We start from the raw sequence: 288,358 nt of genomic DNA, 5'->3' as shown, positions 1-288,358 counted from the left end.
TAACACAAAATGTATTGAATGGAGCTCCATCATTCAAATGAACACGGCTGATGCTCAATGTCTCAAGCAACCCCATGCCTGGCATTAGATGTGGTGCCCAGCATTTTGATAAATCGTTTTCTGTGTATTCTATTTTATTGGCATTACTTTTCTAGACAGGGACTAGTGTGTGTGTAGGTGTTTTTGCACATCTGTTTCAGCAATGGGTGCAAGTTGAAGTACAGGAGTTGAATGCATTCATTAAAAAGAGTGTCCGTAAAGAGGAATAGAGAGAGAAAAAAATGAGAGAGAAAAGAAAGAATAATGCAGAATGCAAGAATGAAAGCAAGGAGAATGAGAGAGAGAGAGAGAGAGAGAGAGAGAGAGAGAGAGAGAATGCAAGAGAGAATCACTTACACTTCTCTGAGCACTGATTGCATTTAGTCTGATTGGAGAGCATAGGGGCGAGGAGTACTATAATTAGTGCCACCTGCCCAGAAAGTGACCCCCATTTGGTTAGACAGAGAAAGAAGGAGAAAGAAAGAGAGGGGGAGAGAAAGAGAGAGAGAATGTTAGTAGGAATCTGGAGACCCCCCCTCTCCCCCAACTCACACACCTCCATCTACTCCTTTCTGTTCTCCAGTATTCTCTTCAGACAATAGGAGGCCAGTAAGGAACAGCGTTCTCCGTGTCTCCTGATTACTGAAGCAATATCCCCTCCCAGCGTGAGAGCAGAAGTGGGCGGAGACAGCGGCAGAGACAGCCTGCAGCACTGGAGATGGTGAGCAAGTGGTGTAATTACTTTAGATAGATTAGAAAAGCTCAATTCCAGAATCTCAGAGAGGAAAGAGAGAGAGAGAGGAGGAGAAAGAGAGGAGGAGAGAGAGAGGGATAAGCTTGATTTCCATTTAAACATTTTAATATCATCAGAAAAGAATGGTGAAATAAATCATTTAGTTTTCATCCACTAACTTGGAAAAGAAAAAAGAAACAGTAGATGACATCAGTCGGCTCTCTAACAGTGAACAGTGACGATTGCTGTAATCTGGTTGAATGTACTTTTATATATTTTATTGTCTTTTTTGATCTGTGTTATTATCTTTAATCCAGTTGTCTTCCGAATTCTGCAGAGCCATTTAACCCACCTATTCACCCACTTATCAGACTCCGCCTCTTTTCCTAATCAGACACTTAATAGGCCAGCCTCTCAACGGATTCTCTCAGACTCTGGCTGCTGATGGATAAGCAGCTAATTGTTGCATGCCAATGTAATGTTGATGTGAAGCACCAATATTTAGTTGGGATGTAAAGAGACCAAAAACACATCTGTTAAACTCAATTTATTTAATATTAATCTAATACTGTTAGATGTTCATATGTTGCTGTAACCAAAATCTGAGGTCTGTTGATGTTGGGTTTTCCTGGATTTCCAAACCAAACTTTAATGTTTGTACAATGCTAGGTTTTGACAATAATCTTATTAGAGTCCAAACACTTTCTTGTTTTTTTTTTTTTGTGCAAGCTTTAATTGAATTAGTTTTGTAACAATATTACAGAAGTACAGTACAGTAATCAGTGTTTAACTATCCCTTTTAAATTCCATCCGTTCACAGCAAAGCAACCCCACCCTTATCTAGTCCACCTTACCCACAGTCATCCCTCCCCACCCAACCTCCACACGGTTTAGTTCTACAAGCTTAGCGCTAGTTCTAGCAGGAAACTCCTGTGCCCATCACTCATATCTCAACCAATCACCAGCTTCCATCTGTCTTTATAAGACCTCCCCTTACACAGCCTTTTCTGCTTGCAGGTTAATTTCTCTTCCTTTCTCCCACCTCCTCCAGTCTGGTCCCGGGGGTCGGCTCCGCCCCTGCCTCCTACATACAGCCGGATCTGCGAGGGTCTGGATGCTGCATACCTGGGTGGACAATGGGGACTATGCCAAACACTAAATTTACATAAATTTATATCTAATACATTGTTAATACTATCAAATTAAAGCTGTTATTATCGCACGCTTGCCTCTGGAGTTTTCCTGGTAGAACTATAGTAAAATGTTCAAATGTTTACTTTACTTAAATATTTACTTCAATTCTGTCATATCCTCATTATAGCTGGATATATTCAGCTCTATTGACTCTAGCTGAATATAATCCTAAGTAAAGAGGAGTCCAACAGCTTTCTGATGTCAAAGTTAATCTGATGTCTTCCTTTTTTCCACCCGCTACTTTTAAGACCTTTTTTCACAGCCTCTGTCCACAGTGCACAAATCACTGATTTAATCCAATATATTATAAGAAATACAGGAAAGGCAAACAAAGGAAATGCCACATGGCATGGCTCAAACTAAGCACTAACAAACAAACTCAAAAAGAAACTTAGGAAATACTTTTTTATATATATTTTCTTTTCATCTGTGAACCTTTTGCTTTCTTTTGAAGTTTTGTTTCCTTTTTTTCTGTTTTCTATTTTGATGTTACCCACTATTACCGGTCACCCATCTACAAAGGTGCGACAGGAAAATGTCGCTTGACTGGGGTTTTATGCTGTGTCTCACAGCTGAGCCTGGTCAGGGGCTGATGGTTCCGGGACTTGAAGTTTTTTGGCCCAGATCCATCAGCTTTTTTACAGCAGCATTCAGTACCTCTGCCAGTAATTGGCAGTATAGGCTGCCCTCTTACAATTTACAGTATTTTTATGTCTGGTTTGTTGATTACAGTGCAGAGATGCTGGTCAGGGTGAGCAGTGCCCACCTAATAAGAGCTGTCTGTGCTACTTCAACAATGTCAACCACACATCTGGGAGCACAAACATACCAGACAGTTTGGGTTGGTCAGCTTTACAGAATGTCTAAAAGAGCATTTGAAAAACGACGTGTCCCAATCAGACCATCTATAGGCCCAGTTGTTCCCACTAAGAATCATGTAACTTGTGTCTTGTCAACTTTTACATTACATTACATTACATTACATTTGGCAGACGCTTTTGTCCAAAGCGACTTACAAAATTGACTTGTTATTACTTATACCAAAAATTATCTTTCACTTTTTTGCATATTACATCTTTTTGCAATATATTTGGTAATTTTGTTTTTGTATTTGGCCTTCATTATATTCTGACTTAAAACTTAAAGAAAGAAACACAAAAAAAGTTTTTTTTTATTTTCATTTTTTAACTATTGTTTATTCCCTCTTTTTTCATTTTTTGATGGCACAGTTTTTGGTAAATTCCGTATTGGTGTGTTACAGCGGGCAGAGCGGTTCTGCAGTGCTAAATAATTCGGAGTTCCAGAAGCTCGCTGTCACCCAGTTGCAGAGGCGGCTCAGGGCAGCTCAGAGCAGGTGGAGCTTCATCATTAAAGGATGAGAGCAAGTGTTTCAGGACAGGAGTTAAAAGCCGGAGCATGAGGGGAACCACATGGTGAAGAAATGGGTCAAGCTGGAGCAGTTTCCTAACCAGTAGCATAGAACTGTAGCACTACAGCTCTGATACACACAGACATACTGCAATTTAATAGTGTTGTTTTGTTGACAAACAACATTCCTTATTGTGAATGTGATACTCTATTAAACCCCTTTCATTTCTACAATCATCTACCATAAATTTCATAATGCGCTGTCATGGTTTAAATCATACCAAACTGGGCGCTCATTCAAGGTGTCATTACTAGGACAGCTGTCCTCAGCCCACTTTTTATCCACTGGGGTCCCACAGGTCTTCTCCATATACACCACCTCTCTAGGTCAGGTCACCCGCTCACATGGCTTTTCCTACCATTGCTTTGCTGATGACACTTAGCTCTATCCGTCATTCTCACCTGAAGATCACTCAATCTCTGCACAGATATTACAGTGTCTCTCAGCTTCACCTTCAACTAAATCTCTCAAAGACTGAACTTATGGTTATACCAGCAAAACCATCTTTCTAACACAACTTCTCTATAAGCATCGACTCTCTCTCTCTCTCCTTCACTCATCTATCCCATTATTTCCATTTGACCTCCTCTAGGCCCAGTCTAAAAATGTTTTTACCTTTAACTTCTATTACTTTTTGTACTTCACTATTGTAAGTCGCTTTGGACAAAAGCATCTGCCAAATGTAATGTAATGTAATGTTTGTGATCCCTGGAATTCTAAATATGTATTGTATATTTGTACTTTTGATTTGTAGCTTTAGAAGTATTGTAGTTTCTAAATTTTGACTTGTAATTCCAGATTTTATTTTATTTATTTATTTTTTCATTTCTGAGTTTTGCTTTGCTTGGTTTTCATTGTGTTTTTATGGTTTTGACTCACTTATTACCATAATAAAGCACTTAGCAACCAACAACTAAAGTATATCAACTACCGAGGCAACATTTTAGCAACTACTTATTAAGATCATAGCAACCACCCAGAAACACCTTAAAACCCAACTTTTATATTGTAGCAACACTTTACCAAACACCGAGCAACAGCAAACCTAGCAAACAACAACTAAAGTATAGCAAACACTTCAACTACCACTTAGCACTAGGTCACCCCACCACAACAACCCCCCCCCCCCACCTCAGGCTTCTGTTCTTCCTCAGTTTAGACTCAAATAATTACATAAGTGTATCTCTGCTGTGTTCTCTCTCATGTTATTAAACCTGTGCGTAATTACTGTGAGGAAAATTATATTTTGTATGTAATTGTGCTGCTTTCCCACAATACCTTTCTGCTCATAAATGAATTACCTAAATCCGTAATCCATAAGCGTGTGGTATCTTCATAGCCATCACACTTATAGTAAGTGTGATTTATTACAAACTGCTGCAGAGATGTTGCAACTATTGTGATATAAAACAGTATATTGAGAGATAAAACACCAGTATTGTGACACCTGCTTATTTATTATTTCCTCTGAAATAGAATTAAAAAAAGATTTTTTTAACAACTAAGTAGCAAACAAATATAGCAAACACCTTAGCAACCACCTTAATATCCAGTTCTTATAATATAGCAACACCATAGCAACCACCTAGCAACACCATGGCAAACAATTGCTAAATGATAACAACACATTTGAAAAGCTTAAAAACACCTTAGCAACAGCTAAGCAATGCCTTAGCAACCGACAGCTAAGCTATAACAAACACTTTAGCTTCCATTTACCAACCCTTTAGCAAACAGCAGCTAATTTAAAACGACAACTTAGCAAAGAACATAGAAACACCTTCCCCTTAGTAACAATCTTGCAACCATTTAGAAAAACATTAGGAATCAACTACTGACCTCTAGCAACACTTTAACAACTATCCAGTAACACCATATCATAGCAACCATCAATTAAATTATAATACCTTAACACCCATAAAACAATGATGTATCAACCAACACATATGTCACAGCAACACTGCTGAACTGCAATCAGAGCCCAGACATCACCAAGAATCGGCCTGAGCTCTTGGCTGATGTATGACATTTGTTCATGTGGAATTGGGCCAAATGTGGTTTACACTCAGCAGCTGGCGTGTTGTTAGATGTGCGAGTCCAGCAATTAGGCCAAGAGGGATTTTTTGCAGTCTGGAACACCATTGGCCACCAGCCTACAGTCTGCATTAAGGACTCTATACTGCAGAAGTACAATTACAGACTGGAGCTCCATTTCTACCAGGCTTTATGAGTCACTCTTTACCACACTGCTCATCTGTGGGGATTTTCTGAGCAAAATATGACACTCCTGTCTGTCTGATCACTCTGACGTGGTTGTGCGGTGGTAGCGTGTATGGTAATTGCGTAAGAATATGTGGCACTGCTGTATTGCTACAGCATATCAGCAATTTGGGGAAATGAGAACATTGTTCAAAAATGTGTTAGTCATAATTGTTTTATGATAAATGAACATATTGCGCAGTAGATGGTTTTATAGACAGATGTAGAATTTTAGGACATAGATGACCAGTCATCACTTACTAGCACTGAAAAAAAAAAAAAAAAAAAAAAACATGATTATGATATGGTTCATTGTAATTTTTTTAAACATTTATAAAATTATAATTGCTCTATAGTGAAACAGTCACAAATGTGAAACACTAAATCAGACAAAGTTGGAACAGAATAGAGAAAGATAGACAGAACTTATCATTTAGGCATAACACCTAATTTGACAAGTGTTAAGTCTAATTAACAGGTTTTTAAGATTTCTTAAGTTTCGGCAAACATTACTTAAAAAATCGAGAAATATCAAATTATTTATTTATATTTTTTTTATTTTATTTCAATTTTTTTCCGAGTTTTCTCCCAATATACACAGCTAATTACCCAACCCACTTATTAGGACTCCCCCTCTCACTAGTGATGCCCCAACACCAGGAGGGTGAAGACTAGCACATGCCTCCTCTGATACATGTGAAGTCAACCACCACCTTTTTTTTAACTGCTGCTGATGCAGCATTGCAGAGCAGCATCACAGCGCATTTGGAGGAAAGCGCAGCGACTTGGCTCTGATAAACCAGCTTACAGATGCCTCGTGCTGATCGACATCACCCTTTGGAGTGATGAGGGGAGAGAGCAAGGTCAATTGTGCTTTCTCAGGGCTCCGTTAGCTGATGGCGAGCTACATGAACAGGAATCGAACCGGCGACCTCCTGATCATAGTGGCCGGGGCTTAGCCCGTGAGACCACTCAGAGCCCAATAACTTTCAATTATTTAAGTAAATTCAACTTATCAAGACTTTTTTTTTTATTTCCACAGTTTCTGTCCAGAAAGTAAGCTGTCGCGAAATGATCAAGCAATGGGAAAAGGAAAATACTGACCAGACCAGACCAATTAAAGACAGACTGGGAGGAGCATGATTCATGCTGTTCTCTGGGGAAAGAGTTAAACTGAAATGACTCTCTGTGGTCTGTAGGGAGAGGGACTTATGGGAGAGAAGAAACGAGCAAGGAAATGGGATAAAAAAGCCAAGAGTATTAATAAGGCATAGGGCTTATCAAAGTCTCACTATGCTCTCTCTCTCTCTCTCTCTCTCTCTCTCTCTCTCTCTCTCTTGTCCTCTGTGTTTTAACCCATTTTATTCTAATACAATTAGAAATATTCACATTCCTGATAGCCCTCATGTCCTCTATGCACCAGACATGGTGCATTATCTCAGCCCTGAGTTCTTTCTGCAGTATAGTTCAGTTTATCATCTATGACTAATAGACTATACAGATACAAGTATTGGTGCAGATGTTTATTCTTTGTTTCATCTGAAATCAAGGGTATTAAAAGCGAGTTCATCTTGCTTTTTTTTGTAGTTACTGTCTTTACTGTCTAATGAAGGCTTTCTACAAAACTGCATGCATTTGGATTGGATCCATTGCTGTGAGGACCACCTCATCCCCAACTCCTTCACAAATTCTATCCAAAATATCGGATGGAGCTCTATCTTCATTCCAGAGAACAACGTCCACTGCAACACAGCCCAATGCTGGTGGCTTTATACAGTGGCTTGCAAATGTATTCATACCCCTTGAACTTTTCCACATTTTGTCACCTTACAACCAAAAATAAAATGTATATTAAAGATTTTAAGCGACAAACACAAAGTATTGCATAAGTGTGAAGTGGAACAAAAATAATACTTTTCAACATTTTTATCAAATAAAAAATCTGAAAAGTGTGACATGCCAAAGTATACAGCCCCCCCCCCCCCCCCCCCCATATCAACCATATCAATACTCACTAGAGGCACCATGATTTAACACTGGGCCATTCTAACACATGAATATTATATAATATAAACCATTTCACTGTAGCTCTGGCTGTTTTTCAAGGTCATTGTCTTGCCGGAAGGTGAATCTCCTTTCCAGTCTCAAGTCTTTTGTTGCCTTCAATCATTTTTTTGTTCCAGGATTGCCCTGTATTTAGCTCCATTTATTTTCCCATTAACTCTGACCAGCTTTTCTGTCACTGCTGAGGAAAAGCATCTCTACAGCATGATGCTGCCACCACCATGTTTCACAGTGGGGATGGTGTTTTCAGGGTGATGAGCAGTGTTACTTTTTCTCCCCATATAGCACTTTGAATTTAGGCCAGGCTTTTCAGATCTTTATTTGATAAACTTTTTTTAAAACCATGTCTATCATTTAAAATCTCACTAAAAATGCATTTAAGTTTGTGGTGGAAATGTGACAAAATGTGGAAAATTTCAAGGGGAATGGATACCTTTGCAAGCCACTGTATATCTCTAGATTGTCTGAGCCTGGTGTTAGTTCTGGCATAGTTCCAGTTGGTTCATCACAAACACACATATTTTACACTTAACATGATATATTTACACATTTAACCTGATCGCTAATGCTAATCACAAATGCTAATTGCTGCTAGCTTCCGCCTGCTAGCCTACAGCTTTAGCAGTTAAAACAAGCACTCAACTTATTCCTCACATATTTACACTCTGGTTGTTTTAATAACCTTTTAACTCTCGTATTAACATTTGAACTAATCTTTTTAGTGAACAGATTCTAATGATTCAGTTCATCTAAAAGGCTTGCTGTGCCCATCACTATTAGTTAGCTTCTGTAAAGAATTAACCAACTCCAAATAGCGGGTTTTTGTAGTCCTTGTAGAACTGTTAGAACTACATACAGGTCGGAAAGCAGGTTGCAGTTCTCAAAAGAGGCGCAGTTCTCACGAGCGTTGGTCGCGGCCGCCTTGGAAAACTTGCAGAGTCTGGTCTGAGCTGAGAGGAGACCGGCACAGACACGAGAGCACCGCAATTCCTCCTATTACACCTCAATGCAGCGCTGCAGTGAGTTTCAAGCTGTAATTTTACTTATTTAAAAAGTTTAATAATCAAGGAAATCCTACCTTGTGTGCCTTTAATACAGGGACTAGACACTTACAGTATTTGATTTACCCATTCTTTAGAAGGGGTATTTACATACATTCGGATGTAAAATTACATTTAATGATATTGTTGATTAATTCTGAGATCAAGAACACATCAAAGCAACCCCAGACCCTGTTTTTTACGTTGTACAGTCTCTTAGCACACTGCTGTCAGTGCTGGTAACACTTTCTCGGGTCGTGCGAGTGGCAGCAGAAATATGAGTCATGTAAGAACACATTGAGTGTGATGTGCTTAAGATTGGCTGGAGGTTTATGTGTAATCATTGTCCATTGACTGGTGCTGGAATGCTGTCCAGGCCTTTTGTTAATGCAGAAAAGGCTCATCTCTTGTTTGACTGGGCCCATTGATTTTGCCACAGGTGCAAACTAATAACTGTAATCTACATTCTGCGGTAGAGCGCGAGTGTGTCTGTGTGTGAGTGTGTGTGTGTCCCATCTTCGTTTCTGCAGTCACCTGATGGAGAAATCCTTTATCTGCCTGTAAGGAAATCAATACCTCAATGTCAGCTTAGATTTTCATTTGACACAGACAAACTAACAAGCTGCCACTAGAGAGGCGGTTCAGAAGAGACAGAGTGTGAGGCTTGCATACGGAGGTACAGTGTTTTGAAGGGTGTGCTGCTCACATAGCCACACACTCAATCACCCCGCACACTGGCCACCCAAGGCAGTGTGCCAATTCAAGCTGAGGGGGCACATGCTCAACTAGGTTGTTTAAAGAGTAATTGTATATAAAAAAAGTACCGTCGCTGTTCAATAAAAAAAAAAACGTATGTTTAGTTCGATGTTTAGTTGACTACAGAATTTGAACAGACAAACTGTCTCTTACACAGTGCCAAAACTTCTTGATGAACGGACCAATAGAAACGCTTCAAAATGACCTGAAATAAACTCTTTTTACATTGGCTTCCATTGAAAGTTTACAAGGTTTGTTTCTCTCTCCTGTAAAGTTGCTGTTTTGGCGATACATGTATTTCATTGGACACCGACTATATACTTACTCTGACTAAGCACTAAGTATTGCAACACACATTGTTTTAGTGCAAAATACAACCTATTTGGTCATTTTCTCATGTCCAGTGGTAGCTGCCATGTACTTGAAGAAGAATTGATAAAATATGTGTTCCATTTACCACAGATGTTGGATATTAAAGCTAGGAATGATGTTACACCCGAGTTTATCAGCATTTTCATAACCCACAAATAGTTTGACAGTTATGTCTTAGTGTTTTATGAGACATTCCAACCAAACTATGTCCAAGGTTATCATTATTAGCATTGTCCCTGCTTAGCATCTTTAGTAATACCTCTCTAAGCACTAAGTATTGGGACCTGATGTGGGGTTTTGCTGCTAAGACTTAACATGATCTTATATTTTCATTTTCAAGTCCAATATAGTCCTATTGCCAATACTTCTCTAATACAGGGACTAGACAATTACACTGTTTAACCCATTTTTGCCCATTTATTAGAAGAGGTATTCCCAAATTAAGTGATATTTGGACATTAAATGATATTTAATGATATTGTATGTACATTCTGACATCAAAAACATGTAAACCAACTCTGCCGCTGTTTTTAATGCTGTCTTATCATATTGCTGTTAGTGCTGTTAACACTTTCTCGGGTCTTGCGAGTGACGGTAGAAATATGAGAAATATGTAAGAATACATTCAGCGTGATTCATGATTCATGAACATGATTTTACATGGCGTTTTATTGCAAAATACAAACTATTTGCTCAATTTTCATGTGTCCAGTTGTAGCACTATTGAGAGAAATACACAAACACACACACAACATGTTTGTCATGTACTCGAAGAAGAATTGAGAAAATATTTGTACTAATTATTTTGTTTCTATTTTATGATTTGGCAGTTACTTCCTATGTGTTAAGTGTTGTATGGGACATCCAACCAGAACGAGTCCCATAATAAGGTTTAATAACCTACAAACAGATAACAATTCTATTCAAATGTAATATCCTGTAATCCTTTAATCCTATTGCCTTTAATACTGTTGGTGTGTGGGACAACCTTCTTGGAATGTGATTTTTTGAGTTACTGAGTCTCTCCTGACTTTCTGACAAGAACATTTAATTTGCAGGGGCATTCAATTCCAAATTTCCTACTTGGAATTAGGACATTTTGATATCTGAGTTTAAATGGACTGCAATAGTACTGATAGGTTTGCTGCTCCAACCTTTCGGATTCCTGTTATTATGCCTGTTAGTATGAAGCTTCTGAATCTTCTGCTCCAACATTTTTGAGGCTGGCTGTTAATATCATGGCTAGTATTTTTTTTTTTTTTGGTGGAACCATCAGTGCCATCCTGCATTTGCAATACAGTATAGACGAGCACTGCATTGCCTCTTGCAAGAAACAAAACAAAATGTGGGGAAGACCAACGTTTCCACATGGTGGGACTAATGATTTTCTCGACAAACAAAGAACAATGAACTTCTAAAATTTGCTGCTTAGGAAACATTTACTTCACTTTTTAAATTGCAATACTAGAATTGAATTGCAATTCTTACTGAATTAATTAATAAAACTTAAATATTACAGAAACTTCACATCACTTACGCTGATAAATTCAAACTAACTCAAAAAAGATTTGTTGCCATGTTGGTATCATTTGAGTTAATATGGATGTATTTTAAAACTTAATATTTACTATTGTTTTTAAGCATTTTGAACTGAGTTTACAAATTCTAAAGTTGAGGAAATGAATCTACTTTTCCCCATTTTACAATCCCTTTCCACTTTCTCTTATGTGACATGTAATCCAAACACAGATCTGTTTTCTGTAAGGACTATTAATAGACTGTGTCATTAATTTGATATTTTCTGGGCGCAGGTGCCTATACAGCCATCAAATAAACAATAAATTCACTAAAAATCAATAAATGTGTTTAATGCAATATAGTATTTCATTCCCATGTCCACATTTATCACATTTTCAGTATTATTGTGATAACTGGGTAAATGCTGCCCCTGCTGGCCGTTGCTGTGAGTGACTTCTCTGCTTTCTGTACAGGTTATAAAACCATGAAGCCCAGAGGCTGCTCTACATCTCTGAAGCCCAGTGGCCCAGTGGTCCCTTCAGTCTCCGGGCTTCAGGGCACATTAACCACACTGTCACTTTCTCTCCCAGGGCTGAGACAGTACCTCCCATCCCCACTCCTCCCCCCTAACCCACCCCACCCCATGCCAATCGCCTGCTGACGCCAGAGCTGTTTGGTTTGCAGCCCCTGATGGGTTAAGGTCAGGATTTGGGAGATCAGCGTAGGTCTCAGGACAGGATCTACACGTCACATCGTGGAGTGTGATCCTAGAGCGAGAGAGCGACGGCTGCGCAGCAGGACGTCCGGCGGGATAAGAGCTGTGACTGGGCTTTGACAGATGAGCTCTCAACTCATCTCGGCCAAAGGCTTTACTTTAACACCTCTTGTTTCCCTCTCCTTTGAGGATTACATCATTCCTGTCTCTTGTATCTCTCTCTCTCGCTCTTTCTGTATGTCTCTCTATCTCTTTCTCTCTCTCTCTTTCTCTCTGATTGATACCTCCACTCTCCTGTCTCTCTCAAGCTTAGCTGATGTTAAATGCATGGCTCTTAACATGGCCTGAGGGGGATCGATACATCCACAGGCTTCAGGGAAGGGCTCTGACCTATTCTTTAACCCCCACTATCCCCACCGTCCCCTGGGCAGACCTGGTTGAGTCCCCCCCTCAACCCACTGAGCTCCAGAGGTCCAGCTTCAGACCCAACAGCCTCAGGGCAGAGGACAGCGGGGTAAAAATAAAAAAGAAGGAAAAAATACCAAAGAGCACAACTACTTTTGATGGCTAAAGTAAATGGACCACCATGGGCACGTTCCAAAAGCTCTCTAAGGCCTTTAGAAAAGGGTGTAAATGTAGAGGATTTTGAGAACAATCAGCAATTAAAGATTCTACTATCTGCTAAATCAGGGAGTTTAACCTTTCACTGTGCAATGATATTTCCTGCATTGAGGAATTAAGATCTTTTAGATTAGGTAGTGCTCAGTAGGGTTTTTACGTGTGGTTGCAAATCATCATCTACAGTGAGATGGGCTCTGTATTGATGTTTCAGACATTGGGCCCTATTTTAGGGATCTATAGCCCAATGGTCGATTGAGGCGTGTACTTTTTCTCCTTAATTAATTAATCATTAATTATGGGTTAGTTATGGGTGTTTTAGGCTCAATAAGAAATAAACCAACAGTGTGCCAGCTGCCATTCCCTTTAAGAGGCAGGTGAGCACTGACTTTGGCACATTCATATCTTAACAGCACTGCAATTTGTGCATCTCAGAAAATTGGATACTGACCTGCACGCAGCTCATGTAAGGGAACAGCGATGTTATTTTATTCTTTATGCTGTTTATTGTTAAGTTTTTTTTGTTTTGTTTTAAGTTTTTTTTTTTTATCATTTTTGATTTTGATTTTTTTTTGCCCTGAAACCAATCATTTTGTTTAATTTGTTTAATTTATATATATTTAATATATATATATATATCTTTTTTTAAGCAGAGACAGTTGGGGGGTTCTGGTTTGGAGGGAGTGAAATGCAGAAGTGGGTACAGGGGGAAAAACAAACAAACAAAGGCAAACAAACAATAAAACAAACAAAGACAAACAAAGAAACAAAAAAAAGAACGAAAGAGACAATGAACTGTTGTCTAGGTTCATTTCAGTCAGTGGAGCACCTGTGTTTAACGCCGCCAAAATAGCAACACTATTTTCACCTGAACACACCTCATTTCCAGACCACCACGCCCACCAGTGTAGATTTATTCCTAAACTCTGACGCTATTTTAATGTTACAGACTCAAGGCATAAAAATAGACTGTTGATGGGGTGTAAGATAGCAAAGAGCATCACAACACAGCTTGTGCAGTGTGTACGATATGGTCTTTTGTATCTGATTCACAGAGAAATAATGGAGTCTGGCATTCTACTGGAGTCATGCTTACAGTTCTTCCCTTTAAAAAGAGTGAACCTCAATCAAGTTGAGTTGAAAAATCAAGTACCGCAGTGAATGAGCCTTTAATTAGAGTAGCATCAGTATCATAACCCCTCCAGAGCCTACATCAGGACCCTCTTAGGGGTCATCACCAAAAGGTTAGGAACCCCATGTGGTAAATCATTTGCTTTGGACAGAAGAATCTTGAGCCTTGCCCTGATGTTTTCCTCTGGATCCCTGCATCGATCTATTCCATAACTACATACATATAGTTGTTTAGCCTGCATGGACTTCTAAAATAACACTGTAACTTCATATTGTTGTACTTCATGACCTGTTGTTACATTAGGAAAAAAATATCTTTATCTAAACATTTATATATAACAATAAAAATAATTGGAAAGTAAATACACAGCTAAAATCAATGTCTATGCAGACGATACAATAGTCTACTCAATTGCTTCTTCTCAAGCTACATGTTGCCATCCAACAGTTTTAGTTTCAGTTCAGTTTGTGTGAGTGTGGTGGGTGGGGGGGGTTCAGCTCTGTCTCTGTGCGTTAAGGAGTCTGACTGCCTGGTGAAAGAAGCTGTTGCAGAGTCTAGTAGTGGAGGCTCGGATGCTTCAGTATCTTCTACCGGACGGCATCAGAGTGAAGAGTCCGTGTGATGGATGAGTGGGGTTGTCCACAATGCTGGTGGCTTTGCGGATGCAGCGTGTGGTGTAGATCTCTGTGATGGTTAGATAACTGGTTTTCCTTCAATGTGCATATTGAGACTCTAGTAAAGAAATCAAATTTTGAACTGGATTTTTGTTATCGTAATAGGACCTGCCTGGTTAGATCCATTGTATCACAGTTCTTTGGGTTTTTTTTTTTATATCCAATTTATTGTTTCACGCACATCATTGCGCTCTTTATGATTTGTTCTCTTGGCCTTCATCAAGCACGAGGAGACAGCAACACTGGTGTATTTTTATTTATAAAGCTCTGTTGGGTAAACTTCCATCTTGTTTGTGTAATCTGCTCTCACGTCTTAACAGTTTCTATGATTCACGCTGTTCCAGAAGGCTGCTCTACAAGGTCGCCAGGATTAGTTTAGAACTGGGCAGAAGAGCTTTCTCCTGTTTTTCACCATTGTCTTGTAATGGTGAAATAACTGTTGGAATAAATGTTTGATTTGCTTGAGTTTCCTTGAGTTTCGAATGTGTTAAAGAATTATAGGATGGAATGATGCAATTTCTACTCCTAAATGCAGGTACTTGAAGAAGAATTGCAAAATTATTTAGCAGATGTTGGATGTTAAAGCTGAGAATGATGTCTCAGAATGGTGTTTCCAAAAACCACAAGTGGTTGGACAGTTATTTCTTGTGTTTTATGGGACATCCAACTTAAAAAATATGTTCCAAATCTGTGTGCTTTGTACATTAGAATCATCAGAATTGTTACACAACTTTTCTAACTCCTGCTTTGTTTTCTTTCTTTTCTTTCTGTTTTTTCTCTCTTATCTCTTTTACATGTATGGAGATGCCCTGTTCCCGATGTTCTCAGCCTGGCTCCACTGCCCGCTGTGTTTTCTCCAGCTCTGCAACCCTGCACTGATTAACATTAGCACACTCAGTATCTGTTTCTGTATTAGTCATAGCTCTACAGTTTGTGCCTATCAGATTTTTATATTCATAAATTATTACCTGTGACATTAGCTATAGCTCACATTAATTCTCTGTACTGTTACATTAGCTATAGCCCATTATCTGTACTGTTTTGTTCTGTTATTTGTTTGTTGTTTGTTATTTGTTTGCTCTGTTCAGGTCAACCCGAGTAGGATGGGTTCCTCTGACTGAGTCTTGGTTCCTTCCAAGGTTTCTTCCTCTTAATGGGAGTTTTTTCTTGTCACTGTGTCACCATAAAAAATTGGTATCTCTGTGATGCTGCTCATGGGGGGTGGGGGGGTGGGGGGGGGCTCCTTACTGGAAAACCTGGGGAGAGAAAAAGTTAGTACAAAATGTGTAAATACATACCATCTAGGGACTTGTCCAAAGATCTGTATGTAAATAATATTGGCATTAATGTATGTATGTGTGTGTGTGTGTGTGTGTGTAAATATGTGTGAGTATACCTTTAAGGTACCCTTACCCTGTAGCAATGGTATGGCCTATTTGAGGAAGGGGCGGAGCTACACATATAAAAGGGCAGGTAGAGGCACTTGTGGGGGGAGGTCTAGAAAGGGAAGTCATTTTGAGTCAGCCATGCTGCTGGGGCTTCAAACTGTCCTGATCTGCTGAAAAGACAGGATTTTTTTGGTGAATAGAACTGCTGGTTAAAAGAAATGGTAATTTCTAGTGTTGAGTTCTGTGTAATGGTCAGATTTGACCCATTTTTTTTCTTTTTTTTATCATTTTTGGGTGTAAATAAAATCCACTTTGGTATTTTGACTTTTCTTCTTGTCACAAATCTCGCTTTCCACTACCTTATACTCACCAGCCTTTTTTTTACATACCTCACCTCTATCCCTGTGTGAGGAAACCATTAATTCCGCCCACCCCACCAAACAACCACCCCAATCCATCACCCCACACTGTGGCCTACTGCTTCAATATACTGACCACTGCTTGCAGATACTGTGGTCAAGAGAGATGGGGTATACCATTACCCCCCACCTCAACCACACACACACTTAGTGTTTAATTAACAAATGAGTAGAGAGGGAAATGAATGAGGGAAGATAGAGAGAGAGAGAAAGAGAGAGAGAGAGAGAGAGAGAGGGTGAGAGAGAGAGCAGCCCGGACTCCTTTAAAGCACTAATGCTCTGTGCCTTCATTAGCTGAGATTTAATCTCTGAATGAGTTGGTGGTTAGCTCTGTAAATTAACTCACACTGACACTGCAGGCCATCTCTGGGCGAGAGAGAGAGGGAGAGAGAGAGAGAAAGAGAGCAGGGGAAAGGAATGGAGAGAGAAAGAAAGGGAAAGAAAGAGAGGAAAAGAAAGATGGAAGAAGAGAAGGAATGAAAGTTACACATACTGCATATAGTGTCATTCAAAAACCCTATATGCTCTTTACACTACTTTGTATTAACTCAGCACTCAACCAACCAACCAACAAACAACATCAGCCAATCACACTCAGCATACTCTTAACCTGAAACAACCGCCCACCTGGAGGGCTGAATCACTACAGTAGCCCACAAGGACATGGGATGAACATGAAAACGTCATCTAGATAAGGACTTGAACCCAAGACCTCAGCACTGAGAAGCAGTCTCGAAACTGAAAGAGAAGAGCTTGGAATGAGATAGAGAGAAAGAAAGAGAGAAAGAGATATGTTAAGAGGGGTAGAGTGAGAGAAAAAAGAGAGGAATGGTAAAAGATTGCACTAGAGATTGACATGAGATAAAAAGAAAGAGAGAGAGAGATAGATAGCCCCTCACAAGGTTATCCCTATCACAGATTTGGGCCAATGTAGTGTTAGGGGTCTTGCTCAAGGACTCTTATACTCAGACCTGGAATTGAAACCCAGTCTCCCACATGGTAGCTCACAAGCAGGCGGTGGTGTTATCCACTGCTCCACACCAACCATCCACTGCACCACACCAACCACAGAGAGAGTGTGAAAGAAAAAAGAGAGATTAAGAGAGTAAGAATAAGAGAGGAAAGAGAGCAAGTAAGGAAGTGTAGGAGTGGGAGAGAATAAATGGATGATGAAGAGAGCAAGAAAGATAATGTGAGATGGAAAAAGAGTAAGAGAGAGAGAGAGAGAGAAAGATAGAGAGACAAAGAAAGAGAGAATCAGAAAATGAGGAAACAAGAGAGATAGCAGAAGGAAGAGAAAGATAATAAAAATATGCAAAGTTCATGCATAAACTCTCCCTTTTTTCACTCTCTTTCTTTTTCTCTCAGCTCTCTCTCTCTCTCAGCTCTCTCTCTCAGCTCAGGGCTAAACGGACGCCACCAAACACACACTCTGAAATATGCAGCAGATCTGCCTCGTTTTTTTCCTCACTGATAATATTTCATATTCTGCAGTTCGGACAGTAATTCTGCTGCAGGACTCTGTTGCTACTCAGAGGGATCATGGGAAATATGCCTGGATTTGAGATGTGAGACTCTGCAAACTTTATCTGACCTGATAATTTACACCGTTTTAAATATAACAGCAAACAAGGAATACCCCCTACACACACACACACACACTGTAAGTATTGAGTGATCTGTGATGTGTGTGGGCGACGAAGAACTACATCAATACTCTGACAGGTGGAGACCAAGAGAAGCCAGGTCACTGAGAGGATCCTGTGTGTGTGTGTGTGTATAGATGGGTAAATAATAGCACAGTTATGATTGTGTAGTGAGTGGTGCTTTTGTGCTAGTCTTTACTATAGGGTTCTAATGGACCCCCACTGTCCACTCCTGAAAATGTATATTCTGTGTGGTATTTCTATTCATATTTGAATTTCTATTACAGCATTTTGCCTCTCACTGTGTGTAACTGCTGGATATCATGTGTCAATCATCTTCCTCTCGTCTGTAATTGGTTGATCTGTGTGTCTGTCTATGCTATTTGGACACTCATTTCTAAGGATTTCATTGTGGGTTGAGGATGCTGGGATGTGTGGGATGCAGGAGTGTTGGGGATGCTGGTATTTTGGGGATGCTCACATTTTGAAAGATGTGGGTGTTTTGGGGATGCTGGTGTGTTGGGTATGTGAATACATTTGGGATTTAAATATGTTGTGAATGCCAATGTGTTAAGAATGTGGGCATATTAGATATGCAAACAAGTTGATGAGAGATGCATTTTTTTTGCCAACAGGTGTTTTTAGCCAACGGGGATGCAGGTGTGTTGAGAACGTTGGTGTCTTTGGGATGCAAGAGTGTTGAGAATGCTGGGTGGATTGAATATGGAAGTGTGTTTGGATGCAGTTGTGTTTGGGATGTGGGTTAGTTGGGGATGTGGTGTGTTGGACTTGGGGATGCTGGAGTGTTGAGAACATTGGTGCTTTTGGGATGCAAGAATGTTGGGAATGCTGGTGTGTTTGGGATGCGCATTAGTTGGGGATGTGGTGTGTTGGAGTTGGGGATGCTGGAGTGTTGGGGATGCGACTGTGTGTTAGTGATGTGGTTGTGTTGAGCATGCAGTGTGTTTGAAAAGTGTTTGTGTTGGGGATGCAGGTCTGTTAACGCTATGAAGTGTTAGTGATGTGGTTGTGTTGGAGTTGGGGATGCTGGAGTGTTGGGGATGCGACTGTGTGTTAGCGATGTGGTTGTGTTGAGCATGCAGTGTGTTTGAAACGTGTTTGTGTTGGGGATGCAGGTCTGTGTTAATGATGTGAAGTGTTAGTGATGTGGTTGTGTTGAGCATGCAGTGTGTTTGAAACATGTTTGTGTTGGGGATGCAGGTCTGTGTTAATGATGTGAAGTGTTAGTGATGTGGTTGTGTTGAGCATGCAGTGTGTTTGAAAAGTGTTTGTGTTGGGGATGCAGGTCTGTGTTAATGATGTGAAGTGTTAGTGATGTGGTTGTGTTGAGCATGCAGTGTGTTTGAAACATGTTTGTGTTGGGGATGCAGGTCTGTGTTAATGATGTGAAGTGTAAGTGATGTGGTTGTGTTGAGCATGCAGTGTGTTTAAAATGTGTTTGTGTTGGGGATGCAGGTCTGTGTTAATGATGTGAAGTGTAAGTGATGTGGTTGTGTTGAGCATGCAGTGTGTTTAAAACATGTTTGTGTTGGGGATGCAGGAGTTTTGGGCATGCAAGTGTGTTAGGGATGCTGGTGTATTGGGAATGCAAGAGTGTTAGGGATGCGGGGGTGTGCCAGAGGGTGGTCTGTGTTAATGATGTAAAGTGTTGGGAATGTGGTTGTGGTGGGGATGCAGGAGTTTTAGTCATACAGTTGTGTTGGGAATGCTGGTGTATTAGTTATGCTCTTGTGTGTTAGTGATGTGGTTGTGTTGGGTATGTGGGTGTATTAGTTATGCTCTTGTGTGTTAGTGATGCGGTTGTGTTGGGTATGTGGGTGTATTAGTTATGCTCTTGTGTGTTAGTGATGTGGTTGTGTTGGGAAGGTGGGTGTATTAGTTATGCTCTTGTGTGTAAGTGATGCGTTTGTGTTGGGTATGCAGGTACGTATGTGTTAGTTATGCTCTTGTGTGTTAGAGATTTGGGTGTATGTTAGTTATGTGGCTGTGTTGGGTATGTGGGTGTATTAGTTATGCTCTTGTGTGTTAGTGATGTGGTTGTGTTGCGTATATAGGTATGTGTTTGTGATGCGAATGTGTGTTAGTGATGCGGTTGTGTTGGGTATGTGGGTGTATTAGTTAGGCTCTTGTGTGTTGGGTATGCGGTTGTGTTGGGTATGCTGCAGTGTTTGTGTGTTTGTGATAGAGACAGTGTGGGGGAGCGTTCAGGCTGTGTGTTCTCCGCTCTCTCGCAGCGTATTTATCTTCTGTAATGGCTTTATAACTGGATATGCCTCTTAGAAGAGTCTACACCCTCTCTCTCCAATTCACCATCACTTCATCCTTCTTCCACACACCCCTCCTCACCCTTACCCTCACCCAGCTGCACACGTCCCCTCTCTCATCCCCCCATCCTCGCCTTCCACCGCTTCTGAACTCGGGTTTAGAGGAGCGGTTTCTGATACCACAGTGCCACCTAGTGGTGGAGTTTACTGTGAAAATCGAGAGAGAGAGAGAGAGAGAGAGAGAGAGAGAGAGAGAGAGAGAGAGTATGACAGTAAGACAGGCTGGTAGAGACAAATGTAAAGGCTTGTCCATGTGCAGAACACTGCGAGTGTGAGAGTGTGTGTGTGTGTGTGTGTGTGTGTGTGTGAGTGTGTGTGCGCGAGTATGTGTGTGTTTCTGTGTGTCTATGTGCTTTCTTTGCCAGTAACAACAAAACAGAAGTCCTTCTAGTAATGAAGCAAACACACACTAACTACTTCTAACCTCATTTCCTTCTTCCTCTCCTTCACTCCTCTATCCTATTATTTCCCTTTGACCTCCTTTTATCCCTATCCAAAGATGTTTTACCTTTAAACTTATTTTACATTGTACTTGACTATTGTAAGTCGCTTTGGACAAAAGTGTCTGCCAAATGTAATGTAATGTAATGTAATGTAATGCAAACACTGCATCTGTTTATGTTTGGATGCTCTCTCCACTATTCTCTCTCACTCTCTCTCTCTTTCTCTCTCTCTCTCTCTCTCGCTCTCTCTCCTGCTCTCTCGCTCATCAGTCATAGTTAAATGTTAGCGATGGTGGGGTGATGGACGAGCCTGTCAGTTTCCTTCAAAGCGCTCCAGCCCGTGGGAGATGGCTAGAACGTAAATGGATGAAAGGCAGGAGAGAGAGGGAGGAAGAGAGAGAGAAAGAGAGAGAAGAGAAAGAGGGATGAGTAAAGGGCTTCTCTTCAGGCTGCCACTGAGTCATCTTCATTTCATCGTCATCCACAACGTGTGTATATCACAAATGGATGTTTGTGAGAGAGAGAGATAGATAAAGAGAGAGAGAGAGAGAGAACCTGAATCAGCTGATCTTAAGACTCTCACAATTATCATTAAATCTATTGTCAGAGATGACGTTTAAGATGCTTTTACAGCTACATTGACAAAAGTATCTGCTTAACTGAATTGCATTTGGGGATGTAAGGCACGGTTGCAGCTGCTCAGCCATTGAAACCCATTCCATGAAGCTTTCTAAGCTCTAATGTTCTTGAGCTGATCTGAAGGCCACATGAAGTTTGGAGGTCTGTAGTGATTGACTCTCCAGAAAGTTGGTGACCTTTGTTCATTATGCACCCCAGCATCCTCTAACTACGCTCTGTTATTTTACGTTGACAGAAAGAGTTGCTGTTGTTTCCAGTCACTTCCATTGTTTTAAATGATCACTGACAGTTGGCTGTGGAATGTTTCACGACTAGACTTTGCACAGATTGCACAGGTGCTGCATCCTATCACTGTACCACGCTGAAATTCCCTAAGCTTTTGGGAGCATTGCCCCATTCTTTTACTAATGTTAGCAGAAGCTGTCTGCATGTCTAGGTACTAGGTTTTATACTCTACTATGGCCGTGGACGTGAATGGAACATAAGTTCCATGATTTGTTGGCAGTATGGTGCATCTTGTTTGGGCTTTTCAGTTTGATTTGAACCAAAACAGCTGGTGCAAAAAAAATAGTGAAGAACCGTGAACCAATTTCCTGGTTCCTGGTTTGTTTGCCGTGTAAAAACAGTTTTCTACTTTTCTAGCAAATTTTAAAATTTGAAATGAGTTCTTAAAACCTCAAAACAAGTAAAATCAAGTAAAATCCCCTGATTTTATATCTTACATTTGAAAACAAGAATTGAATAATTGACCGGTGACATATTATGTTTTTACTTAAAAAGAAGGTGAAGATCTAAGTGCGATTAAGCTCTTTATTCTTAAAATACACAAATTAATCTGATGTTTATAATGTTTGTTAGGACAAAAATAGGATTTATTGCCTTGAAATTATATCATTTCACTTGCTAAGATTTTGTTTTTTTGGAGTGCAAACAATACACTGCAAACAGTCCATAGTCATAAAGATGTATATGCTTATAAAAATAAAAGAAAACTGCCAATTTGGTAAGCAACTTTTTCTTAGCCAGATTTCATGAAATAGTTCAAAAATAAGTGATTTTATATATAAATCAAGCAAAAAACTGTATTTTATCGCTTAAATTTGGACACAAATCAGACTAATGACTTTTGAGTTCAAATGACTTATAATGAGCTATCAGTCTGCCTGCTCAGGACTCTAAACTTCACAACAAAGACTCCATTTCCCAGCATGCTCACTCACCAGACTTCCCTGATCATGCTTACCAAGCTTCTGATTGCACACACCTGGACTTCTTTGTATAAATACCACCCTGTTTCCTTTGTTTCCTCGCCGGGTATTGAATCTAGCTGGCTAGCTCTCCTTTTACCATTTCTTTTGTTCATTCTTCCTTGTTACCTTTTTTTGTGTGTATGTTTTTTGTCTGGTCTCTTGCCTTGCTGTTTTTATTGTTTGTTTACCATTGCCGAACTATTTTTTGTACTAATCTACCATTTTTTGACTTGCCCTCTGTCTGTTTGGATTTACCGTGTATAACCCTTTTGCCTGCTCCTCTATTAAGTTGTTTATTATTGCTGACATTTTGATACTGCCCCTGCCTGTCTCTGACTACCCTTGTAGGATTTACCCCTTTGTTAATAAACCGTATGAATGGTATCTGCTTGGTATGTGTACGACAGATTACACTAGTGATTTCTGTATGTACTGTAACTGTAGATTAACTGAATTCTGAGTGAATTTCTTCTACTGAAAGTGATACTCATATTCTCTCAGTATCTCATTCCTCTGCTATAACTTCACTTCCACTAATAAAGTGATGGAAAAGCTTCTAAGATTCCTCCTGAAAGTAAATGTAAAGGCTAAGTGGACGAGATCCAGTTAAACCCAGTGTTTAAATGTAGGTTTGAGGATGAGCTGAAGCTGGTAGATTAGGGAATAGCACAGTGGGCTGATCTCAGAACTGTGCTTTGTGATGAGAAGCGTGTCACTGGAGGCTCTGCTGGTAGACGGAGCGTTGACAGATTTCTGAACGAGGTTTAGACGAGTGTGAGGATGATGTACATCTGACTTACGGTGTCAGAGATGACAAATGTAGACTAAAAATACACATACACACACACACACACACACATATGGACAAAGGTATCATGACAGCTCCTTATTCACTGTTTCTTCTGATATCAAGTGTATTAAAAAAGAGTTTATCATGCTTTTGTTGGAGTAACTGTCCCTACTGTAAAAAAAAAATATATATATATATATATTTTTAGAAATCCTTTTTACAGTAGGAACAGCAAGTATTATAACTACTCAACTAATTTTAAGAGATGAAGATAAGTCAGTGCAAAATATTTTTGAACTTTGAAAGTATCCTCAAGTGTAGTCGTAAACACCATCAAAAACGTTCTGATGAAACTGGCTCTCATCAGGAACGTCCCAGGAAAAGAAAACCAAGAGTTTCCTCAAGTTAACAGCACCCCAGATAACAGCCACCCAAATGGTTCACAGTGTATTTTGCTATGTTTAACACTTTTAAGTTTACTCTATGATTTCCTACTCTCTGTAAGCTCAGAAATATTGCTTCATAATTGTCCCCCCCTCCTAAAACTGCAGCACAAATATAAAAAATACACTTCACACTAACCTGCTCCTCACAATAAAACACAAATATAAAGAGGAATTCCACCATTCTTCCTCATTTCTGCATACATAAACATTACAAATATTTTTTTGATCCAGTAAAGTCTGAGGCTTAAACCAGAACACTTATAAAGGCCAATTTCCCAGATCCAGATTATCAAAAAGATGTACCTCTGATATACTGCCTCACACTACCACACACTACCACACACTGCCGAACATTGCCTCACATTAAAAGACCCATACCTTTTACTTTCTGTCAAAGTAAATCCTGCCACACACTACCACACCCTGCCCCACACTGCCACTCATTGCCTCTTATTGAAAGATCCATCCCTTTCACTTTCTGTTAAAGGAAATCCTGCCACACACTGCCGCATGTTGCCTCACACTGCCACATACTACCGCACACTGCCACACATTGAGACAACAATCCCTTTCAGTTTCTGTCAAAGAATTCCTACCACAAACTACTGCACACTGCCTCACATTGAGAGAGCATCCCTTTCACTTTCTTTCAAAGGAACTCCTGCCACACACTGCTGCATGCTGCCTCACATTGCCACACACTGCCGCACACTTCCTCACATTGAGACACCCATCCCTTTTACTTTCTGTTAAAGGAACTCCTGCCACACACTGTCCTGTGGTGTCTCACATTGCCACACACTAACAAACATTGAGACATCTATCCCTTCCATTGTCTGTCAAAGGAACACACTGCCTAAGACATCCATCCTTTTTACTGTCTGTCTTGCCACACACTGCCACACATTGAGACACCCTTAACTTTCTGTCAAAGGAAATCCTGCCACACACTGCCGCACACTGCCACACATTGAAACATCCTTAACGTTCTCTCAAAGGAAATCCTGCCACACACTGCCACACATTGAAACATCCTTAACTTTCTGTCAAAGGAAATCCTGCCACACACTACCGCACACTGCCACACACTGAGACATCCTTAACTTTCTGCTACATATTAAGACACCCATTCCTTTCGCTTTCTGTCAAAAGAAACTCCTGCCACACACTACCACACACTTCCTCACACTGCTGCACATTGAGATATACATCCTTTCAATGTTTGTCAAAAGAACGTCTGCCAAAAATGACCACACACTGCCACACATTGATCCCTTCCATTGTCTGTCAAAGGAACTCCTGCCGCACACTGCCACAGTCACTTATCAGCCAGTTGAACAGGAACAGGAATGTGGAGGAGAGAACAGAAGCCGGAGGGGTCGGAGGTCAGGGATGAATTTTTAACCTCGCCAGTTTTCTCCTGTTTCTGTTTGAAGAATTACATCCATATTCCACAGCTGGAGACCAGACCCGGCTCTGCTGAAAGGTGCGTACAGTCACGGGGTCAGGGTTCAGCGAGGTCAGGGGTCAGTGGGTCAGCTGTGTGGGCTGTGAATATTCAGAAAACTGACCATGACACAGGCATGAGTGGGACGATCGACCTTAAATTAGAGTTACATCTTTCTTCTCTCTGTTACACACAGACACATCACACGAACAGCATTGTGTTTATTGAAATAGAATGCAGAGGTTAGCTAGCTAAGCTCAAGGCCAATCATGTGAAATACTCATGTAAAGCCCATGTGTCCAAATGTTTCACCCACTGCCTAATGCCAGGTGTTGGATAAAGGGCTGTAAAGCCTCCAGCTTTGGGCTGTGCCAACCAATACTTTTAAATGGGATGAGTTCGGGAGTTGGGGATGAGGTGGGTTGGTGGCAAATATCCAACATCCTGACCTCATTTACACTTATTTATCACTGAATGCAGGAAAATCTTCTCTGAGCAGTAGAGACAGTTGCTCCAACAAAAACACCAAAAGATAAACTCTTTTATTTTAACACCCTTAATTTCAGAAGAAACTACAAATCAGCCAAGGTCCAATGTAGTATACAGTATATTGCACCAACACTGTTATCACCAGATGTCTGTAAAAGAAATTTCAATCATGCTAAGGCCTCAATAGTTTAAGATTAAAGATTTTAATTGAGTGTATTGACTGTCTAATTGGTCACTGTAAGGCTGAATAAGTTTATCAGTCACTACCTGTGTTAGAGGACAGCACCAATAGCAGCAGGTTATTTAAAAGAAAGTCTTCTCTGGACAGTAGAGGCGTTTTCTCACACAAAGCAGTCACAATAAATTAGAAATTGTTCAAATACTCTTCTTCATATAGCATACTTTGATTTATGGCAACCAACCATAAAATACATGTTTAAACTTTTGAGAGTTCTGTACTGGTTTTCCATTCCCACTCTCTCGTCCAAGGCTGAGCGACCTCGCGAGCGTGACGGCACCACTTCCCCCAGCCTGTAATTGCTTATTTCAGATTTTCAAGGATGCTGTTCTCACCATAAACGCCTGGTGTCCAAATCTAAAGCAAGAAAGTTCCAGTCGAGGTCACTATTCTCTTCTATATTCAGAAGATCACTCACATTCAGGGTTGGCCTCTCTGCGTACCCTTACATGTGCATGAACTTGAAGAAGAGAGCCCATAACAATGGAAAAAGAAGGTCTGCAGGTTTTATTATTACTGTTATTTTATATTTCTCTGTGAATGAATTCAATACAATAAGAAATATGTAATACAGTAGACTGAAAACATCATAACGCATCACTTCATAAAGCATTCAGATAAGACTTTTTGTGCCTGTTGGAATCAACAAATACCATTTCTGAAAAGATCAGCCCCATCACTCTCTACGCAAAACTGATTACATTTTCCTCACACAATAAAAAAGGTTAAATTGTTACATATTGTAGAGTTAGCGCAGCAGCATTCGTCTCATTCTGCTAAATACTAAAGGAGAGTGTTCTGATTTTAGCATGAATGCGACAAAAATTGTATTCTGAGGGAAATTTTATTGATTTTAAATCACTAAAGCCTGAGGAACATACATGTGTGTAAAGCATATCCCAATCCTTATACTTCTACACAAATGCTCTAAACAATCCAACTAATCCATCCCAAACCCAGTATCCCTGACTACATACCCCAACTCAAAGACCCAAAGACCCAAACCACATTCAACTCGAAAACTCTAAAACCAAAACTCTATTTCAAATGTCTCAAAGCGAATATCCAAATTCACATATCCAAACTTAAAAATCCCAATACACATATTTCAAACCAACCCCCACATCTTTACCCTAACCCAGATCCTAATTCACCCTAAACCAAATATTCCAATCCACATACCTCAACTCAAATATCGCAATCTAGATATACCAACTCAAACATCCCAAACTTCACACTTCAACCTGATTGCTCCAATTCCATTTCCGCAACTCGAAATAGCAAATCCAGTACCCTATTCTAAATACCTCAGCTCAAACATACCACTATACATCATTCAACTCAAACACTGCAATACCACAGCTCCAAAAATACAAAACAATTATCCTATTCTACATAATCCAACTCAAAACTCCCAATCCTTAAACACAAACACCCTAAAGAAAATTCCCAATTCTAAACCTAACTCAAACATCCTAATACACATAGTTTACCATTAACATCCCAAACTTAATGCCACAACTCCAAAATACCAAACCAAATATCCCAACCTACATACTCTAACATTTTCTTTCTTTTTTTTTTATAATTTTATTTCTAATTTCTCCCATTTCCTCCCCAATTTACACAGCCAATTACCCAACCCACTCATTAGGACTGCCCCTATCACTAGTAATGCCCCAACATACATGTGAAGTCAGCCACCGCTTCTTTTCGAGCTGCTGCTGATGCAGCATTGCCCAGCAGCCAGCGCGCTCGGAGGAAAGAGCAGCGGCTCGGTTCCAGTACATCAGCTCACAGACACCATGTGCTGTGGACATCACCCTTGGAGTGATGTGGGGAGAGAGTGCCATCTACCCACCTGAAGGGAGCAGATAGAGAGAGATATAGCGCCGACAGCTTGAAGGAAAAGCTGCATGAGAGGGGATTCGAACCTGCGACCTCATGCTCATAGTGGAAGCGCATTAGACCGCTGGACCACTCGGCGCCCCCCAATACAACCCAATATTCTTTTCTTCATCATCTCAATTCACTTACTGTACATAAACTCAAACAGTCTGAACTCTGTATCCTGATCCAGATTCAACCATCCCAATCTAAATACCATATGCCTATCAAGATATACCAATTTTAACATCCCAATCCACTTAGAAAAACCCCAAACCCAGATACTCCCAACATGAACATTTCCATGTGCTGTAAATACCCTAATCCAAATACACCAAACTAATCAAACACACTAAAACAAACCTCCTTGTATTAAACACCACAAACCAAACATTCTAAACCAAATGTCTCAAACCCAATATTCCTAAATCACATCACTCAAACCAAGTGTCAAACCAAAGGCTAACAGTAAAGACCTACAGTACCACACGTAAGAATGTCATATCAGACAGAGATAATATTCTAGAGAAGAGAGATCTAATTTCTAGTATCACTAAATGCTTAAAATAAAATAAAAATGTTCAGTATTCATGAACTTTCTGCCCCTGCTGTGTTAGAAGCCTTATTATTATAAGCCATAAACCCTGCTCATCTTTTCAGGAACCTCCTTCAGTAGGTGGGGAGCATCTGAGATTAGATCAGGCTGGATCTGCTCAGCTCTGCTTTAAGTCTTAAAGAGCCCTATCACTTAAAGAACCTTAACCACACAGCACGCCATCATACCAGAGAACGAGGACGAGGTGGAGCGCTGAGATGGAGGCATGAAAAAAAAGAAGACACAGACACCGAACCCATCGCTGTTGCCCCGAGGAGGCATTTTTCCGACGATAAGAGAAACACAAACACATTTGTAATTGTTTCCACGATGCTACCTTGTCCCGAAGGCCTGATGAAGAAAATCAGCATAAAAGATAATTAAAAAGTTGCACTGAAAACAGGCGAGTGCGGCTGCATCCCATTCTCTGTCTATCTCTCTCTATCACTGTCTCTCTCTCTCTCTCTCTCTCTCTCTCTCTCTCTCGCCTGCAGTCACGGACGTGAAAGCAGCCTTTCAGCAGCTGCGATCGCGAGCGTGAATCCGAGCGGCGTGATAAATGGCGTGAGGAAAGCATGTCGGGATAGACTGCCTGTGTTTTTAAAAACGCAATAAATTACGGAGAGCTCTCTCCGCCTCGTTACTAATGAAGAATCCGGCTGCACGTTATTACCTGAGCTCCGAGGGCTATAATTTCATATAGCGAATTACATCGCTGCTGTATGTTTATAGAGGCCTTAATGTATTCTAATGAAAACCGAGACGCAAAAAAACATGTGCGACGCTAGATATATTGAGTAACGACGTTTTGTTCTTGTTTTTTTTTTTTTGGGGTTTTTTTTTTTTTTTGCTAGGAAGACACAAAAGCGTCCTCAGCGTTAAATTCTACACAATTACAGTATGAGACTGCGCTAAAATATGTTTTACCTGATTCAACTGTCTTTCTATCATTTCCACAGGAATTAAATATCTGTGGACACCCTTTCTAATGAATGAATTCATCTACTTTTAATTTATGACCATTTCTGGCACAAGAAACTGCAAATGTACCAGCACACAGGGCTGTTTAGAGGCATTTAGGGGATCCAAGAAAAATGGACTGCTGAAGTTACATATTTTGCCGGCTGCAGGAATGACGAACCTGGTGGCAGCTAGTGGGAGGGGCCCTCTATAGGGGGATTCTGATAACAAAGTGTTGTTGTACTTTCCTGCATTGACCATCATCAAATTTAAAGGGACACTCACACAGTTTGGGGACCTAGGCAATTGATTGGCTTGCTTGCCTTGTTGCAATGGACTTGCACAAAAACACAGCTTTTGTTCTGGTAGAGAAGGATTCTCTGAAGCAGATAAATAAATAGGAAACATACCAGGCTTGGAATTTTATTTTCCTGAATAAAAAAGCTTCAACCAATACTTATGGAATACTTCTGGGGAGTTGAGGAGTTTAATTGGTTATTATATAACATTTTGCTCCAAAATGTTCTAGGAAGACAGTAGAGACAGTCACTCCAACAAAAGCAGGGTACATTATTTTTTATAGACACTTATAATGCTGGAAGAAACAATAAATGAAAATCACATAGACCTCTATGGGATACTAGTTGACTACATTTACTGTCTGATAGCTTTTTATAAGTTTATCAGTCACTACCTGTGTTAACGCAGCTTTAATTTAAAATTTGCACAGGAATTAAACCTCTGTGGAGACCCCTTCTAAAAAACACAGGGCCGTTTCAAGGCATTTGTGGGGCCCCAAGCAAGACAGCAGACTGCTGAAGCTTCATATGAATGAAAATCCAAGTTCTCTATGGGATTTTAGTTGAGTGTATTTACTGTCTGATAGCTCCTTATGAGTTCAAATCAGTCACTACCTGTGTTAGACCAGCTTTTAATTTTTTTTGTAGTCAGTTGTCCTCCGTCTGTTCTGCAAGCCCCACCCATGTTATTGTCCTTCCCCCATTGACTTCTCCTATAGCACTTATTTGTGCAACCCCCTAGCAACACCATTACAGCCACTTAGTGACTCCATATCAACCACTTCCTTTCCTCTCTTATCTAGAGTCTACTGTCTGGCCCTAGAGTGTGTTACTAATTGATATTAAGGTGTGATTAGAGCACTGGCACCCCCTGGTGTTGTTAAAGCAGCAGACACACACACACACACACACACACACACACACAGCTGCAGCAGTGCCTCTGTCTGCCCCGCAATGCTCTTTCCTATCATTTGTCATTAGATTGCAGTTTCCAACATCTGGCGTCTGCCCAACAGATCTCTCTCTCTCTCTCTCTCTCTCTCTCTCTCTCTCTCTCTCTCCTTTTCATTTATTACTCCACTCTTTTTTTGTTTCAGATTGAATGACCTCATCGTGCTCATAATCGCTGGGCTGTTTGCTGTCGGGTCATTTCTGTGGATGGGGACGGCGCCCCCTGTTTGCCCCTGTGGGGATGGCGGCGGTTGCCAGGAGCTGATTTGGTTTGTATCGACTGTTCTGCACTGCAGCTGTTAACATTAGAAATGAATCTCTTTATTAGAGCTGCTGCTACTCTTTCCCTTTCTCTCTTTCTCTCTCCATCTCTCTCTCTCTCTCACTCTCTCTCTATCTATCTTCAACAGCAGTCTGAGTATATATCAGTGTATTAATTTGACCTCTGGGTGAAGCTCTTCATTGGTTGCTAAACCACTTCACATTTTTTCTTCACATACTCTATATAAACGGACAGATTTGCTGATAATGGGAGGATAATTATATAAACAGAATAAGACCCTCAGGAGCAGATAAACAGAATGAACCTACTGGCACCATGCCTAATGCCATTGTTGGCTATAGGGGGATAAAGCCCCCAATATTAAGCTCTGGAGCAGAAGAACTGTATTCTCTGGAATGATGGAGCTCCATCCAATACATTCCCCTAGTATAAAAAACAATAGATTAAAGTATACTAAGCATTATTATGCTGTAGTGCACTAAAAAGTGTTCTTGTAGCCACATTATTAATCAGTATATTTAAAGAGAGATAAAAAGGAACAACCTTTTTGTACTTATTATACTTTAATTGTATAAAAATAGTGCATAGTTCAAATGTTTTACTTAAATTGTGCTTAAAAGTGTACTTAACTGTACTAAAATAGAAATACTATTATTTTAAATATACTTAAGTAACATTTAAACTATTTTATACTACTCCATGTATGTAACCCCATATTTTAAATATGATTCCAGTAAAACTATAATACATTTAATAAGTATTGCAACTTTATCACTATTATACACCAGCTATATTAGAAAGGTACTAAGAATTGATGTTATATACAGTATATATATGTATATATACAGTTGAGTACAAATATGCTTCTTGTTCCTCTCTTTTGTAAGTAGCACAATTTTAATACCTCTAGTACTTTGTTGAGTATAATAATATATTTTAATATACTGCACTACAATTTTTACAATTTTTGCATGTTGCAAATTTACTTTTTTTAAAAATTAGTTGTAGTAATTTAATTTACTTCCTAAAATGTTACATGATACATTGTTCTTTAAGTGAACTACTGTAGCAGTTGTTTTTTAACACACTTTGCTAAAAATGTACAAAGGTATATTTGGAAATAAGCATTTTAGACGCATACCGAATGATAACAAACTAAAAGTGTACTTTATATTAGTCTATTGTTTTTTAAATACACTCTATTGTCCTTTAAAAAAAGTAGGATCAAAGTTTACTTAAACATAAAATGTATGCATTTTTAATATATTTTTAAGTAAGTATATAAATCTCAATATGTTTTAGACATGTTTTTATATGTTTTAAGTGCATTTTTTTTTTTTTTTTTTCACAGGGGTTTGGATGGAATGAGTTGAGGACTTGTGGATGATTTGAGTCGGTAATCAATGAACATCTTGATATTGCTAATGCACTTATTGTAGAATACAATCAAATTCTTACAGCAAATTTCGAAATGTGCTGTAGTTTATGCTGTTTATACATGAGTAGTTTATACATGAATCTCTCTCTCTCTCTATCTCTCTCTCTCCCTCTCTCTCTCTATTTCTCTCTCTACATCTCTGGAGGTGTTGGCTGAAGGCCTCAGCATGTGAATGGAGCTGAATCGCAGCAATCGCTCCCCTGGGTTCTGAGCTGCCTTGTGTGTATGTGTGTGTGTGTGTGTGAGAGAGAGAGAGAGAGAGAGAGAGAGAGAGAGAGAGAGAGAGAGAGAAATGGCTGAGCCTCATCCAATTGGATTTCCTGCTAAGAGCCTTTAGAGGGTGTAGGACTCAATCAGGTGTTCCAGCAGGGGAGCAGGAGGTTTTCCCAGGATGCTTCAGTCTGCAGTCTGAGACACTGAGACTCCAGCTCAGTCAGAAGAAACTGTAGAGATGTGAAGCTGCTGAACGAGAGCTCCAGGACCAGCGGGGTGAGCAGCTTTCACACCCACGCTCCAACAAATAACCTACAACCAAGGTGTAAAAAACCTCAAAACCCATTCCTGCTCCTACGGCAAGCGACCACTAAACAAGTCCTAAAGAACAAAAGCATAGAAGCCACCTATCGAAATCATAGCAACACCACTGCAGCAACTTAGCAATCACCAAGCAGCACATGAGAAACCACCTGGCTACAACATAGTAAGGATTAAAACAACTATATAGCTATAACAAGCCAAAATAAAATGCTGGTACCTCTATTAAATGAGGCTCATAGAGGGGGTTATAAAGGATCTCCATTTTTAATTTACTACATAATTGGAACACACAAACTGTGCCTTACACTCTGTCAAAGGTTCTTGAGAAATGGGCCAAAAAATTCTCCAAAATGTTCTGAAATAAACTATTTTTGCTTCTTAACTTTTATTGAAAGTTAATGAAAGTTAAGAAGGTTTTATCTCTCTCCTCTAAAGTTGCGATTTTGGACACATAAGAAGGGCAGAAAATAAATTGGTAACACTTTATATAAACTTTCATTAATATACCATTACCTAATAATTAATAACCGTTATTTTTTTTTATTTTAAGAAACTAAAAAGTTCCTATCACACTTTTTCAATACTAATAGACGTATTGGCAACATGAACTACTATCAAAAAACATTTGCCTGTTTTAAAATTCGTATTTATAAGCAATTTATTATGTTCAAATTCTGATGAGCTAATGATTTGCTAACATTTTTAATATAAATATCCATGCTGATACATAAGTGTCATATGTGAGCATTTGTTAATATTCAAATTTTTATGATTTTTTAAGCATTTACAACCTAATTAGTTACCAAATTAGTTAATAAACTAATTGTAAACCATTTATAAACCCTTTATAAAGGTAGTCTTATTTTAAAGTGGTACCGAAAATTATTATAAAGTGTTACAAATAAATTTATGCTCTCTATTATTCTGTTAATCATTTAATTTAGTTAATTACCCAGATTCATTATTTATTTAACAAGTAATCTTGCAAAGTGATATAAGCATCTGGCAAACAACAGCTCACTGAGGCCATTTATATTTATGTCTTTCAACACCTTATTTAAGCTTTTTTAAAGTATCTAGGTCCTGTTAATCTTAATTAATAAACTCCATTATAGACTATTTATAAACCCTTTATAAAGGAGCCTTATTTTATTATTTTTATTTTTACCCACCACCTAGCAGCACTCTTTCTTTTAACTACCTATGAACTCCAAAGCAACCACCTAGCAATACCATACCAACCACTATGCCACTTCTTAGCAAATTACAACGTACAGCATCCTTGCAACCACCTTTATCAAGCAACAACCCAGATTAAGCAACAACCTTGAAAAAAAGAAAGTTCTGTACATTCCTGGACCACACCTCACATTGACCTGATTCAGTTCATATTCAGGCCGAGTGCAGAATGTGTCAAAACCCTGGATGCTGAGTATAAACCACATTTGGCCCAATCATGCATTAAAGCAGCACTAGGTAGGATTTTCTTGATTTTTGATTTTTTTTAAAGAAGTAAAATTACAGCTTGAAACTCACTGCAGCGCTGCATTGAGGTGTAATAGGAGGAATAGCGCTGCTCTCGTGTCTGTGCCGGAGCTGCTCTGAGCTCAAACTAGACTCTATAAGTTTTAAGAGGTGGCCGCGACCAACGCTCGCGAGATCTGCGACCTGCTTTCCGACCTTTAGTTCTAACAGTTCTACAAGGACTACTGGTTCATTCTTTACAAACTAACATACAGACACTCTGGCAGAAGCTGAAAAGAGACCGAATATGTCTGTGAAAGCCAGAAAATGAGAAAGAGAAACTAATCGGCCTGAAACATTTATTACACTCTACAACTGTAGGGGGAGCCCACGAGCACAAAATCTCAATCCTACCTAGTGGAGCTTTAATGGTCGATGGTGAACCTCAGCCAATGCTGCCACACACAAGTCGAGCTCGGGCAGACTCTTCATGCTATCTGGCTAGCAGAAACATAGCCAGATTTATTGATGGATATTTTGTATGATTATTTTTGGACCACCTTACTAGCAACAACAAGAGGAAGGGCAACAATGGATGTGTGTGTGTGTGAGAGAAGCCACCTACCAACACTATGGCAACATGTTTTTTAACAACTTATCATTTAAGCAAAAACCTATATAGTAAAGCCTTGCATCGGCTCGACTCTGACCAAAAGGACCGGCTCACAAAGTTTCAGCCAATGCAGCCAAACGTCAGTCAAATTCAGGCCAATTCTTCACACTATCTGGGAAGCGGAGCTACAGTCAGATTTATTGTTGGAAATGATTTTAATGCTTATTTAAAACCACTAGCAAAAAGAGGGAGGGCAACAACTTTGTGTGTTTCTCTATGTGTGTGTGTGTGTCTGTATGATTAGTATATTAGAGTATAAGAAGTTCTCTAATGTTTACTCTACGCTAAACTATTTTCCATATTCAGTTTCCTCTCTCTGTTCAGGTGTTTAAATTCGGGCTGAAACACAAAACAACACGAGAAACTACAGACAAATAAATCTGCTTTATACAGCATAGCAGCAGCGCCGCCGCGGCGGGAGGAGGAGGGGGCGTGGCTTAGCATAAAAAGAATAAATGTTCCATGTTTATGTGTTTACGGGTTTATGTGTTTATGTGTTTATGGCTGTGATTGGCTAATCTTCCCCGAGCCTCACACTGACAGGACGGGCAGACGAAAAATGAAGATGTCTCAGACGCCTGTCTACGCTTTTCAATCAGCTGTCTCCCTCTCTCTCTGTCTCACACACACACACACACACACTCCTGTCCACTGTGTTTGTGCTGTTTGAGATGATTTCTGAAGCAGGCTTAAAGGGATCAAACAAATGCAGGAAGAGCAGCCGGGTTTTTTCTTTTTTTCGCTGTTTTCCGCCGCGGCTCCCGTTTGTCTCTGCTCACCGTTTTTCTCCTCTGGGATTAGAAACAGAGTGATGGCTTCTTTGGCTGGCAGAACTAAGGCTTAAAGGACATACAGGAGCCATGCTCGCTGAAGCCTGCAAGATATTTAACCCTATTTTAACTATGATTTTGCCCTTGAAAAAATACTTAAAAATCCTTAAAATTTCTGAAATCTGAAATTATTTTAATTTATTTTCGTAGGGCAAACCTTATATTGTGGGTTAAATAACACACATATTAAAGCAGAAAAAACACAGCAACTACTGCCCCAGTAACGTGTCTAAAACCAAGAAATTTAGGAAATATATGTATTGTGTTTTAAATACATTCAAATACATTTTACGTAACACTTTATCTTGAGTGGTCCTTTTTTAAATAAAATGAATGTCTCTCAGTAACTTATCAAAAGCATATAAGTGATGCATCTGATCATTCAGTAGATCATCTAGAGCCTTTTATCTTAGATGTTCTGTAGAAGATAACCTGAGAAATCATGGTTAAATTTAGGTTTAGATTTTGGATTGAGCTTTTTTTTTTATTTCTAAATTTCATCCCAACTTACATGGCCAATTACCCAACCCACTTATTAGAACTCCCCCATCACTAGTGATGCCCCAACACCAGAAGGGTGAGGAATAGCACAAGCCTCCTCCAGCAATTGAATTTAGCCACCGCTTCTTTTTAAACTGCTGCGGATTATAAAGCATTGCTGAGTACCATCACAGCGCACTCGGAGGAAAAAAGCGCAGCGACTCTGTTTCGATACATCAGCTCACAGGCGCCATGTGCTGATCAGCATCACCCTCTGGAATGATGAGTTGAAAGAGCGTCATCTACCCACCCAGAGATAGTATGGCCAATTGTGTACTCTCAGGGCTCTGGCAGCTGGTGGCAAGCTACAAGAACAGGATTCAAACTTAGATAAACATCCTTATAATGTTCTCTGGTAGCTGGGATATATGCCGTTCAGATATTCAAGAATCCTAACTTTATTTCAGCAGTGTGTCTTTGCTATCATATGCATGGTGCAGCTATCTGGGTGTGTCAAACGCTTCTCAACAGAGAAAACTAACCTGCTCATTTGCACTGTGAAGTGGCAAAAGCAGGTCATTTATGGGACTAAAAATTATTTTGTATTGTGTTTATTGTTGATGTAAAAGTTTGCATAGCTGCCAAAAGGCATGCACTATGGTATTTTTGCGCTACTGCATGTCCATGTGTGCGCAACAAACGGGGGTGTACCAATGTTGGGGACAAACCTATGTAGACAATTTACTGCCAAGATAGCAATGAACATCATAATTAAGTTAAGTGAAGCTGAACTAAGTAAATAAAAAAAACCAAAAAAAAAAACCTTTAGTTAACATAAGTCAACCGAGCACTGGATGTTAATCTACACAGATGTCTCCCCCAAAAAAAAACATTTATTTGGGTGAGTAAAGCGCTTCCGTTTATTTACAGCAAGATTTACACTAAAGCTGGGTGCAGCAGCATTAGCATTAGCTGCTAACCGCCAATGCTAGCCACGGTTAGCTTTAGTAAATGCCACCCGACAGCGCTACACTGACAAAGACTGAGTGTTCTGGTAAGCCAGGGTGATATCAGCTAGCGGTTTGTCAAGCATAGCTTGTTTTAACATGGTATACTGCTCCAGCCTTGGTGCTGGGGAACTAAACTGAAACTCCTGTTTAACTCCTGGCTCTATTTCAGCGGAGTGGCTCCTTACTGCTCTTTACAGCCTGACTGGTAAAATTTAGACATAAATTGCACCAGATTAAAGGGTGCACTGAAGATTTTTGGAAAAAAATAAAGAATTTTAAATGCTTATAGTGCTTAAGTATGCTATTCAAAATCACTGTTGCTATTTAAATGACTGTTGGCAGGGTGTAAGATAGGGCTCCTGATGTTAATTGTGTTTTAAAACCTTGTATGACTTTAAAAACTGGTAACACTTTACTTGGATGGTCCATTTGATGGCCTCTTTGATGCTCAACTGACTTTCAACTACCATTAAACTACATGTCTATTAAATGCAAATAAACTAAAAGGTGAAAGTAAATGATTCTCTATTGAATATAACCCTACATTCAACTCTAACCCAAACGCTTATCTTAATATTTTAGGATTGGGTTTAGGGTTAGATTTTAAGTTTAGGTTAAGGTTAGGGTGAGGGTCAGGTGTAGGGTTAGATTATAGGCTTGATTAAGGGTTAAGGTTAGGGTTGGGTATACGGTTAGGTTCTATTTTAAATCATTTACATTCAACATAGGGTTAAGTTAAATTTTATGGACATTCAATTCAGTGTCAGTTAAATGTCAGTTGAGCATCAACAAGGCCATAAAATGGACCATCCAAGTAAAGTGTTACCTAAAAACCTAGTGTGTATCAGGTTTAACACACATCCACACACACACACTTATCCTCACACACTAATATTTCTATCTTTCCTGTGTGCTGTTCCAAAGCAGCATATGCATCACATTGAAGGCACCAGACAAAGAGGGCACAAACGACACGGCTTCAAAGACTATTTTGATGCCTGATATGAGAAATGAACCCATAAAGAGAACATGTTTCTATTTCAGATTTTTTTACTATAGTGTATCTGTCTCCCTGACATCAAAAACCAGAAGCAGCCCTGTGATTCTATAATAAAAGTGAGTGTAATGACAGCTCACACGCAGGTTACACACAAATACAAATACGTTGAACCTTTTTATTCACTGTCCTCATGTTAATGAGGGCCAACGAGATTTGTGTTTTTTTTTTTATATTTTAGAGCAAAAGAGTAGGAGGAGAAGAGTAGAGTCACCTGGAATGGTTTTCTCCTTCTCTTAAAAGATTTCCTGTCTTTTAATGTTTTTTAGGTATTAAATATTAATCTACAATGTAAATTTTTTTTTTTTATAAAGAAATGAGGAAAAACTTTAAATAAGACTGCAGACTGACTGCAGAGCCATCCTCTCTTTATACTGAAAATCTCACTGCAGTTGGAACACAAGAGATCAGTTTCTTTATTTGCCACAATGCAAAATTGTCCTTTAAAAGTGAAGTTTCTCTTAAACTCAGTTAAAAGTTCATATAAACTTCCTTGGCATTGTATTGGCTCAAAATGTACCACACCCAAAGTATACCAGTTAGCACATTTATACTGAAACAGGGGCTATTTAAGGCACCAATTCTTCCTGATTGACATCATGATGGTGAGTATTTCGTTTTTATATTCCATAAACAAATCCAACAAACCAAACACAGCAAAATGGTTATTAGACAACAAACTAACCCAGGCAATCCTGCTCAATAAAACTACAGCTAATATGCCTTTCTTACTACCATATTTAGCGCACCGGATTAAATTGCATACTATCAGTCTACAGTAAGCTTAAAATTCCAGTATTTTGTCTAAGAGTGAGCGCTAGCAAGTGCTTAGCTTGCCCCGGTTAGCAGTGCCAGCCAGCAGCAGCAGTTAGCGCTAGTATATGCCACCCAATAGCATTAGACTGAGGATCCCTGAGTGTTCCAGTAACCCAGGGCACTATCAGATAGTGGTTTGTCTCATGTAGCTTGTTTTAACATTGTTAAAACCTCTGAACAGCGAAAGAGCTAGCACTGCGGTTTGTGGCTAGTGCTAATGCCATTGCACTCAGCCTTAGTGCTGGAGAAACTTTACTGAAAGTCCCTTAATAACACTGTACTTCAGCAGAGTGGCTTTACTGCTCCTTTATCTCTGACCGATATTCATACAGAAGGCACACTGGATTATAAGGCGCACTGGCGATTTTTGGGAAAATTAAAAGAATTTTAAGTGCAAGTGCAAGTGCAGTCTGAAAAATACAATAAATAAATATAAATCACAGGCACCACAAATAATCCTTGGAGCCCTCCTATTCCCCAATATCTTGTCAGTGTGTGGGTCAGCATTTCATAGCATAATCCCAATATTCTGAGCACAAGTAATACCTGATGCCCTTTATTTTTCACTGTAACTTTTATATTGTTTAACTCTATTTCTCTCTCTCGGGCAATTAATGGGACAATTAGCAGTTCCGCTTCCACTGCCCGAAACGCTGAGTTCATGAGGACCTCTTGACTTTATGATGAGAAAAAATCGTGTGAGAGATATTTGTTCCTGACAAAGAGCAGAAATACAGAGCCGGTGAGATAAAGATCTGAGAGCAGGGTGGAAAGATTAAATCGGGAGCAGGGAGAGCGCTACAGCCGGCTAAGCCATCTGTTTGGCACAAAGACAACACATAAACATTTACAAGTACAGAGCCTGCATTTGCTGGGATTTGTTCGACATACTCCCAGTTCCATAAGCCTGAGCTCTTCAAAAATATCTGGACACTAGAAAATTCCACTTCAGAAATGATGGGATTGAAAAGAACACCTGAAATCAATGTTTCTGCTGTATTTCTTTCACATAGTCAGGCCCGTTGCAACTGGACAGGCAAACCAAGCAATTGTCTGGGGCCCTGAGCTGACTTGGGTCCCCCAGACAATGACTGATTATGAATTGAGTGTAATGCCACTCAAGGGGGTCCTCCGACTAGTTCCTGACAGTAGCATATAACCAGACTGGAACATGTTCATCAGTATCCATTCACACCAGCAGTTTACTGTCTTTAACACTAGAGTGAATAAAGATACTGACTGACTGACATTAGTTTCACTTTCAAATCATGGAAAAAACACACCAAAAACTTCAAACTATCATTTTATTTGACTATATTTTATTAATTTTAACTGAACTGCGAAAGAGATAAGCCGCAGCACATTTTCCCTCAATCTTGATGAAACAACAATATAACATTTCAGTGAAGATGGTGGTTATTGCTAGTTTCATACCATTGCTTTGCTGTTTAAATTACACTTGATCTGACATTATTTATTATAATAGTATTACATTTTTGACTAAGACAGAGACAGTCCAATGGTATGTGGTGGGGTCCTTTTTGCTTGGGTCCCCCAAATGCCTTGAAACGGCCCTGCATATAGTGCATCTCTGAATGACAGAAGTTGTATTTTTCTACATAACTGGATGTCAGACTCCGTCATTTCAGTATAGTCTACTGCAGTATTACTTAATTCTGCTTCTGGGGGCTCATTTACCTATTGAGTTTAGTGTCACCTTTCCCCACACACATCTGATCCATCTAATTAGCAACTTAACAGCCCATTATTAAGATAATGTAGGTGTATTTAAGCAGGAAACGCACTAAATAATGCAGGACAGTGGGATTCTAGGCTATGTAACAACATGAATATTTTCTTGAATGCCTTCAGAATCACTTCAAGTAGTTTTTCTCCTGCATTTTTCCATCCACATGAGTGCAAGTGGACCAGCAAACACCAGTGTGAGGTTTTGCCCAGTAGCTAACTAACTCTACTCCTCTCACTACAGAAAAGGAAGCATAACGGCCAAAACAGACCTAAATATAGCATAATTCGTTTTAAAGGTTGTCCACAAACACAAACAATGTACAGTGCAAGATGGTGTGGATGCCCAGAAAACAAACTTATTTTCAGGTCTTTATTTTTCTCTGGAGGTAGTGAGGGCGTGGTCAGGGCTAGTTGGTTTAATCGCGCTTTAACCCAGTTATAGCAGCTCTTTCTGACTGACTGTTTGCTAAAGTGACAATAATACATGTAGAATTGTATAAGTTAAACAGAGGCCCAGTCAGCTGACACTGTGTGAAAGCTTTGCTTCTTTAGTGTAGACATTAAAGTAGCGAGCTATGTGTGTGTGTGTGTGTGTGTGTGTGTGTGAGGGGCAGGCAGTGTTTATCCGAGCTGTGCATGCTGTCTGCCTTCACACACTAATGCTGTATAAATCTTCATCCCGTTTAATTACAGTACAAACACTGTCACCTCCACCACAGCCTTCTAAAGGGTGTTTGTGTTAGTGTGTGTGTGTGCATGAATGTAGTATGTCTGTTTAGGTGTGTGTGTGTGTGTGTGTGTGTGTGTGTGTGTGTGTGTGTGTGTGTGTTTGTGTGTGTGTGTGTTTATGTGTCTAATAAGCAAGGAAAGGGCTTAGAGTCACTGTTACTTTCTTCTGTTTGACAACAGAAAAGAAGACATATATATATATATATATATATATATATATATATATATATATATATATATATATATATATATAGAGAGAGAGAGAGAGAGAGAGAGAGAGAGAGAGAGAGCAGGTAAAAAGTGTGAAAAAAGAGATCGAGGCAGCTTCCTTGAATTGAGAGAGAGAGAGACAGAAAGAGAGAAAAGGAGCTAGCATAGAGACGGAGAAATAGAGAGAGACAGCCAGACAGAGATAGATAGCTAGAAAGAGAGAAAGAAATTGAAAGATGAAGAGAGATAGACCGAAAGAGAGAGATACAGAGAAAGAGAGAAACAGATTGAGAGATGGAGAGAGACAGACAGAAAGACAGAGATGGATAGAAAGAGATAGCGAGATATATATAGAGAGAGAGACAAAGAGAGAGAGAGGGAGTAAGTGAGACAAAGAGAAAGACCAAGGTCACTTTTTCTTTTAATTATACTGAACTAAAAGAGAGAGAGAGAAAGAGAGAGAGAGGGACAGAAAGACAGGCAGAGATGGATTAAAGAGAGAAACAGATGGAAAGAGAGACAAACAAAAAGAGTAAGATAGTGAGATAGAGAGAAAGAGATAGCGAGAGAGAGAGACAAAGAGATAGAAAGAGAGATGGGGAGAGAGAGAGAGAGAGAGAGAGAGAAAGACAGAAAGGGGGGGGGGGGGGGGTAAAAGTAAGCCAGGGAGATTGCACTCTTTAAATTGCATAATATATTTTGTATGTTTTAACCAACATGTTGTGATACGCTCCACCAATATTTTTATGCGAATATATTATTTTATTGGGTCGCATGGCAGTTTTCCAGGAAGCTGAAGGTAAAGTTAATGGGCTGGCCACGTACAGTATGTCTCCAGACCTTAACCCTATTGAGTACCTGTGGGGCATCCCAATCCACTATGTTCTCACTTGTGTTGCTTGTCTTAATTAGACATTAATTAATGGCTGTGTGTTAAGTTACTTCATTTCTATAGTGTTTTCCCATTAAAATATATGAAATATTTCCAGAAATGTGAGGGGTGTACTCACTTTTGAGAGATTATGGTATGATAATGTATAGTTAACATTAACCTTATTTTTTTGGCAATTATCTCTTTAAAGAGCTCCGTGGGTTCTACATCTCGACTACATCACACAAACCAACGTCTCAGTAATAGCCGGCAAATTCAGAGGCAAAACAAACACAGAGCGGAGCAGGTCTCTATTAGACGCAGATAAAATGCAAGCTCATCTCCGCCTGTCTCTGCCCGGACCCCCGTCCCGCTGAATCTATCAGCGCTGTGTTTGCTCTGTAACGTCTTCAGGTTTCACGGGTTAATGAACTGTCATCGTCACCCAGACTCCTGAACCTGCATGAAGGTTACCTGGGCGACGGCGCGCCGGGCCCGTGTCATCTTAAGTCGCCGGCGATGTCAGTCAGAGTGAAAGCCATTACCCAGAGGCCCCTGGGAGCACGCCTCCCGCCTCGCCAGGTAAATCGCCCGTAATTGTGTCGCCTGGCCGCCCGGAAACAACTTTAGCCCCCCTGTTTATTCCCCAGCACACACACACACCTGCATGTCACACACCAGCAGTGCTGAGAGCATAAATGCACTGACACACACACACACACACACACACATACAGACCTCTAGAGCTCAGTGTTAGAGTTTTAGACGGGTTTCAAAAGTCCGGATTTGATAAAAGGCTTGTGATATGATTCCATGTTATAAACCTTTATATAAACAAATGCAATTCTAAACAAAACTGACAAATTTGGTACCACATTAAAATAAGACTACCTTTATAAAGGGTTTATAAATGGTTTACAATAAGTTTATTAATGGTTTACAATTAGGTTGTAAATGCCTTAAAAATCATTTATAATCAGTTATAACACATACATAGAAAGGGCAACAATGACCTGTTGTTTGCCATCTATACTGTTGTCCTTTCTACATGTGTGTTATAACAGATTATTAATTTTTAAAGCATTTACAACCTAATTAGTAAACATTAATAAACTAATTGTAAATCATTTATAAACCCTTTATGAAGGCAGTCTTATTTTAAAGTGGTACCACTTTTTTTTTTTTTTGCCACTACAATCACAATTATGGGGTCAAGTCATGTTTCTGCAGAAAAAATAGAATGTGAGAATCAAAATCTTAATGTCCTTTTTTCCATTTATTTGTTAATTACAAGAAACTGTAAATGCTGCATATTACTGAGGACTCTTATTATGGTAACTAAGAGACATAGTAACACATTACAATTAAGGTGCATGCAATTGCACTGATGAACCCATTGTTTTATGAGTGATTAATGATACAAAAGAGTATCATTAAGTGTGCAATAATTCTTTAAACAAAATTAGGTAGTTACATAAATTTGGGCACCCTTGTCGTTTTATTGATTTAAATACCTTTAGCACTAATTATTGGAACACAACATTAGTTTGATATAAGCTCATTGACCCTTGACCCACAAACACAGTTGAACCAAATTATGACAAAGGGTTAATGTGGCCAATTGCATGTTTTTCTCCTTGTTGCATCTTCTCAGAGGAGTGGCAACATAAAAGCCTCAAAACACAACTCTCAAATGAACTGAAAACAAAGATTGTTCAACATTATGGTTTAGACGAAGAATTCAAAAAGCTAAAATCTCAGAGATTTCATCTCTTAGTTTCCACTGTGAGGAACAGAGTGAGAAAATGGAAGATCACAGGAACAGTTCTAGTTAAGGCCTGAAGTGGCAGACCAAGAAAAATCTCAGATTATCAAAGGAGAAGGATGGTGAGAACAGTCATAGTCAACAGTCAAGTCACAGACCAGCTCCAAAGACCTACAACATCATTTTGCTGCAGATGGCGTCACTGTGCATCAGTCAACTATTCAGCACACTTTACACAAGGAGAAGCTTTATAGGAGAGTAATGCAGAAGAAGCCTTTTCTGAGCACATGCAACAAACTGAGTCACTTGAGGTATGCTAAAGCTAAAGCACATTTGGACAAGCCAGCTTCATTTTGGAATAAGGTGCTGTGGACTGATGAAACTAAAACTTAGTTTGGAGGTTGGTAAAAGAACAATTGCTATCCTCAGTAAAATGTTGTGGGGCTTATTGTTCAGTGCAGGTACTGGGAATCTTGTTAAAGTTAAGAATCGCATGGATTTCAGTCAATATCTGTAGATTCTTAAGAAAACAATGTTCAAGTATCAGTGAGAAAGTTGAAGTTGTTCCAGGGTTGGATACTTCAGCAAGACAATGACCCTAAACTTTTAAACATTGCTTAAAATCTACTAAAGCATTTATGCAGAGGAACAAGTACAACATCCTGGAATGATCATCTCAGTCTCCAGACCTGAATATTATTATAAATCTGTGGAGTGATTTAAAACGGGCTGTTCATGTTCAGAAACCATCAAACCTGGCAGAACTGGAGATGATTTGTAAAGAAGAATGGTCCAAAATACCTTCAGCCAGAAGCCAGACTCTCATTGGAAGCATTTAGAGACCACTATTTCTGCAAAAGAAGGATCTACTAAACATTGATGTAATGTTTCTATTGGGGTGCCCAAGTTTATGCACCTGTCTTATTTTTGTTTAAAGAATTATTGCACACTTTCAATAAATCCTATAAACTTCATTTCACTTCTCAAATATCACGGTGTTTATCTGCTATATGATATATTTAACTGAAATTGCTGATCTGAACAACCAATGATTTATAAAGAAAAATTCTGAAAATGATCAGGCGTGCCCAACCTTTCTCATACCACTGTATGCTTGCAAACGTAGACATTTATTTTTTCCCCTGACTTCCTCCCTACCACCTCTTGTTTGGTCCTGACTTACACAACTGTCAATATCTGTGAGGTTCCAGATGCTATGGAACTGGCCTACTGACAAGGCCTTCGCCAAAGACTTTATATATTTGACAAAAACTTAAGTTCTTTAAACTTTTACCACTTTAAACTTCTCTTATTGCAAGTTTGTCTTTGTTTGAATTGTGTCTACAGTGTAGAAATAAAGCCTAAACTTCAGCATGTTTATTTTAGCCCCTACAGTAATACACAAAAGACTCTTAGTGTTCGTGTTGGCAGACTGATGCTTGAGTGTGACCAGCATGGACAGCGTCCAGAAGCTCTTAATGCAGAAGTTTGTAAGCTACACAGACATACTGAAGTACTGGAGACTCAGTGTTGACAGAGACAGTCGGAGACGGCGGCATTCGCTGGCCTGGCTGTTTCAGCTCCGTCGCCCAACAGGGAGTGTTTGCTAATGAAAGAGGACACAAACAAGACAAGCTAATACACAGAGAATTAGAGCAGAATTACAGAATGCACACACTCACCCTTAACACACCCCTGTTTACAGACTGACGGGGGTTCAGTTCTAGAAAAGTGAACTTGGTGTAGACAGTAGGTTTGTAATGATATGGAGTTCGGGGGATTATAATTGAGTAATTTCAAAACTCTTTGAGTTTCTTTTATGGCTTAACAAAACCCAACATCATTTAAGACTGATAGAAGACAGTCACCCAGGCTTTTCTCTGTCTTAAAATGGCAGCTATCTATAATATATAATATAACTATAATATATAATATTAATTTTAAAGCACTTTTCTTCTAGATATCTATATTGGTGTCTGTAATTTTCAGCCTCTAGTTTCATGTATTTTTTATTTTAGCGTCTACAAAGTAAAGCTAAAGTTATTTTAGCACACTTTTATATGTCTTTCTCAATAAACGGTCTGGTAAAGAGCGAAGAGATGCTTCAGTTCTAAAAAAGGAACTTCAGCTGTTTCAAATCCCGAGTAATGCAGTAATTTGCCATGCTCTTTGAGTTGCTGAGAATGCTGCAAAAAATATATATGTCACCGTGGAAAGGACGCACACCAAATGACAAAAGAATTTGTTTTTTGGGTATTTTATTCTGATTTTGAAATATAAAACAATAAAAATAAAAGTAATACACTGTAAAACCCCAACTTAGAACACAGCACAGTATTTGGTAGTGGCACTAATTACAGAAAATAGATAAATAACATTAATACCACATTAATACCATTAACAGAGCTCTTTTTATATTTGTTTTTAAGCTCACCTCGATTTACTCAGCTTTACTCAACAAGATTTGAGCATTTCATCAAGAGAACTTGGACAAACAGCTTCTGTAACCCAGAAAAATACAAGGCTTGACCACGAGGAGCACACTACCCCACAGAAACAATGCCATCTGCCCGCATCTGGTTGTGATTCATCCAAAATACATGTTTAGAAAGGCAATATAGGCATCTACTACTGTTATAGGCCAACTAAACCTTATATTGTTCAGTATTTCCTGATTTTTACCTCTTATTTCATTAGGATGGCTCTGGATGGATCCTAAAATGAAGCACCACCATTCACTGCAGCTTGAGCCTCATTCTCTACCATGCTCTTAGCTCCTCCCTTTCCTCTCTCAGGGTGACAACATTTCTGATTGTGTTTCTTAAAGTTACAGACACACATTTTAAAGGTGTATTCTCAATTCACCACCTGGCTACATATATATGTCGGAGTTTTCACAAGTTTTCACCCTACTAGAGTTGGGGACACTGCTGGTGATAGAGGGAGTACTCAAACTAATAAGTAGGTTGAGTAAATGGTCTTGGGGAAAAATAATATAAAAAAAATAAAAAGATTACCTGCTGTTGGTTTGTCTGTAACACAATAAAGAAATCCTTATGCTGGTAGCTGGTTTCAGATGATCTAAACCGGTGTTAATCATCAAGATATTTGAAAACCTGCTCATCTATGTTCCCATTATAAGACACCAGCAAAGTGAACGATCTCTTTGAGTTTGTTCATGCTGATCATGCTGGTCGACCATCATGGTCTTGTTGTTCACAATGGAGGATAAGCTTCATATTGCTGGTCATGCCGGTCAACCAGTCTGCAAAGATTTGTCCACTGGTCCCATATGGCCTATGTCTGCATGTGCCTGTGTTGGCCACTAATGATGCTCAATACATTTTTCTGAATATAAGCATTGTTGTGAGGGTTTGCTTTCATTTAGGTACAGGAGTGTACGTGAGGTTTTCAACTCATCTTATCCCAAAGTGTTGGACGGGGCTCCATCATTCCAGAGAACACAGTTCCACTGCTCCACAGCTCAATATTGGGGGATTAATAATCCCTCCAGCAGATGTCTGGCATTAGGCATGGTGTCAATACATTTGTTTATGTTTATGTGCTCCGTAGAGTTACATTCTATTGTCAATCTGTCTCTACAGGGATTGGACGAGCTGTGTGTGCATTTACATATCTGTGTCAGCAATGGAAGCACCTTAAAGGTCTCATTCCATTGTTTTCTCATTCATTTTAAAATGTCTAGTTGTGGTCTCTAGTGTGAATAAATGCCATGTGTTTTTCTGAAAAAAAAAAAGGAATTTCAGTGATCCAGTATGACAGTGCTTTAGTCCGGTGTAGGAGTGGGCAGGGAGAAACGATAGGATTTCGGCTCTTGCTCATGAATATTCATACATGCAAACATATCGGCTCTGATTGACACCACACAGGAAATTTGGCAGTGTTAAATCAAGACTGTTAGTGTTAAATCAACACTTATTAGTGTTAAACTTTACACTCTCAGTGTTAATTTAACACTAACAGTGTTGATTTAACACTTGCAAATTTCCTGTGCAGCAAGAAGGACAACAGCTTAAAATAAAAACATTTTACACTAATAACAGTCATATCATATATTATTATAACAGTAATATCAGATAATAACAGTAATATCATATATTATTTTACAACATGTGTAATACCTTGCTAAGTGTAGATCAGCCACTGATCTAGTAGATTAGAGTCTCTGTAAAATGCAAAATTCACCGGAGATCCTATGTAAACCTAGTTACTTATACAGAGGTGGGTGGTCCAGGTCCAGAAACTCAAAATCCACCCCACACATTTGTTGGCTGAGCCGCAGCAGAGCTGCCCAGGCAGTTGGAACAAAACCCTGGGGTGGATTTTTATGTTTACCTAGTGTAAACATAATTGCTATAAACATACACCTACCTACAGTATCTCAATTGTACTTCGCTGGTGGGAGTACATAGACAAATTTGAAACATTTGTTCCTTAGCTCTGAATTACTGGGCAAAGTATAGAACACTGATGTGTTATTTGCACAAATAACACAGGAACAAACTGCCATGCTGTTCCTAACGCTGTTAACTCCTATCTTTTACTAGCTACTGCAGATAATGGAGGTTGTGGAAGAGTTTTATGTGCAGCATAAACATATACAACTCAGAGACCCATTGTATTTCACACAGAACAAGAAAAAGTGGATTTTAGCAGAAATACACTTATAAAGTTACTAAATGCATTTAATAGAATTGGCTATCCACAAACATTTGGACATAAAGTGTACAATATGTGCTGCTGTTGAATAATAATAATAATGTTATTACAATGAAGTAATAGAGGAAGCTTCATTCAGTGTTGGTTTTGAATGTGCAGAAGTGCTATTTCATTATTAAATGACTACATTAGAGGACAAGTGGGTAAAACATGTTGGCCTTGGAACAGTTTATTTAACAGTTTCAGCAACAGTGGTGAAAAGCACAAAAGCCCTATTTTCTGTTTACAAAGAATAACTGGCTAAACCTGGAGTTCTTATTAGTTTTGGAAAAATAAAAATTCCCAGAAAGTTTTATATCAATTTGAATTATAGTTTTAGTTAATCTTTGGTTTTATTTTCCATTTTCTGCACTAATGTTTTAAAAATCATATGGTCATGAAAATGTGCACTTAAGGCATGGAAAAGTCCTGGCAAAATAATGGAAATGTATTGGTTATTTGTTTATGAACCCTGAGCCAGCGAGAAAAATATGCTTACTTCATACATTTAAAAGAATAATAACAGTTATGTAGTTTTATTTACAAATACAAAATATTTTTTTGTGTGTTTTGAGTCAGAATTTAGCTAAATTTCTGATGCAACAGATTGAAAAAAAGGCTAAAAAAAAGAAAAGTCATGATGCCACAGCATCTCAATTGGGTTGAGGTCAGGACTCTCTAGAAGGCGTATTTTCTTCTGTTAAAGCCGTTCAGTTGTTGATTTACTTCTATGTTTTGGGTTGTTGTTCTGTTGCATCATCCATCATCTGTTGAGCTTTAGTTGGGGGACAGATGGTTTTAAATTTTTCCTGCAAAATGTCTTGGTAAACTTGGGAATTCATTTTTCTGTTGATGACGGCAATCCGTCCAGGCCATGAGGCAGCAAAGCAGCCCCAAACCATGATGCCCCTCCACCATGTTTTACAGTTGGGATGAGGTTTTGATGATGGGGTGCTGTGCCTTTTTCTCCACACATTGTGTTGTTCATTCCTTCCAAACAACTTAATTTTGGTGTCCTCCCATAAACTCCACTCTTGTTTAATGTTTTCCTTATTGTATATTTGTCAACAAACATGTTAGCATGTGCCAGAGATTTCTGTAAGTCTTCAGCTTACAGACACTCTAGGATTCTTCCTCACCTCATTGATCATTCTGCGCTGTTCTCTTGCAGTCTTCTTTACAGGATGACCACACTTAGAGAGAGTAGCAGTAGTGCTGAACTTTCTCCATTTGTAGACCGTGTGTCTTACCGTGGACACATGAACATCAAGGCTTTTAGAGATTGTTTTGTAACCCTTTCCAGCTTCATCAATTCTTGAACGTAGGTCTTCTGAGAGCTTTTTTAGGTTCTGAGTGGGTTTGTACATGTGTTGTTCCTAGAACCCAATTGGGTTTCCCTACCTTTGTGTACAGCCAAGACCCATGTTTAACCCCTCCTTGTCTCATCACTGACAAGATTATTTCCAAAGCAACTCTGGAGGAGCAGGTGTCTACAGACTTTTGGAGTTATAGTGCAGTCTCACACACACACACACACACACACACACACACACACACACACACACACACACACACACACAGTCTCGAGTTTAGGCGAACAGCTGACTGATGTGTGAGGTGTGTGAACAGGATGTTCTCTGTAAGGTAGCAGAGCTCTCCACTGTGTACTCTAACAAAGTGTCACTTGGAGAGAGAGAGAGAGAGAGAGAGAGAGAGAGAGAGAAAGAGAGATACTGATAATGTGGTAATAAAACTGTCAGCATTGTCACACCTGTACTCTACAAGTCAGCCGCACTGCTCTCTCTCTCTCTCTCTCTCTCTCTCTCTCTCTCTCTCTCTCTCTCTTTGTCTCTTTTTTGGCCATAGCACTTAAACTACTCAATAGTTTACACCCATCAGCCATAACATTAAAACCACTTCCAGATTAAGTGAATTCCATCAATTATCTGGATCCATAGGCATCTACCAGAGGTACATATACAGCTTTGGGGAAAAAAAATGAGAGACCACTTTAAAATAATGAGTTGCTTTGATTTTACCAAATTGAAAACGTCTGGAATATAATTAAGGGAAGATGGATGATCACAAGCCATCAAACCAAGCTGAACTGCTTGATTTTTTGCACCAGGAGTGGCATAAAGTTATCCAAAAGAACATGCCAAGATGCATGAAAACTGTGATTAAAAAACAGGGAAATTTCACCAAATATTGATTTCTGAACTCCTAAAACTTTACGAATATGCACTTGTTTTCTCTGCATTATTTGAGGTCTGAAAGCCCTGAATCTTTTTTTTGTTATTTCAGCCATTTCTGAATTTAAAATAAATTATAAATAAATGCTCTACATGACAATATTTTTATTCGGAATTTGGGAGAAATGCTGTCCATAGTTTATAGAATAAAACAAAAATGTTCATTTTTATTCAATCATATACCTATAAATAGCAAAATCAGAGAAACTGATTCAGGAATTGTGGTGGTCCCCTTTTTTTCAGAGCTGTATATTCACTGAACAGTCACTTCTAAAGGTTTGTTCATTTAGTGTATGTACTGTACTGTATGTGTGTATAATAGAGTGTGGTGCTCTGGCTTCTATAATACTACACTATAATAAAATCAGATTATTTACAATTTATTTACAATCAGTTTGTGTCTCAAATCCAAGACTCCATAGTATAGCGCTGTCAGGCACCATTTACTAGCGCTAACCGCGACTAGCACTAACGGTTAGCCATTAATGCTAATGCTGCTGCGCCCAGCCTTTGTGGAAATCTGGAAATCTAAGCTTACTGTAAGTAAAAGAAAGCACTTTACTCACCCAAATAAACTGTTTTCAGGAAGAAAGTGTGTAGATTAACATCCAGCACTCCTTTGACTTATTCTTATACTTGCTATACTGCTGGATTAGAAGGAAACCACAGAGACATCCCTGTTCCTTACTAGTGTCACATGATGTGCCTTATAATCTGGTATGTCTCACATATGAAAATCGATCAGAAAAAAGACGCTCATTGATAGTTCGCCTTAGAATCTGGTGCGTCTTATAGTGGGAAAAATACGGTACATCTTTGGCACTTCTGGCACCATGCCAAATTTGGGACAGAGGTGTATAAAGCCCCCATTGAATCTGTTGAATGATGGAGTTTCATCTAATAATTTTGGGATAAGCTGGAGAGTGAGGGATGATGTGGAATGGTTATTGGCCAACATTTTCCAGCAACCTGAATGCAAACAAATTTTCAAACAACTTTCAAACAATGCTCCAAAATCTAGTAGAGAGGCTTCCATAGAGAGTACATTGACAAAAAAAGATCCATTTTTTAAAAACCCTATTATTAAGCAGGTGTCTCAATATTCCATTTGTCATTTATTGTATGTACTGTACTTTCTGTGTGTAGTATAGAGTTTAGTGCTCTGGCTTCTATAGTAAAATCAGATTATTTACAACGTTAATCTATCAGTTTGTGTCTCAAATTCAATCATCTGCCTTTTATATGGACGACCCTCTCTAAACTGCAGCTGCAGTCGTCTACAAAAACAACATTAAAGGACAGGTAATGAATCTATCAGCCGTTTCCCGACCCAGCGGAATGTGCTGCTCTTCACTGATGGCAATGCCAGACCTGGCAGCATACTTGACATGACTGACACACACATGGCAAGAAGTGTGTTTGATTGTACAGAGCCTCTTTATTCCTCCCACCAGCTGAGCTGAGGAGAACTAATTAGGACTAAGGAGGAATTTTCTGCAGGTTTGTCTGATATCATTATTGAAAAATAAGGATGATTTTATTATATATTTCTTTAGGAAAATATTGTTCATGCACTGTCTGACTCTTTTTAGGCTCTGTATCACACTCATCATCAAATAAATACAGGATCTTACAAAAGGGAGTAAACCCTCACATTTTATACATATTTTATTTTATATCTTTTCATGGGTCAACACTGGAGATATGTGACAGTTTGATACAATGTAAAGCAGTCAGTGTTCAACTTAAATAACTGTGCACATTTGATGTGTCCCCAAAATAACTCAACATATAGCAATTTATGTCTAAACCACTCGCAACAAAAGTGAGTACACTCCTCTAATGGTGCCCAATTAGCCATTTTCCCTCCATGGTGTCATGTGACTACTTAGTGTTACAATGTCTCGGGTGTGCAATTGGAGTAGATGGGGTAAATTTGGCATTTTGGGTACAATTATTTCATAATGGCAACAAGATATTCAATATGGTTGTTCATTGCAAGAAAACGAGCTTGGTGTGACCTTAGTTTCCAGCCGTTCTCGTTTTTCCAGCCGTTCCTTTTTTCCCCAGCCATGTCCCAATTCACTAGCCAGGGCAGCGGTAGTGCATTGGACCGTGACCCTGATGACCAAGTTCAATCTCCCGTGAGGAGCGTTGTGTTTATTTATTTATTTTTGTCTTGGGTTTACCTGCTTTGAATTCAAAAGTTCTGCAATTGGGTTCAACAACCCTCTGGGCTAGAGAGCTACTAGTCTGTCGCACTCCATCCTATTACACTTCATTTTCCAAAACAGTTTTTTTTTGTGGCCCGCCATTTAATGGCCCCTGACTTAGGCTTTAAGAACTTTGCTAACACCCTTAAGGTGATACAGCAGTTTTCCACCAAAGAAGATGAGTCCTTGAGTTCAGCATAATATCCATGAGTGCTGCCAGCATTGCTGCAGAGCATGAAGAAGTGGAAGGTCAGCCTGCAGTGCTTAGATCATAAACCACACACTGCATCAACTCATGAACTATTCAAATTTAAACTTATAAGAATGATAACTCTTGAGCCACAACTACAGAAGTAGTATGTAATGCATGTGTAATGCTTGTGCAATAAAACCTGCCAGGTATCTCAGCATTTGTTGAGTTGTGAGTTGTAGAGGTTCCTAATGGACTCCTGTGATAATTCTTCATCCCATGCAGCTCCGGTATTCTCACACAGTTCATGCCGATGTTGCTGTCGGGGTGTTGCTGTAGGAGTGTTCATAGTGTGTCCAAAAGCATCCCACTCATTTCCAATCAGGGATAGGTCTTGCGATAAAGCTAATATATAATAGCATCTATTTCTTCAGGGAAAGCTCTTTAGATGGCAGCAGCATGTGGACTAGCATTGTCCTGATAGAATAGAGCTCCGGATTGAACGTTTGAAAGAGGTAGAGCCACTGGTTGCGGGACCTTAGTGTCCTAACAAGTCAAAGTGAATGTAATAAAGACCAAATATATAACTATGTAATAAAGAAGGTCAAATTTGGAACACTTTTTACAGTAGCTGCTATGTGAATGCAGTCTCGCTTCCTTGCTTCTATGCTATCTTCAGTTTCCTCTCTATGTTTTTTTTTTCTCCTTCGTGTAATTCCCATATCTCTAACAGCTCATCTGTTCAAATCCATTCAATTCTCTGCAATCCAAACTGCTTTTGTCAGCACGACTGTAGTACAGTAATAATACAGCTAAAGCACAGCTGAAGCACAGCATGGGGGGGTTACCTGTTTCTACTGTTCTCATTTCTTCTGTTTAAAGTCAAACCAAAACCTTCTATCTCCTGCTACATCCGGGCCCGTCAGTGTCATCCCGGCAGCTTCTGTTTCACAGTGTTTTCACTCCAGCGTTTCGTACCCTGTATTCTGGATAAATGAACATGCCAAACAGATGAGGTTTAACCAGACTGCCATCACACTTCTGCTCTCTTGATCTTCAGCTCTCTCTCTCTCTCTCTCTCTCTCTCTCTCTCTCTCTCTTTGTAACCCTCTTTCTTTCTCACTCATTGTCTGAGGTGATGATATTTTTTTTTGTCTTTCTGCTGATGTGTAATAAGGAAGCCATTGTCAATGTATCTCTGTGTGTGTGTGTGTGTGTGTGTGTGTGTGTGTGTGTGTGTGTGTGTGTGTGTGTGTGTGTGTGTGTGTGTGTGTGTGTGGGTGTGTGGGAACACTGCGGGGAGGTCTAAACGCATATCATTTCCTCTCCAGTCAGTTGTAATAGACAGTCGATATGAAGTCTCTCCCTTTCTTGCTCTCTCTCTCTCTCTCTCTCTCTCTCTCTCTTTCTCTCTCTCTCTCTCTCTCTCTCTCTCTTCACACCTCTCTCCTCCTCCCACCCTCCGTTCACACTTCAGCTTTACCAAACACCAACAGTGCCCCCTACAGCTTCTGCTCTCAATTTTTTTTTTTTTTGGCAGAGATTTGAAATGCTTGGGAGGATTGGAAGAAGAAGAGCTGATTGTATCTGTAACATATTGTCACTGACAGAAAAAAAATCTATAGTATGTATCTCCATTTTTGTCATTTTTCATGTTCTGACATAAGTGGACTGATATTGTATTAGAACTGAATAATGATGGACTGATAGAAATGCCACAAAACGACTTGTTATAAAAAATGTTTACATTAACTTCTATTAAACTTCCTTTTTGTCTTGCATTAATGTATATGTCTCATAGATGCTCAACAAGTAACTGATTCTCTATTGAATGTAACCCTACATCGACTCTAACCCAAACACTCAAATCCTAACACTTTAAGGCTTGGTTTAGGGTTAGCTTTAAGGTTTAGGTTAAGGTTAGGGTTTGGATTGGGAGTAGGGTTAGGTTTTACAGAGAATCATGTCAATTGAATGTCAGTTGAATGTCATTTGAATGTTAATTGAATATTTCTTAAGTCTACTTTATAATGGACCATCCAAGTAAAGTGATACCTTGATCTCCAGCGCGGTAACAGACAGACAGTAGTGCAAAGATAGACAAAACCCTAAACCTAGCCTTAAAATGATAGGATTTGAGTTTGGGTTTGAGTTGGGTGCAGTTGGGTTACATTCAACAGAGAATCCATTACTGATTGAGCATCTATAAGACATCTGCAATGGACTGTTCAAGTAAAGTGTTACAGAGTTGTAGCCTAACATTATTTTTCATTATACCTTATATCCCAATGACAATGAAACTGAATTAATTTGAATTGAATTAATGGTAACACTTTACTTGGATGGTCCATTATAGATATCTCATACATCCTCAACTAACATTCAACTATCATGCCTTTCAAATGTAACTCTATACCTAACCCTAAGCCCAACCTCAGCCATGAATCAACCATAAAACCTAACCCTAATCCAAACCTTAAATCTAACTCTAAACCCAACCTCTAAAATGTTAAGATTAGAGTTTGGGTTCGAGTTGGGTGCAGTTGGATTACATTCAACAGATAATCAATTACTAGTTGAGCATCTATAAGACATCTGCAATGGACCATCCAAGTAAAGTGTTACAGAGATCTAGCCTAATTTTTTTTTTCATTATACATTATATCTTATATCAGTATAATGCCTTTAAAAATTTGAATTGAATTGATGGTATCACTTTACTTGGATGGTCCATTATAGATATCTCATACATCCTCAACTAACATTCAACTATCATGCCAATCAAATGTAACTTAACTCCACAGGACCCAACTCTATACCTAACCCTAAACCCAACCTCAGCCATGAATCAACCATAAAACCTAACCCTAATCCAAACCTTGAATCTAACTCTAAACCAAACCTCTAAAATGCTAAGATTAGAGTTTGGGTTAGAGTTGATGTAAACCTACATTCAACAAAGAACCAATTACTAGTTGAGCATCTATGAGACATGAGGTGTATGAGGAGTAGCCTAACATTATTTTTTTTACCTTATTTTACCTTATTTTTATACCTTATATCCCATATCATTATAATGATAATAAAATGGAATTAATTTGAATTGAATTGATGGTAACACTTCTTGGATGGTCTAGTATAGATATCTTATACATCCTCAACTAACATTGAACTATCATGCCTATCAAATGTAAATTAACTCAATGGAATACCAACTCTATACCTAACCCTAAGCCCAACCTCAGCCATGAATCAACCCAAAAACCTAACTCTAATCCAAACCTTAAATCTAATTCTAAACCTAGCCTTAAAATGTTATGATTTAAGTTGATGTAGGGCTACATCATTTATCATTTAAATTCACCTTTCAGTTTAATTGGATTTAATAGAAATGCAGTTGAAAATTAGTTGAATGTCAATTGAGCATCTTTGAGGTATCAATAATGGGCCAACCATATAAAGTGATACCGAACTGAATTGAAAGTAATTATGACCTAGAGCATAGAAGCCCAGGTATCTCTATCTTCAAGTGTTCCAAGGCCAACTGGGGCATACTGTATAATCCCACCAGGGGATTCTAGGCCTTCCCCTGGGTCTCCTCCAGGTAGGTTGTGTGTGGTACATCTCCAGTAGAAGACACCCAATGTAGCACCCGAGGAGATGCCCTCAGCCAGCTCCTCTCAATGCAAAGGAGCAGCGCCTCTACTCCAAACCTTCCACAAATATCACAACTATTCACTTCAGCAGGTTCAGCACAAATATTAAGCCCAACTACCCAACCCAGAAAGTTCATTTCAGCCACTGGTGTCCATGATCTCCTTTTTTTAGTACGTTTCCGCACTTCCTGATGTGAGGTGAGGATGGGGAATTAGATCAACTGGTCATTTGAGAGCTTTGTTTAATGCCTCAGTTCTTTCTTTACCACTGTGGTCCAGTGCAGTTACCACATTACTGCAGCCCCTGCTTCTAAACTACCATCAAGTTTACAATTCTTTCTCCTATCAATCATGAACTAGACCTTGGGATACTTCCACCATTAGGGGTAGACTCATTGTACCGTATTTTTCCGACTATAAGGTGCACTTAAAATCAACAGTCCAATGTATCTGTAATGTAATCTGGTGCACCTAATGTATTATTTCTGGTTGTGCTTACTGACCTCAAAACAATTTTACGATTTTATGTGGTACACAGTTCACAAAAATCTGTCAAAATGGCTTAGTACAACTTTAGCGTGCTGGCCTCTATCATTGGCTATTTCAGTCAAAACATTGGAAATATTAGCTTACTGAAAACAAACGGAAGAGCTTTACTCACGCAAAATAAAGGATTTCTAGGAGAAAAATCTGTGTAGATTAACTTCCAGAACTTGCTGACTTTGAAAGAAAAAGGGTTTTTGAAGAATTACAGTTTTGGTTACTTAGTCGTTCCCCCCAGTGGCAAGAGCTGCAGAATTAGAAGAGTCCCCTATTATTACCCACCTTTTTGCTTAAAATACCAGTTAATAAATAATATTAAAATAATAATTATTTTCCAGTTAATAAAAGATATTAACTGGAAAATACAAAATCTTTCATTTTAAGGATAACAACTCTTAACATGATATTGGTGGCTGACAATGTGTGTAATAATGCGTATTATTGAATCGCTGTGCTTTTTTGTGTGGAGTATGTCTTTGCTTGTGCCGCCTTTGTTCAGTGTGGGCATCTATACACTTACATTCCTGATTACGTCAGGAAAACATGGCGACACCCTTGTTCACTTCGTAGGATGTAGGCATCTTTAGTAGTGTAGCTTAATGCCCCTTATGAATGAAAATAGACCCGTTTGTTGATATTGCGCCTTATAGTACGAAAAATATGGTAAGTAATTTTAAGACTTATATGTGTTATAAAATGTCATTAGCCATTCATAATGAGGTAAGGTTTAGTCATTAGTTAATTTTAAGGACATTGTAAGGCATTACAGAAGGTCTAATCACATTTGTTTGTGATGAAAACTCCTTTGTTATGATTTGTTGTGATAACATTTATAGTGCAGATCTACACTGTTAAATCTTACAGCATGTTAACCTGCATTTTTGTGATCAGATCACCAATCTGGATTTGGATTTCATTGGTTTGCATCCAAAATCAGGTGTAAATACCCTCAATGCGCATCGCGATCTGATTATTACACCTTTAGTAGTGGTCAGAGACGGACGGATCCCATCCATGTTTAATACAAGTGCAAACAGATGGGTTGCCTGTTATTGGATCCGAGTAGATTTCTGTAGTATTACAGAATGAGCTCCCTTGCCACAGAAGAACATCTTTGAAAAGTTGTCTGTTGACTGATTGCAGTCAAATTCCCCAGATATTCCCGAAGCAAATCAGCAAAACGGACGTCCAAAAACGAGCTACACCATTAAACAGCATATGCAGCAATCCTCAGAGCTAATGTGCAACATACAGTACTCCTGCCCTGCTGTTTAAAATGACAATAAATTAAAGCCAAAACTGTGTAAGTTTAGGCTTTTTTTTCCCTCTACACCATCCGTATGCCTCCTTTTACTAATATGCCATATGCCTCTGGGTATCTATTTTGAGATGAGCAAGGCCAGATTCCCATTAACTTAAATATCCATCTGTTCTCCGTGTGGACATCTGCCTTTCATTTTCACCGTCTTTGATGATTAAAAAGTTAAATTTCTCCTAAACACCTGTATTTTGACAGGGATAGGAAGCTGTTTCATCTGCCAATTATAGGAGATGTGGTCTGTTGGCAGTAAATCAGTGTACAGTAGCACACATGGGCTCGGCAGAAAGAAGCTTGGGAAAGAAAGACACTGTTTGGGAAGATGTTCAGTAATGCAGAAGTTTGACTTGAATGTGAAATAATGAATGCCATATTGTGAGATTTTCTCGTCGAATGTTGACATTAGCCATTTTTTATCATTTTTTCTTTTTTTTTCCAGGCAAGGAAGGAACGACGCTTCCAGAACAAGTGATAATGGGCCCGATACGCTACCCTCTGGCAATCCAGAGCAATTTTGAGCAATTGTGGAGAAAACTCAATCAACCCCGATGCCGCATAATCCGAATGTGCTGCGGAAAGGCGTGCGCGAAACTCTCTCCGCAGCTCGCTGTCGATGAATGGTGTCAGCGGCTGGTAGTTTTGCAGCTGGTTGCGATGAATGACATGTTTACCGTTTCTCAATTGCAGAAGAACAGAAATACCCGGCGTAACCTTTCAGCGTGGAGACGCGCTACGTATCATATAAAGTGGTCCATGACAACATGACACTTTTATCAGTGTGTTTTTTTCCCCGACTTCACAAGCAATCATAACCTATTCCCAATGTTCTTTTGTAGTCCTGCTTCAATTGCCATCCAATGTCACACACACACACACACACACACACACACACACACTTACAGATACATTCACAGCCGTAACTTCTTCTTAACCTGCTTATGCTTATAAGTGTATTTTCTGTTCTTTTCTCACAGAGGCATGATTGTGTGAGTTAGTGTGGATAATGAAACTAAGAAACAAAGGGAAATAAGGGGCAGGGCTGGACATTAGGAACCACGTTTGATAGACAGCCTGTGGACACAACTTTGAATCAAAAGTGAATATAAAAAAATATATATTTTTTTAAACAAAATATAGATACTAGGGTTTAAAATATGTCTGTATAAGTTGAATCAATTATCAATTCAAGCTTTTTACTCAAGTAAAAAAAAATTAAAAGTACTGCTTTCAAAACTACTTGAAGTATAACAATAAGTAAGCAAGTAAGTAATGCAAAGTGAGGAAAAAAGCCATTAGAAATAAAAAAGCTTTCATAGCAACACAACAAAACACAGAACCCGCCCAAAAAACACATTATTCTAAAAGCCATAATTACTATAATGTTATATTAAAATGTTATTATTGATTAGTTACATAAAAATACATTTCATTTATTTAAAAAGTGGTTCAATTTATGTAAACAACATACCAAAGTGAACATGCAAGGAGGGAAAAAAAATACAAAATAAGGTCGGTAATGAGTAAACAAACAAGCAAAACAGGGCTAGGCAAAAAGTGGTCAATAAATACAAAAAAGGGCTGGAAACAAAGAAGCAAAAAACACAAAGAAAGAGCAACAATAAAGATGGCTGTGGGTTCACTATTTGGCAAACAACAGGACATTGTTGCCCTTTCTAGGTATGTGTTGTAATTGGCATTTACAACCTAATTAGTAACCATTAATAAACTTATTGTAAACCATTTATAAACCCTTTATAAATGTAGTCTTATTTTAAAGTGGTAACATGTTTCAATGTTATGGAAATCTACTGTTTTATATGTTGGTCTTGTAAAAGTAATAAAGTAGTGAAACATTAAAAAGTTTGAACATGTCACGGCTGAGTATACCCATCCGGACATATGGACACCCCTTTTTCCCCTGCCCCGCCTTCAGACAAAAAAAAGCCAGCAACCACAAATATATACAAGCCTCAATGTTTTATTTTTTTAGGCAGCATTTTTTTTCAGGGATAAGTTGGATGCCCAGCATAATAAACACAACGTAAATAACTAGTGCCCAATGTAGTAACTAAACTCACACTCCCTCACTCACTCATCGTCAACCGCATTATCCGTTAAGGGTTGCGGGGGGGCTGGAGCCTATCCCAGCCGGCATCGAGCGGAAGGCATGATACACCCTGGACAGGCCACCAATCCAGCGCAGGTAATAACTAAACTACCAATTAAAAATTTTAATTAAATATAATCCTGACCTACCTCCCTCTCTAACAAAAACAGGAGAAAAAGTGATCAAATAAACAAGGCCCTATCCCCTACACTGCTAATCAGGCTCCAATCAATCCAATGACCTTTCACCCCCAAAAAAAAAACACAAGAGGGGAGAAACAAGAAGCATACGCTAATGCTCAAACCCCACCAAAATATCTCTATCCGTAACAAACATGTATTTTTTTAATGAAAAATTAGTGAATTATCCTAATTGACGCATTACCTGTTAGAGGTAAGGAACACTATTGCACTAAATATTGATATAATAATTAGCAATGGAGTTAAAGTAAAAAGTTTACACTGCTTGTAAGGATTTTTTTTGGTTTCAGACCAAAAGACTTTTGGATAATTAAACATGGAACCTTGGAACACCATTTTTAAAGACTTTTGAGGACCACAGCTATGTTCACCCAACTCAACAATATTTTAAAATTCGTTTCTGCTTAATTGAATCTGGTGTATTTTAAAAAGCAGATTTGAAGCAGTGGACAGGACAGTGCTCCAGTGGTCCTCCAGGGACTGTATTTCGGGCTGCCCTGCATTAAACCTGACATTAAAGTTCCACTAGCTCCCCAGTGCATCACATAACACAGTAAGTCAGTGTGAAGGTGAAGTAAATCTGAGGTTTGCTGAAGTCCTGGCCTCCCAACGCTGGGACCCAGTATGATCTTATGTGACAAGAAGAGCTGGAGAAATCACAGCCCGGCTGAAAATTCGCTCTTTGTCTCTGTTCACCAATCAGAATATGAAGAATGCCTCAGTGAGAACATGTGCTGTCCCAGCATTCAGCGCTCAGGTTAGCTTGAAGGTCACCGCAATCTTTTGACATCAGTGCTGTCATTCAGCAGCTCTCAGTGTGGGTAGAGCCGGATAAACACTGATCCCTGGAGAATAACACACACACACACACAAACACACACACAAACACACAAACACAGGACGGGTGGCGCACATGGCATTCGTCACCCTTATCTAACCACTTCTTGTTTTTTGTTCTTTCTCCCTCTCGTTCTCCGGTGTGACTTCTTCAAGAGAAATATATAAAGAAAAGAAAGAGAAAGCGCAGGTTCAGATCCAGCGCTGTGGAAACTCCACCGAGGCCTTTGGGTGTTTAACTCAAATACACACATCTAAACAGACGCACTCTCTCTCACATACACACACACACACACACACACACACACACACACACACACACTAACGTCTCATTATACTCTCTCTCTCTCTCTTTTAATACACATCCGAAACAAAAAGTGCCTGTGCTTTTATTCAAATATCATCCTAATACAAAAGCCACACACACACACACACACACACACACACACAAGCACACACAAACACACACACACACACACACACACACACATTAGCACACACACACACACACACACACACACACACACTCCAGCGTAAAGAAAACACAATAAATCATTTCTCCTGAGTGCAGGAGGAATGTCAGTGTGATTGTCACTAGAACACATTTCATTATTACAGGCTCATCTCCATTCCGGAATTTGCCTGGAAAAGGTCAAATTTACATAGAGGGCATTATGAATACCTTCCTTATAAAAAAATAAAATAAAAAATCAATGAGCTTTATTTTACCCATTTTTGTCCTCTCCTCTAATCTACATACAACGTTATGATAGCAATCAAGAACATGCACTGTTTATTTTCCCCATAGTCTCAAAACACTAACTGCACCTCATATGATTCAAATATTTCATGCTGAAAGGAGAAATGTATTATTAATGTTTTATTAGTAGTAGTTTTATTAGTGGACAGAAACACAGAAACTGTTCTGTCTTTCATTAAACTGTTTACTGTACTCGTGTGAGACTCGAATGAAACCTTTCTCGTATGTATTATGTTAAAATTATTTATATATTTTTTTATTTTCGTGTTTATAAACATTATGAACTTACAGTAAACTTAAAGTAAATGTTATATGAGTTATAAAGTGAGGGGACAGGATGGAGGGATGCGAAGACTTGTCATGAACACGTGAACAAGGTAGAGATGGTATTTATATGTTAGATATGTTAGATAGGAAGGAGGCGCTTCAGAAATGTTGTTTTATCCTAATTATGCATGCATCGATACCAATTTTTTTTCAACCACGTACGAGTATTTTGTATTCGCTGATTTAGGAAAGAGCAAATATGTATTTTTTTTGTTTTGTTGTGACATAGTGGCATTATATACAGCTCTGGGAAAAAAAGTAAGAGACCACTTAAAAATAATTCATTTCTTTGATTTTACCAAACTAAAAACATCTGGAATATCACAAGCCATCAAACCAAGCTAAACTGCTTGAATTTTGGGCCAGGAGTAAAGGCATAAAGTTATCCAAAAGCAGTGTGTAAGACTGGTGGAGGAGAACATGCCAAGATGCATGAAAACTGTGATTAAAAAGCAGGGTAATTCCACCAAATATTGATTTCTCTGAACTCTTAAAACTTTATGAACTATATGAACTTGTTTTCTTTGCATTATTTGAGGTCTGAAATCTCTGCATCTTTTCTTGTTATTTTGGCCATTTCTCATTTTCTGCAATTTATTTTTTTTACTTTGCTTTTCCAAACAAGCGCATTTGAAAGAAATTAAGAAATAATAAAAAATTATTATTTTTTTTTATAAAAAAAAATATTTTTTTTTTATAAAAAAAAAAATATATAATAATAAAAAATAAAGATTAATTTTACTCTATGGATGCAAGTTAATTTCTCCAGCATCATTATGTAATATCAGAACCACATCAGCCAATGGAATGAGAATTTCAGTTACCAAACAAGAGGTAAATAGGATAGGAATGAGGAGGGGGCTGAGCAAGCAGAAGTTTAAAATTTTTACCAGTGTTTTTACTTTCCCGTGTTGGATGTATGAACTCTTTCTTTTTGGATGTATGAATATCCCTCATCTGCTCAGGTGCCACGGACAGTAGGTACAGATCCTTTCCTCAGACGAAGTCTGCTGGCTAATTCTGCTGTGTACTGTACTGAGGTTTACAACCAAAAGGACTGAAGTTGCGTTTCTTGAACTGATCTAGTGGGAGAGGCTCTGATGGGGGTTGATGGCAGAGGGGGAGTGCCAGGGTGGTTTTTTTCTGTCGTTATTAAAGTCTCACGGCATGAGCGTCAACCCCATTAAGCACAAAACTGCAGTTCATAACAGCTGTTCCAAACATATAGAGTTTGGATGGTAAAATGTATACACTGTCCTATTGGACAGCACAAATTTCAAACTTTTTTGACAGATCTAAAAACAGATGAACCACTGGTTTTTTATGAGTGGACTTGCCTATACAGACTTTGCTATAAGCCACCTTATTAAAAACAACCCCATAGCATTATCCCCCCTCCACCAAACTTTACAGATGGCACAGTGCAGTCAGGAAGGTAATATTTTCAGGGCAACCATTAAACTCAGACTTGGCCATCAGACTCCTTAAGTCGTCACTGCACAAAAATGCATTTTGCTGTTTTGAGTTGGGTGAATTGTAAAATGATGCTCACAATTCTTTCACAAATGTTTGTAGAGGCAAACTGCAACATTGCATGGCTGTTTCAACATGTTATCTGTGAGAATGTGAGTTGTATGTGTATAAATAAGTATATATCTACTTGTGTGTGCTCACCCTTAATAACCTCCAAATGTCTGGTTCATGTTTTCTTCTTCTCTTTCCCACTCTCCCTCTTTCTCTCCCTCTATTTCTCTCTCTCTCTCTATCTCTCTCTGCATGAGGCGTGCTGTGCTGCAAGCTCCAGGCCGGTCCATTAAGGCTGTTTATCTCACTAATCTATTTATGACACATCACGGCTCTTCCTCTTTCCCCCTTCATTACCCTCCACTCAGCTCACAGAGGGAGGCATGCAGCATCGTGTCGCATAGCAACAGCACTCCTGCCCCCATCCTCCCCCCACCCAGGGGTCAGGAAGTTGGGTCGAAATGTGATTAATCGAGCGCTCTGTGTGTTAGTTATGACACTCTGTCTGCATCTTTAAGCAGTTATTTCTGACACTATTAAAGTCTCGCGGCGTGAGCGACGACCCCGCTGAGCGCTGAGAACAGCGTTCCCAAACAGAACCGGTTCTGACGATGGAGGCAGGGGTCGATCTGATGCTTACACTGTCCTCCTGGACAGCGCACGAATCAGGAAAAAGCTCATTAATGTGTACGAAGATCTGAGAAAGAATCATAATTTATTCAATTTAAAGTGATACAATTCATTAAAGCTCTGCATGAAGACGGACTGCAGTGCAACAATTACTGTCCTTCTAATCATCCAGACCATCATCTACTCTACAGCTCTACTATATGGATGGATCCACCTTAATTTCAGTGACAACAAAAATAGGGCAAGCAGTCTCTAATGTTCATTTTGTGTTAGAACATCCTGTGCAACAGCAATCTGTTGATACAGATTACAAAAAAAAACAACAAAAACATAATGTAGTAAATAAGTAGTATAATATGCTCAGTTAATATATTTCCAATAACTGGAAGAAGAGGAAATAATGGCACAAAAAAGATCGTAGAGAGGGAGCGCCATTAAACTTATCTCCACCACCTTCCAAAAAAAGAGGAGCAGCATCTGTGGTTGAAGGGACTAAATTGAAAAAAAAAAAAACATCCACCCAAATGCCATTATCTGCGTTTATCATTCTGTGGTGGGAAAAAATACCAGAACATCCTTACCCAGAGAAATAGCCCAGTTTACAAGTTCTAGCAAAGTTTGAGATGTGCTTTGTGCTTGGAAGCTTTACTTTCCTCACAAACGCAATGGTGAATGCTCCCATGGTGCTGTGTTAGCTGTAAGGTTAGCGTAGCATCTTCTCCAATAGCCTCGTAGCATGTGACTTTTGGTGGTCAATAGCAAGGTTGCCAGTAAACAGTAAGAGTGAAGCAAGGTATTTTGAGTATTTTCAGCATTTACCATCAGATACAATCTACAGCCTGTCTGTCATCCATTTATTTCTTTTCTTCATATAATCCCCAATTATTTTTTAGTTTCTTTATTGTTAATTATCGTTCATTATAATCTTTCTGTTCTTTGTGACATTCTTTCATTTCATACTTAATACATTTCTTATGTACCTTTATGTTTTAACCTTTCTTTCTTTCTTTCTTTCTTTTCATCCCTTCTCTCTTTTTTCATTCTTTCCTTTACATTACATTTTTTCCCTCACACTCCTTCCTCCCAGCATTTAGAATTTAATCTTTATTTCTGCCCTTCTTCCTTTGTTTTTTTTTATTACCCTGTGTCTTTTTTGATTATTTCCATTTCCTTCATTCTTATAGTTTACCTCTCTTTTTTTACAACCATCTCTTTCTTTTCTGACATTCCCTTGCTTTCCTACTTTATATATGTTTTTTTTATTATTATTTATTTATTACATTTATTGCTTCTCTGTATTATCTTTTTGTTACCTTAGATTTGTAAATATAATTAGTATTTTATATTTTGCACATTAAAACAATCGCAAAAAAACTAATTGCATAACTTAAAGTGCAGGTAGGAACAATGATCCCACCCTTTTTTCTTTCTTTCTTTCCCTTCCTTCCTTTCTTCCTTACTTACTTCTCTCCTCCATCCCTCCCTCTTTCTTTCTTTTTCTTCTTTTCTCTTTCTTTCTTTCTTTCTTTCTTTCTTTGCATCATTTCATCCTTATTTGAATTCTTTCAAACCTTTTTGCATTCTTACATTTCATTCCATTTAAATTATTTTTTTATTCCCCTTCTTGTCTTACGCTTTTTCTTCCCAACACTTACCATTTAATCTTGAATCATTTCTGCCTTTCTTTTTTGCATCTCTCTGTTTTCCTTGCACTCCCTTCTTCCAACAGTTTCTTTTCATCTTTCTTTCTTTCTTTCACTCCTCCTTCTTTCCATACATCATTTATACCATTACTTTATTGTCCTCATTCTTTTTTTTATACTTTCTTTATTTATTACTCTTTTCCCATCTTCCTTTTCTTTCTTACTCACTTTGATCCTTCCTTCCTTCGGTCTGTAAAACTGCGGGCTGGGGGAAGAAGCACCTGAGCTTATTTTCTCTGCTCTTTTGCTGTCAGCTCATTTCAGAGGTAATGATCCCTCGTCTTCACTTTAAAAGGAGAGACGGGGCGAGCGGGAGCGGGATCGGGGCGCAGGCTGGCAGAGGGTGGCAGCTGGTGAAAAGACCTCATTCTGTTTGGAACTGCATACAAGCACCCCCGACCTTATTTCCCTGCCAGTCTATCCAGCAAGACTCGATTAAGTTAAACCAGGGAGAGAGAGAGAGAGAGAGAGAGGGAGAGGAAGTGCTGTGGACATGATGTCCTCTCTCGTTTCCTAAGTGAACCTGTGCGTTCCCCCTTTTTTTCATCCCACGCTCCCTCAGCAGATAATAGGACACCTCTGACTCACCAGCTGGAGAAAGGGAAGAGGTTTAAGAAGAGTGCATGGTGATGGGGTGGGGTGAGGGTGGTGGTGGGGGATTGGGGGGATAATAGCACACCTCTGTCTTTCAATGACTGAAAGAGGAATTATAGAATGTGAGCTTTAGGATGAGATGAACAAAGCGGTGTCTGTTAAGCCTGTCTTTACAATGGGAAAAGGAAAGAGAGAGAGACAGAAAAGAAAGATATTTTTTTATAAAATTGAAGAAAGAAAGGTTATTCTAATTTCTCAAAGCAATTAAGGTTCAAATCATAATTGCTATTGGATAATTGCTAAGGAAATGTACAGTGTGTCTTTGTGATTGGACAGTGTCAAATTTTTAGGGGTCCAAGGACTAAGTTTAGTGGTTTAAAAATGAAGAAAAACATGATTTGTTTAATAATAGGTGCTTCAAAAAGGCCTAATCTAAACTCTAAACCAGAGGTCACCAATGGTGGTCCATGATGCAGGTCTGGATGGTCCCCCCTCTAGATCTGGACCTAAAACTGATAAACTATACTGGAAAATGAACAAGTGATTAGATTCATGATCTGGTACAAAGCCTTGAGTCTGGGATTTGCATATTTCTCCCTCTACAACCAAAGGAGTAGGAGTGGGTTTGACACTGGGGAGGGGGGACACATTTGCTAAAATGAATCTAAGCCCACCCTATAGTGACTTAGAACAACTTTTGCGGAAATACAGTTAATCATAAATGACAACATATACAATATTGTGCAAATGTTTTTTGCCACTTGTGGGAATATCAGTAAAGAAAAAGCTTCTTATCTGTGATGTAAGGGTTTTTCATCTCGGTGAAACACCAGCATTACAGTAAATACAAACAGCAATTTTACACTTTTACAGCACTGTTTTCCTTAAAACATTTCTGGTTCTCATCATATCAACATCTGGTTTGGTAAATTAGAAAATTAGTTGTTACTGTTTGTTCACTAGTGTTCTCTAACAAACCACTAAGGCCCTCACAGAACAGGTTAATTTATAGTGACACTAAATTACACACAGCTGGACTCGATTCACTTATTCACTAATTCTGAAGGCAACTGACCTCACTTGATTTTATTTAGGGGTAAAGGAGTAAAGGGGGCTGAATACTTTTGCACATCACACTATCTTTACTATACCAACTCTGTTTGTAATGTGTTAGAGGCTTGAAATGCAGTTATAGAGGTACAGCATACAAATAAATTGAATTTATTTGAGCAAATACAAGAATAGTAATTATATAAATACGGCTAATACTGTCTGCAATTAAATAAAACTATAAAACATATCAGAAACACTGTTTTTTATTCTTTGTTTGTTTGTTGGTTGGTTTGTTTTTCATACTGATCCAAAATTTATTTTAATGTGTTGTCCGCATGAAATGTTGATAGAACTAGGAACTAGGCTACTTCAGTATACAGGATTTGGCACTGAATCATAATGTGAGCTAGACAGTGTAATATTCCGGACCATGGCCTGAGGAAATGTTCTCGATCTTGACCTTATTGAATTTTAATTAAATACCCCTGCTCTAGACTGCAGCATGTGATTTCCAGCATCTGTTGCAGCCAATCCTATTTCTGACCAATCAGAACAAATTAATCAGAGACGGAGCCAAAACATTACATCACTCAGAGTGTCTAAAGCTGACTAAAGCTTCCGGTTGTAAAATAAACAAATTATCTCTGCGACACTTTCTATAAATAGTCAAATTTCTATTAGACTATTATATTAGCATGCTCATTACCCGTTATAATGCAATCATAAGGCATTATAGACAAAGCTATAAATATTTAGAGAAAATCTGTAACACATTATAGACAGCCTGTTTATTGTGCATTATGAATTATAATGATTAAAATGCATCATAAGCTGTTGTATCATAATCTACCTGTTACTATTAATAAAGTATTAATATTTCCCATGATGGATACAGTATCTGCCACTTGTAATATCTGACAATTATACAGAGAGTACAATGACACATTCTAATATATTATACATTAATATATGCCATGAGTGATTAAAAGTAATTATATATATATATATATAAGCTGTATGTGCATTACTCTCACATACAGCTTCTCCTAGTGCAAAGTGCGCTGTATTGTTGACTGATGCACAGTGACACCATCTGCAGCAAGATGATGCTGCAGCTCTTTGGAGGTGGTCTGTGGATTGTTCTTGACTGTTCTCACCATTCTTCTTCTCTGCCTTTCTGATATTTTTCTTGGCCTGCCACTTCTGGGCTTAACAAGAACTGTCCCTGTGGTCTTCCATTTCCTTACTATGTTCCTCACAGTGGAAACTGATAGGTTAAATCTCTGAGACAACTTTTTGTATCCTTCCCCTGATCAACTATGTTGAACAATCTTTGTTTTTAGATCATTTGAGAGTTGTTTTGATGAGCCCATGATGCCACTCTTCAGAGGAGATTCAAATAGGAGAACAACTTGCAATTGGCCACCTTTAATACCTTTTCTCATGATTGGATACACCTGGCTATGAAGTTCAATGAGGTTACCAAACCAATTTTGTGCTTCAGTAAGTCAGTAAAAATTAGTTAGGAGTATTCAAATCAATAAAATGATAAGGGTGTCCATACTTTTGCACCGGTCAAATTTTGGTTTAATGCATATTGCACATTTTCTGTTAGTACAATTAATAATTTACTCTCACAGTGAAAGTCTGTCACTTTAATGGAGCGCACAAAGACCTGTTATAATACATTATAAGTGACTATAACTGATATTATATTGAAGACAATTAGATTGTTAGTGGTTAAAATATACTGTATTTAGAATATTATACAGGTTGTGTTTATAAAGCGTAATAAACATGGCTAAAGCAGGTTATAAAATGTTATAAATATGTATAACCATGCAAAACATGCCTTAAATCCATTATAAAGTGTTGAGTATGTTTGAAGAGTCTTGGAGGGATGATATTCATAGAAAGTGTTTTATAGAAAGGTTTATAAATAACAGTTTCAGAAGTCTAGTGCAGTAAACAGTGTTTTACTATTTTTTTTAATCCCACCCACATCCATCCCACCTGCATCCGCTTCACCTTACCCACAGCTCTCTTTGTGATTCTAAAAGAATACACCAATAAAAAGGGTTTAGCACAACATGCAGACCACAGGAAAGCCTCGTAGAGGAATGTCTCGTTATCCAAAAGTAAATATGGTGCCCTTTTTCTGCCAGTAGAGTTGGCACACTCCTCTTTACTGATGGCACGATGGCGTGACTGCTGGTAGCAGCAGCAGGATGGATTCTGAAGTAAGCAGAAGATCCTAAACTTTGGAATCTAAGCAGATTCCTGAAAACTGTGCGTACCAGTTGATCAGTATTAAGTGGACTAGCTCATCTTCTTCTACAGCTCTGGAAAAAAAAGAGACCACTTAAAAACGATGAGTTTCTTTGATTTGACCAAATTGAAAACCTCTGGAATATAATCAAGAGAAATATGGAAATATGGATCACAAGCCATCAAACCAAGCTAAACTGCTGGAATTTTTGCAGGAGCGGCATAAAGTTATCTATAAGCAGTGTGTAAGACTGGTGGAGGAGAACATGCCAAGATGGATAAAAACTGTGATTAAAAACCAGGGTTATTCCACCAAATATTAATTTCTGAACTCTTAACACTTTATGAATATGAACTTGTTTTCTTTGTATTATTTGAGATCTAAAAGCTCTGCATCTTATTTGTTCATTTGTCTGCAAATAAATGCTCTAAATTGCAATAGGTATATTGTACTGTTTATAGGTGTATGTTTAAGTAAAATTAGCACTTGTTTTATTCTAAAAACTACAGACAACATTTTTCCCTAACTCCAAATAAAAATATTGTCATTTAGAGCATTTTCTTTTGGAGAAAATGAGAAATGGCTAAAATAACAAAACAAAAAAAACAGAGCTTTCAGACCTCTAATAATGCAAAGAAAACAGGTTCATATTCATAAAGTTTTAAGAGTTCAGAAATCAATATTTGGTGGAATAACCCTGGTTTTTAATCATAGTATTCCCGCATATTGGCATGTTCTTCTCCACCAGTCTTACACACTGATTTTGGATAACTTTATGCCACTCCTGTTGTAAAAATTCAAGCAGTTCAGTTTGGTTTGATGTCTTGTGATCATCCATCTTCCTCTTGATTATATACCAGAGGTTTTCAATTTGGTAAAATCAAAGAAACTTGGAATTTATAGAAGTTTATAGAATAAAACAACAATGTTCATTTTACTCAAACATAAACCTATAAATAGCAAAATCAGATTCAGAAACTGAAGTAGTCTCTTATTTTTTTTCCAGAGCTGTCTATGAATATTGTTTTATGGTTTTACTGAAAACTAGAGTATTGAGTCAGTAGAGTGTGCGCACATTGTAGTGTTGGAAGCTGACCAAAACTGGAGTGACATACTGTATTTGTCCTGTGGCTGCCATATTCATTTCAGTCAATAAAGCTGCATTATCCTGACCTGAGTTAAAAGATTGAAAAGATCTGAGTGGAATAATTAATAACATCCTAAAATTATTAATATTGTGGAAATTACGTATCAGTTAAGTGTCAGTTAATAATTAGTTAAGACATTATGTCATACAGGTTTTTAATTAATGTAGCCTTATGGTAAATTGTTCCTTGTGTAGATGACAGTGTCTGGCTACATTTTTGAGAGCGTGGGCTGTGGTTGTGGAAATCCAACCTGGTACTAGATACACTATGAACCCAGAAGTTGTTTGAACTCAAATGATTTAAGTCTGTTTTACATAAAATTGGATATTTCTAAACAATAGTCAACTATTTTGAGTTAGTTGAACATTTGTGGGCACATATACACTTAAACTGAGATCTTTGAGTTGAACCAACTTATAATAACTGAGTTTAGTCTGTTGCCATTATCTATTTGCATACTGGGTGTGTCCAACAGTTTCTGACACTCGCCATCAGTGTGTAGTGATTCCCCCTGGACTACATTAGAAATAAATCATGTTCCTCTTTAGTTGTGATAACTTTATGTTTTAATTTATGCCAATTCAAGTTTTCATTCCCCATTACTTAAAAAAAATGAGGAAACCAGCTGAGGAAATGGTAAATCAACTTCCCCTTTAGTTGTAATAACTTAATGTTCTAAGTTATGCTAACTTAAGTTTTCATCACCCATTACTTAACTTTTTAAGGCAACCAGTTTCCTCAATTTTCTTTAGTAAATTCAGCTTATCTGGGCTTATAGTATAACAAAAATAAAAATGTTTAATTAACTTCCCCTTTAGTTGTAATAACTTGATGTTCTAAGTTATGCTAACTTAAGTTTTATTACCCATTACTTAACTACTTTAAGGCAACTGGTAAACTCAACTTATCCGGGCTTACAGTGTACCAAAAAGCCTATAGAATGGAGCAGAGATGGCTAGTTTAGGTAGAATGCTGTGGGAAAGGTGCCATCTGATTGCTCTGCTTCTATATATCAGGGCATTTTGAAGAAGAGGGCAGCGCTAAACCGGTATCGATGTGGTCTGAGCTGAAAGCCCCGGCGAGGGAGCGCTGTATTTTATTCAGTGACAGCGAGAGAGACTCTGTGATGAACGGAGTCTTAGAATATAAAGAACAAATGATTTAATCCAGGAAGAGAAACAGAGGCATCATTTCACAGATAGAAATACTGTCAGTAGCCCAGTCCTCATCCTACTCCTCCACTGTCCATCAGTTCATTTCAGTGACAGGTCATTTCCACCTCGCCGTCCGCACGGGCACAGTCCTTATGTCTTCATTTCTCTCCTTCTCTTTCTCTCTTTCTCTTTTTCTCTCTGACACACATACCTTGATGCTTCAGTAGAGAATATTGGCAGTAGAAACTTTTTTTTTTTTTTTTTAGACAGATGAAAAGCAAATATACTGGCAAACGAATCATACTGCATTGTTTCAGTTTCGTCCGATGAGCTCGCCGAACATTTCATTGCTTCTTGGTGGGGAGCGCCTTGAAGCTAATAAAAAAAAAAAAAAAAACAACAGCAAAATAACAGAAGCTGTTGACTGTGAAGTCCCAAATGACCATTTAAAGCAATGCATGGACCATTATAATCCCCCCTCCCCCCGCTCTTAGATGTTGGAAGCTTTGAAAAAATAGAAACTGTGGATTGAGTTTTTACCAAAAAAGCGTCTGTTTCTGCTGTGAAGTCCAATGGAGAGTTTGGCAAACGTTTGTCTGACAAAAAAAAGTTTTGCTCGACTCCCCTTCGCCTCGACTGAGTTCGCTCCATTTTAGAAACGCAGAAACACTAAAACACTTTCCTGGCATGGAACAACACAACCTCTGAACGTCCTGTAAACAGTTCACAACAAGCTTTTATTGATATAACAAAGAAAACTAAAAAAAAAAAAAAGATTTTTCGCCTCTAGCTGGAGACAGACTGTTTGCTCTGCTGGTACCCAAAATACACAAACACACACCAGTAACCCCCCATCCGCCCACCGACATAGAACAAAATGAAAACAAATCAGACATCAGACCAGATCAGACATTAAGAAGGTACATTTACATAGATAAACACTGTAATAATTATGCAAATAAGTATGCTAATAAAATAAATTCTGGCTTTTTGCTCACTACAACTTAGTTAGTCAGTTTTCTTTGCTTTGCATGTAGTTACTGATTAGTATTCCTTATTCCTTTAAGTCCAGAGACATTAAAAGACCTAGACATGTTTGGTGTCCAAATTTGCTTTTTTACATTAGTGCTGGAGCAGTGAGACTAACATTTCTAACAAATGCATTGACAAACTATATATTTCTTTCTTTTTTCACTTGCTTTCCAGACACCTAAGACTCAATTTGAACTTGAACAAGACTTAGGCCCAATCCTATTTCACCCCTTGGCCCTACCACTTACCCCTACCTCTTTTTTTCGAGTGTAATTTTGGGTGATATCGGAAATTCAGAAAGGGAGGATATGGTGTAGAAACTAATTATTATTGTTCATTCCTTAATTCTTCAGTGAAGTGGAACTGAAATTAGCTTTGATTGGCTTTTATTTTATTTTATTTTTCCATTCTGCCTTAAATGCTGCAGCTTCTGCTGTCTGTTGCATTTTGTAAGGTGGAATAGGAAAGTTAGCTAGCTAGCTAACTACTGAGACTACTAGCGATCTTTATTATGCTTGTTATGCAGAATTTGGTCACAAAAAAAATAAGTACACATTAAACTATGGTAATTTAGTGCTAATCATCACTTTAATCAGGAAAATACTTACATTTGTGGGTTTCTTTGGTCATTTATTTCCCAATCTTTCCAGTGATTCTCATACCGATTCGTTTGAAGTGTGCCTCTGAAAAATTCCTGTATGAATGGCTGACAAGCCCTATCCCTTCCCCCAACCCATCCAGTCTAATAAGAATCGAAACACCCCTACCTGAAATGGGATTGGGACTTAGCCTTGCACCCTAGATACTAAAAACTCTTGACTTGATCAGTTCTTAGAGATTCAAGACTTGATGTGGACTCAAATCATAAAGACACAAGACTGAGACTTAGAAAATAGACACAATTTCTAGAACCCCAATGGACTTTAGACTCAATTGGGCTTCATTTTTAAAAAAGACTCAAGACTTGATTTATACTTGCAAGTCAGAGGCTGGAGACTCTATAGCTTTAACACACTGAAGACTTGGAGACTTGGAATCTAACTGTATGGACTCAAGACTTGACCTGCATTTAAATTCTTCACACAAATCAATCAGATTCAAGACATGGACTTCACAGAGTCACACCTCTAAAACTGCAGGAGAACCAAGGTGTGCTATTCATCAAAAGTAAGTACTTTTTATGATGTTTTACTACACCAAAATTCCATTTTATTCTCCTTTAAGACTCAGATTTAGACCCCAGATCCCAGACTCCATTCAGATTTGCTTCCCAGAGACTTGAGACATAACTCAGATTGTGTATTTTTAAGGTGTCTAAGATTGTCATTATTTTTTAATTGGACTACAAAAGATCCATTCTTTAAAAGAAAGTAGATTCAGATTTCTCAAATGAACTGACCACTCGGAAAATGATGAGCATGCATACTGAATAAAGACATAAAGCTACATTAAGAGCTTAATTACTGCGGCTCTGAGGAGATTGTGTATGTGTGTATTCGGTGTAACAGCACTTTTTTCCCCCTTCCAAACTGATGGCTAAATTACTGAGCCATGCATCCACACACACACACACACACACACACACAATTTATCCTATTATTCATAACCCTGCTTTCAGTGCACTGCATTAGTGTATCTTGCATGATCTATAGAAGCACTCTGAAGTGTTACTTAATAAATGTGTACATATGCACACACACACACACGCACACATAAACATACACACATTAACACACACACATAAACACACAGTTTGGGAGATGCTATGATGGCAGACGAGTAATGGTGCCAAGCTGAGACACAGAGCAGAATGAACAATGGGTTTAAATCACTGCTATAGCGGCTCTGTGAAAGCGGGACGAGCGCTGCATATTTTACAGAGAGAGAGAGAGAGAGAGAGAGAGAGAGAGAGAGAAAGAGAGGAAAAAGAGAGAGGGGTGTGGGAGAGAGGAGTGAGAAAGTGCAAAGATACTGAATAGGAAAATGGGTGTTTAAAAAAGATAAAAGAGAGACAGAGAAAAAGAGAGTGAGGATTGATAGTGGGTGCTTTTACACCAGAAAGACCAGAGCAGAGTCTGGACCAATTCTGTACATTTAATCCAGTTAGTAACTTCACTACATCCTGTTATCATCACCTACGTGGGCGGAGTCTCACTATACTTGGTACTGATTGTTTTGTAGATTTTTTTTCAATTCTGCAAGTTGCCTTTCCAGGTGTTGTGCTGAATTCTTCTCCTTGTAAGAATCAGACTCTCTTTGAGATTCCTTCCAGATACTTTGTATTTCTGTTTATAAATAAGAGTTAATCTACAGTTACAGTAGATACAGGAAAAAGAGAGGGGATGGAGGGTAGATATACAAGTATCTATTTTAAAATTTGAAAAACAGGTAGAGGACGTAGAGTGAGGAAAGATACACAAAAGAGAGACAGGTGTTATATAAAGAAGAGATAAAGAAGAGAGCAGGATAGAGAAAGAGAAAACCAGACGAGTAAAATGATAGAGAGAGAGAGTGGGCAGAGAAATACTAAAAGCAGAAAGAGGAAAGATACATAATAGGGATATGAGTGTTAGAGACAGACAGAGAGCAAGAGAGTGAGAGAGAAGTGTGAACAGAAATAGAGTGAAGTAGAAACAAGAGAAAGGCAGAAATGGACAGAAAAGTGTAAAAGAGGAAAGAAAGCAAGAGAAAAAAGTGATAGAATGTGGACAAGAGTGTGAGATAGGAGAAAGGAGAGAAAGAGAGCAGGGAGGAGAGAAATCTTAAAAGATGAAAGACAGATAGAGGGCTGATAAGTGAGGAAATACAGTATATGGAATAGGTAGACAGGTGTTATAAAAAGAAAGAGAAAATAAGGAGAGTAAAGAGAGAGTTACAGTGAGCAGAAAAATGCAGAAGAAAGAAAAAGGAAAGACAGAAAGAGAAGGAGAGAGAAAAGAGAGAGTCAGATAAAATAGAGTGAAGGAGGAAAGAACAAGAGGGAAAAAGAAAGATATGAACAGAAAGAAAGTAAGAAATAATGGACAGAGGGGTAAAAAGAAAAAAGGGGAGCAAGAGAAAAAGTGATAGAATGTGGACAAGAGGAAAAAGAGAGAAAGGAGAGAGAGAGAGAGAGAGAGAGAGCAGGAAGTACAGAAATACAGTATCTATACATATCAAAAGTTGAAAGACAAATAGAGGGCTGAGAGTGAGGAGACAGGTGTTATAAAAAGAAAGAGAAAGTAGGGAGAGTAAAGAAAGCGAGAGTGGGAGTAAGAGTGGACAGGGAAATGCAAAAGTGAGAGAGGAAAGAGAGAGTGACAGAGAGAAAAAGAAAAAAGAGAGAGTGCATAGAAATAGAGTGAGGGAGGAAAAAAACAAGAGGTCAGAGGAAGATATGAGCGGAAAAAAGAAAGAAATAATAGACGGAAGGTAAGGGAGCAATAGAAAAAGGGAACGAATGTGGACAAGAGTGCGAGACAGGAGAAAGGAGAGAAAGAGAGCAGGGAGGTGAAAAATCTTAAAAGATGAAAGACAGATAGAGGGCTGATAAGTGTGGAACTACAGAATATGGAATAGGTAGGCAGGTGAAAGAGAAAATAAGGAGTAAAGAGAAAGAGTTGCAGTGAGCAGAGAAATGCAAAAGAAAGAGGAAAGAGAGAGAGACAGAAAGAGTGCATACCTGTCAAGTTTTAGATTTAAAAATAAGGGATATTTTCCTCTGTCCGCTTAAAGCCGTCCCACCAGCCCAACGAAGGTTCAGTATACCTTACATTTTAAAACAAGTTTACAAAAAATCTAAAATAACCACATGTGAACCACTTTGTGGACATTCCTACATATGTCATTCTTTTAAAATTCTTTTTCAATTAAAAACCCTTTTCTAGATATTTAATAAAAAAGTTAAGATTTCATGTATTTTTTGGCATAAATGCACTCTTTTATATGATATATATTTTATTTATTTAATGGATTTAAAATTAAACAAAGGGTGCACAAATTCTGCAAAATGACTTATGGTGACCTGAAAATAGTATCATGAGCCTTTACTAAAAGGACATGGACCAGATACAGTATATTCCATCAGTAAAAATTAGTCCTAAGAGGCCTACACAATTAATAATTTTTAATTAATACTTTTTTTTTATCACTCCACCCCTGATCAGTTCAGTTAATTTCGGCCCTCTCCGCAGTTAAGCTGAGTCACCAGCTGTAATTTTTTATTTTTTAAAAGGTTTAATCTGTGTGTTTTTATTCGGAGACGAGTATTTTTAAGCAGCTATCAGAAAAAATCATCACAGTTTCCATGATTAAACTACCGTTACCTTTCTTTTAGAAAAATCGCTGTATATCCAGATCTGTTTTAACATCAGCTGCTCCGACTTGGGGGGGAGGGGGGGGGCAGGGAATGGGGGCTAGGGGGCACACTGACCCTCCTTTGCCAGCTGATTGGCTGTTTCTGCTGAAAGGCGGGACTTTCGCCTTGAACTTGGTTAAGAGACACAGAGCTGTCAGTGCCCTGTCTCCTCAATAATATATATTTTATATAATATAATACGGGAAATTTACGGGAAAATACTAATACGGGAGGACGGCGGGAAAGAGGAGTAAAATACGGTAGTTTCCCGGCCAAAACGGGAGACTTGACAGGTATGAGAGTGATGGAGACAGAGTGACAGAGACAAAAAGAAAAAAGAGAGTGAGGAGAAATAGTGTGAGAGAGGAAAAAACAAAAGGGGAAAAAGAAGGATATAAACAGAAAGAAAGTAAGAAATAATGGACAGAAAGGTAAAAAGAGGAAATATAGAGAAAGGAGAGAGAGAGAAAGAGAGAGAGCAGGAAGGAGAGAAATACAGGATCTATACATATCAAAAGTTGAAAGACAAATAGAGGGCTGAGAATGAGGAGACAGGTGTTATAAAAAGAAGGATAAAATAGGGAGAGTAAAGAAAGCGAGAGTGGACAGGGAAATGTAAAAGTGAGCGAGGAAAGAGAGAGTGACAGAAAGAAAGAGAAGAAAGAGAGTGCAGAGAAATAGAGTGAGGGAGGAAAAAAACAAGAGGAAAGAGAAAGATATAAGCAGAAAAAAGAAAGAAATAATAGACCGAAATGTATAAGGAAGGCAAGGGAGCAAAAGAAAAGGGGAAAGAATGTGGACAAGAGTGGAAAGTCAGAGAAGGCATAAATGGGGCGAAACAGAGAGAGAGAGAAAGGGAGAGAAAGAAAGGAGGAAAAATGAAGAGTCTCTAAACTCCTCCAGTGTTCTGCATATCAAGGCTCTCGTATCATGATTAGATCTCACTGTCAGAGAAACGAATTGCTCTCTGTGGGTGAGACTTCAGCATGTGTGTGTCTGTAAGAGCTCAGAGAGTGTGTGTGTGTGTGTGTGTGTGCGTGTGTGTGTAGTTCTCCCCTGACACTCTGAGATAATGGCGGTGGTTGTTTGGGGTTTGGGGGGTGTGGTTGAGGCTTGCAGGGTTTATGGAGTGATATTATCATTTTAAAGCTGTACATCATCTCCCAAATCAAATCACACCCCCCCACCCTTCAGCCCCGCCCCCCCCCCACTGATCCCTCCCCCCTCTAACCAACCCCCCCCCAACACCCTTCTCTCAGATGAAGCTCTTTTGTTTCAGTAATCATCCTCCCTGACACAAACGCCACATCAGCCATAACTCCATTACTGCTGTGGGTTTGTGTGTATGCGTGTGTGTGTGCGTGTGTGTGTGCGTGTGTGTGTGTGTGTGTGTGTGTGTGTGTGTGTGTGTGTGTGTGTGTGTGTGTGACAGCGAGGCCATCAGATCATCAGTCCCAACGGAGGGATAGTTTAGCTGCCTCCAACTCCAGCCACACAGGATTATTTCCGTCGCTGCCCAATTCAGAAATCTGAGGAGGATCTGCAGAAACGAGTCAGTTATAGAACAGCGAGGCAGAAACTCTGAGCTCTGCTGAGTCAGGAAGTGAAGCTAATGCCTTAACGAACAGCCACACTTTAGTTATAAGAGGTGTGTGACTTCCTGCTGAGCTGCCAGGTCTTCCAGGACTGACAGGAGCAGCTATCTTCAACCTCTTCATCATCAGATGAAGATTCCCCTCAGATTTATTTTGTTTTAATTTGAAAATACGGATTAATCTACAGTTACAGTAGCTACAACAATCACCACGGTAATCTATACCCATACTGCTACAACTGCCCGCAATGGGGAGTCCCATTTTGCCACATCATTGCTTATTTTTCTTCTTCTACTGTTTAATAGGTGGCAATAGCATGACTCAACTTCCTGAAACAGTTTGAGAAAATGATTTAAGGAAACAAAGGAGAAAACATTAAACCCTAATAGCTAGGAGAACAAATAAAGGTCAATTAAGACAGATCTTGAAACCTGTACCTTATCTGATGAAAGTTGTGGTGAAGCATCTCCACTTTTTAACATTTTAACACCTACTGTAGTGCTTGAAAGCCAAATTTTGTAATGATGCCATGCCTGAAGGAAGTCCAGCCTGTAGGAACATTCCAGTCAGTCAAAATTAAGAATTAAGGAATTTCTTAATTAGGAATTAAGAAATTACGACATCCAAGTTTAAATTGAGTACAGCAATTGTATGGAAAAGAAAGATCCAGTTCTAAGAAAAAGTTCTACCAATAGAATCCAATGCTACATGACATGCCTACATATGCCCCCAACCCCACCCTAGTCTTTAGTGTTCCCACCTGTCCTGTTTTTGCCCCGCCCCCTTGTTTCCTTCCCCAGGTGTTTCCTCTTTCCCAGTTTACATAATACCCCATGTGTCCTATTGTTCTCTGTTATGCTTGTTGTTTGAAAATGTCCTGTTACTCTGCATTAACTTTGAATGCTGTTGGTTTGTGCCTTAGTTCTGCCATGTTTGTGTAAGTTTCTGGTTTGTTTTCTTTAGTTTGTTTTATAGTCATTTGTTTTTTTTTTTTTGTCTAAGTCTTATTGTTTTATTATGTCCGTTTTTGTTCTTTCTTTTAAGCAAAGTAAAACTGACTGGTTTTGCAGCCGTTTTCAGATGCTGACATTTACCCTTTACCACGAGTTCAGTCCAGAGGATTGGATCTGCTCCCGCCCTGTACAGCAGGACCGGTGAGGCTTCAAATGCTATATGACTTGCATTGTTGATGAAGGCTATGAGAGACTTTTACTAAAAAAAAGTCCCTTAAATGTTGCTTTCTATCAAATTGTAAATGTTGTGTATGCTTCTGGTAGAATATATCCATATATATGATCCATATATGATCATGTTGTACCATGCAGGGACAGAGTTTTAAGTTATGGATTGTTTTTCCTTATACAACTTTGGTGGTTATATAATAGACAAGTGAGTCAAGTAAGTAATATTATGTAGCCAGGTGGTGAATTGAGAATACACCTTTAAAATGTGTGTCTGTAACTTTAAGAAACACAATCAGAAGTGTTGTCACCCTGAGAGAGGAAAGGGAGGAGCTAAGAGCATGGTAGAGAAGGAGGCTCAAGCTGCAGTGAATGGTGGTGCTCCATTTTAGGATCCATCCAGAGCTATCCTAATGAAATAAGAGGTAAAAATCAGGAAATACTGAACAATATAAGGTTTAGTTGGCCTATAACAGTAGTAGATGCCTATATTGCCTTTCTAAACATGTATTTTGGATGAATCACAACCAGATGCGGGCAGATGGCATTGTTTCAGTGGGGTAGTGTGCTCCTCGTGTTCAGGCCTTGTATTTTTCTGGGTTACAGAAGCTGTTTGTCCAAGTTCTCTTGATGAAATGCTCAAGTCTTGTTGAGTAAAGCTGAGTAAATCGAGGTGAGCTTAAAAACAAATATTAAAAGAGCTCTGTTAATGGTATTAAGGTGGTATTAATGTTATTTATCTATTTTCTGTAATTAGTGCCACGACCAAATACTGTACTGTGTTCTTAGTTAGGGTTGTTTTTTAGTGTATTCATTTTTATTTTTACAATTTAATCAGAATAAAATACCCGAAAAACAAATTATTTTGTCATTTGGTGTGCGTCCTTTCCCTGGTGACAATTATATAGCTTTTTTGTTTGTAGATTGCTACAGTAAACTTGAATGGGAATGATTTCCCAAAGGTTTGGTTTGTTTTTCCTCAGGACGAAATTCCAAGTGCACCCAAAATGCATCACAACAAAGCATGTGAAAGCATTCTCTCTTCTTATTGGTCATACCTGTGTGGGGCAGAAGCCTGTAAGAAAATACAGAAATAAGGTCATGTGTACTGGACTAGCATATAATTCTGTACAGTTTAACGTGGAGCAGCAGTAGTGATGAAAATAGTTCATAGTTTAAAATGTCTGTGAAACATAGAAGCTTAAACTTTCTATATGAAAAGAATACAGTTCTGTATAAGGAGGTGAAAGAACACAGGAATACGCATGATAGTTGGGTAAGATCAAGATCAGATCATGTTAGACATATGTCAAATGCAACAAGGGTGCATCAAGGGAGCAACAGCTTCAAATGGAGTAGAGTTTAGCAGCCATGCAACCCTATTACTTCAACAGGAGCCCAATTCAAAAATCTGTGCAGGATCTGCAGAAACGAGTCAGTTATAGAATAATGAGCCAAGACCTCAAAAATCCCCCTCAAAAGTTCTGCTGAGTCAGGAAACGTAGGAAAAGTCTTAAAAGAAAAGAAGCCAGGCTTTGATTAGAAGGAGAGTAGGAGAGTACTCCTTGCAGAGTAGTCACATCTCCCAGTGCTGTTCCCAGATCTCTACTGGAGCCGACACCAGATAGTTGGGTCAGATTAAGATCAGATGATGTTCTCACCTAGATCACTTTCTCTTTGAGGGTTTTGATGCAGTTGCTGGTGCCATTATTTTAACTAGAGTTTAACTTGATTAGGTTTAAATTAAGGGGCAGAGGTGCATTGGGATTAGATCTAGAGTTGAGGTAAGGGTTAGAACAAGGGTCAGGAAGATGGTCAAGATTCAGTCATGCTTAAGAGTTAATATTAAAACTTTCTTTTTTTGGATTAAGGGTGATGATAGCACTAGTGCCAAGTCAATGGTTAGGATTAGACTTTGAGTTGTGGATCAGGTTGGGTTTACCCCCAGAGATAGAATAAGGGTTTGGGTAAAGCTGGGTGAAGTTTTGTGTATGTTTTAATGTGATTTTTACGTGATTTTCATTGTGTTGCTGCTGTCTGAGTTGTATGGGACTTTGGGTAGCTTCAGGGCACTCAATGATGGGTCAATTAATATCTGGGCATACATGCACACACACACTTCCATGCAAATAATAGTTACCAATTACTATTGGCAATTAAGAGCAGCCAATTATCCACATAGACATGAAGAGGACTTGGAAACTCAACCCAGAAAGGGACTTGAACCCAAGACCCCAGTACTGAAAGGCAGACACACTCTAAAAAACAGAGGTACGATATGAGTACTTTTTTGTACTCGAAGGTACACTCTTTATAATTGTACCCTCAAAGGTACAATATTGGTCTTTACGGGGTCAGATTTGTTCCCTCTGAAGTACAAAGTCATTTCTAACAGCAATAAGTACAAATTTGTACCATTTAACCAAACAAAAGGTACATTCAGTATTCTGCATCACTGTACTAATGAACAATATATATTTAAATTGCACATTTTTTATTTGAAAGCCAGACAATTTTGTATCATCAAGTTTTTGAGCCATATTTAGTTGATGATAATGTTTATAATCTTTATGATCTTTACTGCCACAAAAACCATGGGTACAAAAAAGGACTTTCACTGAAAGGTACTTTTTTGTGCCTCAATATAAGGTACAGCCCCAGCGACAAGCTTTGTACTCTTTTAAGTACAAATCTGTACTTATATTTCTTAGAGTGCATGCTAACCACCCAACCATCCTTTTAAGGATTGATTTGCTTTAAAACAAACAAAAAGGCCAATATAAAGAAACCCAACAATTCCACACAAATCCCACAACATCACACCAGCCCATCATTTAGTTTGTGTGGTTGGTGTTGGTTGGAAAATACAGAAACTGTGTTCTTTGGGTTTTTGGGTTAAACACTGAGCCTCCTGCTACAGACAGTAACTTCACAGAACTGATTATAGTTATGATTCTGATTATGAATGAAAAGATCTTGGCTGAATTTCATCCAGATGAAGTCATAAGCACGTCCGTAACGGCTACTGCTGCCCCTGCTCCTGACCCTGCGCGCTCCTAACCTTTCATAAAAAAAGTTGGCTTGGCAAATCTCCGCGATTATGCATTCATGAGCTCCTTTTGGACCCGTTCCAGTATCTTCAAAAGGAATCTTCAAAGTTATGCAGATGAGGATGCAGCCTCTGTTTCTGTTGTCTCCTGCAGCTCGGCTCAAATAGACCTCCAGCTATTTCTCTGCGGCCTGGAGGGAGCCGAATCGGCACCCCTGCACGCCCGTGCGTTTCCCTTATCGCGGGTTGGGGAGCGTTGTGGGTTCTGGTTTTCTCTTTAGATGGACGCTGGAGTTTCTCCGGGTTTGTTTGTGGGGGGAAAAAAGTGTTTCGGAGGTAAAGAGCTGCTGCTGAATGACTCAGAATACCGTCCACGATGTGCTCTATTTTCAAGGAGTCATTTCGATTTTTGAGGTGGCAAAGATTGGCCGTGACCCGCTGGGATTATGTGAGTGTGTGTGTGTTTGGGTGTCTGTGTGAGAGAGAGGGAGAGTATTTATCTGTGTTTTCTGACATTTTCTGCTTCTGAATAAATGAAGAGAAATTCAAAAGTACAATAGTTACCCTCGCTCACCACCGAGCCTCGCTCTCACCCTGCAGGGTGTCTTGAGGTCTGTTGCCTTGTGTGGGTGTGTGTTTCTTTCTGTGTGTGTGTGTGTGTGTGTGGGTTTTTTTTTTCTGCGTGTGTGTGAACGAGAGAGAAAGAGAAAGAGAGAGAGAGAGAGAGAGAGAGAGAGGGATGGATGGATGCTGGATGATCAGGCTCCTCAGGGTGTTCTGGATCAATCTGCTGATCCTCTGGGTGCCAGAAGCTGACAGTGATTAACATGGAGAACTCTACAAGAGACTCTGCTGCTCTGCTCATGAAACACACACACACACACACACACACACGTATTATTGCATTTATTCAAAGCTAAAACACTTGTATAATACAATAGAATACAGCATATTGTTGCTGTCCAGTTAAGATAAAAGCATCACAATTGTTGTGGATTTTTAGTTTATTGCATAATTCAAACACACAAACTTTCCTTTACACTGTGTTCAAATTTATTGATAAGTGGACCAATAGAAATTCTCTAAATTAAACTGAAATAAACAGTTTTTTACCTTGACCTGGGTCATTTTAAGGCATTTAGAGGCCCCAAGCAAAATGGGCTCCACCACATGTCATTAGACTGTCTCTGTTTTGGTCAAAAATGTAATACCGTTGTAATAAATAATGTTGGAACAAGTGAACAAGTAATAATAATAATAATACATTTTATTTTTATAGCGCTTTTCAGGATACTCAAAGACGCTTTACATTGCATAAAAAAATAAAAAAAAAATAAAAAAATAAGTGTAGTTCAAATAGCAAAGCAATGGTATAAAACACACTATAACCATCATCTGATATGTTATATTGCTGTTTTTAGGCAATTTTTTTTTAAGATGTAGGCAAAATGTGCTGTACCTCGTCTCTTTCACCATGCAAAGCACTACAAATATAACCATATAAAACTCAGTTCAGTTAAATAAACTTACGATGAGTAAAGACATGTATAGTTAATGAAATATTAAATAAAAAGAATAGGTTGATGTTTTAGTTTGCAGTTTCCATGATTTGAAAGTGAAACAAATGCCAGTTAATGAGTAGCTTTATCCATTCATGGATACTGCTGAACATGTTCCAGTCTGGTTATATTCTACTCTCTGATAATAATAGGAGGGCCCGCTTGAGAGGGACTTTTATAACAGAGTTGTTGTGTTTTGCTGTTTTGACCGTCACAGAATTTAAACAGCCTCTTGCACAGTTTGTTTTTGCATTTAAATCATAACCAGTCAGTGTCTAGGTTTTCTCTCACTATTGTAAAATTTCTGTTTTGGTTAAACATGCTTTTCATTGGTCAGTGACTTTACGGTAACACTTTCTATGAATGTCCTCTCTTTAAGATTCTATACACATACTCATAACACATTATAATGCATTCATAAGGAATAATATACATGGGTATACATATTCATGTATATTACATCATGAATTGTGATTATAATGCATTAATGACTGTGTCTATAACATTATATGTTAATACCAAGAAACTGAGTCCCAGCTTGGAGAATTATGCATTCTAAAAACACACCCTGTATATTACTTTAAATATATCTTTAACCACTCATGAATTAATCTTGTCTTGAATATAATATTAGTTATAGTCACTTATAATGTAGTATAACATGTCTTTGTGCACTCCAAGTGAAGTGACAGACTTTCATTGTGAGACTAGATTATTATTGATAGATATATACTATTTAACTTGCATATTATAAGCACAGCCTATAATGTATTATGATTATCATAAGTCATAATGCATAATAAACATGGCTATAATGGGTTAAATGGACATGAAATACCTTATAAATTCATAATAATATGTTACAAATGATACCAACTTGAAAGATACTTCACTATATCAGCTTTTCTAAGAATCCAAGCACTCTCCAGGAAGATATACATTATATAATGGAAATAGTTAATATACAGTATACATACATAGTAGAGTGAATTAAAATATTGTTAGAGAAGCTTTCTGAGGAAATTCTCTTTTGTGTTTACTGGAGGCGAGAGAGAGCTCAGCGCTAGTGAAGTGTGATTCACAATATCAGCAGAAATTATTCTGGGGATGACACCGAGCAGAATAATGGCTGTGTAGCTCCTGGCTGTGAGGCCTTGGACGCAACTCTTGTGAGAAATAAGACACGGCAGAGAGGTTCAGACCGACTGAAAGGTGAGGGTGAACCACCGAGCTCCTGCGACTTGGCCTTCACTGTTCATCCGGATTTCACAAAGATACATGACTGTCCAGAATGCTTTTCCTGTAGAGTTTTATGTGAGTTAAGTTATTTTCCACTCTGCTGTTGCTAAAAGTGAAAACTGGTGAAACAGTCGAAACAGCACTTTTTGCTTTGTCAAAAAAATAGTTGCAGATTCCCAGAAGAGATCAACGGACAGGAATAAAACGTGGTGGGTAGTCGTGGACTTTCATGGAGTTTCTCAGAATGATAGTGAGTCCTTTTGTTCTTCTTCCCAAATCAAGAACATTAAAAAGACTTTATTCTACTTTTTATTGGAGTAATTGTCCCTACGATCTAGAGAAGACGTTCTGCTAGATGCATTTGGAGCATTGCTGTGAGAATTTGCTTGCATTCAGCAGCATGTTCAGCTCTCCAGCTCATCTCCAACTCATCCCATTCTAGAAGTATTCAATAATGGAGTGCCATGATCATTCCAGAGAACACAGTTCCTGGAATAAGTTATTCCAGTTTCTCGAAATGGCAGTGAGTCTTTGTTTCATTTTTTATTCCAAATCAAGAGCACTGAAAGGCTTTATTCTGCTTTTGTTGGAGTAACTGTCCCTACGGTCCAGATACTTTCCAATACTTTCTACTATATGCATTTGGAGCATGGCTGTAAGGATTTGATTGGATTCAGCAGCCTGGTGCCATTGAGTAGTTTGGGGTGCAATTTTCTTCAATGCCAGATCATCTTTGCACTTGATCAGCACAAGATCTTGGCTTAAAAACACAGATGTTATGCCATGCCATAGCTGCATCACCAGACCTATTACTCATTGAAAATGTGAGACATGTTATTTGATGTCACAGGACTCCATTAGGAACCTCTAGAACTCTCGTTACGTGCAGAGACATCTGACATGTTACACTACTACTTCTGGACACTACTTCTGTATGTGTAGCTCAATAAATATCACCAAGAGTTCCCATATCAGTCTACAGTTTAATCATTTATTGTTCCTTGCAATTTTTAATCTCTATAATTCCATAGAACACACTTTCACTGCTCTACAACTCAATAGTTTCATATTTATCCAAACTGCAGAGTCCTATTATATTGGCAATACTTCCTTGCAGAGACCAGAGAAACTGTGGGTACAAAATAATGTAGCTAATTGTAACATTTGGACAACATATCATGTACAGTAGCAGTCAAACATTTGGACACATCACATTCTCATTTATTGTTTTTTGTTCTTTGTTTTTATTATTTTCTTTACTACTAATATAATCTAATACTTTCAATTATTTAAAGAAGCACCTTTTGCTTTGATGTCAACTTTGCCCACTATTGGCATTCCTGCCATTCTCTCTGTCATATTTATGAGGTAGAACCAGGAATGGTTCTCCAGCTGTCTTAAATGAGTTATAGGAGTTCTGGAGCCCGAGTGTTGAGCTCTTGTTAACTGCCTTTCCTAAACTCTAAGCTCCAACTCTTCCCAAACCACCTGGGTTGGGTCTGTACTGTATGTCTGGTGTTTATGGAGGCCAAACAGTGTTTAGTCTACTACCTAATAGCATCAGTGTTCTTTCATAGTTTTTAAGACTTTACTATTAATCTCCAATGTAATAAATTATGTAGTGAATAAAGAACATGAAGAATTATAAACTTTTTGCCCAGTACTGTACATCTGAATAATTATTGCTTAGAATTATCTCTTATTACTACCAGTTATAAAAGCCACAGCAAATATGCTATTAATGTTCTAAAGTTTTGGACTTGTTGCAACTTCTTTCCATTCTTACAATTAGTGGTTTCCAAGTCACTAAAGAATAAGCAAGAATGGACCATTCCGTTCACTTGCCTTTGTTGAGAGACTGAAAAAAAAAATCAAATTACATTTGGAGGTATCAGTAGAAGATAGCTGCCAAACCTGTTCAATGACTAAGACGAACCGAGCGCTTAATGTCCAAATGCCATTCCAACAAAGATGACATTTCTAAGCAATCTGTCAGCCGAAAGCTTTCTTTCAACTTAGCCAAGTTTTTTTTCATTCTAATACACTGCGCCTGTAGAGTATTAGCCCCTCAAAGGAAAGCCTCTCTGCTCTATCACTGTCAAATAAAGACATTTCAAGCTCCAATAAAGAAGTTTTGGGATGAGATTATTCTTTTTTGATAAACTGACCATGTGCATAACATTTATCCATGTTGTCTTTCAAAGCCTTCTTTTTAGCGTGGATGGCCGGAGGAGCCTGGAGTTTGAATTATTATTAATGTTATTTTCTGTATATTTTAAATGGACCCATAAAATTGGTTAAAAATACCTTTGGATTGATATTGTCCTTCTTTTCCTGGTCAGAGTTTTGGTGGGTTTAAACCTACCCAGAATTATTGGGCGCAAAGCAAAAAAAAAAAAATTGGACAGGGCATCACACACAATTGGTACCTCGAGGACAGCATGGAATGTCCCCACCAGCAGTCCAACAAGTAGTGAGGTGGTTTCTTGTGGTAAAGCCAGGTAAATTATGGGCATAGGAGAAAGGGTTGATATTGTTGGTAACAAAGAAACATTCATCGATCCACAGTTTCATGTTACCCATTACCTAGCAAGTAATCTCTGGTTAGTAGTGTATTTTTCGCACTACAAGGTGCACTGTATTATAAGGTGCATTATCAATAAATGTATATTTTCTGGTCTTTTTTCATACATAAGGCGCACTGGATTATAAGAGACACTATAAGGAACTTCTAATTCAGCAGGTCTATCCGCAAGGTAGTGAAGCTTAGATTACTGAATTTTTCCAGCACTAGGCTGGAACATTAGCATTAGCTGCTAACCGCTCCAGCAGTGCTAGCTGGGGTTAGCAGCAGGCTACAGGCCAATGCTACTACCCTCTGAATGGGGAAATAGCGATTATGGTTAGCGGATAATGCTAATTATACACCTAGCAGTGCTAGTTAGGGTTAGCAGCAGGCTATAGGCCGATAATACTCACCTCTGAATCAGAAAATAGCAGTTAGCGGGTCATGCTAATGCTACTCCCGTCCCAGTGCTGGAGAACTAACCTGAAACTCCTGTATAAAGCTGTACTTCAGTGGAGTGGCTGTACTGCTCCTTACAACCTGACTGGTAAAATTTATACATATGGTGCACCAGATTAAAGGCGCATTGAAGATTTTTAGAAAAGGATTTTAGGGGCACCTTATACTGCAAAAAATATGGTATAATGTTTTCGAGATGTTACAGTTAACATTATTAGATCATTCAATCCATTAGGTTTTCTGAATTCTTATCTATGGAATTTATTTAACATTTTTAAACATTTCTGTAACATCCCTTGTGTCAGTGTTTATATTTTTATTTTTGGGAAGGTTACTTTTAACATTTACATACTGTATTTTTATAAGGCATCTAAAATCCTTTAATTTTCCCCAAAATTGCTCCTTGTATATGAATTCAACCAGCCAGGCATTAAGGAGCAGTAAAGCTACTCTAGTGAATTACAGCATTAACTACAGACAACATTGTTCCTGAATTCCAAATAAAAAAAATTGTCATTTAGAGCATTTATTTGCAGAAAATGAGAAATAACAAAATAACAAAAAAGATGCAGAGCCTTCAGACCTCAAATAATGTTCATATTCATAAAGGTTTAGGAGTTCAGAAATCAGTATTTGGTGGAATAACCCTGGTTTTAGAACGTTTTGGCATGTTCTCCTTCACCAGTCTTACACACTGCTTTTGTATAACTTTATGTCACTCCTGGTGCAAAAATCCAATCAGTTTAGTTTGGTTTGATGGCTTGTGATCATCCATCTTCCCCTTGATTGTATTCCAGAGGTTTTCAATTTGGTAAAATCAATGAAACTCATCATTTTTTTTAAGTCGTCTCTTATTTTTTTTTCAGAGCTGTATAGAATAAGCTGATTAACGAGCTGTATAGTGAACAATGGATGGAAAACCAAAGTAAAAATAGTAAAATATTTAATATATTTGTTTAAAACATTTCCCCTTTTTTTAAAATAAGTTTAAATGCAATGTTCTACCAGATTCCCACAGGCTGATTCTGCTGCAGTCTGTAACCATTAAATTGAAAATATCTGCAGTATGACTTTCTCCTGCTTTAAATGAAGCGTTTTAGCAGTCAGCTCTGATGGAACGCTGTGTTTAAGTGATGGAGGTTAATGCTGATCAGCTCTGTTAGCCACTGGCGCAGAAAATCATAGCCTGTCTGTGGACTGATTCTGTATTCTCTCAGCTCTCTGAGATCAGCTCATTATATCCTCTGTCTGCCTATAGGGACCTGAAACTCTCGCACATTAAATAATACAGAGCCGGTCTGGAGGTGCTGCTCAGGTGCACACAGTGTATTGGCAGCTGATATCTCTGCCATATCTTTTATCACATACTGTTCATGTACTGTAGCCAAAAATGAGGAATGCAAGGGAAGCAGATTCCTAAGATCAGAAGTTTTCTCAACTGGTCTAAGGGGAACTGAGATTGTGTCTTCATAACTGGTTTAATAAACCAGGCTTTTAGTTATTATTATTAATTAGAGTTTATTGTAACACCAAGACAACTAGTAAAGTTGAAGCAGTTTCATTGAAAACTGTACTTTGGGGAGGGCTGTGAGGTACTCAGGTAACATAGAACATTATATTACATAACATTACATTACATTTGGCAGACGCTTTTGTCCAAAGCGACTTACAATAGTGATGTACAGGGGTTGGACAATGTAACTGAAACACCTGTCATTTTAGTGTGGGAGGTTTCTTGGCTAAATTGGAGCAGCCTGGTGGCCAATCTTCATTAATTGCACATTGCACCAGTAGGAGCAGTGTGTGAAGGTTCAATTAGCAGGGTAAGAGCACAGTTCTGCTCAAAATATTACAATGCACACAACATTATGGGAGACATACCAGAGTTCAAAAGAGGACAAATTGGTGGTGCACGTCTTGCTGGTGCATCTGTGACCAAGACAGCAAGTCTTTGTGATGCATCAAGAGCCACGGTATCCAGGGTAATGTCAGCAAACCACCAAGTAGGACCAACCACATCCAACAGGATTAACTGTGGACGCTGTAAGAGGAAGCTGTCTGAAAGGGATGCTTGGGTGCTCTATTGCTTTGTGTGAAAAAAACATGAAAACATAAAAAAAAATGTTTAGAAACATTTTGCAAAGGTTCCAAAAAGGTTAGCCTGTAGGAACGTTCTGAAAACATGACATAAGATAGACTTCCCAGCTAGACAAACACTAATAGACTAACACGTTAAAAGAAATATTTCCAATACTAAAACAAACAAACAAAATAAATTTAACACGAGTGATGTTGCAGCGACATTTAAATACTGTTTATTCAATAAAAAATCCAAAAAAATTGAAAAGTAGGAAATCTAAGAGCATTCAGAAGCTCGACCGATTAAACAATGTTAACTGTATTGTTCAGAAAATGTTTTACTAATCAAAACATTAAAAGTAACGTTCCCAAAACAAAACAAACAAACAAACAAAAAAATATATTAACAGTGACATTGTAGCGATATTACCAGAACATTTAAATACGTTCAATAATAAAACGTTCTAATTTCATATACAAAATTGAAAGACTGGTCAATTGCACATCTTGCACAGTTGCTTTAGGGCATGTTGTTGTGTCTTTGGTATCATAAGAGCTTAAAAAATATGCCTTGCGAAGCTCAAAACAGGCAAAAGGCATGAACTAATTCTCTTAATTAATCATGGGTGTGTTGAAGCAACATTATCACTTCCAGAAAACTTGACAGATTGACAGATTAATTGTACATTTCCAAAAACTAAGGTTTCTACCAACTAGTTAAGTTTGGTCAGCTTGATCATGCATGTAGAGCAGCTAAGCCATAAACTTTCAGCAACACATACCCTATTCTGGTCAAGAAAGCAAACAAGCTGGACCCAGGGTCCCAAGAAATCTCTGGTTCAAATCCCTGTCATGCAGCTTACCATCAGCTGCCGGAGCCCTGAGAGAGCACAATCGGCCTTCTTGCTGTTTCTGGGTGGGTAGAAGGCACTCTTCTTTCCCCTCATCACTCCAAAGTTGATGTTGATCAGCACAAGGTCTCTGTGAGCTGATGTATCAGTACCTAGATGCGGCACTTTCCTCTAAATGCGCTGTGATGCTACTCGGCAATGCTGCATCAGCAGCAGTTCTAAAAGAGCTGGTGGCTGACTTCACATGTGTCGGAGGAGGCATGTGCTAGTCCTAACCTACCTTGTGTTGTGGCATCACTAGTAATGGGTGATATACAGCTGAGTAGCAGCTGAAATGGTGGGACAATTGGCCTAGCTAAATAGGAGAAATGGGGGAAAAAAAGAAAATAAATGTATTAAAAAGAAAAAAAAATGATGGACAAGCAAGTACTATGTAGCTTAGTTCAAGCACTGATTAAAGAGGGGTGCTGGCCTGCTACCCCCAAGCAGAACCCCCCGAACTCCAGCCCCAAGTTCTCTGAGTTCCTTCATCCTCGGCTTCAATTACACTAAAAAGAAAGTTCAACTTCCAGCGCTTAGTATTTTATAGCTGTCTGATATCAGCACAGAACCTAATTAAACGGCACAGCCAGACAATGAGAGAAATAGAAAAGGGCAAACTGATAAATGTGCGAATGCTATATGAGGGTAGTAAGGGCTACTTAACCACTCCCGTCAATATCTGACCTTCAAGGTCTGCTTCGTTTTTTCCATTTTTATGCTCTGTTATTGATTTCGCTATCATCCGTCCATGTCAAAGCAGATAAGTAACATTAACATTTCCTTAGCCTTTCTTTTATAACTCAAATCCATCTAATCAGAATGTAGCGAGGTTAATGGACTTGGGTAAAAAAAAAAAGAGCTGCATTGGATTTTTCTGCAGAAAATCTATTAAAAGTTGGAAAACTTTGCAGGTTGTGTAATACATAATGGCACTGTTATGCATTGTTCTGTTGGGTGATGTAGAGACTATACACTATACTCTCCGGAGACATGGGATTTTTTTACACACTAAGACTGTTCTGTTGGGTCATGTACAGGGGTTGTACAATGAAACTGAAACACTTGGTTTTAGACCACAATATTTTTTTTTTTCCTGACGGACAGTTATGGTGGAAACAGAAGAGTTGAGGTGCATATTGAATTTCCATTGAAGATTTATGTATTTTGGATACAATCCGGGTTAGCACCCGAACATCCCTTTCAGACAGCTTCCTCTTACAGTGTCCACAGTTAGTCCTGTTGGATGTGGTTGGTCCTTCTTGGTGGTATGCTGACATTACTCTGAATACCGCGGCTCTTGATACGTCACAAAGACTTGCTGTCTTGGTCACAGATGCGTCAGCAAGACGTGCACCAACAACTTGTCCTCTTTTGAACTCTGGTATGTGACTCATAATGTTGTGTGCATTGCAATATTTTGAGCAAAACTTTTGAGCTTCTTACCCTGCTAATTGAAACTTCACACTCTGCTCTTACTGGTGCAATGTGCAATTAATGAAGATTGGCCACCATGCTGCTCCAATTTAGCCATGAAACCTCTCACACTAAAATAACCGGTGTTTCAGTTTCATTGTCCAACCCCTGTAAATCTCAATACACTCTCCTGAGATGTGGAAAATCTTTATACAGTATTATCATAGTTTTTACACAGTTAGGGCCCTATCATTTACGCCTTGTGCCCAAACCGTTAAATTAGCGTCAGAGTTTAGGAATAAATCTGCACTGATGGGTGTGGTGGTCTGCAAATGAGGTGAGTTCAGGCAAATTTCTGGCGCGTTGCTATTTTGGCGGCAAAAACACACAGGTGCTCCACTGACTGAAATGAACCTAGACAACAGTCAATCACCACAAGTTAACAGCACCACCCCAGATAAAAGTCACGTGAATGCTTCACAGAGTATTGTGGTTTGTTTGATACTTACTACATAATGCATTATGTGTTCCTTTATATTCTGGATGATTTCAGTATTAATTTACAATGTAGGAAAAAGAAAAAAAAGAAAAATATTGAATGAGAAGGACTGTAGCATCCGCAGGAATGTGGAACAGCCTGTTGAAGTGAGTTAACATTGCTTAGCATCCTGCACAGCATTAGCATTTGACCTCCAGCCTGAAAAATGCATCCCACAAAAACACAAATAAGCCGCTTGCTGACTGCACGGCTAAAGTTTGGATAAAAGCATAAGCGTTCCTTGATTTTAATAAACCGTAAGCAGTCTGTGAGGGTTCCACTGAGGGTATCTCATCCCAGGAGAACATTTAGTGTCTAATTAGTTATTGTTGCTGTTGTTATTGTTGTTGTTTCTGCCAGTCATGAATAATAAAATGTTTAAGAAGCCTAAGCTGCACTCGTCTAATGTAGTAACTACCAAGGGACGTGGAAAGCTGATGATGGGCTTTTTATCTCTGGCTTTTTTTTTTTTTTTTACATTTTAAGCAAGGTTTCTTTTAAAATCTGAAACATAATCATTTTGTTTCTGATTATGCACTGGGGTAATCATTACTTTAGCCCCCAGAGACGGAAGCCGAACATCAGCGCAGGATCAAACCCTCACCATTATCACAACACACCTTCACGCTTCTCCACCGGTCCACATAATCCAACAGCCACTGGCAGACAGACGAAACAAAGCAAACAAATATATTCTGCACACCAAAGGCTGTCAGACAGAAACACAAACAACCCACCTTCCATACACTTTCAGAACAAGAGGAAAAGAAAGAAATAAAGAAATGAATAAAATAAAAGAGCAGCAGACAATTGGCACAGGTATTTTTAGACAGGGTTCTATTATTAAGTAAAAGTTCCAGTTGTTAAGAACCAGAAAACAAGGCTAAAAACATGTTCCTCTCTTCTGCCAAACAAACTCACTCACTAATCACCTAAATATTGTGCCAAGGAAACAAATGAACACACTGTTATTATTGGGAGAGCTTGCTTTTTGAAAAGCTTACATCTCAAACTGAATGACATCAAAAAAAGTCTCTAACAAAACCCTAGAAAAAAAGAAACTAAGACTTGCTGTCTTGGTTACCCTGCTAATTGAACCTTCACACTCTGCTCTTACTGGTGCAATGTGCAATTAATGAAGATTGGCCACCAGGCTGCTCCAATTTAGCCAAGAAACCTCCCACACTAAAATGACAGGTGTTTCAGTTTCATTGTCCAACCCCTGTATGTTCAGATTGCAGTTCGTGACATGAGGAAGTAATTAGTGGAGAACTGATTAGGTGTTGCTTGATTACATACTAGTAGGTTAATAAGCACTTAGGCTCTAGTTAATGAAGCATCAAGTATATACTAACTACAATAACTGATGATTGCTTACTGATTAATTACACTTCAGTCAACATGTAGTATTATAATACTGAGGAGTAAGTAATGAAGAACTATGATGGTAACTCTTTATTACTTAATGCTTAGTTAAGAAGTACTTAAGCATTAATTAAAAAAGAACAGAATTGTAAAGTGTTACCGTTAAATCTAAAGACTCTCCTTCCAACTGTTTCAGTTACACTAACTCATTCCAACTGACTCATTTTGGATGGAGGTCCTTAATTCCACTTCTAGCAAAAGACTCTAGAGACAAATACTGTATGCAATAAGAAACATTTTATTCTTAATAGCGAGTGTTATTAAAAATTAAAAATTAACATTGGCCAGTTATAAAGTATTTGGCGAAAACCCTGTCAAAAGCTCAGGTCTCTAGCATATGGATCCATGCAGATCATTGCTTATAGGTGTGGCGGGGGTGGAGCCTATCACCTAGGCAACCACAGAGACCAAACTGGACCATACTGGAGCCAAACCTAAATACTTATACAAAATACACATAAACTGATTCTCTTAACTAATCATGGGTGTGTTTTGGGCGTGTGCCAGTTGTCATACCCTTTAAGAACCAGATGCCCTCTGACCTTGGCACATTATTATTTTAATAATGCAATGCTTTGTGCATCTCAGTAGAGGATACTGACCTGCTTGTTCATGCTGTAAAGGTGAGCCAGCAGGTAATTTAGTTGAACAGAATGCTATTTTATAATTTTTCTGTTTGTTGTTGATGTAAAAGCTGGATTTGCACACTGCAGCGCATTGTGTGTGTGCGTGTGTGTGTGTGTGTGTGTAATGAGCGGAGGTGTTTGTATGTTGAGCACATGCCTGCGAAAATGAGATAGGATTGGGCGTCTGACTGTTGACTCTTGTCAGGGTTTTAATCGGTCAATGGCACACCTGTATTTCCCACCACCAAGATACAAACACACCAGATATTTACCTGAACACACCTTACTTCCAGACCACCAAGCCCATCAGTGTAGATTTATTCCTAAACTCTTAAGATGCAATTTTAATGGTGTTATTAATAAAAGTTACTTTTAAGGAACATGCACATTTATGTCTTGTTTAGAGATGGAAAGATTGATCAGCTATATATCTTCATTGCCTGATTGTCAGCTAAAATATGCAATATTTCACTAATTAGCAGATCCTGAGATCCAATTGAATCATAATTAATATAACTAATATAGCAATTCTAAGTGATTTCCACATAACAGGCCCCCAACTGTTTGCTAATGTAGAAAGAGAAAAATAAAATAATCATTCACACAGAATAAAGCAAAACAACAAGAAGACATTAATATCCACCGCATAATTTGTGCAACTTAAAATAAAGTATTATATCCTTTTTCATCTTCATCTATCTCCTTTTCTTAATCACTGAAAATGAAAGAGATATGGACTCATCTAAAGCTGCAGATTTCCTCGTATTATAAAATAATTGTGCACGTTTCTGAGGTGAGAACATATTGAAGTGATTAGTGAAATTATGCTAAACATGCTGCCACTTTTCTGAAACTCATTGACTCTGATCCATCACTTTATTATCTCCTGATAAAGCTGGTAACAGGGCTGAGTGTGTTTCGCTAATCAGTAACGAGCTTCATCATTAGAACAGCTAAAATCGACTCGTATTAGTGTGTAAATTTAGCCTGATTTCATCCCAGAGTGTTCGTCTATTTGCTCTGCGTTTATAGACACGCTCGGCGAGTCCGGAGTGGAGTCTCTTTGAGTTGTGATATATAAAAGTTTTCAATAAAGGAATAATGATGCGATGGGAGCGATGTGGTTGATGATACGCGAGCGGGCGCTGAGGCAGCTGCTGCCGAGAAATCCCCAATCACTACAGCGGCCATTATTCATCATGCCATAATTAAGGCAACAATGATTTTCATCTCAAAATCAAATTAATCACTTATTTCACGCTGGTGAGCCCTTAATCATTCTGAGACTCGTCTAAATTGTGTTGAGCTGTGTGTGTGTGTGTGTGTGTGTGTGCGTGTGTGTGTGTGTGTGTGTGTGTGTGTGTGAGTGAGCTCAAGTGCTTAATCATATTACGTTGGACGTGTCTGTTAAACGGATAAGTGTAAACAGGTATTTTGTCTCTCACACATTATATAACGTCCAAATGTTTGTGGACACTCTTTCTAATGAATGCTCGCTCAGCAAGTGTGCATTATTTTCTATACGTTGAATCCATTGCTGATACAGATGTGAAAATGCACATAGCTTGTCTTGCCCCTGGATTTAAGAAGTATATAAAAGACACAAAGATGCCTAATGCCAAGCATGGACTACATGGATGTTAACAGTGTTGCCAACTTAGCGACTTTGTTGCTATATTTAGCGACTTTTCAGACCCTCTGGCAACTTTTTTTTGTAAAAAAAGTGACTAGAGGCAAATCTAGCGAGCCCCCTATTTACAGAGCAGGATGTAAATATAAATGTGTTTTTCGTGTGACATGAAAAGAAATCACTGAATTTAACTCACACAGTCTCACTCACTCACCTTATTCACCACATAGCCTGTCACTCACCTCGTCCACAGTGTCTGACTCTTTGTAAAAAGCTAAACATCTGTTGAACCATTGAACAATTCATCTGTAATAGGTTTAAAAATAAAGAAAACTTAAAAAAATAAATAAATGAAAAAAAAACAAACAAACAAAAACTGCTGCTCTTCTAACAACATTTAACAACATAGCAAAAAAAACTGATTTATGTTTACGTTTACGTAAAACTGAAGTTATTGTAAAAAAAGAAAAAAACTGCCTATTTAAAAAAAAGCAACAGAAGTTGTTCATTTGTTAGAGTTCATTTGTAACATTTCTAACGTACTTTGGGTGTTTTTTACTCACTTTTTCTCTCCAAAAATCTTAATCCTTTACAGCTTCAAAAACATGTATTATGCAAATTAGACAATGTCGTAATTTAGCGACTTCTAGTGACTTTTAGAACAGCCAATACCTACTTTCCTTACTGAAGAGTTGGCAGCACTAGATGTTATAGACCAATAGGGCAGTATTGAGCTGTGGAGCAGTGGGTAGAACTAGTGGGTGTTCTCTTGAACGATGGAGCTCCAATAATTTGGAATGGGATGAGGTGGCAAGTTGGAATAAGGTGGGAATTTAAAAAAACAACATCCTGACCTTACTGATGCTCTGAACATTGTTGAATGCAACCAAATCCCCACAGCAATGCTCCAAAATCTAGTGGAAAGCCTTATCTGGACAGTAGTGTCAGTTACTCCAACAAAATCAGCGTTAACGTATTTTAAATTAAACTTATCCTGTACAACTGAGGTAACTCTTGCTCTTCCTTTCTTCGGGCGGTCCTGATAAAAGCCAGTTTTATCGTAATGTTTTTGGTGATTTTATGACTGCAATTGAGGATGTTTTAAACGTTTTTTGGCAATACTGACCTTTATTTCTTTATTTCTTGATTTTCTTCACTTAGTTAAGTAGTTCTTGCCATATTATGGATTAGAGTATTACTCAAAGAGGACTATTCACTGTATACCTGTAACTCTACCTCACAACTTTACAACTGATGCTCTCAAACACATTAAGAGGCAAGAAATTCAAGTAATTAACTCTTGAAAAGTTCAGCACAGCTGTTAACTGAAAGCCTGAATTCCAGGTGACTCTAGCTCATAAAGCTGACTGAGAAAATCCAGCCAAGGTGTGCCAAGCTAAATCTAAGCAAGAGGTGCTACTTTGAAGAATGTTTTCTTCATAGATTGGATGAATTTAGTATTTATTTACAATACACACATTTTTTAAAATACTGAAAAAACGATTAATTTTACTTTTGACTGAAACTTGTTCTGAACTCAGACTCACACAAATAAAGACTCCAACTCCCAGCATGCACTCACACCGGACCCTCCTTTACTCTGCTCACTTGATGCTAAGGTGTTCCCGCTCTCCGAGCTTCTGATTGCCCACACCTTTGTATGTTTGTATAAATACCCCTTTGTTTCAGTAGCTCGTTGCCGAGTATTGGATCTAGTTTGCTAGCTCTTTTACTAAGCGTTTCTTTTGTTCGTTTTTCTTGTTACCTTATTTTTATGTTTTTTTGACCACTTTCTTGCCTTGTCCTACCCTTATTTTTGTATTTAGACTTATCTTTTTGCCTTGTCCTTTACCTGTTGGATTTCCCGTGCATGACCCTTTTGCCTTCTCGCTCTGGTATGTTGTTTATTCCTGCTGCCTTCCTGTTATTAACCGTGCTCATCCCTCGTAACACACATAAGCTTAACCAGTTGGTTTATTAAACGTTATCTGCGTCTACCTCACGCCTGGCCTGCATTAAACACATGTGTTATAAGTCATACAGTGAAACTGTGCTGTTGCTCAATACTGCCTCCACATTAGATTATTATTTAAGCAGATTATATTATTATTTAATTGATTTAATTGATTGAGTTTTTTGATAGTATTATAATCAGTTGGGATTTTAGTTAGGAAGGGCTGATGATGTATTTATTGCATGCAGTGCTGAAATCTAAACACACACACACACACACACTATTCACATTCTATTTTTCTCTCAATGGGGAGTTGAGTGTTTTGCTGCTCTATCCTACAGCGTCTCTGCCAGCTAATCAAAGATGTCATCACTGACCTTTCGGAAGCTACAAAGGCAAGAATGCTTCAAACCACACACACACACACATACACACACACACATTCTTCAGACTTGCAAATATATACCCTTGTGCTCAGGCCTGGGCTGGTAAATACTGCGCATATTTTCTCCTCTTTAGGTGGGAAGCAGATATCAGATATACGTACATGAACCTATTGACACCGTGACTAGAGGGGTATAAAACCCCCAGTACTGAGCTTGGAAACAGTACAACTGTGACGGAACTTCATGAATGAATGAATGAATGAAATTAAACTTATATAGCACCTTTCTAGAAACCCAAGGATGCTTTTCAATTTACACGTATTACACACAACCATTAATACTCAGCACTCATCCACACACCAGTGAGAAGGGACAGCCAATAGCGCACAGCGTACTCTCAACCGGAAACAACCATCCATCTGAAGGACTGCATCAGGTACTACAGCATTTACCAGGACAGAGTGCCAATCCATATCTATACACACACAATCATGTACAATGCATATACCCACACATACATACACAAATTAATAAAAAGTATTACATTTTTTTCGTTAATTTTAGAGTAATTTAACTGATCTCCATGTTTTTCGACTGTGGGCGGAAACCCACACAGACACGGGAAGAACATGGAAACTCCACCCAGATAGGGACTTGAACCCAAGATGCCAGTGCTGGGAGGCAAACGTGCTAACCACTAACCACTACAGTACTCTTGGATGGGATGAAGTGGAGTGGTGATCATTCAACATCTTTACTAACCTCACTAACGATTGCAATCAAATAATCACAGAAATGTTCCTAAACCTAGTATAACACTTTCTCTGAACAATACAGAAATGATCTCCAACCAAAGCAGGATAAACTCTTTTTCAAATCCCATGATTTTAGAACACGTTTTACCAATCAGACATTCACTATATTGTCCTTTATGTCATCACCTAAAGCCCTGACCGATTGGACCAATGGGAAGGCTTGGCTGTGCATACATACATACTACATACAGCTTTACTGTAGGATATGTCCATGTTTTGCAGAGTTTAAATGTGTTTAACCCTTATATTGTGTTAGAAAGCTGTTTACACCTGTGGTGTTCGCGGGTCAATTTTGACCCGTGATTTGAAAATGCTTGAAAATGCTTAAAGTCACCAGTTTTCTTCCAATATTGTTTTTCAACTCATTGTTGGCTTAGTATACATTCATATAAATGGAACCAGTGTGGGAAATTTCTTTAGTTGGCTCCACAGACACATTGTTTTAAAAAGTACCACTCGTTTTTGAATGCAAAAACTATTTAAATTCACAAAAAATATTTGTCATACTTATAGACTGAGTAATTAGAAACTGTAAATGTGTTATAGACCTATATTAGAGTACACCTACCAAAGAAAAAAAAATATTATTTAAAATTATTAACAATAGTGACATCTTTGGTGTTTCGGGTCAAAACTGACCCGCATAGATAAATAGTAGGATAAAGACAACAAGTGTTCAAATTTCTTTCCATAAAACCAACTTTTATTTAACCATAGTAATTAACCAAGCAATTTAACTTTAACAAATCAACAATGACCAACAACAGTGTGTGTGTGTGTGTGTGTGTGTGCACCTGCATTAACCATAAACTGAACATTGAAAAATAATATGATGTTAGTGCAGGTGAGTCACTCTGAATGAACTTATGAACTTATGAACCATGAAACTTAGCATCAGAAACTTTAACTGTGTGTGTGTGTGTGTGTTTGTGTGTGTGTGTGTGTGTGTGTGTGTGTGTGTTCAAATGCATGAATCACAGTATTTGATGGTTATTGTGTGCTCCGCGCAAATGAATTTCTTGCATGTGTGGCAAGTGGTGTTGGACTTCCTGTCCTTTTTGGTGGGGCAGGACTGGCACCTCTTCCTCTTGCTGCTCCTGGAATCTCCTCCCTGGTTTGTATCACAGGATGATGATGTGAGTGTTGGCTGAAGCCCTTTCACCAAACGAACAGACACTTCGGTTCGGGGCAGCCTCTTTCATCTTTCGATGTAGGGAGAAACCAGAGACTTGCCCAACTCCTCCAGCAAAAGCCTCCTCTTGAAAGGTTTTTCTCCATTCCATCCTGGATCTATTTCAGTCCACACTACATATGCGTTGTATGCCGAAACGTCCAGCATGTTGTAGAACACAACCACTGGCCACCTTTTTGTCCCCCGCTTGCATGTGTATGTGCCGGTGACCTTGTCCAGGTTGTCAACACCGCCTTTGTTCTTGTTGTAATCCAGGATCATGTCTGGCTTCTTGTCCTCCCTACTGCTCACACCAGCATCCCTGTGGAGAGTTGACATCAGAATGACATTTTTGTTATTTTTGGGACAGTAGGAGACAACTGTGGTTCTTTCTGAGAATGCAAACTTGGATGAGAGAGGAGCCCTGTCTTTCGTTCCAAGAAGAGCTAAGGGAAGCTCAGGTTTGTTCTTCCTGACTGTTCCCACCATCGTCAGCTTCCTCTTTAGAAGCTCTTGCGCAAGGTCATAGGAGGTAAAAAAATTATCACAAGTTATGTTGTGCCCCCGAAGACCCTTGGTCATGTCCAGGACGACCCGCTTGCCCTGGTTCTTCTCTGGCACTCCGGTGGCAGATTTTCCGGTATATATTTGCATATTCCATGCATAGGCAGTTTTTGCATCACATGCTGCCCATATTTTGATCCCATATTTTCCAGGCTTGCTTGGCATGTACTGCCTGAAGGGACAGCGGCCTCTGAAAGGGACTAGCCGTTCATCCACTGTCACCTCTGGCCCAGGATTGTACACAAAGGGTAAATTTTCCACCCATTTGTCCCAAACCTCCCTGATGGGAGCAAGCTTGTCATTCTCACGACGAGCAACTCTGGTCTCCCTGTTGTCAAAACGTAGCACTCTTGATAACACATGAAAGGCTTGAAGGGACATTGTGGCACGAAAAATAGGGCGTCCTGACTCACTATCCCATAAGCTGGCCGTAGCTTCATTACAGGATCTGGACACCCCCGCAAGAAGCAACAGTCCCATGTGAGCATCTAGCTGTGTTTTGTCCATCTCCGTCCAGCTATCACCAAACACTCTTCTCCCTTCCATGTTGGTCATCTCAAGTAGGATACTCTGAATAGGTCGTGGAAAGAACAGTTCAAACGTTGACTTGATGTCTTGGGCGTGTGACACAGCGTATCTAGTAGGCCCTGGAGTCATTCTGAGGATGTTTTCCATCGGTGCCCTGGCTTGGGTTTGAGGAGGGCTTGATAACCATGAAATGTCACCTTTTTTTTACTTGAAGACCTCTCCTTGAGCATCTGTGACATCTGGGTCCTCCTCATCAGATGTTTGGTCTTGTTCAGGGTCATACTGAACATCATCCTCCTCCTCAGACACATCCTCCTCAGCTTCACTTTCCTCTCTCTCCTCAAGATCACCATCATTACCAAAGATATGATCTAGCACCTCATGAACAGAATACCTTTTGCTCATGTTGACTGATACTCCTACAGAATTCAACTAATAATATCCCACCCAAACCCTCTTTATATGTGCCAATGTTTGTTTATAAACAATGTATCAATATGCTGTGAGAAAGTTTTAGTTCATGTGGGTAGTGGTGTTTGTGTGTGTGTGTATGTGGGCCAATGTTTGTGTGCCTGTATGCATTTTCTATATGTCTCTGTGTCTGTGCATGTGAAAGAAGCTTGTGTGTGTGTGTGTGTGTGTGTGTGTGTGGGTGGGCCATAATTGGGCATATTGGGCCACAATTGATCCTCAGAGCAACCCATAGCTTTAAGGTGATGCATAAAACAGCCAGTATTCTCTGCCGGGTCATTTTTGACCCGTAACACCACAGATGTAACTTTTTTTTTGAGACCTTTTAGAATTTACTAAAAAGGTAAAAATGTATATTTCTGCATTCAATCAGGTGTATCTGAGGATTAGATGAAGCCTCATTCCAGAACAAAAAAAGCAAATGGTAATTTTTACACATTTAAACTTGAAAACGGGTCAATTTTGACCCGAACACAATAGAAGGGTTAACTAAACCAAAATTATATTTTAATCATTTTATTCATCATTTTTGTCCATCTTAAAATGCCCTCTGGGTTCCCTCCTTCCTTCTTTCCTTTAGGTGAATAATTTGCATGATTGTGAATGATTAATCCTAAACTGTTACGAGGATTAATAACACTCATGCTATAAAGCAGCTGCTGATAATCATATACAGTATATCAGTGAGAATCGGAAGACTGGAGAGAGAAAATTGAACGAAATAGGAAAAGCTGACCTTCACAGCCTCTCTCTCTCTCTCTCTTTCACTTGCTCTGTTCAGGTGATGGACAGTCAGCGGGATGGCTTTTTAATGATGTCTCATACAACATTAAGCTAATGGCAGTTAGATTGGACAATGTGACCTCCTCTCCTTATCACCACAGTGCCCAACATCTCCCTCGCTACCTCTGTAAACACACACACACACACACACACACACTGTATAAAATAGGGAGGTCGTGGGCAGATTCTGTTCAATCAGTTCAAATCAAAAATGTCTTTGTTTAATCAGCTAATCAACTTTTCTGCTTCATCAGAGGAGAAAACATCTCCCTCTTGTCCTCTTTATTTGGCCGTGTCCCAGTTTCTTGCTTTTATCCACTCCTGAAAGTGTTCTTTTATGAAATTCCTGATGAGTGCCAGTTTCGTCATAATGCTTTTGATGGTCTTTGTGACTGCACTTGAGTTTTTTTTTCTTTACTTAGTTAAGTTGTTATTGATGTAATATAGATTAGAATATTACTCAAACAGAGCTATTCACTGTATACCATCAACTCTACCTCTTCACAACTTTACAATTGATGCTCTTAAACACATTAAGAGGATGATAAATTCAAGTAATCAACTCTTGGGAAGTTCAGCACAGCTGTTAACTGAAAGACATTCCAGGTGACTCTACCTCATACAGCTGACTAAAAAGTTAGCCAGAAATCTAAGTAAGAGGTGCCTACTTTAAATAATCTAAAATATAAAATATACTGTCATGCGGGAGCAGGAAGGAGACGAGTAGAGTGGATGCAATTGTGAGTATTTATTGGAAATAGACAATAAACAAACAAACAAGAAACCAAGAACTAAAGAAAACAAGAAAACAAAGAGTACATGAGGACTAAAGTAACACATAACCTAATTGACATTAGACGTGCGACCAATTACGAGGAACCCAGGAACAAAGAGAACCATTTACAGTATATACACAGAAGAGGACAGGAAACAGGAAACACCTGAGACAGGGTAACAAGGGGCGGAGCTACAAATGAACAGGTGAGTGACACTGCATCTTACATCACTTTACATCAGTTAACAAAACTACACTTTAAAACATGAAAACTCAATTCAAACTTTTAGGTTTTGAAGAAAAAATTCAAATATTAAGTCACACAAACAGTAAAATCCACTTTTTTTAATTGGCCTAATTAAAATTTTATGAAATGTGTATTGTAAGTTATGCTGATTTAAGGTCCATAAAAAAATCAGGTTGTGTCAATTGTGTCACTCATTTTACAATCATCAAATTCAGTAGTGGCCACAAACAATTTAAGTTAACAACTGGGATTTTATGGCTATTTCATGCCTGTCTTATTGTCATATTGTCAAATATATAAGCTTATGGTAAGGCAGAAATATCCAGCCGCCCAGTTAGGCAAATCATTTGTTATAGTTTATGGTGCAATTCAATATTTTTTTTTTTTCAGTTGATTTACAATTGCCCTAATGCTGGATTTCAGCATAAATCAGTATTTTCAGATGTGTGACCCTCAAATCTCACTGAAATTATTTTATTGTTTCCACTTTTGATGTTTTGATTGGATAATGACAGCAATGTTATGGAATTGCAGTGATCTGATGCAGACCTAAGTAAAAGACACATCAATCAAGAGCTCTTAGGCAGCGCTTGTGAGCATTTATCTCATTCCTCCTTCCTATTTTCCTTGTCACTTCTTCCAGGTCAGGGTTGTGGTGGGTCTGGAGCCTACCTGGAATCATTGGGTGTAAGGAATGGTCTTCTACCCGTTCTGGTGTACCCAGAGGCAGGGGTGCAACTACATACTTTTTGAGGTGTATGCGAACATGCTATCGGCGACCCGCCGATAAATATAAAATAATATAATAATAAATATATGTAAAATAAAAAACAGCGTTGGCAACCCTTGTTCTATAATTTATTCGTTTTATGATTCACCATCTACTTACTTACTTGTTATGCTCCGTTATATCGTAAATACAGCACCTATCCTATAGGTACACCGACGGGGGAAAAAAAAAACATGCCTGGGTGCACGTCTCTATGGGGCGCGTTCTCAAGCGCCTGTGTTTGGGAGGAAGTGACAGGAGGGTAGATGGGGAGGGAGTGGATGGGCGCTGTGATTCTGTTTTTTGATGTGTATTATCAGGGGCGTTGCCTGGGTATGTAAAAATCCGGGGCTCAGTCCAGTTAATTATATTAGTTTATAAGCTGATCAGTTGAATCCGGTGGAGAACATACCATTTTAGGGCAGAGACCAGGGTTAATAAACTCACTTAAACTAAGTATAGTACTAAATTCAGAATATCCACAACATCCAGCTTCTAGCTAACTGTTTAGCTAAATTAATGTTTCGTTAATTATATCTTACAGTAATCCTGAAATTCTAAATTAATAAAAACAGTTTGAAAATGAAATAGTTATTGGCTGATCAGGGCAAGTTAAACATTATATATGTTTTAACATCAGTGCTGAAACTTGCAGAACTAAAAAATCCTCCCCAGCGAGGCAGTGGGGGGATGGGGCGGGGGCTTCCCTACTAGCCCACCGCGCTCCGCAAAACCAGCAAGCTGATTGGCCTGAAGTTCCCCTGAAAGGCGGAGCTTTATACTTAAACTGGCTCCGTGAATAGCGTCAAGAGATTTTCCATTCACAGCGGCCTGTCTCCTCATTAACAATACTTAATTTTCCTGCATTGATTTGGTGCCCCCTCTAGTTCAGCGCCCCTATGCGTCGCATACGCTGCATACCCCCTTTTTGCGCCACTGCCCGGAGGAACCCCACTTGGACACGAGAACCAGGAGGAACCAGGGAGAACATGAAATGAAATGAGACACCCTACAGCCTTAAACAGCTAGCAGGTAGCGGTAAATGAGGGCTGCAAGAGTGCAAGCAGGCGTAATAGGACAAGGCCTCCTCTCTCTCTCTCTTTCATTTGTCCACTTGTAAACACTGTATGGTCATCCTCCTGGTCTGAGTCTATGCTCCAGAAACAGCTCAGTTGTGTGTAATGTATGTAAATTGAAACTGAAAGCCAGATTAGCTGCCAAGTCAGTGAGTGCAGATCTGCTGAATCAGGAATGATCCATCAGCTCCTCAGCCTTCAAAACGAGGTCCAACTTAACGAGCTCTGAATACTGAGCAGCAATAAAGTAAAGTAACAATTTACCTAACAAACAAACAATGCATCCTCAACCCCAACCCATGATCTATGACCCTAGTGAAAAAAAATCTAATTAAAGTATACTAAACATTTTTTATGCTACAGTGCACTAAAGTGTTCTTGTAGCCACATTATTAATCTCTATATTAATAAAATTACTAAAATGGACCAACTTTTTTTTTGTACTTATTACACTTTAATTGTATAAAAATAATACAAAAGTCTTACTTAAATTGTGCTAAGTGTACTTAACTGTACTAAAATGGAACTATTTTAAATATACTAAAGTAACATTTAAACTTCTTCTTCTTCTTTTTCTTTCGGCATTTTCCTTTTCAGGGGTTGCCACAGCGAGTCATCTTCCTCCATCTCGCTCTGTCTTCTGTGTCCTCTGTCCTCACACCAGCTAACTCCATGTCCTCTCTAACTGCGTCCATATATCTCCTCTTTGGTCTTCCTCTTTGTCTTTTTCCTGGCAGCCGCATGTCTAAAATGACCAATATACCCACTGTCCCTCCTCTGGACATGTCCAAGAGGAGGGACAGAGTATTACAACTGTATCACTATTATACACCAGGTATATTAGGAATGTACTTAGAATTAATGTTAAATGTATTTACATTAGAGTACAAATATGCTTATTGTTCCTGTCTTTTGAAAGAAGCACACTTCTAGTATATTTCATTGGGTACAAAATATATTTTAATATACTGCACTACGTTTTTTGTGTTTTACAAATGTATTTAAAATTTGAGAAATGTAGTAATTTAATTTACTTTCTAAAAAGCTACATGGTTCATTGTAATTTAAGTGAACTACTGTAACAGTTTTTTTAACACACTTTGCTAAAAATGTACAAAATAAATAATAAGTATTTGTAAATAAGTTTTTTTTGGAAGTATATTGAATTACATTAAACTAAAAGTGTAATTTATAGTAGTCTGTTTTTAAAAAGTATGATCAAAGTTTACTTTCAAACATTTAATGAAAGCATAATATTGTGTATAAAAATGTACTTTTGATATATTTTAAATAAGTACATAAATCTGTTAATCTGTTAATAAAGTATATTTACAGCATACTTAGACATTTCTCAATATGTTTAAAGTGAATTTGATATTTATAAGTATATGTTTGAGGAAAATTAACAATGTTGTTTTATTCTAAAAGCTACAGATAACAAAATTAGAAACAGCAGAATTTTCAGACCTCAAATAAGAAAACATTTTCATGCATCTTGGCATGTTCTCCTCCACCAGTCTTACACACTGGTTTTGGATATATTTATGCCTTTACTGGTGCAAAATTCAAGCAGTTCAGCTTGGTTTGATGGCTTGTGATCATCCATCTTCCTCTTGATTATATTCCAGAGGTTTTCAACTTGGTAAAATCAAAGAAACTCCTTATTTTTAAGTGGTCTTTTATTTATTTCCAGAGTTCTACGCTGCTATTCTAAAGGGCACTGGCTCCTACAGCATCCTGAATTTTCTCTCCCATCATTGGTGTGTGGAAAGTCTGAATGTGATTTCATTGGTCTGTTGTGTTGGTTTTGAAATTGGCCTATTTTAGAGTAGAGATTTGGTTCTCTCTGATGATCTTTGTATCAATGTTCCTTAAACTATGCCAAGATAAATGCAGTTTCTCATTTAAAGGCACACATTAAGCACAAATGTGTCTCAATTTGACTCAAATTTTAATGGCTAAAGAGATCTTTTCAGTCCAGAGAACAGCAGAATATGGGTTCAGTTCAGGAGTCATTGCAGAAAGTGACCAGAATCAGACCTTATTTGGTGGAAATGGCATGGCTTCAGCTGCTGAGTTCTGAGCTCTGCCATTTGGAATTGGACATTTTGAACCACATGTTTATCCATTTCAGCCATGCAGCCTGATTTTATGAAGAATTTGGGAATTTCAGTGAGGGAGGATGATTCAGCCAAGGCTAAATGACCAAATGTCCAGTAAAAAGTAATGGCCCCAAGCCCAGAGTGTTTCTCAAGCCTGAACTGTCCATTACTATTAAACAATTCACACATTAATGGAGGTTAGTGCTTTTAATAATGAACAGAACTAAGCAGCTTTATACCCCCTAAGCCATGCCTGTTCATGTTTTTATCTTTGCCAAATAGTCAAATTTAATTGGCAGTACTTATCTACAGGGGCTAGAGTAGATGTTTTTTTTTAAGTTAGGTTTTTGCTTACAGTATATTGGTCCTATATAATATAGCCTACATGTGAAAGTGTCTACATGTACTAATAAGACACATCTTCTGTATTGCATATATAAAAGTTGTGAAAATACAGTAGCAGTCTAAAATTTTGACACACCTCTTCTCATTCAATGGCTTTCTTTCTATTTATGATTTTCAAAATCATAAATGTAAAATACTAAGGACATTAAAGCTATACAGAAACACATGCAAGATGTTAATCAAACCAGAATATGTTTTATACTTTAGAATTTTACCACATTTATCTGCACACTCTTGGTATTTTAATCTCAGTTATTTTATGAGGTAGAGTCACCTGGAATAGTTTTTTTTTTAAGTCCTGGAGGTGCTGAACAATAGTTGCTGCTGGTCTTTCACACTGTGAAGCTCCAGCTCAAATCACCATCTCAGTTGGTTTTAGGTTAGAAGATTGTGGAGGACAAACACCTTTTGTTGTGTAGTATACAGTATAATTCCATATACAGCACTGACAAAAAATAAGAGACCGCTTAAAATTGATGAGTTTATTTGATTTTACCAAATTGAAAACCTCTGGAAGATAATCAAGAGGAAGATGGATGATCACAATCCATCAAACCAAACTGAACTGCTTGAATTTTTGCACCAGGAGTGTCATAAAGTTGTCCAAAAGCAGTGTGTAAGACTGGTGGAGGAGAACATGCCAAGATGCATGAAAACTGTGATTAAAAAACAGGGTTATTCCACCAAATATTGATTTCTGAACACTTAAAACTTTATGAATATGAATTTGTTTTCTTTGCATTATTTGAGGTCTGAAAGCTCTGCATCTTTTTTTTTTGTTGTTGTTTTTTTCAGCCATTTCTCATTTTCTGCAAATAAATGCTCTATGTAACAATATTTTTATATGGAATTTGGGAGAAATGTTGTCCGTTTACAGAATAAAACAACAATGTTAATTTTATTCAAACATGTATCTATAAATAACAAAATCAGAGAAACTGATTCAGAAACTGAAGTGTTCTCTATTTTTTTTTCCAGAGCTGTATGTCCCTTTATTGTTTTCATGTCTTTAAACCAAAGGACCCATGGTGACATATGTGTCAAAGACTCTATAAAAGCAGTGTGAAATTCCTTATAGCTTAGTGACCCATTCTAAACATCCTGAGAGCATCTCTACAGCACAGTGTGTGAATGTGACAGTGTTTGTTTATCTGACCTTATTTTTAAAATACAGGGGTTGGACAATGAAACTTAAACACCTGTCATTTTAGTGTGGGAGGTTTCATGGCTAAATTGGAGCAGCCTGGTGGCCAATCTTCATTAACTGCACATTGCACCAGTAAGAACAGAGTGTGAAGGTTCAATTAGCAGGGTAAGAGCACAGTCTTGCTCAAAATATTGCAATGCACACAACATTATGGGTGACATACCAGAGTTCAAAAGAGGACAAATTGTTGGTGCACGTCTTTGCTGGCGCATCTGTGACCAAGACTGCAAGTCTTTGTGATGTATCAAGAGCCGCGGTATCCAGGGTAATGTCAGCATACCACCAAAAAGGACGAACCACCTCCAACAGGATTAACTGTGGAGGCAAGATGAAGCTGTCTGAAAGGGATTGTATCCAAAAATTGTATCCAAAAAACAAAAAAACACAGCTGCCCAAATCACGGCAGAATTCAATGTGCACCTCAACTCTCCTGTTTCCACCTGAACTGTCTGTCAGGACAATAAATTATTGTGGTCTAAAAGCACGTGTTTTATTTCCCAAACCCTGTATATAAGTGTTGGTTTAGTGCTGGAGATAAAACTAGCTCCTTTAAAAAAAAGTGTATGTTTAGCTTTTACAACTCGGTTTCAAACATTTAACCATTCAGATGCTTTAATTAAATGTTGTACGTTCCATATAACTAAAGTTGTGAAATTGTTGTTGTGTTATTTGTGTCACATCATGATTTTAACAGTAAAATTTTACCAGTCTTGTGGCCACAACAACAAAAACATTAATGAGCTGCTTACTGAATTTATCTGATGGGTTAGCATTAATCTACAATGTAGAACATGAAATTAAATATTGAAATAAAGAAAAATGCTGAATGAGGAGATGTGTCCAAACTGTGACTGGTACTGTAGATGAAAATAAACATACACAAACACAAGCGTAAATACAATTCTCTTTAGCACCAGTTTGCAGAAGAGTTTGGCGATGGGCTGGGTGGGGGTGCGGGAGGTGAGAGTGGGCTGTGGGTCTGGGTGATGGGGGTGAAATGGTGCGGAAAGGCAGCAGGGAATGGACGAGGGAAGACTGCAGGATTGGGTAATGGGCAGCCTGGAAACTGACCAACTTAATAAAGACAGTGGCTCTCGGGCACGAGTGAGTGATTCAGGCAAAGCGCCCAATCGAGTCATTACACTGATGATACAAATGAGAAATGAGAAGGTGCGTGTGTGTGTGTGTGTGTGTGTGTGTGTGTGTGTGTGTGTGTGTGTGATAGAATAGAGAAGAGGATTGCAGAATGATGGAGGTTTTGGAAGAGGCTCTGGAGCGTTGGGTTAGTTTGGGTGGTCAAGATTCTCTATTCTCTACACTATAAGAGCTTCAGCAAATGGAGTTGGCCCGATATAAAAGTGATTACCCACCTTATTCTGCCACGCCCACTTTCAAGAGTTTGTTTTTTTTATGCATCTGTGTTAGAATTTCTGGTCAGTTATATATATATATATTAAATGTTTTTGGTCATATCAAATCATTGCTGTCCAATGAAAAACAAGTATCTCCCAAACAGCAACATTGCAGGAAAGAAAAAAAAACTTCTAAGCTTTTAATGGAAGTCAAAGTAAAAAGGGTTTGTTTCAGGTCATTTTAAGTACTTCTATTGGTCCTTTTATTAATATATTTTGGCACAGTGTAAGGCACAGTTTGTGTGTCCAAATTATGTAGGAAACTAAAAATCAACAAAAATGGAGATACTTGTTTTTCATTGGACATTGACAATATAATCTGAATGAATGCAGTCTGAAGCAGTTACAGCTGTGGACACTAATCAAAATGTACTGAACTATGCTGACCTAGTATTCCAAAAGCATAGTTATTGTTATTTACAGCTATTTAGAGCAGATTCAGGGACAGCACATAGCAAGTTAGGTGCTAGCCTTGGGTTTTTTATGATCATATGATCATGTTCACTTCGTCACAAGAGAGTGTAAATGTGTTGTTCCCTGCTGCCTGGGTAGTGCACCTCTTGGTGAGAATTTATTGAGTGCTAGACAAGCTTCTATAAAACTCTTTGGCCCAATCCCATTTCAGGTATTTTAGGGGTAGGGGTCTCACGATTCTTGTTAGGCTAAAGGGGTAGGGGAAGAGATAGGGCTTGTTAACCATTCAAACTGATTTTTTAGAGGCACACTTCAAACTGAGGGGCTCATTGGAAAATCATTGGTATAATGGCGAACAAGCGACCAAATAAACTCAAAAATGCAAGTATTTTCTTTGATAAAAGTGACGATAATAAAATAATAATAAAAAATAATCACTATATTGTGGCGTGGAAGAGGAAGGAAGACCCGTGAGACTCATGCTGAATGCTCAACAGCTCCTTTATTGAACCGGCTTGCCACTCACTTACAGCCTTTAACAAGACTAGGAGAGCTAAAACCATAACCCCACAGAGCTCAAACAGCCCAAAGGCCACCAACCCAGCTGTGTGTCTCCCAGATGGCAGATCCAGAGTGGTGCCCACCCTCTCTGCATAACCCCTCCCAAGGGAGATGCCCCACCCCTGTCATCCTCGCACACAGGAGAACAGAACCATGCCTACAGGCAGCCACACACACAACCCAGAGCCGCCACATAGCCCCCCTCCCAAGGGTCAGCCGTCCCGGCGACCCCACCAACCCAACACAAACCCCGTGTACAACAGAACAATTTTTTTTTTTTTTTTTTTACAATCAATCGCAAACAAAGTCATTAGTCCCTTCTTCCGCTGAGGGTTATATAGCCAAACCCTCGCCCCCACCGCCAACGGGTCCCCAAAGCAGCGCGTGTCGTACGCACGCTTCTGCTTCTGTCCGGCAGCAGACTGGTTGGAGCGCGCCAGACGGTGTGCTAATTCCAGCGAAGACATAAGGTCCGAGACAAAAGTGGGCGTGTCCGAAGCGCACCCGCCCCCGTCAGGAGGCGCCCCAAAAGCCAGGGAGACCGGCGTCCTCAGTTCGCGCCCGAACATAAGCAGAGCCGGCGTGAATCCCGTCGTCTCCTGCACAGCGGAGCGACAGGCCAGCAGCACTACTGGCAGGTGCCTGTCCCAGTCACGCTGGTTCTTGTCCGACACCATGGCCAACTGCGCCGCCAGCGTGCGGTTAAAACGTTCCACCAGTCCGTCACTCTGCGGATGAAGGGGCGTCGTCCTGGTCTTATGGATTCCCAGGATGCGGCAGACCTCCGCCATGACCTCCGACTCGAAATTTCTCCCCTGGTCGCTGTGCAGTTCTTCCGGAACCCCGAATCTGCAAAAGAACTCCCGCACCAGGATATCCGCAGTAGTGACCGCCCCTTGGTCCGGCACCACGTAGGCCTCTGGCCACTTCGTGAAATAGTCCATCGCCACCAGAACAAAGCGATTTCCAGAGTCCGTCACCGGAAAGGGGCCCAGCACGTCCACGGCCACCCGCTCCATCGGGCTGCCGCACTGGTAAGGGTGAAGTGGGGCGCGGGGCGCCCTCGAGGGGCCCTTCTTGGCAGCGCACACTTCACAGCAGTGCACGAAGAGTTCCACATCGGTTCTACACCCAGGCCAAAAGAAGCGTTGCCTCAGGCGCTTCAGAGTCTTGGTGACACCAAAGTGCCCAGCCCCAGGTGACCCATGAACTCCCCGTAGGACCGATCCCCTAAGCGCCCGCGGTACCACCACCTGAAAAACGCGCCGCCCGTTCGCAGGATCCTCCCAGGTATGGCACAGCACGCCGTCGGACAAACTAAAACTAGCCCAGTTGGAGCGCAACGCCTTAGCAATCGGGCCCAGCGGCACAACCTCCCCCCACGACGGTGTGACGTTCGCACTGAGCGCGTGTACTGCCCACGATAATTTGTGATCCGCCCGTTGCGCATCGCGGAGCTGCTCTACGGACACCTGAGCCACCCCGACAGCGCCAGTAACATCCCCGGAGATTGCAGCGCAGCGTGCGGTCTCAGCAGATTTCTCCTCAGCACGAGCACAATGTTTGCAGTCGGCGGCCACACACGGCCGGCGCGACAAAGCATTCGCGTTACTGTGGCCACGGCCCGGGCGGTGCACAACCTCAAAACGAAACTCCTGGAGTCTAGATAACCAGCGCGCGAGTTGGCCCTCGGGCTCGCGGAAACGCATGAGCCACTGTAGCGAGGCGTGGTCAGTGCGCAGCAGAAAGGGCACCCCATACACGTACGCTCGGAAATGTTTAAGGCTTTCGACCACCGCGAGTAGTTCCCGGCGCGTTACGCAATAGTTGCGCTCCGCCCTGTCCAGGCGGCGGCTATAGTACGCTATTATGCGCTCGGAGCCGTCCTGAACCTGCGACAGGACTGCTCTGAGGCCGTGGTCGCTCGCATCAGTATCCACAATGAAACTCTCAGACACCTTCGGATACGCTAGAATCGGAGCATTGCACAGGCGGCTCTTTAGCTCCTCGAATGCCCGCTCCGCCTCATCAGACCAGCGGAATTTCACACTAGGCTTAGTCAGAGCATGAAGCGGCGCTGCCACGTACGCGAACCCCCTAATAAACCGCCTGTAATACGAGGCGAGCCCCACGAAGCTGCGAACCATTTTTGCGTCTCGCGGTGTGGGCCAATCACGGACCGCCTCCGTCTTTTTTGGATCGGTTTCCACGCCAGCACCGCTCACTACATGGCCCAGGCTCATGCGCTGCCTTAGCAGATTACACTTTGCCGGCTTGAGCTTCAGGTTAGCCGCCTGAATCGCGCCGAGCACCATTTCAAGGTGAGACAGTGCGGAGTCGAAGTCGGTTCCGTGCGCCAAGACATCATCCAAATAAACGACGCAGCACGACCGCGGAACCCCGCATAAAACACGCTCCATAAGACGCTCAAAAGTAGCCGGCGAGTTACACAATCCGAACGGAAGCACCGTGAAATGCCATAGGGCTGAGCCGAGCGAGAAAGCGGTTTTCTCCCTATCCCCCGCCGCGAGGGGCACCTGCCAATATCCGCTCCTCAGGTCTAACGAGCTGAACCAGGCTGAGCCAGACAGCTGGTCCAGCGTATCGTCGATCCTGGGGAGCGGGTAGGAGTTAAGCTTCGTGACAGCGTTAAGTCGCCGATAATCCACGCAAAAGCGCCAATTTCCATCCTTCTTTTTCGCAAGGACCACCGGGGCCGACCACGGGCTGCTCGAAGGCTCAATAATGCCCGTACTCGACATCTCGCGGACTGACTGCTCCGCCGCTACGCGCTTTGCTAACGCCAGACGGTGCGGCCTCAGCCTGATGGGCTGGGCGTCACCCGTGTTTATCGAATGAACCGCAAGGCTAGTTTTAGTACACTCGCGCTCAGACACAGCGAAACTCGTGCAAAAACGGCCGATCAGTTTGCACAAACGGAGTTGTTGGGGACCAGATAAACCCACACAACTGCGCTCCAGCATCTCCTATATCGGATCTACACTCAACCCCGCATCCAGCGGACCCTCTACCGTATCACGCACCCAATCACACACATTCCCTCCCACCAGTTCACTTACCCCTAACTCGTCGCGTATCTCTACGGGGAGTCCAGTCACCAGCACCGAGCCTCCGTGCACAGTCAATGATAGCTCCGACGCGTGAGAGCAGGTCCTTGCCCAGAATGCATGGGTCGTTGATGCGTCCTACCCAGAACTGTTGTTGAAAGGGCCCCTTGCCCACATCAATCGTCAACTCCGTTAATCCTAGGAGACCTATAGGATCCCCGGTGACTGAAGAGAGAGCGATGCGCTGGCTGTTGTCAGTCACAAACTCGGCCGCTACCTCCGTCGCTAGCTCGGGCCGTATCAGTGAGACTGACGAGCCCGTGTCCACCAGCGCGTTCACCGTCACTCCATTCAATGTGCATTTCAGGAAATAGCCGCGGAATCAGATCCCGAGGGTAAGCATAGCGTTCCTGGGGCCACCGTAACCCTCACTGGGTGGTCCCGGCTCCGTTTCCCGGCCGGCTGCAGTGCGCTCGCTTGTGGCCACGCCCCCCGCAGCGCCAGCACTCCAGTTGGGCATCAGACCGGCTCCGACCCCACCTCTGCGAATCACGGGCAACCGGCGACGCCCCCCACGGTCCAGGATGGCTTGAGAGGATGAGTTCGGACCGCTCCGCCACCTCCACCGCGGACTCCAGGGTCTGCGGGTCGGCCAGCCTCACGTGTTTGTGCAGCTCGCTCGGCTTGAGGGCACGCAGAAAGTGATCCAACGCGAGCCTCCTCTGGGCCGCTCGCGGAAACGTTGGGTAAGCTGAGAAATGTGTTCTCAGCGCCCGCGTCAGTTCAGGCAGCTCGCAGCGGCACTCGGCGGGGAGCTCGATCAGTACCCGCAGCGCGTCGCCCCGCAGCGCCAGGCAGAGGTTGGCTGCCGTTTCGGCGTCCGTCCAGCCCGCACCCTCCGCCACGATTTCAAGCTGAGCTTCGAAGGCTGTCCAGTCAGCGCTGCCGTCGTAGGGGGTAAGGCGGGGTTGAGCCGTCAAGCCTGCAATCCCGGAGGCTTGTGCCGCCATCATCGCGCCGTCCGTTCCGCGAGTCGGCGCCACTGTCCTTGCGCCATCCGCTCTGTGAGCCAGCGCCGCTGTCCTCGCGCCATCCGCTCTGGGAGTCAGCGCCGCCGTGCTCGCGTCGTCCTCTCCCCGGCCATGACCTCCGAACAGCCCGCTGGCGCCGTCAGGTCCGAGTCCACTCCGCTGGAGAGCCTTGTCTCTAGTCCGTTGGTCCGCTGTCTTCCTCCTCAGCCGCTCGATTTCCCCTGCCAGCAGCTCAATATCTTCCAGCAGGGTCACTTCTGACACCAAATGTGGCGTGGAAGAGGAAGGAAGACCCGTGAGACTCATGCTGAATGCTCAACAGCTCCTTTATTGAACCGGCTTGCCACTCATTTACAGTCTTTAACAAGACTAGGAGAGCTAAAACCATAACCCCACAGAGCTCAAACAGCCCAAAGGCCACCAACCCAGCTGTGTGTCTCCCAGATGGCAGATCCAGAGTGGTGCCCACCCTCTCTGCATAACCCCTCCCAAGGGAGATGCCCCACCCCTGTCATCCTCCCACACAGGAGAACAGAACCATGCCTACAGGCAGCCACACACACAACCCAGAGCCGCCACAATATTACCATAATTTATTGTGTAGCTTTAATGTTTTATAAGTAAATTCTTTCATAAAAAGATCGCTAGTAGTTTGTCTCAGTAGTTAGCTAACTTGGAACATGGTCTAACAGATGGCAGAGGCTGCAGCATTTAAGGCAGAGTGGGAAAAAAATAAATAAATAAAAGCTAGTCAAAGCTAATTTCAGTTCCCCATCACAGGAGAATTTAGTAATGGACAGTAATAATAATACATTTCTACAGCAACTCCCTCCTTACTCCCCTATAATCATTTATTTAAGACATACCATGCCCTAAAGTTAACTAGTTAACCAGCAGCAGCTAGGTCACTGAACTTTAGCGCTCCTGATGATTTATTGGGTCCTTGAAGGGTTTCCCAATTCTTAGAAAGATGATTTCGCCCCTTCCCACTTATAATTATGTTTCAAGAGGAAGGGTTACACTCAAAAAGATAGGGTAGGGCCAAGGGGTAAAATGGGATTGGGCCGTAGACATATATTTTGACAAACATCATTGGACTGAGAGAAGCAGGATGGTGATTTAAACAAATTAACCACCATCTAAGCTGTCCGTCATCACCACAACCATCACCTTTGTTTGCAGTGGTTCCATGGACGAGAAATCTGGACTATTACACACTAAAACCAGGTCATTTGTACCATCAAATCCAAGTTCTGCACCTGTTTGGGATTTCAGTTCTGCATTTTAATTCTGCATTTGTTGTGGAACAACTCACTGCCCCAACTGCAGGTGTGAAAATCTGCGGATCCATCGCATAAAACAGTCAGTTACCCCTAGTAGTAATAGGAGGGACATTATCTGCATGACGTCTTGGGGCCACACGTGTTGCCTCTCATGGTAGGACTTCCATCTAGCATTTTTCAGCAGGACAGTTCTCAACCACACACAGCAATTTCTTTCCTACAACACTTATTTGAAGAAGAAAATAAAACAAATAAATGGAGGGATGGATTTTAAGTCACACTGAAAGTCTTTATCATACTGTTTTCTTTTGTATTTTACTTAACACCTGGCACCTGGTGTCAGTACGCCCTGCACTCTATCAACAACTTCTTTTAGATGCAGTGAACCGCTTGTAGATTCATCTTAGCGTATCTGTACACAATGCAAGCGTGAGTCGTTTGTTAAACCCTCCGCAAACAGAATAACGCAGACAAATTTGTTGTCGCGTCCAAAGAAGTCGATTCATCATCAGTTCCAGGGCGAGAATCAAGCAGTAAGTGCACTCAGCACAGCATATGGCCATCAGCGTATGATCTGCTGATTATACCCCGGCAGACGAATGAATGAAAAGAGAATAGCGGAATGCAGACGTGACCAATCACGATTCAGATCACGACTGTAGAAATGATGATGATCATGAACTAAAACCTGCCCTGCTGTGTACTAACTCTTTAGCCCCATATGCGCATCCATTTATTTTTAACATTTGTTTGCTGAACCTGAATGATCCTGCCGTAAGCCTCCCCCCCCCCCCCCCCCCAGTGAAACTGAGCTAGAACATGTTACTAGATCAGGTTATTTAAATACGATATTTAGCGTTTAGAGGGTTGCATTCATCCAGATATCCTGGGCGCATTGTTTATTTGCAAGTGCATCCCTAAGCTACAGCAAAATTATACCTCCAATGATACCTTTTATCAAAGATACTGATAAATATAGAGAAGACAAAGATGTAACATATGAGGCTGAAGGAAATGCTTGTCAATAGAATTGGACAGAAGGCAAAAAATAAGACAAGACAAAACAAGACGAGAAAAGACAAGAGAAGACAAGCTAAAAACTATTTGTTTGGAAATTTGGAAATCTGTCATTAGCACATTATTTAAAGGCTATCTACATGACATATTAATAAGCATTGAATAATGTATTTATAAAGCAACATTTGGATCCCATCCATGACACTTTCATTAATCAGAATTCAGTAGACATTTTAAGTATTGGAAATGTTCTTTCATACTGTTGTAGAAAAGAAATGAAAGATGGGTCCACACCCACCCCTCATCCGGGGTACAACTCCCCTACGTGTTCGTTTTGATAGAGTCACAGACAGGTGGAGTGAAGTTGAAAGCAAACCATGTATTTATTACTGAATTCAGGAGAACCAATACATACAAGACAGTTAACAGCCGTCCCAGTAAAAGTTCTGACCCCCCTCTGATCTGACTCCATGTTTTATACCCCAAATGACGTGAAACCTGCTGATGAGGCGTTGCTAACGATTAGCTCATGTTAATATGCATAATTTCACGTGTTAGTACTCAAGTTTCACGTGTCTGACCGGACCACTAGTGTTTGGCCTTGACTGTGTTCTTCCAGAATGGAACATCGTGGCACTATCTGTGTGAGTGTGCGTCACCCCCTCTTTGAAGCCGCTGCAGGTTCCCACACACACAGAAGGCCGCTTTGATCTAAAAGCCTCCTCTGTAGAAATGTAGTCTCGTACCGAGTGTACCAGACGAGTTGATGACCGTTAGTTAGGGTCATGCAGTGAACGAAATGCTTCAAGCATGAGCTACGCAAGTCACACAATAGATTTCATATGTAATATGTTAATGTGTTAGTAACGCGTGGTTAGTCTGCCATACAATAGATCCTATGTGTTAGTAAATGCCTTATGTATCATGTGGGTTAATTTGTCATAATAAGGTCTGTGTTAGTCACATGCCTGATCAAACAATGTTTTACTATATGTGTAAAGAATATATATTGTGGTTATTGGTTAATCTTATATATAAATGTATATAAAGTACAATGTGAGTATTGATTAATGCATATAAAATACAAGGTTTCACACAATGATTATGTAATTATAGATACTAAGTTAAGTAATCATAACTGAAAGATATTTGTCAATAGACCCAAGGTATAATAAACAGTTACTCTTCAATACCTTAACCTTTTGATGCACAACATATACACACCCACTTTAATGCTCAACATGGGTCAAAAATGACCTGCATTCGTTTTCTATGGAGTGTTTCTATGATAAATTTATACAGTCATTTAGAATTTAAGGTATTCCTAAATTATCTTGTTTTTGATCATCATGCATTCTTATTTTATGTTTACTTTTTGTATAAAAGCCCTTTTTATATCACTACCCCCCTAATGCACACATGGGTAAAAAATAACCCGCATTCATTTTCTATGTGACTTCATGTATGACTGAGAGTTTCTTTACAACTAATCTTAATTTTTATTTGCCTTTATTTCAAACAAGGTCAAATACGACCCACATTTACCATTACACAGCTCAGCACAGCTCCCGTCACACAGCTAGCTCAGTATTGCTTTCAATTGTTTTTTTATAACTTTAGAAAATGTCTCATGACAGGTATTCAGTATTTGCAACATGTTTATTATTTTGTCTCACTCAGACACATGTGAGGGTCGTTTCTAACCTCTGTGTGTGCAAACCTGATGTAGAAAAGCTGTACAAAACTTCATCTTCATAAAGTAATAAAGGAGAATAAAAATGAAGATTTGTGCTAAAGAAACCCTCAGTCATACATGAAGTTCCATAAAAATGAATGCATTTTTGACCCATGTTGTGCTACAAAAAAGGGCTTTTATTCAAAAAGTTAACAAGGATAAAATAAAATAAGAATGCACTATAATAAAAAACAAGTTAAGTAGGAACAACTTGAATACTGAATGTTTAAAGCTCCACTAGGTAGGATTGAGATTTTGTGCTTGTGGGCTCCCCCTACAGTTGTAGAGTGTAATGTTTCAGGCGGATTAGTTTCTCTTTCTCGTATTTGGTCTCTTTCCAGCTTCTGCCAGAGTGTCTGTATGTTAGTTTGTAAAGAATGAACCAGTAGTCCTTGTAGAACTGTTAGAACTAAAGGTCGGAAAGCAGGTCACAGTTCTCGCGAGCGTTGGTCGCGGCCGCCTCGGAAAACTTACAGAGTCTGGTTTGAGCTCAGAGGAGCTCCGGCACAGACACAGAGCACCGCTATTCCGCTGCAGTGAGTTTCAAGCTGTAATTTTACGTCTTTAAAAAGATCAAAAATCATGGAAATCCTAGTGCTGCTTTAAATTAATTTACTGCAAAAATATAAAAAAATTAAAACTCCGCCAGGTCACTTTTGACCCATGTTGTGCATCAAAGGGTTAAGTACAAATTCATCCCTCTTACCAACCATATTTATACAGTTCTAAATATAATATTCAAAAACCATGCATGTTGAATTAATACAATATTATTTATTTCATACATGCAACATAATTCCATATATGTTCCTTCATAGTTTGGATGACTTTGGTATTAATCTACAGAACATTTTAAAACAATAAAAAACACTGAATTAATTGGTACTGTATCTTATTTCAGTTTAATTTAGAGCATTTCTATTGAGACAAAAAAAAGATCAACTGCCAGATTTACATATTTGTTGGACAAAAGTATTGGGACACCTGCTTATTTCTTGTTTTATCTAAAATGAACAGTATTAATTACAAGTTTGATAAATTGCTTTCGTTTGAGCAACTATCTCTACTCTACATGGACTTATGGAGCTTTGCTGTGAGGATTTGATTGCATTGAGAAATCAGAGTGTCAGTGAGGTCAGGATGTTGGATAATCATCACCCTCCCCAACTCCATCATTCTAGTAAACATAGTAGTTCCAAAGTTCTACAACTCAATACTGGAGGTTTTATAGCTCAATATATCTCAAGCTCACACCTGATATCGGTCATTAATGTGTGCCAATAGGTTTATGCCTTATAAAATAGTCTTATTCTATTGTCAGTATTTTTCTACAATGACTAGATAAGCTGTATGTATGTGTGCACTTGTACATCTGTGTCAGCAAGGAGTCCAACTTATTTAAGAGCAGAATAACACATTTAATACAAGGGATGTCCATCAATATTTGGACATATGCAGTTTATGATGGTGGATGAATGGATTGAAACAGTTTGCAGTATATAAAGCAGTTCTGACAGTCTGTTAGCTGCATATATAATTACACAGTTCAGAGGCGTCGGACAAAGTGGCGAGTGTCCCGGTCATTTGGAGAAGAGCTGCTGAGAAAACGAGGAATGGCAATCAGACACAAGGCGATCTGCACAGACAGTGACAGGACATATGTAAGGATTTAACCACTATGCCAACGCTGCACATATGGCAGCGAGAACTTCCAGAGCAGCTCTTCAGATTTCAACTCCATATGGATATTTTATATAAGAATTTAACAAAGTGAAAAATGAGTACAAGATAAAAAAAGTTAGTTAGTCAGTTTTGATATAACAGAGTTTTGATTCCTTTGTCAGTTTGGACAGAAATGTTGAAGCAGTTTTAGAGAAAAACTGAATAATATTTGTAATATATTAATGACAGTGATAACTTGGGAATAAAACCAGAGAATGTGCATTTTATCATCCAGCAGATCCCAAACAGAGCTTTAAAACCGGTCAGTTCCAATAAGGGATGAGTGATATATTCCTTAAATAATATAGCAATTTAATTTTTGTTATAACAATATTAAATTAAATAAATGTTAATCTTTAATTTCACAGAAATAATATTTTTTCAAACATTCAGTAGTAACAAAAAAAAATCCATCTACTTTTGTCTATTTTGTAAACAGTAAATGACATCACAATATCTCAGAGTATTTTTGTGATAACATTATTCATGATAATGTAAAACTGAAATAAAATAAAGGTTAAGGTTTTATTCTAATACTAATAAAATAGTTTTAAACATTCAGTAGTAACAAAAAAACATAAAACTTTGACTATTTTGTAAACTTTAAATGATATCCCAATATTTCAGAGTATTTCTGTGATGACAATATTTTTCAGCAATATGAAAAATCACATAATATAAAACAAAAAACAAAAATCTTAAAAGTTTAATTTATAAAATAGATTCAAACACTTAATGCTAATAAAAAAATCCATAGATTTTGTATATTTCGTAAACAGTCAATGATATCATAATATTTCAGAATATTTTTGTGATGACAATATTTTTTGGCAATATGAAAAACAGACAATATAAAACTGAAATAAAATAAATGTTAGAGTTTTATTTCATACAAATAAAACAGATTCACACATTCCATACTACCAAAAAATCTATAGACTTTTGTCTGATTTGTAAGCAGTACATTCTTAATATTTTACAGTATTTTGTGATAACGTATATTCTCGGCAATAAAAAAAAAAAACAGTTTTAAACAGTAACTTGCCAAGACTTTTACACAGAAGTAAAATAATAATAATAATAATGTATGTAATAAATAACATAACCTAAAAATAATCAAATGTAACATAAAACCTACCAAAATACTAAAGTTCCAAATAATCAGTGCCTGCATGTAAACCACAAACATTTATACAAAAAATACCCTTAAAGCTTCACACTGAATAGAAAAACAAATACAAAATATATACTTATTTAAAGAGTTATTTTATGTAAGATGCATTTAAAAAAATATGACGACATGACATGGCACACCTCTAATTCCAATAAAACCTAACAGTTTATCAACAGCCCCAATTTTTACATAAACCAGGCTTGAATGGCCACTCTGAAACAATAAAGCATCAAAGCTAAAAAGGCTAAGAGCTAACGTTAGCTAAATGAGTATAGAGTCTTTCTGATTCTGCACCAAAATCAGTCAATCCAGTAAATCCTCTGTTATAGCAAATTCACATTGGCTACATTCTGAGTACATACACTCTAAGAAATATAAGTACAGATTTGTACTTAAAAGAGTACAAAGCTTGTCGCTGGGGCTGTACCTTATATTGAGGCACAAAAAAGTACCTTTCAGTGAAAGTCCTTTTTTGTACCCATGGTTTTTGTGGCAGTAAAGATTATAAAGATTATAAACATTATCATCAACTAAATATGGCTCAAAAACTTGATGATACAAAATTGTCTGGCTTTCAAATAAAAAATGTGCAGTTTAAATATATATTGTTCATTAGTACAGTGATGCAGAATACTGAATGTACCCTTTGGCTGGTTAAATGGTACAAATTTGTACTTATTGCTGTTAGAAATGACTTTGTACTTCAGAGGACCAAATCTGACCCTGTAAAGACCAATATTGTACCTTTGAGGGTACAATTATAAAGAGTGTACCTTCGAGTACAAAAAAGTACTCATATCGTACCTCTGTTTTTTAGAGTGTAGATAACGATAGATAACTATAGATAACAATGTCATCTATATACGTTACCTAAAATATCTATCATATAAATGCAGAACTAGTCAGTTAAAAAGTTTGGTTATGTACAGTGGAAACTGTTATCCATTTTTAAACACCCCAAGTAACAAAGTCACTGTATATGACTTTAATTCACAGTCAGATTTCTGTTTTTTTTTTTCAGTTGACCAGTTGAGCACTGTCTAAATAGATAAATATGTAAAGAAAAATATATATTATAAAGTACAAAGAGAGGTTTGCAATTCATAAACCCATAAGAAAATGTGGTATACCATCCCTTTAAGACTAATTTACATCATTATTGGTGCCCAATCCACTCTTCATGCCAGCAAAGCTAATGAGGCTAAAAATAAACCCTGATAATTAACAGTCAGTTTGAATCGCATGAATACTGTGTTAAATTATAATTATAATTAAAAGTAGCAGTAGGAAAATGACAATTAAAAAAGCAAGTTTGTTTTCTCAAACTTCTGATGTCACAATATCCTCTAACGCACATTTATTGTGTTGTATAACATATCTATTACATCATTATTACATAGTAATAACACAGAGTTGTTGTTCTGGTTTACACTGAGAGAATGTGTGGCTGTGCTATTGTGACATTCCTCTGCACTGCAGTGAGAGACAGACAGAGTCATTGCTGATAATTTACTCCCCAGGGTTACACACACACACACAAACACACACCAAACAAACACAACATTTCTTTTTTTAGGCTTGGGGTTGATATAGGATTGTGGTGAAGACAATGTGTGTTTGGAATGGGGTTGATGTGGGGATGGTGTGAGGTTGATATAGGGTTAATATGTGCTTGCTGGGGGACTGATATAGGATTTCTATGAGGTTGATCCAGGGTTGATGTGAGGTTGATATGGCTTTGATGCGAGCATGGCTTGGGATTGCTGTGTGGATAATGTAGAGTTGATGTAGACTTGCTGTGTGGAAGATGTGAAGTTTTTTTATGGAGTTGAGGTGGGGGTGGGGGTGGGTTAATATGGGAATGAGGTGGGGATGATGGGGGTTTGATATAGGGTTATCCTGGTGATAATACAGGTTTGATGAAGGGTTTATGTGAGTATAATGTGGTGTTGATGTGGTGACGGTGTGGGGTCGATGAGGGTTTGATATGTACTTGCTGGGGGACTAATGGAGGATTGCTATGAGGTTAATATGAGGTTGATATGATAAAGATGTGAGGATAATGTGAGGTTGCTATGATAATGATGTGAGGATAATGTGGGGTTGATATGGGGATAATGTGAGAATACTCTGTGGTTGGTGTGAGGGTGATGTAGGGTTGATATGTGCTTGCTGGGGGGTTGATATGGGATTGCTGTGAGGTTAATATGGGGTTGATGTGAGTTTGGTATGATGTTTATTAAATGGTACTAATGTGGTGTTGACATGGGATTGATGTTTGTTTGATATGGGACTGATGTTGTGTTGATATGGAATTATTGATGTTGTGTTGATATGGAATTATTGATGTTGTGTTGATATGGAATTATTGATGTTGTGTTGATATGGGGTTATTGATGTTGTGTTGATATGGGGTTATTGATGTTGTGTTGATATGGGATTGATGTTTGTTTGATATGAGATTGATGTTTGTTTCATATGAGATTATTGTTGTTGTGTTGATATGGGATTGATGTTGATTTGATATGGGATTGATGTTGGTTTGATATGGGATTGATGTTTGTTTGTCATGGGATTGATGTTTGTTTGATATGAGATTATTGATGGGGTGTTGATATAGGATAGATGTTTGTTTGATATGGGATTGATGTTTTTTTTTTATATGAGATTATTGATAGGGTGTTCATATGGGATTGATGTTGGTTTGAAATGGGATTGATTCTTTTTTTGATATGGGATTGATGTTTGTTTGATATGGGATTGATGTTTGTTTGAAATGAGATTATTGATAGGGTGTTCATATGGGACTGATGTTGGTTTGAAATGGGATTGATTCTTTTTTTGATATGGGATTGATGTTCGTTTGATATGGGATTGATGTTTGCTTGATATAGCATTGATATTTGTTTGATATAATTGATGTTGGTTTGATATGGGATTAATGTTGGTTTGATATGGGATTGATGTTGATTTGATATGAGATTGAAGTTGATTTGATATGAGATTGATGTTGATTTGATATGAGATTGATGTTGATTTGATATGGGATTGATGTTGATTTGATATGAGATTGATGTTGATTTGATATGAGATTGAAGTTGGTTTGATATGGGATTGATGTTGGTTTGATATGGGTTTGATGTGGTGATAATGTGGGGATGAGTGGGGTAAACAAATAGATTTTAAACCACAATCTCTTTGTTTTTTTTCTCATTTTGTATTTTAATGTTCTCGCTGTTTTTACAGCGGTGGCTGTCAGATGCTCACCTTTCTGTATCCTTTCCTTTCCTTTAACACATTACATCTGTAGAGCGCTCCAACAACCAGTAAATATTCAGTCAATTACAAAGACTGACACGCTCCTGTTTATGCATCTCCCCCTGTCTCTCTCTCTCTCCCTCTCTCTCTCTCTCTCTCTCTCTCTCTCTCTCTCTATCTCTCTCGTCCATCCAGAAAGCATCTATTTATCACAACATTAAACAGGTGTAGGTGTAGGACCTGCTCCTTCAGACTGTGCTCAGTCAAGTGGAAACTCCAACCATTCGGTGTGTGTGTTTGTTTGTGTGTGTGTGTGTGTGTGTGTGTGTGTGTGTGTGTGTGAGAGAGAGAGAGAGAGAAAGCTGCAGAGAGAAAGAGAAGGAGATAATACATCCTTTCCTCTTCAGTATAGATCACAGTTTCAGGCTGTAGAACTGAAACTCGTGTCTTAAACCAAATATCTAAAGGCTATTTTGAAAGTGTGCTGTGCTGTGCTGTGTGTGTGTGTGTGTGTGTGTGTGTGTGTGCGTGTGTGTGCGCGCGTGCGCGTGCGTGCGTATTTGTGAGTAAAGTTGCATGCTGGCTGGAATCTACTCCCTGTGTAAAGAGCAACAGTGCCACCTGCAGGACAGTCTGAAGAGTGATGTGACCAGTGGAGCAGTTTGTGTAGGTTTGGTTTTGAGGCTCATTTTGAGTCCATTGATCAGTAATTCAAACAAATCTCTCTCTCTCGCTCTTTCTGTCTCTCTCTCTCTCTCTCTCTCTCTCTCTCTCATTCCACGATGACCCACACAATCTATGCATTAACAGATTCAGAGCTTCTGTCTCTGACTTTACTTTTTCATCAAGGTGGATCAGCTATAGTAGGTAGTAGTGTCTAATAGAGTGGAAGAGACTGAGTGATTAAACACAGTGTTTAAAAACTCCAGCAATTATACACTATAATATATTATAAATTGTTTTTTATGCTCAGTTGAGCTCATAAGATGAGCAGTGAGCTTGTTACATCAAAATAAACTTTTTCTATCGCTTTGTTTTGCATTTTCCATGTAAAAAACACATTTCTCCTCTCTCTCTCTCTCTCTCTCTCTCTCTCTCTCTCTCTCTCTCTCTCTCTCTCTCTCTCTCTTTCCATTTCCCAGACAATGTTTTTGCAGTTTGCATCACAAATGGTTTTATTAGGCCCGAAATCTAATGATCCAAGAAGAGCAATTAAAGCGTACAGCTTGTTTTGCATATTATCGTGTCATCATTTCCTTCTCCAGCATTAAAGTTCTGTTTTATTGGACCGAAGCTGCCGATGTTAATGATATAAGCACTGCTGTAAGTTCTGCTGAGGCCAGACGTCTGGTTAGGAGACGTGAAGTTCAGACAGAATTAAACTGACCCACAGGATAAATGGAGTTTAGCTGCCACTGCTGTACGCTAGTTAGCACGTCGCTATTAGCCAGATACCAGATAGCTTCTTCTTCACAGCCCTGCTGGAGCAGTGTGTGTGTGTGTGTGTGTGTGGGTGTGTGTGTGTGTGTGTGTGTAGGCTGGTACAGTAATGCTGTGTGGGAGCTTTTTAAAACTGATCACCGCTCGCCTCGCTCATGGTCACTGTCTCGGAAATGAGGGCTACTTTCCTGCTTCGTCAGCGATACCACACAGACACACACACACACACACACACACATTGGTGTAGGTGAGTTGAATATGATTAGAATCCCACTGAGGCTCAGTAAGAGCTCACATGCTGCCAATAGCTGGCAGTACCATTAAAACTATTAAAGTATCCAAAAGTTTGTAGACATTTCTGCCGTTGTTTCATATTAAAAAAGAATAAATGTATAGAAATAATTTACTCTGAAGTTAAAAAGCAGTTGTGACTCTTTGCAAGACTCTTTTCAGCATCAGCACAGAACACACACACACACACACCCTGACGCCAGGGGGGTAGGGGTGGGGGGGGAGGCAACCAGACACACACATACAAACACACCCTGCAGAATACTTGAAGAGGAATCCTGTAAAGCTCTCTGAAGGGGGCACTATCAGTTTTTCACACCACACTTTTCTTTCAGCCGACACCCGCAACCTCAGATCATCACAACTCACACAGACACTGAAGACTGTGTGTATGTGTGTGTGTGTGTCAAACAGTGTAGATTATGAGCGTGTAATTCCTTTTCTTGTCCTCTGTGTCCGGCACTGTTTTGATGTTTTGGCAGAAAATGTCAACAACCAGCCTGACCAGCCTTCACACCTACCAGACCAATATAAAGCACAATAAAACCAGGAAAGAGCCACCAAACCAGGAGAAAAGCAACAGCCCCAAAAAAATCCACCAGCACTGAAAGAAAACACTGGATCCTGAGGATCCAGTGGATCGTTCCAGGTAAAAAACACAAGCCTGGAGAAAACTACTTGATCTAGAGAAAATTCCCAAACCTGGAGAAAACCACTGGATCCAAAGAAAAACCTAAAAAACACCAGGAGAAAACTACTGGACCCAGAGAAAAACCTAAAATCTGGAGAAAACAACTGTACCCGGAGAAAAATCCTAAACCTGGTAAAAAACACAGCACCCAAAGAAAAATCCCAAAACCAGAAGAAAACTACTGGACCCAGAGAAAAAAAAAAAAAACTGGAGAAAACTACTTGACCCAGAGAACCCTGGACAAATCTGGAGAAAACCACCTGGACCCAGAGAAAAAAAAAAAAAAAAATCTGGAGAAAACCACCTGGACCCAAAAGAAAACTCCAATGCTGAAGGAAACCACTTGTCAACTGGTTGCAGAATTGAATGATTGCTACAGTGACTTTAGTAATGTTTTTGAGACTCAAATCAACATGCTTTGTTGACCAACCTGACCGGCAGTATAGTAAACACCAATAAACCCTTTTTTATCTCATACTGAAGGTTGAGAAATTGAGTATTGTGCTGTAAATTGTTGGGACAGAGTGTCCCGTTTCTGTAATGCGTCTGCATTCGCTCCGCCCTGCGCTCCTTTTACTTAGATCACACTAAAGAAGTGACTCTTGGCCATTTTTAGCGCCTCTTCTCAATTAGTGCTTGTTCTGGCACATAGTCACCAGCAGCTTCACACTCACGCCCCTGTGAGCCAGCCTTCTGCTCACACACACGGACCAAGGCCACGGAGCCGAACGCTCAAAACTTTCTGAAAGCTCCACAGCTATCAGCTCCCTCATTCTGCTTTATTCTTTCTTTGAATCAAAACAAATTAGCGAGGACGACGTGAGAGGAGACGAGGCCATGCAGAGAGCAGGCTTACTTTCTTTACTTCTGTGAAGAACCGGAACTGTGGAGGGTTTAAATGGTAACGTAAAAGGATACCTAAAAATACAGTGTTGGGTAATGATATAATATAATCCTACAGATTATACTTCGAATGTGTTGATTTAGTTTAAAGTAATGATGAACTGCAGTGCAAAACTAACTAAACTAAACTAACTAAAATAATCTCAATAACCTTCTTAATTGCATTAACTTTGATTTGTCCATATATAGATAATGATTCCATCACAAACTACACTGGTAAGTGCACTAACCAGACCATCACTGATTGTGGAAACTACACACTAGACCTCAAGCAGTTTGGACTGTGTGTCTCTCCACTCTTCCTCCACACTCTGATCCCTTTATTTCCAAATAAAATGCAAAATTTACTGATGATCAGTGATGGTTTGGAGAGACATGTCATCTGCTGGTGTTGATCAACTGTGTTATATCAAGTCTAAAGTCAGTGCAGTGCTTTCCCTCTGCTGACAACCTTTATGAAGATGCAGATTTCATTTTCCAGCAGGACTTGGCACACTGCCCACACTGCCAAAATTACCAAATGGTCTTATATAATATTCAAATTTTATGAAACACTGATTTTTCGATGATTGTAAGCCATAATCATCAACAATAAAAGAAATACACACTTAAAATAAATTTTAAAATAGATCACTCTATGCTATGGGTGAATATCTGGTGGGACCAACATGAAGGTGGTGAGGAGAAATACAAAATGAAAAGAAAACAAATTGGTGTAGCATAAGAGTCTCCTGGTAGAACGTTCCTCTGCTCCACAGCTGAATGATGGGGGTTTAATACTGTGACTTAATGTTTATCTACTCCAGCAATGGGGAAACGTAAAGACGCAGAATCTAACTTAGTGACCTGCCTATAACTTGAATGTCACTGAATGCATTCAGATCTTCACAGCAATGGTCCAAAAATCTTGTAGATTTTTTTCCCTGAACAGTAGAGACAGTTACTTCAACAAAGACAGGATAAACGTTTTTTAATACCCCTGTTTTTAGAAGGTGCAGGTGCCCTAATACTTTTGTCCATATATATAGTGTATCTTTGAGTTTAAAACCATAGAGATCATTCAGGGTTAAAGATAGTTGGTGTCCAATTGTTTGTTTTGGACATGTCCACACACACACACACACACACACACACACACACACACACACACACACACACACACACACAAGAAGGCCTGTTCCCCCTCTGGTAGTTTCATAAATGTTGAATAGGATTAGGCTGACAGCAATAGATAAGTAAATCGATCCCGAGCAGCGGCGACACAAGGTTGCAAAGATTCTCCTCTTCAAAAGAATAATCTTTTTCCACTGACAACATCTCTAACCGAAGCTCTGCTGCGATACGACCTGCTGAGAGGAGGCGAGCCGGGGAAACGCACACACACGGGGTCAGAAAAGTTCTTTACGTTGGCCAAAACAAAATCACGTTGTCTGGCCAGGAGGAGCCGGCGTGGGATTATAGACACTTCCAGACTCACACAGCCACGCTAAATCTAAACCTACTGCATCTCCTCTACAGCAGATAAACACACAGCACAGGGTTTCACTGACCACGAGAGAGAGAGAGAGAGAGAGAGAGAACAGAGAGACAACAAAGAGACAACAGAGACGGAGAGAGAGAAATACGAGATTTAGAGGAAAAGAGAGAGAGACAGAAAAAGACTGAGATTCAAAGAGAGAAACAATAGAAAATAGAGACAGGGAGAGAAGAGAAGAGTTAAAGAGAAAAAAATTACGATATAGAGAACGGACATGAACATAGAGAGAGAGAGATAGATTTAGAGAACGAGAGAGAGAGATAAAAAGAGACAGAGAGCAGAGAGTTAGAAAGACAAAAAGAGATACAGAGGGAGAGAAAGACAGAAAGAAGAAAACAGAGACAAAAACATACAGAAAAGAAAGAGAGAGTAACTTAGAGACAGACAGAGAGAGTCAGAAACAGTTAGAAAAAAGGGAGATGGAAAGAGACAAAGAGAACAGAGAACGAGAGACAGAGAGATGGAAAGAGACATAGAGAACAGAAGGAGAGGTCAAAAGAGAGACAGAAAGAAAGAGAAAGTGAGAGCAAAAAGAGATGGAAAGAGACTAAAAGAACAGAGAGAGACAGAGGCAAAGAGAGATGAAAGAGAACAGAAAGAGAGGTCAAAAAAGAGACAGACAGAGAAAGAAGTGAGAGAGAGAGAAAGTGAAAGCGAAAAGAGATTGAAAGAGACTAAGAGAACAGAGAGAGACACAAAGGCAGAGAGAGAAAAAGAGTGATATAGAGAAAAGAGAGATGGAAAGAGACTAAGAGAACAGAGAGAAAGAAAGAGAGACACAAAGACAGAGAGAGCGAGAGAGAAAGAGAAAAGAGAGATGGAATGAGACTGGGAGAACTACAAAGAAGCGAGAGATTACTATCAGTGTGTAATGATTACCGCCAGTTTAAGTTAATTTTAGATCATAAATTATGAGTAACTGTTTGGCCACTGTGTTGTAGGCTGTAAGAGCAAGCATCATTTTCTGAACTGATGACTCCACAGCATTTTCTTTTTCCATCTATTTTATCTATTCAAATTTCCATAGAATTGAAATCTATTTCAAATCAAGATTTTAGTAAATATTACTTAAAATTTAAGGCACGTACATTTAAACTTATCAAGGCTTACAACGTAGCATTAGCTATGATCCACATTTGACTTAAACTTAAAAGTTCATACTTTTTCAACTCTCTCAACTGCAGCATTTTGGGTAATGGCTCGAGTGTAAAAGTGAGAGAGGAGATCAGAGCATGCGAGAGAGAGAGCTACTCAGTCACTGGTGAGACGCTCCTGAATCACCTCCAACCATCGAGTGCCCGAGTGGGCGAGCTCCGAGGACATCGCCATCCTCCTGTATCTGAACTGGGCCAGAGCGGAGTGCCCTGAGGGGGGCAGCGTGGGCGGAGGTGGGGGCAAGCAGGGTTCTCATCCTGCGCCAAATGGCTTTGGGAGCCCACAGGGGGGCGATGGAGTGGGCGGGAGCGAGATGAGACCCCAGCCCCAGTGGGAGCCTCGCCATGAAGAGGAATTTCATTCCGCCTCCCTGGAGGAGTCAAAGTCACTTAGCGCTGCGGCGCCAAGAAAAGGGAAGCGGAGCTGATCATCACTCAGGCAGATTAGCCGGGAGTCCGGATGGAGGGGAAATTGAGAGTGTAGCTAAATTCAGAGATGATGGAAGTGTGGAGAGACAAAGCTGTAAAAAATAAAATATCATAAACAACAACAGCACGGAGTAAGAGACACCCATAGTACAGACTTTGTTTTTAGCGAAAAAGTCTAACCTTTTAGGCACATGTTGCGACAATGGAAATGTCTGGAATTTAAGTAATGCACATTCTTTAACCAGTAGGTAAGCATTAGGGCTCTATCGTACACCCCGCACAAGGTGTGTTGCGATGCTCATTACTATCTTACACCCTGCAAACAGTCTATTTTCATGCCTTCTGCTTGTGTCCTTTAAATAGCAATGGTGCTTGTAAATACATCTACGCCAATAGATATAGTTAGTTTTAGTGTGTTCAGGTAAATTTCTGGCGTATTGCTATCTTGGCAACAGAAACACAGGTGCACCACTGTCTGACAACAAACTAGGCAGACGTCAACGCTCAGATGGTCATTGCTATCTTGGCAGTGAATTGTCAACACAGACGTATCCCCACGTCCAGGTAGTTGCATCATTGAAATAGCAATCTGCCAAAATCAGACCGCATCAGGCTCTTTCTTAAAGGGAATGAAAAGTGACACACTGATTGGTTGATTGCATGTTATGTTCAAAACACACTCATGATTATTTAAGAGATTTAATACATGCCTATTGCGTGTTTTGAGCCACGCAAAGTGTACTTTTCCAGGTGTTATGATAGCAAAGACACACTGACACACTTGACCTGCAATCAAGCTGCACAGTTGACAGTTTGCCTAAAGATACTATGCTAAAATAGGTTCCTTTATGTCTGTTGGAGTGTGTTTTTGTCTCCTCTAATTTCATTGACTGTGTGTCAGTCCAAAAAACATGAAAACCCTGTTACCCCACTGTCCTATGCTCAAAGTGAAACTGCAATAACTGAAGTTTTGTTTGTTAAATCTTGTTTTTCCAAGCACTGCACAAATGACAGGTTTCAACCAAAGCACATGTCCAGTTCCATGCATTTTTTTTTTTGTGCAGATTAAATTACTTGCTTCACGGCAGATATGTTGGCCCCTTAATGTAGTGGTTCCCAATCCTGAACTTCAGAACTGAAAATTAGACTAAATTGACTTGAAGTTTTAAAGGAAGCATCTGGTGTGAAACAGGATAACGAGTACAAACTTTTGCCAAATAGCAAACCTCCATTCACCCTTCAAATATATCACCTTTAGGTAATGCTCCCAACAGGCTTATAATGCTATCGATAAAAAAAAAAAAAACAATGCTATTTTTACACCATTAACAAGCTCAAAGTGAAAATGCGTGAATTAAAGCTGTGGTAAAAAAAAAAGAAATCTCTGTAATATTAATGCATTTAAGAGAATTAATAAAATATATATATATATATTCAAATATCCCACCTATTTGTCAGTGTTTGCCAATCATTACTTCAAAATGGTCCAGAAGGTACAGTGTGTAGATCAGTGTTTTTATTAAATTACTTTCCAAGTTTTTAATGCCTTGTTTTAAATGTCTTTATAGTTCTACCAGTGAAGTGTGGAGCTACTTTAAGCCAATGCATTATAATGATAAAAAAATAAGGATTTGTTTGCATGGGTAACGCTATGCCCCTATCGCTAGCATTGTAGGCCTGTTGGGAGCATCACCTAAAAGTGCTGTATTTTGAAATGCTGGAGGCGAACGGAGGTAGGCTATTCAACAAGCGTTTATACTCATTATTATGTTTCACTACAACCCAAGTCCAATTTACTCCAGAGTTCTCCTTTAAGACTTGGAACTTACTTGTTACTTGCAATTTAGTGGCTTCTTACCAGCTCTGGTAACTAGTATAGCATCCCATAATTTTCGCCATGTCTCATGGGATCTACAAAACCATGCACTGGTATGAGGGTTGGGGGCTTGCATTAATTGGATGTGGATGTGATTTCTACCAGAGTTGCTTAGTTTGGACAATTCTAGCCAGAAGCTGCCAGTCAACATCATTACTACCCACTGAGTACAGTGTATGGTGTGTTCTGTGATGTATTAGAGGATAGAGGAATGTTAAATATCTGTTTTTAGAAATGGACTGTTACATTCATCTGCACCCACTATCAGGCCATGAGCATGCTAATCCGTTAACACGTCACTACTTATACAGGTGGGTCGCATGACTTGGTTGTCCTTTTTGGCAAAACCTAATATCTTCAAATCATCTATCCATCCATTCATTTATCACTCCATCTATCCATCCACACACAGATCTGGAAAAAAAATAAGACTGAACTGCTTAAATTATTGCACCAAGAGTGGCATAAAGTTATCCAAAAGCAGTGTGTAAAACTGGTGAAGGAGAAAATGCCAAAATGCATGAAAACTGTGATTAAAAACAGGGTTATTCCAACAAATATTGATTTCTGAACTCTTAAAATTTATAATAATGACATTGTTTTCTTTGCGTTATTTGAGGTCTGAAAGCTCTGCAATATTTTTTGTTTCTCATTTTCATTTCATCTCATTTATTTAGAATTTGGGAGAAATGTTGTCTGTAGTTTATAGAATAAAACAACAATGTGCATTTTACGAAAAACATACCTATAAATAGCAAAATCAGAGAAACTGATTCAGAAAAAAAAAAAATAATAATATATATAATAATATAATATAATAATAATATATATATTGTGCAGCAGCTTTGAATGCTGGCTTCAGAAATGCAGTATGACAGCACCTCTAAATGTTTTGCTTATATTTCCAGCTCTCTGCCTCCATCCACAGAACTACAGCGCCATCTACAGGCCCAGCAGAGCACAGCACTCTTTCTAAAGGCAATATTTCAGCTGAAGCTTTTAAAGGTGCTATCAAATCTTTTTAACAGCACTCTCAGAAGTTCACTGCAGCCCAAACACATCAGTCAGTTTATACTAGAGCGCAGAGCGTCCAATCAAATTATTACCCACTCCACTCCACTTCCAAACTCAGCCATGAGGGCAAATGGAGCTTCATAACAAATAAATGTTCCGCTGATTCAATCCCGTATCCAATGTTTAGCTCATTTCGTGTCCATTTCAGCCGGAAATGATTCACCTGATTCATGAGGTCAGAGTGTTTTGATTCCCATATTGATATTGATTTATTCATTAAATATAACATCTTTTCTGATGTTGCATTTGGTGAATCTGCAATAAAATCAGTGTCTGAGTTTCCTCTTTTAGGAATATTATTTTCCTCGTATTACTCACAGGTTTACGGTTATTTCTGTCTCGTCTTTGAAACCAACAGGGGGCAGTTGTTTTGGGATCTGGGTTTTTTTTTGTTTTGTTTTGTTGGAGGAGGAAAAAAATGGTTTATAATGTTTGATTTATGTTTGTATTGTGATTATTATGATTAAAAATGTTGGTATTTATTAGTTAAAACTTCTCATTATGATGATAATGATGATAAAAGTGCCCCCAGCAATTTTATTAGTATTATTAGGTTTAAATAATAATAATAATAATAATAGTAGTAATAGAAGTAGAAGCTTCTCACTAGTTTAACTCACTTCTAAACACTCAGTGAGTTAAACTAGTTTGATAGATGCTCTGCTTGTAGAGAGACCTGCTGAATTACAAGAGTCCACCTTACACTCAGCTTAAAATTCCCTATATTAACTGGAAAATATATACACTTAAGCTTTTATTTTAATAATAACAACTCTTAACCTGATATTGGTGGCTGATAATGTGTGTAATAATGCATATTTTTTAATCACTGGGCTTACTTTTTTGTGGGACTGCGTCTTTGCCTGCGCCACCTATTGGAGACATGGTGTTTCTGCACTGTGCCTATAAGATCCAATGGCTCCCAGTGGTGAATAATGACATCGCATCTGGTTTGTATTTGGTCTGTAAGTGCTGCATCGATGCTAGATTACCTGTATGTGGAGTAATACATGGAGACCAACCATTACCGGCTAAAAATGTCACTCATAAAACGCAATAAAAAGATCATAAAAAGATATAACTCTTAGATCTCTGTTTGAGGGAATATATTGCCCCAAATGTTTACCTAGACTAAATTAGTAATTGAGTTGTAATTGAGTAATGTTTGGAAATGTAAAATTTAGCATAGAACAGGCTTAATTTATTTAACTTCCAACAACCTGTAATAATGTAGTAATAATGCAATAATGATAATGATGATGGCAACGGAGATCATGATGATGAAGATGATGATGATAATATACACACCATAATAATAATAATAATAATAATAATAATAATAATAATAATAATAATAACTGATTAATAATTAATTAGTGTACTTCTGTAATTAAGTCCGAAAGCTCTACATTTTAATACTTTAATTAAACTTTCTGCTGCAGTTCTGAGTTTGACCGGCAGGCGGCGCGCGGACTGTGGCCGGCAGTTTCTGCTCTCTCCTGATTGGCTGCCGCCGCGCGCTCAGCGCTCCACGGTGAAAGCGCTGCCGTGACTCGGCTCGCGCGAGCGGAGCTGCTGCAGATGTTTGGCAGCTGGTCAGTATCTGTAGATCCAGCGCGCGGATTCAGGATGATCCCGGAGCGCGAGACCCTGCTGCTGCTCGCGGGCATGACGATGATGATGGCACTATCATGTGGAGCGCGAGGTGAGAGCTGATAGCTGTGGGTTATTATGGGCTGTAAATGTCAGTAGATGGGACTGGGAACTGGAACTTTGGGTATAAACCAGTAAGAACTAGGATTAAGTGCACTGGGATTCTGCTAAACTATTCTAATGATTGGAATGGAAATAGATAGGTAGGTTTCTGTGATTGGTCAGGAGAGGATCACTGATTCTGCATAGATCAACGATTTGCGTTATTTACGTTATTTTGACGTCAGATTTTGAGCTTAATACTGACTGTTATAGATGTTCATAATGTCCAATTACTTGTAGACATTCTTAATGAATGTGATCAGCAACTGAACCAGTGAAAAGTTTGGACACACCTCTCCTCATTTAACGTGTTTTCTTACTTTTTTATGATTTTTTACATTATAAAGGTAAAATATTGGGGATATTAAGCTATAGAGGAACTCCTGTGAAATTATTTTGCGAATAAAAAAAGGTTAAAAAAAAAACCAGAATATGTTTTATACTTTAGAGTCCCACATTTATCTTTGAGAACAGATCTGTACACTCTTTGTATTTTAACATCAGTGTCTTCATGAGGGAAAGTCACCTGGAAAAGTTTTCTCAGCATCTTGATGGAGTTCCTGGAGCTGAACAATAGTTGCTGCTTTTTCTTCACACTGTGAAGCTCCAGCTCATCCCAAATTACCATCTCAGTTGATCAGGTTTAGATTAGGAGATTGTGAAGGACAAACACTTATTTTGTTGTTTATTATGTAATTCCAAATGTTTCCCTTAATTATTTTGATGTCTTTAATCTACAGTATAGAAAATACATTAAATTAGGAAATTAAAAAATATATTGAATGAGAAGGTGTTTCCAAACTTTTGATTACTTTTAACCTGGTATTGTACTTTAAATAAGTTGAAATAAATAATTAAATAATCTATTGCTGACACAGATGTGAAAATGCACACATACACCAAACATATGTTGCTAGAATGTTTAGCAATGTTTTGAAAAGGTTCCAGGAAGGCTAGTCTGTACAAAAATAATGTTACAGAAACATTCTGATAACGTGTGAGAATGAATTAAAAACACACTAGAATTTTTAAATATAAAAATTATATAAAAGTTAAATAAAACCAAACTAACTACTATACATACTGTATCACATAGGGATGTAACGATACACTCCGCTCATGATTTGATTGGATTCACGATAATGAGGTTACGATTAAATTTCATCAAAATATAAAAAAAAATGTCAATTAACTATTTATTTTTGAATAAATGTTTTTTTTTTTCTGAACTGTAAACAACATAAAACAATTTCCTTAAAAATCCTTTAAAATCCCCTGTGATTTAAAGCAATTACCAAGAACAGAGATTTAATATTGTAAACAAAGTTCTCTATTTTGGCTTCAGCATCTTAAATATATAAAAAAAAAAATCTGGAACATTTTTTCTTTTTCTTTTTTACAAAGAAAAATAAAACTCTTAGTTATCTGCAATTAAAAGAATGAAGAAATATCTTTAAATAACGCTGCTGCTACAAAATGTGCTACTGTAACCGAGTATGTACACAAATAACATTACGTACCACGAACAGTGGTGCGACATGGCTGGTTTAAAAAAAAGTACAATACCCTACCGGGAAAATTCATGAGAGTAAAGTTTTTCATGAGAGTAAATTAAAGTTTTTTTTTTTTTTCTGTTTATTGTTGAGTTAAAAGTCAGGTTTGCTCTTTGCAACGCATTTGTGTGTATTTATTGAGTGGGGTGTACATGTGCTGGACACACCTATAGGAATGGACTGATGATTGACTGTTGTCTAGGTTTATTTCAGTCAGTGGCGTACCTGTGTTTTCTGCAACACGCCAAAAATTTACCTGAACACACAAACTTACACACAAACTTTGAGGCTAATTTAACAGCGTAGAAGCAAGGCATGAAAATAGACTGTTGATGGTGTGTAAGACACACCTTGTGCAGGCTGTACGATAGGGCCCCAAATGTTACTCATATTGTAAAGGTGGTCCAGTGTAGAGATGGAAGGTTCTTATTATGCTGAATGCAATGAAATCTCCACATCAATGTGTTCTCTGCATTGTAGGGACAAATACGCCAACAAAATTAAAATAAACTATTTGGTTTAATATCCTTAATTTCAGAAGAAACTATGAATGTTTGGGTACACATAACATTTGTCAGTTTTAAATCACAGTATTCATTTACCACTAAAGGTAGATACAGCTCTGGAAAAAATTAAGAGACCATTTCAGTTTCTGAAGCAGTTTTTCTGATATTGCTTATTATAGATATATGTTTGAGTAAAATGAACATTGGTGTTTTATTCTATAAACTACGGACAACATTTCTTCCAAATTCCAAATAAAAATATTGTCATTTAGAGCATTTATTTGCAGAAAATAAGAAATGGCTGAAATAACAACAAAGATGCAGAGCTTTCAGACCTCAAATAATGCAAAGAAAACAAGTTCATATTCATAAAGTTTTAAGAGTTTAAAAAACAATATTTGTTTGTTTTTAAACACAATTCTCCTGGCATGTTCTCCTCCACCAGCCTTACTCGCTGCTTTTATGCCACTCATGGTGAAAATATTTAAGCAGTTCAGCTTGGTTTGATGGCTTATGATCATCCATCTTCCTCTTGATTATATTATATATTATATAGGTTTTAAATTTGGTAGAATCAAAGAAAAACATCTTCATTAAGTGGTCATATTGTCCAGCTTTGGCTAAATGCGTTGACTTTACACTGGACAATTTACTGTAGATGTGTGCCAATACTTGTGTCCATTTAGTGTCACTGGAATACATAAATGGCTGTTTTTTGTTAAAAAAATCCTAAAACACCAAACTATTCACTTTTAAATTTATCTGCTATGATGCAGTTACATAAAGAAAATGTCCCAATAAGAAGGGTTTTCTTTTTTTTTGAGAGCTTTATGGTTTTATAGTGTTTGGTTTGACATTTAGTGACATTGTGACATTGTTTAGTGTTATTTCTTCACTCTAACTCAATCACAGCCGCCCTCCTCCACCTTGAAACTCCCTAATTCAGAGGAATTTGGTCTTCTAGCGATTCCTCAGGCAGCTCTTGGCCGCAGAGGCAGTCGTTACGTTTGCAGTGAGGTCAGACTGGACAAAAGCCTCTTTAAGGTCTCAATTTGTTTGTTGACCGAGAGTCAGAGCGTCAGGAAATGCACACGAGCAGGGAGAGTTTATAGCCTGATGGAGGCCACAGTGGACACAGCGGAGGCAGTGGGTGTCTCTTTGCCAAGGCACCTTTCAGCCAACAAGCTCTCCCTGTTCCTGGAACTGTGGTGGGACATGTTGGAGGTATATAGTAAGTTTGACCCCCAACTCCCCACTAAGCTCCAGATAAATCAGAGAGGGATGATGACACCTGCTGGCCAGAAGCCTGCATATATATGAGGGCAGGGTTCTGACTTTATGTTCATGGGAACGGCCCAGCTTCTTTTTTCTTCTCCATCACCCTGCTGAGAACCTGCAGACCAGTTTATAGGCTCTTACAGGGAATAAAACAATGACTTTAACACATAAAAGCAGTTGGTGTCCAATGTTCCCAGAACCAGAACTCCCAAACTGATGCAATTCTGTAGCATTTTGCAGAGAACACATTCATGAAACATAAATATGGACATAAATATGGTCAAAACAAAGATGGCACCAATGGTTCTTTAGAGGGATGACAATAAGCAAGAAGTTTCAAGCTGTGATAGTTTACGAAATTAACAGCTAACGGTGCTTTTACACCTACAGTTCCAGTTACAGTTTGGTCAAGTTTGGTTTAAAGCAATGTAGCTGGTCTGAAAGAACACACAAATCATAGTCCTGACCAAAGGACCAACATATGTTCCAACCGATTTAGTTTGTTTGCAGTGTGAAAACACATTTTTTAGACAGTTCAGACTTTCAGATTAATTACAGACAACATTGTAGCAATCGGTTCTTTTGTTTGGTGATTGGAGTGATTGGTGTGTACTTGAATGCTTTTTTAAAAGAACCATTTGCAAGACATTTCCCTTGCATTTGAAGAACGTTTTCATTTGAGTTGTTTATTATGCTTTTAAATATGTTATGTGGATGCAGATTTAAAGTATCCGTATGCTGCATTCAGTAGAAGGGATGTCCACAAACATTTGGACATATAGGATATTTTATTGGTCAATATATTGTCCAGGAAATATTTTCGACAAACAATATTATTGTCATTTTAGCAAACACATGTCACACAATCTAATATTTTGTTGAACCGCCTTAAGCTTTGATTGCTGCATTCATTCAATGTAGCACTGTTTCAATAAGCTTCTGCAATGTCACAAGATTTATTTTAATCGAGTGTTTCATTAATTTTTACCAAGATCTTGCAGCATTGATAATGGTAGGTCTCATGGCTGCACAAAGCCTTCTGCAGCACATCACAAAGATTCTCAATGAGGTTACGGTCTGAACTCTGTGGTTGGAATCCCTCACATGATGTGTAACCCTAGCAACAAGTGCTTAAGCCTAGTCTTGGACTCGGACTTTTACTTTCACATCTCTGTGGAGGAATTTTTACCCGTTTTTCTTTACACAATTGTTTTAATTTAGACACTTTGGAGAGTTTTTGAACATGAACCTCCTGTTTAAACTGTAAGATCATTCCACAGCATCTCAATCAGACTTTGACAAGGCCACCCCAAAACTTTTAATTAGCTTTTTTTTATCTAAGCCATTCAGAGCCGGACTGGTTTATGTCCTTTGGATCATTGTCCTCCTGCAGAACCTAAGTATGCCTGAACTTTAGGTCACAACCAGATGGTCACAACTTCATGCTCCTTCAGGACTGTCTGGATAAACAGCAGAATTCCTGGTTCCATCTATTACAGCAAGTTGTCTAGGCTCTGAAGCAGCAAAATAGGTCTAGACCATTACACTACCACCACCATGTTTTAGGCTCAGTATGATGATCCTTTTCTAAAATGATGTGTTAGTTTTATGCTAAATGGAGCTAATGGGGCAAATACTTTTTCACACCACTGTATTTGGTTTGAAATCATTAATTCTGTAAAAATGGAAACATCAGTGAAAACATCTCATATTTTTTTGCATCAGTTACAATTTTGAAATCCTTAAGTGTAATCCAGGCATGAGAGGCAGTTTCCCAGACTGCGATTAAGCCAAGTCTTGGATTACACAGCATTTTAAATGGAAATTTCTAATTAAAATGAAACTATAGTGTTCGACTAGGCTTAATCCCTTTCCAGAAAACTGAGCCTGGGCTTTACTTTGCCTCATTGAGATAACTCAGCATCATTAGGCATAACACAATGGCTGAGATAGGGCAGTCATTTAAACAGTGTTTGCACAGGTAGGTGTTGAGACGGTCACTGAGCTGATAAGTCTGTGGTCAGAAATGTACCTCGGCTGCAGTAAACAGGACATTGTCCTCAGTATTTATCACTCTGTGGGCTGACTGAGACTCTCCCACGAGTGTCTAAAAGCGTCTATGGGATGTGCTCGGTGGTGGGAGGAGGAGGGAAGTGTACACAATCTCTGTTGTCCTTGATTTTTTTTTTCTTTTTCCTGCTTTGTAGTCTTGCTGAATGGAATGCTGCGAGCTGTTTAGTGGTGTTTTAGCAGGTCAGTTGTAGTGAGGGGCGTTTGGTCTGGATAAGCCTGGATGGGTAAAGGGATTTATGACCAAAGGTCATCATGAACTTTAAGTCAGTAAAGAGTACGAATTAAGACTGGGTCAGTTTATTATGGTCTGCTCTGAAAGAATAGAGAATTTAAGAATACACTTGTTTTGTCTGAAAAGAAAGAGCATTGCTGACACCTGCAGATCATGCCATGCGTTTAGTACTGGGTTAAGATACAGACTAGAGCAGCATGATTTGGGCAAAGTATCTAATTGTGAATTTTCCATAGAATATTGCGATTGCAATTTAAATTGTGATTATTTTTAAGCCATTAAACTCAAAACCTGTATTAGGAGTTAACATACAGTCATATGAAAAAGTTTTGGCACCCCTATTAATCTTAATCATTTTTAGTTGTAAATATTTGGGTGTTTGCAACAGCCATTTCAGTTTGATATATCTAATAACTGATGGACACAGTAATATTTCAGGATTGAAATGAGGTTTATTGTACTAACAGAATATGTGCAATATGCATTAAACCAAAAATTGACCGGTGCAAAAGTATGGGCACCCTTATAATTTTATTGATTTGAATACTCCTAACTTCTTTTTACTGACTTACTGAAGCACAAAACTGGTTTGGTCACCTCATTGAGCTTTGAACTTTATAGCCAGATGAATCCAGTCATGAGAAAAGGTATTTAAGGTGGCCAAGTTGTTCTCCTATTTGAATCTCCTCTGAAGAGTGGCATCATGGGCTCATCAAAACAACTCTCAAATGATCTAAAACAAAGATTGTTCAACATAGTTGTTTAGGGGGAGGATACAAAAAGTTGTCTCAGAGATTTAACCTGTCAGTTTCCACTGTGAGGAACATAGTAAGGAAATGGAAGACCACAGGGACAGTTGTTGTTAAGCCCAGAAGTGGCAGGCCAAGAAAAATATCAGAAAGGCAGAGAAGAAGAATGGTGAGAACAGTCAAGAACAATCCACAGACCACAGACCTCCAAAGAGCTGCAGCATCATCTTGCTGCAGATGGTGTCACTCTGCATCAGTCAACAATACAGCGCACTTTGCACAAGGAGAAGCTGTATGGGAGAGTGCTGCGAAAGTAGCCATTTCTGGAAGCACGCCACAAACAGAGTCGCCTGAGGTGTGCTTTTGCATAATAAGAATATATATTTTGCATAATAAGAAATGGCTTCTTTCGCATCACTCTCCCATACAGCTTCATCATACTTTGATTAATACTCAGGTTTCATTTGGAGTATTGGTTCCTTCAAGTGAATATTTAACATTCTATTTGAGTTTAGTTTTAATTTGGAGAGTTAGTTCTTCCCAATGCTTTTGAGAAGTTTCGGGGATTTTGTATTGTAGAGCATTGTCATACATATTATGATATATGTAGTATCGCAGAATCACAGTATTGTGAAATCTTTATTGCTGGCAATGTATTGTGATAATATCATATCGTGAGACACTTGCTGTCTTTTTTTTTTGTACATATTGTTCCTTTAATGCCAGACATAGCCTACAGGGGTATAAAGCCCCCAGCATTGAGATGTGGAACAGTGGAACCCTGTTCTCAGTGTGGAATGATGATGGAGCTCCACCCAACACTTTTGGGAAGTTTTGGGGAGTTGGGGGTGAGCTTGGATGCTCTCTTCCCTTTAAACGCATTAAATAACTCACAGCAGTGCTACAGAAACTAGTAGGACAAATTCCATTACCAGTAGAGACAGTTACTCCAAGAAAAGCTTGATAAACTCTTTTTAATACCCCTAATTTCAGAAGGACAATAAATGATCAGGTGTCACCATACTTTAGTCCATATTGTGCATTTTGCAAGTTCCATTAACACTAAAAAATGCCCAGCCATCCCCATTCATCCTGACTCAGTGCTAATGCCAGATAGTTGGAGGAATCCTGCCAGTGTCCTTTCTCCAGATACAGCCTATCTATCTCTCCTACACACACACACACACACACACACACACACACACACACACAGACACTACTGCACCCACGTGCTCACACATGCCAGCCAGTGCAGATAAAATCCCTGTACAGGCAGCCCTGAGGAATGTTTTCGAACCTTGCTCGCCCACATGCGGTCAGCTATTTCCTGTTTCTCAAGCTGGTCCGTGATTCTACCTGAGCGTAAATTGGCTCCGGCCTGGAAACATGTGAGCATGTGAAAGCTTCTCCTCATGACTTGGGATGCACTGTTCTTTTTTTTTTTTTTTTTTTCAGTTCATCTACCAATAGCGATCCATAAACCTTGCGCCCAATGCCCAATACACCAGACTAATTCAGAAGTAACGGTGGGACAATGTATCAATGTGGTTATATTGTTTCGATTGTATTGTACTGTATTGATTAGGGGTGAGAATTGCAGGGTGTCACATTTAATCACAACATTTTGCCCACAATAACAATGATATCACGATATTGTGATTCTGTAATACTCAATGTATTGATACTATGATACTTGTAGGAAATGTGGATATCTTAGAGAAAATATCTAAGGAGATTGATGAAACTACTAAAATTGACTGAAGATCAACATATTAAAAAGTAGAGGGACAGTGAGGATGTAATCTGTGGAAGGTTATTATGTGTGGCTTTGGTTCTTTACAGTTCTTCATTCAGTTCTTCATTCAGTTCATAGGTTTGTCTTGATTCTTTTAAGTGATCCTTCCTTACACTCTGATTTATAGTTGGTTCTCATTTGGAATCTTGGTTCCTCAAAGTGGATCTTCCATATGCTATTTTTGGGAAGTTTTTGGGAGTTTTGGTGTCTCTCAGTGTTTTTTCCTCATTGTTTCTGTTTCTGCTGTGATGAAAAAAAAATAATATTAATAATAAACATACTCTATTTCTAACCTTACTATAATTTATAAACCCAGGGGTTCTATTATTTACGCAGATATTCTGCATTTTTACCTTTTAAAAAATAGAACAGCTGCCAGTGGGTCTAACTTCAAATTGATCACTGCCTCATCACTGGGAACTCACTCAAGTAAATGTTGGAATCTGAGCAGCATGAATATAGTGGTCCCACGCTTTTAGTCATTTCAAGGAAAAGACTACCTCAACCATAAAAGTTTATAAAAACTATGTGCACTAAAAAAAAAAAAAATCATTGCCTCAACTTAACTCAGTCAAGTTATCTGTCAGTTTAAACTGTAAGTTTATTCAACTTAACTGAGTCAAAGCTAGATAATAATAATAATATATATATTTTAAGTTTATTCAAACATAACCAAATTATGTTCACACAATAATGATTTAATTAGCTCAGCACTTTTTTTGAGTATTGTGGCTTAAAAAATTTTAAGTTTATTTAATACATAGTGGCATTCTCAATATATTTATTTATTTATATTTATCTATTATTATGCTGTCATTATTAACAATCCTACAAAACTATGTTTTTTAAAGGATTGCCAATAATGACAGCATAGTAATAGGTGCAAAAAACAGTGAACTCCACATACAGTGAGCACTTAATAAAGGTAACTTGCTCTTACAGCCTAAAACACTGAGGCCTGGCAGTCAAGACACATATTACGCTAATTCATGCCCAGGACAGGGTAGCTTTGGGCAACAGACAACACAAAGATGGTAAGTGAGAGGCATAGGAGAGGCCACACCCAATATGCAAATATCAGGTGCCAGGAGCCTTATGGGAAAGCTGTATGAATCAACACTGTAGAAAGAGCTGTGATGTGTAGTATAGTAAAAGTTGAAAGGTTGAAATCACATTTTTCCATTGGCTCAACAAGCATTTTTGTGTGTACTGGCCGGTAAGTTCCCTCAGTTTGATAATATTAGTTCTCCTGACTAAAACATGTTCTTTTTTGGCCGAGCATTGTACTGTATATTGCAAAATATCGCAATGTCAGGATTTGCCATACACCCAACCTACTCAGATCCCCGGCAGCCCGCCGCGAGTCAGAGTGAATCGGACCGTGCCCAGGCTAATGAATGCCACTCTCCCATTTACATACTCCACCAGCTACAGGGCTCTAACAAAAACAGTGTGTTTCCTTACATGACAGCGCTGCTTTCCAAATGTTTAAAGAGGCGCTCACATCAAAGACATGTGTCACGGCCTTCAGAGGATTTTGAGGCAAATTAAAGATGGCAAAATATTACAGATGGATTTATCAGCGACGGCTACAGCAACAGCAGGTCCTCTGTCTCACTCTGCCTTTGTGCCTTTCTGGCCTAAATCAGATCCAGACTCCCGGGGCCGTAAACAGATTCTTTCATTTACACAATTCTTTCACCTCTTTTATACAAAGGTATAAACAGCTTTATTGGAGGTAAATGGCTTTTTATCCTTTTTATCTGGAGGATTTGGACATAAATAGCCCTGCTTGACTGATAATTGACAATGTGTGATAGGTCTGCTGATGCCAGTGCATTTGCATGCATGTGATTTAGCCTAGCCAGGTAAGAAAAAAAAAAACAGCAGCGCTCCCCTCCATTGGCCGTCTCTGTTCTCAGCAGGTGTCGGCCTCCTCCGCTTCATTAGGCAGATAATGTGGCTCTGCAGGCAGCGCTGCTTATCAAAGGCAGGATAATGGAGCTGCTTCACTGGAGACACGCAGACTCTGTGATCTGGAGGAATAACACCAGTACAGCGTCCACCTCCGGCTCCACGCTGCACTCCCTAACCGGCACTGTACGCAAGGTTTACTGGAGCTGAACTATCTTCAGAGTGTGAGGCTTTCATCAGAAGTAGGACGTGTGTATTAATCTATGTAATAAAGGTGGGCATCACAGGGGATTTCACGATACAATATTATCACGATACACTGTCCACGATAGCGATATCACGAAACTTTGATTCTGTGATACTCAATATATATCACAAGCCAATTCTCTCTACATTGTATATGTTTTACATGTTTATATGTTGACTTTTTATTAATTTTGTTGTTGTTGCTGCTGCTGCTCTTTTTAGCATTATTTAAAAAAAGTTGAAGCAATAAAAGTACTACACAGTAAATTTGCCAGAGTTAAATCAACACTGTTAGTAAGGAACACACACGTAAGACTTAAGAGTGTAAAATTTAACACTGGTGAATTTACTGTTTAGTAGTAGTAGTAGTAGTAAAAAACATTGCAGTAAAAGTTGCAGAATTAATAACAGTAACTATAGTAGTACCAGTAGTAGTAGTAGTAGTAGTAGTAGTAAAGGTGTAGTAATAATACTAAAGGTTAAAGTAAAAGTAGCAGTTGTTTTACCGGAAGTAGTTGTAGCAGTAAATGTTCTAGTAATATTAAGAGTAGTAGTAGTAGTAATAGTACCAGTACTGTAGTAGATGTAGTAGTAGTAATGTAGCAGTAGTAGTAGTATTGTAGTGTAGTAGTAGTAGTAGTAGTAATAGTAGTAGTAGTAGTAGTATTTGTAGTGAAGTAGTAGAAGTAGTAGTGTATTGTTCGTAGTGTGGTAGTATTAATGGTGTAGTAGTAACAGCAGCAGTAGTAGTAGTAATGTAGTAGTAGTAGTAGTGGTAATGTAGTAGTAGCAGTAGTAGCAGTGCAGTAGTAGTATGGGTAGTAGTACTAGTACAAGTAGTAGTAGTAGAGCAGTAGTAGTACCAGTGGTAGTAGTAGTACCAGTAGTAATAGTAATAGTTGTAGTAGTAATGTGGTAGTAGTAGTAGTAGTAGTAGTAGCCGGTCAGAGTAATAATGTAGTAGTAGTAGGGCAGTAGTAGCAAAAAGTTGTAGTAACAGTAGTGTAGTCACAGTAATAACAGTAGAAGTAGTAAATGTTCTATTTGTAATATTAGCAGTAGTAGTACCAGTGGTAGTAGTAGTGACAGTTACAGTAGTAGTAGCATTAGTAAACATTGTAGTACCAGTAGTAAAAGTATTAGTCGTAGTAAAACTTGTAGTAAAAGTAACGGCAGTACTAACAGTAGCAGTATTACTAACAGTAGTAGTAGTAGTAGTAGTAGTAGTACTAAAAGTTGTAGTAGATGTAGCAGCAGTAACAAGTAGCAGGTAGATGTGGTGTTTTAATATCTAGTGAGGTTATTTATGTATTTGTATGTGTTTTTACTGCAGTGGGCCAGTAGAATCAGGGTCCCGCCTCTCCTTCATGTTCAGCAGTGTTGTTTAGCTGCTCTAGAAGTGGCAGGTCCTGAAGGCTAAACAGGAAGTGTACTCTGAGCCTGTCCTGTCTGTGGTTCCTACTGTCTGTCTGTCTGTCTGTTTCACCGTCTGCAAGCATGTTTTTATGACTGCTGTCCCGCAGGTACTTTCCACTGCTGGAAGTTCTGGTTAGAGCTCAGTATCGTTATAAACCCCGCGCACAGCTCCCGAGTGACGTCCTGTTTCATTCAGAACATCATGTCTTGCTTGTCAACTTGTCAGCTTAAGTCTCAGATGTGTGAGCCAGCTTATACGTGTGTGTATGTGTGAGAGAGTGTGTAGCACATGTGTTTTGTCGTACACTCGAGCAGTAATTAAAATGCTGCTTGAGGCAACCTCACTATTAGCTTCCCAAATGTCTGGCATGTGTCTAAAAAAAAAAGTGCGCTCTGAAAAAGTTTACCTACAAAGCCCCCCCAACACCCTCCCACCCAACCCTTAACATTTTTAGCAGGGAAAGGATTATTTGGCAGGATCTGACTGGCTGTGTGTGTGTGTTCCTTGGCGTTGTAAATGCTGAGCTGGTTAACCAACACATTTCAATGGGAAATAGTGCAGTTATTAAATTTGAACATGATGTTCCTGATGGCAGACCTCGCGTTCACACACACACACGTGTGCTGAAAGCATGTTCATATCAGCTCCTTAAAAGTCTACTTGACTTCAATCTGGCCAAGTCAACATTGTATTCCATCCCATATTTTTTAAGCGCAGATGAAAACCAGAACCCAGTTCATGTTGTCCATGTTGTTCGTGTCTTGATGGGCCCAGCCTTGCCTTTGTAGTTCTGATCAGCATAAAACATGCTGCCTTTAGCAGCACTGTTCCCACAGTAGGGCTGTATGATTAATCACATTTTTATCTTTATCATGATATGAGTTTTCATGATGAACATATCGAAGAGCTGCAATAAAACCTTGAAAAACATCAAAATATTGAATGATTTAAGTATAGCAATGGAGAGAGCTGTTCACACTGCAGACTGTGCTTACTGTACAAGACATAACAGGACTGGATGTAGAGTGAGGTTGAGCTAGATACAGTAAGGTAGAGTGAGGCAAGGCAAAGAAAGGCAGAACAATGTATAGTAAGTTAGAGTGAAGGAGAACTAGGTAGAGTAAGGTAGAGTGAAGTAGAGTGAGGGTAGAGTGAAGTAGAGTGATGCAAAGAAAGGCAGAGATAGGATAGGAAAAGCTATGTTTAGTGAGGTAGAATAAGGTAGAGCAAATTAAATGAGATGGAATGAGGGTAGAGTGTGGTAAAGCAGGGATGAGAGAGGCAGAGCAATGTATAGTGAGGTAGAGGAAGGTCAAGTGAGGAAGAAGAAGGTAGAGTAAGGTAGAATGAAGTAGACTGAGTTAGAGTAAGGTTAGAGTTTAATTAAGTGAGGTAGAGTGAGGTAAAGCAAAGGCAGAGGGAGGCAGAGCAATGCATGGTGAAATAGAGGAGGAAGAGTGAGGTAGCACTGGGTAGAGTGAGGCAAAGTGAAGCAAAGCAAGGTAGAGGCAGAGAGAGGAAGAGCAATGTATAGTGAGGTAGAGCAAGGTAGAAAAAGGTACATTGAGACAGAGTCAGCTATAGCAAGGTACAGTGAGGCAGAGAGAGGAAAAAAAAGGTAGAGTGAGGTAGAACTAGATGAAGTAAGGTAGAGTGAATTAGAGTGAGGTAGAGTAAGGTTATTGTTTAAGTAAGGTAAAGTGAGGTGAAGCAAAGTCAGAAGGAGGCAGAACATTTTATAGTGAGATAGAGGAAGGCAGAGTGAGGTAGAGTAAGGTTACCGTTTAATAAGTAAGTGAGGTAGAGTGAGGTAAAATAAAGGCAGAGTGCGGCAGGAAAACGTATAGTGAGATAGAGGAAGGGAGAGTGAGGTAGCACTAGGTAGACTGAGGGTAGAATGAGATAAAGCAGAGCAGAGAGAGGCACAGTGTACAGTATAGTGAGAGTGCAGTAAAGTGTGGTAGAGTAAGATTAGAGTTTAATAAAGTGAGGTAGAGTGTGGTAAATCAAAGGCAGAGAGAGGCAAAACAATGTATAGTGAGGTAGAGGAAGGTCAAGTGAGGTAGATGAAGGTAGCGTAAGGTAGAGTGAAGTAGACTGAGTTAGAGTAAGGTTAGAGTTTAATTAAGTGAGGTAGAGTGAGGTAAAGCAAAGGCAGAGGGAGGCAGAGCAATGCATAGTGAAATAGAGGAGGGAGAGTGAGGTAGCACTAGGTAGAGTGAGGCAAAGTGAAGCAAGGCAAGGTGGAGAAAAGTCAGAGGGAGACAGAGGAAGGCAGAGTAAGGTAGAGCAAGGTTAGCGATTAATAAGTAAATTAGGTAAAGTGAGGTAAAGTAAAGGTAGCGGTGGCAGGAAAACGTATAGTGAGATAGAGGAAGGGAGTGTGAGGTAGCGCTAGGTAGAGTGAGGGTAGAATGAGGTAAAGCAAAGGCAGAGGGAGGCAGAGCAATGTATAGTGAGAGCAAGAGGAGGATGGATGATCACAAGCCATCAAACCAAGCTGAACTACTTGAATTTTGCACCAGGGGTGGCATAAAGTTTTCCCAAAAGCAGTGTGTAAGACTGGTGGAGGAGAACATGCCAAGAAATTAAAACTGTGATTAAAATACTGGGTTATTCCACCAAATATTGATTTCTGAACTCTTAAAACGTTATGAATATGAACTTGTTTTCTTTGCATTATTTGAGATTCTCATATTTTTATTTGGAATTTGGGAGTTTATAGAATAAAACAACAATGTTCATTTTATTCAAACATATACCTATAAATAACAAAATCAGAGAAACTGATTCAGAAACTGAAGTGGTTTATTTTTTTCAGAGCTGTATATGATTAAATAAGTACAGAGAATACAAAATACAAAGAATAGTTCCTGATAGAGCAGGTTTGTGTAAACATGGTTCTTAATGAGCTGCCTCTGCTCTCGTGCGATGAGTTCGTCCGATGCGGCTTTTTTGAGAAGTGTTGGTATTTATAGAGAAGGGGCATTAAAACACAAAGGAGCGCTGGAGAGAGCCAAACGCCAAGGCTTTGAACTCTTGCGGCTTTTTTCTCTCTCCTGTTTTTAATGGTTCAGAGCTTCCACGGCTGCAGGAGTTCAGCGGTGTGTCGTCCTCTGTGTGTGTTTGTGTGCATTACCTGCGTGACTGGCCGGGTGGAGTGTTTGCACAGGTGGCGGTGGGGCAGAAAGAAAGAAAGAAAGAAAGAAAGAAGCAAGGCTTCAGCACTGCTATCTATCTACCCATTGGGAATGGCGTGAGTTGCCTGTTCCAGCAGTGCTGAGGCTCGTGCAGGAGCAGGCCTGGCGCCCCTCCTGAAACGCTCGGCTGGCTGGGTGTGGGAGTCCTGGAGCACTGCTGCTCCGAGGCACTAGCGCTGTCCTTTTGTTTCCCCTTCACAGGTGGGATTACTCACAGATTCACAGGGAGGATTACAGCTGTCCAACTCAGCCAGCATTGACCGCTCACACAAACGTCAGCTCTGAAAGACTGCATTTCGGTGCTACAAAGCCTCTGAACATCCCGTTCTGAGCGTTTGTCTAGCGGACGTGTTTTCTCTAAGCCCTGAAATTCCAGGGAAGTGGATCCCACAGTGCAGATGACTCTGAGGGGCCTCTCTTTTCTTAACTGTAAGAACTAATAAACAGTAAAGTAAATACAATAAAAAGGTCCTGTATTCTGGACTGGTGCATATTACTGTACAGCAGTTAGTTGACATGGATATAATATTAGTATATAGTTGTAATAATAATCTGAGTTAAATACTATATATCTACAGGAGCTGTTTAGGAGCTACAATATTTAGCTTGATTTTGCTAAGTACAGCTGATAGTTGGGATTGGAACGAGGCCACCTCCTCTCAAGTGTCCATTGGTCCAAATCTGATTTTGATTATTGTGTCCACACCTGCCTTGAATGAAAAAATGAACCAAAGTATGATATACACATTAGCAAGGCACATGTGTGACCATTAAACAGCATCCCAGCTAACATTTTCTGGTTAGTAAATGTTTTTTACTTTCTTGGGATGTTCATACTTACAAATGTTCTGGATGTCCTTAGAACATTTTATTTAATGATTTTGAATAGGCCTGAACGATTAATCGCTTTTTAATCGTATTTTATATCGTAGGAACTGTAGTTTGAATTAGCCAATAGCCTGCAAGTGTGTGAAAAGACGCAACCTGCTCTTCTGGATACGTGTCACAATGATGCGGCATGTATGATGTGACGAACACCGCGTTTGTAGTCCCTAGAGTGCTGGGGATTGTAGTCTTTTATTTATTTATTTATTTATTTATTTTTGTTCCTTGAAATTTAAAAATACAACTGACAACTTCCTGGAAAAAATTTATGTGGACAAAAAGTGTATAATTATATTTGATAGATATTTTAACCACTAATATAGGTTTAGGGTTTAATGGATTAAAAATAATAACAATTTAAATCACAAAAATTGCAAGTTGCATAGATATTTTGCCCAAATCGTGGAGCCCTACTTTTAAATGTTTTTATTTTCAGTTTCACAAATGTTAGTTTTATCATTTCCATAATGTTTGCATTTGTCTACCTGGGAACATTATGTGAGAATATTTTTTAATAATGTACATTATGTAACATTATTATGTCACACCTTTCATTTTCAGAGTGTTCCTTTTAAGAAAATAATTTCCTTAACATTAAAGGCTGACCTTCTTGGATTTTTTTCAAAATATTCATTCATTCTTATAGTATTGTGATCATACAGGTGCTACAAAGCCTCTTAACTTCCAATCCCATGCGTTTGTCTAGCGGACGTGTTTTCTCAAAGCCCTGAAATTCCAGGGAAGTGGATCCCACAGTGCAGACCACTCTGAGGGCCTCTCTCTCTCCTTAATTGCTTTCTTTCTTTCAGTCCTATGTGTACATCTCTCTAAGTGCTGGCTTGGGTGCCCGTTTCCTTGGGTCATCGCAACAGGTGCCCTGGGTCGCTGCAAAAAGGTCATCTGGGTCATTGCTATAGGTCTCCACGGGCTGTGGTTTCCAGCTCCTGTTCAGGCTTGTTTTTGGAGACCCCTCCAGTGTGAGAAAGTGTCTGATCCTGTTCAGAAGAACCCCCCACGTGAATGCACTCAATGTTGTAAGAATATTGAGAAACATTTTGATAAGGTTACAGGAAGAATAGCCTGTAGCGTTACAGATATAATGTTCTGGGGCTTTGAGTGGTCCAGCGGTCTAAAGCGATGCCACTATAATCAGGAGATCCTTGGTTTGAATCCCAGTTATGTAGCTTGCCATCAGCTGCTGGAGCCCTGAGAGAGCAAATTTTGAGCCTTGCTCTTTGTGGGTGGATGGCCTGTTGTTTTTTCATGGTCACTGCGCTTTCCTACTTGGCAATGCTGCATCAGCTGCAGGCTGACTTCACATGTATCGGAAGAGGCGTGTGCTAGTCTTCACCATCCTGGTGTTGTGGCATCATCAGTGATTTGGGGATTTACAGCTGAATAGGAACTGAATGGGTAAGACAGTCAGCTTAGCTACAACTTGAAAATGAAATAAAATAAGAAATAATGTTGTTAAAGAAACCATTTGAAAATGTGTGACAAAAATAGTTTGCATCCTAGTTATTAGAAAGTTTCTTGTATAATGTTTCCAGCTAAACAAATCCTGACATTCTTAAAATGTTCTTAATAAGAAACTATTAAGTAATGTCATCTTCATGTCAGCTATCTGCTGTTCAATATTGAACTACACAGTAATACATACACTAATGCAATAAACAGAACACAGAACCTTCTTCTTGTATTTACCTTACTGCTTAATCTGGTTATTAATATGTGATTAATAAAAATCCAGTTGTATTGGTACAAATAACTGAACTGAAATTCTACTGTTTTCAATACCACAACATTGTTGTTTGTAATGCCACAACAACAAAAAATCAGCAAATTAAATGTGTTTATTTCAGCTTAAACACTTTTTTTTCTGCGTAGTGAGAACGTGTTATCTTCTCTTCAACCAATAAAAATGATTGACTGAGAAAAAAAAAAACATTTCATATTATCTGCATTTTTTTATAGGAGTAGGACAATTAAAATATCAATATTGTGATATATGGTATATTTACTTTTGTAATGTATTGATATGTATACAGTAGTAATGAAGCAGTTACTTTAAATTAGAGGCGAGTCTTATGGAGCACCTAGGTTTCAATAAAATATCATAGAGTCAAATATTTATATTTTATTAAAACCTAGGTGCTCCGTAAGACTCGCCCCTAATTTGAGTTACTGCTTCATTACTCCACATGGTGGCGCTAATCAAATTAATATTGGGTAAACCTGTGGTAAACAATATTGGTTGTCAAATTCTGTTAAACTGACACCAATAAATCCATAATTCCTTTATCTAGGAGTATTTTATCTTCTTTAGTTACTCAGATGTATCGTAGAGAATTGGCTTGTGATATATTGAGTATCACAGAATCTATCACAGAGTATTGTAAAATCATCGTTATCATATATCAAGGTGCCCTGTAATTCCACCCTATTGCTTTACAGTATATACATAGTTACTAAAGTAACTTAAGCCGTGTCAAAAGGAACAAGAGTTTTTAAACAGCAGAACAGCAAGAACCCAAAACGGTATCCTTGAACAGAGGGAGAAAGAAAAGAGTAGATTGGAGGGGTTTGAAAGGAGAGAGAAAGAAAGAACGAGGCAGGGCAGGATTAGAAAGCTTGCGTGTGATTGCTGTCAGGCAGGATTTTGACACAAAGCGCGTCTAAATAAGCAGGTGCTTGTTACCCTGCAGGAGCTCGAGTTAGCCAGCGTTAGCAGGAAACCCCGCCAAGTTGTGGGTGCATTTATGAGGCCGGGGTTTGGCGCTGCTAGGCCTTTCCCTGTGGTCCAACCGCTGGTGGTCCACCGGAGGAGGGAATATAGGGGTACTGTCCTGCATGCACGGGGTGACTAACCCCACACTTACAAAGCAGAGGCAACTTGAAACCTCGTGATTCAGCCCAGACAGTTTCTCAGTTACAAAAAAGTCAGAAGAGCTGAAGAAGTTGGATCTTCAGTCCTCTGATGCTTTGGCACCTCGCATTTCTGCAACTGGACAAAAAAAGTTCTAAGGTCCCAAGTGGATAACTTCTATGGCAAAATACAAGCTTATTTCCTACAAAATACCTTATCAGTTCCTGGTTATGGGGCACAATTTGGTGATCTCCTGCTACAGTATATGAAAAAAAGTATTGGGATTCCTTAGAAACCTATTGTGAGGGGCACTGAGTGGTCCAGCAGACTAAGCCACTGTCACTATGATCTGAGGATCACCAGTTTGAACCCCGGATCATGCTGTATGCCATCAGCTGCCGGAGTCTGAGAGAGAGGACACACTTGGCCATGCTCTCTCTGGGTATCGAAGTTGGATTGCTGCACTTTCTTCCAAGCCACCCCATTAATGCAATTTTTACAAGAGGCTGTGGCTGACTTCATGTGTATCAGAGGAGGCATGTGCTAGTCTTCCCCCTCCAAGTGTTGTGGGCATTACTATTACATAGTGATAGGGAAGTCCCAGTACGTGGGTTGGGAAATTAGCCTTCTAAATTGGGAAGGAAATGTGATAACATTTGAGTTTAGAGTTTAGAGTTTATGTGCTTAATAATACAAGCTGAATTTCTAGCATTAGCATTTGTTTGTTTGTTTGCTTGTTTTCATTTGTGTATCTGTCAGCTACATGTGTTTTAAGCAGCCTTGCTCAGGTAAATTCATGATTATAATAGCTCTGCTAAGGTCAGTATATCCTGCTTTTTGGCCTGTCTGCAGGGATATTAAAATATTGAGTGTATGCAATTTCAGTGGTTAAAAAAAGTGGCAAAATTAGAACATGCTAAAAGCTGTATTTGGTATTTGGCCTTTGGTCAAATCGTTAATTTTGTTCTGCTTCAGTTTAAAAATATTTAATAATATATATTCGGTACACAATAATATTTGCAACATTTTTTAATGTCGTTACCCTAAAAATGTGGTGATATTAGATTATGGTCATATGGGCCAAAAGGGTACAACTTTTTTGCTGTTTGCTGCAAAAGGGAAAATGTACTTAAATCCTGGATATATGGAGTGCATTATTAGTATTATGACTTGTTGGATCATTGACTTCTATTACATCTATTATATATCTGGTGAATATCTCAATTAGAGGTGAGCACGTATATTTGTGCAGTGTGATACCCCCTAAAGATTTCATACAGAATACATGCCCATGCAGTCACATCAACTGTAGCAATTATTTGGGTAATAAAGCAGGTTAAACTGCAACTGAACAGGCGTTTAGCTCAAACTTGAGAAGTATATTTAAATAGTTGGGTCAGATTGAGGTCAGATCATGCTCTCACTACAAACTAACTGCTTAGGACCACCACCTCTCGCAGGTCTCATTGTATTTGTGTTGGTCTGCATTGATATATTGTGATATTATTTTAGGGTCACATTGTCCACCTCTTATCTTTAGGTTTTTTCTCTAGTCTTTTTTTTCTAAATAGTAAGATAATTAGGTCTAAGTTTGAGCAGGTCTTTCAGCACTGCAGCTCAGAATTTCCAAAAATGGACATTCAAAATTGAATAAGGACTTAAATGCGCATTCCTCCATTACACATAAAAGGTCAGTCGGTGCGAGAGCTGCAGTGGAGCAGCGATATCTGATAAATAAAGAGCCTCTTCATTTCATCTATTTGTGCTGGCTGCTGAAGCGTCTGAGAGTGGTGTTGAGGAGCTGCCTGATGGGCCGTTTAAAGCCTGGACTCCAGAGCGCCTCCGCTGCCGCTGCTGTCAGGCAAGAGAGAAGACAGCTTGAAAGGCAGCTTTAGCAGGCAGCAGGGCGGCGTGATGACAGACACGGGCACTTTGTTGGACGCTCAGGGCCTAATCTGCTGTGTCAGTATACTCTGCAGGTTTCAAAACACACTGGACAGGCAGGCGGGTGGGTGGACGGGGGGAAGAGCATGGGTTAACGAAGCTGGAGACACTGAGGAGGAGCGGATGGCGGGCGGCTCACGGATCAGTGTTCCACCTGAAAGGGACCGGCTTGGCCTTCGAGGCCGTGGCACCAGGGCTGTCTTGCTGATTAATGGGGCAGCAGATGAGAGACAGCTGCTAGAGTGCAGCTAGACACATGGACACATGAAGACACGGACAGATGAGGAGCAGGCTGCAGAGGAGAGCTTTCCAACTGCAGTCCCGGAAGGTTGTGGCTCTAGGCTGGTAACAGACAGTGGTGTGAAGGATTAGCACAAATTAGAGGTGGGCAAATCGATCCAAATATCAATAATATCGATACCAAATCTAGTACTGATACTGAGCAATACTCAACTAAAAAGATCAATACTCAAGCTTTTTTTCTCTCCCAAACGCACTGATTACTGCGCACACAGATTCATCAAAGTCTACTCTTTTTAAGAGTAGTGCTGTGCTGTCACCACCAGAGTGTATATATATATATATATATATATATATATATATATATATATATATATATATATATATATATATATATTTTACTCTCTGTTTATTTAAGAAAAAACAGAATTGCACTGAAAGGAAGAAAATTCCTTATTTTTTATTGTTTTTCCTAAGAACAATTCAAGTGAGGCGAGAATTCTTATTTTATTTTTGTATTGTGGTTTCTCCTTTTGGTATCACTTTAAAATAAGACTACTTTTATAAAGGGTTTATAAATGGTTTACAATTAGTTTATTAATGGTTACTAATTAGGTTGTAAATGCCTTAAAAATGATTAATAATCAGTTATAACACATATATAGAACAATATAGATGGCAGTGGGTTCACTATTTGGCAAACAACAGGTCATTGTTGCCCTTTCTATGTATGTGTTATAACTGATTATTAATAGTTTTTAAGGTATTTACAACCTAATTAGTAACCATTAATAAACTAATTGTAAACTCCTTTTCTTCCTCAAAAAAGATTTATGTAAGGCAAGTTCAAATTTAAGGTTAACTTTGTTTTGTTACTGTTTCCTTGTTTCCAAACAAACATGTTGATTGCAATAATAAAATATTTTGTTGTCATGTAAAATAATTGGTGAAAATCTATCTATCTAAGTCTTTTGGATCTATGAAGCTTAAATATTGAAAAGTATTGTTATCAGTATCAATATTGGCAATAATCGCCCACCTCTAGCACCAATATTACCCTATTTTAAGGGAGTTTTCTTACCTGTAGATTGTGTAGAAAGATCTCTGCTCCAAAATCAGTTAATACAGGAAGTTTTTTTGCTTGAAAACTTTTCCCCTTTGGTTGGATTTTTTTTTCACACATCTCTTGGTGCAGCTGTACAGCTATAGCTGAAAAAAAAAAACAGCAAAAGCAAACCACCTGGCCTTTTTCACCTCCTCGACCTGAGCATGAACTTCAGACCAGCTTTTACTCTCCACTCCAGCAAAAGATGCTCCAAATATGAGCTGCTAACGCATTCATTTCCCTTTATAAAGCTACGAATCGTCTCTCAAATATGATGTTTTTTGTTGTTGGTAAAGAAGGAGATTCATTCAGGACAGATTCATTCACATGATACACAGATGCAGGTCACTTATGTTTGTGAATGTGAAAAAATTAAATAGCCAAATTTGATCTGAGCAAAAAAATCAGATTTGAGCAATGTGGCTTGTAATGTGAATGTAGCCTTAGAGTCTTCTTCTCTGTGCATTACAGACAGACATTACAGTGCCTTACAAACAGCATTCTTACATTTTTGTTCATCACTGGAGATAATTCAGGTCTGAAAGGGTTAAGAAATCTTTAAAAAAGAAAAAATAAATATATTTTTGCTTAATATAAACATATAGGTCTCTATTTTAAATACATCTATATTTATTTTTAATTTAAAGGGAATAAAAGTCAACTTAATCAGAAGGGATTTGAAAAGAAAATAATATATTTCACACATTAAAGCAAATATTTGCCTCAGATTTGCGTCACTTCCCCTTAGAAATGTGAATGGTATCCTAATAGAACAGTTCATAACTCTTAACAGTCAAGGAGACTCACTTGCCCGCACACGTTCAAGCACTACCTGCCGCAACACACCTGATCAAACTCATTAGCTAATTATCGAGTCTTTTATAAGCTGAATTAAGTGTTCCAGACCTGGAAAGAAGATCAAAATCACTTCCGCAGATCTGTTACAACAGGTATTGTAAAGCTTACAGTAGATACTGTAGAGACAAAGAGAGGCTGGACCAGGGAACTGATACCCTGAGTGACAAGCCCATGACACAAATCACCATAGCGAAGGCTAATCGAGTTAGCCTGACTGCTTCAGAAGATTGAATTAAATTGGCCACAAAGAAAGCAACAGAGGTTTTGGACGGAGAATCGCAGTGTCACATGTGGCGGGACTTCTTTTTCTTTCTTTCTTTTTTAGTAGAAGAGGAGGAGGGCTGGTCAGGGGTATCTGTTTACCAAGCCTCAACCCCCCGCTGTGTGTCACAGCCCGAGCATCAGCGCTAACAACTGCAGGCATCAGCCTTTAGCATTATCATCTCCAGATAAAGAAGACACATTCCAGAACCGTGAGCTCTGTTTGGTCTATCTGACGCATCACTGAAAACAAACATGATCCTACTGTAGAACTGTAGGGGGGGTTGAGAGGTAAAGCTACTATCTAAATCACATGATGGCATGAGATTAAACTCCTGATAACCTGAATCTGACCCTCTGGTCTCTCATACATGGCAAGGGGAAGTGGAACTATTTAAAATGTGTCATTGCTGCCAATCAGTGGACAGAGGTGTGTTGTGCAGTGTAATAACTGTACATTGAGTTTGTTGAATAAAAGGTTTGTTTCTGTTATGAATGGGAATTTTAACCCATTTTAACCCAGCCTCCCAGTTCTCTGGGGTCTTGGTTTCAAGTCCCTATCTGGGTGGTGTTTATGGAGGTAAATTGGATAAACTAATTGTGTTAATGAGTGCATGACTGTGTGCCCAGACATGGATTGGCACTCCATACTGGGTCCATACATGTCCTCAGTGAACTCCTCAGTGCCCGATGTTCTCCAGGTGAATAGTCATTTCCAGTTGAAAGTAGAGTTCGCTGTATGCGATTGGCTGCCGGCGTTGGGGATGAGGTGGGTGGTGGTAACTATGTATCTTACATCCTGATTCTACTAATGCTGTTATTTATTAAACTCTTTTTAAATACCCTTTATTTCAAATAAATGAAAGGATAGATGGATTGATGAGCAGATGTTCCAATACTACTAGTTTAGGGCTGTCACTGTTTATAAATATATAATTTATCTCAGCCGGTACACAACCGACCTTCAACATTGAAATGTGGTTGAAATATATATGACAAAAAAGTCTGTTGTTGTTTCAACGTTGAAACAATGTTGAATCAACATTTAATGGTTAATAGTTGTGCAAATGTCAAAATTTAACGTTGAATCAACATAATGTCCTCAACCTGTCCATCACCATAATTTCTAAAAAATGGTTTTACTTCTATTTGCAGTTATTGATTTTTAATTTAACACCATGTTCATGTTCTTTTTGTTTAACTGTTTTAGTGTTTTTGAGATCAGATGTTGAATCAGATTGGTAGTGGTGGGTAACTTTCTTCATACTCAGATTTACTGCAGTGATGTAAGTTTATTGTTAACACTTAGGATTTATTGTTAACACCATAGGATTTTCAAATTTTAGTGAGCTATGGTTTATTAAAGGCTGAAATGTTGAAATGCCATCTGGGATTATACTAAGTGAAATACAGTTCCACAACTCCACATAGCACCTCATAATATAATTTATATAATATATATTAGCCATATCAAGCACCCCCACTTTTTTTGTAAACATTTAAACAGCTCTTGATTTTAGTCCTTGTTTACTGTGTGAATTTCTGGTCCATTCATCCAACTCCTGACGACAGAGCTCTTCAAAGAGCACTTACTCTCCTAACACCTCTAACTAACTAACTACTTCTAACCTCATTTCCTTCTTCCTCTCCTTTCCCACTATTTTCCCTTAGCCTCCTTCAGGCCCTGCCAAACTTCTATATCCTCAATTTGCTAATGAACAATCATTATTAGTAAATTGCTTTGGGTAAAAGCGTCTACTAAATGTAATATAATGTAAAAGTGAAGCTCTCATGTTTTCCAGTTTAACAGTCATGGTCAGGGTCTCTGCTTTGTTGATGCCCCACCAAAGAACGTGTCTTTAAACTCCATGTTTGGAGCACATTTTCTGTGGGTGCTGCCCAGATTTACAACAGGGCTTCCCCACCATCATCCAGCAGCCCCAAACATGTGCAGCTCTGCCAATCTCCACCCACTCACAGCGGCCCCTGAAGGCCCTGGGCAGTCATCTGGTATCTGACAGCACTTAGCTATCAGGTTAACTTTACCGGACTGGTACCGATCTTCCTCTCACTCTCTCTCTCTCTCTCTCTCTGTGTCTTCCTTTCTTTCTCACTTTCTTCCCTTCCTCTACTCTTCCTCTCACCCCTTCTCTTTCTCTCTCTCTCTCTCTCTTTCTGGCACACTCCCTCTCCCTCGCTCGCCCCGCGTTTGATTGCCATGCCACTTCCTCCATCATTTCCATGTATCCGAGGCGCGGTGCTGTCGGGCTGTTTGAAGCTCGCCCTGTGACACCAGCGTGGAGCTTCTGAAGCTGCTGAATCTGCCTGGGCTTCAAAGCACCTCCAGCGCCACAGACTGGGAGGCCTCCTGTCCATAAATCCTGCCCCAGAATCACAGAGCCGCATCAAGATGTCTGAAACAAAGCGGACCGGCGGGACAGACATGCTTTTAACTGATCTCTCGTAGAACATATGCCCATATGGAAGTCTGTCTTTCTGCACACACGCGCTCACACACACACATACACATACACATACAGTACACACCAGTAGCGTGCAGTTAATACAGTGGGTACCCCTTCTGCAACCACCCGCCCTGCCCAGTCAGGCAGGCTATTACTTAGTTTCACGTTGAAGCGTAGCCTTTAAAAAGGCTTTATAATATAATATGACACAATATCTGTCTTATTTCCATTAAAGTTAGCTAAATATTTAATTAATCCAGCATGCGCGCTCCGGTTTACGACACTGAATCTGATTGGTTAAATTGTCCTTATGACTTGTCTAATTGATTCATTACTACACCCTTCTCAAAATCAGGAGAAGGGGCAGCAGGCACGTGGCCAGAAGCCATTTTAAAAAGCTTTGATTGGTCAGTAACGCTGTCAGTCAGATAAGAGTCCCATAGCAACTGAAAAACACAGACTAATGCATTGAATTAGTTGCTGTTTTTTTTATTTTAGTTCATTTATAAAATAAATGCCTACACTTAATTATACTATATATTTCCTGATTAAAAATGATGTAATTATTTGCATGCACTTTTTTGTCACCCCTTCTCTGAAGGGTTAAAAGGGCCTCACTGCACACCACTGGTGCACACACTTACTCAGACTCATCAGACTCAGACCCATCCTCAGTAGATCAACTGAAATCCTCAACAGTCCTTGTTGTAAAATACTACAATATTGGCATTTGTAACTAAAAGAAACTTGCACATCATTAATGCAGGCTGATGTTCCTTTTTTGAGTCACTGATGATCTATAAAATGAGGGAGATGAGCAGTACATCTTCTCATTGATGCATGAGGAACTGTGTTACACCCCATTTAATACACTGGAGATTGAAACAGGTTTAAATAGATGGATGGACGGACATACTGCTTATCCATTGTTTCTTCTAAAGGTTATTGCAATATATCTTATATAAAGTGCTTATCCTGCTTGTACCACCTACATAGACAATGCCTTTCCTTGCATTAGATTTTTCTGCTCCCAAAAATAATTTCCCTATTAGTGCTATTTCTGTACAAAGAATTGAAAAGCTGTGTGAAATGGGTGCAACCTAAAGAAGGTGAAAGTAGCAGAAGAAAGATCTCCAAAAAGATATTTAAAGGTTAAATATGTTTTTGTTCCTGATAATTCTTTATCTAGTACTAGTGCTGGGCAGTATACCGGTTCATACGGTTAGAACCGGTTTAGAACCAGTATGCCTTTTTTTTCACATACTTCCATTCAGCTAGGGGCACAGTAGAGCACCCTGTAGAACAGCGCTGCCAAAAAAGCATGCAGCTTGCTGGATAATGCTAGCCTGTTAGCATAACAAGCTAACATACTGCAGTAATTGAAAGTAAGAGTAATGAAACTGCACAATCGATCCACAGCTTGCATAAATGCTCTTCTCGTCCCCAAGTTTAGCGCAGAATCTGTCCTGAGTGTGGAATCATTTACTCAGCATAATAGATAAAACTCCCTAAAACACTGGATCCAAGGAATTAACCTATTAAATATATTAATACTGTAGCTTGAAGGATAAGTTTAATGCGCACTGAATTAAATTCATTTGTTAACTGGAGAAAGAATGGAATTGCGACAGGTTTTAATACTGTAATGCCTTTAATGGCTTCAATAATAACATTGTAAATTGATATTAAACTTGTGTCTGAGTTGTGCAATAGAGCTTTTGAAAAAAATGTGTCTTTTAAATACTTAAACACTGAGTATTTAAGGTCCAAAGTAAGCCCAATAATAATCAAAGCCTTAATGTAAAAGCCTTAATGTTTGATATTATATGTACTTCCTAATAGTAGGGTCAAAAACCTATATAAAACCCAGTCATGCAATTATTAAATAAATAAATGAGATAAAATACTATGACATATATTTTTGGTCATACCGCACAGCACTATCTAGTACTTGAATTAGACTGAACAGACAATGATGAGAGTTAGAGGATGATGATGATGACGATGATGATGATGATGATGATGATGATGATGATGATGATGATGATGATGATGATGATGATGATGATGATGATGATGATCATTGATATTTAGCTGGTCAACAAGCATGGAAAACCTTCTTGACCACTACAAAAAGCATCACTACTGTGGTTCACCAGTATAACCACCACAGACAGACAGATAGATAGAAGGGTGGATAGTTGACAGATGGAAAGATGGACAGGTGGAAAAATTTATGGACAGATAGACAAAAGGATGGATAGATTGGCTTTATTGTTGGATGTACTGCGTTCAAACATCTAGAGGGGAATTCTAGAATTTTCTAAGTGCTGGATTTGTTTAATCAGAGTAAATACATGGTGGGCAATTCCCTGGGCATGCTGAGAACGGTAGTTTGTGGGAAAAACAGAAATCACACTGTTAACGGAGAAGACTGGATTAGAGGGTCCGAAAAGCTACATTTTTGCCTCAGAATTAAAGGGTTAATGCGAGGGTAATTCAGTCTGCTGAGCATCCTTTTTATCTACGCTACGACTCTGCCACTAAAGCAGTGTGTCACAGAGTGTGTGGAGTGTGATTCCATTGATGTCAAGTCCCCAGTGTGTTGTGGGTTGTGACACTGGGAGGTCTGACAGAGGCGTCCACCATGCGCTCGCTCTCTCTCTCTCCGTATTTCCCGGTACAGAACTGCGACAGCACACAGAGATAAAAGTCCCCGGGGACACTTAAATGACAGAGAAGCTGAGATGCTATACCCTTCATCACTCTGTTTCTATTGCAGTATTTTGTATAGAGCATTGCAGTTACAAATCAACAATTTGTCGACGACATTGTTGATTGTATCGACTGATTTTTGCAGCTCTAATATATGTCTTCAATGCATTTTTGTTGATCTTGATATTGTCCAATAATAGAGAATTAATTTGATTTTGACAGACATTATTAATTGAAAAGAACACCCCTAAAAAATTATATATATATATATATATATATATATATATTTTATATATATATATATATATATATATATATATATATATATATATATATATATATATATATATATATATATATATATACACAGTACAGGCCAAAAGTTTGGACACACCTTCTCATTCAATGCATTTTCTTTATTTTATGACTATTTACATTGTAGATTCTCACTGAAGGCATCAAAACTATGAATAAACAAGTAGAGTTTCGTACTTAACAAAAAAAAGACCTGGCCTCCACAGTCACCGGACCTGAACCCAATCCAGATGGTTTGGGGTGAGCTGGACCGCAGAGTGAAGGCAAAGGTGCAACAGGTGCTAAACACCTCTGGGAACTCCTTCAAGACTATTGGAAAACCATTTCAGGTGATCACCTCTTGAAGCCCATTGAGAGAATGATGCCAAGAGTGTGCAAAGCAGTAATCAGAGCAAAGGGTGAAGAAAAAAAAAGTTATTTCACGTATTTTGTTAAGTTTCATAACTCCACGTGTGTTCATTCATAGTTTTGATGCCTTCAGTGAGAATCTACAATGTAAATAGTCATGAAAATAAAGAAAACACATTGAAAAAGACTTTTGGCCTGGACTGTATATATTAATTAAATATTAATTACACTTTATAAGGGTGTAATTGCTGTATGATGCTGTTTATTATCGATAAATTAGAATTGGTGTAAAATTTAATTAAAATTAAATAAAATAAATACAAATGTTGTGATTGTTGCCATTCAATTGTTGGCTCCATTTCCTTACTATCTGAGTCTTCTCTGGTGAGAGACAGGGATGAGTTCGGGATGAGTTTGAAGACGAAGCTGGGTGATTACTTACCCTCCAACAGACTGGAGACCCATCCAAGAGCTATTCTTTCTTTGTGACTAATGGTGCTGTTTATATGGACAATTCTAGCCAGACACAGCCAGTCACCATCATTACCACCCACCGAACACGCTGTCCACTGTGGATGGTAAGTTTAGCTTTCTAAGTCTCATTTCTGATACATTGTGACACATGTGTGGATCCACCTGCACGCACTATCAGCCCTCAATCCAACTCAATTTCCAAACAATTTCATTTGCCTTGCAGTCTAAGAGCAAGCTGACTAGTGTTCAGTCAACCACACTCTCAAGATAGCACCTCACAACTTATACAGGTGTGGACATGTCAGGTTACACAACATGTCCAAATATTTGAGTGGAACTGTGTTCTCTGGAATAATGATGGAGCTCCATCCAGTACTATTGGATTGGAGGAGTTGGAGAGTTGGGGTTAAGGTGGGGTGATGATCATCCAATATTCTGACTATTCGAACTAATTGACTGAATACAATCAAATCCTGACAGCAACCCTCCACTACTAGAATCTACTAGAATATCTTTCTTTGACAGTACATAAAATTACTCCAGTAAAAGCGGGTCAACTCTTTATAATACTCTTGATTGCATAAGAAACTGGGAATAAAAAGGTGTCCCAATACTTTTTGCCACATAGGGGTGAAAATGGCATTGGCTGATCCTTTGATGTCTAATCTGCTGTGTATATGTGTGTTTGTGTGTATGTGTGTGTGTGTCAGTAAGTGACTATTTGTCATCAGGGGGGTACAAACACAGAACATGCCTAATGAAGAGAAATATAATTACCATTATATTAATAAATATTCTACAGCAGCTTTCAGTGATTAAACCAACACTAAGACACCTTAGCCCTACCACTTATCCCTCTGTTTTGCATGTGCACATCTAGGGATAGGGTGTCCTGATTCGTGTTAGGCTGGAGAAGAAAGGGTGAAATGTCCTTCAAACAGAGATTTTTCAGATGCACACTCAATACAGACGGATGTGAGAATCACTGGAAATATAGTGGCACAGGTGACCAAAGAAACTCAAAAAATTAAGTAACCACTAGCTATAGTACCATAGTTTAATGTGTACTTAGTGCTGGGCGGAATGGCCAAATATGCATTTCATATAAATATAGGGTTTCAGCAGACAAACAGCTGAAAAATGTAATTAATAGGCCTTAAAAACAGATACGCCAACAACTAGAACTCAGCTTCCTTTTCAAATCGAAATATTTTAATTAGTTCCATAAACACTATAAATGGACCTAAATACTTAATGTTTGAGTATTCAAAGAGATACAGTATTTCTCAAAAGCTAGATTGCACAAGTAAGACAGTATTAAAATCAGCCTCAATTCCCTTCTTTCTCTAGTTAACAACAAATAAATAAAAATCAGTGTGCATTAATATTATCCTTCAAGCTATAGTACATATATATTTAAACAGCTATAATTACTTTTTTATTTCACTGGGATAAAAACACTCAAACAGTGAGGAATAGCTGCAGGAACTCTGTTGCGGCGCTGTTCTGATTTCTCTTCATTCTTATGATATACTTTAATTCTCTAAAAATTAGAAATATTAGAGATTTAGACTACATGTAGGAGGACATACTTTACAGTGCTTAAGGCTTCATAACTCACTCTCACTCTTTAGACAAAAGTATTGGGACACCTGCTGATTCATTCATTGTTTCTTCAGTAATTTATGTCATTAAAGATTTAATCCTGCTTTTGTTGGAGTAGCTGTCTCTACTGTCTCAAATATATATATATATATATATATATATATATATATAGGATAGAGCTCTGTCATCATTCCATAGAACACAGTTCCACTGCTTTACAGCTCAATACTGGGAGCTTTATACCCTTCCATAGCCCATGCCTGGGAAAAAGTGACAGAAGTGTCAGTATCTTTATTTCAGAGGAGGATGGGTTCCCCTTTTGAGTCTTAGTTTCTCTCAAGGTTCAAACAGGGGTTTGGACCTGGATCTCTGTAGAGCTGCTTTGTAAAAAGAGCTATAAATATATTTGAACTGAACGGAATTGGAATAGAGCATTACTGGGAATGGTAATGGATGTTGCTGTACACTGACTTTTACAGCAGTATTTTTTTTATTGCCTGCTTTTTCTGCTCTATTTAGAGTAAGAGGTTTTAATGGCATTACAGGAGCACAGGGCAATATTTTCAGCTCGAACTTCTGAGTGAAAGCTTCAGGAATGCACTGTAATTTAATTCCAGCACCAAAACAAGCCTTACTTTTTCCCTCTCGCAGCTCTCGTGGCATTTTCCTGGATGGCGACCAGCGGCTCCAGGTGAAAACACTTCGCTCCAAGAGGGAGAATTTTTGAAGGGGGGAAAGACAAAAAAAAGAGCAAGAAAAATAACATTAATTTGGGTTCAGTTTCATTTTTCAATTTCCATAATCTTTGTCGGTTCTGGAGCAGGCCAACAGGATGTGACAGTACCAGCCATGAACGAGAGATGCCGTCCAACACGTGCACACACACACACACACACTCAGGCTCACACACACTCAGGCTTGCACTTTTGTGCACTCCATTGCTGAGGCGGCTCCAGTGGGCCAGAGGAAATGGAAAGCTGGTTCTCCAGGGAGTCTCCCCGAGCTGAAACCCGAATGAAGCGGATGAAAAGGACCTTGTTCGCACTCAGAACTGCGAGAAAGCTGAGAGAAACATTCCTCAAAAAGTTTTAAGCACAACCTCTCTCACTTTTCAGGCCAGGTCAGATTGAGGCAGCTTGATTTGAAGGTTATGAATGTCAGCTTTAGCTTTTTAAGCCAAATGCACTTGACCTTTAGATCTTAAGAGCTTTTGTTCTTAAGAATAAAAAAAATAATTATATTATTGTATTTATTTAGCGCTTTTTCTGAAAGCTCAATTCATTTTAAACCAACAACTGGGGTGCAACAATATATTGATATTGCAATATATTGTATTGTTTGTATATTAATCGTGTTGTATTGATACGTGATATTTTATTGAAACATAGGCTCTCTAAGCTCCCTAATGCCAGGTTCACACAACATGACTTTTTGAGTGGTCAGTCAATTGTGCTGTTCACACTACACGGCTGGTTGTGCTGTAATCCTGAATGCTTCAGTTGTTGAGACTTTCACACTACATGACTTATCAGCAACACAGTGTCACGAATTACACGATTTCTCATCATGGGAAATCGAGACTCACCTGGCTGCTCTTCAGAAACTTTAGAATTTAATTTAATTAACATTATTCTACTTCTAAAATAAAAAAATATTCAGAACAAATAGTTCATATTATAATATTTTTTTTAGCTTTTAGCTTCAATAACCCCTACTCATAGAGGACTCACTCACTGGCTCCCTCTAGAGTTTAACACCATTTACTTTTTTTTGTGAATAACAATTTATTGGATTCACAATAATTACAACAATCACACACCAATATCTACACAATCACTACTCACAATCATGTACAAAACTGGAGGAAAACAAAAAAAACATCCCTTATCCCTCTTTTAATGTGATCCTTTACAAACCAAATAGCATCTGTCCAGTTACTAACAGTTCTTGAAGTTGGCTTATGAAGTTTGGCTGTAGACCACTTCAGAATCAAAATGTCCAGAAAATACTGTAACTAAATGTTCCTTAACTGAATATAAGGCTAATAGTATTGCTTTAAAATAGCACTTTATCCCATCAGAATCTTCATTTGTATTAGTTGCAAATCAAATCCAGAATCATCACATAATAACAAAAGAGCTGGACATAATCGTAGTTTGATATGTAACAGCTCAGAAATAAACTCCATCACAAAAGTCCAAAACATTACAACACTCATTTACTGAATGGTAGGGGAATGATATGGTGGGCAGACTCTTCATAAACATCTATGGTGTGTTTTGGACCCGTGGTTCTCTCTTTCTGTGAAATTGACACCAATAAATCCATAATTCCTGGGATTTGTGTCAGTAACATAGATGCTTAGTATCTCAGAATTGTAGAAAGTTGTCACGATATATTGAGTATCAAAGAATCACCAAAACAAATTATTAGTCTAAATAGCTAAGTAATTAAAGATAAATTGCCAACCTGCCTCTGGGATAGAGCAGTGTGTACACTGTTTTTAAAGTGTTACCTCATGGGACAGTTGGGAAAGCACACTCCTGTATAAGTTGTGAGGTGTTATCTAGCGATTGAGGCTGAACACAACAGAAACAGTTTGACTGATTCTGACAGCTGCAGCATTTCTGTTGTCTCCAGGTCCTCCGTGGGTAACCCGCGGGGTGGAGGAGAAGCAGACGGCCCGGCTGGGGCGTACAGTGCGCTTGCCCTGCCCGGTTGAGGGTGACCCGCCGCCGCTGTGGCACTGGCTGAAGGATGGGCGTACGGTGAACCCGGGCTGGAGTCGGTTCCGTATCCTCAGAGGATCACACAGTCTGAAGATAAAGGAGGTAGAGGCGGAGGATGCTGGGTTGTACATTTGTCGCGCCATCAACGGCTTCGGTAGCGTCACCCTCAACTTCACTCTCGTAGTCATCGGTAAGTGCTGCCACGATCTAGTGTTAGTGTTTTCAGTAATACAGTACCACTTAAAAGTTTGGATTCACCTTCTTATTCTGTGTTTTTTATCCCTGTAAATTAATACTGAAGTAATCCAGACTATGAAGGAACACCTATGGCATCATGTGGTAAATTTAACAGTGTTAAACAAACCAAAATTATGTTACATATCCTGTGCAACGGAGGTAGCTTTTTCTCTTCATTTCCTAAGATGGTCCTGATGAGAGCCAGTTTCATCATTTTTTGATGGTCTTTGAGACTGCACTCATTTCAAATTTCAAATTCCTTAATTTTTTTCTGATTGACTGGAAATACTTAAAGTATTTTTTATTTACTTAATTGAGTAGTTCTTGTCATAATATGGATTAGAATGTTACTCAAATAGAGCTTTTCACTGTATACCAACTCTACCTCTCACAACTTTACAACTGATGCTCTCAAACACATTAAGAGGCAAGGAATACTAACTCTTGATAAGTTTAGCACAGCTGTTAACTGAAAGCCATTCCAGGTGACTGTACTACATAAGCCTGACTGAGAAAATTCAGAGAAAATGCTTGAATTCAAAAATATAAAACACATTGAGGTTTGTTTAACACTTTATAAAGTGTAAATGTATAAAGCATATAAAGTAGAGATAATTACTCCTGAAACCAAAACCAATCTAAAGGAAACATTTGGCTGAAAAACAAATATTTAATACAGAAATACTCTTTTGCCTTGACACAATGACATCTTAAATTTGACTTTTTTTTTTACCAGTAAATAAATTACAATAAATGTGGGACTGTTGCCACTCCTAACAAAAAAAAAAAAAAAAACTAAGGGAAAAGACGGTATAACTTCTAACAAATTAGTAATTGTTTGGTGCTGAAAGTAAAAGCCTATTTTTGCCCAATTCTGACAAATATTCCCTGCATCCCTAATATGGCACATATGTCAAACACAAATTTCTGCAGAGATTTTAGAATTCTGAATTCAGAGAATGTAACTCAGGTGTGATTTATTCAGTTCTGGGCAAGAAACTGAGATTTTTGTAGTATGTATTTTTTAATCCTTCCACAGTATCTTAAACCTATAAAACCTTCATCTTTTTCAATAAAACATCACACTGGTTGAGATTATGTACCATTTTACTGAAAAGCATTATAGTGTACATCTGCAACTCTGTTACTAATATTAATCATATTGCTGTCCTTCTAAAATAACAGATACCCTAAACAAGACTGTGTTCTCCAGCTAACTTTGAAGATGGACTTTTTGTTTTATATATATACATATCTATATATAATATATATATATATTTTTTTGTTTATATATATATATATATATATATATATATATATATTTATATATATATATATATATATATATATATATATATATATATATATATATATATATATATATATTATTTTATTTTTTTTTTTTTTGGTGCTATGTCCTAAAAACATGCCTGTTTAAAAGCACCCACCATGTTGGTCTTTTGCCTCTATAGCACTGCATATTGTTGACATCTCTAAAGTTTACACTTTAAAGGGGCAGTGAAGGGTTTAGGAAATGATTTGGTAGATAACTTACTGCTGTTTGGTAGATAACTTGCTGTTATTCTACCATAAAAAAACGTAATAGTGATGAACTATTCTACGTTTTCCAACATAAATGTGAATGGAATGTTTTTTACTGGCTCTGAAATCAGTTCTTTCCACAAGTTCTTAAAGCATAATGAAATCCTGCCCTCTCTTTCTGATCGATTTTTACAGTATGTAAGAGCTGGTCTTTAGCTCAGTGTCACTCTCAGTTCTCCCACTTCTCCAGCAGCCAGACGCAGTCAGAGCTTTTAGCTCCAGCCTGTTTTACCCTCACAAAAGGTTGATTGTGGGACAGGAAGCCGGCTGCTCTCAGGTTTAATGGGGAGAGAATTACATTTGACATGACTGGCAGGGGACGCGTATTAAATGCGTGTGGGTTAATTTAAGCAGCATAAAACAATAAGAGGCGAGAGAACACTGCGTCTTTTATGAGCTGATACCTGCTGGAGAAGTGTGCAGTTCCGATGCCACCCGTCATTATCACCACCCGAGAACAAAGGAGGGCTTCTTCACCTCGTGCCTCCCGTGTCACGAACGCTGCTGTTGTTTATGAAGTCTGTAACCCAATACACTCATCCTTATTTCACCCAGAAACAGAGGGATCGTACAGGTGCTCTGACAGACTGAGAAATTACTGCGCTCCTTACTGAACTCAAAAAAAGAGAAAAGTTAACTGGAGGGGTGTTTGGTAGGAGCTGTGTGTGTGTGTGCGTTTAGAAGGGGTGGGAATGTGTTGTTAAAAGTTATGTAGGGTGTGAGTTAAAAGGTTTAAAGTGTAGACAGTGTGTTTGCTAGGTTTCTGTGTTGTTGCACTAGGTTTGGTGGGGGTGTTTAGGAATGTGTGTTTGGTAAGTTGTTGGGAGTGTTTGGTTTGGAGCTTCATGAGGATGAGTGTGTTTAGTAATTGATTGTTGTGGAATTTTGTTGAGTGGTTGAGTTGTGTTGGGTAGGTCATAGTTTAGTGATGTGATAGGTAAGAGGATGTTGAATGGTTAAGTGTTTGGTGGGAGGTTTTTGAGTAGTGTGTTTGGTAGGAGGTTGTTGAGTGATGTGTTTCGAAAGACGTAGTTTAGTGGTGTGTTTGGTAGGAGGTTGTTGAGTGGTGTGTTTGGTAGGAACATCTGAAAAGTGTATTTTGCTTGGTTTGAGGATGTGGAGTGGTGTGTTTAATGGAAGGTTGTTAAGGATTGAGTTGAGTGGTTGAGTGTGTTTGGTAGGAAGTTTTGAGTGGTGTGTTTGTAGGAGGTTGCTGAGTGTTGAGTTGGTTAAGAGATTGTTGAGTGGTTGAGTGTGTTTGGTAGAAAGTTTTGAGTGGTGTGATTAGAAGTAAGTTATTAAGTTGTGTGTTTGGTAAGAGATTGTTGAGTGGTGGAGTGTGTTTGGTAGGAGATTGTAGAGTGGGCGGTTGTTGAGTAGTGTGCTTTGAAGGAGGTTTTTGATAACATAATTATAAAGTTTCAGAGTGTGATTGTTTGGTAAGATATAACTGCTTGTTTGTTTGGTGTTGTTGATTAGGAATTATTCTTGTGTCTGTGGGTGGTACGAACATCTGAAGAAAGTTTGTTTTGCTTGATTTGAAGTTGTAGAGTGGTGTGTTTGGTGGAAGGTGTTTGGTGGGAGGGTTCGGAGTGTGTTAGGTAAAAAGAAATCTACTGTGTTTGTTGTTTTTGGTGGTTGTTTTTTTAAAGTGATTGGTGGGAGGTTGTTGAGTGGAGTGTTTGATAGGAGTGTTTAGAAACTTATAGTGTTTGATGGAAAGTGATTGGAGTTTGTTTGGTGTGAGGTTCATTAGTGTGTGTTTGGTGGGAAATGCCTTATAGTGTGTTAAGTTGAGTTGTTAAGTTTGTGTGTAGTGTTTTTTGGGTTGTTGGGGGCTTTGTTAGAAGTTTTTGCATGGACATTTTGATGTGAGGCTGTTTATTCTCAGTGTTTGGTAGGAGTGTGTTGGGAGCGTGTGTTCAGTGGAAGAGTTTGTGGAATATGTTTGAATGGTGAAGTTGTTGGCTGGCTTGTTTAATGGGAGTTTAGTGGTTTGGTGTTTGGATCTGCTGCTGTTGGCAGTATGTTGTCATGCAGATGGTCGTCTCGGGACGGCAGGGATTTCATCCAGAGTTCCTCGTTCAGGAAGAGGACACATGAATGACCTGCTGCCTGCTTGCCGTAAATCTGCTCCGGCCCACCAAACACACTCGCGTGTGGGGGCTCTTGAGTCCCATAGCACCCCCACCCCCTCCACCTCCTGGGCTTCCTCTGTGACTGGCTGTACTGTGGAAGTGAGTGGGTGGACTGCGAGGGGTAGCGAGGCAGTAATTACTCCTCTGAGTAATAGAGCCGTTTAATTGGTTGGGCCTGGTGAGTCTACATCCCCCCACTCAAAACACACCATCACCCATACCACACACACACACCACACACAACACACACCACCACCACCGTTCGCTCTGGGCCTCCCTTATGGGGAGTCGTGGCAGCCCACCGCCTTCCTGTTCCTCCTCGAGAGCTTTGTGGATGGGAGAGTTATGGTGCGGCTCGCTCTGGATTATACTCCCCAGGTTTACTGAAGTCATTAACCACGATGGCTGACAGCCTCCGAACAAAAGCTCCATTAGAGGCTAACGTCGCAGTGTGTGAGCAGCCAGAGCTTCAGGGACGAGCTGTCCTATTACAGATGGCCACTGGCCAGAGGTTAGGATGCTAAAATTCAAACTCATAATGACCCATAGTGTGAGTGTTACAGGCCCCATGCTTGAGACCCATACACAGATATTACTCTGAAAAACAGGTTTAAAAACATGAGACAGAACCATGACTTGCTTTCCTAAATGCCTCTCTGATCTGCTGTTTCATTTAAAAACAAATTCCCCGATTAAAAACTCATTGACATATTCTGTTTTTGGTTAATCACAAATCAATGGAAAAAAACATACACAAGTACATGCAACAAGGCCATAAATATGTATATAAAAATGTAATACAAAAAAATATGTAGCTTTCTCTGACACTTTTTTAGCCTTTCTTAAGCCTTTCCTTTGCCAGATACAATGCTATAAATGTATACTATTAGTAGTTGCAATATACCATAAAAAAGAAATATATATCCTAAAACACTCTATCTTGTATATGAACTGTACATTCATTACATATTATTTACCAAAGGCTAAAATTCAGAGGAATGCTAAAGCTGCTAACTGCTAATACTGTTAATACCATGTTTTTTGCACTGTAAGGCACACTTAAAATCCTTTCATTTTTTCCAAAAATTAACAGTGCGCCTTATGTATGAATTTTATCAGTCAGTATTAAGGAGCAGTTAAGCCACTCTGCTGAAGTGCAGTGTTACACAGGAGTTATACAGTCAGTTTAGTTCTCCAGCACCGGCACTGGAACAGTATTAGCATTAGCTGCTAACCGCTATTTCACCGTACAGAGGTGAGTATTATCGGACTGTAGCCTGCTGCCAGTCCCAGCTAGCACTGCTGGAGCAGCATTAGGATTACCCACTAACCATGCTAGCGCTTTCGTCATTCAGAGGGGAGTATATCGGACTGTAGTCTGCATGTTTACTGTGTTAAAACAAGCTACGTTGGACAAACCGCCAGCTAATATCACCTTGGCTCACCGGAGCACTCAGGGTTCCTCAGTGCTAGCTTTTACCTGCTAAAGCTAATGCTCCAGCCTTAGTTCTGGAGCTGCAAGCTGCATGACCGGGATTCGAACCAGCACTTTCCCAATAATTGAGGCGTCACTTCGTTTCCTTGTGCTGTTAGACCACTTTTGTTAAATGAATCAATGGTTCTCATTGCTGGTCCTGGTGGAGACCTTCTCTTACTCTGCTTGTTTTGGGTGCATCCTTTATCTAAAACACCTGATTCAAATGATCAGTTCACAGGAAATACAAAGCTTCCAAAAATACAAAAAAATACAAAAAATAGCTAAGAAGCACCCAAACATTTGATTTCAGGATTTGGTACCTCAACTGGTTATTCAAATTCTCAAGTATCCATGAACCTCACAAAACTCCCGACATCTGATCTTTATCACACACAGAGTAAGTGGTGACCAATCTCAGCTAATGTAAATCGCAAGGCACTTCAGAGAGATGGTCTCTCTGAGGTCCTCTTCTGAAACTGATACTTTATGCAGATGACTGTCGCCCCTGAAACACAGCAGGGGAAACTCCGAGCAGAGCTGATTAAATCAGGACTGAGGAATTTGGTGACATTCAATAGCGCGAGTTGTCATCGGCGAGAGCTGTAATCTGCCAGAGAGCTCTGCTGCTCTACAAGTACAGACAGAGCTCTACCTGCTCACCTCCCCTTTAACCACCGCACCGGCAGTAAATATGTGCATCTGTCACGAAGGCGTAACTCTAGCTTTTAGATGGTATTCCGCTCTTATCGAGCTCGACCTGCTGTAATCTCTTGGCACTGAGCCAAGATGAGGTAACGGACGTAACCTAAGCCCTCATTTTAAACTCTGGCTGCAGGATTACCAAAGACCCTGTGTCTCTGCATAACTGTAAAAAGAAACATATCCTTTTCCAACATAACTGTACTACCACGATTATACACAAGAATACTAACCCCGGGGTGCTGTTAATTTGTGGTTTCTGAGGCTGGTAACTCTGATGGACTTATCCTGTGCAACAGAGGTAACTCTTGATCTTCTTTTTCTGGGCGGTCCTGATGAGAGCCAGTTTCATGATAATATTTTTGATGGTCTGATTGATCTTAGTTGAGTAGTTCTTGCCATAATATGGATTAGAACATTACTCAAATAGGGCTATTAACTGTATACCAACTTCACAACTTTACAACTGATGCTCTCAAACACATTAAGAGAGAAAGATATTACAGTTAATAACTCTTGACAAGTTCAGCACAGCTGTTAACTGAAAGCCATTTCAGGACCTCATAAAGCTGACTGCACATGATGTGCTTGGGCTACGTACTGTATATTAGGCATCTCTATATATTGTCCATATAGATAGTGCCTGTGGTGTGCAACATTAAATTCAATAATTGACGTATTTATATATAGAACATTCCCAGCAGAGGTCTGCTGCTCTGAGGGCAGCACATGGTGTGCATGGGCTACATTGAAAACCTCTGGAATATAATCAAAAGATGATCACAAGCCATAAAACCAAGATGAATTGTTTGAATTTTTGCACCAGGAGTGACATAAAATTATCCAAAAGCAGTGTGTAAGACTGGTGGAGGACAACATGCCAAGATACATGAAAACTGCAATTAAAAACCAGGGATATTCCACTAAATATTGATTTTTCTACAAATAAATGCTCTAAATGAGAATATTTTTATTTGGAATTTGGGAGAAATGTTGTCTGTAGTTTATTGAATAAAACAATAATGTTTATTTAACTCAAACATATACCTATAAATAGCAAAATCAGAGAAACTGATTCAGAAACTGAAGTGGTCTTGAATTGTTTCCAAACCTGTAGATAGTGCCTTTGTAGACTGTTAGAATAATAATAAAGACACATATAGAATATAATAGAATATGGAAGATCCCCAGCAGAGATCTGCTGTTGTGGGGGCAGCATGTGGTATACATGAGGTAAATGGAGTCTGGATCTATGCTGGAAGGAGGTTTTAAACCGATTTTTCTCTTTTTTATTAAAATGCTTTGCCTGCTCTGCACAACTGTAAACAGAAATATATATATTTTTTTACCCGCCACAATCATACATTAAAGTAAATATCCCCATATGTATTAAATGCAGGCCTCAATAGGCATTAGCCTCGCAGCTGCATGGTTGATTTTATAACAAAGCCATTAACTGGCTCTGTAATGTCGCATATGTAAATACTGTTGCAGTTTCACTTCCAGATGTTGGTCCTATGTGAACAGGCCGTATCTGACCACACTGCAGTAAAAATGCAAAAAAAGAAAAGAAAGTTACCAGGAAAGAAAGGAAAAAAAATGCTGCTTAGCAGAGGATGTTTATGGTAGTTGGTAGCAGCTCATGAGGGAACTCTTGACCATGCCCGACCTTCTCGCCATCCATTCTGAAGTTCTTACGGAGCGCAGGGACGCATCAGTCACCACGTCGTTAATGTCCGACAGCGCCCGGGCCTCACATCCCTCTGTATACCCTCCTCTCCTAATGCTCCACCCCCTGAGCTCCAGTCCCCTGCTAATTTAAAGGCATGCCACATGTGGATAACAATGTTTAAGCAGAACTGAGCAATCATGTTTTTTGGTTCTAGGCATCGTGTGATACCTCAGGATAGACTGATACCGTCAATTAAACTTTTTGCCACATAACCTCACCATCAGTGACTCATGGTCCAGACGTGCTGCTTTTCATTTTGTTTTATCTTAGCAATGACTTTATTATCTGACATCTGCTGAAATTGAGACTTAATCCAATGTTAATCTGACCTAAAGGTGTTGCCATGTGGGTCAGCCAGACATGACTCCTTCTGTACTGGTTTTCTCCAGTTCAAGAGTCTTTAGAAGGTGTAGGAACCAGTTGTTACCAAACTTTTTTTCTAGTTATTATTATGAAAGGGTGAACATGCTGTGTTTAAGTATGTAAATGCTGCAGTAGAGAGTTTAGTAACATAATCTGTTCCAATAGTGCTTTACTACAGACAAAGACTTTGTAAATTAACATTAGTTTTTTTTTGTTTGTTTGTTTTTTTGTATTTAGTATTTGTTTTCCTTAAAGGCCCTGGTAGTTTACTGACAAATTGTACACACTAGGGCTGCAACTAATTATTATTTTGGTGGTCTACTAATCTGATGATTTTTTGTTTCTAATAGTCGATTAGTCAGCGATTCATTTTGCCATGCCCTCTAACTCTAAAAACAATACAAACAGCTGAACATTAGATTTAAAAGCCATTTAAATGTCTGCATGTTGTTTAAATGTGTTAAGTTCAGATATTTAGTGAGTAAATATGTATTTATGTATTTATGTATTTTAATATGTACCGTATTTTTCGGACTATAAGGCGCACCGTATTATAAGGCGCACGATGAGTGAACGGTCTATTTTTAGTGTTAGTCCATACACAAGGCGCACTGGATTATAAGGCGCACTAAATGAAACTTTATTTATATCAGTAACAATAACTCTGAGCAATAAATCCTTCACAATATCTGTGAAAAATAACAACATCTCTGAGCAATAAATCAACAAGCACAGCAAGTACGTATTACTCCGCGACGCTCCTGACAACGGTAGCCGCAACGCTCCGACAGACCATAATATTATGTTGAAGCACAGCAAGTACGTATTACTCCGCGACGCTCCTGACAACGGTAGCCGCAACGCTCCGACAGACCATAATATTATGTTGAAGCACAGCAAGTACGTATTACTCCGCGACGCTCCTGACAACGGTAGCCGCAACGCTCCGACAGACCATAATATTATGTTGAAGCACAGCAAGTACCGTATTACTCCGCGACGCTCCTGACAATGGTAGCCGCAACGCTCCGACAGACCATAATATTATGTTGAAGCACAGCAAGTACCGTATTACTCCGCGACGCTCCTGACAACGGTAGCCGCAACGCTCCGACAGACCATAATATTATGTTGAAGCACAGCAAGTACGTATTACTCCGCGAGGCTCCTGACAACGGTAGCCGCAACGCTCCGACAGACCATAATATTATGTTGAAGCACAGCAAGTACGTATTACTCCGCGAGGCTCCTGACAACGGTAGCCGCAACGCTCCGACAGACCATAATATTATGTTGAAGCACAGCAAGTACGTATTACTCCGCGACGCTCCTGACAATGGTAGCCGCAACGCTCCGACAGACCATAATATTATGTTGAAGCACAGCAAGTACGTATTACTCCGCGAGGCTCCTGACAACGGTAGCCGCAACGCTCCGACAGACCATAATATTATGTTGAAGCACAGCAAGTACGTATTACTCCGCGAGGCTTCTGACTATAATAGCGTGTTGTGCCGAATTCGGTGAATAAAACGGTTTTAAAACAGAGATAAAGATTGGATAAGTTTCATTTCTGGATGAAGTGATTTCCAGCGCTGTTTGGATATAACTGTGGATTACAGGAGACTGGATTGATGGATTCTCTTTAGTCTGGACGCGTTTTGAAGGTAGGACCTGTGGCTGAGCGCGGGTGTGTGTTCGGGGGGTGGCGGCAGTGACCGGAGAGCCTTTTATTACTGGAAACATGCGCTCTGACGCAGCTCTAATTCATGAAACATACATCCTACAGTAAAAGCACAGTTCTGGAATCCGGAGAGCCAGACGGTTCGAATGGTGTATGACATGACCGCATTCGATGAAATATGGACGAACGATAAACGCAAATATGAGAGTTATGAATTATTAAAATCATAACCAAGGCATATTTCGCCCTAAATGTTTATTTTCTGAAAGGATATTCCGCTAAATAGGCTAAATAGCTCAAAAGCAGAGATTCTAAGCTTTAAAATGGTATATTGGATGTCTATATTGAACCTGTAACTGTTCATAACTATTCAGAAACACAGCCAGTTATGAAATATTAAATATTTCTGGCCCGCCGGTGGGCCAGCGCGTGTTAAGAGGTTAACTTTACTTAGAAGTGGGCGCTAAAAAGAAACAGTTTGTGCTATTACCCCAGAACGGGTGGAAAGGAAAGTTTACCGGCACCTTGTTCTGGCCACGGAGCTACAGTGGAAAATAGCTACCCTGAGCCACAGCCGAGAGGCAGTACGGCAGTCAAAGGTAACCGCTCGCTAGCCCAAGAGGGGGATCTTTTTCTGGCGTGGGTGAGGAATTCTGCACAACAGAGCGCCGTGTACCACATAAAAATCGAGGTCAGTAAACACAAGCAAAATCCATACACAAGGCGCACTGCATTATAAGGCGCAATGACGATTTTTGGGAAAAAATAAGTATTTTAAGTGCGCCTTATAGCCCGAAAAATACGGTATCTTTTGGTGTTGAGAATAAACTGTGTAAGTGAGCCATTTACCCATCTCCCATTGCGCTTCTGTCCCAATCACTTTGTGTAATGCGGTACTGTTTCAAGTTAATGATTAGTCAACAATGAAATTTGTAGTCGACAAATTTTAATAATTGGCATTGTCGATTATATAGGCTAATCGTTGCAGCCCTAGTATACACTGGATTGTGTACCATTTCCAGTTATTGACTGGACCTAAATCTTTTGATAATTAGACCCTTTTGAAAAGTAATAAACTTTCGATAGTTAGGAAAATTCGGAAATTGGAATTTGGAATATAATAATAAATACTAGTACAAATAACTGAAATAAAAATACCATCTCAATCACATCATTTTTTTTTTGTGCAATGGATTTTTAGCATTTATACCAAGATCATAAAAAGTAGTGGTAGGGCAATGTGCTAGAGTGATTCGACATAGGGCTGTTTCTCAATGTGGATCAGGTAACAGGTGTTGAGTCTTTACTTGGCTGTGGAAGCTCTGGTTGGGTTTGAGTCAGAAAAGGTAAAGAGCCGACTGACTAAAAACGTATCTTCTGTTGTAATGCACTGTCCAACATGGTTTCCTGGCAATTACATTTGTAAATGAAAGCAATTTTCAATTTATCTCTGATTGGAACAGAAATTACAGGCGTCTGTGTATAGCTGATTAAACAGTGTGAAAGACTACAGCAGCTGTAAAACTGTAGTGTTTGTATGTCAAGGGACGTTAGAGAGCAGAGGAATGAGTGACATCTCTACTTAAATACATGCAAATGAACCCAGTGGGCAATATTGAGGGCAGCAAAAGTAACCTACATCATGTTAATTTATTGTACAACACATCGGCTTCTATTTTACTGGTTTAAGGTCAGCCCAGACAGTCATTAAAAACATGTCTTTATACCTGTATGTATAATTAATAATATATAATAAATAATATATTTAGATACGATATTACATATGCTATATAATGTTTTTTTTAAATACAGCATTCATTGGAAGTGTCACCATTTTTTTTTTCCTTTTTTATATAGGGTCCTCTTTGAGCCCAGTGGGACAAACTGTGGCTTTTGGTTGGACCACCGCTCCATCTGCAGCTTTTATAGCGGCAGTGGTGGAAAGCTCCCAGCAGCTTTTGTTCTTTGTTCAGAGGCCGTGGGCTACATGTGTTGAAGTTTAACCCACGTCCTCCTGGTCTAAATGGATAATTGTATTGGAATTGCACTAGCCGGGCTGTCCGCGGCTGCTGTGGGAGGGGTACCAGGGCACCGGCTGAGGTTGGGACCACAGGGAAGGGTTTAGAGTGAGCAGATTATGAGGTAAACCACCTACGCTGGAACTCAACGGGGCTGTCCTGTTAGCTTGATTGACAGGAGACACAATGCTAATATTAATAAAAGATTACATGCTAACTCTAACCTTCATCATCTAGCTCCACTTTAGAGCCTTCAGAGCTCGTCTAATCCAGCAGATGTATGATGACTCAAAGGCCACGCCTGGCTGACATCACTCTCTGGTTGGTGGTGCCAGTATTTATGTTTAGTCTGATCTGCTGCGTCATTATCTGCCTTTCTGCCCTCAAAGTGTAGAAAAAATAAACTTACTTAGGATTTGTAAATCGTTTGAGCATTTATCACATTTATACCATTTTGGACTACACAGAAACAAGTTTGATTTTCTCAAAGTAGGTGAAATGAATATCATTAACTCTTTAAAACATGAATTATGTTCTATATATACAGCTCTGGAAAAAATTAAGACCACTTAAAAATTATGAGTTTCTTTGATTTTACCAAATTGAAAACCTCTGGAATATAATCAATAGGAAGACGAATGATCACAAGCCATCAAACCAAACTGAACTGCTTGAATTTTTGTACCAGGAGTGGCATAAAGTTATCCAAAAGCAGTGTGTAAAACTGGTGGAGGAGGAGAACATGCCAACTTTGTAATTAAGAACTTGTTTTCTTTGAATATTTTGTGTCAACATTGCTTAAAGAAATGCCTTTTTATCAAATAAATGTTAGACCTACTGTAATCAATATTAAAGTTTTAGTTGATGTTTGGTTTAATGTCCATGTTTTCACTGATATTAAAAAAATTATATGGTAATTCCATGTCTGGAATGCATGGACAAGTCATAAAAAAGTCATTTCTTGGTTAAACTGTATGAACCCTGTAGAAGTAAAAAGTCTAAAGGGTGACAAATAATTACTCCAGTAAAGTACAGAAAATCAAAATTTCTACTTAAATAAGTTAAGTTAACAGTTAGTATTTGTGCTTAGTTACTTGACAATTCTGCAGTTTGATGACTAAAATCCAAAAAACAGTAACACACAGAGGTGTAGAAAAAGCTGTTAACATCAGGCTGTATATCTACTCTATGTCTGTCTCGTCACTATAACCTCCTCGAACACAGAAACTCACACTTAGCGACAGGACGCCCTTTGATCCCGCCTCCAGTATTGTGACGGTAATGTAACTCTTAATTCCGATGTCTGGTAGTGCGACACGGCGAGCTCCGCAGCGACGGATCTGAGACCGTGTTTGTTTTTTTCTCTCATTGTGGAGAAAGAAGCCGAGGCGAGTTCAAAGCCGGCGCACATATGGACACAAATGAATTCATGCTTGTGAAGAACAGAAGAAAGAGCAGCGTTTAAAAAAAAACAGGCAAAGATGAAAGGCTGCGTGATGGAATTGAAACCATTCAGGCCTCACATGAAATTAAGCTGAACTGAGAGCTACAAAGATGGAGTTTTTGCAATCGCAGAGAAGCGTGAGTACACACGGGGAAGTGAGAAGCGGAGAACTTCCTGTACGCGTGATTGTGGCGGCACGAAATCTCAATGAGAAAAAGAGACTTCGGGAAAGAACGTGATTAAAAGCAGAGGCTTTTATTATCGTACTATTAATTACGAGTAATTTTAGTGATTTCAAAGAGATGCTTGATAGATATTAATTCTGATAGAAAGCGTGTTTGATCTTCACATACTAAAGTATATTCATGGATGCAAATACGCAGCACTTACACATGGCAAAAGTCATGGGACAGCAGTATGTACTGTACATCATATTGTTGACCTTTTTTTTTTCACCCATCCAAAAGTCTGGTAGTGGAGGCTCGGATGCTCCTGTATCTTCTGCCGGACTGCATCAGAGCGAAGTGTTCGTGTGAAGGATGGGTGGGGTCGTCCACAATGCTGGTGGCTTTGCGGATGCAGCGTGTGGTGTAGATCTCGGTGATGGAGGGAAGAGAGACACTGGTGATCTTCTTGGCTGTCCTCATTATCCGCTGTAGGGTCTTGCAGTCTGAGATGTTACAGTTCCCAAACCAGACAGTGATGCAGGTGATCAAGATGCTTTCTACAGTCCCTCTGTAGAACATGGAGAGTACGGGAGGTGGAAGATGTGCTTTTCTCAGTCTCTGCAGGAAGTAGAGGCGCTGCTGGGCTTTATTGTGAGCACAGAGTAACTTTGTGTTCTTCACAACTTCCACCAAGTTCCTCTGTGTTCACATTGCAGACAACATCACCTGGTTCCTCAACACCAGCTCCATAACCAAGAAAACCCAGCAGCGGCTCTCCTTCCTAAGAAATCAAGTACCTAGGCATGCACACTGCTCCTAAAAACATCATTGACAGAATGGGTCGCTCTCAGGAGCTCAGTGAACTTCAGCACTGTGGTACAGTGATAGGATGCAGCACATGTGCAACAAGTCCTGTCGTGAAATTTCCTCAATACTAAATAATCCACAGCCAACTGTCAGTGATATTGTAACAAAGTGAAAGCGACTGATGACAAAAGCAACTCACTTTGTAAAGTCAGATTTTTTTTTCCGTTGACAGATTCAGGTCAGCAGATTCTGAGGGTGATGAATTCATCACTACAGACCTCTCAAACTCACGTGGTCTTCAGATTTGCTTACAAACAACAGTAAAGCATCAGAGCTTCATTGAATGGGTTACCATGGCTGAACAGCTGCATCCAAGCCCTACATTACCAAATACTCGCGCTTGGAGGAAAGCACAGCATCTCCACTCTGATACATCATCTCACAGATGCCAAATGCTTAATGATATCACCCTAGGTGTGATGAGGAGGAAGAGCGCCATCTACCCACCCAGAGAGAGCAAGGCCAATTGTGCTTTCTCAGGGCTCCGGCAGCTGATGGCAAGCTGCATGACTGGGACTCAAACCATCGATCTCCCGATCATAGTGGTAGCGATTTAGACTACTGAACTACTTGGTGCCCTATTGCATGTAATTATGAGTAATTACAACAAGGGAGGATAAATTTAGAATCACAAATTAATCAGAAATTTTGAGCTTAAGCTCAACTAGTAAAAATATAGGTGTCGTAAAGAGTCATAATCTGAAACAAGTATAATTTATTAACCTTTCATAAATCATTTTGGCTTAGAAAATCAAAGCTAGTACATTGCAAACTTTTGCACAATAAGTATGTGAAAAGTAAAAGTTCATTAAAACTCTCAGAACTGCTGTTTTTCATTATCTAAAGTAAATGTTTTCGGAAGCTTGGGCCGTTGTTGGTTCTAGGGCAGCGCAGGTTTTAATTATACAGGGGCGGAGTTTGGGGGATGCAAATTACCCACCTTCATTGGAGCGCCACATTAAAGGGGCTTTGATCCTGGTCATTAGAGGAAGTTGAAGCTGAAGCAGGCCCAGGTCCTCAGCAGGTCTAAGTGGCTCGGCCCGCTGCAGACACAAAAACCCAATTTCCTCCTGAGCCACCCTGCCCCTGCTGCTGCTAACCGCTAACGGCTCTATAAAAGATACGGGCTAGCTTCTAATTACCCTTTCTCCTCTGCTCCTTCTGTCTCTCCCAGACTGGGTGCATTTGGAACGCTCTCTAATTTAGCTCTTTTTCTGTAGTCCACATGAGGACAGAAGAAGCATTATCAAACGAGCTCCACTCTAGTCAGAAAATATCTTGAGAAAATAACGTGAAATCAGGGGATTTGGGTGTAGGGATTTGGTCATAATTTTGGACCACATTGTCTGAATGCCTGTATCATTTCTGATATCTTAAAACAGCTCCTGTGACTTTTCCACATGGATACGGATTGGCACAGAACGCTTCCCAGTACAGATAGTTAATCATACTTAGAGGTAGGCCTGTCAAAACAACAAATTTGTAATTATTATATATATATATATATATATATATATATATATATATATATATATATATATATATATATATATAATTTTTTTTTTTTATTAATAGTTTGGAAATTGTATGACTGGCTAAAATACTGCTTACTAGGGGCACAGACTAGCAATCAGCAGGAGATCGCTGATTCTAATCCCGGTCATGCAGCTTGCCATCAGCTGTCGGAGCCCTGAGAGGGCACAATTGGACTTGCTCTCTCTAGGTGGGTATATGGCACTCTTTCCCCTCATCACTCCTAGGGTGATGTCAAACAGCTCAAGGCATCTGTGACCTGATGTATCAAAACTGAGTCATTGCGCTTTCCTCTGAACGTGTTGGCTACTCGGCAGCAGTTTAAAAAGAATCGGTGCAACTACATATATATATTTTTTTTTTTTAAATGATGAGATTAATTTGGTTATAACACTGATTTTTTTACTACTTTCCACCTTCATTCCTTTCCAGGTGTTAATCAGCATTGTAAAATCTGTGTTTAAAAGAACATGACTCATAAACGGCCTCATCTGGAATATTAGAAATATGGCATTGAATTGTTGTTCATCGTTTCTGCAGCCAGACCTGTACCAGTTACTCCTTTTTCAGCACGTCAACATTAGCGAGGCTCTGACAACTTTTTCCCTTTGATTTGGTTGAATATACGGTGCATGGTTTGAGTTAGCGGTAGCTTGTTGCCTTAAAAAATATGGCACGGACAGAATTATGTTACTCCATAATTTACAGTATTTTTACACTTTGAAGAGAATAATTGTGGGTGATATTTTATTTTATTCAGGTGTGCCCTTAGTAGTGCTGAACACTGCAGCTGCTGGAGTCGCAACAAGTTTTTATTCATTTTATGTTGCATTTGCTTTCATTTATCCCAGACTCAAGGGTCTGGGTGATGGAGACCGGGCCGTGTGTGTGTATATGTGTGTGTGTGTGTGTGTGTGTACAGTATATATGTATATGTGTGTGTGTGTGTGTGTGTTTGTGCAATGGTATGAATAGAGAAAGAGGCTTTTTGAGTAAAGGCACTTTCAAGTTCCTCCCAGTAGGAAAGAATAATATAAGGTCCTTCTAAACACAGCCTCGCATGAGGGGCGTTTGGGGCTCCCTCCTGCCCTCTGCTGCAGACCCTCCGTCTCCAATGGACCATCCAACACCCCCCACCCCAACACTCACCCCTCTCAGCGTCAGTGGGCTCAGAGCTGAGGCAGAAAGAAGGCTCCTGTCCTTCGTCCTGGAGCTCAGTGGCTGCCTTATTTCACAGCCAGCTGCAAGTCAGAGCCAGCGGAGACGGGGCCTCAGCCAGCCTGCTGTGAGGAGGGTGGAGGAGTGAAGGAATGGACGGGTGGAGGAACAGAGGGGTGGAAGGTGGTGTGGAGTGGTGGAGGGTTGGATCAGTAGAGTGGTGGATGGTGGATTAGTGGGAGTGGAGGGGTAGAGTAGAAGGTAGAGGGGTGGAGTTTTGGAGGTGTGGATGTGTGGTGGAAGGTGGAGCAGTGTAGGGGTGGAAGGAGGAGAGGTGGAGTGATGGCGGTGTTTAGGAGTGGTGGAAGGTGAGCCGGTGTAGGGGTGGAGTGGTTGGAAGGGTGGGGAGATGGATGAGTACAAGGTGAAGTAGTATGGGACCTTTTTCATCTGACTGGTTGGAATATGGTGTCTAGCCCGCCCCTCCCCATAGGTTTTAGTACTAAAACAGCCCCGCCCATTTTCCGTTTCTTTTTTCTCTGTCCAATTGTCTGTCCATCTCCTACTATCCAACAATTCCAACAGTTTTACTCTGAGCTACTCATTTCTTTTAGTTTTCAAACTTGCTATATCATTTGAAGGCCAGCTACACGTAAGAATGAAATGATTGACAGACAGTTGTAGTCAATCTGTAATAGTATTATTGATCATTTGGTGTTGTTTTTGCTGTTGGTAACAATAACAGTATAAACTGTTTTTTTTTTTTTTTCTTTGGTAAGTCTGATGTTAGTGTAAAATTTCCAGTGTGATCAAACATTATCTAACATTAATTAGTTGTTAGTTCGTCAGCTAATGTTAGTGTATTCACAGTCATTTGATAATAAACTGCACTTTCACTGTGGAATCATTAAACTTGAACTGGATAAACGGATCATCAAAAAACAAATTAGCTTTTGTGTGGGCTTTAGGCTGCACTGTAAACTCAATGAAGACAGTCCAAGATGCTTGTTCTTGGGAAAGGGGGCAGGTCTAACTACTGACGGAGGCAACTCTGGTTCCACCTCTGGTCTCTACTGCACAAACTCTTGTTGTAAATTGCTTCATTTCTATAGAACAGAAGGGAATAAAACCACAGCAACCATGTTTTCAGTAGTCACTGGGATACGCTTATCACCTACCGTGTACCTTTTTATATGGCCTCTTCAGGACAGCATAAATGGGTTTAAATGGGTTTCATTCACAGCCAGGTTGTTATAATGACTTAAAGTGAACAGCTCTTTTAGCCAGATATGATCGAGATTCAGGGACTGCTCAGACCACTGCAGCAGTAAAAATTTACTGTCATGTTCCTGGAGGCATTCAGCTATTTTTCCGCCCCTAAAGCACCTAATAATTCTTTATTGTAGCTCATTCGGGACTAAGTCAGATAAGCAGTGTGTCATTCATCATATTTTTTGGATTCAGATGGGGATTTGTCAGGTTGTGTCCATCTGTCTTGCTGTTCATCTTATTCTGTTCTGTTTCACAAGCTGTTTCTGTGCATTTTACATTTTTACATTTTGACAGATAGTGGGACAAGTGTGCATTCTAAACTTCATGCCAGTCAAAATTACTGAACTTATTTGATTTGTAAATTACAACACCTACTTGAACATTTTTTTTTTTTTTTTTTGTAAAATGCCATTGTGGTCATCATGCAATCCCAGGTGGTTGCTATGGTGTTGCAAAGAGATTGCTAGGTGGTTGAAATACGGTTGCATATTTGTTTACCTTTTTACAGTGTTGTTAAATGTTTACAAGGTGGTTGTGATGGTATCCCAGGTGGATACCATGGTATAGTTTAGTAGATACTATGTGGTTGCTATGGCATTGCCATATAGTTGCTTAGGAATCTCAGTTGGTTTCTATACTAATACAATATGGGTGATAGAGTGTGGCAAGCTAATTGCTATGGTATTTCATGCATTGGGCATGATGTTGCTTAGTGATTGCTCTGATGGGTGCTGTTAATAGTAGGGTATTACATGTGTATTTATATTGTTATTACAACTGAATACTATTACTACTAATAATAACAACAACAATAAAAAGAAGAATGATAAAAACTGATAACAATGTGGATGTGCAGTGTTTTTCAATGCACATCCATAATTATTATTTTATTATTCATCACTATAGTCATCTTTTTTATGTTTTAAACAGTTTTAAGGCTTTCCAGCATTGTCTAATGTATTGGTGAGTTGTCAGTCAGCAGTCAGTTCAATGTTCCATGTAGAAAAATGGAAAATTGCTTTTGGTAAACAGTGAACTACAGAATTTATTGTAACACATTCTTCTGCAATCCTGTGATAAAGGCAAAAAATTGTCCCATTTATTCTGATTCAGTAAACACTGTGTGGGAGTGGCCCATAATATTTTTTTAGTGATTTTAGAGAATATGCAAAGGCCAAGCCCCTTAAAACATAACTCGGGTTATCCCCTACCCTGAGCCACGTTTTGTCATGGTGGTCAGGTGATGAATTCAGTCTTTGCTTGACCATTTTATTCCCTAAACTTGGGCCTGCATGACTAGACCAAACACTGACTGGAACAGATAAATAGAGAAGTGGAAAGAATCTGGGAGAGGTTTAATACGGTGGCTCCTTCACCTGTCTGTCTGAGAAAGTTTGTGTGTTGTGTTCCCACAGTGTTGACTCTGAGGTTGTTGACTCAAGGCATCCCAGAATAAAGCAGATTTTTATACACAGCTGGTATACCAGTGTGTTTGTATGGGTGCTGGGTAACAGTAGCTTATAGCTCTGACCGAGGGCTATAATGTGTAATTAATTATAGAATGACAAAGTCCCATATGATCAGTGGACCTAAAATATATATAAAAGGCGTAGAAACATAATGTTAAAGGTGATCATAATGTTATGCTTTGTGCAATGACGCATAATGATGTGTGTGTGTGTGTGTGTGTTAAACCGTGTTCCTGTAGCACAAGGCTCTATAGCAGAATCAGTAGGGGTGGTGTACCTCTGTGTACCTCTGTGTATACATACATTCCAGTGGACCATTCCCTGAACGGGCCGTCCCAAACAAAGCAGCGCTCTCAGGCCGGCCTGTGCAGTTTGGGTTAAACATCAGTTAATTGGCTTCCTGCTCAGAGTTAAATCAACACGGCCCCTGTGCCGTCCACACTGTGGAAACTGGAGCGCAGAAACAATATGGCAGTGTTTGCTCACCCCTGGCTCACCAGTCCTGTTAGAATAACACAGCGGCTTAGCTTAGCACGGTTAGCATTCCCACAGAGCCGTAGAGGCTCAACAGTCCCTGAAGCAAAACAGTGCCCCGACACACGCCTCCCCAGACCAGCCATCTCCCAGCAGCATTGCTCATTTTCACACACTGAGGGCTTCTGCTGCCTCTCTGAGCTCTACAAATAAATCTGGCTGAGCATCTGGCCTTTGCGCTGACCCGCTCCTCCTGCCTGATTTACGTGACGCTGTTAAAAAAGTAGCTTCAAGGATGAAAGAAGTCGTGTTGTTATAACAATATCTAAGCGCTGATTTATGGAGCAATATCTAAACAATACTTTGCAGTGTGGCAGATAACACTGATTTTTTTCCTATTTGACACGAAGCTTACGAGGGCTTTAAACGTTACGTTGTTTTGCAGCGTACGCCATAAAATTGAAATACAGCCATCTAGCATTTAATCCACCGTGCATTATGTACACTGTGCAGACACGGATGGTGTGACTGATAGCAATGCTGTGTGGTGTTATTGCATATAGCCTACACCCATTTCTGAGGAGAAAAGAGGGATTCCCTGTTTACACTATATGGCAAAAGTGTTAAGACACCTGCTTGTTTATGGTTTCTTCTATAATCCCAGCCTACTATATATATTTAAAAATATATTAAAGTAGAAAGCCTTTTGGATTCGTTTGCTTTCATTGTTAGTAAAAATATTTTTTTACTACAGAAACTAAAAATGTTGGCAAGTTAAAGCCTCTTAAATCTAATTTAAAAATCTGGAATGGCAAACGTTTGCATAGTTATCAGAATTTTATAAGATTATTCATCATTATTCAAATGTATTTGTCTTTGTTTTTTAGTTTTTTTTTTTTTAATAAAAGTGTCTTATTAATTTGGCAGATATGGATTTTTGCTTGTTCATAAGAATTATTTAGTGATAATCTAAAAAATGTTACTTCTTGAATTATTATATTGAATAACTGACTGTTCACACTTATCTGCCAATACAATAAGACTAGAAATAGACAGACAGACAGATAGCTAGTATTGGATGAAGCTCCATCATTATTCCAGAAATTTACACCCTTCTAGCCCATGCGTGGCTTCAGGCATGGTATCAATTGTTTCATGTTATTCATGTTTATCTGCTCCAGAGAGTCATAGTCTATGGCCATTACATCTCTACAGGGAGTAGACAAGCCTTGCGGTGCTTTTGCACTGTGGTGTTACATAAAGTATTACAGCAATAAAACACTGCTTTAAAACAGTCTAACAGTCAGATCGTTCTGCTCTGTGTGTTTCAGATGATGCTACAGTGCCTGAACACAAGCCTCCTTCACTAGAACCGACTGCAGAACCGGCCCTGCAGGATCCAACAGGGCAGCCATGGGGTAAAACACCACTACACACATTGATACTTAAACCTTTTATCTCTTTCTCTCTCTCTCCCTCTCTCTCTCTCTCTCTCTAAACATTTAATGCATTTTTACAATCAGCAGAAAGTCCTGTTGTTTCTGATACTCTTGATAACTGTTGTAGTTAAACAGCATTTAGCACTGAATTATACTGAAATATTCTGCTGATCAAAAGCTTTAGAACACCCCTATTTTTAGTAGGTCAGTAGCAGTACTGTATGACCCAGACAAGCTGCTTTTTTAATTTCGTCATCTTAGCAATGACTTTATTACTGCACCTCACCTGTCAGATCTCTAATTCTTCTCTTCACTGCTGAAATTGAGACTCAGTCCAATGTTAATCTGACCTAAAGGTGTTGCCATGTGGGTCAGCCAAATGTCCTATACCAGTACTCAACACTCTCTGGCTTTATGTGCAATTTCTAAAAAAATTATAATAATTTTAATAGTTTTTAAGAGTTTTCTGTGTTTCTGTGTATTTTTCTTGTTATTATGATGAAAGTGTGAATGTGCTGTGTGTACGTGTGTAAATGCTGCAGTAGAGTGTGCAGTTACTTGTTACTCTGTTCTAATGCTGCTGTACTACAGACAAAATGAGCAAAATGAACAGAATGGAGATGTTCTAAAATGTTTAACCGATAGTGTACACTGTATTGAACTATACTAATCTGTTTGAAACTGTGTTCACAGCGAAGCCCCGTTTCAGCAGGCCGGAGAAGATGCGCAGGCGGTTTCGGGAGCAGCCGGTGGGCAGCTCTGTGCGGCTGAAATGTTCAGCTAATGGTTCTCCTGACCCGGGGATCACATGGTGGAAGGACCAGGTGCAGATGTCCGACCCCACCCGGGGAAAACGGCAGCAGTGGACGCTCACCCTGAAGAACCTGCAGCCGCAGGACAGCGGCCGCTACACCTGCCGCGTGTCCAACACTGCCGGATTCATCAACTACACCTACAGGGTGGATGTTATAGGTGAGTTCAGGTGTCTGTTAATAACTGTTTACAGAGAGTTAGCATGGAATGCTAGTAACCTGTGACTTTTTAGTGATGCAAAATATATAAAAAAAAAACTTTTTAATTTTACTAATCTGTGAAAAGTAACTTGTGACATAGTAAATAGTAACAACAAATAGTAAAAACTTTATTGTCAGAAGCAGTGGTTGCAAAAGAGAATTACTTATGAATGTCCATGTAAAGTATCAGTCAAAAGTTTGGGCACACCTTAAATTCAGTGGGTTTTCATTATTTTTGAAAGAAAAAAACATACAGAATTATTTGGCCAACAAAAAAAGTGTCAAACAAACCAGAATATGTTTTATATTTTAGATTCTTACTTAGATGACAGTTTTGCACATCTTGGCTGGATTTTCAGTTTTATAAGCTTCATAAGGTAGAGTCACCTGCAAATGTCTTTCAGTTAACAGCTGTGCTGAACTTGTCAAGAGTTAATTACTTGAATGTCTTGCCTCTTAATGGGTTTGAGAGCATCAGCTGTGTTGTGAAGAGGTAGAGTTTGTAATGTTCTTAGCTATATTATGGCAAGAACTACTCAACTAAGTAAAGAAAAAAATAGAAATGAAGGTCATTCTATACGAAAAGTTACGAACTTTGAAAGTATCCTTAAGTGCAGTCACAAAGACCATGAAAAACATTATGATGAAACTGGCTCTCATCAGGACCACCCCTGGAAAGGAAGACCATAGAGTTACCTCTGTTGCACAGGATAAATTCATTTGAGTTACAGATAAGAACCACCTGAATTCTTCAAAGTATATTTCGTTTTTTTATGAATTTAGAAGCCATTGACTATAGGAAAAAATAAATAAATACAAAAAACATTAAATGAGAAGGCGTTTCCATGCTCTTGACTGGTACTCCATTATGGTTATAATTACAGTTGCATGATTTTAGAGGTCCATAATTTACTCCAATCTTGTGATGTCATTGAAAATGTCTTAAATGAAGGCTGCTTTTTCTGCTTTTTAATGATTGTGTAACAGAGCGCACCAACTCTAAGCCCATTCTAACGGGCACACACCCGGTCAACACCACGGTTGAGTTTGGAGGCACGGCGTCGTTCCAGTGTAAAGTCCACAGTGACGTGAAGCCTGTGATACAGTGGCTGAAGCGTGTGGAACCGGGCACCGAGAGCCGCTATAACTCCACGCTGGAGGTCGGGGGTCAGCATTTCATGGTGCTGCCCACAGGAGAGGTGTGGTCCAGGCCCGATGGGTCCTACCTCAACAAGCTGGCCATCGTGAAGGCCCGTGATGAAGATGCGGGGATGTACATCTGCCTTGGGGCAAATACCATGGGCTACAGCTTCCGCAGTGCCTACCTCTCTGTACTTCCAGGTGGGTGAAATACAACCCCCAACTCTAAATATATACAACCTAGAGCAGTTTAACCCCCGTGCACTTGAAGCTTCCAAGACAGTGATTAAGCCTAGTCTATAATGTCCAAATGTTTGTGAACCCATTACTGACACATATGTGCAGGTTTATACATGTACACAGCTTGTCTAGTGCCAGTAGAGAAATATCGGCAATAGAAAATGACTCCCGGGAGCAGATAAACCATGGACCTAAAATAAACACTTTTTACATTGACTTCCATTGGAAGATAATCATTTAATTGTGGATCCTGTAATAACTCTGTTTCTCTGTATGTGTATAGATCCTCAGGTGGAGAAGTCGGTATCTCCCGCCCATCTGAGCTCAGGTCTTCCCTGGCCGCTGATCATCGGCATTCCAGCGGCTGCTCTCCTCATGATGGGCACCATCGTGCTCTGGCTTTGCCACAGTCGCCTCAGACAGGGTGCCCTCCCACCCCGACCAGCACCCCACCGGGACCACCACACCCCAGACAAGGATACCAGCTCACCCAGCAGCACCAGCCCGGACTTCCCAGTCCAGAGGTTTATTGGGATGGGAGCTCCGGCCCTCGGCGCCCCCCCGAAGGTTTATTCTAAAGTGTATACGGACATGCACACACACACCCACACCCACACACACTCGCACGCACTCGTGGACGGAAAAGTGCACCAGCATTTCCACTACCAGTGCTGACCGGCTGACCCGTGCTAACCTTCCTCACTGAGCCGATGCTGCTGCCCCGCCCTGCGTGGGTGATGGGGCCTTTGTTTTGGAACGCCAACATGCTGTAGGTCAGCTGAAGCTGAGTTTGAACTATGCGACCCATGAGCGGTGATGAGACTGTTGAATGGAGGAGTGACCCAGTGAAGCGTTTGTGATGTACTTTGATGAACCTGTTTTGGTCATATTTTAGAAATTCTCAGGGTGGGAAGAGTGATGTGTGTATTTGATATAGACGGAAAATATGTTTTGTGTTGAAATGATGTAGAATCCATAATCCAATACAAATTAATTAGAATATATATAATAAGTCTGTATTCACCAATCAAACATAGCCGTTGCTTGTACCCCCATTTTAGGATTTTTTTTAGCTCTATAAATACAGACTGTAGTCCTGCAGTATCTTTCACCCTGTTCTTTAAAGGCCAGGACCCCAAAGGAGAGACCACCAGAGAGCAGCTATTGTCATTGGGGTTATGAGTCATAATATTCTCAGAACTAACAATGCAGTGACTGCATTGGCATGGTGGTGTATGAGGTGTTAGTGTGTGTTGTGGTGGTATGGGTCAGTGGATCAGATACAGCAGTGCTGCTGGAGTTTTTAAACACACTGTCTCACTGTCACTGTTGGAGTGAGGGCCCTAAAATAATATTAAAATATTATATGGCATTTTTTTGCGATAACAATGCTCTTGGCGATATGACAAAATATATCAAGAATACACTTTCATCAGATTGTAACAGAACTAAATGATCCAGAATGTCATAATACTAACAATGCACTCCAAATATCTCCATAAATCCAGGATTAAAGTAAAATAAATGATACTGGACAAATATAATCTGCCTGTAGTACATATATCATTAGAAATGAGAACAGTTTCAATTTTTTTCCCTTTCTTAAAAACAGCAAAAAGTAGTCCCGTCATGTGATAATTATTTAAGAGCAGGGTAAAAGGAGGATAATAATAAAGTATACAGAGAAACAGATACTGTACAGGACTACAGTCTGTAATTATAGAACTATAAACTTTCCAATATGATAAGCAGAGCATGGATAATGGGTGTAGAAGCATGGAAGCTGCTATATTTGCCATATTTGCTAGAACCGGCATTAGAAAATTGCAACAAAAATATTTTATTTGTTATTCATTTATGTCATTTGGCAGCATTTCTATTGGCTCATTCATTGTAGAACAAAAGCCATATTCAAAATGTTGTCAAAACATGTCAAAAAAGTTAGAACTCCCAAATAGAGATTTGTGTGATGATATACACTGCAAAGAAAAAAGTTTTGGGATGCATCTCTTAATCATTAATGTCAGGCATTTGATTCAGTTCCATTGCCACAGGTATATCCAGCATCTAGCCCTGCGGTCTGCTTTGTAGTGAATGAGTGAATGGCGGTTCAGATTCTGATTTAGAATGGGATGTGATGTGTGATGAAAGATAAAAGATACTATAGGTATGTATAATGTGAACATGGCCCAGTACTTTTGTTCATATTGTGTATATATTGCCATATAACAGCTATAATAACAATGCTGTATATGTTTTGTATTATAAGAGTAAGTGAGTATGATGATGCAGATATGAGGATGCAGATGTTTACAACATGTTCTTAACTTTAATATTGATCTATTATCAACACATACTGTGGTGTTTTTTTTTTCTTTCTTTCTTTTTTTAAAAAAGGAATTCAACTGATTGTTAAAATGTATGTAATATTAGAATAGAATGTAAACAGATTAATTCAGAGCAGTTTGGTCTGCAGAGATTTGGTCATGGGTTGCCATGTGAAATCATACAAAAAGGAAGTTGTTGTTGTGCTTTGTGGTACATCCGGGTGCAGTACTTGCATACTGTTCTGTATTTTACTGCATATGATAAATCCTTTATATTTTATAGTGTAAAAATCGATTGACATCCACTACAAGATGATTATATATATATATATATTTCACCTTTGAAATGAAAAAAAAAACATCTAGTTCCTTTAAACCCAACATCATGTTTAATCTCGTGAGATGAGTGTCTCATCACACCCCAAGAGTAGTAATTTTAAAAGGATTCTATTCCATGTAATTTTGGAGCATTTCTATTGGACCATTAATAATCAAATTCTGAAGCAATATAAATATCAACTAGCAGATTTGGCTTTTAAAAATTGCAAAATGACAAGTTTTTTGTGTAAAAATAATATGCAATTTTTTAAATATATCTTTTATGTGACCATCAGTAGCCCACACTCAGCCTGTTCCTGTGATATGTTAGATACATCAATTCAAATCTATCTACTTGATGTTTTGGATCAAATCAAATTTCATATTTATGGCTCTTTATGAAGTTTTGTAAATGTATTTTTTTAACATCGACCAAATTTTCAAAACCTAAAAATTAAAAACACACAAAAAAATACAATTTTATAAATCCCCCTATTAAATATTTCAAATTCATTTAGAAATCAGGTGAATTTATTTCTAATTTACAAAAATGCTAATTCAATACTTATGTCAGCTTTAGAGCTTCATAAAGAACACACACTTCAGAAGACATTATGTCAGATATTAGTTAAACCATTTACATTTAAACTCTCTTAAACACATTTTAAGCATCTCCTGCTGTCACCACTACTTTTAAACAGTGCTGACCTCTAATGACTGTGTTTATGTATTAACCATTTAAAACATTTTAAAGATCAGTGGAATTCCCTTTTTTACTGTGATTATTTTGTGAAGACTTTACCCAGGATGGATCAGTCATGTCTGGATGAAGAAGCTGAAGCGGAATCAAAGGGCTATATTTGGTATATTTGTTAGAATTTTTACTATTATTATGCTAATCTATTTTCCAGTATGTATTTTGACTCGTCACCCTATTAACTGCAGTATTGCTACAGTGTATCCGGTCTGGAGTTTCAGATTGTACAGCAGTGCAGTTCATTTACTTGCAATATTTGCAAAGTGTATTTTGTATCAGATACTTTTCTATTGAATAAATTACACATTAGCAGTATGATTACCTTGTTTTTTATAATAGAAAAAGATATATAAGCAAAGTTGGAGATCCCTTCAAAGGCCTTAAATGCAAGTACTGCTGCATGCATGCTGCGATTTCATTTTGGTGCTGATGTAAGTGTTATAATAATAATAATATTTTTGTAATAAACAAGTGATTTTGTATTTCTCCTCTGCTGTGGCTTCACTGTCTGACTCTAAAACAGTTGATGAGGTTTGTGTATTTGTTCTGAGAATTAGAATTTGGCCGCCCTCGAGCTCCGTGTTGACTTAGTGCTTAGCACTGTATTAGTTCAACAGGCGGTGGAATGCAGTGAGAAAACTGAGTGTCTCTTTTAGGCTGAGGGGGGAATGGGAGCAATGGTCGCAGTGGGATTTGTTGGTTATTGATACTGGGGTAGGGTTACAGTGATGGGGCCTTGGTCCATGTAGCTGTTTCTGCACTTTTCCCAGGAGGAGACGGTAGAGGAGGATAAATCCACCACTTTCACTGAGCTGGGTGACAGGTGAGCAAACCACCTGCGGAATAAATAACGTTTATTCATCTGTTATACAATGAAAGCACTCACTAAAACAGCCCATACAATATCACCCTACTGATAGAGCTTGGTCAGAGCACAGAGTGTTACAGGGAATTTATCCTTCATCTAGGGCTCCATCTAGTGGTCATTGTTTTAAGACATTGAACTTGAACTATGCTTTTAGTTATAAGGCATAAAAAATAGAAAAAAACAGATAGCAATGCACAAAACAGACATACTGGTGCCCATGCATCAAGCAATCCTTGCATCCTTGGAATAATTTCTAACATAAATAGCTATATTGGATCATACCCCCACATTTGACCCTGAGTAAAATGTATAAATCCTTTAAGCTTTAAACATTAAACAACAATAAACAAGTAAAAAAAAATACAATACAATTTAAAAAGTATTAAATTTGACATATTTAAAAAATCAATAGACTTTTAAAAGGTGTGCATGTTTTCTGCCACCTAGCTGTGCCATTAACACTTGTTTTTAGTTTTCTGTGTGATATGGTTTAAATTCTATTGATTTGTAAAATATATTAAAATTAATCCAATATACAATAGACTAGGCTTGTATTGTAAATAAAGGTTGTGTGTGTTTGCTGACACCTAGCTGTGTCATACACAGTTGCTGAAATGCTATTCAATTAAACTGTTAATGTTAAAGTTCAGTTAAACGCATTTTACATAATATTAAGGGGTGTGGAATTTTCCCCAAGACTCAAATTAAACATCCCATTATTTGGATGTCTATATGAAGGTCAATGGTCAAGGATATGGAGCTACTGGTGTTTTTTTTTTCTTTCCTGAAGGCATCTATTCATATGTTGGAACATTACTAGGTATTTTTTATGCACTGAAGTGATTTTGAGGTGAATAAATGAGTGTGTACAGATGTAGAGGTGGTCTAGAATTACATGTATTTTATTTTCACTGCATAAAATTGCTCTCAGTTTTTTTGGTATTAACATTAAAATAATGGTGTGGGTCACTCTCTATGAACGCACTGTTCTAAATATGTATATATCTGCTGGACATCATCCTCCTTTCACAAGTTATTTGCGCCGAAAGGTCAATTATCAAAAATAAAACAAACTTTACTGTGGTCTGTCCAGGGAGAACTGACGGCATCGCAGCTACAGACAAGGTATTCAATAGACTAGTCAACTAGCACTTCCACTAGTCGCCACTGTGGGGAGCAGTGGACTAATCGGAGGAAGAAGAAGCAGCAGTGAAAATGCAGGCAGAGGTCTGCACTCGTTGACTCGTCAAAATATGCGGGTGATGCGGGAGTGACCAAATATACATGTAGAAAAATCCCAAAAATGAATAGAAAAAGAATAGAAATCTAGAAAACAGAATAAAAAACAACTTATCAATCAGAAAGATTATTATTATTATTATTGTTATTATTGTTATTATTGTTATTATTATTATTGTTATTGTTATTATTATTGTTATTATTGTTATTATTGTTATTGTTATTATTAATAATAACAATAACAATAATAACAATAATAATAATAACAATAATAATAATAATACTGTAACCTCTCTCTAGAGAACTTTCCAGAAAAACAACTTACATAAGATCTAAGGGGGGTGAGACCTGCCAGTGATTTAGCTACTAAGATATATGATATTCACAGTCCCACAAAATTTACCAGATCAGTCTAGTTTAAGTATGAAACACCATTTATCCAAACCACCCAAACCCACATATACACCATTATGGACATAAACAACGAAAGGAGTCCCTTAATTCGTTCTTTGAAGAATGGACAGTCTATTAGTCAATGGATTCAAATAGTCCCACTAGTCCAGCCAGAGTCCTTAGCAGGGTTTAGAGCGGGTGGTCTTTCTAGTGGTTGTCTGCTGACAGAGGTTGATAAGTCCTTGCTTCAGGCTTGACTGCTCTTGGGGTCTCAAAGTCACAGGGATTTGTGGACATACATAAACTCCCTCTGCACACACAAACTCCAATTATTACAACAAAAGTAGCCCTATCAGACCGCCCCTCACTATTAGTACTAGCATAATCAAGCAACCCTGTTAGCCTTAGCAAGTTAGCCATAGCAAGTTAGCATTAGCATAATCAAATTAGCACATGCATAAAACAAACATTTCCCCAAAAGCATGTTAGCATTAGCAAGTTAGCATTAGCAAGTTAGCCTTAGCATATTAGCATTAGCAAGTTAGCCTTAGCATATTAGCATTAGCAAATTAGCATTGGCATAATCAAATTAGCACATGCATAAAACAAATATTTCCCCAAAAGCATGTTAGCATTAGCATGTTAGCATTAGCATGTTAGCCTTAGCATGTTAGCATTAGCAAGTTAACCTAAGCATAATCAAATTAGCCCATGCATAAAACAAACATTTCCACATCAGCATGTTAGCATTAGCATGTTGAACTTCTACTCACTAAGCTTCACAATCTGTATTCCTTACATGTGTAATCACACCCCTCAACAATAGTCAGTTTAACACAATGACAAAAGTACTTACAGAAGGCATGAAACCATGAGGTTTCCTCCCAGGGAGACGCAGTACAGAGTGCAATGTGTTCACCCATCAACTCTCTCTCTCTTTAAACCTCCTGTATGCAGCCAAAGCATAGGCAAAAAAATCTAGAAACCCCCCTAGTGGCCGGGAGGCCAGAACTCTCAAAAACTCTATAAATAAGGCTATGTAGCCAATTTGGTTACAATACATATATTCATTCATTTGATTGAATTAAATTTTAGATATTTTTTTATTCCTGAATCAATCCCTTCATCCAGTGTACAGGCCTAAATCCACCTCTACTACAAGATTTTTTATCTGGCTGCAATCAATGCTTAAATCTTGAACAATTCAGCACTGAGAATAACTGAAGAAATGTTGTTTTAAAACGACTGACAAAGCAGAGGATGGACCAACTGCACACACACACAGACAAGCAGCTCTCCAGCCCAGAAGGTTGATGAACAAACTTGCAGAACAGTAGATCTCAAAGAAAGATGAAAGGAGAAAAAATAAACACACAGCCCAAGTGGGTCGCAAAACGGGTGGAAAACAAAAACCGGTGCAAAACGGAAACAGGTGGAAAATGAAAACGGTTGGGAAACGGGCAAAGACAGAAAACAGGCGGAGAATGAAAACGGGTGGAAAATAAAAACGGGCGGAAAATGAAAACTGGTGGAAAACGAAAACGGGCGGAAAATGAAAAATGGTGGAAAACAAAAACGGGTGGGAAACGAAAACAGGTGTGAAACAAAAACGGGTGGGAAACGAACTACGGGTGGAAAACAAAAACTGGTGTCAAACAAAAACGGGTGGGAAACAAAAACCGGTGGAAATGAAAATGGGTGGTAAACAAAAACGGCTGGAAAGCGAAAACGGGTGGACACAGAGATCAATCAAGGCATAAGCGAGGAAGACAACAGGCAGGGTAAACAATGGCTATCCTGGGAAGCAAGACAAACACACTGGAGAGAAGCACGAGGAAGGAGGAGCCAGGGAGAGAGGAGCATTCTGGGCCCTGTACACTCTCAATGTCAGTGGGTCCCTATGCCAGTACACAAGGAACATGAGAGAAAAAAATCAGGATTGTCATGGGCCCCTCTCCGTACTCCGTACTACGCCCATGCACACACATACAGATGGGACAATTTCGACATCTTTAACTCACCTGGTAAGAAATGGGACAGGGTTATCCAGCGACTTGTGGTGGTGGTGGGAGCAGGAGCGGGTTTAAAAAAGCAGTCCTAGCAATCCTCTAGCAGAAGGTAAAGAAATAAGCTTTTTAAAACACTGTGTTAACCAAATCTTGATCTTGCCAAACTTTTCAAAGTGTATCTGGCTATTCCAGCCACCAGTACCCGAGTGAGAGGATTTTTTTCCTTAGCTGGGAGCACTGTAACCTGAATGCTATGCAGCCTACATCCTTCTAAAATGTTTTATTTAAACGGAAACCAAGATCACAAGTTGAGCACGTGATGATATATTTTAATCTAAATTTTATGCCGTTCCTTTATATTTCATGTTAAAATATCCACTGTGAGAAATGAGGTGTAAAATCCTGTGCAGCTAAATTACTTTACAAATGTATTAATTTTCCTTTTTAAAGGCGTTTCCAAAGAAACAGTAAATGGAGGTGTAATTCCGAACCCCTTTCCTATGATGCCACGTCCTCAAGCAAGATTAAGGCCAAAACTCTGTAACTTGAAAACTAAGATCTGAAAGTGAAAAATAGGTTTGAACCCTAAAAAATAAAATTTGAAACTTAAAAAAATATTTAAATATACAAAAATGTTAGTAAGTAAAAATTTTAAAAACAAAAATTGTTTAAAATCTTTCTGAATTAAATGAAAATTATATATGAGCTGAAAAAACATTTGATACCATTATTTTTATACATTTTTGTATTTTTCAAAGTTCAAGCTTAACACTTAAACTTTCAGTTTTAAATGTTATTTTTTTTTAAATTAACACAACTTTTTTTCATTGATTTGGCTTCTGGATGACCGCCTGATGCTGCTAGCATGCTAGCGGGGGTTAGCTGAGCACCGCAGCCACGTTTGGCACACGAAAATCCAGCTAAAGTGTTTAGCTTAATCTGTGAATTGGCTAACCCGCTAAGCTAACACTGGTAAACAACTTAAAATAGTGTAAAATGCAGTAGTTTAATACCAACACATGCAGCAGTGAGTGGAAATACAGAAAAAATTGACTTACTGTCACGTCTGGTGCTGTTAGCTCCTCTGTCCCTTCCACACTCAGCTCTAACGGAGGTTCTCAGGTCAACAACTACATTACCCAGAATGCACCACCCGCTGACATCACGCACTCACCTGATCACGTGACACCTCACCTGCTTCCTCCAGGAAGCCCCGAATACTGATTACTGGCACTATAAAAGAGCACTCCACACAAACACCCACGCCGCGTATTGTAGGTTCTCCTCTTTACAAAGCGTTCTATATCTCTTGTCTCAGTTTATCTTGTGTATGACCTTGCTTTTGTTTTCTCAATGCCGATTATTGCCTTTGCCTCTGATATTGGATTGCTTGTGTATTACCTGGACTGTGTTTTCACTACTGCCTCTTGGATTACCTTGACATTGGACAATGACATTGGATCTCTCGTGTATGAACTCTGGACTGTCTCTCGTTTATGGTATGGTTTTGTCTTCATTGCTCTGGTTATTGGTGATTACTGTAACAGATTACTGTTACAAAAATATCAGTTAAGGGCCTTTCCACCAAATGGGTGCCATTTGCTGCCATTTGTTGTAACTCTTCGAAATGTAATTATTTTTTTTAATCTTTTATCAACTTTAAATCTAATTTCACATATATTTAACTATTCAAACATGTACTGGTCAATCTCAAGCAGCTTTACATAATTTCTTACAAGATTTCTAAGCTAAAGTTGGTAAGAAAACTTGTGACATTTTAAAAGCTTTTAAAAGAATTTAAAAGCAATTGTGTTAATTTCTTTGATTTTCTCTCAAGAAAGTTTTTTTCTAAATAAATGGTTGTCTACATGTTCAAATAATTGATATTTGTGACAAAAAAGACTCCTGTTAATGGCACTCATTCCTGTTACTCTTTATGTCATGAATAACAGGACTGAAAGTAACTGGGCTGAGTTTTTAGCATAGAATTTGCAAAAATTCAAAAATGGCAGCTATGCTGATAGCATGAGAACATTGAGCACATTTTAGTGATTTTCCCAGAATTTGTATTTTAAAAATAAACAAATAATAGAGAATTAATTTAGGTAACAGGAACAAGTTACAATAAGTTACATTACATTAAATTACATTTAGCAGACGCTTTTGTCCAAAGCGACTTACAATAGTGAAGTTACAATAATAAGATTAAATATACAGAAAAATAAATTTGGGAACTTAATTTTTGTCTTCCTGTTGTAGATGTGACTTTAAGAATGTTTCAGATGGGGTAATGTTTTACGGTAACAGGAATGAGTGAAACCCATGGAACAAAAATAAATAAATGTATATATAACATGAATAAATATTATGGACCTATTATGAACAAAAATCTTTTTTAAAGCATAGATGGGATTTGGAGTCACACAACAATGGAAAAGCATTTTAATCATTAGATTGGAGTTAAAGAGTGGGGAGAGGTAACAAATGCTATTTTTAATGCTAAATAGTTTTTATCATTATTATTTTTTTAATTACATATCTTACTTTTGCAATTAGTTCAATGTACATGACACTATGTTTAATAACAAAATGTATTTTAAAGTTATCTTGTGTGCACATTTATAAATGTGATTTCCTGTGGACAGAAATGGTACAGATTCCATGAAATGGCCCTTAAAGTATATATATGAAATCTGTTCTTCAGATTGGACACTGTCTAAGCCATCTTGTAGAGAATGAGAACCACTTAACAGAGTGTATTTATACAGCATGGAAACATGGGAGGGGTAGAACACTATAGTTTGATGACACAGACAGACAGATACCGCCATCACAGTCGAGACATTACCTGTGTGCGAACTGTTCCTCCACTGGTCAGCTATACTGGTGAGTACACAATTTCTTAAATCACTCCTTATCAGATCTAACCTTAACCAAGAAAACAGCATGTGATTGTGTATTTACAGTTTCATTTATTTAATACTCATTTCAATCTGTGTTTATTGTAAATGCTCAGCTATACTGTTAGTGAGGCTCTTCCTCAGTGTAGGTGAGGGTGATAAAAAAAAATAAAATAAAAATGAAAAGCAATTAAAAAAAAACAAAATTTACGATTGTTTGAAGCATTATTGAAGGACATGGGCAGATAAAAAGCAAAAATGCAACAGTGTATGAATTTTGTATCATATATTGTATGCTATTTTGTAGATTAGAGAGAATATATTATGTACTTATTTATTACTTATTATTATTATTATTAAAATATTTCTCCACACTTATGATTACATGGGTTTAAATATCCACAAAAAATGTGATTAAATAAAAACAGCAGAAGTGTGCTTTCTCATCAATACATTACAAAAAAAAACAAATGGACATACAGTCAAACTTAGTTTAAAATTGGTGATAAACTTAGTTAAATGGTTAAAACATTTGCGTGGGTCTATTTATTATCTAAGCTCACTGTGATCATTTTTCATGGGCAGTAAAATAGAAAAAAAATGAAATTAAAAGTGAACTAAACTTCATAAACTGTCAGGATAAAACCTTACATTAATACTAATTTTACAAAAAAAGAAAGAAAAATACATGAAACCCTCAGTTTATTGTACCAGTGTTTTTTTTTTTTTTTTTTGTTTTGCTTGTTAGTTTTATTTTTACAATTTCAGTTTTTTTATCATTTATTTTGGTTGGTTCATTATATTTTGTTATACTTAGTTTACTGACATTTTCAAATTATGGGGTAAAAACTTATATGTCCGAAAAAAGATTTAAAAAAAAGAAAATGCTTTTTGTCTATTATATAATCCACATTAGTTTTAATCTTGAATCTTCATTTTATCCTGTAATGGTTTTTTACTGTTTATAAATAGAATCATCCATTTCATTTTATATATTGTATTTATTTGTTCAGAGCAGACACGGTTAGATTTTTAAAGAATGGATGACTCCAGAAACTGCACCAACTCCAACATCCACGTTCCCATCATCGCCTGCCTCTGTGAAGCTCTGCTGATGTCCATCATCATAAATATATATTTTATTTGTACTAAGAAGTACAGACTGCTTGGCCAGCGCATTTACAGTAAGTGGATTTTCTTACACTAAAAATGCAGCATCATTAAAGGACATCTTGTACCTTGATTTTGATTTTTTTTTTTTTTGACATAATGAGAATCTGTCAGTTATTCCTTATGTTGTGTCAGAAGTTTATAGTATTGAAAAGACTCCAAAATGACCTATATATATATATATATATAATTTATTTATTTTGACTTGTAATAAAAGCAAATAAGATTTTGTTTTACTTTTAGCAATGATAGAATAATACTGATTCTATTTGATTGTAAAATAAACTAGTTAGTTAAATTAGTTATATTCTAAATCAGACACACACAAAAAGGTAAGTAAAAAAAAGAAATCACCTTTTTGCAATCATGTAGGTGTTTTATTAATTTTATTCTTGACTCTTTGGGATTTTATCCTGCAGCTTTTTGTTGTGTCAGAATTTTACTGTATTATATAAACTTTCCATATAAAGTAAAATCTTAATAAAAATGAATAAATAGATTTTTTTTTGTCCAACAGTAATTGAGAGTGAATTATGTTGATTCTATTCAACTGTAGTAATGGGATGTATTATCAGAAATACAAATTCTTTAAAATTTTAAACATTATATTCTAATTCAGACACTCCTATACTGTCAGCAGAAGGAAGAGTAAACAGAAAGAAATACGAGGGTGATTATCATTTTATGGTTTAAAAAAGCAGATGAAGGTGCTTCATTATGTGTGAGGTTTCTTCCTGCTCACACTGGCCTAAGAAAAATGATTCTTTATGGAAACAAAATATATTTTGTCATTATTTTGATAGATCTAATTAAATTTTGTATTTTTCTGGACCTTTTATTGATATTTTTATCATATTGGTATTAAATGGTATCATTCTCTTTGTTATTTGAAAACCTTTTTACCTATTTTATTTTTCTCTCATGCATTTTAAATTATTTGATTTGATTTATTTCATTAATCTTTTTTTTCCTTTTCTATTTTGTAATGTTACATCGGGTTTTATATTTTACCCATGGTCTTCTGTTCACCTGATAACAGATTTTTTCAATAATTTAGAATCATTTAATCGTATACATTTGTTTATTTTAGTTGATTAAATAATAATTTGTTTTCTGTTTGCGTCCCTGTGTATTTTAAAGATAAATTTATACGAGCGATAAATGAGTATGAATGATACAAAAATAAAATAGGTGTTTTTATAAAGCATTATAATAGTGTATAGTAATAATTGTAATAGTGTATAGTTAATCATGATACATCAAAAAGGCAAGCAAGACTTTTCCTCAGCAAACGTACATTTTCATTTTATCCTTTATTTTCTGTTTTCTGTTCTGTTGTTCAGATGTGGTAAACTCAGCGTGTTGTAAATCAGCACAAACAGAGCAAGATGATGAACAAACCTCTGAACAGGTAAAGACCTTAAACCTCTAAACTGCTGTTTTTTAGTTCAACATGCTTAATAAATCAGATTAATTGAATCAAATTAAATCGTGTAACATATTTCTATGATTATAAAAATGAGATTAAAAGTAATTTTAATTTAAACATTGTACAATTAATCAAACTATTTCTGCAGGATCAGCCTGAAGATGAGATCCAGTACTCTGCAGTGGATTTCAGGAAAAAGAGAGAAGATGCTCAGAATCAGGCAGAAGAAATAAGAGAAGAGACTATTTACAGTGGTCTGGCCAGTCTCGGGGTGGAATAAGGTGTGGCTCACTTTTAGTTAATAAATATAATACTGATCTATTTATCAATGTATTTTAATTTTTCATTTAACATCAATGGTTTCGTTTTTTTAAAAGGAATAATTAATAGCTTCTTTAGTTAGTTCTTATTTCTCAATTTTGTGATTTATGATATCAGTCCAGTATTTACTGTGTACTGAAATAAACTGTGTACAGAAAATAATGGTCATATTATAATATATTGTAATATAAATCACTGCACTGAATAAAATATGTGTACATCATATCATAAAAATATCATATGTGGTAACAAGCAACTGGACTTTGAATGGTTCAGGGGTTCAAGTCTGTAATTAATTTAAATAAACCCAGTTTAATTGCTTGTTACGAAAAGAAAATAATGTTTTTAAAGTGTGAATACTGTACAATTTCTACAAGGAAAAAATAAATATTATGGATATAATCTATAAATGAATTTAGCAATTTATTGATTTGTAACTATGTGGCAATAAAATAGATTTTTAGCATGAACTGCTTGGATTTTTGCACCAGGAGTGGCAAAAAGTTACATGAAAGCAGTGTGTAAGACTGGTGGAGGAGAACATGCCAAGATGCATAAAAACTGTGATTAAAAACCAGGATTTTTCCACCAAATATTGTATTCTTAACTCTTTTATGAATATGAACTTGTTTTATTTGCATTATTTGAGGTCTGAAAGCTCTGCATCTTTGTTGCTATTTCAGCCATTTCTCATTTTCTGCAAATAAAGGCTCTAAGTAAATATTTTTATTTGAAATGTTGAAAAAATGTTGTGCGTAGTTTATAAAATAAAACAACAATGTTAATTTTACTCAAAAATATGCCTAAAAATAGCAAAATCAGACAAACTGATGCAGAAACTGAGGTTTCAGAGCTGTATTTACTATATATTGTATATAACTTATCCATAAGTTATATATTTAGATGTTTAACTCATAACTTATATGTTTAAGGTACAGTATGGCCTCTAACAGTGTAACAATATAACAATAACATGAACAATGATAAATAATACTGCAGAAACATATCTATTTAACACACACACACACACACACACACCAAATACCTCACACTGTCCACTGCTGTTTCAGGTAGAACAGGAAGTTTATAGCATTGCAGTAGACCTCATCCTGTTCGCGTGTGGTCAGGTTTCAATTCACGCCAACAGACAGCAGCAGATAGAAAGATAAAGATTTTCCATCTCATCGTCCTCATCATCTATTCTTTTTACCACATACCACAGTCTGCTGAGGTGCTGGTGATCTTTTTTATTTATAACCATGCACTGGTCCAGCAGAGTGTAGTTAACAGTGGTGAAGGTTCACAAGGCTGTTTCAAGGCATTTGCACCACCACATACCACCCCCCCCATACCCCCCCCCCAACCTCGTACAGAGCCTACAGAAATACTGAGCAACACTTACCCCACACATTATCAGTATTTTTACAGCGCAAAAAACTGCTTGCATATATTGCACATACTGCCATTTAAACATTAAAAACACCATCCCATAACAATCAAAGAAAGTGCAAATTGCGTAGTAATTATAAAATAAAAAATACTTTAAAAATGTGCATAGCAAATATTAGTTATATATTTTTTATTTTTATATTTATGTTTAGTGGATGTGCAAGTGCAGTTTTGGAAATAATGTTCTTAAAGAGAAAAGCACTTGACAATGGTACATCCCACACTATAACCACCATCTTTACTGAAATGTTATACTGTGGTTTTAACAAGAATTGAAGCAAAATGCACTGTGCCTGGTCTCTTTCGCATTGCATGGAACTGAGTTCAGACAAAGCGCAACTACAAATATGAATCCAATTCATATCCAGTCTTCTGGGGGCCCCAGGCCTGTAGGTTCAGTGTAAAGTGTGTTTTTGTTGTTTCTCCTTACAATAGAACTGCATTGTTTTGAGAAAACAACTAAATTAAAAGTTGTTATTGTTTCCACAATGGTAACCATGTAAATGTAATTGGTTACTCTATTTATTTAGGTAGTTGTTTGCTGATCTTGCTGATCAGATATATAGCTCTGGAAAAAAATAATTAAGAGACCACTTTGGTTTCTGAAGCTGTTTCTCTGATTTTGCTATTTATAGGTTTATGTTTGAGTAAAATGAACATTGTTGTTTTATTCTATAAACTACGGACAACATTTTCCCAAATTCATAATAAAAATATTGTCATTTAGAGCATTTATTTGCAGAAAATGAGAAATGACTGAAGTAACATAAAAGATGCAGAGCTTTCAGACCTCAAATAATGCAAAGAAAACAAGTTCATATTCATAAAGTTTTAAGAGTTCAGAAATCAATATTTGGTGGAACTGTTATTTATTTGTGTAGTGTAATTTCTGAAACAAACAAGTTTAATAAATGCACATTTTACAAGAATGATGTTCTTTATTGCATTAATAAAAGGCAAATGAACAGAAGTTCAGAAGAATATACCTTTTTGTAATTTAATATGTGATATGTATTGTATGTAAACTTTACCAGAAACATGATGGTAAATAACCTCAGAAAGAATCTATTTTCTAAATTAGAGTTTATACATGTCTGATCAGTTTTATATTGAAATATGTATTTATGTCCTCAACACAACACAGAACTATGTCAAATGCTTCAGTACCGCAGAAATATTTTTTTTTTTTATCATTTTGAACTCCAGTTATAAGCCTTTTAAACATGTTCTACCTGTATTTTCAGGATCAGCTCGCCAACCAATAAGCTCACAGTAGCAGTAACGCTAGTGCTTTACAGTGTAAAACCTGTTTTCTTTAGATAAACTGAAATATACAGAAACGCTTTTTTTTATACATTATTCTATTTTCTAAAATTTAAGAAATATTTAGAACAAGTAATTTATAAATATTTTTAATTTAACGTTTTTAGCTTTTAGCTCCATTCACCCCTGTTCATAGAGAACTCACTCATGGGCTCCCTCTAGAGTCATTTACTGATATAACAGGGGGAATGGTAGGGTGGTCAGACTCTCTATAAACAGCTCTGGTGAGTTTTGGACTGTGGTTCTCTCTTTCTGTGATCTCATTGGCTGTATGTAGCCGCTGCGCCTGACTTCAAATCACCGACTGAGCCAGATATTAAACATGTTGAAGGCGTCTGCGACTGGTCAGCGATCAGTCAGAGACGGGTCCGCGAGCGCAGAGTGATCCAACCATGGACAGCTCCCATTTGTCACCTGACTTTAAATCCCCTGCAGCCGTGACTGATTAGTGATTTCTTTCAAACGGAACCTGATTGTCTGTGTATATATATATATATATATATATAAGGCTTTTTGTCTCATTTGCCCTTCTGTAGATATTGGTGAAATTTTGTTAAAGCATACTAAGGGTTTATTTCTGTGTTTGACCTTTGTGTATTCTTTTCTGTTTTTTTTTATGTATTTGACACTTTCCTGTGATTAATGGATTTTGCTTTTTGTTTTTATTTACCCTTTTGCCTAATTTTTGCCTTGTTTTTGTCCCGTGTATTTCTATGTGCATGATTTTGCTGTTTGTATTTTTGGCCTGGCCTGGCTTTTTGACCACTCTTTTGGATTGTGGTCAAAAATCCATCTGTTGGTTAAACCTTGCTGGTTTTACATCTGCGAGCATCTGGTCTGTCCTGAGAATGTGACAGTAATACTTAAGAAATATATTTTGAGAATGAATCTGTGTATTTTAATGTGTTACAGTAAAATTACAGCACAGAAGGTCTGCAGTATTTAAGCCCAGAGCAGAAACTGAAGAAGACATTAAAATAATGAATTTATAAACACAAACACATACAGTAGCTCATTATTATATTCATTGAAATTACAAATAAGCCAACAACTTAAGCATATTCATTTTACACATCATTTTCCTTTCTAATCTAATTAGCAGAAAATAGCCAATATGTGAGCAATACACAAAATATGCAAAAATACATTGGCTTCACTGAGTTGGTTGATCGTAAGTAAAAGGAGTGAATCTGACTTTGGTGAAAACATTCTCTTCAAATGCTGTTCCCGTCTTTTTACCAGAGGATTTTAAGGCAGCGAAGTAGAACTCTTCATCATCATCATCATCATCATCCTGTATTAAAAAAAAAAAAAAAAAAAAAAAAACAGAACGACAGATCAGAGCTAAAACGAGAAGCTCCAGTAGGGGGAGTATAACTCCAGTAATCAGATTTTAACATGGCACGTCATTATCCCCATTACTTGTGAATATAATATACTGTATTACATCAGCACAGTTACTGCAAACTGATCATAAACACACACTGCCTGAATTCAGTTCAGTTACATGTGTTAGAAAGTGCAGTTAAGAAAAAATAGGGTTTTATCTGGAACTAAACATCATTCTTAAGAGTGGAAATCAGCCAGGCCTGCAATATAAAGCTGGATAAAGGATCTCAAAAAAGGTCAGTGAAAATTGTCTCAATGAAAGAGTTCCAAGGCAAAAACCACTGCTGACCAAAAAGAACACAGCAGCCCAGCTCACATTTACCAAAAAAACATCTTGAGGATCCCCAAGACTTTGGGTAAATATTATTTGAACTGACGTGGCAAAAGTGGAACTTTTTGAAAGGTGTGTGTCCTGTTATATGTGGTGTAAAATTAACACATAATTTCAGAAAATGAACATCGTACTAAATGTAAAACATGGTGGTGGTAGTGTGATGATCTGGGGCTGCTTTGCTACTTTAGGGCCTTGACAACTTGCTGTAATAAATGAAACCATGAATTCTGCTGTTTACCAGACAATCCTTAAGGAGAATGTTCTGCTAAGTTTGTGACCTTAAGGTCAGATGCACTTGGGTTCTGCAGCAGGACAATGATCCAAAACACACAAACAAAAGTCCACATCTGAATGTCTTAAAAAAACTAAAATGATGTTTTTGGAGTGGCCTAGTCAAAGTCTTATTGATATGCTGTGGAATAATATTAAACAGGAGGTTTATGCTTTAAAACCCATGTGTCAAACAATGTGTCTGAATTAAATTGATTCTGTAAAGAAGAGTGGACTAAAATTCTTCCACAGAGATGTGAAAGACTCGTTGTCAGTTTTGATTGCAGAAGTTTCCGCCAAGGTTGGCACTGCCAAGTTATTAGGTTTAGGGGGCAAACAATTTTTCACACAGAGCTAGATTGGTTAGGAAATGTTTTTTTTTTCCTTTAATAAATTCAATTATAATTTAATAAGGGCCTTTTATATTTACTCAGATTATATTTGCCTGATATTAAAGTTTGTTTGAAAATCTGAAAAATATTAGAATGATAAAAAAGCAAAACCAAAAAAATTATATATAATGAAGAAAAAAAAAAGTTTTCAACTGTATTCTAATAAATTCAATGCAACCAGTTGTCTGGGAACATACCTGGCTTTGTAGAATCTCTGGGAGATTGTGGAGGACACCACTACAGTTCCCTCGAGTCCAGCTCCAGCAGGCCTGAACGATATTGCAGAATAAGCTCAAACCCAAAGCCAGAGCCAGGATAACAGTCAGCACAGGTTGAGAATGTGACTCTGGAGAGACTGAGATTCGAATAGAAATAAATGAAATACTGTATAATAGAGCACAGCACCTGTTATACATGCATTATGTTGTTTTACTAAAATACTGGATACAGGGTGTGTTTAATTATTATCATTAATGTTGGACCATGGCCTTGACCATTTTTTACATTAAATATATTGGCGCAATAAATCAAATGCACAAGTACAAACAAAACAAATGCCATACTTAATTCTGTTGTTGTTCCATTTCCGATAATGATCCTCCCACAGATCTCCACACCGCAGTAGAAAGTTCCAGCATCTTTCTCACTTGCGATGATCTTGGAGAAGTTGTACACACTGCTGTGTTTAGAAGAGCTGATCTCACACTGACGGCTGCTGCTGCTGCTGCTGCTGCTGTTGTGATGAGTGAAGATGATTTCAGGAAAGGATGATCCTGCAGCAGATCTGATCCAGAACACTCTCAGTTCTGCTGATCTGATCTCAGAGAGAACCGTACACTGAAGATTCACTGCTTCTCCTGGAGGAACCGACTGCAGTGCTGGAGTTTGGAGAACTGAGATGTCTGAAGGATCTGGTTAATAAAACATAGACAGTATTAGAGCTTGATGCTTTACCCATGAATTGGTTCTATTGAACAGCTATGAAATCACATGGGGTGATATGATGAATTAAATCTAGTTTTTCTACTTTATTTCTTTAATTTTCCTTTCACTGGACTTCCCTGACTCTGCTGATCACTTGATGCTATGGTGTTCCCGCTTCCCCAGTTACTGATTGTTTCCACCTGGCCTGTCTATTAGAAATACTCTTCAGTTTGCTTTGTTCACGGCCCCAGTATTAAATTTAGTTTTCTAGCTCTTCTACAGCGCCTTTCGTTTGTATCTCTGCCTTAATGTATAATACGAATAATTAATCAACACTAGTTAAAACAATTATTAAACCTTACCTAATTTGTAAGGCCTAATAATATTGTAAATCCTGCCATTAATCAAAATTTAGACATTAGAATTGTTATCAATTAAGTGCTACAATAATATTATTAACAATAAATAATAAAGGCAACGCAAAATATTTGCTTTAATTATCAGAAAGCTGAAGCCAAATCAGAAACTGAGTATTTACCTGACACAGCTAAGAAAGTTCCAGTTGAAAATTTCACAGAATTCTCACTAATCGATCCACAGAAGTACATTCCTTCATCTTCTTTCTGAACCTGTTTAATACTGAGAGAAACCCCACTGCCAACTTCCTTTAACTCAAATCCTGATTTTGAGTCTTTAAATGGATTTTTAAGCTCTTGTTGTCTTTCATAGAGCTTATATCCCACTTCCTGTGGTTTGTGCTCCAGTCTGTGCTTGAACCAGTATGCAGTTTTGTACGTGTCTGTAAGTGCAGATGAGCAGGTGAGAGTAACAGCTTCTCCAGCTTTAACTGAGACAACCGATGAGTCTGAACTTCCTACAGCTTTAGCAGAACCTAGAACATCAATGAAACTTCAGATTAAAAAACACGTTAAATATGAATTCAATTTCAGACAGTTTAAGCATCATTAACAGCAATTACAATCAGTTAGTATAACAGTCCTTGTTTTTTTTTTTTTTTTTTTTTTTTTTAAGGACAACTTACTTTGTAGAAAAACAAAATTGCAATGCAGAATGTAGGCATGTTCTAAACTGAAGAGTACAATAATGTTTATTATGCCACAGTTAGCTCCGACCCTGCAATGTGATTGGCTGAGAGGCGTACTAGGAGTGACATTATCAGCTGGTAATGCACTACAGCACTCCATGTATTACTTTGCCACATACAGGTAACTTAGCAATGATTCAGCCCTTACAGACCAAATACAAACCAGATGCGATGTCATTATACACCACTTTGGGAGCCGCTGGATCTTATAGGCACACTGCAGAAATGTCATGTCTCCAATAGGCAGCACAGGCAAAGACGCAGTCCCACAAAAAATAAGCCCAGTCCAAATTAGATTAAGAGTTATTATTATTGAAATAAAAGCTTAAGTGTATATATTTTCCTGTAAATATAGGGTATTTTAAGTTGAATGTAAGGTGGCCTAAAATAGGGGACCCTTGTAATTCTGCAGGTCTTGCTGCTGGAGGGGCACCAAAGTAAACAAAACTTTAATTCTTTCTTTTTTTATATATATAAAATTTTATTTCTACTTTTTCCCATTTCCTCCCCAATTTACATAGCCAATTACCCAACTCACTCATTAGGACTCCCCCTAACATGTTTCCTCCGACACATGTGAAGAAGGGAGAGCACCATCTACCCACCTAGAGGGAGCGGGGCCAGTTCTGCTCCCTCTAAATGCCGGCAGCTTGATGGCAAAGCTGCATGAGCGGGGTTCGAACCTGCGACCTCATGCTCATAGTGGCAGCGCTTTAGACCGCTGGACCACTCAGCGCCCCCAAAACTTTAAATCTTAAAAAAAATATTTCTTTCAAAGTCAAATAAGCACTGGACTCTACACAGACTTTAATTCTCTCCTAAAAACGTGTTTATGGGTCAGTAAAGCAGTAATGGAACAATATTAACTCACGGTGTGCTTATAACCAAACAGATCGGATTTTCATGTCCTATCTCAAAAACTCAAAATCTTTTGATAGACAGCTATAATAGAACTGTGGTATAATAGCACTCCCTCTCAGGTATTATTGCTTAATTATACCACAGTTAGTCCTGACCCTGCAATTTAATTGGCCGAGAGGCATTCTAGGAGTGCCGTTATCAGCTGGTAATGCACTGTAACATAAGCTATTCATGTATTACTCCCTCCACATACAGGTAACCTAGCAATGATGCAGCGCTTACAAGCCAAACAGCGCAGCTACAAACAGAGCGACAATGGAAGTATTTTAACTAAGGGGTTCGTGCTATAACATGTAATATTGGCACTGCTGTACTGATCTACGACCGCAACACAGCAGTGCCAGTATTACATAATATAGCACTCCCTCTTGTTTATTATTGCTTAAATATCTGATAGAAAACATTCAAAAGGAAGTGGTTAACTACAGCACTCAATTATATTTGCTGACAGTTTACATCTTGCCTATAGATCGGTAAAATAGGTGCCCAGGAGTGCATTATAAATATCATGACATGTTAGACCATTGGCTTTACATGAAATCTGTTGAATATTACAACATACTATATGTCGCCGAACAATAAGATATCACAATGTCAGTTGCTTTCAGTATTTCCCAGCTCTAACAAAGTGGAAAAATACCAAAATATGCCTTACTCAAGTCCAATGCTGTCCTGCTCCCAACAATGATCCTCCCACAGGTCTCCACAGCGCAGTAGTAAGTTGCAGCATGGTGGTTGTTGGGGATGTTGGGGGAGAAGTTGTACACACTGCTGTGTTTAGAAGAGCTGATCTCACACTGACGGCTGCTGCTGCTGCTGCTGCTGCTGTGATGAGTGAAGATGATTTCAGGAAAGGATGATCCTGCAGCAGATCTGATCCAGAACACTCTCAGTTCTGCTGATCTGATCTCAGAGAGAACCGTACACTGAAGATTCACTGCTTCTTCTGGAGGAACCGATGTTGAGACTGGAGTTGGGAGAACTGAGATGTCTGGAGGATCTGGTTAATAAAACATAGACAGTTTAAGATCTTTATGCCTCAACCATGATTTGGATCTAGTAAACAGCTATGAAATCAATCACATGGGGTGATATGAAGAATTAAATCTTGTATTTTAACTTTCCTTTACTTTCAAATTCCTTTTAGTTTAGATAAAAACTTCATCATTTTAGGTAGACAGATGCTTTATATATTTTAGATATTTTATTTTTTATTTTATCATATTTTTAATTCATAAATAATTGTGAACTGTAAAGTCAAGTATCATTTAGACTGTTTTTGCAAAATAATTCTTCATTTTACATTAGCTGAAGATGAGAAAATTATATTTTTTTATGTTCCTTTGGATGGTTTAATATGTATGGAGTGGATTGTATGGAGTGAATTTTGTGCCAAAAGTTTAATAAAAAAAAAAAATAAAAAAATATATGTTGCAAATTCAAAAGAGAAAAAATATAGAGCAAATATACATTTTTAAATATACTTAGTAACTTTATTATCCTTTGCAGTTATTTAAAAGTTATTTCTGTTTGAATTTTGCCAGTCTTTGCTTTTATTTAATTTATTTTTTTTTTTTTTTTGCAAATTTTCTGTGGATTTTTTTTTTCTGTTAAAATTTTGGTTCTGGAATCTCTCCTTTGCTTTTGCTTCTGAGTTTTGGCACAGGTTCACGGGTGGGTGGGGCTTAGAAGTAGGCATTCCCCTTGAGTCTCTATTGGTCAGCTGGCTCTGGACTGACTGCTAGTGCCCTGGGGCCTCATGTACTAAAGGTATCATATTTCACGCTCACGGTCAGATGTACCAAATTTGACTTGAACGAGAGAAAGTGCGTTTCCCCACGGCACTTTTGTTTTGTTTCGGGTGTACGCATGTTTATTTGTACGTATGTATTGTGTTTTTGTCATTTGGTGACACTTAGAGGCGATGCATTGAAATTACAACTAATAAGATATCCTTTATGCACACATTTTAGTAAGCCAATATTGGATAAAATAAAGTAAATTAATCAGACAATTTCATTGGCTTACTGAAATAATTGGGGTGTTGACGTCAACACCTAATTTGCATAATTGACGTCAACACCTAATTTGCATGTTTTTGAAGCTGTAAAGGACTAAGGTTGTGGGAGTGAAAAAAGTGTGTAAAAAACATTCTAAATATGTTAGAAATGTTACAAATGAACAGCTTTTTAAATAGGCCGTCACTTTTTTACAATAACTTCATTTTTACGTGATTACATGAATGAGTTTTTTTAGCCTTGTTCTTAAATGTTAGTATAAGAGCAGCAGTTAGCCAGAAGTGTTAATTTACGTTTTTTTTTTTTTTTTTAGGGTTTTTGTTTGTTTTATTTTTTTTTTTCTTTACGTTTTCTTAAGTTTTCTTTATTTTTAAAGCTATCATAGACAAATTGTTCAATGGTTCAATAGATATTTAGCTTTTTACAAAGAGGCAGACACTGTAGAGGAGGTGAGTGATAGGCTACGTGGTAAATGTGATGAGAGACTGACTGAGACTGTGTGAGTTAAATTTAATATTGTTTTCGTGTCACACTGAAGACTGTACAGATCACACTGATCTGTAAATACAGGGCGGGGTCAGTCAGAGGTGGCTCTGGGCACGGTGTTGGTGGAGCGGTGTGTGAGTGTTGTGGGCGGGGCTCACGGCAGCCGCGACTCAGGGATTATGTCACACGCAGCGCCGTGCGCAGTGCCCTAGTGCCTGTAAATTTAATGGTCCAATGAAGGTACTTTAAAAAACAGGACATTTCCTCACTTTTTGAAAAAATCCCGGGACGCCCGGGACAGGACGTGAAATACGGACATGTCCTGGGAAATACGGATGTTTGGTCACCATAAGCGTACGGAACATTTTAGTATGAAGTCCACACAAGTCTTAGTACATGAGGCCCCTGATCCCTAGTCTGAGACTGACCACAACCACCCTGCTAGTTTTAAGTATTCTTCCAAACACGGAGTGAACAGATTCCAGTGCACAACAGCAGCAGATACTTTTACAATAAAATGTCATACAAACGGTCTGTTTAATGTTATATTTATTCTCTAAGCAAGTGTTTCACTTCATTAAAAAGCTCATGTTAACGAGGTGTGATAAATATTCATGCACAAAGTAGGTAACTCACTATCTCACTGACTAGGTAACTCACTATCTCACTGACTAGGTAACTCACTATCTCACTGACTAGGTAACTCACTAGCTCACTGACTAGGTAACTCACTAGCTCACTAACTAGGTAACTCACTATCTCACTGACTAGGTAACTCACTATCTCACTGACTAGGTAACTCACTATCTCACTGACTAGGTAACTCACTAGCTCACTGACTAGGTAACTCACTATCTCACTGACTAGGTAACTCACTAGCTCACTAACTAGGTAACTCACTATCTCACTGACTAGGTAACTCACTAGCTCACTGACTAGCTAACTTACTAATGTGACACGTCACAAGAAATAATAATATATATTTCTTCTCATTTTCTATGTATTTATTTGCTTTAAAAATTATCAGTGGGGCAGTAAAATTGGTTAACACTTTTAAAGTGATATTTCCTACTTTGTCACTAGGGGGTGATAGAGTCAGGCAGGAGTGAGAGTTGAGCAAAGTAGAGGATCATGGTAGGAAAACTACGGTGGCCGAGAAAGCCCAGCGCAGTGCAAATTGAAAAGCGCTGCAAAAGCACAAAACACATCCATCAAAATTACAACACAGGCGCAGCAAATAGAAAAACGCGCTGCAAAAAGAAAAACGCGCTGCAAAAAGAAAAACGCGCTGCAAATAGAACCACAACACAACGGAAGTGAGTCACAACACAACGGAATTTTCCCGGGGGACCTTAAAAGATGCTGTACCAGCTGTATACAAAGGACAATAAGTGGCAAACAAGCTTCTGAAAAGTAAGTTATGTTTATTACCTGTGATTACCACGGTTGTGTGCATATTATTAAAAGTTCTGCTTCACAAAACGCCTTGTTTGCCACTTATTGTCCTTTGTACACATAGTGAAGTCCGAGACGTTACTGAAGACGCAGCTTAGCTGGTACAGTATCTTTTAAGGTCCCCCGGGAAAATTCCGTTGTGTTGTGACTCACTTCCGTTGTGTTGTGGTTCTATTTGCAGCGCGTTTTTCTAGTTGCAGCGCGTTTTTCTATTTGCTGCGCCTGTGTTGTAATTTTGATGGATGTGTTTTGTGCTTTTGCAGCGCTTTTCAATTTGCACTGCGTTGGGCTTTCTCGGCCACCGTAGAAAACAGCTACATTTTTCACTTTTTATTAAGGCTAGTAGACTAAATATCTACAACATTATGCTAAAAGTTTAAAGTATACATGTTTAACTCTGGTAATCTGGTGATGGTTGAGAGTATTTACCTGATTTAAGTGTAGAAAATAGCTATCAAAGTCATGCTAAGCGGTTGAGCTAAACAAGGAGAAACAGCCCGTTAGCACTGTGTTTTGTTGTCATTTAAGCTCCCTAGTGCAATGTTTAATTTATTTTCTTTTTTTAGTAATTGCATATGGGTCTGAACAAGATGGGATTTATAAGTTCAATCACTGTGGGTTATATAAATAGCGAAGATTGATATGTGATTAAGTTAAATTAGGCTAAGTGACTGATTTAAGTGTATAAATATGTGCTGTTATTAAATGTGTTTTTGGTTCTTTTGTGATAATATTGTTATATACAAAAATAGGCTGTGCTACATGTGTATTTATACTGAGTATATGAGAGGAGAAGTAACCTCAGCTGAACTAAAGCAAGTACCCCATGAGGGACCTGTAACACTAACTTACTAGTTCACTGACCAGGTAACTAGCTAACTCACTAGTTCACTAACTAGGTAACTAGCTAACACACTAGGTCAGGATTTCTCAATCGGGGGGCCGCGGACCACCAGGGGGCCGCAAAGCAACCTCTAGGGGTCCGCAGGCTCATCCTCAGAGACAGTACTCCATAGTGAGCAACTTAAATCAGGGGTCTCAAACTTGCAGCATTTGCAGCCCACAAAACAATATTATGTTGCCCGCAATTTTAGTGTTATTGCGGTGCACCCGCACGAAAGACGCACCCTATACCCGTCCACCAGCACAGCACATCCTATTCATTTCAATAGAGAAAACCGCCCCGCCCTCCAGCAAAAAGTTCCACTGTGTGTGAGAGAGGCACATACCTCTGAAAACAGATTAATAGAACTATAGATCACAGTGAGGTTGATTAAAAATCTTAAACTTATGATTGACTACACCTGTTGCTTGATTTGAATTTAAAAACCATCACGGATACGGCCACACTGCGAGCCGAGTCATCAAGTGTTCTGTCGAGTTGTGCTACCGTGTCAAACCTTGCTACTCTTATGTGTATATTATATAGGTAAAAATACAAAAGAAGCACAATATTATTGCATGTTTCCAGTAAGAAGTTCATGTACTATATTTGGAAAGCCTAAATCACCGTTTCAGGGTAAAGCTATGGTAGCAAGAGTTTATTATACTCTTTTTTTTAGATAATATTTTGTAATTATTATTATTTTTTATTAATATTATTATTAGGGGGGTCTTGACGCTTTCAAGTTGTAAACAGGTGGGCCGTAAGGTAGAAAAGGTTGAGAACCCCTGCACTAGGTCACTGACTAGGTAACTCACTAGCACACTGAACAAACAACTAGCTAACTCACTAGTTCACTGACCAGGTTACTCACTAGTTCACTGACCAGGTAACTCACTACTTCACTGACCAGGTAACTCACTAGTCCACTGACTAGGTAACTCACTAGTTCACTGACCAGGTTACTCACTAGTTCACTGACCAGGTAACTCACTACTTCACTGACCAGGTAACTCACTAGTTCACTGACTAGCTAACTAACTAGTTCACTGACCAGGTAACTCAATAGTTCACTAACTAGATAACTCACTAGTTCACTGACCAGGTAACTCACTAGTTCACTAACTAGATAACTCACTAGTTCACTGACCAGGTAACTCACTAGTTCACTAACTAGATTACTAGATAACTCACTAGTTCACTGACCAGGTAACTCACTAGTTCACTAACTAGATAACTCACTAGTTCACTGACCAGGTAACTCACTAGTTCACTAACTAGGTAACTAGATAACTCACTAGCTCACTGACTAGGTAACTAGATAACTCCCTAGCTCACTGACTAGGTAACTAGATAACTCACTTGTTCACTGACCAGGTAACTAGCCAACTCACTAGCTTACTGACTAGGTAACTAGATAACTCACTACCTAACTGACTGGGTAACTAGCTAACTCACTAGCTTACTGACTAGATAACCTGCTAACTCACTAGTTTACTGACCAGGTAACTAGCTAACTCACTAGTTCGCTGACAAGGTAAATCACTAGTTTATGAACTAGGTAACTAGCTAACTCACTAGCTCACTGACTAAGTAACTCACTAGCTCACTGATTATGTAACTAGCTAACTCACTAGCTCACTGACTACGTTACTGACTAGTTCACAGACTAGGTAAATATCATATTTTGCATGTGAATATGAGGTGTGTTAAAATTTAGCACACCTCGCTAACGTGAGCTTTTTAATTGAGTGAATAAGAATAAATATAACATTAAACATAAAGTTTGTATGAAATTTAAATGTAAAAGTATCTGCTGCTGTTGTGCACTGGAATATGTTCACTCCGTGTTTGGAAGAACACTTGAAACTGGCGGGGTGGGCGTGGTCAGTCTCAGACAAGGGTTCAGGGTACCAGGAGTCAGTCTAAAACCAGCTGACCAATGGAAATTCAAGGGGAACGCCTTCTTCTAAGCTCCGCCCACCCGTGAAAACTGTGACAAAACTCAGAAGCAAAAAACTAAAGGAGAAGCAAACCAGAGATTCCAGAACCAAAACTCTTTGACAGAAAAAAAAAAAAACAGAAAATTCAAAGACTGGCAAAATCCAAACTGAAATAAAACTTTTGGCACAAAATTCACTCCATAAACATGGGTCAGTTTGAGCTGTGAACATTACTGCTGATCATTACAATAGATCATAATTGGAAGATAAAAAAGGTAACACTTTACAAATAACTTTACATTATTCACAATGAACAATACTTAGGACAGTAAAAAGTAATAAACATTGTTAAATGATAAAGTATAAGTTGCTCAACTTAAAATTAATCAACACTAGTAAAATGATTAAACCATACTTAATTGTAAGGCTTAATAATATTCAAGTTCTACCATAAAAAAATGATAATAAAAGGGTACACAAAAGATTTGCTTTAATTATCATAATGCTGAAGCCTAATCAGAAACAGTGTATTTACCTGACACAGCTACGAAAGTTCCAGTAGAAAAGATTGCCTTATTCATGCCAACCGATCCACAGAAGTACATTCCTTCATCTTCTTTCTGAACCTGTTTAATACTGAGAGAAAACCCACTGCCAGCGTCCTTCAACTCAAATCCTGATTTTGAGTCTTTAAATGGATTTTGAAGCTCATGTTGCTTATCTTTGAGCTTAAAACCCACTTCCTGTGGTTTGTGCTCCAGTCTGTGCTTGAACCAGTATGCAATGTTGTACGTGTTTATAAGTGCAGACGTGCAGTTTAGAGTAACCGCTTCTCCAGCTTTAACTGAGACAACCAACGGTTCTGTATTTCCTACAGTTTCAGCAGAACCTGAAACATCAATGAAACTTCAGATTAAAAACATGTTAAAAATGAATTCAATTTCAGATCATTTAAGCATCATTAACAGCAATTAAAATCAATTTTAAGGACAACTTACATATTTTGTAGAGAAACAAGATGAGAATCCAGAATGAAGGCATGTTTTATACTCACAAGTACAGTTAACTACAGCACTGAATTATGTTTGCTGAAGCAGTTCATAAGTCAAATCTAATTGGCTGGTAAAGTCACATGGTTCTTCGTGGCTCGTTTCTGTATTTGTCTGCTATGAAAAAAAAAAAGCTTCTGCATTATTTTTAGTAACAGCTCCACTGGTCCTGGAATCTTGCACACATTAATGTACATTTAACCAAATTATATAACAAAATCTGTCATCAGAATTTAAAAGACAAAATTAACAAATTAGCCAAAACATTAGCACCACCTGCCTATTTTGTTTAGGTTTGTTAAACAAACACATAACCAATTAAGATTTTTAGTACAAATATTTTAAAATAAAATAAAATTGAATGGCTTAGTGACAAAAACAACAATGATTAAAATATTACAGTGAACATAACAATAAAACAAATAATAATAAAATATTCAACTAAAACATTTGTAAATAATTAAAATAATTATAAAGTCAGGCACAACAGAGCTGACCTTTTTAAGCATTGACGCAACATTGACGCTTTTAGTATTTGGTACAGAGACTAAGGTTAGCGGCCGGTCCTGTAAGCACATCTTCACAAGTACCTTGGCATCACTTATTTACAGTTATTTCAGATATGTTTTATGATTTTATCCTATATTAAAAAAAAAAAAACACACAAGCTAAACTGCACTGGATAAAAATGAGTTGTACTGAGTGACTAATAAGAAACACCTGCTGGCAACCGTATTCCTCTTTTGCGCATTAAGTAGTAAGTAACTGAATGCCCAAAAGGAAAGTAAATATGGTGTAAAAGACAACACACTGATGGTAAGTTAGGGGTGCGGGGTACATCCAATTTTTTATGGAAATTCATGATGTCAGGAAGAATGTAAGATGTATTTTTGGTGTAATGCACTGAGAATGTTTAAATGAACTTAACCTTGTCTTTAGGTTGCTGCACAGTCACATTTTTCTCACACTTCACCCACATGCATGCATCATATCAGACACCATCAGTGCGATCTCAAGCGTGCCTTTTACCTACATCTGCTGCAATCAAATAGGGAAGAGAGCTAAGGGTGTGAGATGTGAGCAGAAGTTTCTCTTCTCTTTTTTGAGTAGACAATGTTCTCAGAATGTTTTTTATTAATGCTGGGGATTTCTTGTAAGGTCTATTTTTTGCAGCTCATCCTAACCTTTTCCTCACAAGACATTTCCAGTTATACTAATTCCATTTTGGTTATATTTTCATATATTACTCAGTATTGATCAAATGAAGTGCAAATGTTTAATATTCAATATTTAAAACAGCAAAGGTTTTAATGGATTGTTCTACAATTCTACAGCAGGGGATCTCAACATTTTGTAACACACAACCCACCCTATTTTAGCAAATCATTTACATAGTGCATTTTCTTTCATTGTGGTTGTTCATTACATTTTCTGTAGTAACTCATAACAGAATCAGAATGCATCATCAGATATTAGGAAACATGCTTTTGAATGAGTTTTAGCACAGGCAGCTATTAAGCTTCAGCCAATATATATATATAGATGTACAGTATTTTTTGTTTGAATTGGAAATCTGTGTGAAATTTTTGCCTCAGAAATTTCCCACTGGCTTTGGCCCACTGGCCTCCCAATGGCCCAGTCCCATTTCCACTGGCTATTTTTCTGCTGAGCAGGTAATCACTAAGCTTCAGTACGGTTACTAACCATACAGTTGCTTTACCACGACCACTAGTATAGTAGAGATGGGCACTTTTTACATTAAAAACTTATACAATCACTGATTAGTTTTCGAATAAGACTTGTCATTGCTTGTTTTTGTGTGTCAGTCTGGCAACCTGTGCGATCTTTGTGTCTGGGGAGTAGCAGGTGGGGTATCCAGTGTTTAGAAATTGGCCTCCTGTAGCCATTTCGCACACCTGCTCCCATTTATTACTGATTGTTCCTTTAATTATGGCTGTCAACGGTAACGCATTAATGGCTGCTAGTCATCTGGAAACTTTAATACAATTTTAATACAATTTAATATATAATTTTTTTTTAAAAGTGCAAATGAATCAAGTTGTGCCGCAGCCTCCTTAAGCAATTCACTCATTTTTCAGAGTCTAGTGACGTGTTAGTGTTGTAAATATAGTTTCACTACTGCTCAGAAGTTTAGAAGGTAGATTTAATTTTGCTACTTTTTTACTTAAATATGGATTACATTCATCTCCTCTTCTATGCCTGGTATTGTGGTTAATAAAATTATCCTTTTAAATATAACATTAATAATATAAAGTCAATGTAAAACTAATGATTTTATTTACAAGTCTTAAGCTTTGCAAACAAGAAAAATACTCTGGGCCCTATTTTAGCATTCTAGAGTTGAGCTGTCAACCGTGCATGTACTAATTCTCTTAATTCATCATGGGTGTGTTTTGGGCATGACATAAAATATAAACCAATCAACACATCACTCGCCATTCCCTGTAAAAGCCAGGTGTGCTCTGACTTTGGCGGATTGTTATTTTAATGGCGCAGCGCTTCTGTGCATTTCAGCAGAGGAAACTGACCTGCTCGTTCACACTGTAAAGGTGTGTGAGCAGATCATTTACAGGAACAGCATTGTTAATTTACAGATTGGGTTTGTGCACTGCTGTGTGTTCTTGTATGTGTGTAACAAGTTAGGGTGTACCTGTTTAGCTAAGATAGGAATTGATGGCCGACGTCTGACGGTTGACTGTTGTCAGGGTTTTAATCAGTCAGTGGCCAAGATAAAAACACCCCAGAAATTTACTTGAACACCCCTTTTTCCACCACGCCCATCTCCAAAGATATATTCCTAAACTCTGTCATTATTTTCTGGGCGCAGGTGCAAGGCATGAAAATAGACTGTTGGTGGGGTTTAAGATAGCAATGAGCATCGTGACATGCCTTGTGCAGGGTGTAAGATTACACTTTTGGATAAATGCACTCTAGCAATAATGCTGTAGGCTGGGGCCCTCTAGTGCTCTATTGGTTCCATTACAAAACTCATAAAAGGTCTGTGTGTTGATTGCATGATTTATTAGTTACAGAAATACTTATGAAAGACATAAAAGAAAAAATATATGATATTAAAGCACAATTCTAAGAACAGAAAGAAAAAAAGAAATAAACAACAAAAAACAATCTTTAATTAGAAACTTAAATAAAATTACGTATTGGTCATAATGATAAAAAATACAATCAGAAACAACAAACATGCAGCTCAGCTTCAAACAGTTAACGTGTGAACAGTCATTCATAAAGAGCAGATTTTTGTTGTGTAAATGGCTTCACTGAGTTAGTTTATCATAAGTAAATGGGGTAAATCTGACTTTGGTGAAAACATTCTCCTTCAGCACTCTTCTCCTCATCTTATCAGAGAAAGCAGCGAAGTCAAACTCTTTATCATCATCATCATCATCCTGCAGAAAAAAAAAAAAAAAATAGATACCGGAACTGAAATGAGATGAACCGATAGGGGGCAGTATAACCTCAGTAATCAGATTATAACAGGCTGTACTCTAATCTGAAAATGAATACAGTATATTATTAAAATCAGTTACTGAATTTAATGTATTTTATTATATGTTATGTTACGGGTCAAATTGGGTCAAATCAAAGCATTTTTTCAATATGTAACTCCTTCTGCTTGCCTTAATTAGTGTAATCAACATATAACCCCCTGCAATAAACAAAAACTAAAACCAAATTCAATTTTATATTTTAATGTTTTGTAAAGCTATTATGTCTAATACGTTGGTCTTTCAGATGTAGTAAAGTTTGAACATGTCTTTTTTTTTTTTTTTTTTTTTTTGAAAATTGAGTGATTATCCTGATTGAACCATTACCTGTTAGTGGTAAGGAACACCATTGCACTAAATATTGATAGAATAATTAGCAATGTAGTTAACAATAAAATATTCACACTGCTTGTTTGTATTTCTTTAAATAAATATTGTTTTGGATAATTATTATTATATTATTTTGAATATTAATTGGATAATTAAACACGCACCGGATCAAATTGACCCAGGAACGCCATTGCAGTTCCTGACAAATGAACATAACAGGAGGGTTATATGATTTAAATCACAGTTTAATTTGGTATTTTGTGTAATGTTTTGTGTATATCTATTATTATTATTATTATTATTATTATTATTTGTATCTTCAGCTCTGTTCAAACCATTTAACCATTCAGATGCTTAAATGAATGTTTATTTTCCATAGAACAGGTTCTGGCCTGATTTCTAGTTAGGGAATTGTTGTTATGTCATTTATGTGACATCATGATTTTAATTTTAAAATATTTACAGTCATGTGCCCACAATAAGAAACAAACATGAATGAGCCGCTCACTGAATTAATCTGTTTCAATTTTGAAATTGGTCTCAATATTCAGAAATGGGTCTGGGTTCTAATAGACTAAAATTACACTATATACAGTGGTGTGAAAAAGTGTTTTTTTTTCTGTATCATGAGGGCACAAAAAATACTCCTTATGCGATTTGAAATGCACAAAAGGTATGTACTAATTCTCTTAATTAATCATGGGTGTGTTTTGGGTGTAACATGAAATAAATAAATCAGTGTGTCAGTTGCCATTCTCTTTAAGAGACAGGTGCGCTCTGACTTTGGCTCGTTCACACTGTGAAGGTACACCAGCAGCACATTTAAGGTAACAGCAACTTTATTTTATTTTTATTCTGTTTATTGTTGAGGTTAAATGTCGGCTTTGTGCTCTGCAGTGTTCATGGCGCATCTATAGGTATAGATTCTGAAGATTGACTGTTGTCTAGGTTCATTTCAGTCAGTGGTGCACCTGTGTTTTATTTTCCAGACCACCATGCCTATCAGTGTAGATATATTTCTAAACTCCAGCCCTATTTTAAAGGCTCGGGCACAAGACTTGAAAATAGACTGTTGACGGAGTGTAAGATAGCAATGAACCTTGCAACGTGTCTTTCACAGGGTGTATGATGGGTGCCCTCTGTATCACTCTAAACGACACTCTAAACTCTTGATGGTACTCTTCTGATGCATTCTATAATTATTTAATTGTAATACATTTATAAAGACTTAAAGTAGATAAAGTAATTCATTTATCTTCTTTTATTAAATGACATTTAATGTGTCTCAATACAAAAAACAATGCATAGAATAATTACTATTACTTGCTGTTTAGGGTGAATCATACGCTTAGCTTTAAACAGTTTATCAGTGGTCAGGTTAATTAGTGAAATAGGAACTTACCTGGCTTTGTAGAATCTCTGGGAGATTGTGGAGGACAGAAGGAGATGTTTCACCTTGGAATTCAATGGGAAGAAAATGTGTTATAAGTTGAATAAACTGAAGAAATTCATAAACTGCAGATATTTTGTTCTTTTGAATGAACTCACCACTGCAGATCCCTCTCCTCCAGCTCCAGCAGGCCTGAATGACATTGCAGAAAAAGCTCAAACCCAGAGCCAGAGCCAAGATAACAACCAGCGCAGATCTCTGATCATCTAGAAAAGAAGAGCCACCATATAAAACTGTGTTATAAACAGAGGTGGGAAAAAGTACTGAAAAATGTAATTAAGTAAAAGTACCTTTGCTTTGCTACAATTCTACTTAAGTAAAAGTAAAAGTACCCATCTAAAAATCTACTTGAGTAAAAGTAAAAAAGTATTCAATTTAAAATGTACTTTGAGTAAAAGTTACATAGTTACATTTATTTATTTGATGAAAAAAAAGTACTAATCATAAATTAAATAATTCTTAAATTAAATAATTTGGAGCTTTCAGGCAGTATTTGTTCAGACCACCCCATAAAACATTTTCAAGAACAAGTGGTATAGGTTTCTATGATCCATTTTTTTCTTTACTGTTAAAAAGTGATGGTCATGTAGGTGACTATAAACCGTATTTTAATAGTTTTACAGTTCATTATTATTGTTTAACTTGCCATTGCTATGCTTTAACTGCTATTTACATTTCTTTAACATCCAAGCAGATTGTTTAATGTTCCAGATAAAAACATAAGGAATTATTATAAAGCATGTTCGGTGCATGCGCAGTGCCGTAAAGAAGCACATATCGATGGGTAACATAACTCGACAGAACGCGGGTTCCCCCGAGCCGCGTGCACAGACCCCAAGCTACACAGCGTCTCTCCCACTAACTGTAATAAACACTACATAGAGAATTTCAGCTGCTCTGCCATAGAGAACAAAACTCATTTTTTAAATTATTTCAGACGATTTTTTTTTTCCCCAGCATTTAATTTTTTACACAGTAATGGGGAATTTTCCAATGTAGCAAAGTAAATTACTTGTGTCAAAATGTACTTGAGTAAAAGTAAAATTACCTATTTTAAAAACTACTTTAAAAATGACAAATTACTCATAAAATCTACTCAATTACAGTAATGTGAGTAAATGTATTAGTTGCGTTCCACCTCTGATTATAAACCTGTAGGAAAAAAAACAGAAAATCCAGTTACGTAAGTCCACAGTTGTCCCGTTCCCGATGATGATCCTCCCACAGGTCTCCACAGCGCAGTAGTAAGTTGCAGCATGGTGGTTGTTGGGGATGTTGGGGGAGAAGTTGTACACACTGCTGTGTTTAGAAGAGCTGATCTCACACTGACGGCTGCTGCTGCTGCTGCTGCTGCTGTTGTGATGAGTGAAGATGATTTCAGGAAAGGATGATCCTGCAGCAGATCTGAACCAGAACACTCTCAGTTCTGCTGATCTGATCTCAGAGAGAACCGTACACTGAAGATTCACTGCTTCTCCTGGAGGAACCGACTGCAGTGCTGGAGTTTGGAGAACTGAGATGTCTGAAGGATCTGATCAATAAAAAATAGACAGCATAAAATATTAATTTGATCATCTACAGTATACCAAATTTTACATGTTTGTGTCACACACAGATCTAAGGATCCTTTTCCTCGATAAACAAATCTAAAAAGAAATTAACGTTTAAACAATTTCTCTCATTTGCTTTATTTGGATCTCATTTTATATTATTAGGACTTTCTGTAACACTTTACTAAAAGGGTACATTAATTAACAGTACATACTATGAAATATTTCTACTAATTATTCACTGACAGTAATTAAGACATTATTAATCATTATTAATGTATCTAATCTCTTAATTCACTATTAGTTACACATTTTTGGGCATTTACATTTTGTAATGTTTAATAAAGCCTTAATTAATGTTAATTCATAATTAGTCAAAATATTACTCAACTATTTAACAGTGTTTATTACTGTTAATAAATGTACTATTATTGAGAGGTGTTACCAGATTTTTATGTAAACGTTTGATAAGTGTATGGAGCAAATTTGCACTGAAAATTCAGCATATATATATATATATATATATATATATATATATATATATATATATATATATATATATATATATATATATATATATATACAGCTCTGGAAAAAATAAGAGTGCTCTTAAAATATGATTTAACTAAATTGAAAACCTCTGGAATATAATCAAGAGGAAGATGGATGATCACAAACCATCAAACCAAACTGCTTGAATTATTTTGCCCCAAGAGTGGCATAAAGTTATCCAAAAGCAGTGTGTAAGACTGGTGAAGGAGAACATGCCAAGATGCATGAAAACTGTGATTAAAAAACAGGGTTATGCCACTAAATATAGATTTCTCTCTCTTTTGTTTGAAACATCTTTCTTTTTCTGCAAAAAAAATATTTTTATTATGAATTTGGGAGAAATGCTGTCTGTAGTTTATAGAATAAAACCACAATGTTTATTTTACTCAAACATAAACCTATAAATAGCAAAATCAGAGAAACTGATTGAGAAACTGAAGTGGTCTCTGATTTTTTTCCAGAGCTCTATATATTGCAGTATACATGTATCTATTTGTCTCTCTCTCTTTTTACAGAAGTAAAAAAACTTTTAACTTTCAAAGAAAGTCAGCATAAATATATATAAAAATGTAAATGCATCATAATAAGGTATTATTAATGGAATTATCAATATTTACTTATTAGTGAATGTAATTAATGCGAATTAAAAACATTTAATGATTAGACTTTTTCTGTGTTTCTAACTGTACAACTATTTTAAATATCTGTTTTATTCTGTAATAGATTTAAACAGTTTTTATGATCACAACATTGAAGAAGCCAAATCAAAAACATGTATTTACCTGACACAGCTAAGAAAGTTCCAGTAGAAAAGTTCACAGAATTCTCGCTAATCGATCCACAGAAGTACATTCCTTCATCTTCTTTCTGAACCTGTTTAATACTGAGAGAAACCCCACCGCCAACTTTCTTCAACTCAAATCCTGATTTAGACTTGTTAAACTGATTTAGAAGCGAAGCGTTCTTTTCACCGAGCTTATATCCCACTTCCTGTGGTTTGTGCTCCAGTCTGTGCTTAAACCAGTATGCAGGTTTAGACTCTGTAAGTGCAGATGTGCAGTTTAGAGTAACCGATTCTCCAACTTCAACTGAGACAATCGACGGTTCTGTATTTCCTACAGTTTCAGCAGAACCTGAAACATCACATTAAGTTAATAAATAAGAAATATGGATAAGACTTAAGGCTTTACAATTTACAGTATTTAAGAAAACTTACATATTTTGTAGAGGATCAAAATAACAATCACTGCTGACGTCATGATCTAATCTGGAATGTGCTCATCACAGTGACCAGCTGAAGGAAAGCACACTAAAGGAAGTGATGAACTAAAGCACTCATCTGTATTTGCTGGTTTAGGGCTTGAGCTAAACCTCATTGGCTGTTAAAATCACATGGTTCTTTCTTATTGGGTGATTTACTTTTAACTATATGTGGCCATCAAAAGACGCCTGGTCTTTTCGGCATCAGTTTCATATACATTATATGGCAGTAAGGCTTTCAAAAAGCACTAAGAAAGAAATTAATTAAATAAAATATATATTAAAAAACACATTTGAAGACACTGATAAAGAAGATCCACTGCAAGATTGGTTTACTGCATATATTAATAATAACTCAGTGATAGGAACTCTCACACCCCAGCCCTGGTGTTTCTTGTTTTCTTACTTTCTTTGTACCTTCTGGTTCTGTTCTGTTTCTGTCTTTTCCCCAGTCTGTTTCTTTTCTTCCCCCATGTGCTCTTTAAGGAACCTAGCACTGTTTTTTGTTTACACCAGTCTCATTTTATAACCCTGCTCCCTTGTTACCTTCTCCAGGTGTTCCTAGTCTCCCTGTGTATATAGAGGCCGTTTGTTTCAGTCTTCCTTTTCTGGTCTTTTGTAAACTTTGTGTGCTTTATGTACTTTGGTCAGATCCGTGAGTGTTTTGTTTGTGTGTTTCTTCTTTTCTTGTCTTTGTAATTGAGTTTTCTTACCCCTATTTAATTCGTTTTATGATACCTTTCCCACATTTGCTTTCTGTTTAGTGTTTTGGTTGACTTTTTGGTATTTGAAATCTGGCAGTTCTTCATATTGGACCAAAATTTCCTAATAAATGGAGCAATTATAAATGCTTTAGAATTATATGTAATATTGGAATAAAATCTGTTTAGATTGACTCCCATGAAAAGATGTTTTATTTTCCTCCACCCTTTAAAGTTGCTATTTTGAACATATAACCAGCAACGGAGCATCTGAACATTTTATATGTACATTGTGTTTCATTATTCCAATGTTTATATCATTAGCCCCTGTTTTAAATTAATTTACCTATAATAAATTAAAGCATCACAACATATCATTTTTGAAGTGAATGGCTGACCTTAAAATAATATCTGTAATTGTTTATTAACTTTTGTAAAATCAATTTTGTGGGTCATTGTAATTGCTAAGTGAATTGACTATTGACTTTAAAATAAGGATCCTTTGTAAAGGGTTTTTTCAAGTTTTTATAAAGGAGTTTATTAATGGTTATTAATTAGGTTACAAACCATTAATAAGCAGCTCCAACCCATAAATAGAAAGAGCAACAGTAGCCTTTCATGTACCGAATAGTGATTCAACATTTATGTAAATAACTTTATTTATTGAATTATAATAACACATTAAATGACTAAACTGACTTTCTACATTATTTTACTAGATATGTTAAAAAAGTCATTGTCACTGTTGATCTTTCTATTTATGTGTTGATTAAGTGCTTATTAATGCTTTTAAAGTATTTACAACTTTTTTACTAATTTATAGCCTTTTCTCTCTTATAAACTATTTATAAACCCTTTATAGAGGAAGCTTATTTTAAAGTGGTACCAAATGATTTATACTAAATATCTACCTACCAAATGTAACTGGAAAATAATATAAACAAAAAGAGGCATAAACTTTTGGAAATGACCATGGCATATGTATCAGTGAAAAAAAAAGACAAAATTAACCTTTAAATATCAATTTTATTAGAATTTTGCATCAGCATGCAAATATGAAGCATAACAGAGATCAGCAAACACTCAAAAACAATAACAATTTAAGTTTCTTGCCTTACAAGATGCAGTACATTATTAACACTGAGCTCCTTTATTAGAATACAGAATTGCATTTGAACTCAATTTAAATTCTATGTACTTATACCTACGCTACATTTATCAGTAAAGTCTAAATAATGAACACAGTGTTTATCTACAGATCAGTCTGGGGAAATGCTCTCTGCATCAGGCCTTCAGATTCAGCTTGGTGCCCTGTCGCATCTCTACGCTTAGAGCCCCTGAATGGTGCTCCATATCAGATACCATCAGTGTGAGCTCAGGCCTGCCTTTAACCACATCTAAAGAATCCTACTGACCACAACACCCCTCATATCACCTCTCCAAGAGTCCTCCACGTCTCACAACCAACTGAACCTGCTTTTATCGTTCCCCGGTTTAAACCACAGCGGGGGTCTAAGAGAACCGCAGAACACTGTTGTAGATCTGTTGTAGATCTGTTGTAGATCCGCAGTTTGTGAGAAATCACATCAACCAGACAGAAATAAAGAGGTTAAAGATGCTAAAGCTGAACTAAGTGAAGACTCTTGCAGGAGCTCATCTGAAATATTTAGAATAGCAGCAAAAATACATGAAAATAAAACATTTAGCCAGAGTGGTGATTCTATAATTTTAATAAATCAGAGCCTTTAAGCCTCAGCATACTTTTTTGTGGAGGCCACATTTGATTGGCTTTAGCAACTAATTTGATGTAATCACATGTATTTCTCGAGTGAAAGTATAGATACAAGGGTTTAAAATATGTTTTTACTCAAGTAAAACTGTAAAAGTTCTGTTTTTAAAACTACTTAAAGCATAAAAGCACAAACAATGCAGGGGGGAAAGCTATAGCTATAGTGCACTACCCCCCTCCCCAAAATACATTTTTCTAAAAGCCATAATGATTATAATGTTATATTATATAGAGTATTATAAATGTTAATGTTGAAAATTTTGGGATGAACAAGGCTCCCCTTTATCAGCTGCATATATGCCCATTAAAAATGATGTATTTTAGTACAATGAAAATATATTAAAGAAGCTTAGTTAGGACGTTTCAAGAGCTTGAGTTCTCTTGAACTCTCTTGATCTTACTATCTTACTATACTGCATATTTCTGCTATGTTCTTGCTGGATTGTGATGTGGCATGATGTGCAGGTGTGATGGATTGCGTATAAACCACTAGGGTGTCGGAAAGCCATATGTTTATACTTCACATTTAAACACAATCAAATTCACTCTAGATCTGGATGGAGAGATTAATCTAGATATTGTTAATTAACAAGAGTATTAACAAGGAGCAGAAAGTACAGATTATTGAGTGAAAATGTGAACGGTTGAAGTTAAAAGTCTGAAAGCTGAAAAATAATTACTCTAGTAAAGTACAGATAACCAAAATTTCTACTTAAGTAAGGGAAAATAGTATATTTACTTCATTAGTAGATTCTCTCCACTCCTGAATTTCAGCGATAGCGCAAATTTATTTCAAAATATTTATTTTCTGCTAAAAAGAAAAATAAATGGATGCTCCTCTAAAGGCCACAGCATAGTTCTGGTGGGGGGTTGTTCGCTGCCTATGTGACACGATTGTGAGAAAAACTGAGAGCTGCTGATTTCACGCAGGGGCTTCGCTCACCAGGCTACACCCGATACATTACAGGTAGCCATATGCACTTTTACAAACATGCAAGTGTGCATACTTTCTGCAGTTCCATATGAACATTTGCATATGCTCCACAACCACACATCTCTTTTTAATGACCAATCACAGGTGTTGTCTCTAAGTGTCTTCATCCACAGAGTTTTTCCAACAATTATATCACATCATTGGTTGCTGAAGCTAAGTGAGCATTGTCTCTACTAGAAGTGTTCCCACGGCTTCATAGATGCTGAACTGCAAATAATTATATTATTTATTTCATGATTTTGTTAGTTTTTAATTAAAAATATACATTTCGATGCAATTTTGGACTAAAATTAAGGACTGTGCTGTTTATCAGGGAGAGTATCAGAAAAATTAAATTAAGTATTTAAATAATTTAGATTTAGATGCCAGACACACCATTGTTATGTGGTGAGATATAATTAATCATATTAAAAATCTCCTGTCACGGGTTTCTAATGTATTATTTTTAATTGATTTATTTCTTTATTTTTTTTTACCTCTTATTGTTATTTATTATTATTTATTAATGTAATTACCTCACTGTCTGTTTTATTCCTTTCTGCTATAATTTCACATGTATATTAGACTCAGCATGTTTACCATTTACATTATTATTATCTACTGTCTGGTTGTTTGCAAAGCATATGTAACACTATATAAATATAATAACTGTTATCAATATTATGAAGATCATTTAGATTCTAAAAATATGATTAAGACACAAACTATTGCGCACAGGTTACAGGTTTGTTACTTTCATTTTAAATATATTTTTAGCAGATAAAGAAATATACAAACTTTACAATAAGGGTCACAAATAACAAAACTTCAAAAATTCAATTGTTCAATTTTTAAGTAATTAATAATTAACACTAATAAATACACAATTAATCATTATTAAATGTTTGTAAAAATAATAATTAAGTGAGACATTAGTTAACACATGTAGTAATTGTTATTATGTCTTATTATGTGTTAATTAATAATTAGCTGAGACATTCTGATCAAAGTCATTAATTAATTATTAATTAATGTACCCTTTGTTAATTAATGTTTATAAAAAATAATAGTGCTAGTCGGGACACGAACACATGTTGCTGTATTTCTATTACTAAAATATTTTGTTTATCCGTCTGGCTTCTCAGGTTGTCAGAGATCAACTTCTAAAAATAAAACAAGAATAAAAAACTACTTTTTACTTTAATTGTTTGGGGTGTATTTTCTGGAGGACTCTGTAAAAGTGCTCAGCACACGTTTATGTGAAGGTAAGCGAGCTACCGATGTGATCGCTGAGCAGCGGTGGAGCTTCTCACTTGAGAGTAGATGATGTCCTCAGGATGTTCTTTCTTCTCTCTGCTGTTTCTGGGCTTCTTCTCTTTGAACTGAACTGAAGCGTAATTCATCCCAGCGGCATCATGGGTCTGGTGGAATGGAGATACAGAGTTAATGGGTTTAGAGAATTCTACTTTAGAACTTTGCATTATGTTTTGCAGCATTTTTCTTAATAGTAGTACCTGATTGGTCGGTTTCTCTTCCACTGTACTTTGCTGATTTTTACCTGAAAAAAAAAAAAAAAACAGTAACAATAATAAGCTTATCGAATTATTATTATTTGTCACACAAACAGTGATACAAAGTACAGATAACATACAAAGAAAGCTAAAATAAAGCTCTGTTATTAATAATAAGTAAGTAACCAATAATACAATTTGTACTAAAATAAGCTTAATAGCTAAAGCCTGTAAAATATTTCAGAATAATATAGTTAGACTCTAAAATTATATTGAACTTTGTATTTTAGTTTGTAACAAATAAAATATGTACTGACACTGTCAATACTTAGAATAATTAATATTATTTTACATAAAAAATAAATTTGAATTAAATAAACAATAATTTCAATTCCTAATTCCTAATCTCCATTTCAAACAGAACTAACCATTATTTAAGCACACAGTTAAACTCATGTATTAAACAGACAACACTCACCGCCGCAGTGTACACCGTTTCTTAATTTACAGATGAAAATGGCTTGAGCGAAGATCACAACCACACACAATCCCAACGCTGCTCCCAAACACATCATACCAGGATCCACAGGCTTCTCTGGAAGATATAAAGTTCCAATGAGCTACTTGGTGATTCAAGTTTTTAGAAGATAGAAATGTTAAATCCCAAATATAATCAGTAGAACTATCTTGTATGTACTAAAGAAAGTTATGTAACTTATTAAGATTAAAACTGGAATAATTCCTATATGGATCAATTTTTTAAATGCTCTTTTAACCTTTTAAAACCTGAAATATCACTGAAGGTTTGTGGCTTTTTTTTTTTTACTTATAAACAACTCTCTCCACTGCTTTGCTTTGTACATCGTTACTGTTGGTGTTTGCATGAATTCTGATCAGCGAATGGAGTTCACTGAACAAAAAAATAAGAAACAAATAAAACATAATATCGGGTGGCCCTCATTTACACAGAAGTGAATCACACTATTGTTTAATTCCATGCTTCAGGTTGCCTCTATTAACACATATAAGCTGGTGCTTGCAGTAGAAACATCTGAAGTCTGATTTTTTTTTTTTTTTTTGTGAATTTTTGCAGATTGTCTGAAAATCATAGATACAGTATATTGCTTCAGTAAAAAGAAAGCTTAAAGATAAGAAAATCTATCTAAAACATGAATAAATTAGTTCATTTTTTGGACCTGCAAATATTTTTTAATGATCTACAAATGTGAAATAGATCAAGATTTTCATCAGAATTAACGTTTTTTTTTTTTCAGTTTATTTTTAGTATATATTCACATTATACTGGTCACGGATTAATCTTTGGAGAGTAATTGAATTCAGCAGGCTATCCAAGCACCACTCTACTTATTCAAAAAACACATAACTATTCAAATGCATTCTTAAGGTTCTCCATATATCCATTGTAACCATTTTGTTTCCTTTTATATGAACTGTATACGGGTATTTGCCATTATAAATTTAATATGGAAGTATACAAATATACAAATAGGAAAGATACAACAAGAAAACAAATAGAGCTTACTGAAGTCTACTGGAGTTCCATCTCCAATAATGATCTTCCCACAGCTCGCCACAGCGCAGTAGTAAGTTCCAGTATCAGTAGTGTTGAAGATGTTCTTGGTGAAGTTGAACACACAGCCGTCTTTAGAAGAGCTGATCTCACACTGACGATTGCTGCTGCTGCTGCTGCTGCTGTTGTGATGAGTGAAGATGATTTCAGGAAAAGATCGTCCTGCAGAAGATCTGAACCAGAACACTTGCTGATCTGCTGGTTGGTTGTTAGGCTGGACCGTGCACTGAAGATTCACTGCTTCTCCTGGAGAAAGGGTCTGGAACGCTGGACTCTGCAGCACTGAGATTTCTGACTGTGAATGATCTGATCAATATAATAAAGACAACATTTAGACACGGCCAACTCAGTGTGTTAAACTAGCATCATGTACCAGTCTGTTACCAGTGCTGTACAGTTAATTAATCATTAAATTAGGAAATAATGTAGCTGATTTTAACTGTATAGTGTGAGAATTTGTGTAATTTTATGTATTAACAGAAATCATGTGTCCTACAGAAGCAATAGAAGATAGAAAATTAAAATATTATAAAAATAGTATGTCATTACCTTTTACAGCTACAAATGTTCCTTTAGAAAACTTATTGGTGTTTCCATCTTGTCCACAGAAGTACATTCCTTCATGAGCTTTATTAGGTTGTTCAATAGTTAAAGAAAAATTGTGGTGTAATTTGAATCCTAATTTATCAAACCCAGGTGAAAGACTGCCTGTGACTTTTGTTTCTAGTTTTGTTGCCACTTCCTGCGGTTCCTGTCCCGATATTAGTTTGTACCAAAACTGATTCTTGTCACCAGTCTGATGTTCAAGTTTACAGTCAAGAGTAACAGGTTTATCAGACTGAGCTGATATAAACTCTCTTTTTAGATCTTCCACAGCTTGAGCAGAACCTATAAAATAAAATAGAGGTGATATAAATTCCAATAAGAAAAAGGAGGAGGTAATTTCTACAATTAAATTGGTAACAATTTATCTGAAGCATAGCTACATAGGGGCTTTATAAAACATTCATAATCAATGAGTAACATACTTATAAAAAAAACACGCTTTTTATTTATATGATTTTAAGACCACTTTAAGACTACTATGTAGTTACAGTTTAAAAAAGTGTTTTCACTTGTTTTAATTAATTCAAATTTAATCTCCAAATTAATAGCAGGTTAGTATCTGTATTAAAAAAAAAACTTTATTAACTTACTTATTATGTAGAAAAGGAAAATGAGAATACTTGATGGAGCCGTCTTCATAAAACAAGCCATTCTGGTTTAAGGTAAACTGCTGGAAAGAAAGCAGTTTAGAGAACACTCATAGTGTATACGTTGGGTGGGGACTTGAGCTGAATCTGATTGGCTGAATAAACAGTCATCTTTTGCTTTTTTGCTTGCAACCAGTGTTTTTTTTTCCAGAAGTCATGTGACCTCCCTTTAAATAGGTTTAGCATTATTAATTAATTTTATTTGCAAAAGAATAACAACTCAACACATAAATATTAAAAAGTTTATAATGGAGAGTGAAATACACCAGTCTGAGCTACGAGTAGAGGAAGAAAAAAGTGTTTCCTTTTGCTTAATCTACTCTTTATATAACTGAGAGGTAGTTTGACAGCAAGTACATTATTTAATCATTTAATTTGATCTGAATGCTTCAGTCATTCCAAGTTTTAATAATGTTTTACAGTCATGTTACAGTCATCAAATAATAATACATATTTTTATTAATTTATTGCTACTGGTATGTATAGACTATTTTAAGCAGCATAATACAATTGTTTCTAAAATTGATAATCTATTATCTCTTTAATAGTCAAATTAATGCATTATTGCTGCCAGTGGATACGAATACAATAAAATTATGCTATTTTTTTATAATAAATAAATATTGGCTAAGAAGCCTAATGCTAAGCATGGGAAATATGTGTAAAATCCTCCAGTTATGAGCTGTGGAGCAGTGGAACTGTGTTCTCTGAGTGAGGAGTTGTGGAGTTATGAATGAGTTGTGGAGTTAGACATAATTTGGGGATGAATTGTGGAGTTAAGGATGAGTTGGGGAGGTAGTTTGGGATAAGTTGGGGAGGTAGTTGGGGGTGGGTTAGGGATTTGGAAATGAGTTGTGGAGGTAGTTTGGGATAAGTTGGGGAGGTAGTTGGGGGTGGGTTAGGGATTTGGAAATGAGTTGTGGAGGTAGTTTGGGATGAGTTGGGGAGGTAGTTGGGGGTGGGTTAGGGATTTGGAAATGAGTTAGTTTGGGACGAGTTCGGGAGGTGGCTGGGGTGAGTTGGGGATGAATTGGGAAAGTGGTTGAGGTAGTTGGGGATAAGTTGGGGAGGTTAATGGGATGAGTTAGGGAGGTAGTTGTAGAGTGTGGGAGGAAGTTAAGGATAAATTGGGGAAGTATTTGGAGATGAGTAAGTGGGGAGCTGGGGATGAGTTAGGGAGGTAGTTGTAGAGTGTGGGAGGAAGTTAAGGATAAATTGGGGAAGTATTTGGAGATGAGTAAGTGGGGGGCTGGGGATGAGTTGGGGAGGTAGTTGGGGGTGGGTTAGGGATTTGGAAATGAGTTGTGGAGGTAGTTTGGGATGAGTTGGGGAGGTAGTTGCGGATGAGTTTAGGAGGTAGTTGCGGATGAGTTGGGGAGGTAGTTGGGGGTGAGTTAGTGGTTTGGAAATGAGTTGTGGAGGTAGTTTGGGATGAGTTGGGGAGGTAGTTGGGGGTGGGTTAGGGATTTGGAAATGAGCTGTGGAGGTAGTTTGGGATGAGTTGGGGAGGTAGTTGGGGGTGGGTTAGGGATTTGGAAATGATTTGTGGAGTTAGTTTGGGACGAGTTCGGGAGGTGGCTGGGGTGAGTTGGGGATGAATTGGGAAAGTGGTTGAGGTGGTTGGGGATAAGTTGGGGAGGTTAATGGGATGAGTTAGGGAGGTAGTTGTAGAGTGTGGGAGGAAGTTAAGGATAAATTGGGGAAGTATTTGGAGATGAGTAAGTGGGGAGCTGGGGATGAGTTAGGGAGGTAGTTGTAGAGTGTGGGAGGAAGTTAAGGATAAATTGGGGAAGTATTTGGAGATGAGTAAGTGGGGAGCTGGGGATGAGTTGGGGAGGTAGTTGGGGGTGGGTTAGGGATTTGGAAATGAGTTGTGGAGGTAGTTTGGGATGAGTTGGGGAGGCAGTTGGGGGTGGGTTAGGGATTTGGAAATGATTTGTGGAGTTAGTTTGGGACGAGTTCGGGAGGTGGCTGGGGGATGAATTGGGAAAGTGGTTGAGGTGGTTGGGGATAAGTTGGGGATAAGTTGGGGAGGTTAATGGGTTGAGTTAGGGAGGTAGTTGTAGAGTTTGAGAGAAAGTTAAGGATACATTGGGGAAGTATTTGGTGTTGGGGATGAGTTGGGGAGGTAGTTGGGGATGGGATGAGTTGAGTGGATAGTTATGGATAAGTTAGGGAGGTAATTGGTGATGAGTTGAGTGGGGAGTTGGGGATAAGATGATTGGAGAGTTGGTGATGAGTTGAATGGGGAATTAGGCATGAGTCGGGTTGGCGATCATGCAAATTGCTGACATCACTAATGTTCTTATTGCTCAACACAATCAAATTATCATTATATATATATATATATATATATATATATATATATATATATATATATATATATATATTCATAATATGTTCATAATAACTTAATTTAAAATGTAAAATAAAGACAATGTTTTTCCAAGTTTTATTTTTTATTGTATAGTTTTCAATATTTTAAAGCATTTTTTTAATTACATGTACTAAATAAGATATATTTTTTTGTCTAAAACTTATATTTTGTAAAAAACTAAAATAAAAAATACACACATTATTTTAAACTTAATTTCACAAAATAAAAATATTTCACCCATCACATCAAAATAAACACAGAACCACACACATTCATACAGAGCAGTTTAAATTAAAGCTACAAAACAATAAAGTAACTATATAGAAATGGGTTTATGAAAATCACAAATTATTATTTACATAAAGTAACTTTTACTGAGTTGGTTTGTGGGGAGAAAAGGGGGTGAATCTGACTCTGGTGAAAAGAGTATTTGGACTGAAGGCAGTGAAGTAGAATTCCTCGTCTTTATCATCAGGATCCTTTAACAGAAATAAAGAACAGAGCTGAAATGTGAAAATCCAGTAGGTGGCAGTATAACTTCACTAATCAGATTCTAACATGCATTAATATAAGTATTCAACCCTTTTACATTTTGTTGTGCTTAGATAAAAAGACTAATATAATGCAATATACTGAATCCGAACCAGTGGGTGGTGATACATATTATATCTCCAACTTCTAATCAATACACAGCCCAAATATAGAATGATAAGACTGATATTTTATCTCTGTGTACATCTGTATTTAGATATACAGTATTGTGCAAATGTTTTAGCCACCTGTGAGAAGTTAATTATCTATTAATAATCTGTGAAGTAAGTGTTTATTAGCTCAGTAAAACACCAGCATTACAATAAATACAAACAGCAATTTTACAAAAGCAGTGCTTTAACATCACTGTTGTCCTTAAAACATCTGAGTTTAAATGAGTTATTTCTAGTTCTCATCATATCAACACCTGGTTTGGTAAATTGGTAAATTTGGTAAATCAGGTGAGCTGCTGATGGAACTGAACATGTACACATGCTGGCTGTGGGCATCCAGGAGAACTTTGTTCTTCAGCTTGACTCTCAGGATATAACATACTTAGTTAAAAATGAGAAATCGTTGAAATTGTTGAATGTTTATTTCCATCTGTTCAAATCATATGATCATATGTCTTTTCAGGTAAAACACTCCTATTGCTGAGATAAATGGATTAGTCTAATTTTCTTTGGTGCCTAAAACGTTTGCACAGTACTGAACTCGGATGATGGATATGCAAAGTGAAGATAGCTGCAGTGCGTCTGGTGCTGTTCTATAAGCAGTACTACTACCACTAGTAATAATTCAGCCCAATAACATTAACTTTTTATTTAGGAAAATAGATACAGTATATAGATATAGTGTTAAACAAATTAAATCTAATGAATATTTAAGAAGACAGGACTATTACCTGATTGGCTGAGTTTTCCACCAGTAAATGCAGCTGATGTCGTACTGTAAACAGAATAATAAGAGGAAAAAGAAATATAAACATTTGTCTTTCAGTGCATTTCAGACACAGTCTGTTCTTAGCTTTTACTAATTTTCTTTGTACACGAAGGTTCATTTTATCACATTATATTAAATTTATGCACATATTGTTAGCATTTTCATATTTTCATTTTTACATAATGATGTGCTTGTATTTTGTTATTAAATAAACATAATCTTTACAGTTATTTCCCTATTGTCACATATTAGCCTGTGTCTGTCCTGTGTTTTTCCCTCTTTTGGTTTTCTGTGCTCCTGCCCTGTTTTCCTGTCTTGTGTTTCCAGCCATGTGCTTTTTTGAGCACATGGCATTGTTTTGTTATTGTTCTGTCTCCGCCCTAGCCCCGCCCTAGCCCTGCCCAAGCCATTAGTGTTGTCACCTTGTGTCTCATTTGTAACTCCGCCCCCTCATTACTTCCACAGGTGTCCCTAGTGTGTGCCTGTGTATAAATACCTCATGTGATCCATTGTTTTCTGTTGCGCTTTTTGTTTGACCTTGTCCTGTGTGTTTGTTATTTTGGTCTACAGTTCTGGGGTACGTTTCCCAAAAGCGTAGTTGCTAACTACGTTAGCAACTTACTTAGTCTGGACGATGCAGCTGCGATGCAGGTGTTTCCCAAAAGCGTGGTTGGAACTATGGAGGTAACCGCGTTAGTAACTTGCATAGTGCGAAACTTAGTTAAGCTACTCAGGTGTTTCCCAGAACCGTGGTTCCAGCGAATGTTCGCAACTACCGTGGTTCAGCTGCGTCGTTCCAACTACAGCTCTTGACCTGTCGTTAAGAGCTTAGTTCCTGGTGATTAGTGCAGACGGTGGACGGTAGGATACAGAAAGCTGATAAATCACATTAATATTGCTGCACGAGGATTTAAGATATCAAGTGTACCTATTTTTTTTAATGTTTGTGTTAATTACATTAATTGAGCCACTTCACTTTTACCCATGTGCGCCCAGGTAAAATAATAAAATTCAGTCCTTTTTTAATGTATGTCTTTAACATTTAGCTTTATTTGGCAAACATGAATTCAGTGTAGTGAAAAGAGAAGTGCTCTTTAGCTAAAATGTATTTTACAGTCTTGGAAAGATGTATGTCAATTATTCAAGCAGGCATCTCTTGAGTAAAGATAACTTGTGCTGTGCACATTTATGAAATAGTTAATAATTATTTTTTTAAAACCACTGTGCTATATGCACTCTGTGAATAAGGCTATTAAACTGTCACTGGGGTAATACTCTAAAATGGCTTTAACGTAAACACCTGTACCCTAAGGACCTTTGAGGGTACATTTGCATTGTTTGTACCCAGTGAAACACATATATCCATACAGTAGGCAAGAAGGTGTCTTTTAATAATATATTCATAACAAGAAAAAACTAAGTAAAAAGTGTCTTAAAATAAATAGAGCAGGTGTTTTGAATTACCTAATTATCCTCTGGAGGTAACAGTGCCAGACAGAGTGTGAATAAAGAAAATGTATCATTTAGCCAATACAACGTGTGTTTCCAGGCCTATACAAATGTTATCAATTAGTATTTGTTAAATAATATATTACAGGAAATACGTAGAAATATGTAGGCTACATTAATATATATGGAAAAAATAATAACATTAATTGCCATTATGAAAAAAAAACATTATGAGAATAAAACCACGACTGGGATTCGAACTAGGCTTCCATCCAGTGTCTGTCGAGTTTTGCTACCCTGTCAAACCGTATTATCCTAGTGCATATTTAATTTTTAAATATAAAATTGCTAGAAAAAGCCCCATATTTGAACATGCTTTCGGTAGAATATTTGGAAAGCCTGAATCAAAATATCAGGAGACAGTTTAGGGTTATTAGGGTGATAATAAACCTTATTTTTTTATTATTGCTAACTTATAATTACGTTCATTATCATCAGCTGTCATTTACGCATTTGTAATACTCAGAAATAATGGCAAGGGGTTTCTGGTTGTTTAATGCAACCAAAAAGAACAGAATTACCATAAAAAAACAATAAATAAATAAAAAATGTTTCCATGCATGGGCGCTGGTGTTGAGAAGCACATCTCGATGGGTTGCACAATTCGACAGAACACCGCGCGCTGCACGTCGTAGACGCTCTGCTGAACCACTGAGTAACACATTTCTCATGTCTCATTTTAATAAGACTTCTTCAGAATGGTGATTATTTTATTTAAAAAAAATATTGCAATAGCAAATATGTGTGTTTTTTTTTAAGTAACACTGTCTGTTACAAATAATAATGAATATATAGCAATTATTGTCTACATTTTACTTGCAGTTCATTGTTATTTTATTAATAGTATTGTTGTCCGTTATGTTCTGGTGATAATTACAATATAAATAGCCTAAATGATACATTAGTAACATATTTTTGGCATAATATTTTAATAGATTGTGAGTTTTGCACGTTTTCTGCTGGGAAAGTCTGGCCGAACACATCTGGAAACACCTTAGTTAAGACCACGGTGGTTCAAACCAACATAGTTCAGACTTCTGTGGTACCAACAAAGTACGATGGTTTCGGGAAACGGTCGTACTTCAGATGTTAGTTAGTTTAACGATGCATCGTACCACGTTAGTTCAATGCTAGGCTCCGTCGTTGTACGGGAAACGCACCCCTGGTTTGTTATCTTTATAGTGTTTTGTTCCTTGCTTCGCAAGACCTAGTTTATCTTTTGTTTTATAGTCTTTAAGTGTTTACTTTAAGTGTTTTCTTTGTCTCAGTTTTTGGTTTGCTTTTTTGTTATGTCTAAAAATAAATATGACTTGCATTTGCATCCGGCCTCCTCCTCCTTGTTACACCTATAAGCTCTAGATGCAAAATAAACAAATATGACTTTTTTTGTACTTGTAAAAACATGTTAGGTCACATCAATATGACCTTTTTAAGGTATTTAGGCAAGCTACAATTTACACTGACCAATCCAGCTGAAAGAGTGAATTATCTCAAAATTGGATGAACTGGAAATTTTAAGCTGGTCAATACAACCTTTTTAAATTTAAAGAAAAGTCATTTTATTTTTTAGTTTGTCATACCATTTTACTTAAGCAATAATACATAAGAGGCACTGCCAATATCACATGTTACAATGTAGGCCACAGATCAGCACAGCGGTGCCAGTATTACACATTATAGCATGAACCTTGAGTGTATTATTGCGATTATACCAAGTTCCATGATGGCTGTTTATTAAAAGGTTTTGAGTTAGAGAGGGCAAGAAAATACGATCTGTTTGGTTATAAACACTCCGCGAGTTAAAATAGTTCCATTGCTACTCGGTTTGTAGCAGTGCTGTTTGGTTTGTAAGCGCTGCATCGTTGCTAGGTTACCAGTATGTGGAGTAATACATGGAGAGCTTCGGTTACAGAGCCTCTCAGGTAATCACATTGCAGGGTCAGAACTAACTTTGGTATAATACACAATAATGTGTACTGAATAAATGATCAAACTACTCATTAAACAAATTTATTAATTAATTAATAAACCTCACTATGTGATTAGATTAATTTCTGATTTATTTATAATAATATATGAATATGTTTTATTATATAATTTTATTAATTATAATATTTAAATGTGTGCTATAAGCTTTATAGCTAAAGCCTGTTACACAACATAGTGCATTAGAAATAACCATAAAATTGTTCCTCACGCTTATCAAGTTTATTACTGTAAACCACATTTCTGTAAAACAAAATGCTTCATCCAGTGAAACTAAAGTGTGACTCGTCAATTAAACTGCAATTGTTTACCTCAAATAAATAGATTAAACCCAGATCAAACTACGTGATTTAAATTACTGTAATTGAACACACAGATAAACACAGAACGTATACGTTATACACATACTAAGCATAAAAGAAACACTTACATCTGCAGTGTTCACAGTTTCTTCTTTTACAGAGTAGAGCTGAGATCACCACCACACACAGTCCCAGCGCTGCTCCCAGAAAGATCACAACAGGATCCACAGGCTTCTCTACAAAACACCAATCATCAAACATACTACAAATTAATATTCATAAGCAGTAACTGTATAACAAATTACTTACTTTTTATTATGTGATTGCAGCTCAAATAATACATTTATATACATAATGCAAATAGTACACACACAGATATACTGTGTATTTGTATTGTCCTGCTTAAAGTATGGTAATATAATGCAATATGTTAAATCAGAACCCCTGGATGGTGATATATAACATATCTACAAGTTCTTTTCAAAACACAGCAATAATATAGACTGATAAGACTGATATTTTATCTCTTTGTACATCTGTATTGAGATATACACTGATGACGTGTTACTAAGTAAAGCTAGCTGCAGTGTATCTGGTGCGGTTCACACCCCCATGTCTTCAGAAGGTGTGAGAGGTGTTTTTTTTTTACCATTGTCTTTTCAATGTCTGATGGCAGATCTACAAACCTACAATCTCGAATACAGTCTATATAAATAATACAAATAGTGCACATATGTATATATATATATTATTAACCCAAATAGGTTTTATATGAAAAAATAGAGCTTACTGAAGTCTACTGGAGTTCCATCTCCAATAATGATCCTCCCACAGCTCGCCACAGCGCAGTAGTAAGTTCCAGTATCAGTGGTGTTGAAGATGTTCTTGGTGAAGTTGAACACACAGCCGTCTTTAGAAGAGCTGATCTCACACTGACGATTGCTGCTGCTGCTGCTGCTGTTGTGATGAGTGAAGATGATTTCAGGAAAAGATCGTCCTGCAGAAGATCTGAACCAGAACACTTGCTGATCTGCTGGTTGGTTGTTAGGCTGGACCGTGCACTGAAGATTCACTGCTTCTCCTGGAGAAAGGGTCTGGAACGCTGGACTCTGCAGCACTGAGATTTCTGACTGTGAATGATCTGATCAATATAATAAAGACAACATTTAGACACGGCCAACTCAGTGTGTTAAACTAGCATCATGTACCAGTCTGTTACCAGTGCTGTACAGTTAATTAATCATTAAATTAGGAAATAATGTAGCTGATTTTAACTGTATAGTGTGAGAATTTGTGTAATTTTATGTATTAACAGAAATGATGTGTCCTACAGAAGCAATAGAAGATAGAAAATTAAAATATTATAAAAATAGTATGTCATTACCTTTTACAGCTACAAATGTTCCTTTAGAAAACTTATTGGTGTTTCCATCTTGTCCACAGAAGTACATTCCTTCATGAGCTTTATTAGGTTGTTCAATAGTTAAAGAAAAATTGTGGTGTAATTTGAATCCTAATTTATCAAACCCAGGTGAAAGACTGCCTGTGACTTTTGTTTCTAGTTTTGTTGCCACTTCCTGCGGTTCCTGTCCCGATATTAGTTTGTACCAAAACTGATTCTTGTCACCAGTCTGATGTTCAAGTTTACAGTCAAGAGTAACAGGTTTATCAGACTGAGCTGATATAAACTCTCTTTTTAGATCTTCCACAGCTTGAGCAGAACCTATAAAATAAAATAGAGGTGATATAAATTCCAATGAGAAAAAGGAGGAGGTAATTTCTACAATTAAATTGGTAACAATTTATCTGAAGCATTGCTACATAGGGGCTTAATACCACATTAAATAACATATTTATAAAGAAACACTTGTTTTTCTTTTTAGATTTTAAGACTACTCTTAACATGGCATATGGCATTTTATAAAACCAAACAGTGCTTACATTGTACCAAAGTGACATATAATATAAATGTTGAATATAATAGAATATAATAGAATATAATTCTACTTTTATATTCAGATGTACAGTATGTAGATATATTTAAAGCGCTTTACTTGTATTTTTAATGAAGTCCTGGTCCTTTCAGCAGTGTCAGAATGGATTTTTTTTGTAGCTTCTGAAGAAATCAAGCTAAAGTGATATAACTAGGGTCCATTTATTGTATTTATAATGCTGTTATATCTATTCATTTTAAAATATGATGCTCAATATATTTAAAGCATTTTTGTCAACACAATCTAATTTGTTTACTAAAACGTCTTATGTCACGTTGAGAGTGTTATTGAATAGTTAGATTAATATTCAAGTGTCACTTTTATTGCTTTGTAAATACATTATGCAATGCTTATATGAAATTAATTTGTTATAAAAATCCCCATACATGGGTACCCTTTAAATAAATTTTACCAAAAGTTTACCATTCATTTTAAATTATTTAAATTTAATATCTACATTTAAAGCTGATAAAAAAACTGTAAATAGAAAAAAAGCTTTATACACTTACTCATTATGTAGAAAAGGACAATGAGAATACATGATGGAGCGGTCTTCATAAGACAAGCCATTCTGGTTGGAGGTAAACTGATGGAAAGGAAGCAGTTTAGAGAACACTCATAGTGTATAAGTTGGGTGGAGACTGGAGCTGAATCTGATTGGCTGGATATGCAGTAGTTTTTTGCTTTTTTTCTTGCAACAAGATTTTAATCAGAAGTCACGTGACCTTCTTTTAAATAGGTTTAGCATTATAAATCAATTTTCTGATAAGCCAGAAAACAACTAAATTATATAAATTTTAAAAATCAATATAGTATATATCTAATAGTGTAATATATCTATAACTAATTTATATGTACTCAGAAGAATACGAATTAAAATGTACTTAAAAATGAGAAATTAGGCTGGAGTGAGGATTTTGTTTTTTCTTTTGTTTCATCTAACCTTTAAATAATTGTGTATCTTTCTCTGATATACTGACAGAACGCAGCTCAGTTAGAGAGGTAGGTAGACGACAAGTACGTCATTTGATCATTTAATTTAATCTGAATGCTTCAGTCAATCCAAAAAATATATAGGTTTTTAAGTTTTTACTAGTGTTTTACAGGCCTGTTAAAATCCCCCAAAATAATTAATGTTTTATTATCAGAGAATTTGATTCATTTGTTGCTACTGGTATGTATAGACTATTTCAAACAACATAATACAATTGTTTCTAAAATTAAAAATCTATTCTCTCTTCAACTGTCAAATTAATGTATTATTGCTGCTGCTGGATAGGGATAGATTTTAAGTTTTATTTAAAAATATGCATTAGCCTGTTAATACTTTTAGACACAATGCGTATTTGTCAGAGCCAGGATTGCCAGTTTAACATTTAGTAATAATTTCATTCTTGTTGTAAAACATGTTGAGTTTTGTAGACTGTCATAGTCACAGAGAGCTCCCAAACTTCAATTAATTGACCTTTTGACCTTTGCATAACAAGCAGCATATTTTAAGCAAATAAGTAAGACAATATCTAATTACTTGCATTAAAACTTAGTATAACATTAAACAAACCTTAAACTCACAGAAGAACACACAGGAAACATTACAGCCTGACTTGGGAAAAGCAGTTAGTTATTATCAGTCAATACTGTTGTCTAACTAATGGTTCTTAAGCATTAAGTTTCAGTTATGTTTCATAATGTTTTAATTAGTAAGAACTAATTATTAGACGAAACATTACTTCAACATTTAACGTTTAACTGTATTGTATCTGTTATAAATACTGTTTTGTAAAGTTTTATGCAAGAATTTTCCCTTTAACTAAAAAGGAAGTGCCTCTTTTTGCTCCCTGAAGGCCAACACAGAGAGGACGAGGAAGAGCTTCTTCCTTTATGCTATATGGGCTCTAAACCAGGACAAACAACAGCAAAACAGCAAAAATAACAAAAAAAAGTTTAATATGACATTTTCACATTTTTTTTATATGGAACTGATTAAAATCAGTGGTTCATCGTAACATTACAGAAAAAAAAATATTAAAGAAATTACAAGAAAATATACAACCAAAATATATAACAAAATCTCATAAGGAACAAGGGCACTCTACATCACTGCAGTAACTCTGTACTCTGTATGATACAGTTTTACTGTGTTAGTTTATTGAAATTAAAACCAGTAAATCTGACTTTGGTGAAAATGTTTTCCTTCAACACTCTTCTCGTCATCTTATCAGAGAAATGTAAATCAGAAAAGTCAAACTCTTCATCATCATCATCCTGCAGAAAAAAAGAAAGTAAAATAAGGTAGGGGATCATATAACTGCAGTAATAAAATTATAATCAGGACCTATAATACTTCTTAACCAGCCTTTATATATATATATATTTGGGATGAGTTTTGATAAGTTTGGAATGAGTTTGGGATGAGTTTTGAGAGGTTTGGGATGAGTTTTGGATGAGTTGTTTTTCAGTTTAAAATAAACTTGGGATGAGTTTTGGGTGAATTTGGAGTAAGTTTGGGATTAGTCTTGGATACAGTTGGCATGGGTTTGGGACTAGTTTCAAATGAGTTGGGTTTCAATTTCAATATATTGTGATTTGAGCAATGATTTTGGGGGTGAGTTTGGTATCAGCTTGGAATAAGTTTGGGATGAGTTTTGGATGAGTTGTTCTTCAGTTTAAAATAAATTTAGGATGAGTTTTGGGTGAGTTTGGAATAAGTTTGGGATTAGTCTTCAATAAATTTGGGTTAGTTGAATGAGTTTTGGGATAGTTTGGTGTGATGAGTTTGTGGATGAGTTGGGGTTGACTTTCCGACTTTGACTTTGGGGTGGCTTTGGGATAAAAAAGCTAAAATAAGGTAGGGGACAGTATAACTGCAGTAGTCAGATGATAAACAGGACCGGTAATATTTCTGAAACAGCCTTTTTATGTTTTTTTTATACTGTAGGTTGAAAAGATCAAAAGTATGAAAAAAAATGTATATATATATAACATATATGAAAAAATGATTTATGTATTGTGATTTGAGCAATGATTTTGGGGGTGAGTTGTGTATCAGCTTTTATTAAGTTTGGGATGAGTTTAGGATGAGTTTAGGATGAGTTGTTCTTCATGTTAAAATAAATTTGGGATGAGTTTGGAATAAGTTTGGGATTAGTTTTGAATAAGTTTGGGTTAGTTGAATGAGTTTTGGGATAGTTTGTGGATGAGTTGGGGTTGACTTTCCGGTAAGTTTGGGGTGGCTTTTTTGGATAAGTTTGGAATGAGTTTGGGATAAGTTTAGGATACATTTAGAATGAGTTTGGGATAAGTTTGGAATGAGTTTGGGGTGAGTTTGGAATTACTTTGCTGTAAGTTTGGAATATATAATCAAAAGCTGTCAAAATCACCCTTATTTAACCAATTGTATAGTTTTAAGTGTAAATATAATTGACCTCACCAAAGTATCAGACTGTTAATCAAATTTTTGAGAATGCTTCTCAGAATGTATCTCAGTGTACATCTGTGCCAGGAAGCTGACATCAGACCCACAAGGGCAGCAGTGCAGTGTGAGTGAGACTTTCACACCCCAGTCTTCTAAAAGGTGTGAAAATGTTGTTAGATCTAACGTTTAGATTTCTTATTTTAATGAGGCCTTTTATAAGGTAGTAGTGCTTTACCTGCTCAACCCTGAAAATTCTTATACATATTCTACAGTAATTAATATAGTTCAGTAACATATTCAGTAACTATAGTTTATAATAATTATTTAATATTAAAATATTTAATCATTACAATGTTGTGTGTGGTCTTAGTCCATGGCAGACTAATGGTATATATGTATGGGCATATAAAAACTCATTACTACCATGCAGATTATATATTGGTACGAAACAAACCATTTAAAATAATAACTTGGTTATGTATACTTTGTATGTTGTTGCCCACATGATTCTGAGCAGAACAGGCACATACCAGATCTTGTAGAACCTCTGGAAGAAGAACAGATGAATATGTTTTACCTTAAAAAATACAATGAGAGAACATCTGTTAGAGGTTGAACAACACAAGAAAACTAAAGACCTTTCTTTGCATCTGAGTAAACTCACCACTGCAGATCCCTCTCCTCCAGCTCCAGAAGGTCAGAGTGATGTTCCAGAATAAACTCAAACCCAGAGCCAGACTGAGGATCACAACCAGAACAGAATGATCACCAGAGTGTTCTGGAAAAAAGGAGCGTAATTTGCACACAAATTGATATAAATTACATACAGCTCTTAAAAAAATAAGATACCACTTAAAAATTATGAGTTTCTTTGATTCTACCAAACTGAAAACCTCTGGAATATAATCAAGAGGAAGATAGATGATCACAAGCCACCAAATCAAGCTGAACTGCTTAAAGTTTTGCACCAGTAGTGGCAAAAAGTTATCAAAAAGCAGTGTGTAAGACTGGTGGAGCAGAAAAGTAGAGATACCCAAGGTAAAATACAGTATTACTCCAGTAAAAGTAGATAGTGACTTGTACAAATGTGATCACATTAATACGTACTTAAGTGTCATAATTAAATAAAAGTACTACAATAATGTATGTATTTCTGTTAACTATAACAAAATTGTGGTGAAATGTTATACTGTTGCACTGATACTGAACTGTACATTTGCACTGGATTGTTATAGTGTAACTAACAGGTCAAAACAAGTCCAAAGCTAACTGGATGCTAGTTAAGTGTACCCTAAATGGTGAGCTTGCTTTGAGCTTTTTTTTTTTTTTTTAATTTCCAATTATGTGAATAAGTCAAAGATAATGGCATATTCTGTATAAAGTTGTGGAGTAAAAGGTAGGATATTTGAGATATGTTGAGATATTTCAGGATATTTAAGTTAAAGTAAAAATTTAAATAGAAATTTGGAATACTTTAGATACCAGATAAAAGTAAAGATACAATAATAAATATACTTAATTGCAGTTTTAAAACAAATTAATAATTTGTTGCTTTGTTACCGTCCACCACTCAAAATGATCTTGACATATTGGCCTATTGTCTTTATACGAAATCCAAAAATATCGCAACAAAATATTACATAATTTTTCATGTTTTTTGCCAATTTAATGTAGCTATAATATAATGCTTAAATAAAAAATAAAAAAAATCTTACTTGAGCATATTGTTGTCCCGTTCCCGATGATGATCCTCCCACAGGTCTCCACAGCGCAGTAGTAAGTTGCAGCATGGTGGTTGTTGGGGATGTTGGGGGAGAAGTTGTACACACTGCTGTGTTTAGAAGAGCTGATCTCACACTGACGGCTGCTGCTGCTGCTGCTGCTGTTGTGATGAGTGAAGATGATTTCAGGAAAGGATGATCCTGCAGCAGATCTGATCCAGAACACTCTCAGTTCTGCTGATCTGATCTCAGAGAGAACTGTACACTGAAGATTCACTGCTTCTCCTGGAGGAACCGACTGCAGTGCTGGAGTTTGGAGAACTGAGATGTTGGAATGATCTGTAAATATAGTGTCATCAGTGTCAGAATAAGGAAATGTATTATACACTCTACACAGTCAACTTTATACATTTTAAATGGCTATTTTTAATACTGATTGAACCTTAAAAAACAATAGTCTGAGCAGTAATACCGTTCTAGTTAAATCAGCAAGAAACTATGAGTGGAAATAGTAACTTTCAACAGTGCAAAAGTCTTTACTCAGATTATGCAAAGATACTCCTGACAGACCCCAAATTCTACTTTTGAGCTCTAATAGTGCCAGAATTTAGCCACACAGTAACCATATTGCTTGCCACACACACTTTTCACATAGATCTGACAAAGATATAGCATAGATATTACTAATATATACATATAAATTCTATGTAGAAGAACAAGAACAAGACATAGAAAGTGCAACCAAAGCTTAAACCAATATTTGTGCTTTATCCAGTGCTGTTAAAGAGCTGGGCCTTTAGGTGACCTTTAAATAATAAAGTTATTCCGTTGAGTAAATAAATTCAATCAACATAATAACTTTACGATCTCTACGAAGAGACCATGCTATCCTGTAGAAGTATGTAAGACATTTTTACAAATACCAGTTTTTAGAGGCCTTTCAGAGGCACACATTTGCATTTCTTCAAAAGCTTACATTACCATTATTTTAGTGAGTATCACCTGTAGCGTTCCTTTTGTCTCTACATAATTATATACCCGTGAGTTTGTTTAGTACAGAACATAGCAAGCACCAAATACAAAACGCTATATAAACTTGTGTAATAGTTGGCTGATGACTTCTGGTGGCTAAAAGAAGGAGCACTGGTGAGATTGAAGCATAATCGAACAGAATACTGTTTAAATAATGTTTTATTTATTTAAATATGTTGTTGTTATTATTACTATAATTATGATCATTTTTCATGAGCCTGATGTGCTGAAAGCAAAGTGTCATAAGAATACAGGTTCTTTTTGTTCAACATGGTAAAATGTACCCTTAAATCTGGGGTGAATTAGGAGTGATATAGATCGTTTTTGAGTTTTTTTGCCATTGATGGACAAAAAACAAAAAACAAATCTTCCATTTCTGAAATACTGAAGATATTAAGTTATAGAAATTTGGTTTTGTAGTTTCACAGCTAGGCCTAAGCAAACATTTTTTAAATATAATGTTTGTATAGCTAAACTGTCCCATTTGATCTTTGATTGTCCCAATTCACCATACATCATGATCCTTCAGGTCCATCAAAACAAGGACAAACAACTGCGAAGGTTTATAGCATATATTTCCCCAGGAACTAAAGGTACTGAAGGCAAAGCCTTGAGGGTATCACCTTATTTACAGCTTGGTACGATTTTTTTTTTTTTCTGAGAGTGTACCCAAGTCTCACATCAAACAATAAGATACATTGGCACATAATTTGGATTTGTCAAATAATATGAACCAAAGACAATAAACAATTGGAGTAATTACCTGTCACAGTTAAGAATGTGCTGTTTAAAAATTTCAGTGTTTTTCCTTCACCGGTTCCACAGAAGTACATCCCCTCATCTTCTTTAACAACATTTTCAATAGTGAGAGAAAAGCCTGTCGTATCTTTCTGCACTTTAAATCTTGACTGGTTAAACTGGGATGATAGTACTGCATCCCTGATTCCTAACTTAAAAACCACTTCCAGTGGAGAATGCTCCAGTCTCTGCTTGTACCACATCCTAACCTCTGCTCTGGACTGGTTTCCAAGTGAACAGTGGAGAGTAGCAGCTTTTCCAAGTTCAACTGAGAGAACCAGCGGCTGTGGATTTAGAGCTGCTTGAGAAGAACCTGTAAAATAAAGTTTAAAAAAAGTCTGTCAGTAAAGTGTGCACTACTGACATGAACGTTAGGAAGAAGAGTGACTCTTCAGAGTCCAGTTGATGAACCATAACAGTACGTTACATTATCTTTCAGTGTCTAAATGTCAATGTTCAGAACAGTTTTAAATCTAGCATGTTTTTTGGTTTTTGGTATATATATATATATATATTAATATTATGCAAAATAAAATTAAATAAGTTTTTTTTTAATGAATATTGTTTAAGAAATGTGGATATTATATAATGTTGCTCAAACCATAACCATAATAAAAATAGCATTATAAAATAATAAAATAATGATATAATGAAACTCACAGATGTTGTAAAGAAATAGCATGATAATTCCAGTCCTTTGTAGAGCCATGGTGTAAAAACTGAAGCCAGTACAGCCTGGAGGAGAGCATTTAAGTAAAGAAGTGACTGAGTTAACCACTGAACTGTCTTGGTTGAAGCTGATTGGCTGGAAAAGTTTTTTTTTTTTTTTCTCCTCAGCTTCCTTCAAACCATATTTGGTGATCAGAAGCTCTTTGTTCTGGATAGAAATATAATAAAAGCCCCCTCCCTCATCTCTGTGACAAATGAACACATGAATTCTTTTTTTTTTCTGAAAGAAAAATAAACATTTATGTATAGACAAAAACATTTTATTCAAGTGCTATATCATAAATTAGACTACAATTTATATAATTAATACAATATAATTAATGCCTAAAAAAATAGTCCTGATGTTATTTTACCCCATAGAACATTTATATGTTTAAGAGATACAACTGATTTAAAATGTATATCTGTAATTTTCTTTTGTTTATTGATTTATTGATTTGTTAATTGATTGGGGCAACCAAACATACATTTCTATTTTAATTTATAGCACTTTCATTCAATTTTCGTTCTTATTTCTTTTAATAGCATACTCAAAGAACCTCTGTAGAGTGTGTTCATAAACTTTAAAAGTCTTATTTCATTGACATTCAGCAGTTAATCCACTCTAAGTAACAGTGTTAGATAAAATAATAAATTTTACCGCAATCAATTTAAATAAAGCTTTATTACAATTATGCAACAAATACATTTGTAATACGTTACATTTGTAATACGTATTTTATTATTGTGAAATATGCTATTTAAACATATCTTTATTAAACAAAAACATGGCACTTATTGCCTGAAAGAAATAATGAAAAATTTAAAGAAAAAGAGCAATTAAAATAGCAAGTAAACATTGCTCTATTAATCTTATTTTACAGAATTTCCACAATTTAAATGAGATAGTTTTAATTTTCAATCATCATTAAAATTGGAATATAATATATTAAAAAAATGACACTTTGCAAATCTAGATTTGTTTTTATACAAAACACAAAGTTCAGAAAATAAAGAAAACATAAATCAGTGGATACAAAAAAACTAATACTGACTTCCGAATAAAATATAAAAAAATCCTGTACTAGAGTTAATCTCAGTATATTAACAGTTATTTTTACCATTTATTTATTATTATTAATAATAATAATAACAATAATAATAATAATAATAATAACAACAATAACAACAACAACAACAACAACAATAACAACAACAACAACAACAACAACAACAACAATAATAATAATAATAATAATAATAATAATAATAATAATAATAATACTTTTCTATACACAGTGTTTTACACTGATTTAAAGACATTTTTAACCAATTAAAAATGTTCTTTTTTTATGAGTGTCATTGTATGTAAAACATTTTTTTTCATTAAATTACAATATAATCACTTTGTTGACAAATGGAGATCAATTTCTAACATTATAGAATGTTAGTAAATATAAAATTTTAAGTAACATTTCACGATAAGAGTCACAAATGACAGCACTTACACCATAGTCATTTTTCAAATAATTATTAGTGAAAACTAGACATTATAAATCAATACTAAATTTTATTGCTTAAGAATGTTGATAATAATAATGAATTAAGACATTAGTTAAAAACATTTGTAATTATTAATATTTCCTTAACTAGTGTTAATTATTAATTAGCTGATTCATTCTTTTGTAAGTACTGTTAATGAATGTACCCATATTGTAAAGTGTTACTGAATTTAATAACATGTATTACATTACACTCATCAGCTGGGATTATGTATAAAGAGTGTAGTATTATTATTTAGCAGTGTGATCGATTATTAGCAGGAGCGTGTCTCCTCACATCAGAGTAAACCACGTCCTCAGACTGTTCCCTCTTCACTCTGCCCGCTTTAGCTTTACGATCTTTAAACTGAACAGAAGCGTAATTCACTCCAGCAGATTCACCGTCCTGCTGGAACACAGAGACACAGAGCAGAGTTAAATAAAAGGAAAAGACAGTGTGAGATTAGTGAGAATTAGTGAATTATTTACTGCTCATGATGTACCTGATTGGCTGAGTTCTGTACTGCAGACCACGGCTGCTCACTGTTGGTAGATCTTCCTACAGAGGAAAAGAATATACAGTACCATCACTCAGAATGTGTGGAATGTAATTTTACTATCAAGAAATATTGTGTAACCTGTTTTTCCATCTACAGTTATCTCTATCAGACCTGAAATCTCACAGTATTCTAATTAAAAGGTTCCTAAATCTTAAAGTCTGCTGTTTAATCATAGAAAATCTAAAAGATAGCTTAATGGATTTTTTTTTAATACTGTGCAATATTAGGCGATACTCACTGCTATCTTATCTTACACCCTGTGAACAGTCTATTTGCATGCTTTGTGCCGACATTAATAAAACAGCGTTAGAGTTAGAAATATATAGTCAAATCCACCTGCACGATACGCAATTTACTGATGCGCTATAGATAGGCTCGCTGTCAAGCATGAACAGCGTAGCTTGATTTTTAGGGTATGATGGTGTGTCTTTGGTATCATGAGGAAGCAAAAATACGCAACTCGAAACACACAAAGGCATGAACTAATTCTCTTAATTAATCCTGGGTAAGTTTTAGGCATAAAACAATCAGTGTGTCACTTAAAAGCCAGGTGCATTTTTTTTGCATTTTTAGGTATGGACGTGTGACTGTTGACTGTTGTCAGACTTATAGTCAGTTAGTGGCGCACCTGTATTTCCCACCACCATAATAGAAACATGCCTGATATTTACCTGAACACAACTCACTTCCAGACCTCCACGCCCATCAGTGTGGATATATTCCCAAACTCGCTATTTTGACGAAGCAGGCGCAAGATATGAAAATATATTGTTGACGGGGTGTAAGATAGCAACGAGCATTTTTTTAATTTATTTTATTTTTTATTTTTTTATTTTATTTATTTGTAAACTGTAATAAATTCAACATAACAAATGTTTTAAATGGAAACAAAAAGAAAACATTTGTGGAAATGTTATCTACATTTACAGTGTATTTATTAATTTTTGTGATATTTTTCTACTATAAAACAGGTTCTTAAACACATTTTACAGTAAAAAAAAGGAAAAAAATATATATTATGTTAAAAAAGTATTATGTATATATAAAAGTATTATGTATATATTAAGTTAAAAAAAGAGCTCTCAAACTTCTAAACTCAGAAACTCACCACTGGTTTGTTCGCTGTTTCTTCTTTTATAAAACACAATGGACTGAGCGATGATCACAACCACACACACTCCCACAGCAGCTCCCAGAATGATCACAGTGGGCTCTGCAGGCCCCTCTGGAAGAAATAACAGCGAATATAAATAGTGTAAATGTGACTAAACAATGCAAACTAACAACAACTGACTATTATCTGTAACTTTACTCAAATAAACCTCCCTAATATTCATTCTCCAGTCTATGATTTTACCTTCACTACATAAATAATCAATAATAATTCAATTACTCAAGTTCACTGGTGTTCCATTCCCGACAATGATCCTCCCACAGGTGGCCACAGCGCAGTAGAAAGTTCCAGTATCGCTCTCATCGGTGATGATCTTGGAGAAGTTGTACACACACTGACGGCTGCTCCTGCTGAAGTTATGAGTGTGGATGATTTCAGGAGAGGATGACCCTGCAGCAGATCTGAACCAGAAGACTCTCAGTTCTGCTGATTGGTTCTCAGGGTAGACGGAGCACTGCAGATTCACTCGCTGTCCTGAAGGAACTGATGCTGAGACTGGAGTTTGGATCACTGAGATGTTTAATTGGGGATGACCTGATCAATAAAATAAATAAACATGAGTTTAGCCTAAATAATGTGATTGTTAGATAAAATACCAAACAATGAGATTCTACAAATACAATAGAATGTGAAATTAAAATCGTGACATGGCTTTGTGGATTTCATTATGATTTATGTCCATAAGAGTACTACTGAAAGATACGGTTAAGTAGCAACCCAAACGGTGTTTACACATGACATCCTAATAAAACAGAAGTGCAAAAATATACATAGTAGAATAAAGAGTAGATAGAAAGAACTTAACATAAGAAATAAACCTACAATATAGTACTCAGAAAATGTGCATAATCTGGAAATAAATGGGTAATATATGTTTATAATTTACAATATGTATATAACAGCAGTACAGGAAGCGTTTACATATATATATATATATATATATATATATATATATATATATATATATATATTTTTTTTTTTTTTTTTATTAATGTACATGTTTTAAATGAGTTTACACACACACACACACACACACAAACAAATCTTACCTTGCACAGCTAAAAATGTTCCATTAGAAAACTTCAGTACATTCTTATCCAGAGATCCACAGAAGTACATTCCCTCATCATCTTTAGTAGCGTTTTTAATCATCAGGGAAAAAAGTTCCTTTATTTTGAATCTGTCTGATATTACTGTGGGATCTCTGTCAGCTAATTTCATTGCTACTTCTTGAAGTTCATGTCCCACTCTATGTCTGTACCAAATCCAAACCTTAGGTCTTTGACCAGCATTTTCTTCTTTACAGATAAGAGTTACAGTTTTACCAGAATCAACTGAGACAAACAACAGCTCATGAGGATCCACAGCTTTAACAGAATCTGGAAGATAAAAAAAATCTCAAATAAGAATAAACATTTTGTGAATAAAATGAATTAATGAATAAAAATTGTAATGTACAAAAAATGTAACACAGTTAACCACAAACCCATAAAACAAGTACTAATGACCAAAATAAAGTGTAAGAAATATAAAAACTTACAGATTATCTGGAGAAACAGAATAAAAATCCGTATAAGAGACATTTCTGTAAAAGAAACTCCAGAGATCTTCACTGAAGCAAACTTGAAAAGAAAGTAACTGACCAAAGAGCCAAAATCACTAAAAGGAAAATATGCTGAAGCTGATTGGTTGGGGGAGTCACATGGGTTTTTCTCTCTTTTTTTTCTTTTTTAAAGATTGCTTGATAAAGTAATGTTTAGCCACTAGAAGAGCTATTTGGAGCATTATGAGCTGTTTAGCTGCAAAAATATGCTGTGATAAAAAACATCTTCTACCTTTTGTGTTTCCTGAATATATACACATTCATTTATTAATCATGATCATTGATTATTTAAATATATGAATGTGAACATTAATGTGTTTCTAATTTAATATTTTCTTAAACTATGTACAACACTGTTCATTTGATTATAGATATATATATATTTCCCTTCTTGCTTAAACCACAATTCACAGAGACTAATCACAGGTAAATCACACCTGTTGAACACATTTGTGCCACAATATTATCATCATTATCTATCCATATATACATCTTCATTTCCCCAAAAACATTCTCTATCTAGTGGAGGTTTTAGGCTGTCTAATGGCTTTCTTAATGTTATATTATTCATAAAGTTGTTTTGACTAAAAGCGCCAAGATCATTTGTGAGTTTGCTAATTTGTTAATGCACCCCTGTTTATTCCTTAAAAGGTGCAGCAGTTTCGTCTAGACACCTGTAACTGCTTCACTGTTTAAGGTGTAATGAAAATGTACAATAATCTAACATTAGAGTGATTGTGTCAATATGCTCCAGCATTTAAGGTGGAACTGAAACTACGAGGTTCTTACCAACTTGAACGTAACTAATGCATTACTTTTTAAAGTGGAATGGAATAGTAGGAAACTTATTGGTGTGTTTAAGATTGTGATTAAGTATTTTTGCATGTTCACTGTGGTGCTGCAAAGCTTTTCATAGTGCTACATGAAAATATCAGCACTGTATTGTTTTACGATATTTTTTGTTGCTATACTGTACAGACTTTTTAATTAGTAGTTTACAAGTGAAACATAATGATGTCAGACAATGGTTGTGTTAAAACCCCGCCTACTAGGAGGCAGTATTGTACAGTATTTTGTGTAAAAATAAAGTAAACTTTACTTATTTAAAGCAAAAAAATACAGATACAGATAATTATTAGTGTACATGTAAATAATGAAGTCAGGCAGTTGTGTGTTCTGTTTAAACCACACTAACTAGGAAGCAGTATTTTTAAGCATTTTGAGTAAAAACTTTTCTAATTTAAAATGATTTAAAAAATGTGAAAGTGTGTTATCTCATGCAGTATATCGCCTTGCATACACTTCCACAATATATTGCGATATATTGAACCATAGGCAACCCCTGAATTGAGCTATATATTGTATGACTATATTTAAATATCTCTATATTCTATATTTTAAGGCTGTGGAGTCCTGTAAATATCTTCTTGTGATTGTGGTTCTATTATTAATTATTATTATTATTTGTTAATTAAACTATTATTTATTAAAGGTCTCCACCTCAAGAAAAACGATCACAGGTTGACCTGACTGCTGTTTCTGTCAGTTCACTATTGTGGATTGTTTTCACACTTTTCCTGTACTGAGAAACACTTTATTTTCATCTTCTGATTTGGGGCACTAACTGACACGACCTGTGACACCTAATGTGAAGTAAGTGGGGCCTTGGACACAGATGCCTTATTTTAAATTAAGGGGGCTGACAAAATATTAAGCAGATAGGGTGGTCGAGCTCTGCTTGGATTAAGCATGCTGCTTCTCCATCAGCAGTCAGAGTCTGAGAGAGTACAGCCATGCTCTCTCTGGGTGGGAACAGTAGGTGGCACCCTTTCCCTTTTTCAACCCCTTTGTAATGCTGGCCACCACAGGCATCTGTAAACTGGTCCTCAGAGTGCACTGGCTGCATCAGCCCTCACCCTCCTAGTGTTGGGGGTATTACTAGTAAATCATTTGCCTTCTAAACATGGAATAAATATAGAAAAAGACCCGAAAACACAATTTGCAGAGTCCAAATATATTTCTCTGTTTTCAATGAATTCACAAAATAATGTTTTTTTTTATCCTTTATATTTTTGCTGATAACTTGATGATTTCACTGTGGCCACATGGGGGAGCTGCAGCTACAACAACAAGGTGATGTAGAGGTATAATCTGAGGAAGGAGCCACTCTTGAGCACATTCAACAAATTCTACAATACATGTAAAACATGGTATTGTGTTAATAACTAAATTACATGCAATTCTGTATTATTATTATTATTATTATTATTATTATTATTATTATTATTATTATTATTATTATTATATGTCTAAACACAGTAAAACAAAGACATTTTAATTACCTTTACTCTAAAATATAAAGTTAGCTTGGTTTCATCACATATTTTTCACACAGTAAGAAGCACTGGATTATCAGGCACACTATAAATAAATGTCTATTTTTTGGTCTATTTTCAAACATAAAGCAAACTATATTATTAGGGGTATTTTATGTGATGCAGTAACTAGTAGTAGGAACGGTGTTGCCATGTTTTCCTTCTAAACTCTGGGTGGTGAGACCTGTAAGGCTAAGCTAAAGTAAGTAAATAAAACTGTAATTCTTTAAAAAAAAAAAAAAGATTTCAGAAGATTCAGACAAGTCGAACAACACTGGATTAAAATCTACACAGATTTAATTATTTTTATGTCACCCATTATGTTTTTTTTAGTATAGATAGATGAAGCTTTACTTCAGAAAGATCAGTTTTCATTGTCTGTTGTTGGAGTTGGTTCAGACTCGAGTTGGTGAAGAGTTTACACTACCAGATTCCTGTTTGATTTTCTGCAACTGAAGTCAGATGTGATTTTGAGGCTGAAAATCGAGTCTCAGCTCATCATTCACTTCAGAACTTTCACTCCGAATGTCCACTCCAACTGCAGACTAAAGTTAAATAAAACAGGCTCGCCACAACTGAAAATCAAGGTTTAAATCTGGCTAAAAGCCATTTACAGTAAATATAGCTTTAGCTGATGTATCAGAGCTGGGGATCCGGTGCTTTCCTCTAAGCTATGGAGTGAATTTTAAAATCAAAAGGAAAAATTGTATGTTGCAAAATATACAATATACTTTGTTACTTTATAACTTTTGCAGTTATTAAAAAAAATCAGTTTGGATTTTGTCAGTCATTGCTTTTATTTGTGTGTTTTTGTGAATTTTATGTGGATTTATTTATATATATTTTTTTCTGTTTTGGTTCTGGAATCTCTCGTTTGCTTCTGCTTCAGTTTTTTGCTTCTGAGTTTTGATGGGTGGGCGGGGCTTAGACGAAGGCATTCACCTTGAATTTCCATTGGTCAGCTGGTTCTGGATTGACTGCTGGTACCCTGAACCCTTGTCTGAGACTGACCACGCCCATCCCGCCAGTTTCAAGCCTTCTTCCAAACACAGGAGTGAACAGATTCCAGCGCACAACAGCAGCAGATACTTTTACAATTAAATTTCATACAAACGTTCTGTTTAATGTTATATTTATTCTCTAAATAAGTGTTTCACTCCATTGAAAAACTCACGTTAACAAGGTGTGCGAAATATTCATGCGCAATGTAGGTGACAAGCTCATTAACTAGTTCACTGACTAGGTAACTCACTAGTTCACTGACTAGATAACTCACTAGTTCACTGACTAGGTCATTGACTAGTTCACTGACTAGGTCATTGACTAGTTCACTGACTAGATAACTCACTAGTTCACTGACTAGGTAACTCACTAGTTCACTGACTAGGTCATTGACTAGTTCACTGACTAGGTCATTGACTAGTTCACTGACTAGGTAACTAGCTAGTAACATACAATTTTACCTTTTGATTCTTAAAAATTTGTGTGCTCAAAATTCACTCCGTACTAAGCGCCCAGGCTACCGAGTAATGCTGCATCAGTGACTGTCCAAAAAGTGGTCGAGTTTAATTTCACAAACTGTATCAGAGGAGGCATGTGCCCACGCGATTGATTTGGAATCATGATTTTTTTTTCAATGCAAATAAATTTTATTTACATTTAAATATTCTCGATAAAAACTTGCATATTAAGAAAAACAAGTGTGATTAATCACAGTTAATCATAAAATAATGTTGTGATTAATCAGATATTTTTTTCTAATCGATTGACACCACTAATTATTTTACAAATTGAACAAAATTTCCGCTTTACTTAAAGCCATTTTTCAATGGGTCTGTTCTAGTTGTTAACATGTTTTTGTACTCTTATCATCACTGTATAAGACTAGGGTTAAAATAAGAGTTAAAAGAAGTCAGGGGGTTTAGAGGAGGTTACAAACAGGTGAATGGAAAAGTAACTCATGACTGGTGAGAACCAATGAGGTGGATAAGCTGTGAGCCCATCTCACAGCTTCAGGCCTGTCAATCATTTCTTTCCGCTGTGTTGTTCAGAATATCAGTTGCTTCAAGTGCTTTAGTCATGAAGACGACTTCAGTCTGGATTCTCTGCAGTTTATGCATCTATATAAAGATATGTGAGTGTCTATTACAGAGAGAACAGAAAAACACATTAGTCTGACTATACCTCACACCACTAAAGATGATGAAGGGATTTATTACTGTGCAACCTCTGCATTAAAAATTATCAGCTTTTATAAAGGAACGTTTTTGGCTGTTACAGGTAAATATATGTATCTTTTTACATCAGTCAGTATGTGAATATCATGATTTTATATGTATTTACATTAATGAACAGAACATTGCAGTGTTAAGTGTCTTACATTTCTAGGTAAATTATAATTTATGTAGCTTATATTGGTGATTTATTAAAGCTGAAATAATATGGTTTTGTTGAAACCAGTAAAAAGTCTGAACAAAATTACTAAGCATCATTTTTTACAGTCCTGTGGTGTCCACGGATAAAAAATATTTATCTGCCTTTTTTATCAAAGAGTGATAATAAAGGTATTTTAATAAATAAAAAATGATCCACAATAGATCTCTTAGTCTAGATTAATTTCTTATTGGTCAAGTTAAAATTTATTAATTAATTAATTTAAATCACTATCTATTTATAGATCTATTAAGTATCACTATTTTATTCAACATAAGTTATAAAAACACTCCTTAAAAAAAAAAAAAAAAGAAAAAATATATAATTTTAGGCAATTTATAAAAATATAAAAATATTTTTATTACATTACCAAACTAATTTTATATTTTGATATTTTTTTTTATGAAAATATCCAAAAGTAATTATTTTTTAAATATGGGATGCAATGTAAATATATAACTGCATTTAGTAGTAAAAAACACAAAAAGTCAATTTAGGCCATTGCAATAATTTAATGGCAATTCTGTGCAAGAAGAATCTGAACTTATAAACTATATTTTAGTGAGATTTTCATACAATAGTTTGATTTAAAAGATTTTGGCTTATAAAGCAAAGAGTTTGGTTCATGTTTCAGGATAAGAGTAGAAAAAATAAGATATCTAAATAACATAAAATGTATTTTTATCATATCACCTTACTGACTTTATATTTTGTGAAGTTATCTTTTTAAATATGGGATGCAATGTACATTTTTACAAAAAATATGATTTAGTTTTATTTTATTATTTATACTTCTAGTAAATATAGAAATGTAGTATATTTATTTCTTTTAAGCTTTAAAGTCATATAAAGTAACAAAAATTTCCACAAATTAAAAAAACAGAAGATACCAATTATACATCAATGATTAATGTATCAATACTACATAAATACAGTTAATTATATCCTAAATATACAAATAAAAATCATCTAAGCATCTCTAATTCCAATCATTGTTTTAATAAACGTCAGTTCACCTACTGTGTCCATATTTTTTTTATTAACACATTATTGTACGGTTCTCTCTGAGATCAGATCAGCAGAACTGAGAGTGTTCTGGATCAGATCTGCTGCAGGATCATCCTTTCCTGAAATCATCTTCACTCATCACAACAGCAACAGCAGCAGCAGCCGTCAGTGTGAGATCAGCTCTTCTAAACACAGCAGTGTGTACAACTTCTCCCCCAACATCCCCAACAACCACCATGCTGCAACTTACTACTGCGCTGTGGAGACCTGTGGGAGGATCATCATCGGGAATGGAACAGCTGTGGCCACGGGTTAGTTTTAATAGGGATTTTATACAATATTTGGGCAGAACTGCAAACATTTTTGCCTACGTCAATATTTCCTTTTCTGTTTACAAAAAAGTAACATGATCAGTATTTCAACTTATTAAAAAAAAGGATATTGGAAACATCTTTCAAAAAGCAAATATATAAATATAATTAATATTTACAAGTTAACTTTAAAGTTATTTAAAGAGCGTAAATAAATTTTTTATTTTATTATATTTTCCATAAAAAAACACTGTGGTTAGTGTTCCATCTCCCTCGTAAGATGAGGCCTCACATGGGTTGATCTACGCCGTTTCCTGAAGCAACGGTTTTCTAGAATTTACAGACTGCCGCTCGAGTTTGTGTTCATGTCACTGTAATTATTAAAGTAGATTATATACATTCAATTTTTAATATTGGATTGAATCGGTTATAAAGTTCAAACAAAACATATTTTTCTCAGTTTTATTAACTGATAATGTGATTTTACAGAAACACATTCCTCTCTACTCATTGGAATGGGACTGGCACTGGGCTTGTGTGTTATCTGGAATATCACACTGTGCTGCTTTTGTGTGCGATGGAAAAATAGTTACTAACACTGTAGAGGTGAGTATATACACACACACACACAATTTGTATTTGATTTTTTTTTCTGTGATAATCTGACATCATTTCCATCTCTCAAGGTAATAAATCTCACCAGGATCTCACAAACACAGAGGGATTACAATTCCAGGTAGGCTAATCATGTTTAATGGAAAATATTATAAATATTTACTCACTCTACTCTTTTTAGAAATGCTGTGTGGGTTCTGCAGGTTTGCCCTTAAGGTTTAAAAGTTAAGAAGTTAAGAGTTATTAACTTTATTGTTGCAGTTACAAGCTTCCAGAATCCAAGGGTCAGGGTCAGTACTTAAATCATAAGCGTTTAGAATTCCAGTTTGGCCAAAAATGTTCAAATATTTTAAAACATTTCCAGATTTAGATTTTTTTTATTTTTTAGAGAAATTATTAAACTTTCTATCAATGTCTAAAATACCTTGGCACACATTCAATTACAAAAACTGTACAACTATAAATAATCTTTACCAACTGTTATTACATGGGTTGGTAGTGTGTCGCTACACATACTGTCCTCTCTTTTTTATTGTTGTGCAATATGCAAACTTTATATCAATTGGGGGAAAATAAAACATTTAATTCTGCATGCTCTGAAAATCCTACACATTTCATTGTTGCACAATCCTAAGCATCAATAACTTCAGGTTGGCCAGCAGTTTTCAATAAATACAAATGTTTTTGTGTGTGTTTAATTGAGTTACATAGTTCAGCTGGTCTACACACATGACCAAACTGACCAAGGTAAATAACCAGTATAGGTTATATTTTTACCTGGATGACCAGCTTTCAACCGCCTTAACCATCAAAGATCAGTTGGTCTCAAGCTAGATTTTTATCTGGGTTAAAAAGATATATTGAGGTTTAGCATGAGTGAACTTTGGTTGCCAGGCTGCCATTGCAAACAAGAGGGTGTTCTTAATGACTTGCCTGGTTAAATACAAATAATAATAATAATAATAATAATAATAATAATAATAATAATAATAATAATAATAATAATAACAATAATAATAATCATAATAAAAATAATAATAAAATATGATGACCACAGGAGGAACATACACATATAAGGATTTGTGATTTTGTTACAGGAACCTGGTGATGATGTAGAGCTGAATTATGCTGCTTTGAACTTCGCTGAGAAAAAATCTAAAAGAAAAAGGAAGAACAAAAAAGCGGACGTCCTCAGAATAGTGTATACTCTGAAGTGAGATACACCAGTCAGACATGAATCCACACTCACTGTGTTTAAAAATAATGGAGCTAATGTGATTGGTTACTGAACCAGCAAATCATTATCACATTTATTTCATCAATAAGCTGAATCTTTTAATTAATACAATATTTTCAGGAAACATTTTTCAATAATGGTACATCTATAAACAGAACGTCTCAACTAACTATTAATTGACACTATTATTAATCATTACAACATTTTGAACTAATGCTTTATTTCATTATTATTTACAGTATTTTTAAAAATAAACATTTAATAATGTATCAACTAAAGTTACAATAATAATTAGTTAAAGAAAAATACTTAACCATTTAACAAAGTTTTTACTGTACTAAGTACTGTTGTTTGTAACACTTATTGTAAGGTGTTAAATAACCCCTATTGAGAGAAATTGGGTATTTATTCTTGTGCTTAATTCGGTGCTTAATTTATTCTTATATTTCACCATTTACTAAAACATCTAACTAACTATAGTTTAAAAAAAACAGTAATTAAAATAATAGGCAATAAATACAGCATACAGCTCTATCTATCAGTGTCAATTACTGTGGATCTCTTTAATCAATTTACTTTTTTTATTTTTTCGACTTGAAGCTTTGTTGTAACTTGGTAAATATTTTCCATTATGTTTATTTTTTTGTATATAATATTCAAATAAAGTAATTAAATACAATAAACTGAAGCTTTAGTTTCTTGAACAATGTGGGTGGGGTTAACGTCTGGCCTTACTGGAGCTCCTCCTTCTACCAATAACTTGTTTGTGTATACAGTAGAATTTAATTTATTTCATCATTTTTATTCACAACCAGACCTGATTATTGCCAGACCTGTAGAATCAACAAATCACTTAAATAGAACCTGTCTGACATGAAGCAGCTAAAAGATCTCAAAAAGCAACACATTATGCCCTGATCTGAAGAAATTTACCAACAGATGAGAAAACAAAGTCTTTGACCATCTATCAGCTTTAAGGTTCAGAAGACCACAGTGAGAGCTGTTTTTCACAAATGGAGAAAACATGGGACCAGGATTTTGGGTAAATATTTTTTGGACTGACAAAAGTGGAACTTTTTGGAAGGAGTCCCGTTACATCTGGCGTAAAACTAACACATCATTTCAGAAAAAGAACATCATACTGAAAGTAAAACATGGTGGTGGTAGTGTGATGGTCTGAGGCTGTTTTGCTTCTTTCTGGGCCTGGACAACTTGCTGTAATAGATGGAACCAGCCATCAGATTGGGACCTCAAGATCAGGCGTACTTGGGTTCTGCAGCAGGACAATGATCCAAAGCACACAAACAAGTCCCCCTTTAAATGTCTTACAAAAGTACAAAAAAAAAATACAAACGTTTTGTTTGAAACACAAAAGAAATCTGTAGGGAGAAAATAATTTTTCACCTTGGCACCATGCTTAATGTCAGGCCTGATGTGTGGAAAAGCAGAACTGGGTTTTCTGGAATGATGGAACTCAATCCATTATTTTTAAATGCATTGAGTTGGGGAGTTGGAGATTCTCACAGCAATACTACAATATCTATGTGTCCAGTAATTTTGTCTGAACAGTTTAAAGCAAGTGCATCATGTCAGTGGGCACCTTTGCTTCTGACTGAGGCCTTTTGTGGTTTTTGCAGTGTTGCTGGTTTACACATACTGCCGCTGAAGTGTTTTTGATGCTGTGTTTGTGCAGACCGCTCTGACCACCCTGATCGAGCTTCTGAGATAAAACAGCCTCCCTCCCACTCATCAAAGTTTCCACAGGATGCTCAGTTATTTCTGGCCAGGGTGAACCACAGCATCGCTTCTTCAGACCAAGTTTACAAAAGCAGAAGTGCACTGTACAAATCTGCAGAGTTTTAAAATATGTGTGCAAAATAAAATCAGCTCTCTGACTTTTACCCACATCTCAATCAGTTCACTTCTGCTTTCACCAGAAAAGAAGAAGAACAGATCAGAAGTGGCTTTTGTTGAAATTGAATGTTATTCCTGTGAGACTCTACAAAGACAGTCCTAACACACTGTAATGCATTCATAATGCATTCAAATATGGGATGCGTTTCCCAAAAGTTTTTTACCTGCCATTTTACCTAAAAAACTTCAGGTGCGGAAAAAAAGTTCCTTTAAAGAAATTAAAGACATTCTGGATCTGCGCACAAAAAGCACAGTGTTTCCAATATAATCATCAGTGGCACTGAAAAAAAGTCAATAATGGATGTATTTTTCATTTTCTTTTTCCATTTACACTACATCAACACCAACAAAAATAAAATCTTCAGCTTGAGTGTGACACTGTAATGTTTCTTAGTTCAGTTATAAGCATTAATGTTGTGTAATATTTTAATCCATGGTAGTTTTATATTTTTAATCTTTGGTTCAACGTCAGCACGGCCATTTTGACATTGTATTATTTACACAATAAACTACCTGTTTAAGTAGATGTTTAACATTTATTATATTACATTGGATTTTAGTTTATTAATTAATAATACAAAGCACAAAATGTTTACATGATATATGTTATTGTAATGTATGTATATGTATACATGAACTGAATTTCTATATCCTCTATCCATATCAGCTACTCAACACCATTTAATGATCTTTATAAACCGTATTTAGAGATCATAGAAATATCATTATATGGTGTTATTTATTCTCTTTATAATTGTAAATAAATTCTTCAGATTTTAGAGAACATTACCTAAGTTTGGGATTAAAATATATAATACCATGAGGTGATAATTAACACATGTTTATTTCTAGTTATACAGTAAATCCACTGACTGGTGTGTTTTTTATTTGCTTTTTTTTTTTGAGCTTTTTAGAGATATTCTCTATTTTAAACTAACATGATATGGTTATGTAAAAAAAAGAACTTTAAATAAATTAAAACACTATAAAGTATCTTCTGAACAAATATTAATTTATTAAATATAAACTTGATCTAAATGAATCACAAATCAAAATATTTACATTCTATATTTAGAAACAATAACATGAAATTAAATTTAGAGCACAATAACATGAAATTAAAACAAAAAACAAACCTAATATCACAAAAAAATGAACAATTTGATTTGAAAATGATTTTCCACAAATAAAGTTTCAATAGAAAAAAATTAATTTCAGTAGAAACTGCTTGGAATTGAATTACGCAGTTCATTTATAAATTCTACCTGTTGACATGCTGCTTAAATTTAAATCTATATAAAGCTTAAATGATGTTCATTCATGATATTCATAAGTCAAACATCTCCTGGAGTTAATGAACACATGGCTATTTACAGGCCAAACAGAAAAAGAAAATACAATAAAAATGCCACATAAAACAAATCTGGAAAATAAAATAAAAATAATACATTTATATTCAAACACAATATGTGCACCTGCATGTAAATATGGTAATAGATTTACTCTTAATACTGTACTGTTTTTATTTATTCTATTTCATATATGTTGGTCTGTCTAATATCTATATATCTACAGTACAGGCCAAAAGTTTGGACACACCTTCTCATTCAATGCAATTTCTTTATTTTCATGACTATTTACATTGTAGATTCTCACTGAAGGCATCAAAACTATGAATGAACACATGTGGAGTTTTGTACTTAACAAAAAATGACCTGGGGTGGGTTTCCCAAAAACTATCAACCTTAGCAAATAACGAACAAACTAACGAATGACGTGAGTAAAGAACGAGCCAGTTCTGCGAGTGTTTCCCAAAGAGCTTCGCAAAGCGAAAATTAACGAAAGAGGTTAAAGAACGTCTTTGTTGACTCCTCCCCCGAAACAGCGCACTCAATCGATCCACAAATATCGATTCAACACTGCCAATATGCAGGGAGAGGGTGGGCTGGAGTCTATACTGAAGGCAGTATATACCCTGGACAGGCCGCCAATCCGTCGCAGACACACAGACACATCCACTTACACACTCACACCTCATCCAATTAGCCTGAACATGCCATCTTTGGGGAAATAATATAATATAATATAATATAATATAATATAATATAATAATAATTATATAATAATATAATTGATTATAATTAATAGTAATATAATATAATTGGTTCAACCACGGAAATACTCATTTTTCTCCCACAAAATTGGCGGTCCCTGGTGTTTAAGGTGCCGAACTGCAGGTCGAGATCCCTTAAAGAAGCTCTCTAAGGCTGCGTCCAGAAACTTTTGCTACTCCTCCTCTCCTACTCCTCCTTTCCTACTCCTCCTCTCCTACCCCGGAAGAAGGTGGAGGAATCGAGGAGAGGAGAGGAGGAGGAGGAACGGAGGGAAGGAGCTGTAATTGGGGAAATGGGACAGCTGATCCCTTTTAGATAGGATGTTGACTACCGATGAACTGAGCCAATCACAACGCTCACTTTCAGCACGTTTCAGAACATTACTATCACACACAGCTAAAAATTCAGATATTCCAATAAAATCCTGTTTACTCCCAGCCGCATCTCTGACCAGTGACTCTGGCAGCCCTGTCTGACCTCAGCCTTATGAGGGTTTCAGTTCCTCATCAGTCCCTAAGTTAAAATAAATAAGTAAATAAATGAATTAATTAAAATTATATATATATATATATTATAAATAATATATGTTTTTATATGTATAACATGATACACATAGGGTCATAAATATAGTTTTACTGAGCATACAGTTTATCTAAACTATAAATTATATTACTGCTTTACTGGCTGTTTAATTTGATAAGGAACCTAGTTAATTAATATGTTTATGACGTATATTTGGGCGTTGCCTTCCCCATTTTCGTGCTCTGTGGGCGTGGATGCAGTGATGTCATTGGAAAATCCTTAAAAGTCTTCCGGAGTAGGATACACTGATGTAACCTCCGTTGGAAGCCTACTACAGGTGGATTTTAAGCGGCTTCTTTCGTCTCCTACGGTATTCGGACAGGAGGCAAGATGGCGTCACGAAATCAGTTTCCGGGTCACGGAGGAGAGGAGGAGGATCGGTAGGAAAAAGGAGACACTTTTGGGGTTTCTGGACGCAGCCTAAGAATAAAGACTGGTTCAGGTTACTCGTTAATCTGCGAGCGAGTTTACGTAGTACTTTAGTTACGCATGGGTTTGGGAAACACTCTTTAATTAATGATCAATCTTAAGTACGAGTTAACGAAGTTCTATCTTTTTTGTCTGTCTGTAAAGACTGTAATACTTAGCTCTAGTAGATCTAATGTTTTGGACGGTGAGTGGTGGATCTGACTTGAGAGTAGACCAGTTCCTCCGGTTCCTCTCTCCTCCGTCTCTCTTCTCGTTTAGGTTTCTTCTCTTTAAACTGAACTGAAGCGTAATTCAGACTATCAGCATTCTGGTCCTGCTGAGAGAGACATGTACAATTTCAGGATTTGATCCCTTAGCACAAAGCAGAGATTATGTAAAATTATCTTCTTTTTTTTAAACAAAATATAAATCTGAAATTCCTAACATTGTGTTCACACTCCATAATAAATGGGCAACAGAAATGTTTAAATTTAAAGCTGAAATACTTTTACATCCACTTCTATTGAAAGGTATTATACATTTTTTTGTATCGATTGTATAGTTCTTTCTAAGATTTTTTGCAGATATTTTGGAGATACATTTAAATAAGCCCAGTGAAAGTCAGCATTCAATTTCAAGCCCTCACACTATAATAAAACATTGGATATTTAACCGGTGTCAGCAGGATTACTGCATTGATGGCTTAATTAGTGCAGCATCAGTATTTTCTAGAAGGTGGATTAATTTATTGTGAAACAGTTTGATTCTGATTAATAATTACATTCAGTGTTCAACAAAAATACAGCTCTGATAACAAACCAGGGGTGCGTTTTAAGAAAGCGGCATGTGCAGCCAACCACCAGCAGAGGGCCTAGACACTGCAATGGAAGAGCTGGTGGATCTGGGGCAAAAAACACCAAGTCCCAGAATCCTCAGCAGTAATTAGTGCAAATTAGGCTCAGCTGTGAACACTGCTTAAAAACCCCAGCCAAACCTCAGTTCACCTTCACACCTTTGTAGAGGGGTGACCGGTAACAGTGGGTAAAGAAAAAAAGAGATTAGAAAGAAAAGAATCTTAAAAGAAGCCACACACACACAAAACAAAGAAGAAGAAAGATCTCAAAAGATACAAAGGCTCACAAAAGAAAGAGATCTCAAAAGAAGCCACAATAAAAGAGAAAAAGATCTTAAAACAAACAAAGTCTCATAAAAAAGATCTTAAAAGAAGCCACAAAAAAGAGAGAAGATCTCAAAACAAACAAAGGCTCTCAAAAAAGAGGAAAATAGATCTTAAAAGAATTCACAAAAAGAGAGAGAAAAGATCTCATTGTTTTTCTAAGTTTTGAATTTCAAAAAGCCTTTCCTAAGTTTCTTTGTTAATTTGATTCAATTTCCTTTGTTTGGGCCATGCCATGTGGCAGGCCCTTTGTTTTTTCCTCTAAGTAGTGCAGTGGTAGCACACCCGTCTGCAGTCCCAAAGGTTGGGTGTTCAAATTCCGGTTCAAACACTCCCTTCCAGATACTATCTACACACGCAGATATACATGTAATAATATATATATATATATATATATATATATATATATATATATATTTTTTTTTTTTTTTTTTTTTTTTTTGCAGTTTGCAGTTTGCAGTTTGCATGCATTTTCCAAAAGCGATAAGTCTTAGTGAATAACAAGCAAACTTACGCATGATGCGAGAAAAGAACAAGCCAGTTCTGTGAGTTATTTAATGATCAGTCTTAATTACCAATTAACAAAGTGTTGCAAAGCTATTAAATCTATGATTTTAATGCGCAGTTAGACTATAAGCAACAGACAAGTGATTTCATTAGTTTGTAATCTAATATAATATAATATAATATAATATAATATAATATAATATAATATAATATAATATAATATAATATATAAGCAACCACAGAAATAATAATGATTATTGATATGTAAACTGTAATTTTCTTCCTCATCTCTGGTGTTTAAGGTGCTGAAATGCAAGCAGAAGCCACTTAAGTAAGATAATAAAGCTTGAATAAGCAGTAAATACATAATTTACAAATGTCTAATTAAAGCTTTATTGAGCAAAGAACAATATGTTAATAAGCCCCTAATTTGTGTTCCTTTAAAAAGTGTTACCATTTATAACTCCTCGATATGCTAATTACACATGGCAATGCAATTTGCTTATTTATTCATTATCATCATCATTTATATTTTTCAATTAATTCCACACCTTTTCAGCTACACTTTAAAAATTTAACTAAGCTTCTAATCAGTATTATTTCATAATTACAGATTATATGAAGAGTACCTGACTGAAAGCGTTCTCCACCACAGCGCCCGGCTGAAGTTTCCCTGTAGAGCAGAAAGAAGATAAAGACAGTGAAGGAATATTATTTCAGATACAGTATGTCTGATTTAAGTAAATCTAATCTACTGTAGTTATTGTATTATAAGTGATTCTTACCAGCACATGGCCCAGTTCTCTTCAGCTTCAAAATGATGATGGCCTGAGCACAGATTACAACCACACACACTCCTGAAAACACCCCGAGAGCGACTACCAGTACACGTGTAGAACTGTCCCACTGTTCTGTGATAGAACATACATCACAGTAACAGTCAGCATGAACTTCAGATTTTACCTCAAAATAAAGTTACGATTGTACATATAGTGTCACATCCACTGTTCACTAATCACTACCCACATTTGTGCATAATATATAAAAAAAAACTAAGATTTTTTTTTGCTCATTGTTCTGTTTTTGCAGTTCATATCAAATTGTTACTTTATTCTTTTTGATCCACGTGTTCTGTGAAATCTGTCCTCATTATTAAATCCTTACTTTTTATCATCGTTAAACCTTTATTAACTTTTACATCAACAATAAATAGAGTAGAAAATAAAGCATAAATGACCTGCTTGTGCACCTTCACAGCGTGAACGAGCAGGTCAGCTTCCTCTGCTGAGAATTGCAGAGGCTCTGCGCCATTAAAATAGCAATCCACCTGAGCGCTCACCAGGGCTCACCTATAGATTACTTAAATAAGACACATAGTGATTTTAGGTTAAACTTAATATTTACAGCTACAAACAAATCTTGCTGTTTTACTTCCTCACACACTTCAACAGGGTGCCAGGGTTACGGACAGGGTTGCCAAGTCCAACAGAAATATCCAGCCCAAAGTCAGTCTTAAACCCACCATTTAGAATCTTAAACAAGCTTAAAGTATCTGTCTGTCACACATGAAAAATGGGAAAATATCTGAGTGTATGACTTAGTATTTTGTTTATAAGGGATTTATTATGAGTATTTCTTTTTATTTAATAATCATTAGTAGTATATTCCAGAGTAGAACATTTAATAGGAATATAATTAGAAAAAAACCTTTTATTTACACATTTTTGTTCTTGACCCATTTTTTTCACCTTGTGATTTCTGTTTACAATGTGATTTCTTTCTCTCTCTCTCTCTCTCTCTCTCTCTCTCTCTCTCTCTCTCTCTCTCTCTCTCGCTGTCTCTTATGAATAAATGAATGAATGAATTAATTGTAATCAATCCTTTCATATTTAAGTGTCAATTTCTACATGTTTGTCCGCCGTGTTGACATCCAAGGCAACGCCCTTTTTTTTTTTTTTTTTTTTTTTGGCACCCGCAGTAATTTTTTTTAAGTAGCCCAAAAAAAAACACCCCCTAATTTTTTTACCCGTGACTGGATTTTCAAACCAGCCCAATTTGGTGGGAAAACCACAAACCTGGCAACTCTGGTTAAAGACTGTATTAGCACGGCCTCTAGTATATGACCATTTTATAGAATGTGGAGCAAAAATTACATAAAGTGTACAGAAAAAAATAGCATCACTGACAACGTTAATTTACTTTGTCTTTTACTATCCAATACAGTTTCTCCTATTGTAAGGAAACATGTAGGGCACAACATCACACTACACATTTCACAGGTGGGGCACTTCTTTACTAGAGGGGCACCACACTGGTAACCGTATCATGCTTTCAAACACACGTTCCATGAACACATTCCAATTTTCCAATTTTATCTACTGGATAGAGCATGCTATGGGACACTGTCTCATAGACAGTAGAAAACACTTCATAACTGCACCATTTTTCATTTGAGAAACAGAAAGACACTCACTTATTCAGATACACTATCAAATTATTCATGCTCTCAGGACATAATCATAATTTATTACAGAAAGGGGCAGCCTAGTAGAGGCTTAATCACTTTTTTCCCCACAAACAGAGCAGCAATTACAAAACTTTGTCTTGTTTTACCCCTATAGAGGGTACTTTAGAGCATGGAGGCACTAGGGCAGAGGCTTTTGTGCTAGACCACATTCAACCTAATCCCCAACCCAAACCTCATCTCTCCTTTGTGTCTGCCTGTAATCATCACAGACAATTAAACTTTTTCTTAGTTATTGACAGAATTTGAAGTTTTTATAAATGTGTTGTTTAGAAGCAACAATATCATATACTGATTTTACTATTTCACTTATTTCAGTTGCAAAACCATCATTTGCTTCATAAAAGACCGCTATCACTTTGATCTCCTGAGTCACTGCTTAGGCTTAGAATTACCTACAACTGTCCTCACTAATAGTGAGTAAGTGAATGTGTGTGTGCTTATTTAGTAGTAAAATCTTACTTATTTCTACTGCTGTCCCGTTTCCAACGATGATCCTTCCACAGGTCTCCACAGTGCAGTAGTAAGTTGCAGCATGGTGGTTGTTGGGGATGTTGGGGGAGAAGTTGTACACTCTGCTGTGTTTAGAAGAGCTGATCTCACACTGACGGCTGCTGCTGCTGCTGTTGTTGTGATGAGTGAAGATGATTTCAGGAAAGGATGATCCTGCAGCAGATCTGATCCAGAACACTCTCAGTTCTGCTGACCTGATCTCAGAGAGAACCGTACACTGAAGATTCACTGCTTCTCCTGGAGGAACCGACTGCAGTGCTGGAGTCTGGAGAACTGAGATGTTGAACTGTGAATCATCTGGATAATACATAATATAGAGGGTCAATGTGCATGTGTGAACTTTCTAAAATAAAATAATGTGTTAATAAAAAAAATATGGACACAGTAGGTGAACTGACGTTTATTAAAACAATGATTGGAATTAGAGATGCTTAGATGATTTTTATTTGTATATTTAGGATATAATTAACTATATTTATGTAGTATTGATACATTAATCATTGATGTATAATTGGTATCTTCTGTTTTTTTAATTTGTGGAATTTTTTGTTACTTTATATGACTTTAAAGCTTAAAAGAAATAAATACACTACATTTCTATATTTACTAGAAGTATAAATAATAAAATAAAACTAAATAATATTTTTTGTAAAAATGTACATTGCATCCCATATTTAAAAAGATAACTTCACAAAATATAAAGTCAGTAAGGTGATATAATAAAAATACATTTTTTGTTATTTAGATATCTTATTTTTTCTACTCTTATCCTGAAACATGAACCGAACTCTTTGCTTTATAAGCCAAAATCTTTTAAATCAAACTATTGTATGAAAATCTCACTAAAATATATTTTATAAGTTCAGATTCTTCTTGCACAGAATTGCCATTAAATTATTGCAATGGCCTAAACTGACTTTTTGTGTTTTTTACTACTAAATATAGTTATATATTTACATTGCATCCCATATTAAAAAAAAATAACTTTCGGATATTTTCATAAAAAAAAAAACATTATCAAAATATAAAATTACTTTGGTAATGTAATAAAAATATTTTTATATTTTTATAAATTGCCTAAAATTATATATTTTTTCTTTTGTTTTTTTTTAAGGAGTGTTTTTATAACTTATGTTGAATAAAATAGTGATATATTACATACTTAATAGATCTATAAATAGATAGTGATTTAAATTAATTAATTAATAAATTTTAACTTGACCAATAAGAAATTAATCTAGACTAAGAGATCTATTGTGGATCATTTTTTATTTATTAAAATACCTTTATTATCACTCTTTGATAAAAAAGGCAGATAAATATTTTTTATCTGTGGACACCACAGGACTGTAAAAAATGATGCTTAGTAATTTTGTTCAGACTTTTTACTGGTTTCAACAAAACCATATATTTCAGCTTTAATAAATCACCAATATAAGCTACATAAATTATAATTCACCTAGAAATGTAAGACACTTAACACTGCAATGTTCTGAAGGATCTGGTTAGTAAAACATAGACAGTCTAAGATTTTTTTTACCTTCCGATTGCGATGAAACTGTTAACGGTACTGTATGTGCTACAGCATTACTGATAGAATTTAGGATAATTTTGTGATTATGATTAACTCTTCTATTATGTTATGTTTAAGGGATATATTAGTTATAAGTTTTTTTTTTTAAATGATCAAAATTCACATTGTATGTTTCTTGTTTTATTGATATGATAGTGGAAAAAAATAAGATATAAGGTATATAAAAAATTTGTCCATATAATGAGTTTTACTATATAATACAATACATATATAATAATTTAATTTGTGATTTTGCTATTGTGATATATTCATTTTATTCATAAACTATGTATAGAGTATATGGGGTTTGCCACTTCAAACATAAAGCTATTTTGCAAACATAAATGTTCAAAGGATTTCTATATCTAGAATTAATAGAAATTATTAACTGGCCGTAATACTATTTCTTCTACAATATCTTGTTTGCTCTAATGTATCCTGATGTTGTTCTTTTTGGTTGATGCTCTTTAATACATGGCTGTATTAAGTATATTAAAAATAATGTTGAGCTTTGAGTTTCTGAGGTGAACAGTAAGGTTATTTGTAGCACTGTGATCTGGTACAATATTGAGAATGTATATAAATCAGTGATTCCGTTTTCTAATGGTGGTGTCAGTGCAGATGCAGAGTCTGAGTAAACTAAGAAATTCTTAACACTCGTTTATAACTCTGAAGACTAAGAAGGCTTTTGCATAACAGACCTAAAATTGATGTTCTTAAAATTACATTGTTCTTAACCCTCCTGTTATGGTACGTGTCAAATTGACCCGTTTAAAGTTTAAAGATCTAGGAAAAATTGCAAAAAAAAAAAATTTTTTTTAAGTATGAAATATTTCTGTTGGCCTAATTATGATATAAAAATGGTTTAATTTTACATATTTGCAACCACTAAAAAAACTAAAACTAAAAAACTAAAAAAAACTAAAACTAAATTGCTATGTTAAGTTAATTTAAGGTAACTATTGAGTTTTATAAGAAAAACGATTGAATTATACTGATTGAACCATTACCTGTTAGAGGTAAGGAACACCATTGCACTAAATATTGATAGAATAATTGGTAATGGAGTTAGTAATGAAATATTAACACTGCTTGTAAGTATTTTTTTTGTTTGTTTGTTTTAGACATCTTTTGGATAATTAAACATGCACTGGGTCAAAATGACCCGGGGACACCGTTGCTGTTTCTGACAAATGAACATAACGGGAGGGTTAAAGTCGTTTGTAATTGCTAAGATCATTTGCTATCGAGAAATGTGCCCCTGATCCTTACAATAGAACATAACAGAAGAGTCAAGAATAATAAACTTAAGAATAAAATAATGTTTAAACTTTTAGACAATTTTCTGTGGATAGAATACTGAAGCAAAATTAAAAACAGTGTATTTACCTGACACAGCTAAGAAAGTTCCAGTAGAAAAGTTCACAGAATTCTCGCTAATCGATCCACAGAAGTACATTCCTTCATCTTGTTTCTGAACCTGTTTAATACTGAGAGAAACCCAACTGCCAACTTCCTTCAACTGAAATCCTGATTTTGAGCCATTAAACGGATTTAGAAGTGAAGCGTTCTTTTCACCGAGCTTATATCCCACTTCCTGTGGTTTGTGCTCCAGTCTGTGCTTAAACCAGTATGCAGTTTTAGACTTATCTATAAGTGCAGATGTGCAGTTTAGAGTAACCGATTCTCCAACTTCAACTGAGACAATCGACGGTTCTGTATTTCCTACAGTTTCAGCAGAACCTGAAACATCAAATACAATTACATTAAATTTCAGTTAAAAGTAAATCAATAATGAACAATAACTGGAAAAAGTTCTGCTGAAGGTTTATCACTTACATATTTCATAGAGAATCAAGAATATAATCCCAGCTCGAGCCATCCTCAACAATAACAACCGCTATAACCTGGTGAAAAAGTCTTAAAGGAAGCGAGAGAGCTGAAATAGTCTGGTGAGCACATGGAACAAACCTCATTGGCTGATAAAAGTCACAGGGTTCTTTCTTTCTGCTTCATTTGAATGACCACAAGAAGCTGCTGCATCTCTTAAATAGCATTTTTTTTCCTCATGAATAGTTTTAGTTCCTGATAAACTGAGCCACAGTCCAGCATGCAATAACTAAGTAACTGAAACTGAAGTTTCTGTAGTAATATCTCTCTAGAAAAGAAAAAAAGTGATAAAATTGAGCAAAATTTA

General features: G+C 37.5%; 4 protein-coding genes, 2 long non-coding RNA genes and 1 pseudogene across 9 annotated transcripts; 1 reads left to right on the top strand and 6 right to left on the bottom strand.

Moving 5' to 3' along the window:
* Nucleotides 1–103,620: 103,620 nt before the first annotated feature.
* Nucleotides 103,621–105,424, bottom strand: LOC111193459 (piggyBac transposable element-derived protein 4-like; annotated as a pseudogene).
* A 34,968-nt stretch (nucleotides 105,425–140,392) lies between these two features.
* On the top strand, nucleotides 140,393–202,409 carry fgfrl1b (fibroblast growth factor receptor like 1b). The gene is made up of 6 exons (XM_049484283.1): nucleotides 140,393–140,532; nucleotides 174,267–174,545; nucleotides 196,021–196,107; nucleotides 196,822–197,100; nucleotides 198,129–198,482; nucleotides 198,805–202,409. The coding sequence occupies exons 1-6, from the start codon at nucleotides 140,409–140,411 to the stop codon at nucleotides 199,194–199,196; spliced, it is 1,515 nt and encodes a 504-aa protein (XP_049340240.1). The 5' UTR covers nucleotides 140,393–140,408; the 3' UTR covers nucleotides 199,197–202,409.
* Nucleotides 202,410–204,446: 2,037 nt separating this feature from the next.
* LOC125804782 (uncharacterized) lies at nucleotides 204,447–205,474 on the bottom strand. Its single transcript, XR_007440960.1, has 2 exons — nucleotides 205,280–205,474; nucleotides 204,447–204,733 (listed from the first exon to the last, which is right to left on the bottom strand). It is a non-coding gene; the product is annotated as an uncharacterized LOC125804782 (long non-coding RNA).
* A 9,189-nt stretch (nucleotides 205,475–214,663) lies between these two features.
* Nucleotides 214,664–236,822, bottom strand: LOC103026875 (uncharacterized). 3 transcript variants are annotated; one of them, XM_049484282.1, is made up of 7 exons: nucleotides 236,816–236,822; nucleotides 227,680–228,033; nucleotides 221,015–221,359; nucleotides 218,872–219,225; nucleotides 217,973–218,320; nucleotides 217,607–217,764; nucleotides 214,664–216,318 (listed from the first exon to the last, which is right to left on the bottom strand). In XM_049484282.1, exons 2-7 carry the CDS (start codon nucleotides 227,747–227,749, stop codon nucleotides 216,178–216,180), a joined length of 1,416 nt encoding a protein of 471 aa, XP_049340239.1. In that variant the 5' UTR covers nucleotides 227,750–228,033; nucleotides 236,816–236,822; the 3' UTR covers nucleotides 214,664–216,177. The 3 variants fall into 3 exon arrangements, with proteins under 3 accessions (XP_049340239.1, XP_049340237.1, XP_049340238.1); XM_049484280.1 differs by lacking the exon at nucleotides 236,816–236,822 and adding an exon at nucleotides 228,143–228,228; XM_049484281.1 differs by lacking the exon at nucleotides 236,816–236,822 and adding an exon at nucleotides 228,143–228,228 and having other exon boundaries at nucleotides 216,236–216,318; nucleotides 217,607–217,678.
* Nucleotides 231,227–288,075, bottom strand: LOC125780491 (uncharacterized). 2 transcript variants are annotated; one of them, XM_049484301.1, is made up of 7 exons: nucleotides 288,001–288,075; nucleotides 287,642–287,904; nucleotides 236,382–236,472; nucleotides 234,681–235,028; nucleotides 233,596–233,703; nucleotides 233,450–233,502; nucleotides 231,227–231,618 (listed from the first exon to the last, which is right to left on the bottom strand). In XM_049484301.1, exons 1-7 carry the CDS (start codon nucleotides 288,041–288,043, stop codon nucleotides 231,487–231,489), a joined length of 1,038 nt encoding a protein of 345 aa, XP_049340258.1. In that variant the 5' UTR covers nucleotides 288,044–288,075; the 3' UTR covers nucleotides 231,227–231,486. The 2 variants fall into 2 exon arrangements, with proteins under 2 accessions (XP_049340258.1, XP_049340257.1); XM_049484300.1 differs by lacking the exon at nucleotides 236,382–236,472 and having other exon boundaries at nucleotides 287,551–287,904.
* LOC111196201 (uncharacterized) lies at nucleotides 247,214–254,965 on the bottom strand. Its single transcript, XM_049484305.1, has 4 exons — nucleotides 254,828–254,965; nucleotides 253,709–254,047; nucleotides 253,115–253,465; nucleotides 247,214–247,533 (listed from the first exon to the last, which is right to left on the bottom strand). The coding sequence occupies exons 1-4, from the start codon at nucleotides 254,886–254,888 to the stop codon at nucleotides 247,526–247,528; spliced, it is 759 nt and encodes a 252-aa protein (XP_049340262.1). The 5' UTR covers nucleotides 254,889–254,965; the 3' UTR covers nucleotides 247,214–247,525.
* On the bottom strand, nucleotides 279,886–284,769 carry LOC107197373 (uncharacterized). The gene is made up of 4 exons (XR_007440959.1): nucleotides 284,538–284,769; nucleotides 282,337–282,462; nucleotides 282,181–282,224; nucleotides 279,886–280,204 (listed from the first exon to the last, which is right to left on the bottom strand). It is a non-coding gene; the product is annotated as an uncharacterized LOC107197373 (long non-coding RNA).
* Nucleotides 288,076–288,358: the final 283 nt, after the last annotated feature.

Source organism: Astyanax mexicanus, chromosome 10 (genome assembly GCF_023375975.1).
Source record: "Astyanax mexicanus isolate ESR-SI-001 chromosome 10, AstMex3_surface, whole genome shotgun sequence".
Classification (NCBI taxonomy): Eukaryota; Metazoa; Chordata; class Actinopteri; order Characiformes; family Acestrorhamphidae; genus Astyanax; species Astyanax mexicanus.
Note: the sequence above shows the minus strand (reverse complement) of the source record. Positions and strands in the feature narration are given on the sequence as shown.

Coding starts and splice junctions, on each gene's coding strand:
- LOC125780491 (XM_049484300.1), bottom strand. CDS start 288,043: ATGGCTCGAGCTGGGATTATATTCTTGATTCTCTATGAAATAT. Junction 235,029..287,550: donor AACTTTCTTAGCTGTGTCAG/GTAAATACACTG, acceptor TTTATTGATCAG/ATCCTTCAGACATCTCAGTT. Junction 231,619..233,449: donor CAGAGATTCTACAAAGCCAG/GTAAGTTCCTAT, acceptor TTTTTTCTGCAG/GATGATGATGATGATGATAA.
- fgfrl1b (XM_049484283.1), top strand. CDS start 140,409: ATGTTTGGCAGCTGGTCAGTATCTGTAGATCCAGCGCGCGGATTCAGG. Junction 140,533..174,266: donor ACTATCATGTGGAGCGCGAG/GTGAGAGCTGAT, acceptor TGTTGTCTCCAG/GTCCTCCGTGGGTAACCCGC. Junction 198,483..198,804: donor CTACCTCTCTGTACTTCCAG/GTGGGTGAAATA, acceptor GTATGTGTATAG/ATCCTCAGGTGGAGAAGTCG.
- LOC111196201 (XM_049484305.1), bottom strand. CDS start 254,888: ATGGCTTGTCTTATGAAGACCGCTCCATCATGTATTCTCATTGTCCTT. Junction 254,048..254,827: donor TGTCCTTTTCTACATAATGA/GTAAGTGTATAA, acceptor TTTATTTTATAG/GTTCTGCTCAAGCTGTGGAA. Junction 253,466..253,708: donor AACATTTGTAGCTGTAAAAG/GTAATGACATAC, acceptor TATATTGATCAG/ATCATTCACAGTCAGAAATC.
- LOC103026875 (XM_049484280.1), bottom strand. CDS start 228,185: ATGCCTTCATTCTGGATTCTCATCTTGTTTCTCTACAAAATAT. Junction 221,360..227,679: donor AACTTTCGTAGCTGTGTCAG/GTAAATACACTG, acceptor TTTATTAACCAG/ATCCTCCAGACATCTCAGTT. Junction 216,319..217,606: donor CAGAGATTCTACAAAGCCAG/GTATGTTCCCAG, acceptor TTTTTAATACAG/GATGATGATGATGATGATGA.